The sequence below is a fragment of the Coregonus clupeaformis genome, chromosome 24 (genome assembly GCF_020615455.1).
Source record: "Coregonus clupeaformis isolate EN_2021a chromosome 24, ASM2061545v1, whole genome shotgun sequence".
In the NCBI taxonomy this organism is placed as follows: Eukaryota; Metazoa; Chordata; class Actinopteri; order Salmoniformes; family Salmonidae; genus Coregonus; species Coregonus clupeaformis.
The window spans coordinates 44,220,777-44,509,134 of record NC_059215.1 but is presented as its reverse complement, the minus strand read 5'-3'; the positions used below and the strand labels follow the sequence as shown (position 1 = coordinate 44,509,134).

Genomic DNA, 288,358 nt, shown 5'->3' with positions numbered 1-288,358 from the left:
TAATAACTTTGACACCTATCTTTTTTTTTAGTTTTTGGGGTATTACTTGTTACAGGTTTTTTTTATCGCTTTGGTACTATTTTCACAAGTATGTGGTAAAATAAAATGTGTGTTTGTAAAGTATAAACATCTAAATTACATGTATGATACATGATAACCATACATAATGACTACTCCTTATTGCTAATAAATTTCACAATTCATATAAAGGGTGTGTGTGAACATGTACAATTTATTTCAACATGGAGCAGGATAGACAGCAAGTGAGAGGAGGAAATCAAAGAGCTCGTGGGACAAGCGGTCCGTCAGCGAGGTGGGCATGGGCCCCATCAAAGAGGTCAAAGAGGTGGGCATGGGCCACATCAAAGAGGTGTACATCAGAGAGAGGGAGACAGACGGCAGGGAACTGTTGTGTCTAATGAAGTCCGGGCCATCGTCATTGACCATGTGGTAAACAGAAACCTTTCCATAGCAGAGGCTGACAGATTAGTTCACCCCAATCTGAAAAGCTCAACTGTCAATTCGTTCATGAGAACATTTTGCCAAGAAAACCGGTAAGTCTGCAGGATACAGTATGCACTATGCTTTACCATTACATTTACAGTAAATTACATATTGTAATCAGTGGTACTTGAGTAAAAGTAAAGATACCTTAATAGAAAATGACAAGTAAAAGTGAAAGTCACCCAGTAAAATACTACTTGAGTAAAAGTCTAAAAGTATTTGGTTTTAAATATACTTAAGTATCAAAAGAAAATGGAATTGCTCAAATATACTTAAGTATCAAAAGTAAAAGTAAAAGTATTAATAATTTCAAATTCCTTATATTAAGCAAACCAGATTTGTAAAAAAAAAAAAGTACAGATAGCAAGGGGCACACTCCATCACTGACATTAATTTACAAACAAAGCATTTGTGTTTAGTGAGTATGCCAGATCAGAGGCAGTAGGGATGGCCAGGGATGTTTTCTTGATAAGTGCGTGAATTGGACCATTTTCCTATCAAAATGTAACGAGTACTTTTAGGTGTCAGGAAAAAAGTATGGAGTAAAAAGTACATTATTTTCTTTAGGAATGTAGAGGAGTAAAAGTTGTCAAAAATATAAATAGTAAAGTACAGATACCCCAAAAAAACTACTTGAGTAGTACTTTAAAGTATTTTTTACTTAAGTACTTTACACCACTGATTGTAATGCATGTAAATTCATAAAACATGTTACAGTATTCTTACAGTATGATTTATTGACAGTATACTCTGTTCTACCCTCAGAATTGACAGAAGACCCCATGGTGGTGGCTGTGGCCGTGTGCAGACCGACCAGCAGGACTGGGCAGTGATGGAAATGGTAAGGGCCAGGAATGACATACGGCTGTCCGAAATAAAGCTGGCCATTGACACCTTTGCCAATGTGGCATAAATCAGCCTACCAACAATCGCCCGTCTTTTGAAGAGGCACCAGATATCTATGAAACACATTTACATGGTGCCTTTTGAGAGAAACAATGACAGGATGAAACAACTGCAGGCCGAGTATGTTCAGGTACAGCACTATATACTGTATTACTGTTACTATTTGATGCACATTCTACCTCAGAATATCATATTGGAGCTATACTGTAAAAATAACTGACAAATATATATATATATAATATATTTTTAGAGGGTGATGGTGCTTGATGCTGCTGTGAACCATCACAAGTATATTTTTGTTGCATATTACTTTCAGCACTTCTAAAGGTGATTTGAAACACGTATCTTAGATTGTTTGCTATTGGATTAACTGGTAGTTTAAACAAATACATTGAAAATATATCATTATGTTGTGTTTTGGTAATTAAACAAATGTTCTCATTACATTTCACAATAAACGTATATATTTGAATCAATGGTTGTGTGGTGAGAGATGTTTATAATCCAAATGAATGCAAAATCATAGGTTTTGAATGAAAGACTGGCTGCGTTACAAGTGTGACCAGTTTGTAGTTTTGTACTTAGTTGTGAAAATGTACCACATACTTGTGAAATTAGTACCAAAGCGATACAAAAACACAATTAACACTGCTAGCTTATTTTGGGTTAACTTTTTTGATCTCCAAGCACAGATAAGACACATGGAAATGAATTTCCTCAGGTAATAATCATGCAAACATATTTCCTTTTTATTGTGACACGGCATCAGTGAGATTCAGTCTGTTCTCTATTCATGGACTTAGTCCACTGCGCCACCAGGATGGAGGTTTTTTTACGCATACAATGTGTTAATTTTAGTCTATTGAAACAGACCCCGTTTCAAAGGAAACAAGCACTCATTAAGATCAGGTGTGGCCAGTTTTGTTGATGCTGAAAACAGAATGTATATGTTTTTAAATAACATTCTTAGAACGTTCTCTGAACATTACTAAAGGTTTCTTGTGGTTTTTATGGAACGTTTTCTTTACGTTCTCAGAATAAATGACATTAAATAGAACCACGATGCAACATGTAGGAAATGTTATGCTGAAGTACTGAGTACATTCCCAATGTCAAACCAGTTGGAGAACGTTCCTAGAACATTACTAAAATTGAAATGAAATGTGACCATGTTGGAACTTTTAGGAAACGTTCTGTTAAAGTAACGAAATACCAAGACATTTTTTTTTTGTCAACTTCCTTAAATGTGCTGAGAATGTTCCAAAGCCAAGCAACTATCCTGTACCATTCCCAGAAAGTTGTGGGAAGGTTGTATGCAAAATATCCATAGGACAACCACGCTCTCACCAAGCTCTAAGAAACCTATGGTCCTCAGAACATTATGTGCTAGCTGGGATCATTAACATGATCTTTCTTAATTAACATGATCTTTATCCTAGTGTTCTCCTATTATCTTAGCATCTGTTAGTGCTAACATGGGTTGCTCTGCGCTTCCCTGCCTGGCCGCCTGTCAATGGTCAACCTGTCACACTAAATGCTAATTCTGCCTCTGAGACTGCAATTAGCCTCATTAGCATTTGAGTCGCCTCAGCGATGCCGGAACACTGTTGGGAGGGATCCTGACCTTTTCAGAGGCTTAGTTGTACTTGGTGCGTTCAGAATACAGAGGCAGAGACCGGGGTGAAACCAAGGTGTGTGTGTGTGTAGGTGTAGGTGTGGGAGTTTGTTATTCAGTGTGTGTGACGTGGTTGCAAGGGAACAAAACAAATGACTACAAGTTTCATTAGGTAATTCTCAGGTAAGACAATTCCTCTTGAGTGAGGCAAGGTCAATTTCCTGAGAGCCACTTTTTTTAATGTATATGTATTATGTTTTTATAATCATTCCTGCACCAAAAAATAATATACAGTTGCACACTAATTCATAATACAGGAATTAGCTTTTCATTCACACCCACCCACCCACCTTTAACCCCACCCACCCAACTTCACTTCAACCCTCTCACCCATAACCCCACCCACCCTCCCCCATGGCTGGGAGAAGAGCAGACAAATCATAGCAAACGAGTCATAAACATAAATAAGAATACAAAAAGAAAACAGTAAAAAAAAAAAAGGCTAAATACAATTATTCAACCATTGGCATTAAATAGATTGATATAGTTCATTTAGTGGTATATCTTTAATGCCACTATTATTATTTTTTAAATAGTTATTTGATGGTTTGCGACAGTGCCTCCCAGCCCGGCCTCCATGACCCCCGGCCAATCCACATACCCGATCCACCCCAACACCAGCACACCAGACCCTGCAGGTCAAGGGCTCGCTAATTAAGTGGCTAGTTGAATCTGGTGTGGACGGACCGGGACGGACCGAGCACCCGGAGCTGTTAGGCCTACTGCTGCTAGGTAGCTCTCTCTCTGCTCTCTCCCTCCCCTCTGTCTGTCCTTGATTGCAGGAGTGAAGTCTGGTGTGCGGGAGTCAGGGTTCCAGCTGCAGCTCATTCACCATAATCACCTCAGCCTTTAAGACCCGGTCAAACTTACCACTCATCGTCAGATCATAGTCAAGACGACCATGTTAGTCTCGCTGCCGACTCAACCTGTTTATTTTTGCTCTTTGTGTTTTGGCCTGTTCTATTTACTTTTTCTCCTGTGCCACAGATATTTGGAACCTGACTCCTGCCTCCGCTTCACTCCTGCCACCACCATCCTGCTCTCCACTACCGGACCTCTCTTTTGGACTCACCACGGACACTAGGACATTACGGTACCACACCTGCCCTGACCTGGATCTGTTACCCTCCCTGTAACCTGGACTTGCTCTTCCCCTATTATTGGAAACCTGGACTATTGAACATTTTAAATAAACCTGTTAAACCTTCTCTGGCTTGGTGTACTTGTCTGCATTTGGGTTCTAATACTGGTAAATCATAACAGTATGATCTGACCACTGTTATGATTTACCAGTATTAGAACCCAAATGCAGACAAGTACACCAAGCCAGAGAAGGTTTAACAGGTTTATTTAAAATGTTCAATAGTCCAGGTTTCCAATAATAGGGGAAGAGCAAGTCCAGGTTACAGGGAGGGAACAGATCCAGGTCAGGCAGGTGTGTCCGTAGTCCTAGTGTCGTGGCGAGTCCAAAAGAGAGGTCCGGTAGTGGAGAGCAGGATGGTGGTGGCAGGAGGACGGAGGCAGGAGTCAGGTTCCAAATATCTGTGGCACAGAGAAAAAGTAAATAGAACAGGCCAAACACAAAGAGCAAAAATAAACAGGTTGAGTCGGCAGCGAGACTAACATGGTCGTCTTGACTATGATCTGACGATGAGTGGTAAGTTTGACCGGTCTTAAAGGCTGAGGTGATTATGGTGAATGAGCTGCAGCTGGAACCCTGACTCCGCACACCAGACTTCACTCCTGCAATCAAGGACAGACAGAGGGAGAGAGCAGAGAGAGAGCTACCAGCAGCAGTAGGCCAACAGTACCCCCCTCTACGGACGCCACCTGGCGGCCGACGGGGTTTATCGGGATGTAACCTATGAAACTCTCGGACCAGAGCAGGATCCACAATGAAGCTCCTGGGCACCCAGGAACGTTCCTCAGGACCATAACCCTCCCAATCCACCAGGTACTGGAAACCACGACCCCGGCGGCGAACATCCAGAAGTCGCCGGACAGTGTAGACCGGACCCCCACCCACGATCCTGGGCGGAGGAGGGGACGAGAGGGCGGGCACAGAGGGCTAACCGACACAGGCTTAATCTGGGAAACATGAAAGGTGGAATGAACCCGTAGGGAGGCAGGAAGCTGTAGCTTAACCGCGCAGGGGTTAACAATAGACAGTATCTTGAACGGTCCTATAAAACGAGGCGCCATCTTCTTAGACTCCACCTTCAATGGAAGGTCCCGTGACTTCAGCCATACCTCTTGACCAGGAGAGTAACCGGGAGCCTGGGACCGGCGACGGTTGGCTTGCCTCTGCATGTACGCCGAAGCTCGGGACAGAGCTACCCTGGCCTTCCTCCAGACCTTGAAGCAGCGGCGCATGTGGGACTGCACCGAGGGTACCGCCAGTTCCCTCTCTTGAGAAGGGAACAGGGGAGGTTGATAACCCTGGGTCATGGAGCTCCATGCTCCCCTGGGTGGAATATGCTCATAACACCTTGACTAACGCTTCCTCTGGTTTGTCTCCTTTTTGTGTGCTCTGGGTTATCAACCTCCCCTGTTCCCTTCTCAAGAGAGGGAACTGGCGGTACCCTCGGTGCAGTCCCACATGCGCCGCTGCTTCAAGGTCTGGAGGAAGGCCAGGGTAGCTCTGTCCCGAGCTTCGGCGTACATGCAGAGGCAAGCCAACCGTCACCGGTACCAGGCTCCCGGTTACTCTCCTGGTCAAGAGGTATGGCTGAAGTCACGGGACCTTCCATTGAAGGTGGAGTCTAAGAAGATGGCGCCTCGTTTTATAGGACCGTTCAAGATACTGTCTATTGTTAACCCCTGCGCGGTTAAGCTACAGCTTCCTGCCTCCCTACGGGTTCATTCCACCTTTCATGTTTCCCAGATTAAGCCTGTGTCGGTTAGCCCTCTGTGCCCGCCCTCTCGTCCCCCTCCTCCGCCCAGGATCGTGGGTGGGGGTCCGGTCTACACTGTCCGGCGACTTCTGGATGTTCGCCGCCGGGTCGTGGTTTCCAGTACCTGGTGGATTGGGAGGGTTATGGTCCTGAGGAACGTTCCTGGGTGCCCAGGAGTTTTATTGTGGATCCTGCTCTGGTCCGAGAGTTTCATAGGTTACATCCCGATCAACCCGTCGGCCGCCAGGTGGCGTCCGTGAGAGGGGGGTACTGTTAGGCCTACTGCTGCTAGGTAGCTCTCTCTCTGCTCTCTCCCTCCCCTCTGTCTGTCCTTGATTGCAGGAGTGAAGTCTGGTGTGCGGGAGTCAGGGTTCCAGCTGCAGCTCATTCACCATAATCACCTCAGCCTTTAAGACCCGGTCAAACTTACCACTCATCGTCAGATCATAGTCAAGACGACCATGTTAGTCTCGCTGCCGACTCAACCTGTTTATTTTTGCTCTTTGTGTTTTGGCCTGTTCTATTTACTTTTTCTCCTGTGCCACAGATATTTGGAACCTGACTCCTGCCTCCGCTTCACTCCTGCCACCACCATCCTGCTCTCCACTACCGGACCTCTCTTTTGGACTCACCACGGACACTAGGACATTACGGTACCACACCTGCCCTGACCTGGATCTGTTACCCTCCCTGTAACCTGGACTTGCTCTTCCCCTATTATTGGAAACCTGGACTATTGAACATTTTAAATAAACCTGTTAAACCTTCTCTGGCTTGGTGTACTTGTCTGCATTTGGGTTCTAATACTGGTAAATCATAACAGGAGCAGCCGGGGACCGCGAGTGCTGGACCTGGAAGCACCCGTCTAAGTAGGTTGTTGGTCGGTAAATATGTAGTTATGCATTGAACCCTTTCTGTTTAACATATTCCAGGTATTGTCACGTCTCCTCCCGTTTCTCCACTCCGGCGCTCTGATTCGCCGGTCTACTGAGTCACCGGTCTGAGTGCACCATCTCAGCAACACCGGAATGGAAACCCAACGCACCCTAATCACCTCCAGCGCACCTGCACCTCTGTAGCTCAGCTGGTAGAGCACGGCGCTTGTAACGCTAAGGTAGTGGGTTCGATCCCCGGGACCACCCATACACAAAAATGTATGCACGCATGACTGTAAGTCGCTTTGGATAAAAGCGTCTGCTAAATGGCATTTTATTATATTATTATCTCATCACCACCACTATATAGCCCTGGACTGTTCAGTGTTGTGTGTGATTGTTAGTGTCTTGTCGTGTACTCGCTCTTTGTTGTTCTCTTGCTCAGTGTTAAGTAAACCTTTACATTGTTGATTCCTGCGTCTGCGTCCTACCTCTTCATATCCTCAGTACTCGTCACAGGTATTCTGCCCATATACATTCAAATAACTTGTAATAATATTACCTGTAATATTATAATGCACATGATCTAAGGGAACATTGCTCAATAACTCTACAAACCAATGGGCAACTGTTGGAGGATTAGGTGATTTTCAATGCAGAGTAAAAAAGTTTTAAAAAATGCTGCTATAAGGGCTAAATTACAGAAGTTCTGTTGATAGAGGTCGCCCAAGTTTGTATTGCCCAAAATACATGTGTAAGGGGACCTTGGTAAGTGGAGTCTCAATACTTAGATGCAAAATAGTCTACTTTTGTTTCTTACATCTCCAGGACATTTCACATAGGGGTAAAATATACTAAATGGAGAATCTTAAATTGTAACATTTTATGCCTCAGATTGTAAGAGCATGAGTGTGTGGTATCCCAAATATTTTCCCATTACTCATTTATAATACTTTCCCCTAAGTCTGCTTCCAATTTATCAAGAAGATTAATATCTTAAGTAGAGATGTATTCTTCCAGATAGAGCTATAACGGCATAAGGGCATACATTTCATGAATTTATAGGCCACATCCCATATCTCTAAGGAGTTCAAGATTATAGCAATAACTTTCCCTTTTTTGGCCCCAAAGTGAACAATATGATTTAACTCAGTGGGCTTCCATCTTTACCCAGGACTCCGATGATTCCACCACCAATTGTCTAATTGTTTAACTGAGCGGCCCAGTAGTACAATTTCGGATGGGGTAGACCCAAACATCCTGCTTTGTATGGTAGGTATAGAAGGCTAATTCGAACCCTTGGGGTACAGTTTTTCCAAATAAAATGTATAAATAGGCTTTAGATCTTGGAAAATAAGTTATCTTTCAAATACTTGTTTCTATGTATCACGTAGGGGTTTGATCACACCAATCACACAACGTCTGTCGGAGACAGACAGGTCGAGTGGTGAATGAGGTGCGCCACTCGCCCGTCCTCTGGTCATTCTCGCCTCTCTTCCTTGTAGAAGTATCATTAAGGCTCCTGAAGCTCTCCTCAGCAAGACTGGAATCCTGTCTTCCTGCTTAACAGTTCTCACGTGACCTGCGAGGTTAACGCTGTCGAACGTAGGACCTCAGCTCCTGTCTATAGTGTTGAGTACTGAAAGAAAGCAAAGTTTTGCTTCAAGTAATATTGGTTTTCTAATTTTCAGTGTTCGGTGACAGCTAGCGTCACACGGCTAGCTATTGATACTTGGTTAAGGCTTAAGCTAACTTGGTTAGCTCACTGGAAAGCAAGCTAACCACACTCCTACCTGCACATACGGTAGTATTGCTAGCTCCCTTCTCTTGTTTAGTTTAACCTCCGTACACTCATTTGTGTTAACTTGATCGACTGGTTTAGCCTCACGGCTCCACTGTTGTGGGAAAACACCTACCCGAAGTAGAATTCTGCCACCACGTGCGTCCCTTCAGTTAGCACTGTGCTAGCTACAGCACACCTTAGCCACAAGGTAGCTGCTAACCAGCCAACCCACCCGAGCATCCCTACCTGCACATACAGTAACATTGCTAGCTCCTTTTTCTCGGGCGGCCAGCTCTAGGAAGAGTCTTGGTGGTTCCAAACTTCTTCCAATCAAGAATGATGGAGGCCACTGTGTTCTTCGGGAACTTCAATGCTGCAGAAATGTTTTGTTACCCTCCTCCAGATCTCTGCCTTGGCACAATCTTGTAAAGGAGCTCTACGGACAATTCCTTCGACCGCTGTCAACTGTGGGACCTCATATAGACAGGTGTGTCCCTTTCCAAATCATGTCCAATCAATTGAATTGAATACAGGTGGACTCCAATCAAGTTGTAGAAACATCTCAAGGATGATCAATGGAAACAGGATGCACCTGAGCTCAATTTCGAGTCTCTTAGCAAAGGGTCTGAATACTTATGTAAAAATATATATTTTTAATTGTCTAAAAACCTGTTTTCACTTTGTCATTATGGGGTATTGTGTGTAGATAAAAAATACAAAATGTTTTCCATTTTAGAATAAGGCTGTAATGTAACAAAATGTGGAAAAAGTCATTGGGTCTGAATACTTTCCGTATGCACTGTACATCAAAAGAAGTATTTGAAAGAGAACGTAAGGTTACTTGCGTAACCCCTGTTCTCTGTTAATATTAGTGACATGTATCACCACATTTCCCTGCTCGCAAGAGCACAAGGAATAGAGGCATGCTCAAGAATGACCAGAGGGAGGGAGGGCTCACCTCATTCACCACACGACATGTCTGTCTCCGACATGATTGGTCTCTTCGTAAGTGATCCGCTGAGTGAATCCCATATGTGATACATCTCACCCATATTATCAGAGAACCAGAGTTACGCAAGTAACCTTACATTTTTCAGTGCCGTAATAGGAATAGTCTGGAACAGATAGTTAATATCATCAGCATATAATGAGATCACCTGTGACTCAGCCCCAACTTGAATTCCAGTAATATCGGTTGAATGATGGATGGCCGATGCTAGCGGTTCGATAGCCAGGGCAAATAGATAGGAAGATAAAGGGCAAACATGTCTTGTTCCTCGCAATAAGATGAAATGACTAAAACTCCACCCATTAGTGTTAACAAGGGGTTTAGGAGTCTTGACCCATGAGCAGAACATAGACAAAATGAAATCTCTGTAGAACCAATAAAAGATCATCCCATTCTACTCTACCATAAGCCTTTTCGGCATCAAGAGATACTACAACTTTGGGAGTAATATGATCCTTAGAGTGGTAGATATTGTTAAATTACCTGCATAAATTATCTGAGCGACCCTGGATAAATACAGTTTGATCAATATGAATTACCTTATGAACTATTGGTTCCATACGACGTACTAATATCTTTAATTAGATTTTGTCTCATCATCTGACAATGTAGGCAAATTAGTGTTATTTAAAAATACCTCTGTCTCCTCGTTATAACCTTTATTTTCTGATTGGTATAACTTGTAATAAAATGCTTTGAAGACCGAAGGCGGTGTCAGAGGAAGGCCCAAAAATTCCAGCCACCCGAGTTGTAGACTGTTCTCTCTACTCCCGCACGGCAAGCGGTACTGGAGCACCAAGTCTAGGGCAGGAGTATTCAGTAGGGAGGAGAAGGTGGCAAAGAGCTTCCTAGGGATAGACGCAGATGCTTGGAATTTAGAGTGGTAGAAAGTGGCTTTAGCAGCAGAAACAGATGAAGAAAATGTAGAGAGGAGGGAGTGAAAAGATGCCAGGTCGGCAGGGAGTTTAGTTTTCTTCCATTTCCGCTCAGCTGCCCGGAGCTCTGTTCTGTGAGCTCGCAATGAGTCATCAAGCCACGGAGCTGGAGGGGAGGACCGAGCTGGCCGGGAGTATAGGGGACATAGAGAGTCAAAGGATGCAGAAAGGGAGGATAGGAGGGTTGAGGAGGCAGAATCAGGAGATTGGATGGAGAAGGATTTAGCAGAGGGAAGAGATGATAGGATGGAAGAGAAGAGAGTAGCGGGAGAGAGAGAGCGAAGGTTGCGATGGCGCATTACCATCTGAGTAGGGGCAGAGTGAGTAGTGTTGGAGGAGAGCGAGAGAGAAAATGATACAAAGTAGTGGTCGGAGACATGGAGGGGAGTTGCAGTGAGATTAGTAGAAGAACAGCATCTAGTAAAGATGAGGTCAAGCGTATTGCCTGCCTTGTGAGTAGGGGGGGACGGTGAGAGGGTGAGGTCAAAAGAGGAGAGGAGTGGAAAGAAGGAGGCAGAGATAAATTAGTCAAAGGTAGACGTAGGGAGGTTGAAGTCACCCAGAACTGTGAGGGGTGGGCCATCCTCAGGAATGGAACTTATCAAGGCATCAAGCTCATTGATGAACTCTCCAAGGGAACCTGGAGGGTGATAAATGACAAGGATGTTAAGCTTGAATGGGCTAGTGACTGTGACAGCATGGAATTCAAATGAGGAGATAGACAGATGGGTCAGGGGAAAAAGAGAGAATGTCCACTTGGGAGAGATGAGGATTCCTGTGCCACCACCCCGCTGACCAGATGCTCTCGGGGTATGCGAGAACACATGGTCAGACGAGGAGAGAGCAGTAGGAGTAGCAGTGTTTTCAGTGGTAATCCATGTTTCCGTCAGCGCCAAGAAGTCGAGGGACTGGAGGGTAGCATAGGCTGAGATGAACTCTGCCTTGTTGGCCGCAGAACGGCAGTTCCAGAGGCTGCCGGAGACCTGGAACTCCACGTGGGTCGTGCGTGCAGGGACCACCAGGTTAGAGAGGCAGCAGCCACGCGGTGTGAGGCGTTTGTATAGCCTGTGCGGAGAGGAGAGAACAGGGATAGACAGAGGCATAGTTGACAGGCTACAGAAAATGGCTACAATAATGCAAAGGAGAGAGCGGGGCCTCCCTCACTTACGTTTCACTGAAACACCCTAATGCAACTCTCCCAACTTCCACCTCAGAAACTATAATTGTTGTAAACTACAGCGGTCATTATATAAATAGGCCCGTTTAATTTTGTCTGTCTTGCCGTTCCAAATAAAATTGAATATGTTTTGCTCATATCATTTCAAAAACATGTCGCTAGGTGTAGGCAAGGCCATAAGCAAATATGAAAACAGGGATATGACTAAAGAGTTAGTCAGGGTGATTTTTCCACAAATAGTAAAAAAATATATATATATTTTCCTTTCCATGGTAGCAAGATCTTATATATTTTTGCTAACTTTCTATTAAATGTATTGTAGTGAGATCATTTCTTTCCTTCGGGATATGAATACCGAATATGTCCATTTCACCGTCAGACCATTTTATTGGTAAACTACACGGTAATGTAGAAGTTGTAATTTTTTGTGATCCAATATGTAATATAGTACATTTATAATTTGGTTGTAATCCAGAGAGGTTAGAACAAGTATCTAGATCCTCTATGAGGCTGTGGAGGGATCCAAATTGTGGATTTAAAAGAAAACATGTATCATCAGCGTAAAATGACACCTTTGTTGTTAAACCCTGGATTTCTAGCCCCTTGATATTATTGATGGATCTGATTTTAATAGCTAATATTTCGATGGCATTAATAAATAGATATGCGGATAGTGGACAACCTTGTTTTACTCCTCTTGATAGTTTAATACTTTCTGAGAAGTAGCCATTATTTACTATTTTACACCTAGGTTTACTATACATAACTTTAACCCATTGTATAAGAGATTCTGAAAAATAGAAATATTCCAGGCACTTATATATCAATTCCAGTCGTACTTTTATAGAAGTCTTTTCAAAGTCAGCTATGAATACCAGGCCTGGTTACGCAGATTTTTCATAGTGTTCTATTCTTTCCAGTGCTTGTCTTATATTAGCTCCAATGTATCGTCCAGGCTCTGTCGTAGCCGGCCGCGACCGGGAGACCCATGGGGCGGCGCACAATTGGCCCAGCGTCGTCCAGGGTAGGGGAGGGAATGGCCGGCAGGGATGTAGCTCAGTTGGTAGAGCATGGCGTTTGCAACGCCAGGGTTGTGGGTTTGTTTCCCACGAGGGGCCAGTATGAAAAATAAAAAATTATGTATGCACTCACTAACTGTAAGTCGCTCTAGATAAGAGCATCTGCTAAATGACGTAAAATGTAAAAATGTCCATGTAAAAAACCTGTCTGATTAGGGTAAATAATATCTGACAATACCTTTTTAATTCTATGTACTATGCATTTTGCTAGTATTTTTTGCATCACAACGCTGAAGTGTAAGGGGCCTACAATTTTTTTATATTTACCACTTGGATGCTGTTTCAGTATCAATGAAATCAGACCTTCTTGTTGAGTATGTGATAATCTACCATTTTTATAGGAGTGGTTAAAACATGCTAATAATCGTCCTCTGAGTACATAACAAAAGGTTTGGTATACCTCAACTGGTATGCCATCCAGCCCTGGAGTTTTCCCGGACTTAAAGGCATCAATACGTTCCTCCTCTTTAATTTGGCCTTCACATGAGTCTTTCAGTACACCTGTTAATTTTACATTATTCATAGAATAAATATCCATACAATTAATTTTGGTTAGTGGAGATGGAGGAGACTGAAAACATAGGCTTAAAGTACTTTGCTTCCTCTTTCAAAATATCTTTGGTGAATCATGGGTGACTCCGTCATTTGTAACAAGTTTCAGTGAATTCCTTTTGGTAGCATTTCTATGTTTTTCCCCATATTCCATCCAGTTTGCTTTATTTTTTATAATGTATTACACTTGATCTTTATTGAATAAGTTCCTCCATTTATTTTAGTTTTTCCTCTAACTTATTCTGTGCCTCTATGGTACAGTTTTTGTTGCTATCTATCTGTACTGTTAGTCCTTCAATTTTCTTTGTTAATATGGACTCTTTTGACCTGTTTGTCTTTTGACCTAAATTGCTTTTGTTTTAGAGATGAGTATTGAATTGCATGGCCTCTAAAGGCACATTTAAAAGTGTCCCATACATTAAGGGGATCAGCTGTACCTATGTTATGTTGGAAAAAGTTAAAAACAAGTTATCATCCAATAGGCTTTGATTACATTTTTTATATATTGTGGCCTCCCAAGTGGCGCAGCGGTCTAAGGCACTGGATCGCAGTGCTAGAGATGTCACTACAGACCCGGGTTCAATCCCGGGCTGTATCACAACCGGCCGTGATTGGGAGTCCCATAGGGCGGGGCACAATTGGCCCAGCATCGTTAGGGGAGGGTTTGGCCGGGGGGGCACTTTATTTGGCTTGTTGCGCTCTAGCGACTCCTTGTGGCAGGCTGACCTCTGTCGTCAGGTGAGTGGTGTTTCCGTCGACACATTGGTGCGGCTGGTTTCCGGGTTAAGCAGGCGGGTGTTAAGAAGCGCGATTTGGTGGGTCATATTTCGGAGGACGCATGACTTGACCCTCGCCTCCCGAGCCCATTGGGGAGCTGCAGTGATGAGACAAGATCAAGATTATTTGATGGTCCGACCGCATTCTGTCCCCTATCAACACTTTCTAAACTTTTGGTGCCAGCGACAATGATATAAGAAGGTAGTCAAGACGACTAGCTTGATTGAGCCTCCGTCGTGTATACTGTATCTCACTAGGTCAGGATGTTTAAGCTTCCATATATACACTAGTTCCAATATATCCATGATATTCGTGATTTCCTTAAGTGCATGACAACAGGACTTAATACAGTGGCTTTTATGGCCTCAGAGATACAGAGCAAGAACTGATGTCCACTAGAGGATATAAAATACAGTGTCAACGTTTATGATCACTATGTACAGTTACAAGATGACATGGCTTCTTACCCTGGGTTGTAATGAACAGAATGAGACTATGTTTGTCTATTGTGAAGAACGTTTGCAGCGGAACACCTGAATGCACTCATGACTCCTTTCTATGCGCACACAAATTACAATCTGTTTCTCTGAGTTGCCTTGTGAAAGCCTAACACTGTAAGATCGTATTTTATATCTTAGCTAGTCATGTTGGCATTAGAACAAGCTTTCAAATTATGCCCACCTAACCCAGATTGAGATTTATAATGGGCCGTTATTTTGGAATGCGTAAACAACAACAGTAATTGTGTGATGCCGGGGATGCAGGGTTCTGTTCCAAACAAAACAACGACAAGTGTGCTTGCTCTAGTTCCTAAATGACACAGCTAGGAGAGCTCAAAAAAAGCACTTAAAAGTTGAAGACTCTTCTTTGAGTCATAAAGGTGCATTGAAATTACTTAGGAACTATGCACACTTTGGAGAGGTGTGTGGCCACTTGGAGACACCACTTAGTCCTCTCAGTCAAACCCTTGTAATTGTGTTATCTTATGTTGCATCTACCCCACATTTTCCAGGAATATTCCTATCATGTTACTATGTTAGTATTTTCAGATTTAGTTCTCAACAAATGCGGTGAAAAGTACAGTAAATGTAAAATCCACATAAAATCAACAGTGTAATGTTTGGATTCAGTCTTGTGTCAGGTGAACTGTTGTGTCCTCAACTTTGGTCTAATCATTTTCCCATAATCTCCAAACGGTTCCCTTTCAACTGCTACCATGCTTATGCATACAGTGAGGGAAAAAAGTACTTGATCCCCTGCTGATTTTTTACGTTTGCCCACTGACAAAGAAATGATCAGTCTATAATTTTAATGGTAGGTTTATTTGAACAGTGAGAGACAGAATAACAACAAAGAAATCCAGAAAAACGCATGTCAAAAATGTTATAAATTGATTTGCATTTTAATGAGGGAAATACGTATTTGACCCCCTCTCAATCAGAAAGATTTCTGGCTCCCAGGTGTCTTTTATACAGGTAACGAGCTGAGATTAGGAGCACACTTCACAGAAGCACCTGTCCACAGAAGCAATCAATCAATCAGATTCCAAACTCTCCACCATGGCCAAGACCAAAGAGCTCTCCAAGGATGTCAGGGACAAGATTGTAGACCTACACGAGGCTGGAATGGGCTACAAGACCATCGCCAAGCAGCTTGGTGAGAAGGTGACAAGAGTTGGTGCGATTATTCGCAAATGGAAGAAACACAAAATAACTGTCAATCTCCCTCGGCCTGGGGCTCCATGCAAGATCTCACCTCGTGGAGTTGCAATGATCATGAGAACGGTGAGGAATCAGCCCAGAACTACACGGGGGGATCTTGTCAATGATCTCAAGGCAGCTGGGACCATGGTCACCAAGAAAATGGCAATGCAAATAGTCCGGGTAGCTATTTGGTTAGTCTTATGGCATGGGGGTAGAAGCTGTTAAGAAGCCTTTTGGACCTAGACTTGGCGCTCCGGTACTGCTTGCCGTGCGGTAGCAGAGACAACAGTCTATGACTAGAGTGGCTGGAGTCTTTGGACATTTTTAGGGCCTTCCTCTGACACCGCCTGGTATAGAGGTCCTGGATGGCAGGAAGCTTGGCCCCAGTGACGTACTGGGCCGTACGGACTACCCTCTGTAGTGCCTTGAGGTCGGATACTGAGCAGTTGCCATACCAGGCAGTGATGCAACCAGTCAGGATGCTCTCTATGGTGCAGCTGTATAACTTTTTGAGGATCTGAGTATCCATGCCAAATCTTTTCAGTCTCCTGAGGGGGAATAGGTGTTGTCGTGCCCTCTTAACGACTGTCTTGGTGTGTTTGGACCATGATAGTTCATTGGTGATGTGGACACCAAGGAACTTGAAGCTCTCAACCTGCTCCACTATAGCCCCGTTGATGAGAATGGGGGCGTGCTCAGCCCTCCTTTTCCTGTAGTCCACGATCATCTCCTTTGTCTTGATCACGTTGAGGGAGAGGTTGTTATCCTGGCACCACACTTCTCCCTATAGGCTGTATCATCGTTGTCGGTGATCAGGCTCACCACTGTTGTGTCATCGGCAAACTTAATGATGTTGGAATTGTGCTTGGCCATGCAGTCATGGGTGAACTGGGAGTACAGGAGGGGACTGAGCACAGACCCTTGAGGGGCCCCCGTGTTGAAGATCAGCGTGGCAGATGTGTTGTTACCTACCCTTACCACCTGGGGGCGGCCTGTCAGGAAGTCCAGGATCCAGTTGCAGAGGGAGGTGTTTAGTCCCAGGGTCCTGGGAGTATATATTACTGTGACAGGATGTGTTTTTTCTTAGTTTTTCCCTTGTTTCTTGAAAAACATTATGCCAGTAAATTTTGTTGGATGTTGTGGAGTAGCTGTGTAGGCCAGAGCAGTTATTAGGATTGAACTTGATAACCTTAGACACCCACTGACCTATTATTTTACTCACTCAGTAATGACCATGCTCACATACTTTCATTGACCGGTGATTTACATAATCAGAGAACACAGAGGGGGCATCACACACACGAGTACGTTTCCTTGGTTTCCACTACAAAATAGTATTTTATGGAAATGTTTGCCTCACGGCACAGGAATACAGTGAGCACAATTTGAATCCCTGCTGTGTACATACATGATTTGGACTATGATTGCAAAATGATGGCCAAATAGCAGCCAATTAAAAATCACCTTTCCCAGGTTGATTACTTCCAAATATTGGCATTAGAGCACTCTGTTGTGTTTGGACTTGTTACAGGGACAGGTCTGACAGACATTTTCACACTTGCAGCCTCCTCCGAGTCTGTACTTTGTGTTGGCAATGGCACCAACACACAACAGGAAGTTAAAATAATGAAGTTGAGAGGTCAAGAAGGGAGTACATTGACAAGAACGGTGTAACTTTCCCCAAAGGATCATCTGTGGGCTCTCCAGCTGTGCCCTCACGAGGCTGGGGGATCGATACCTGCCTGCCCCCCTCCCCCACCATGCTCCAGGCTCTTTATTAGGCCAGGCCTGCTGGAGGGGCTCCTGTAATTGGCAGGAGCCGTGGGGAGATGGCATTCATGTCTAGCGTGCTCGGGGAGAGAGGGTCGCTTGGCAGCAGCCGTTCACACTAATGTTTCCCATTATCCACCTCTCTCTGATGTTGTGAGAGGAAGAAAAACAGACCACTGAAGTGTGTGTGTGTGTGCGTGTGTGTGTTTGGGTTTTTCAGAATGACAGAAATACATAGAGGTTAAGGGTAGGGATGACGTCAAAGCATTCGATCCTTGTCAGCTAGGTGTTTTCAGGGCTGAGCAGTTGCTAGAAAGCCCTGCTTGTTTTTGTGTTATGTTGTTATTTGTCTGTTTGTCAGGTGTAGTGTTTGTCACTCAGCAGCTTGGCAAAGTACTTCCTGTTGTATCATGAACACTGGAAACCACTGGAGGAGAATGAAGCACTCATCAAGACCTTTTACTGCTGGTGTTTCATCTGCTAACTACTAGCCTAACGAGTGTCTGATACTTGCATGGCCAATGTCAAGGGTTATGGAACCATGCACTAAATGCACTCTATAAACTTTAGATATAATTTATTTTAGGCAGCTCTATAGGCGCAAACCACCTGCCGTTATGATGCTAAATGTTTTGAGCTACTGAGAACATAATATGTAGTCACTTTAGGTTCCAGGAGGGTCAATCATTGACTAAGAGACCCAGTCATTCATATTTCCTCATATCAAAATCAATTTCCTACCCCTTAAAATTTTAATTGATCATTTTCATTACAAAATGAAAGTTATTTAGAGGGTGGCAATTGCAATTTGCATACTCAATCACTATATTGACAGCGTCATGAGAAATGGATTTAGAACAACCTGTCTATTTTTGCTTTGCTACTACCCTCAAATTCAAACAGGTTAACATAGTCTGAAGCCCATTCTCACACAGACAAGGTAATTGCCATGTAAAAGGACCCATGAGCACCAACATGTGAAGTACATAGGAGGATGTCAAATCTGGTGTCAATTGAAAGCTAAGAGTCTATTTTTTTAAAAATTATTAAGGCATATATACGTTTTCAACCATGTTCTATTCTAAATGTTAGGAATAAGCAATGGCTTTGATTTCTGGTCAAACAGATGGAAAAGGGGTCTTAGAAAACATCTACCAGAAAAAGTCTTAAAAGGTAAAGTAAAGACCCCTGCCAACTAAAGTCGTTTTGGAAAAATTATTTGCCTTGTGTAAGTTGAAGAAACATTGCCCTGTGCCTTGAAATTCCGTTACCAAAAACCCACAGATATTTAAGATATTTTCTAATTTCTCTCCCTCGTGAGGAGGTAGGATAATGAATGTTCACAGAAGTAATCAGTAAAGGTAGACCTACCAATTACTTATAGTGTTTTAACTGATATGTATTTAGTTTATGAATTATTAAGTGATTAAAACTCTAAATTATGTTACGAAATCGGTAACGGAATTACTGCAATTGAATTGGCTACAATGGGAAATGATAGCAATCACAAACCACAGTTGGGTCACCTGCTACAGTCCTCCCTTCCACTGGCATTCTGTTACCTTCAACTCATAACTGTTTTCGATCTCTTTCTGTTGTCTGGTGGTCTAAGCAAGTGTGAATACAGTCTGGATAACCCCTCCATCTCTCTCTCTCTCTCTCTCTGCCTCTCTCTCTTCAGTTTATGTCACCCATCCCAGTTCTTACTGACACCTACCCATGAGCCCCCTCTCTTTCCACTGTAACCAGCATCCTTACCCACTGAGTACGACCGACACCGGACATCCATGGATTATGAAAAGTTGTTGAAATTTGGTCAATCCGCCCTGGCCTTCATTTCAACTTCCAAATACGTTATTTTTGGTTTTTGGTATGGTCAGGACCGGCCTTGATTTGGCCCAAACATAGACATCCATGATTGATTCAGTCCAGGCTGGACCAAATCTGAACCAATCATAAACGTCTATCTTTCACAAGTGTGGAGAGCACAGTACAGTACAGTAAAATAAAATAAAATCAAAAGAGCAGAGTATAGTTCAGTACAGTACAGTTCTTTACTGTACAGTACAGTATAGTAGAATAGATTAGAGTAGAGTTCGGTACAGTACACAGTAGTGCACACTAGAGTTAGGCACACTGTATTGTGTGGTCCTCTGTAGCTCAGCTGGTAGAGCACGGCGCTTGTAACGCCAAGGTAGTGGGTTCGATCCCCGGGACCACCCATACACAAAAATGTATGCACGCATGACTGTAAGTCGCTTTGGATAAAAGCGTCTGCTAAATGGCATATTATTATTATTATTATTATTATTATTGTACTGTACTGTACTGAACTATACTCTACTTTACTCTACCGCACTGAACTCTACTGTACTGTGCTGAACTATACTCTACTTTACTGTACTCTACTGTTCTGTGCTGTTCTGTACTCTACTGAGCTCTTCTGTGCTGAACTTTTATGTCCAAACTTGTGAAACATAGACATCTACGATTGGTTCAGATTTGGTCTAGTCCAGGCCAACTAAAGTTGGTCTTTTTGGAGGGCGGAGCTAATTAAAAGAATAGCCAGTGTGTATAATAATACCTGAATATGCAAAGGAGGATACGGCATATTTATACCTTTGTACCTATTTAGGATACATCACCATGAAGAGAATGACATTCATATCCATAATTATGTCGTACAGATGAGGGACCCCAGGTGTAAATCCACTTCACTTAATGTAGTTCAATAAACCAAAAAGATTTTCAATATGTCATGTCATAGCCGACACGTTTTTGGAAAACATAAAAAAAATGGAGGGAGATTTTACAGAAATTATTTTACCGGATCTTCCAGTAAATGTGTTTTTGTAAAATGTTCAGGGTAAATTGTTAAAAGTAGTCCTTATGCTTTGAAATCAATGTGCTTTGTTTGGCATACATTTTTAAGTAGAAAATCTGAGTATCAGACCAATTCCTTTATAATGGAATTGCCCAAAACGGCAAAGCGGAAACTAAGAGCCATGATTTTGGACTCCCTGTCCTACAGTTCAATGATGATGATGAAGATGCCCACTGTTCCTTTGATGTGTTTGCTACCGATAGTGTATTTTTGCCACTGCTCAGTCTGTCTTTGATATGATCGAATGTGTGTGTGCTTTATGAAAAGGTAGCCTAACATGTAAACAGATTATTTAGATTTTGAACAAATTTTCCATAAGCATCAGAATTGTGTATTTCTTTACTAGAATGGTAGGCCTAATACCGTAGCAACACACAAGTTAATATATATTTGACACTGTTGCCCTCTGCTGGGCATAGTTGATAATACATGTACATGTCTGTAAGTGAGCTTTGAGTCATATACAAACACATTTCACACCATCCTATTCAGTCTCTCATGTAATATGTGACAAAGGATGAAGGACAGAAACATAAGAAGGAAAACCCTGCGTTCATTGCTGTGTTGTTGATCTACAGCTACAGTGCCTTCAGAAAGTATTCACACCCCTTTACTTTTTTCACATTTTGTTGCGTTACAAAATGGGATTAAAATGGATTTAATTGTCATGTTTTTTGGCAACGATCTACACAAAATAATGTCAAATTGTAAGAATAATTCTTACATTTGTAAAAAATTCATGAAAAATAAAAAACGAATATATCTACTAAGATAGATGGGTTAGCTGACAACGTCACTAAAACGATGTGCGCGCTTAATGGGGCAGAAGTCAGTGTTTCGTAATTCTGGATGGCAAGATTGATGGCAAGTGCTCATTGTGCAAATAAATTTCTGTTTTCAATAAACATTGGAGATGAATTATAGCTTACATTTTGTCAAAGTTCTAAAGCCAACACTGTCTGTTTTGCCCCATAGTTGTGCACTCGTCAGTTTTGTTGCTATACAACCAACCCCTGTATAAGTATTCAACCCCCTGAGTCAATACATGTTACAGCTGTGAGCTTTCTGGGTAAGTCTCTTAAGACAATATTTGCACATTATTCTTTTACATTTGTTTAAAGATCTGTGAAGTTGGTTGTTGTCACTTTGTTTGTGAAGTTATCCAATTATTCAAATTGATTATTGTTTATCTTCATCCTTTTAACCACATGCATAATTGACTGTAATGTTGTCGATTTTAAGAATATATACTGTACAGTAGTCCAGATGTATATAGGCCAACTAGAGTTGTCACAGGAAAGCATTCTATTCTTGTCAATCAACATTTCTGCTTAGGTCTTCACATCTCAGTAAATTGCCCAAAAAATCTATATATATATGTGGATATGCCATCTGATATATAGTGATGTTAGCTGCATGTGCTCAACACACAGCATTTCGGTTTCAGCAAGAAGGTGTCAACTGCTGCGCCACAGCCAGCCAGTGAAGGAACGCCACAGCCACAGCCAGTGAAGGAATGCCACAGCCACAGCCAATGAAGGAACGCCACAGCCACAGCCAGTGAAGGAAATCCAGTAGGGAAGTCCAGGGCTGCTTGGGCAGTGGTGTATGCTCAAATAAGACAAAGACCTATATACAGGCATCATCCTTAACACAGATGAAATGCATGTCTAAGTAAAGTGGATCGCGTTAGATCAAACAGATTATTCTGGTCTGCTCGTGATGACATCCACTGGTACCTGTTTGAAGATGTCCTTGAAATCATTCCACCCCCACAGCCTGAGACATCCCGCCACGTAGAGATCTTGAAAGATGTGTGGGACAGACTTTTGGGATGAACACCATGAAGCCTGAGGCACAAGCACACACCAAAATGATCTACCTGGAAACTCGGAACTGGGAAATCTTAGACTTCAGTGAGTTCAAGACAACTGGGAACTCGGATGAACTAGCCCAGACTGGGAAAATCAATAAATTATGTAATATGCCAGGGAGATATGTATACTGTAGCTACAGTGCCTTGCAAAAGTATTCATACCCCTTTGGTGTTTTTCCTATTTTGTTGCATTACAACCTGTAATTGAAATGAATTTGGTGAAGTGAAATGAAAAAAATAACTCTAAAAAATAAATAACGGAAAAGTGGTGCGTGCATATGTATTCACCCCTTTTGCTATGAAGCCTCTAAATAAGATCTGGTGCAACCAATTACCTTCAGAAGTCACATAATTAGTTAAAGAAAGTCCAACTGTGTGCAATCTAAGTGTCACATGATCTGTCACATGATCTCAGTATATACAGTTGAAGTCGGAGGTTTACATAATCTTGGTTGGAGTCATTAAAACTTGTTTTTCAACCACTCCGCAAATTTCTTGTTAACAAACTATAGTTTTGGCAAGTCGGTTAGGACATCTACTTTGTGCATGACACAAGTAATTTTTCCAACAATTGCTTACAGACAGATTATTTCACTTATAATTCACTGTATCACAATTCCAGTGGGTCAGAAGTTTACAGACACTAAGTTGACTGTGCCTTTAAACAGCTTGGAAAATTCCAGAAAATGATGTCATGGCTTTAGAAGCTTCTGATAGGCTAATTGACATAATTGGAGTCAATTGGAGGTGTACCTGTGGATGTATTTCAAGGCCTACCTTCAAACTCAGTGCCTCTTTGCTTGACATCATGGGAAAATTAAAAGAAATCAGCCAAGAACAAAAAAAAAATTGTAGACCTCCACAAGTCTGGTTCATCCTTGGGAACAATTTCCAAACGCCTGAAGGTACCACGTTCATCTGTACAAACAATAGTACACAAGTATAAACACCATGGGACCACGCAGCCGTCATACTGCTCAGGAAGGAGACGCGTTCTGTCTCCTAGAGATGAACGTACTTTGGTAAGAAAAGTGCAAATCAATCCCAGAACAACAGCAAAGGGCCTTGTGAAGATGCTGGAGGAAACAGGTACAAAAGTATCTATATCCACAGTAAAACAAGTCCTATGTCGACATAACCTGAAAGGCAGCTCAGCAAGGAAGAAGCCACTGCTCCAAAACCGCCATAAAAAAGCCAGACTACGGTTTGCACATAGGGACAAAGATCATACTTTTTGGAGAAATGTCCTCTGGTCTGATGAAACAAAAATATAACTGTTTGACCATAATGACCATCGTTATGTTTGGAGGAAAAAGGGGGTGGCTTGCAAGCCGAAGAACACCATCCCAACCGTGAAGGACGGGGGAGGCAGCATCATGCTGTGGAGGTGCTTTGCTGCAGGAGGGACTGGTGCACTTCAGAAAATAGATGGCATCATGAGGAAGGGAAATTATGTAGTAACATCTCAAGACATCAGTCAGGAAGTTAAAGCTTGGTCGCAAAGGGTCTTCCAAATGGACAATGATCCCAAGCATACTTTCAAAGTTGTGGCAAAATGGCTTAAGGACAACAAAGTCAAGGTATTGGAGGGGCCATCACAAAGTCCTGACCTCAATCCTATAGAAAATGTGTGGGCAGAACTGAAAAAGCGTGTGCGAGCAAGGAGGCCTACAAACCTGACTCAGTTACACCAGCTCTGTCAGAAGGAATGGGCCAAAATTCACCCAACTTATTGTGGGAAGCTTGTGGAAGTCTACCCAAAACGTTTGACCCAAGTTAAACAATTTAAAGGCAATGCTACCAAATACTAATTGAGTGTATGTAAACTTCTCTCTACTATTATTCTGACAGTTCACATTCTTAAAATAAAGTGGTGATCCTAACTGACCTCAGACAGGGAATTTTTACTAGGATTAAATGTCAGGGTATTGTGAAAAACTGAGATTAAATGTATTTGGCTAAGGTGTATGTAAACTTCTGACTTCAACTGTATACACCTGTTCTGAAAGGCCCCAGTCTGCACCATCACTAAGCAAGGGGCACAACCAAGCAAGTGGCACCATGAAGACCAAGGAGCTCTCCAAACAGGTCAGGGACAAAGTTGTGGCGAAGTACTGATCAGGGTTGGGTTATAAAAAAATATCAGAAACTTTGAACATCCCACGGAGCACCATTAAATCCATTATAAAAAAATTGAAAGAATATGGCACAACAACAAACCTGCCAAGAAAGGGCCGCCCACCAAAATTCACGGACCAGGCAAGGAGGGCATTAATCAGAGAGGCAACAAAGAGACCAAAGATAACCCCGAAGGAGCTGCAAAGTATCTGTCCATAGGACCATTTTAAGCTGTACACTCCACAGAGCTGGGCTTTACGGAAGACTGGCCAGAAAAAAAGCCATTGCTTAAAGAAAAAAATAAGAAAACACGATTGGTGTTCACCAAATGTCACGCCCTGGCTCTAGGGACTCTTTTATGTTGAGCCAGGGTGTGTAGAGTCTATGTTTTGTGTTCATTGTTTCAGTTTCTAGTTCATGTGTTTCTATGTTGGCCGGGGTGGTTCTCAATCAGAGGCAACGTGAATCAGCTGTTGCTTGTTGTCTCTGATTGGGACGGGAAAGGGTCCTGGACTTGGGAGGAGATCCAGGCCGGTATGGATCGCCGTCCGTGGGAGGAGACGGTGGAGGCGCGCCGTAGAGAGGAGCAGCGGCGCCAACCGCCAATGACGGAGCTGCTGGAGGCAGCTACAGGGCGAGTTTGGGGATTAGGAGAGGAGGCCACCGGGTTTGGGGGGCCGGAAGGGAGGTTGGCGGAGCCTAGAGGTAGAGCAGAGCCAACTCCCCGTACTCAGGCTAGGCAGCGTGAGACTGGGCAGGTTCCGATATATGCGGAGCTGCGTACTGTGCCGCGAGTGGTCCGGCACAGTCCGGTACGTCCTGTGCGAGCACCACGCATGTGTCGTGCTAAGGTGGGCATGCAGCCAGGACGGAGTGTGCCGGCTCAACGCTCGTGGCCTCCAGTACCCCTCCTCGGTCCCGGATATCCTGCGCCAGTGTCACATGCTGTTGTGCCAGTACGTGTACACAGCCCTGTACGTCCTGTGCTGATGCCTCACACAGAGTGTGTTAAGATAGGCATTCAGCCAGGACGGGTTGTGTCAGCTCTTCGCTCCAGACCTCCAGTCCGTCTCCACAGCCCAGTCCAGCCTGTTCCTGCCCCTCGCACCAAGCCAATGGTGCGCGTCGCCAGCCCGACCCGGCCTGTTCCTGCTCCCCACACCAAGCAAATGGTGCGCGTTGCCAGCCCGGCCCGGCCTGTTCCTGCCCCTCGCACCAAGCCTATGGTGCGCGTCGTCAGCCCGGCCCGGCCCGTTCCTGCTCCCCGCACCAAGCCAGTTGTGCGCTTCGTCAGCCCAGTCCGGCCCGTTCCTGCTCCCCGCACCAAGCCAGTGGTGCGCGTCGTCAGCCCGGCCCGGCCCGTTCCTGCTCCCCGCACCAAGCCTGTGGTGCGCATTGTCAGCCCGGTCCGGCCCGTTCCTGCTCCCCGCACCAAGCCTATGGTGCGCGTCGTCAGCCCGGCCCGGCCCGTTCCTGCTCCCGCACCAAGCCAGTTGTGCGCCCGTCAGCCCGGTCCGGCCCGTTCCTGCTCCCCGCACCAAGCCAGTGGTGCGCTTCGTCAACCCAGCCCGGCCCGTTCCTGCTCCCCGCACCAAGCCTGTGGTGCGCATCGTCAGCCCGGTCCGGCCCGTTCCTGCTCCCCGCACCAAGCCAGGGGTGCGCGTCATCAGCCCGGTCCGGCCCATTCCTGCTCCCCGCACCAAGCCTGTGGTGCGCGTTGTCAGTCCGGCACAGCCCGTGCCCGTTTCACCGGTTCCTGGTCAGGTACCGGTCAGCTGCTCCACACCGGAGCCTAAGCAATCCGCTCCACCGATGTCCAGTCCAGCTCCAGCCAGCGGGGCCAGACCAGACCAGGGGCACTACGGGGGGGGTTATTAGAGGGTGGTGGTCACGCCCGGAGCCGGATCCGCCTCCGAGGAGGAATGCCCACCCGGCCCTCCCCTGTTCGGTTGATGTTGGCGCGGTCGCAGTCCGCGCCTTTGGGGGGTACTGTCACGCCCTGGCTCTAGGGACTCTTTTATGTTGAGCCAGGGTGTGTAGAGTCTATGTTTTGTGTTCATTGTTTCAGTTTCTAGTTCATGTGTTTCTATGTTGGCCAGGGTGGTTCTCAATCAGAGGCAACGTGAATCAGCTGTTGCTTGTTGTCTCTGATTGGGAACCATACTTAGGCAGCCGTTTGGCACTTGTGTTTTGTGGGATCTTGTTCCGTGTTGGTTTGTGTATGTACCCAAGGACTTCACATATTGTTTTGTTGTTTTTGTTCGTGTGGTGAATATAATAATAAAGTATGTTCGCATTCCACGCTGCGCATTGGTCCAATCCTTTCGACGATCGTGACACCAAAAGCCATGTGGGAGACTCCCCAAACATATGGAAGAAGGTACTTTGGTCAGATGAGTCTAAAATTGAGCTTTTTAGCCATCAAGGAAAATGCTATTTCTGGCGCAAACCCAACACCTTTCATCACCCCGAGAACACCATCGGCAGGGAATGGGAAACTGGTCAGAATTGAAGGAATGATGGATGGCGCTAAATACAGGGAAATTCTTGAGGGAAACCTGTTTCAGTCTTCCAGAGATTTGAGACTGGGATGGAGGTTAACCTTCCAGCAGGACAATGACCCTAAGCATACTGCTAAAGCAACACTTGAGTGGTTTAAGGGGAAACATTCAAATGTCTTGGAATGGCCTAGTCAAAGCCCAGACCTCAATCCAATTGATAATCTGTGGTATGACTTAAAGATTGCTGTACACCAGCGGAACCCATCCAACTTGAAGGAGCTGGAGAAGGTTTGCCTTGAAGAATGGGAAAAAATCCCAGTGGCTAGATGTGCCAAGCTTATAGAGACATACCCCAAGAGACTTGCAGCTGTACTTGCTGCAAAAGGTGGCTCTTCAAAGTATTGACTTTGGGGGGGGGAATAGTTATGCACGCTCAAGTTTTCTGTTTTTTTGGTCTTATTTCTTGTTTGTTTCACAATAAAAAACATGTTGCATCTTCAAAGTCGTAGGCATGTTGTGTAAATCAAATGATACAAACCCCCCCAAAATCCATTTTAATTCCAGGTTGTAAGGCAACAAAATAGGAAAAAAAACAAGGGGGTGAATACTTTCGCAAGCCACTGTAAGAAAGTAATACTTAATGTATGTTGTGTAGTAAGCTGTTAGTAGCCCATGTGCCTCACCCTAATAATTTGGTCCCTTTCCCCCTCATAATTTAGCCTACTGTTCTCACTTGGTGGTACACATGTAGCCTATACCCTGTTTTAGACAAATGTCGTCATTGAATATTGTAAGAGCTTTCATGATCTGCTTCTATGCCCCATTTATTTATCCTACAGTTCTGACTTGGTGTACAGGGAGAATACTCCAAGAACGGCCCATGTTCTGAATACTGTCGCTGTACATTTCAAAAGTGCTGAACAAATAGTTATATTGACTACGTCTGTCCTAGCTCGCTCATAAATGTCTTAATTGAAATGACGGATTGCCTCTTATCCGCTCGTCATTCCCTTATGCCATAGTTTGTATATCTCAATTGACAGTAGAAACCACATTTGTTTAAGCAATCTGCCATATCAACTATGTTTTTTAGAAGGCAGTAAATGAGGCTGAATGAACTCTTTCGCTGCCAGACAAAGCTCCGCTGATAGCCAGGTGTAGCAGTGGTAAGGATTCACTACATGGTGCTGAAAAGAAAGCTGTGCTGTTGGGACCGCTTTATGTGGGCCCTAACAGTTTGTGGGCACCGTTTGTCACCGTTATAGTCAAATTAAATCGAATTGTATTTGTCACATGCGCCGAATACAACATAGTAGTATAGTGCAATTAATGTATTGTTTAGTGTTGTGTTGTGTAGTGGCTTTGCTGGGATACATCTAAAAAAAATTGGGGGACTTTTCCCCACCAAGATTGACATGCTAAAATCGCCACTGGTCCTTGCCGATGACAAGCATACCTATAACATGATGCAGCCTCCACCATGCTTGAGAATATGGAAAGTGGTACTCAGTGATGTGTTGTGTTGGATTTGCCCGTTGTAATTCAGGACATAAAGTTAATTTCTTTGCCAATTTTTTTGCAGTTTTACATTAGTGCCTTATTGCAAACATGATGCTGTCACGATCGTCGGGTACAGAGGACCAAGGCGCAGCGTGAAAGGTGAACATATTTATTAAATAATGATAACACGAACAAAAACAACAAACGATAACGTGACGTCCTCGGTCTAACACAAACCACACTGGAACAAGATCCCACAAACACTGTGGGAAAACTGGCTGCTTAAGTATGGTTCCCAATCAGAGACAACAAGCAACAGCTGATACACGTTGCCTCTGATTGAGAACAACACTGGCCAACATAGAAATACAAAACTAGAACAAAAACAAATGAAAACTCACACCCTGGCTCAACATACTAGAGTCCCCAGAGCCAGGGCGTGACAGTACCCCCCCCCCCAAAGGCGCGGACTCCGGCCGCGCTAACCAAACACCACAGGGGAGGGACCGGGTGGGCACTCCGCCTTGGCGGCGGATCCGGCTCCGAACATGATTCCCACTCCAACCCCCCAAAGTACCCCTGGTCCGGTCTGACCCTGCTGGCCGGAGCTGGACTGAACACCGGTGGAGCGGATTGCTCTAGCTCCGACGTGGAGCAGCTGACCGGTGCCGGATCAGGCACCGGTGGAACAGGCACGGGCTGTGCCGGACTGACAACGCACACCACTGGCTTGGTGTGGGGAGCAGGAACAGGCCGAACCGGGCTGACGATACGCACCATAGGCTTGGTGCGTGGAGCAGGAACAGGCCGTGCCGGGCTGACGATGCGCACCATAGGCTTGGTGCGTGGAGCAGGAACAGGCCGGGCCGGGCTGACGACACGCACCACAGGCTCGATGCGAGGAGCAGGAACAGGCCGGGCCGGGCTGACGATGCGCACCATAGGCTTGGTGCGTGGAGCAGGAACAGGCCGGGCCGGGCTGACGACGCGCACCACAGGCTCGATGCGAGGAGCAGGAACAGGCCGTGCCGGGCTGACGATGCGCACCATAGGCTTGGTGCGTGGAGCAGGAACAGGCCGGGCCGGGCTGACGACGCGCACCACAGGCTCGATGCGAGGAACAGGAACAGGCCGGACCGTACTGGGGACACACACCACTGGCCCTACGCAGGGATCAAATGAAAACTCACACCCTGGCTCAACATACTAGAGTCCCCAGAGCCAGGGCGTGACAGATGCATGTTTTGGAATATTTGTATTCTGTACAGGCTTTCTTCTTTTTACTCTGTCAATTAGGTTAATATTGTGGAGTAACTACAATGTTATTGATCCATCCTCAGTTTTCTCTTATCACAGCCATTCAACACTGTAACTGTTTTAAAGTCACCATAGGCCTCATGGTGAAATCCCTGAGCGGTTTCCTTCCTCTCCGGCAACTGAGTTAGGAAGGACGCCTGTATCTTTGTAGTGACTGGGTGTATTGATACACCATTCAAAGTGTAATTAATGACTTCACCATACTCAAAAGGATATTCAATTTCTGCCAATAGATTACCTTCTTTGCGAGGCATTGGAAAACCTCCCTGGTCTTTCTGGTTGAATCTGTGGTTGAAATTCACTGTGGTTGAATAATTAATGACTCAAGACATTTCAGCTTTTCATTTGTTATTAATTTGTAAAAATGTATAAAAACATAATTCCACTGACATTATCGGGTATTGTGTGTAGGCCAGTGACACAAAATCTCAATTTAATCAATTTTAAATTCAGACTGCAAAAAAACTAAATGTGGAAAAAGCCAAAGGGTGTGAATACTTTCTGAAGGCACTGTATGTGGTTTTGAAGATGTCTGTTTCTAGCTTGACCTGCAACTCATGTTCATGCCCATACTGCACCCTGATGTTTAGATATAAATAATATTCACATTACAGTAACACACTGTCTTAAATAGATTTTCCAGTAATGATGAAAACATTTGAGAGTTTATTATCAAGTTATTACTTTCAATGATTATCTGTGTGCAGTGTTTCCCTTGGGGGTTTTTCAGCAGCGGTGGCAAAGGTAGCGGGGGTGGTGCTCTTGCAGGGGAAATCTTTTTTTGTCTAACGACTGTGAGAAGGTCACTTCTGGTGACTTTTTTAAAAGACATTCTACTCCAAAATGCATTAAAATGTAATTATGTTGACACCATCTGAAATATAACATGTGCGCAACCGCACTGTCATTCGCGCCACTGCTCGCTCTGTTTGTTACAAATACAGTGGATTCGGAAAGAATTCAGACGCCTTCCCTTTTTCCAAATGTTGCTACGTTACAGCCTTATTCTAAAATGGATTTAAAAATAATAATGATAATCACGCAATAACCCATAATGACCAAGCAAAAACAGGTTTTTAGACATTTTTGCAAATGTATTAAAAATAAAACACAGAAATACCTTATTTACATAAGTATTCAGACCCTTTGCTGTGAAACTCGAAATTGAGATCAGGTGCATCTTGTTTCCATTGATCATCCTTGAGATGTTTCTACAACTTGATTGGAGTCCACCTGTGGTAAATTCAATTGATTGGACATGATTTGGAAAGGCACACACCTGTTTATATAAGGTCCCACAGTTGACAGTGCATGTCAGAGCAAAAACCAAGCCATGAGGTCGAAGGAATTGTCCGTAGAGCTCCGAGACAGGATTGTGTTGAGGCACAGATCTGGGGAAGGGTACAAAAATATTTCTGCAGCATTGAAGGTCCCCAAGAACACAGTGGCCTCCATCATTCTTAAATGGGATTAGTTTGGAAACACCAATACTTTTCCTAGAGCTGGCCATCCGGCCAAACTGAGCAATCGGGGGAGAAGGGCCTTGGTCAGTTGACCAATAACCCGATGTTCACTCTGACAGAGCTCCAAAGTTCCTCTGTGGAGATAGGATAACCTTCCAGAAGGACAACCATCTCTGCAGCACTCCACCAATCAGGCCTTTATGGTAGAGTGGCCAGACGGAAGCCACTCCTCAGTAAAAGGCACATGACAGCCCGCTTGGAGTTTGTCAAAAGGCACCAAAAGGACTCTCAGACCATGAGAAACAGGATTATCTGGTCTGATGAAACCAAGATTGAACTCTTTGGCCTGAATACCAAGCGTCACATCTGGAGGAAACCTGGCACCATCCCTATGGTGAAGCATGGTGGTGGCAGCATCATGCTGTGGGGATGTTTTTCAGCGGCAGGGACTGGGAGACTAGTCAGGATCGAGGGAAAGATGAACGGAGCAAAGTACAAAGACATCCTTGATGAAAACCTGCTCCAGAGTGCTCAGGACCTCAGACTGGGGCGAAGGTTCACCTTCCAACAGGACAATGACGCTGAGCACACAGCGAAGACAATGCAGGAGTGGCTTCGGGACAAGTCTCTGAATGTCCTTGAGTGGGCCAGCCACAGCCCGGACTTGAACCGATCTAACATCTCTGGAGAGACCTGAAAATAGCTGTGCAGCGACGCTCCCCATCCAACCTGACAGAGCTTGAGAGGATCTGCAGAGAAGAATGGGAGAAACTCCCCAAATACAGGTGTGCCAAGCTTGTAGCGTCATACCCAAGAAGACTCGAGGCTGTAATCGCTGCCAAAGATGCTTCAACAAAATACTGAGTAAAGGGTCTGAATACTTACGTAAATGTCATATTTCAGTTATTTATTTTTTATAAATGTGCAAACATTTCTAAAAACCTGTTTTTGCTTTGTCATTATGGGATATTGTTTGTAGATTGATGAGGGAAAAAAAACTATTTAATCAATTTTAGAATAATGCTGCTAATCTTAAAGGGATAGTATGAGATATTGGCAATTCATACTTTTTCTACTTACCCAGAATCAGATGAACTCATGGAAACCATGTTTATGTTTCTGTGTGCCGTTTGAAGGAAGTTGAAGGTAGTGTTGCGAGTCATTGCTAACTAGTGTTAGAGCAATGACTGCATATTAGCTGTTTCCATAGACTTCATTGCACTAACGCTAGTTAGCAACTTCTTTCCAACTGCTTACAGAGACAACAATTGTACCCATGTTCATCTGACTCTCAGAAAGTAAAAATGGAAGAAATAAAATAAAAATCTGAAAATGAAACCTTTTTTTATCATATATTTTGGAGTGTCGCCAACGATTTAGCAGTGGTGGCCCGCCGCTGCTAAATGAATACAGGGGAAATACTGGTGTGTGTGTATGTGTACTTGTACGTGTGAAAATGCAAGGTGTGTGTAGGTGGGAAGGTAGCCTACATAGCTGTGTACTGTAATTATAACTGTTAACAATATTTCATTTGAAACAAATTATCTGTGGTCTATTGATCCACCTCCCCTGACCACTCACACTGCAGAATGCAGTAAAAACCAACTCCAGCCAGAAACTAATGAAGGGAGGAGGAACTCAAAAGGCTTTGAACACAGAGAAATTTAGAAGAGATCTTATGTTGCCGTAGTTACTAAAATGGATGGCCTTAACAGCAGCTACACACTTTAAGCAAATGCCGCGACAGAGCATCGTTTTGCTGCTAACAGTTTGGAACAGACGTTTTATGACACTCCACGGCTCTGTTTGCGTAGGGTGTGTATGGCCCATTAAGAGAGGGGTCTTGCACTTGATGATAGGCTCATCATGACAAATCATGACAGTCCCATACTGTGTGAGTGAAGAGTGTGAAGACCATAGAATTAGGAATTAGAATAATAATTTAATAGGATCTCTATAGTGAAGACTGGATAGGTGTGATGTCAATGGAGAGGGGATAGATGAAGCCAAACTCCTTATGTAATGTCTCTCCACAATTACTGTAATAACATGTTATGATCTGGTTGACTCTGCCTTTTTGGGGCACTGCTTATGTGCGGTTTCTCTCAGGTTTGCCTTGGGCCTATCAACTGTCTGTCCACTCCAGGTGACAATGACCAGGAAACAAACACAAGCCATAGATCAATAAAATAAATGTCCTCTGTAATAATGAAGTTGAATAAAACGTTCTATAATAGATGATGAATAAAATAATTTCAAAATCTGCACAATATTCTAAACAATGTATTTGTTTCAATGACCAATATAGCTGGATTAACCTTTGTTATTGAAGCATGCTGTATAACGAATTGAGCACTAACTCCCCTAATCGAAACAAATGATTTGGTCCGGCCATACCCGTGCCCTCCGCTGCAGTAGCCCATGTCTTGAGTGAAACGCGCAGTCCGACATCAGCATGGGGAGGGCAGCCTATTGTCGGCTGTAACAGTTTTCTCATCGCCCATGTAAGTGCCAATTTACCGCTAAAGATATAATATCGTAATATAATGTAAATTACAGTTATTGACTCTGTTGTATTGCGGTTTAAAGGCTATTTTAGACATAACTGTTGTTTCTTTCGCAAAACAATGTTTCATAAATCTGGGTTTATTATGACACAATCTAACATGACTTCAAGCGCTGTCAAACTGCGTCTGTTTCAGTGATACAGACTGTCCCTCCTATTGGGAGAAGATCCGCTATATGGACACGCCTGGTGCCCAAATTGATTACCTATGTCGCGCAGCGAGAGTCGAGTGGAGGCGAGCGGTTCAGTCAGTCGTCCTGGTGAGCCCTTCCCAGCTAACTAGATTATGCTTGTGGCTAGAAACTTCTGCCAGAATTTTAAACTTGTCTGCCGAAGTCGGGACTTGAGAGAGTGTAGAATAATTCAGTTTAAATCTGCAATAAACGTTCTTTAGTGTCACCCTGGCCTGATATTGGCTACACTATACTAGCTACTTCACTCTCCTTACAGCGGCAACCGGGAGCCAAGGACACTGTGCCCGGTGTTGCCTGCTTGCAGCGCAAACTCTCCCCTTTGAGCAGTAGACTGTATCATGGTGACATCCAGATGGTTTCGCTCAGTCTCAAATAAGAATTAGACGTTCATCCATGTTTCTCAAGCATCAAATTTCGAAGTTGTTCCAAACTTCACATTTTTAAGTGTTTAAGGTTAAGTTCAGGCATGAATTCCAAATTCTTAAGCTTAGGCATTAACTCCAAATGGTTAAGGTAAGGGTTAAGGTTTGGGATAGGTTTAAAACAAAAATATCAAAAACAACTTTCTATAGCTGGATTCGAGCAATTTGCAACTTTTGGAATCGGAGGCAGATGAGTTCTCTGTTGCCATTAGTGGCCGGTGTCCACATTATCTCCCGACGTCGTCAGACATGGATGGAAGTCGAATACTGACTTGTATCACGAGTGACCTTTTTGTATTACTACCAATATCCTAGCTGCTATCCTCGAAATAAAATCAAGTGGGATGGAACAAATTGGCCACTTTAGCTTCTGCCGGTGACATGTGATAGCCAAGAGCTGCCCGGTGTGAAACAACTGCTGCAAGGTTGGAACTGAAGCAACTCACATCGGCAAGCACCTTGATACAACACCGTTGCACTGGTCATTTGCACCGGCCTGTTGTTAAGTTAGCTAATTGGCACGTAACGGTGACATCCAGATGGTGACCAATACTCCCTCGCCCATCAAAATAAACATTACTTTCTTTTACACGTTTTAACAAGTACCATTGTTGCCAGCTACCCAGCATGACCTAGGTCCATGCATAGCCACGGGAAGTAGGGGTGCTGAGGGTGCTGCAGTATCCCCTGAAAAATCTGTATTAAAGAATATATATAATAAATAAATAAATAGTTAAAAAAATATATACACTACCGTTCAAAAGTTTGGGGTTACTTAGAAATGTCTTTGTTTTCCATGAAAACATACATGAAATGAGTTTGAATAGGAAATATAGCAAAATGCATAGGAAATGTAGTCATTGACAAGGTTGGAAATAATGATTTTTAATATAAATAATAATTGTGTCCTTCAAACTTTTTATTTTGTCAAAGAATCCTCCATTTGCAGCAATTACAGCCTTGCAGACCTTTGGCATTCTAGTTGTCCATTTGTTGAGGTAATCTGAAGAGATTTCACCCCATGCTTCCTGAAGCACCTCCCACAAGTTGGATTGGCTTGATGGGCACTTCTTACGGTCAAGCTGCTCGCACAACAGCTCAATAGGGTTGAGATCCGGTGACTGTGCTGGCCACTCCATTATAGACAGAATACCAGCTGACTGCTTCTTCCCTAAATAGTTCTTGCATAGTTTGGAGCTGTGCTTTGGGTCATTGTCCTGTTGTAGGAGGAAATTGGCTCCAATCAAGCGCCGTCCACAGGGTATGGCATGGCGTTGCAAAATGGAGTGATAGCCTTCCTTCTTCAAGATCCCTTTTACCCTGTACAAATCTCCCACTTTACCACCACCAAAGCACCCCCAGACCATCACATTGCCTCCACCATGCTTGACAGATGGCATCAAGCACTCCTCCAGCATCTTTTAATTTGGTCTGCGTCTCACAAATGTTCTTCTTTGTGACCCGAACACCTCAAATTTCGATTTGTCTGTCCATAACACTTTTTTCCAATCTTCCTGTGTCCAGTGTCTGTGTTCTTTTGCCCATCTTAATCTTTTATTTTTATTGGCCAGTCTGAGATATGGCTTTTTCTTTGCAACTCTGCCTAGAAGGTCAGCATCCCAGAGTCACCTCTTCACTTTTGACGTTGAGACTGGTGTTTTGCGGGTACTATTTAATAAAGCTGCCACTTGAGGACCTGTGAGGCGTCTGTTTCTCAAACTAGACACTCTAATGTATTTGTCCTCTTGCTCAGTTATGCACCGGGGCCTCCCACTCCTCTTTCTATTCTGGTTAGAGCCAGTTTGCGCTGTTCTGTGAAGGGAGTAGTACACAGCGTTGTACGAGATCTTCAGTTTCTTGGCAATTTCTCACATGGAATAGCCTTAATTTCTCAGAACAAGAATAGACGGATGAGTTTCAGAAGAAAGTAATTTGTTTCAGGCCATTTTGATTCTGTAATCGAACCCACACTTGCTGATGCTCCAGATACTCAACTAGTCTCAAGAAGGCCCGTTTTATTGCTTCTTTAATCAGCACACCAGTTTTCAGCTGTGCTAACATAATTGCAAAAGGGTTTTCTAATGATCAATTAGCCTTTTTAAATGATAAACTTGGATTAGCAAACACAACGTGCCATTGGAACACAGGACTGATGGTTGCTGATAATGGGCCTCTGTACGACTATGTAGATATTCCATAAAAAATCAGCAGTTTCCAGCTATAATAGCCATTTACAACATTAACAATGTCTACACTGTATTTCTGATCAATTTGATGTTATTTTAATGGACAAAAAATTTGATTTTTTTCTAAAACAAGGACATTTCTAAGTGACCCCAAACTTTTGAACAGTAGAGTATATAAACTCAGCAAAAAAAGAAACGTCCTCTCACTGTCAACTGAATTTATTTTCAGCAAACTTAACATGTATAAATATTTGTATGAACATAACAAGATTCAACAACTGAGACATAAACTGAACAAGTTCCACAGACATGTGACTAACATAAATTGAATAATGTGTCCCTGAACAAAGGGGGGGGTCAAAAGTAACAGTCAGTATCTGGTGTGGCCACCAGCTGCATTAAGTACTGCAGTGCATCTCCTCCTCATGGACTGCACCAGATTTGCCAGTTCTTGCTGTGAGATGTTACCCCACTCTTCCACCAAGGCACCTGCAAGTTCCCGGACATTTCTAGGGGGAATAGCCCTAGCCCACACCCTCCGATCCAACAGGTCCCAGACGTGCTCAATGGGGTTGAGATCTGGGCTCTTCGCTGGCCATGACAGAACACTGACATTCCTGTGTTGCAGGAAATCACGCACAAAACAAGCAGTATGGCTGGTGGCATTGTCATGCTGGAGGGTCATGTCAGGATGAGCCTGCAGGAAGGGTACCACATGAGGGAGGAGGATGTCTTCCCTGTAACGCACAGCATTGAGATTGCCTGCAATGACAACCAGCTCAGTCCGATGATGCGGTGACACACCGCCCCAGACCATGACGGACCCTCCACCTCCAAATCGATCCCGCTCCAGAGTACAGGCCTTGGTGTAATGCTCATTCCTTCGACGATAAATGCGAATCCGACCATCACCCCTGGTGAGACAAAACCGCAACTTGTCAGTGAAGAGCACTTTTTGCCAGTCCTGTCTGGTCCAGCGATGGTGGGTTTGTGCCCATAGGCGACCTTGTTGCCGGTGATGTCTGGTGAGGACCTGCCTTACAACAGTCCAGCCTCTCTCAGCCTATTGCGGACCGTCTGAGTACTGATGGAGGGATTGTGCGTTCCTGGTGTAACTCGGGCAGTTGTTGTTGCCATCCTGTACCTGTCCCGCAGGTGTGATGTTCGGATGTACCGATCCTGTGCAGGTGTTGTTACACGTGGTCTGCCACTGCAAGGACGATCAGCTGTCCGTCCTGTCTCCCTGTAGCGCTGTCTTAGGTGTCTCACAGTACGGACATTGCAATTTATTGCCCTGGCCACATCTGCAGTCCTCATGCCTCCTTGCAGCATTCCTAAGGCACGTTCACACAGATGAGCAGCGACCCTGGGCATCTTTCTTTTGGTGTTTTTCAGAGTCAGTAGAAAGGCCTCTTTAATGTCCTAAGTTTTCATAACTGTGACCTTAATTGCCTACCATCTGTAAGCTGTTAGTGTCTTAATGACTGTTCCACAGGTGCATGTTCATTAATTGTTTATGGTTCATTGAACAAGCATTGGAAACAGTGTTTAAACCCTATACAATGAAGATCTGTGAAGTTATTTAGATTTTTACGAATTATCTTTGAAAGACAGGGTCCTGAAAAAGGGACGTTTCTTTTTTTGCTGAGTTTATATACAGTGGGGAGAACAAGTATTTGATACACTGCCGATTCTGCAGGTTTTCCTACTTACAAAGCATGTAGAGGTCTGTAATTTTTATCATAGGTACACTTCAACTGTGAGAGACGGAATCTAAAACAAAAATCCAGAAAATCACATTGTATGATTTTTAAGTAATTCATTTGCATTTTATTGCATGACTTAAGTATTTGATACATCAGAAAAGCATAACTTAATATTTGGTACAGAAACCATTGTTTGCAATTACAGAGATCATACGTTTCCTGTAGGTCTTGACCAGGTTTGCACACACTGCAGCAGAGATTTTGGCCCACTTCTCCATACAGACCTTCTCCAGATCCTTCAGGTTTCGGGGCTGTCGCTGGGCAATACGGACTTTCAGCTCCCTCCAAAGATTTTCTATGGGGTTCAGGTCTGGAGACTGGCTAGGCCACTCCAGGACCTTGAGATGCTTCTTATGGAGCCACTCCTTAGTTGCCCTGGCTGTGTGTTTCGGGTCGTTGTCATGCTGGAAGACCCAGCCACGACACATCTTCAATGCTCTTACTGAGGGAAGGAGGTTGTTGGCCAAGATCTCGCGATACATGGCCCCATCCATCCTCCCCTCAATATGGTGCAGTCGTCCTGTCCCCTTTGCAGAAAAGCATCCCCAAAGAATGATGTTTCCACCTCCATGCTTCACGGTTGGGATGGTGTTCTTGGGGTTGTACTCATCCTTCTTCTTCCTCCAAACACGGCGAGTGGAGTTTAGACCAAAAAGCTCTATTTTTGTCTCATCAGACCACATGACTTTCTCCCATTCCTCCTCTGGATCATCCAGATGGTCATTGGCAAACTTCAGACGGGCCTGGACATGCGCTGGCTTGAGCAGGGGGACCTTGTGTGCGCTGCAGGATTTTAATCCATGACGGCGTAGTGTGTTACTAATGGTTTTCTTTAAGACTGTGGTCCCAGCTCTCTTCAGGTCATTGACCAGGTCCTGCCGTGTAGTTCTGGGCTGATCTCTCACCTTCCTCATGATCATTGATGCCCCACGAGGTGAGATCTTGCATGGAGCCCCAGACCGACGGTGATTGACCGTCATCTTGAACTTATTCCATTTTCTAATAATTGCGCCAACAGTTGTTGCCTTCTCACCAAGCTGCTTGCCTATCGTCCTGTAGCCCATCCCAGCCTTGTGCAGGTCTACAATTGTATCCCTGATGTCCTTACACAGCTCTCTGGTCTTGGCCATTGTGGAGAGGTTGGAGTCTGTTTGATTGAGTGTGTGGACAGGTGTCTTTTATACAGGTAACGAGTTCAAACAGGTGCAGTTAATACAGGTAATGTGTGGAGAACAGGAGGGCTTCTTAAAAAAAACTAACAGGTCTGTGAGAGCCGGAATTCGTACTGGTTTGTAGGTGATCAAATACTTATGTCATGCAATAAAATGCAAATGAATTACTTAAAAATCATACAATGTGATTTTCTGGATTTTTGTTTTAGATTCTGTCTCTCACAATTGAAGTGTACCTATGATAAAAATTACAGACCTCTACATGCTTTGTAAGTAGGAAAACCTGCAAAATCGGCAGTGTATCAAATACTTGTTCTCCCCACTGTAGATGTCTGTAGCACTGGAAAAACAACTTTTTCAGCATCTCTGCTTTGGCAAAAAAGGTAGTTGTATAACTAAGAACAGTATCTTGCAGGATTCAATATTTGGAATTGTAAGAGTTGTTGCCCTGTCCCTTTCTCTGTGATTGTCATTCTAATGGATCCCAGAAAGAACAAAACCCTGTCCTCAAACATTTACATCAAAGGTGCAAAGTTATGGTCAAAGACACAAAACGTCCACAACCACTTTTTGTGCAGTATTAATTTACCATCCTTACAAACCTCTTAATCAAATAAAATTAAATTGGTAAATAGTCCAGGTAGCCATTATTATCTGTTCAGGAGTCTTATGGCTTGAGGGTAGAAGCTGTTAAGAAGCCTTTTGGACCTAGACTTGGTGCTCCGGTACCTCTTGCCGTGTGGTAGCAGAGAGAACAGTCTATAATAGGGTGGCTGGAGTCTTTGACAATTTTTAGGGCCTGTAAATGTACAATACTGTATTGTACATAAGCTGGTCATCTAGGTTTGTACCTGTAGACTTTCCATCACCATGAAGAAAAACAATGCACAATACAGTAATTGAGTACATTGAGGCATCAAGTGGTTTGTGCTGATGTGATGTGATAATGTAGCTCAGTTGGTAGAGCGTTGCACTTGCAATGCTACAGCACTCACTACTGTAAGTTGCTCTGGATAAGAGTGTCTATTAAAATGGAATGAATAGACCATTTCAGTTTTCACATAGAAATAAGTTGCGTTTGCAAAGTATTTCAAGAAACTGGAAAACATATATCACATGTAAGTACTTTCATTATCCACAAGCATTATCAGATGAACTGTTTTGTACAGATAATTATCAGACTCAATTTGCAAATGCTGGTAAACACTCAAATTCATTTAGTTTCACAAAAGTAGTGCATTGGGCCTTTACTAGTCCTGTATTAGCGGTCCGGCAAAAAAATCGCAGCACCGCCAAACTACTTCCTGTGGCTATGGGTCCATTAGGTAGCTAGCTGGGAAGGGCTCATCTGGAAGACTGACTGAACCGAATCCATTCGTCTCCACACTCGACTCTCAGCTGCGCGACATACTGTATGTTATCAATTTGGGCACCAGGCGTGTCCTTATAGCCTCTCCCCTCCCTATTCTAGCTCGCTACATTATAAACTTCTATTGATGCAATCCATTCATAGGCTATGATTCCGTTGCCTTCTAGCCACATGTTGATGTTGTAAATTTGTTACACTTGTAGGTTAATACTGGAGTAACGTTTCACAGTCATGTCAACTATGCATGTTATTTTCCATAATCATGAATGAACCCTAGATTATTATCTCCATTTGCTACAGTCATTTTGACATCATTTGACTGGCCAGTAGTGTAACTTCTACGCTGTAACTTCTATGCTGTGATATCTGCTTTATGTGTTAGTAGCCTACCATATTAATAAAACACTGCATGCATGTTTTTAATTATCTGATAATTTACTGTTTTGTAAAGTTGTACTTTTATTACCTTCTATTATTTAGCCTACTTTTACTTTACCTCCGTTTTATGTCTTGTCTTTATGCTTATCATCAGTATATCTGTGGATATGTGAATGTGCATGCCATTCCACTGGGCACAGACGTCAATTCAACGTCTATTCCACATTGGTTCAACGTCATTTCATTGAAATGACTTGGAAACAACATTGATTCTACCAGTGTGTGCCCAGTGGGATGGATGTCCCAGATAGCTGCAACCCATGACAACTACCAATTGCTGTCCACTGTAGAGTGTGTTTTTGTTAAATGGCTAGTGTAATTAAAAATGTGGTTATGTGGGTGACATCGCTAGCCTGTGTCTCAGAGCAAGTGAGTGAGTAAGAGAGAAAGAGAGAGAGAGAGGGGAGAGAGAGAGATAGGAGAGAGACAGCCAGATGTGGAATTATTTTGAGGATTAGCAGTTGAATTTCTCTAATACAAAAATAGTTTTTGGGACACAAAAAGACTATAAAATCACCAGGAATTTTCCAGGTAAAAAAGAGATGTGATCATGTCTCTATTGAATCAAGGCATGAAATTATTATTATTTTCAAATACAATCTCTTTTGGGCTTACTTGTGGTCAATTTATAGTGTACAAATGGCCCCCCTGACCATTTGCTCAGACAAAAATCAGTTGTCTAGTACCCCTGCTGTAGATGCTGGCATGCTGACCACTGCCCCACAGGTTGAAGTCGTTCTCGCGGTCCACAGCATCAGGTCCATATCACAGTGTTATGCGGTGATCTTTCCACCCCTTTGGGCCACGACCTGTAGTCACCACTAGCCGGCCTCCGCCCAGTATCTGTCACTGTAAAATGACTTTCATAGGATGCCACCTTTCTACCAAGTCAGTTTGTCAAATTTCTGCCCTGTTAGAGCTGCCCCGGTCAGCTGTAAGTGCTGTTATTGTGAACTGGAAATGTCTAGGAGCAACAACGGCTCAACCGTGAAGTGGTAGGCCACACAAGCTCACAGAATGGGACCGCCGAGTGCTGAAGTGCGTAGCATGTAAAAATCATTTGTCCTTGGTTGCAAAACTCACTACTGAGTTCCAAGCTGCCTCTGGAAACAATGACAGTGTTATATCTAGCCTAGTTGTAAAAGAACGGACATCTGCACAGTTTCACATTGAACATCACTCTGTCGTTTAATGACATGTGCAACGCATTCTGACAACCCATTCATCCGTAACGCAGCACACTGTCGTAAACCATAACAACGTACAGTACGACGTACAGCACGTCGTACCATACATAACAGACAGCACAATAACTGTTCATTGGGAACTTCATGAAATGTGTTTCCATGGCCGAGCAGCCATGCGTCGGCTGGAGTGGTGTAAAGCTCGCCACAATTGGACTCTGGAGCAGTGGAAAAGCATTCTCTGGAGTAATGAATCTCGCTTCACCATCTGGCAGTCCGACGGACTAATCTGGGTTTGGCGGATGCCAGGAGAACGCTACCTGCCCCAATAGTGCTAACTGTAAAGTTTGGTGGAGGAGGAATAATGGTCTGGGGCTGCTTTTCATGGTTCGGGCTAGGCCCCTTAGTTCCAGTGAAGGGAAATCTTAACGCTACAGCATACAATGACATTCTAGATGATTCTGTGCTTCCAACTTTGTGGCAACAGTTTGGGGAAGGCCCTTTCCTGTTCCAGCAAGACAATGCCCCCGTGCAGAAAGCGAGGTTCATACTGAAATGGTTTGTCGCGATCGGTGTGGAAGAACTTGGCTGGCCTGCACAGAGCCCTGACCTCAACCCCATCGAACACCTTTGGGATGAATTGGAACGCCGACTGCGAGCCAGGGCTAATCGCCCAACATCAGTGCCCGACCTCACTAATGATCTTGTGGCTGAATGGAAGCAAGTCCCCGCAGCAATGTTCCAACATCTAGTGGAAAGCCTTCCCAGAAGATTGGAGGCTGTTATAGCAGCAAAGGGGAGACCAACTCCATATTAATGCCCATGATTCTGGAATGAGATGTTCAACGAGCAGATGTTCACATACTTTTGGTCATGTAGTGTATATATTTATACTCTGGACTCCGACATTGCTCGTCCTAATATTTCTATATTTCTTAATTCCATTCTTTTACTTTTAAGATTTGTGTTTATTGCTGTGTATTGTTAGATATTACTGCACTGTTGGAGCTAGGAACAGAAGCATTTCGCTACACCCGCTATAACATCTGCTAAACATGTGTATGCGACCAATACAATTTGATTTGATTTGATCTTAACTTGCTATATGAACACAACTAAGACTTAAGTGTAAATCAAGCATTGATGTCAATAGGATATTTAGGCGCCTTTACAGTACATCTCTAGTTAAGATTTGTCTCATTGAGTTGGGGGCTGGAACTGGTGGTGTAATGTGCTGATCCACACTCTCTGAGCAGGCTGTGCTGAGGTCCTGGCCCGGGGTGGTGTCTGGCTGCCTGGTCATGTCAGGTGTTCTGGGACTGGAATAACCAGCTGGCTGGTTTAGAGATTATTTAAAGGCTCAGTGCAGTCAAAATTCAGTTTTTACTTTGTTTTATATCATATTGTACAACAGCTGATGAAACTAACACTGTAAAAGTGAGAACATTTTATCAGTGTTATTTCCTGATAGTTGCTGATTGAAAATACAATCTACATAGGACCTTCTAATCAGCAGGTTTGCATGAGTGGGAGTTTTGGCTTACCATGGTGACATCACCATGCGGTAAATTGGTTAATAGGCCAATAACAAAGAAAGTTACAAACCTCTCTGCCAATAACAGCTCGTTTTCAGTTTTCCCCTCCCCACTCAGACCACTCCCATGAGTTGAGAGTTATACTCACCTGCTGGGGCTTCACATAGAGTAGATGCCCTGGCTGTTCTGTCTGGAAGCCCACTCTATGAGGACACAGTGTGCTTTAATCCCACAATCTCTCATTTCTATCAGTGTTTCTTTGACACAACGGCATGCTCCAAACAATGCTATCGGAACCATGTTCCACATTTGATGAATTGTGCTATCATACCACTCTAAAATATATGTTGCTGCCCTATACTGTCAAGGTTTCCTCCAGATCAAACATTAAACAGGGTCTATAACAGGGTGCAGTGTCCATTCTTTCACACCCTATTGAATAATGTATGTTCACTGCAGCATTTACCACTGACGCCTAGGTGTTCCTTAAACAACGCTCAACCAGGCTGATTTGCACCAGAGAGCGGTTTGTGTGTGTGTGTGTGTTTGTGCTTTGTGCTTAACATCAAAGCTGCTGACCAGCATTAAGTCCTGAGTGTCACCGTGTGTGTTTCTTGTCTCCTGTCCACATTCATCTAAGAGGATACACGTGTGTCAACATTCAAAGGATGTTGTTGAACTCATGTCATTGTTTACCTAACAGCTCTATGACATGTTTGGCATCCACTCTGCTAGAACAAAAACAAGCCAACCGTGACTGGGTGGGTAGCACCCCCCCTCCTCTACAGGTAATGAATAACTGTCTGTCTACCTGTACCTCAGTGTCTCTGTTCCTCGGGGAGATCACATAGCTGTGTATCAGCCCCCAGGTATAACTGAAGCTCTGCTGTTTCTCCACCCACTGCACCTGTTTTCTCATAAGTGTGTGTGTGTGTGTGTGCGTGTGCGTGTGCGTGTGCGTGTGCGGGTGTGTGTGTGCGGGTGCAGTGAGTGTCTATTCGTCTTGTTCCTAGAAAGCTGGAGACTTGGCAGTGAAGGCTCCCTGTAGGTTTCATATATTAGGAGAGGGCGTTGCGCCTGGTGTTATCAGGAGGATACCTGCCCATTCACCCCCCAACCCCCACTATTCCCCTTTCAGCTCTCAGTTTAACCCCCCCCTCTCTCAACGGCAGCGCTGCCAGAACTCTCTGGTCTAATACCTCTCTTGTTGATGTGTCAGTGATAGAGACAGAACACAAAGACCAGAGATAGGGCTGTGTGTGGCTCTGAGCAGAACAAAGAGCAGCCTGTTCAACGTCAACTCCCTGTCTCCTCTGGAACTGTATGGGCCTGTTTTAGCACACTGTGATATTTTGGGGAGTGAGCCTATAAGTTCAACAATGACCAACAATATGTGCGTCAATGCCACAACTGAGGGTCCAGATTGACCAACCAAAAGAAAGCTTTATTAGCCTAGAATGGACATAGTTTTGAAATTTGAATTCTGTTAATTGACGGAACTGGGGATGTCACAGTTACGGCATAGGCTCCCTGCTTAACAGCCTAACTGAGTAGCTGTTGCTGATAAGTCAAAAGTGCATTGATTTAATATATTTGAATCAGGCTCCAGGCTGTCAGTGAGATGGTGTATCTGCCTGTCTGCTAATCAAGGCTGAGCTGTCTCCATCTGTATGATTCAGCTGGCCATGCAGAGACAATGGTATCAACAACCGCAACAGGACAACTGGCCAATGAATGGCCCAGGTCATGTGTGAGTGTGCTTGTGCGCGTGTGTGCGCGTGTGTGTGAGTGCGTGTGCCAGGGGCTTCCAGAAGGGCCATTGTCCTTGTGGTCATTGCTGGTTCACCTTTGACTGGGACGCAGCCGCAGTGATTCTGAGCAATGTGCTGACTCATCATGGCTGCCCTGCTCACACAGGCTCTGACACCTGTTGTCTGTATAATCATCACTGTGTGCTTGTGTGTGCCTGTGTCTGTGTGAGTGTTTGTCTAAGTCCTGATAGGCCTGTATGAGGTGGTCTGTGCTGTAGTGGATGGTCATGTGTTGTCTGTAGCCTCAGTAGTGTACCAAGACCCTCTCTGTGATTCCAGCAGCCCCTGCTCTGAGGGTCAGGGTCAGAACAGGACAGAACAGCACAGCCATGTCACTCAACAGCCCATCTGGCGACTGACACGTACATTTCATTTGATTTTGTTATAGCTTCGTGACCTCACCAAGGTGGAAAGCCAAGCCTTGCCTAATGAAATTATGCATTAGGACTGCATACTGTACACACACACACACACACACACACACACACACACACACACACACACACACACACACACACAAAATGGGTCTTTGTCCTCTAAAGGCTCCTGAAAGAGGATTTAGCATGCATATAAAACAGTAGGCAATAACGAAAAGACCCAATCAGCTGGGCTGAGATCAGTCTGAGGATGAGATAGAGAGTTTAGAGAGAGAGGGCTAGCAGCCAGAGGTAGGTTTAGGACCAGATTTAAACAGTACAACAATTCCACCCTTAACTCCAAAAAATATACACAATAGCAATCGTTTAGGGTGCTTGTTAGGTGCTATTTGATTTCTGTATGTGTGTCTGTATTGTGAATGGGTGTACGCAGTGTTTCCCCTAGATCTTAATATGTTTATTTGAATATAGGGAAAACACTGTGTTTGCACACTTATGTGCGCATGCTTGTGTTGTGTTGTGTTATGTGGAGAACACATACCTTTCTGAGTATTCGGGTGGTGAAGGAGATAGGGTTCAAGGTGTGTCGGACAGAGCTGTTCTTTTCAGATTACAGGGGCATTTTGTCATGCATTGAATGTGTCACTCAGAGTGTTTGTAATAAAGAGAGTGCCAGGCTGGCAGCAGGTGACTGACTGAGTGACTGACTGGCGGTGAGCATGAACCTGTCCTGTCCCCCATCTGTTCTCTCTCTGTCATATTCAACCTTTCATCACTGCGTTCCATTCAAACACTACTACCAGGTGGCCAACTGTGGTCCTTGAGCGCCACAGACAGAGTGTGTAAAGTCTCATTCCAGCCCAGTGCTACATCACCTGATTTAATAATCCCTAATCGTGGTTAGCAACTAATCATGGTTTAGACCACAATTATTTTAATCAGGTTTGTCACTGCTGAAACAAAACCCTGCACTAGCTAAGAAACTCCACTTGGCCATGTCATTTCTGTAGAGTACTAAGGCTAATGGCTGGCAAACTATGGTGCTGGAGTGCCACATACAGAGAGTTTGTGTAGGTACAGCCCAGCACTCTCCTGATCTAAACAACGTAAGTTAGGCTTATCAAACCGCTGCACTCATTGAGACTCTCCAGCTGGCCATGTGTTTCTCTACAGTATTGTTCAGAAGGCCATGTTTGTTGACTGGTTCTTTGGCTGTCCCCATAGGAGAACCCTTTATGGTTCAATGTAGAACCCTTTTTGGTTCCAGGTATAACTATTTTGGGTTCCCTCTGTAGAAAGGGTTCTACATGGAACTTAAAAGGATTCTACCTAGAACCAAAAGGGTTCTACCTGGAACCAAAAGGGGTTCTTCAAAGGGAACAGCCAAAGAACCCTTTTTGGTTCTAGATAGCACCTTTTTTTCTAAGAGTGTATTGTATTGAAGGCTAGTGGCTGGTCAATGGTCATTATGCTGCTTTGTGAATGTGTCAGTGTTGCCGTGTGCTGCTCTCTCTCTCCTCTCTCTGGGCCCATTGTGAAACTGAACAGCTGATTGTGCTAACTAGCTGTGATGTGGGCCCAGCGTATCACAGCTGCATTTGTGTAGATTACATTGTGTGTGTGTGTGCTATGCGTGTTTGTGTGTTCGCGCCCTCGCACGTGTGTGTGTGTGTGTGTGTGTGTGTGATGCAGTAGACTCTTATGACTGTGCAGCTGAGGGAATATAGTTAGCATGTATAGCAGTCACCCCCAGAGCTCAGAATGTTCCTGACTTGGACTTGTTTTCCTCTCCTCAGTGCCAGTAGTCACCGTGTCTGTCTGACAGACTGCCTTCTGTTCACACTAGGAATATGTGTCTAAGGCCATTACTGTCACTCCTCAGGCTCAAAGGAAACCATGTTGCTTAGCATAGATTGGCTTAGGTTTTTATGGGTTGCTGCTGGGTAGGTGAGTTTGTATAGTGAGCCTGTGTTGCTGTGTGTTGTAGTTTTTGAGGAAGCCCCTCTCTCCAGACACCACTGTAGCGGTAAGCAGAAGGATTTAGTGACGTTTAGTGTTTAGTGACGTCATTTGAGCTCCCAGAGGATCCACCAGCAGACACAATACTTGGGTGTAATGTTTGACTGTTCATAGATTGCGTAAGTAGATTTTGATTAGTTGATTGAGACATTGATTGCTCTCTCCCTCTCTCTTTCTCTCTCTACAGGTGATCTTGGAAAATGAGTGAGGCAAGGCAGCGTTGGGCTGATGGTAGGTGGGTCTTTTCACTTATTTCTCTCTTTTGTTTGCTCCATCTCTGTGTGTCTGTGTCTTTCTCTTATCCCCTGTGGTGTTAGTAGAAGTTGCCCCCAACATCTGGCCCAGGGTCAAGTCACTGTGGCAGGTAGCTTAGTGGTTAAGAGCGTTGTGCCAGTAACCGAAAGGTCGCTGGTTCTAATCCCCGAGCCGACTAGGTGAAAAATCTGTCGATGTGCCCTTGAGCAAGGCACTTAACCCTAATTGCTCCTGTAAGTCGCTCTGGATAAGAGCGTCTGCTAAATTACTAAAATGTAAATGTAAGTCGAGGGGCAACTTCAAGCATTATCTGTTTTAGAGCATCTTCTTCCTGTGTGCTTCCTCTTGTCCGTCCCTTGTTTCCAACCCCTTAAATCCCATTTCCTCTCTTTCTGTGGTAGACTACTAGACAAGCATTATCTTTGAGCTGATTGGATGCATGCCCCGTTGTGGACTCCCATTGGTCGCCGCTGAACTTTGACCTCTCCTGTCTCACCCCAGAACCCAGAAACACACACCCTACTCTACTCTACTCCCCTATCCTACCCCCATTCCCCTGTCTATGAGAGTGCTGCACCCTCGTATGCAGCGAGGGGGTAGTGAGAGGCACCTAAGGGGGTCGGGGGGTAGAGGAGGGGCGCAGGACTCAGGCCTCAAGAGGCGTTCCTCTCACTCAGACCACCACGCCCCCTCCAAAATTACCCAGAATGCCCGGGAGAGCAAGGGCGTCCTGGGCCAGGGTCTGAAGCAGCTGTTCCAGCAGCAACGCAGACGCCTGTCCCTCGCTCGCTCTACCCTAGCCTCCTCCTCTTCCTCCTCTGCATCCTCCTCTTCCTCATCCTCGGCGATCTCAGTGGGTAGCCCCTCTCGCTACCCCCCCGAGGACTACCTCACCCCCCTCCTAGCCCCCTTCGCCTGTCCTGACTCTGACCCCCCCTCTGGTGGTCTCCTTGCACCCCCAGCTGGTCAGAGTGCCGGCCCTGTGGGCACAATGCGGCGTGGGACCATCCTGCAGAGCCGGCACCGTGGGGGGAACGGGACAGGGGCAGGGGCAGGGGGAGGAGACCGGGACCCACCTCTGAGAGGCAGCCCTCAGGCCTCCCACCGCCACTCTACCTATGATGCACAGAAGCATTCCGACCGCTTGCGCTCCTCCTCCACCACGGACAACACCATGCCAAGTAGCCCCTCCCCTGGCTATCACCCTGGATACGCAAAGTCAGGCGATGTGGTGCTGTTGTCAGGATACCAGTCCATGGAGGAGACAGATAAGGTGAGCAATGTCAGCTGTCAATCATATTAGGGTCTTTGGTTTGTGGTCATGCTTTGTCTGGTAATGGATGTAATACAATCCTGTCCTTCTCAGGTGTTCTACATCATCCAACAGGCCTGCTCTTAAATATTGAGGAGGCTTAAAGTCAGATGAACTCGTGGATACCATTTTTGTGTCTCTGTGTCCAGTATGAAGGAAGTTAAAGGTAGTTTCGCGAGCCAATGCTAACTAGTGTTAGCGCATTGACTGGAGGTTTATGGGGATCTGCAAGAGTATGACACGTGATGCCATGTGCGTGTAATAATGTTTCTGTCCTGTAATGCTAAAGGCTCCTGAGCAGAGGCAGTGCTAATCCAGGCTCAGGTCAGAGGTACACACACACACACACACACACACACACACATACACACACACACACGTCTACTCAGATCAGTCAGAAACTGGTATTCCGGAGCCCCGGCTGCCCAAAGAGTGTCCTAAATACGTCTGGAGCGACGCATCTGTCTGGTATGCATTATCCTGGCAAGAAAGCCAAACACCCCTCTCAGGATGTTTGAGAATGGTATGTTCCACTGTAATTGCTGACTGTCATGCAGTCAACAGACACTGTCTCTTAGATCGGACTACTCTGCTGCGCATGGCTTCTCATATTATCAGTAATTTTTTACATGATATGAGACGTGTGAAGATGAATTATCCACTGGAGGAAGAACTAGTGCTGAATGTTCTAAATGCGTGACATTTTGTCATATCATGAAGATAAATTAGATTTTAACAGTAAAGTAGAAACCCTGTCTATCAACATAATGTATCAAGAAGAGCTCCTTGTGTTGTAGGAGCACAGAGATTTTATGAGAATTTATGTCATTTTTTGGAAATTGGAAATGCTTGACATGCTACATCACGCAAGATGTGGAGGTTATTTTTCTGCATCCATGTGTGTTGTTCTGGGTTCAGAATGTACAGTATGTGTGTATGACCTCTCAGAGAGGAGATGTTTGTCCGTCTGGTAAGATAGGTCAGAGGACCTCTCAGGTTTTGCATTGAGAGGTCAATATGTTGGACAGCTGTACCAGACACTGCTATAACCTCACATACACGCATGCACAAACAAACAACACATTCACATGCACGCACACACACACACACACACACCCAGAGACACAGCCTGCTGGACAGTGTGTAACAATAAGCCACTTGTGTCTGAAAGGACAGAGCTCTTTAACAAAGGAAGGCTGACAAAGAGGAAGTGCATACAGTATTCTCCTGCTCATCTAGTGTGCTATGTTCTTTTTATACCCTCTGGTAAAGGAGCCTCTCACTACAGTAGGTGTGAACTGTGTTCATTTGTGTTCACTTGACTTTATCTAACATCTGTATTTAGTTTGGATGCCAGCCTATTTTGTCATTCAACAACACTACTACCTCTTGTTGCCAAGATAGACGTTGGCTGAAAGAGAAACAGACTGGCCCCGGTGAGAGAATATTGATTTTCAGCCTTGTTCTCCTCTGACTCAGAGTACAGTATAGCTTTACACAGGATAGCTATAGCCAAACCAGTATGTAAATGCCTGATGTTTGTCCTGACTGCCACAAGATGGCGGTGTCATATCAGATAATGGCTGTAGTCTGATGTGTGTGTGTGTGTGTGCGTGTGCGTGTGCGTGCATGTGTGTATACATAGCTATTTTAATTGAGAGAGAATAACGTTTGGACCTCCTCAAATACCATTATTTATTATTAAGTAACTGGTTCCACAGCCTTTCTTAGTTTACTCAACATTTCGATCAAAGTGTTACCTGAATTTAAACATTTTAGTTGGCCCAAACTTAGCTCCAACTTGAGAAAACTAAGGCAAGAATTCAGTCAACTTAAAATGATGTGTTTGCTCTACTTGTCTCATACAAATTGCAAGAACAGATCACTCTGGTGTCATATGTTAACAGAATGTGCAATTTAGCCTATTAAACACAAAAAGTGAGAATTAGGCACACAAAACGTGTTTCAATTGAGAATGAGGCAGGTCTGATGCCGAAAATGAAAGGAAATGATTGCCTACTTCGACCATATTACATTTTTGCAAAAACAATAGTGTGTAGTTCCAGTGGTTACAAAAGTTATTAATTACTGAAAACACTTCAGAGATTTGAATTTGGTTCAACTACCACTAAGGTAGTGCAAAATGTAATTAAAGTACTTGTTGAATTACATGTAGTTCACTACTCCCCAACACTGTAATTGACACAGACATGGTGGCATAGAATGAAGATCGGAACACCATGAACCAAAAGGTTGTGAGTTCAAATCCCAGATGAGTACATGTTGAATAATAATTACTGTATAAATGAACATGCACAATGTGTGTCAAATATGTAAGTTGAAAACATTGTATGTCAAAAGCACAATTTGTGTAACTAGTTCCACAGCCTTTTTTAGTGAAGCTGCCCAAATAATTTCTAGATGAATGAACATATCATTTTAAAATGATGGAATTTTTGCCTAAGTTTTCTCAAGTTGGAGCTAAATTTGGGCCAAAAATGTTTTAAGTTCAGGTAACACTTTCACCAAAAAGTTGAATAAACTAAAAAAGGCTGTGGAACTAGTTACTTAATAATAATTAGTTGAAACTAGATTTATTTTACAGTGTGTGTGTGTTAGTAATACTGTAATAGAGAGGCCAGTACTGATGAATAGGTCTATATTTCTAGCTAATATCCAACCAACATGTGTGTTACAGTACAGCAGGCTGAATAGACTCCCGTTGGCCTGGCTGTGCATTACTGTGTCATTACTGCTGGAATAGAGAGATCATTAGTCTCTTTCTCCTCACTGCATATTATGTATGTGTGATACACTCTGTTGGTAACTCGCACACATGCACAGATGCACGCACAGATGCACGCACACACAAACACACACACACACACACACACACACACACACACACACACAGAGCCGTGTCTCAGCCAATGCAGCAATGTCATTCAGGTCATCTGAGCGGTCTTCGTGACAACCCTCAGGCTCAAAGTGAGCTGGCTGAAGCGACGCCCTACTGTAGTTTCCATGGTAATGGCAAGGATGACCTTGGCAGAGTCTAACCCCCCCCCCACCCCCCGTGGTTGGAAAGGGTCAGAGGTCATGCTATTGAAGATATTTGAAGAGGCTTGAGCAGTGAAATGTGTGTGTGTGTTTGAGATTCCACGTTGCCATACCCTACCCAAATGCTACCGCTCTCGATCTCTCTATGACCCACTATCTTTCTTTTGCCTTCCTCCCCTCCTCTCTCATTTTCTGTCTCATATTCTACCCCTCCCTCTCTTGCTTCCTCATCCTCTGTCGTCTTCTTTCACCCTCTCTCTCTCTCGCTCAATTCAATTGAAAGGGCTTTATTGGCATGGGAAACATATGTTTACATTGCCAAAGCAAGTGAAATAGATAATAAACAAAAGTGAACATTACACTCACAAAGGTTTCAGAGGAATAGAGACATTTCAAATGTCATATTATGGCTAAGTACAGTGTTATAATGATGTGCAAATAGTTAAAGTACAAAGGGGAAAATAAATAAAAATAAATATGGGTTGTCTTCACTGGTTGCCCTTTTCTTGTGGCAACAGGTCACAAATATTGCTGCTGTGATGGCACACTGTGGTATTTCACACAACAGATATGGGTGTCACACCCTGATCTGTTTCACCTGTCTTTGTGCTTGTCTCCACCCCCCTCCAGGTGTCGCCCATCTTCCCAATTATCCCCTGTGTATTTATACCTCTGTTTGTCTGTTGCCAGCTCATCTTGTCTCGTCAAGCCTACCAGCGTTTTTCACGTACTCCTGTTTTACAGTTTTTCCCAGTTTTGACCATTCTGCCTGTCCTGACCCTGATCCTGCCTGCCGTTCTGTACCTTGTGACACTGTTCTGGATTACTGACCTCTGCCTGCCCCGACCCCGAGCCTTTCAGACTCTGCTCTGGATTACTGACCTCTGCCTGCCCTTGACCTGTGGTTTGCCTGCCCCCTGTTTTTGTAAATAAACCTTTGCTATTTCGAACTTTCTGCATCTGGGTCTTATCCAGAGTCGTGATAGAATGAACTGGCCATGACTGACCCAGCAGACTCGGACCAGCTCCGCAACGCTGTCTCCTCCCAGGGAGCCACCATTGGAAGACACAAGGAGTTACTTCAAGGTCTTATGGAAGGATTCCAGACCTTGGTGGAACGCCAGGACCGTTCCTTCAACACATTGCTGGAGCAATTCCGCAGATTGTCTGTGAGGCAGCCTGCCACTACAGTAACCCCCCAGACTGTCAATTACCCCGCTACCTGCGGCGTTTCTCCCCAATCTACCCCGGCTTCCCAAGAACCCTGCTTACCTCCTCCGGAGCGCTACACTTGAGATACCGGATCCTGCCGGGCGTTTCTCTCCCAGTGTTCTCTCATCTTTGAGCTGCAGCCCTCTTCATTTCCCTCAGATCGTTCGAGGATAGCGTACGTGATAATGCTGATGTCCGGGAGGGCTCTTGCCCAGCCAAGGCGGTATGGGAGCGACAATCTACCGTTTGTCTGAAATTGGAGGAGTTTGTGGCGGAGGTACGTAAAGTGTTTGATTCTCCGTTGTCCGGGAGAGAGGCGGCTCATAAGCTGCTCCAACTCAAATCAAATCAAATCAAATCAAATTGTATTGGTCACATGCGCCGAATACAACAGGTGCAGACATTGCAGTGAAATGCTTACTTACAGCCCTTAACCAACAGTGCATTTATTTTAAACAAAAAAAGTAAGAATAAAACAACAACAACAAAAAAGTGTTGAGAAAAAAAGAGCAGAAGTAAAATAAAGTGACAGTAGGGAGGCTATATATACAGTAAAATAAAGTGACAGTAGGGAGGCTATATATACAGGGGGGGTACCGTTGCAGAGTCAATGTGCGGGGGCACCGAGCTAGTTGAGGTAGTTGAGGTAATATGTACATGTGGGTAGAGTTAAAGTGACTATGCATAAATACTTAACAGAGTAGCAGCAGCGTAAAAAGGATGGGGTGGGGGGGCAGTGCAAATAGTCCGGGTAGCCATGATTAGCTGATCAGGAGTCTTATGGCTTGGGGGTAGAAGCTGTTGAGAAGTCTTTTGGACCTAGACTTGGCACTCCGGTACCGCTTGCCGTGCGGTAGCAGAGAGAACAGTCTATGACTAGGGTGGCTGGAGTCTTTGACAATTTTGAGGATTCCCGTAGTGTGGCAGACTACGCGGTGGATTTTTGCACGTTGGCGGCTGAGAGTGCCTGGAACCCAGAAGCCCTGTTCGACGCATTCCTTCACGGATTATCGGAGGTGATTAAAGACGAGCTTGCAAGCCGGGAGCTGCCCCTGGACCTCGACTCCCTCATAGCCTTGACCATCTGGATTGATGGGCGGCTACGGGAACGTAGGAGGGAGAGGGAGTCTGTTCCCTGTCGCCGACTCTCGTCCTCGATTTCCACCTTGCCTCTGAGCAATCCTGGGACATTTTTTATCTACCTGCCCATTAAAGAACCAGGCTCATCAAGTAGGTACTAGTACGCTGGTGAGCTGTACGGGGAGTTTCTGTCACACCCTGGCTAATGGACTCTAGTTATTGAGCCAGAGTGGGTTTGTTCTATGTGGTGTATATCTATGTTGGGGGTTCTAGTTTGTCTGTTTCTATGTTTGCCTGAGTGACTCCCAATCAGAGGCAACGAGTGTCAGCTGTTTGGCTGGTTGTCTCTGATTGGGAGCCATATTTAACTGTCTGTGTTTCACTTTGTGTTTGTGGGTTTTTGTTCCTTGTCGGTCTTTGTCACCGTGGACTTCACGAGTCGTTTATTGTTTTGGTTTTGTGCTTTAATATAATAAAGTATCATGTTCGCTCAACACGCTGCGCATTGGTCTACTTCGCGTCAAGACGATCGTGACAGAAAAACCCACCAACACAGGACCAAGCAGCGTGTCCAGGAACAGGCAGCCTGGACGTGGGAGCAGCGTCGGACGGTCGAGAGGCAACCCCAAAAAAAATTTAGGGGGGGGCACACGGCAGGGGCGACTGGGCAGCAGGAGGCTGCCACAGGGCGATTAGGTGAGGAGGCCACCAGGTTAAGGGGGCTACTGGCGCAGAGGGAGCAGGAGTTAGTGTTGCAGATTATGGAGCTATTGGAGGCGATTAGGGAAAGGGTGAGAAATGAGGCACGGCGAGAGGAACTCGGTAGACAGCTGAGGGAGCGGAGGGTTATGATGAAACCCAGTCCCGCTCCTCACACCAAGCAAATGGTGTGCGTCACCAGTCCGGTCCGGCCCGTTCCTGCTTCCTGCACTAAGTGTACGGTGCACGTCGCCAGCCCAGCCCAGCCTGTTCCTGCCCCTCGCACCAAGCCTACGGTGTGCGTCGCCAGACCAGTCCGGCCTGTCCCTGCTCCACGCACCAAGCCTACGGTGTGCGTCGCCAGCCCAGCCCGGCCTGTTCCTGCTCCACGCACCAAGCCTACGGTGTGCGTCGCCAGCCCAGCCCGGCCTGTCCCTGCTCCACGCACCAAGCCTACGGTGTGCGTCGCCAGCCCAGTCCGGCCTGTCCCTGCTCCACGCACCAAGCCTACGGTGTGCGTCGCCAGCCCGGCCTGTCCCTGCTCCACGCACCAAGCCTACGGTGTGCGTCGCCAGCCCTGTCCGGCCTGTCCCTGCTCCACGCACCAAGCCTACGGTGTGCGTCGCCAGCCCAGCCCGGCCTGTTCCTGCTCCACGCACCAAGCCTACGGTGTGCGTCGCCAGCCCTGTCCGGCCTGTCCATGCTCCACGCACCAAGCCTACGGTGTGCGTCGCCAGCCCGGCCCGGCCTGTTCCTGCTCCACGCACCAAGCCTACGGTGCGCGTCGCCAGTCCGGCCCGGCCTGTTCCTGCCACTCGCACCAAGCCAGGGGTGCGAGTCGTCAGCCTGGTCCAGCCCGTTCCTGCCACTCGCACCAAGCCAGGGGTGCGAGTCGTCAGCCTGGTCCAGCCCGTTCCTGCTACTCGCACCAAGCCAGGGGTGCGAGTCGTCAGCCTGGTCCAGCCCGTTCCTGCCACTCGCACCAAGCCAGGGGTGCGAGTCGTCAGTCCGGTGAGGCCCGTTCCGGCTCCACGCACCAAGCCAGGGGTGCACATCGTCAGCCCGGTCCGGCCCGTTGCTGCTCCACGCACCAAGCCAGGGGTGCGAGTCGTCAGTCCGGTGAGGCCCGTTCCGGCTCCACGCACCAAGCCAGGGGTGCGTATCGTCAGCCCGGTCCGGCCCGTTGCTGCTCCACGCACCAGGCCAGGGGTGCGCTTCGTCAGCCAGGTCCGGTCCTTTCCTGCCTCACGCACCAAGCCAGGGGTGCGCGTCGTCTGTCCGGCACAACCCGTGCCTGGGTCACCGGTGCCTAACCAGGTACCGGCCAACGGCTCCACAACGGAGCTGAAGCTAGCCGCTCCTGCTACGTCCAGGTCAGCTCCAGCCAGCGGGACCAGACCGGACCAGGGGCGCTATAGGGGGTTTATTGGAGGGTGGTGGACAAGCCCGGAGCCAGAACCGCCGCCGAGGAGGTATGCCCACCCAGCCCTCCCCTGTTTAGCGTTTTTTTTGAGGCGCGGTCGCAGTCCGCGCCTTTAGGGGGGGGTACTGTCACACCCTGGCTAATGGACTCTAGTTATTGAGCCAGAGTGGGTTTGTTCTATGTGGTGTATATCTATGTTGGGGGTTCTAGTTTGTCTGTTTCTATGTTTGCCTGAGTGACTCCCAATCAGAGGCAACGAGTGTCAGCTGTTTGGCTGGTTGTCTCTGATTGGGAGCCATATTTAACTGTCTGTGTTTCACTTTGTGTTTGTGGGTTTTTGTTCCTTGTCAGTCTTTGTCACCGTGGAATTCACGAGTCGTTTATTGTTTTGGTTTTGTGCTTTAATATAATAAAGTATCATGTTCGCTCAACACGCTGCGCATTGGTCTACTTCGCGTCAAGACGATCGTGACAGTTTCCCATCTTCCATTTCTCGTACCCCTCTCCATGCTACCATGTTGTGGGGTGACCGGTCCAAATCTCTCCGGGTGATCATTGACTCTGGGGCCGCCGTGAGCTTTATGGACGCCACCCTGGTGTCGGAGCTGGGAATCCCTACACAACCCCTCTCCATTCCCATGGACGGCAGAGCGTTGGATGGGTGCTCTATTGGCAGAGTCACCCACACTACGTTTCCCATTAACCTGAGAGTGTAGGGTAGTCTATGCAGTTCCTGCCCATTGAATCCCCTCACGCACTCATGGTTTTGGGGTTTTCCTGGCTCCAGAGGCACAATCCTCTGATCGACTGGGCTACTAGTTCTATCCTGGGTTGGAGCCCGTTTTTACATGTGCATTGCCTGAAGTCGGCGCTGCCTGCCCCGGGACATCGTCCTGCGGGCTTGGGAAAAGCCCCGGACCTCTCCGCTGTTCCCGCGGAGTACCAGGACCCCCAGGAGGTGTTCAGCAAGGCCCGTGGCCACCTCGCTTCCTCCGCATCGGCCCTAGGACTGCGCCATCAACATTCTCCCGGCCTTCGCTTCGGGGGCGGCTTTATTCCCCATCAGGTCCGGAGACCAAGGCGATGGAGACATATATTGAGGACTCCCTGGCTGCAGGGGTATCAGTCCTTCTGCCTTCCCCACCGGCGCAGGGTTCTTCTTTGTGGAGAAGAAGGACAAAACCCTGCGTCCGTGTATCGACTACCGGGGCCTGAATGACATCACGGTTAAAAACCGTTACCTGCTTCCATTCATTGCCTCAGCTTTCGAGCCTCTCCAGGGGGCTACCATCTTCTCCAAGTTGGACCTCTGGAACGCCTACCATCTGGTATGGATACGGGAAGGGGATGAGTGGAAGACCGCCTTTAACACGGCTAGCGGGCACTACGAATACCTGGTAATGCCGTTCGGACTGATCAACGCTCCTGCTGTGTTCCAGGCCCTGGTAAACGATGTTCTCCGGGACATGTTGAACTGGTTCTTATTCGTCTACCTTGGGGGGGCTAACTAGATGTTTGTCCCTTACACTGCCCATTCCATGATTCCTCTCGACTGGCCTGCCATCCTGGCTCCCGTCGAACCGTGGCCTTTGTATGACAACATTTATGGTGGCCCATCTTGGTTCCTGATGTCTCCGCGTTCATCGCCGCCTGCACCGTGTGTGCCCAGAATAAGACTCTTCTGCAAGCTCCGGCTGGCCTCCTTCAACCACTTCCTGTCCCTCACCGTCCCTGGTCACATACAGTGGGGAAAAAAAGTATTTAGTCAGCCACCAATTGTGCAAGTTCTCCCACTTAAAAAGATGAGAGAGGCCTGTAATTTTCATCATAGGTACACGTCAACTATGACAGACAAAATGAGAAAGAAAAATCCAGAAAATCACATTGTAGGATTTTTAATGAATTTATTTGCAAATCATGGTGGAAAATAAGTATTTGGTCAATAACAAAAGTTTCTCAATACTTTGTTATATACCCTTTGTTGGCAATGACACAGGTCAAACGTTTTCTGTAAGTCTTCACAAGGTTTTCACACACTGTTGCTGGTATTTTGACCCATTCCTCCATGCAGATCTCCTCTAGAGCAGTGATGTTTTGGGGCTGTCGCTGGGCAACACGGACTTTCAACTCCCTCCAAAGATTTTCTATGGGGTTGAGATCTGGAGACTGGCTAGGCCACTCCAGGACCTTGAAATGCTTCTACGAAGCCACTCCTTCGTTGCCCGGGCGGTGTGTTTGGGATCATTGTCATGCTGAAAGACCCAGCCACGTTTCATCTTCAATGCCCTTGCTGATGGAAGGAGGTTTTCACTCAAAATCTCACGATACATGGCCCCATTCATTCTTTCCTTTACACGGATCAGTCGTCCTGGTCCCTTTGCAGAAAAACAGCCCCAAAGCATGATGTTTCCACCCCCATGCTTCACAGTAGGTATGGTGTTCTTTGGATGCAACTCAGCATTCTTTGTCCTCCAAACACGACGAGTTGAGTTTTTACCAAAAAGTTCTATTTTGGTTTCATCTGACCATATGACATTCTCCCAATCCTCTTCTGGATCATCCAAATGCACTCTAGCAAACTTCAGACGGGCCTGGACATGTACTGGCTTAAGGAGGGGGACACGTCTAGCACTGCAGGATTTGAGTCCCTGGCGGCGTAGTGTGTTACTGATGGTAGGCTTTGTTACTTTGGTCCCAGCTCTCTGCAGGTCATTCACTAGGTCCTCCCGTGTGGTTCTGGGATTTTTGCACACCGTTCTTGTGATCATTTTGACCCCACAGGGTGAGATCTTGCATGGAGCCCCAGATCGAGGGAGATTATCAGTGGTCTTGTATGTCTTCCATTTCCTAATAATTGCTCCCACAGTTGATTTCTTCAAACCAAGCTGCTTACCTATTGCAGATTCAGTCTTCCCAGCCTGGGGCAGGTCTACAATTTTGTTTCTGGTGTCCTTTGACAGCTCTTTGGTCTTGGCCATAGTGGAGTTTGGAGTGTGACTGTTTGAGGTTGTGGACAGGTGTATTTTATACTGATAACACGTTCAAACAGGTGCCATTAATACAGGTAACGAGTGGAGGACCGAGGAGCCTCTTAAAGAAGAAGTTACAGGTCTGTGAGAGCCAGAAATATTGCTTGTTTGTAGGTGACCAAATACTTATTTTCCACCATAATTTGCTAATAAATTCATAAAAAATCCTACAATGTGATTTTCTGGAATTATTTTTCTCAATTTGTCTGTCATAGTTGACGTGTACCTATGATGAAAATTACAGGCCTCTCTCATCTTTTTAAGTGGGAGAACTTGCACAATTGGTGGCTGACTAAATACTTTTTTTCCCCACTGTATATCCCTGGACTTCGTCACTGGTCTCCCCCCGTCTGATGGCAACACTGTTATCCTTACCGTGGTGAACCGGTTTTCCAAAGCTGCCCATTTAATTCCTAGCTACCCTCAGCCAAGGAAACGGCCCAGCTCATGGTACAGCACGTCTTCCGGATCCATGGACTTCCGATGGACATGGTCTCCGACCGGGATCCTCAGTTCTCGTCCCAGTTCTGGAAGGCGTTCTGCACGCTCATTGGGTCGTTGGCCAGCCTGTTCTCCGGGTTCCACCCCCAGTCTAACAGCCATTCTGAGCGAGCCAATTAGGACCTGGAGACGGCTCTTCACTGCCTTGTCTCCGCCAACCTGGAGCCAGTAGCTCGTGTGGGTAGAGTACGCCCGCAACACCCTCCCTTGCTCAGCCACTGGTCTCTCTCCTTTTGAGTGCTCCCTAGGATATTAGCCCCCACTCTTCCCGGACAAAGAGGAAGAGGTCAGCATACCCTCGGCCCAGATGTTCGTCCGCCGCTGTAGCCGTACCTGGAAGAGAGCACGGTCGGCTCTTCTCAAGACCACCTCCAGGTATCAACGACAGGCGGACCGCCATCGGTCCCCGTTATCGTCTCGGGCAGAGGGTATGGCTGTCCACTCGGGATCTGCCCTTCCGGGTAGAGTCCCGCAAACTTTCCCCCCATTTTATCGGCCTTTTCCCCATCTCCAAGATTCTTAGCCCCTCTGCTGTTCATCTTCTGTTTCCCCGAACCCTCCGTATACATCCCACTTTTCATGTGTCTAGGATTAAACCTATGTCTCACAGCCCTTTGTCTCCTGTTTCCAGGAGTCAGTCATGGTGGTCATGTATTCTGCCTCTGTGTACTCTCTGTTTAGGGCCAAATAGCATTCCAGTTTGCTCAGTTTTTTGGTAAATTCTTTCCAATGTGTCAAGTAATTATCTTGTTGTTTTCTCATGATTTGGTTGGGTCTAATTGTGTTGCTGTTGCTGTCCTGGGGCATGTTTGTGTTTGTGAACAGAGCCCCAGGACCATCTTGCTTAGGGGACTCTTCTCTAGGTTAATCTCTCTGTAGGTGATGGCTTTGTTATGGAAGGTTTGGGAATCGCTTTCTTTTAGGTGGTTGTAGAATTTAACGGCTATTTTCTGGATTCGGATCATTAGCGGGTATCGGCCTAATTCTGCTCTGCATGCATTATTTGGTGTTTCACGTTGTACACAGAGGATGTTTTTGCAGAATTCTGCATGCTGAGTCTCAATTTGGAATTTGTATTTGTGGTCATGGCAACTGGACCTTTTTTGGAACACCATTATTTTTGTCTTACTAAGATTTACTGTCAGGGCCCAGGTCTGACAGAATCTGTGCAGAAGATCTAGGTGCTGCTGTAGGCCCTCCTTGGTTGGATACAGAAGCACCAGATCATCAGCAAACAGTAGACATTTGACTTCAGATTCTAGTAGTGTGAGGCCGGGTGCTGCAGACTGTTCTAGTGCCCTCGCCAATTCGTTGATATATAGGTTGAAGAGGGTGGGGCTCAAGCTGCATCTCTGTCTCACCCCACGGCCCTGTGGAAAGAAATGTGTGTGTTTCTTGCCAATTTTAACTTCACACTTGTTGTTTGTGTACCCTCTCTCTTATCCTCCCTCCCTCTCCCTACCTTTTTCTCTCTCTCACCCTCCCAGGAGAGGTGTTGCACAGACAGTCAGACAGTCCCTCACCCTCCCTTTGTCCTGTCCCCTCCACTGACTGACAGGAAGCATGACGCAACCTTTCTTTTTCCTACAGTAAATGTGACGGAGCTGTAGACAGAGAGTGTGTGTATGTGTGTGTGTCGGACCCTGTGTCGAGAGAGAGAGAGAGAGAGAGAGAGAGAGAGAGAGAGAGAGAGAGAGAGAGAGAGAGAGAGAGAGAGAGAGAGAGAGAGAGAGAGAGAGAGAGAGAGAGAGAGAGAGAGAGAGAGAGAGAGTCCTCTGTAGCTCAACTGGTAGAGCACGGCGCTTGTAACGCCAAGGTAGTGGGTTCGATCCCCGGGACCACCCATACACAAAAAAAAAATGTATGCACGCATGACTGTAAGTCGCTTTGGATAAAAGCGTCTGCTAAATGGCATATTATATTTATGAGAGAGAGAGAGAGAGAGAGAGAGAGAGAGAGAGAGAGAGAGAGAGAGAGAGAGAGAGAGAGAGAGAGAGAGCGCTGGAAACCATGCTGTGTGAGTAGAGGGTAGCATCTTTTATCTCTGTCAGTTCTCCCTCCCTCCCCTTTCCTCCCTTCTCACCTCCCTCTCGCTTTCTTTTCTCTCTTCACTTGTGTTTTCTCACTAGATGAACCAGCATGGTCTAGAGCAGTTTGGAACAGAGAGAAGTGTGTTTGCATGTGTGTGCTTTTCTGTGAGTATGCACCTGCATATTTCCTTTTGCGTGACGTAGATTGTAGCCTGTGTGTCTATGTGCTATGTGTGTGTGTGTACCTGCTCTGGATGTGTGTGTTCCTACTGAGGAGAGCTCTGTGTGTGGAGTGGAGTAGAGCACATCGTCAGTCGCTCCATCAGTCAGGATGGTTCAGAGGTTCAGTCTACGCAGACAGTACTCCAAGGTAAGTCTGCTAACAGCTGTAAAGTGACCCACTGAACTAAACGTAATACATTAAATTGACTTCATTGCGGGGACCCCCATATTAGTCTGGTCATTGGGGACATGTGACATTATACGTTTAGTACCTGCTATCTGTGAGGTCATGGAAAAGTTGTGTCTCTCACTCGTTCTGAGTCGATATGTTATTTAATCTGTCATGTAAAAGCAAGTGTTCTTCTCTATGATACTTCAAATTAAATCTAGTGGTTATTTCAAGAGTATACTTTCAAAATGCATGTACATCTGTAGTTGCTGAATGTCTCTCTCTTTTGCCCATCATTTTCAGTTAATCTGTCCAAAGAAAATCTGTCTCATCACTGTGTTGATTCTGTCCGTGTCGTCTGTCTGTCTGTCTGTGTCTCTCTCTCGCTCTCTCTCAAATTCATTATGGTTTAATGGCATGAATGACAAGGTCAATGTTGACAAAGCAAAGTGATACAAATAAAAATGATGAAAGCAACAATGACAGCAATAAGAATAGTAGCTATAATACTAAAGAAAAAGATATACACTGAGTGTACAACACATTACAATACAATTCTACGTGTTTATGTTTCCTCCCTTAGCTTGTGGCAAGCTGTGACATACTGTGCTGCCAACTCTATAACATCAGACCTTTTCCCCAAAAGTATACCAAGTTTCTCTTTGTTGGATTGTTCTGTGAATGTAGAACTTTTCATTTGGAATTTGGAAAATAAGGAATCTCTAATTAATATATATTTGGGGCAGGTGATTAGAAAGTGTTCTTCACTTTCTATCTCTCCTGACCAACAGTGATGACATAGTCTGTCCTTTCTGGCGAACCGTGTTTTTTGATGGTGTCCGGTTTATATTTCCAGGCTATTATAACTAATTCTGTAATTGGTTAAGGTTTTTATTTGTTTGTGGTCTTTTACACGGGTTAATTATTCAGCTAAAGTCAAGTCTCTTTCCAATGTTCGGTAGCATTCAATTTCTCTCTGACCTTCGACCTCACTGCGCCAATAGTTGATGTATGCGTTCGTATTATTCACCAGAACACACACACACACATTGTCTAAGAACACACACACACACACATTGTCTAGCAGGATGGCCTGTAGCTGATGATTCCACATTGATCGAGTGGAGGGTCTGGTCTCTCACTTGAGCTGTTGGGGAGTGAGGGATGGGTAGGGGTAGAGAGATGGAGGGAAGGGGAGGGTTGGGGCAGAGCATTATGGGGAGGTTTGTAAGGAAAAAGGGGTCGCTTTGGGAGGGGGTCTCTGTATTATTGGGTGGAGATGCAAAGGCAGTCATACCTTGAGGGGAGAACCTCCCTCTGACAGCAGTAAGTCCTTTGTGTGTGGTGGGGTAAAGCCTCCTCAGGGCCTTTCTGAAGATGTCTGTTCATCCCTCCCCTCAGAGAGCTACGGGATTATATTATCCTCCCCTCCTCCTTCCAGTCCCTCCTCCGGCTCCTCTTAGGCCACTTCTCCACCTACCCACCTGCTACTCTCTCCTCAACCACACATTTTATTCTACTCTGTTATTCCTCAATGTCTCCGTGAGAACATGCAGTACGATAGACATACATAAATATCTGCAGTTTTGGTATCATGCAATCATATCCAGGAGTAAAAAGCACTTAATATTCAGGAGTAATAAGGTCCAGCTATTTTCACCTACACACACACACACACACACACATTGACACCTGCCCTCTTTCTAAAAGCCTGTAGATGCTGGTTAAATAAACAAGGGCATGTACTCTCTCTGTTTACCTACAATATTATTAGAAAGACAGAACATGATTTCCATAACTACAGGTCTGGTGCTTTGTATTGTTTTGGATGGATGCATCGTCTTTGTCATGCTGGTAGAAAGTGTTGATTGGAACTGGTCATTGAGGGCCTCAGTGTGCACAGGGTTTTGTTCTTGCCTAGCTACAACACACCTGATTCAGCTAAGCAATGTACTATATCGCCACATGCTTGATTAGCTAGAGCTGGTGTGTTAGTGCAGGGCTGGAACAAAAGCCTGCACACGCCACACCCTGGTCTGCAGCTTTGGAGGACCAGTATTACTGCCATTGTTGACCTTTGTGTTTATGACAGGCAAACACACACTCATCAAACAGCAGAGTTTCGATTTGAGTTTCAGCAGACATACACAAGGATGAGGTGTGTGTTTTGCAGTCCATGTGACCTGTGACCAGGACATGATGTAATCCATTGTTGTGTCATTTCAATTAAACTGCAGTGTGTGTGTTATTGCTGTTTCTGCAGACCTCGATAAATTAAGGTCAGGTGAAGGTTGGATAGATAAAAACAAGTGTGCTTGCGCTGTGCATGTGTGTGATGTGGCCACTGTGGTTGAAAGCTGTTAGTTAGTTGATGTAACACCTACCTCTCCAACCCACAGTGTTTACAGTTAAAGGGATACGTTTAGGCAGAGTTCTGTAGTGGGCTGGCGAAACACTAAGCCACATGGTTTTGTGGTTTGTTGTTTTTGCTGAGCCTAGATTCTTCTCATCAGAGAAATAGTAAGATACACTTTATCCTTATCTGGGTTCATGCCTGCTCTCCTACCTCCCTCTTTACTCTCAGGCATTTTCTTTACTTGTCCTCTTTTCTCTCTCCCCTCTTCTGCCATTTTATCTCCTTCCCTGTTTCTCTCTTTCATTCTCAAACAAACAGACTTCTATCTCTCCCAGAGCGCTGTACAAATGTTCTGCTAAAAATGTAAATATTTCCTTGCCTGCTTTTTGCCGTGGGCTGCTGGTCCACTGAGTTGGCAGAGAGTGTGTGTGTGAGTGTGTGTGTGTTTTGCCTGAGCTTAGACTGACCATTGTGGGTGTGAGATTGTGTGTTTGATTTTGATAGCATTATATACTGTATCTATGTTAGTTTTATGATAGCTCTTTGTTCCGTTTGTGTGAGTGTATTGATTTAGGTGTTATTGAATAGAAAAGCAAACATTGGTATTGATGTTGGATTAAGAATGTTAACCCTTTACGCTCTTGGGAATTGGCCTACATGAATAGGGCTAAATTAAATATGTCTTACAGAAGAAATATGAAATGCATAAGCATGGTAGCAATTGAGAGGGAACAGTTTGGAGATTATGGGAAAATTATTAGACCAAAGTTGAGGACACAACAGTTCACCTGACACAAGACTGAATCCAAACATTACACTGTTGATTTGAAAATATTCTGGATACCTTCAGTAACATGATAAGAATATTCCTGGAAAATGTGGGGTAGGTGCAACATAAGACAAAAAAAAGGGTTTGACTGAGAGGACTAAGTGGTGTCTCCAAGTGGCCACACACCTCTCCAATGTGTGCACAGTTCCTAAGTAATTTCAATGCACTTTTATGACTCAAAGAAGAGTCTTCAACTATAAGGTGCTTTTAGGAGCTCTCCTAGCTGTGTCGTTCAGGAACTAGAGCAAGCACACTTGTAGTTGTTTTGTTTGGCACATAACCCTGTTGTTTTTTACACAATCCAAAAACAGCCCATTTTAAATTGCAATCTGGGTCAAGTGGGCATCATTTGAAAGCTTGTTCTATTGCCAACATGACTAGCTAAGTTATAAAATACGACCTTACAGTGTTAGGCTTTCAAGGCATTTCAGAGAAACAGATCATAATTTTTGGGCGCATAGAAAGGAGTTATTAGTGAATGCAGATGTGTGTTCCGCTGCGAATCTTCTTCACAATAGACACACATTGGCTGATTCTGTTCAGAACAACCCAGGGTATGACGCCACTACTAATGTTTGCCAGCTATATATCTTATAACTATTAGGTTATCTAAGATGTGCCAAATAAATCCTCTCTAGCTGGGTTTTGCTAACTTGCTAATGTTAGCTAAGTGGCTAACATTAGCTTGGTAACAGCTGGAGAGACAATCCCCTTGTGGATTAAGATCCCTGCTGTCTAATATTTGTTTTGTGCATTCTGCAAACTGCATTTTGAGATACTTGCAGAACTTTATGAGCTGGGTTGGCTGACATTTTGCTAGCATTCTGGTAACTGATGTTTTGGGAGCTTTTTGTTTAGCTTGAAAAAAGAATAGCGTCCCTTGTGTGCACTGCCAGTAATACTGGATATCCCGGGATGGCACAGGCTTAGTATGAAGGTATGGAAATCTGGATACCGCCCAACCCTAATGTGTGTGCATGTGTGTGTGTGTGTGTGTGTGTGTGTGTGTGTGTGTGTGTGTTCATCCGCTCTCTGATCTCTCAGTGTGAGAATGACACTCAGCTGTTTCCTCTTTCCTGTGGTGGAAGTGTAGATGTGCTGGTTCCACAGTCAGTGTTACAGTCCTATCATATCTCCACAGAGCACAACACTGAGCAGTGTATGAAGCAGCAGAGGAAACGTTGTAGTACAGGGTTTCCCAACCACCGGGCCCCGGACTGGTACCGGGCCGCGTAGAGTTTGCTACCGGGCCACTGTGCGCTTTTTCCCTAGCACACGAGATGGGTAATCAATTAACTTGGCGTAGCCCAGTCTGTGAGCCATTACCACATCTCTTACTTCCTGTAGCATCTTTGTGAAAAAACGCACTTCCATAACACATGCTGATTAGATGGACTGGACGCCCATCACGTCTCTGATATTTTGACAGTAGCCACCTACACTTTTCAATGTCAGTGCGAAAGCCAGCGCTAGGTGCTGTTCTCCACCCCCACCCCCCAAACGCACACTACACGGGGCGGCAGGTAGCCTGGCGGGTAGGAGCATTGAGCCAGTAACCGAAAGATTGCTGGATCGAATCCCAGAGCTGACAAGGGAAATATCTGTCGTTCTGCCCCTGAGCAAGGCAGTTAACCCACTGTTCCCTGGGCGCCGATGACGTGGATGTCAATTAAGGCAGCCCCCCACACCTCTCTGATTCAGAGGGTTGGGTTAAATGCGGAAGACACATTTCAGTTGAATGCATTCAGTTGTACAACTAACTAGGTTTCCCTACACACTGCATAGTTATTCATACAGACCTACATCCATTCATTCATTGTCCAATCAAGCCACAGTATTGAGTGTGTGGAATAGGAGATGGGGTGTGTATGATAGAGCCTGAGGGGTAGAGGGTTATCAATAAGGCTCATTATATACAGAAAACCACTGAGGAAGATAAATGAAAGCTACAGATGTAGAATCTAAATTTGATCACTCTTTAATTGCTGAGAATTTTCCTGCTAACCAGAAAGTGTATTTTAGTGTATTTGAGTTTTAAAAAGGCTTCTAAAGTTTGTATCAACCCCTACAAAAATGTCCATTAATTATAATCCACATAATTAACATTTCCTGTTGCTGCAGGATTACTTTCCTGCTGTAGCAAACTGGCTCAAATTAAGATCCTACATCTGTATATGATAACAGATAAATCAATGGAACTAGTCTTCAATGGTGCTTCCTCATTTCACTTCAAAGACCTGCATGATCAGTCCGTGTTTTTTGTCTTCTAATTAATGCCCTTTTGTAACACTATGTTGATGTATGAACTTCAAATGCCCTTGTGTGTATATGAACTCTATATTGTGTTTGTGTGCGTGCATGTGTATGCACGTGCGTGATTGTCTGTCTGTCTGGGTGTGTGTGTGTGCATGCATGTTCTTGTTTTGCTGACCTTCTGGGGACATTGATCCAGAATGTGGTGCCACAACAGGTGTCCCCAGTAGGTAGCATAAACATGTATGGAGACTCGAGAGCCTGTTTGACCCTTTATTCCCTGGTCTATAGGCTTTCTGGGTAGGATGGCTGTGGCTGCACTCTGCCTTTCTCACTGCTCATCTATATATATATATAGGACCAGCTTTCCAGCTCCTGGAGTAGTGTAGGTGAAGTACATCACTCAAGGACACTCCAGTGTTTGTCTGCTGTTGTTTGTGTGCGTGTGTCTTTGTGTGTATGTGGGTGTGTACGTGTGCATGCGCACGTACGTGCGCGTGTGTGGATTCTCAGGGAGTCACTGTGGGTCATCCTTTGTGTGTTTTTCTTTGGGGGGGGGGTCCACAGCTGTACTTCCTCTTTGGTCACTGAGCATTGCCACATTTCTACTCTCTGTGGAGGATGTGAGGATATGCTGGTCAACCTTCACCCACATGTCTGCTCACTGGCAAATAACACTGCTATATGACAACACTCAGCTGTTATTGGTCCACTCTGTCTCTGTGCCAAATACAATTGACTGTCATTGGTCCATCCGGTCTTTGTGTTAAAGAGAACTTGACTGTCATTGTTCCATTTTACTCTGTCTCTGTGTCAAGGTTGGCTAGACAATATAAAGTCCTCCCTTACTCCATGTTAAAGTTAATTTGACCATGGTTACTTAAATCATACTGTATGTTTGTGAGCATTTTACTGTGATTGGTCCTCCTTCCCTCATAGTCTACTGCAGACTATGAGAACATTCTTAGATGGAGAGAAATAGTGTTCTGTCTCTCTCTGCCTTTCCCTGTATATAATTGTGTGTGTGTTTAATGAATAATAGATGACAATATATATCGCTGAGCTCAGCTCTGCAACTTTGCTCCACTAACCCAGTTAATACACAGGAGAGCACTCACACACACACACACAAACACACACAGAAACACACTCTCACACACACCTCCAGTAACCATCGTCTGACCTGTCATGCCCATGCCTTGTTCGCAAGTGGATCCACCAATCTGAATGCAGCCCACCATGTTCTCACACTGTCTCCTCATATCAGAGAGCTTAATTTACTCTCTAAGGCCCCTAGCTCCTTATCCTAGCCCCCTTACCCTTCGGTGTGTGCAGATACTGTATGAACGGACGGAATAGGTGTAAGTAATAATAATGCATTTCTACCATATTGGTGATGGATGGCTGTGGCTGCACTCTGCCTTTCTCACTGCTCATCTATATATATATAGGACCATCTTTCCAGCTCCTGGAGTAGTGTAGGTGAAGTACATCACTCAAGGACACTTCAGTGTTTGTGTTTGTATTTCTTGCAAATACAGCATATGCACTTAGCCCCATCTAGCATGATAGCTATGGTTCAAATTGCCGTTGCGTTCAATCATCCATCCCCATCTTACCATTTGTGTATTTTGCTCTCTTCAGTCTTTCCTCTACCCTCTCCCAGTGAGAATCCACCTCACCAACTCACACGTGTTTTTATGTAATGTCCATACGCAGAGTCTCAATAACGTTGTGTAAAGGGCTTTAAAGTTGAGATATGTGTTACATCGGTCACAGGTGGAACAAGGAAGAGGAATGTTGACAAGAAAATAGCATAGGAAATGGCTACGGTCAGGGGCACCTATTCATTTCTATATCAACCGCCAGAGAATGTGACTGAGCAGTAATCCTGTGTGTTGTTGTTGTTGTTGTTGTTGTCGTTTTTTACTCTGGTCTTGTTGTTTGGGTTAGTCATTAGGAGCATGGCCGCCCCTTGTCCTTCAATCATAAAGCCTCTGTTAATAATCTGCCCAGTGGTTTATGCAACCCCTAATCAGCCCATTGATGGGAGATGAGGGGCTGGGGGGTGCAGGGCTGGGACAAAGGGGCTGAAATGAGCCTGTTCTCAATTGGGACAGTATTGTTTATGGGGCTTTTCTGATTGTTCTCCCTATCCTTCTCTTTCCTAATTGTCCTCTACCCACTCCCTCCCCCACTATCTATATTTATTTGTTTCTCTTCTTCAACCTTTCTTTCCCTCTCCTTTCTTTCCCCCTCTTCTCTCTTGTTCCCTCACCAGTCCTGTATCTGTTCTGTCTGTGGTTTGTTCCTGGGTTCCGCTAGAACTTTCTGGCGTTTTCCATCTTGGCAGCTGCTCAGGACCTGCTTCTGTCTTTGGAATCAGAATGAGTAAGATGATCATTCTAGTTCTAAGGTTGTGTCCCCTGGCTGAGGGCAATCCTCTGGAATTCACACGCCCCAGAGCCTTCTATTCTGGAATCCCAAACCTACTCTGCAATCCAGATCCTTCTATTTAGCCTCTGCTAAATAGTCATGACATTGTAGTGATCTTATGTAACAAAGAGGTTTGGCATCTTATTCCAAATGAATGAAATCCAAATGGATATCTGACCTAAATCAGTCAGATGATTTAATGTTTTGGTCTTTGGTCTATTAAAAGATTACTCTTGCTCAGCTTGTCTTAACCCATGCATTCTTATTCACTGTGTGTATGTTTGTGTGTTTGTGTGTGTGTCCAAATGGGTAAGTGTTGTGGTTGCTGTATAAGTCTCCCACAAGCCCATTAAATGAGACAGGGCTAAGGCTTATGGGAACCAGAGGAGGCTGGTGGGAGGAGCTATAGGATGATGGGCTCATTGTAAAGGCTGAAATTGAATAAATTGAACGGTATCGAACACATCAAACATATGGAAACCACGTTTGACTCCGTTCCATTGATTCCATTCCAGCCATTACAATGAGCCCGTCCTCCTACAGCTCATCCCACCAGCCTCCACTGATGGGAACAATGGCTAGCTATATAATTAGTTTTTGTTTCACCCTGACCTGATAAACACACACAGTAAAATCTGTCAACAAACAGTCCAGTAAACACAGCCATGTCTTTGGGCCAGCTGTGACATACCGTTCCCTATTTGTCAGCAGTATCTGAGTGATTCCTCACGAAACCAGGATAAAAATATTCCATGATTTGGGGGATTTTTACTAGATTTAATCCATAGCATGGTCCTTTGGAGGAAGGATTGTTGAAATATATTTGACATTTGTATCTAAAAGCATAATTGAAAAATAATTAATCAAAGTTGGCATATTTCTGACATTTTGGCCTTACCCAGGTGTCCTTTAAGACTCCATAATGTTTCATCTGTATGTTCTACAAAGCAGATATTGGTGTCATATGAAGCTTTACCGCTTGCTCTGTAGTATGAGTAGTAGTTTGATTTCAAGAACATTAGTTTATGAATATTGAAAAATATAAACATGACGACCGTTAGACGCGATGACGTGTTTCTGCGCATAAGCTAACAGTGCCTTCAGAAAGTATTCAAACCCATTGACTTATTCCACATTTTGTTGTGTTACAGCCTGAATTCAAAATGGAATAAATATATTTATTTTCTCACCAATCTACGCACAATACCCCATAATGACAAAGTAAAAACTTGTTTTTTGAAAATTTAGCAAATGTATTGAAAATGAAATACAGAAATATCTCATTTACATAAGTATTCACACCCCTGAGTCAATACTTTGTAAAAGCACCTTTGGCGGCAATTAAGAGCTTTGCACACATGGATTGTACAATATTTGCCCATTATTCTTCAAATAATTCTTCAAGCTCTGTCAAGTTCATTGTTTATCATTGCTAGACAGCCATTTTCAAGTAATGCCATAGATTTTCAAGCCGATTTAAGTCAAAACTGTAACTATGCAACGCAGGAACATTCAATGTCATCTTGGTAAGCAGCTCCAGTGTATTATTAGCCTTGTGTTTTAGGTTATTGTCCTGCTGAAAGGTGAATTTGTCTCCCAGTGTCTGTTGGAAAGCAGACTGAACCAGGTTTCCTCTCGGATTTTGCCTGCGCTGACAGCTGTATTCTGTTTCTTTTTATTTAAAAAAAACTCCCTAGTCCTTGCCGATGACAAGCATATCCATAACATGATGCAGCCACCACCATGCTTGAAAATATGAAGAGTGGTACTCAGTGATGTGTTGTTTTGGATTTGGCCAAATTATTAAATTAAGATTTTGTGTCACTGATCTACACACAATACCCCAAATAACATTTTAGAAATTCAAAAATAATTAAAAGCTGAAATGTCTTGAGTAAATAAGTATTCAACCCCTTGTTACGGCAAAATGTAAAATTGTTCTTAACAAATCGCAGAATAAGTTGCAAGGACTCATTCTATGTTCAATAATATATTTTTTAATGACTACCCCATCTCAATTGAGTAGTGAATTTCAAACACAGATTCAACCATAAAGACCAGAGAGGTTTTCCAATGCCTCGCAAAGAAGGGCACCTGCTGTATTGGTAGATGGGTAAAAAAACCTAAAATAGACTCTGAGTATCCCTTTGAGCATGGTGAAGTTATTAATTAGGCTTTGGATGGTGTATCGATACACCCAGTCACTACAAATATACAGGCATCGTTCCTAACTCAGTTACCAGAGAGGAAGGAGACCGCTCAGGGATTTCACCATGAGGCCAATCAAAAATGTTGTTTTTTCAATGTTCATAAGTTAATGTAAGAAAATTGTTATTGAAAGTAAAATACTACTCATATTACAGGGCAAGCGGTTAAGCTTCATATGACACCAATTTTTGCTTTGTAGCACCTACAGATGAAACTTTATGGAGTCTTAAATGAGGCCTGGGTAAGGCACAATGTCATAAATATGCCAACTTTGATTCATGATTTCTAAATTATGCTTTTAGATACAAATGTCAAATATACTGTAGGTCAACAATGCTTCCTCCAAAGGACCATTCTATGGATTAAATCTTGTGAAAATCCCCAAAATCATGGTATTTTTATGTCCTGGTTTAATGAGGAATCACTCATCTGTATTTCAGTGCCCCAGTCCGGCTCGGGGTAGAAGTTGCTGTAGTGGAAATGTACTGTGTCTCTTTCTGCTTACAGTGTCTCACACTTATCATACATATTTTACCTGTTGCATACTTAGAAATGCGCCTGTTGTAGACAGACAGGGTGTCTGAGGTTTGCTCTCACAAGGTCGGCTCAGTGGGATTGGAAATATTGGCGATACTTTCAACAAGAAAGGGCGATACTTTAAACAAAGTTTAATTTACAATTAGTCGGAAATGAGAAGTTGTAATCTGTATAAAGGCAAAAAGGCCATTTTTGAACCAGGGATGGGCATTTCTTAATAACCTACTGGAGAACCAGTTCGGGTTTAAGTATACCTTATGTATGAGTGAAGCTTTTAGTGAGAGATGTAATGCTTTAATATTTAAGACTTGTATCCCCCCAAACTCATATTCATAACATTTCAAATAAAGTGTTGTATTTTTTGCTCATATGATTTTAAAAACGAGTCGTCTGGAGTAGGCAGTGCCACTAGTAAGTAAGTAAACTGTGATAGGACCAAAGAGTTAATCAGTGTGATTTTTCCAGACAAGTACTTACCTCACCATGGTTGCAGAATCTTATCTATTTTTTAAAATGTCTATTGAAATTGGTTGTGGTAAGTTCATTTATAGTTTTGGAGATATGAATACCAAGTATGTCTACTTCACCATCCGCCAATTTTATTGGTAAACTACAAGGTAGTGTAAACACTGTGTCTTTTAACGATCCAATACGTAATATGGTACACTTGTCATAATTAGGTTTTAGTCCAGAGAGGCTAGAAAAGTGATCAAGATCTTCAATGAGACTGTGCAGGGATCCAGATTGTCGACTTAAGAAAAAACTTGAGTCATTGGCATACATTGACACTTTTGTTTTTAACCCCTGAATGTCTAACCACTTGATGTTCTTGTTGGAACTGATTTTAATAGCTAGCATTTCAATGGCCATAAAAAATAGATATGGAGACAACGGACAGCCTTGTTTTACTCCTCTTAAAAGCTCAATACTTTCTGAGAAGTAACCATTATTTACTATTTTACACCTGGGGTTGCTGTACATAACTTTAACCTATAAGAGATTCACCGAAATTAAAGTAGTCCAGGCATTTATATATAAATTGTAGTCGTACTTTATCAAACGCCTTTTCAAAATCTGCTATGAAGACCAGGCCTGGTATCTTTGATGTTTCATAATGTTCATGGGTGTTTCCCAGTTGCTTTGAATGTTCAAAATCATAGTGTAAGAACACTTCTAATGCATCAAAGGACAAAAAGATCCAACTTTCAAAACTAGTATTTTTGGGCTAGCCACAGCAGTCAACTAGCTAGCTAGGTAGCTATTTAGCTTTCTAGCACATTCACTAATTTGTTTGTAAACAATTAACAAGCTAGTTGGCTATCACGTGTTCTTGTCAAACTGTCAACAGAGTAGCTAGCAAGCAACAAGATATGCCAAATAGTTTAAAAACCACTTGAGGGCAAATAAATAAGATTTGGCCATAGCATGGCTAGGAATCAGAATTGTATCTGACTTTAAACCACCTACTAAGGTGCATATATAAGCATATATGAGTGCCTATTTCTTTGTTAACGCTCAACACAGAATTGTATTCTTCATACTATAAAATAATAGAACATTATTAAAATAATTATAAAATAATGCCAAGGAATTATAAGCTAATCTTGTCTGCTAAATGAACTAGTGTAGCCCACAGCAATTTGGCATAGCCACATCAGGACCTAAAATAATACAACTCAGAGTATGCTATTCTTTTCTTCTGAAATAGACTACATTTCCTTCATACCATGCTTCTTTAGACATGTCTAAAAGAAAACACTTTTTAAAATGGCTTGTAGGCAGTGTGTGGAAGCCAGGAGATGCTAAATGTGTTTATGTTAATTAACGGTCAATTACCGTGAGACCGACAGTTATTTGCTTGACAATCACCGGCTGACGAAATTTTGTGACCGCCACAGCCCTAATTGAGTCGAGTGGACACACACACACACACACACACACAGAAACCTCAGAATGACTGAGGCCTACTCTTACGTAAGCCATCTTTCCCTTAAACTCTAGCCTCTCTGGGTCTGGGTCCCTCATTCCCTCTATTCCTCCCTCCCACAGTCCTCATTAAAGCCTGTATTCATCCCCTCTCCTCTCTCCCTCCCTCAACTCAGTTCATTTATGTAAATAAATTATTTGGCAGCCCTCATCCTGCTTATCCTGCTTAGTTTCTCCCCCTAATTGGTTGTGAGCAGTTGGTATATACGAAAAAACACACACACATTGCATTGCAGTCTTGTTGGTCATATGACTGTATAATCTGAAAAGGGGTTGATGGTGGAGCTGTTTTTGTTTAGGACTGTGACATCATGTGTCCTACAGTATGTGGATTGTGGATGTGTGGTGAGTGACATCAGGCCCAGCGGCAGTAGCCAGTACAGTAGGGACAGAGATGAGATCATAGGATTCTGATGCAAGGCTATTTGGGATTTCAGGCAGGTGATTGGCTATGAGATGTATCAAAATGAAAGCAGGGCATTCTGGCTGTGTGAGCTGATTGGCTGAGAGTTGTGTTGAATCATAGCTCATTGGTCAGGGTATGTAGGCTATGTTCATTTCTGGTTGGCTTCAGTGTGCTGGCCATCAGTGCTGATTGGCTGTGACATTCAAGCTGTGAAAGATAATTGGCTCAGGCTTGACATTTTGAAATTTTTAGGTATTTTCTGCATCAACTAGCCAACTGTGGAGTTTCACTGGCCCAGAAACTGTGACGGATGAAAATACTTTCCCCCTTGCCCCCCTTCCCTGTGCACTCGATCCCCCTCTCACCTCCCCCTCTCTCACTCACACACACACTGACTGCTCCTGGTTGGCTGTTTTCTCCTCCCTGCTCCCTTGTTCCCATCACATTCATCCTCAGGGTATCTCTTTCTCTCTTTCTCCCTCAGTGGATTTTACACCCTATGGACTTAAAAACTCAACCCTGCGTTCAAACTGCAGTCAACTCTTCCTTCAGTTAAACCTGTATTCAATATTCGGTCAGCTCTTCTTTTAGTTAACCCTAAAGTTTGTCACCCTGCGTTCAAACTGCAGTTAACTTTAGTCAGTTAACTGTCACTTCTTGTCATCCCGAGGCTGCATCAGGACGGCCCAACGCTGCGAGGACTCCTTGTTCTTCCAGGAGCGCTGTGCCTGAAAGAGTTGTGCTCGCTGAAGCGTGTGTGTGTGCTTCATAGGCTTGACGTTGGCTGGACTCTCTCTCCAGTCTATAGAGTGTGTGTGATCAGTGAAGCCTGGACCCAGCAGAGCTGCTGCTCTATCAGTCTCTCAGGCTGCTAGCAGGAAAGGCTGGTAGCAAGGTCTCCTAGGGCTGTGGACTCAGTGGTGACTCAGTTGACTGGACTAAGTAGCGGTTTAAGTGGGTCTGCTCTTGGATTAATGTAGCAGGCGTATAACAAAAGCCTGAAACTAGATCTCCTTCCCACTGGTCTTGACGAGAAGAAAGAAAACTGTTGGGAGAGGTTTTGTTCTGCACTGTTCAACCAATCCAGTAAATGTGGAGGAGGAGTTAATATGGAGTGTCGCCTTGTTAACGTCCAAAAGCGGAAGTCGCGTCACAGACTCTCTTTCCATTTCCCCTGAAACAGGAACATCTGGTTGTTGGGGACTCGGCAGAGGCTAGCTGTTGGATGGACAGACTGGACAATGGACTCTGCTCTGAAGAAGGCCCTGTGCTGGACAGCGGACTATGCCTCAGTGGATCTTATGCTGTGTCCAGATACTCAGCCTTGATAGTATTCCATTGGCTCCTACAACGGTTATTCACAGTCTTTGTCTAATGGTAGTGGACCTTAGTGGACCCTCTTATTAGATTCCCTGTGTTAAGATGACTTTGTTCCAAGAGGACCAGACAGTAAGTGTGTCCAGTGTGATGAGTGGACCCTTGGCTCAGTCCTCCTCCTCCCTGCTGTGGCAATCTCCTATGGGACAGACGGACAGACTGACAGACACCACTCTCCTCTGAGAGGCTGTGTGAGGCTCCATGCACCCCCCCATCATGGAGGTCATCCTCAACCTGATAGCCGCTGACCCCTCTCCACCGCTCTCCCCCACCACCGTGAGTCTTCACCTGTATACAGCGTGTGCCTGTGTGTGTGTGTGTGTGTGTGTGTTCATCTATGTTGGACCTCACAACCATGTGCACGTATATCTCAAAATGTTGTTGTACATTGTATATATATGTGTACACACATCTGTGTCTGTATCCATCCATATACAGCATCAATGAATGTTAATCTGTCTGCAATGTTTCAAAATGTCCTTGCGTTACATGAACCAATACACACCCATGTTGAAACAATAACAGAGCATTTGAGAGGATGACTGTGAGTTGCAGTAAGAGACCAGAGGCCTGTGCTGAGAAGCTTTGAGATTATTTTTTTTTTTTTACGTCATGGGGACTGAAAGCCTGTGTTGTGATGGCTGGGCTAGGGAAAGCCACCGCATTTCAACAGTCTCCCAGTTTAGTTTAGTTTAGTCTGTGTGTTTTTTCCTGTTGGAAGTGGACACAACAGGCTTTTCTCCCAGACCCCTCTGAATTCCTCCACACAACAAAAGTTAGCTGCTGGCGAGCTTGAACTGTGTGTGTGTGTTTAGTAAATTGCTGCTTGCCCAGCGTCACACAGAGTTATGTAATTGTCCGTAGCTATTGAATGGACCTCATTGTTGTCCGATTGGAACCCCTTAAAGACACAAATAAAGCGGATTTCCATTAAAAACTATCAGAGCTGCTTAATTTGGCAAGGCTGGGTGGGAACTGAGACCTTCAGGAGAGGAGAGGAGAGGAGAGGAGAGGAGAGGAGAGGAGAGGAGAGGAGAGGAGAGGAGAGGAGAGGAGAGGAGAGGAGAGGAGAGGAGAGGAGAGGAGAGGAGAGGTTAAATGGGCAGAAAGAGCAGAAGAGGGTTAAAGAGAGGAGAAGAGAAGAGGGGAGTCATTAAGACTGGGGGAGAGGAGATCAGGAAAGGAGAAGCATTGGGAACTTGTGTTAATCAGTTTGACTTGCATTGCCCTAGAGAGTGGAATTCAAGGGCCTTAGCCAATACAGTGTCTCCCAGTCTGCCAACCTTATAGTGAGCTGTGCAGTAAGCTCTCCCTAGTCCTAGTATAGAAAAGTCCTGCACTGTAAGGTCTGCTGTGTACTTTCTACTGGTCAATTATTTACACTCACATGCTCTGATGTTCTATCTAGGCTTCATCCAGGTGGACACACACACACACAGGGGAATCACAGAGATATCCACAGTAGTTAGTCAGGTGGAGTTCTCTGGGGTGTGGCTATATAGTACAGTGGATGGCACTACAGTATGTAACTCACTACCATATACGTGAAGAGGTGCTACGTCAGTCAACTCCTGATAAGTGTGATGCATGCACTAAACTTGAGCCTGCAGATAGCCAGAGCCATTACACATACTGCACGTGAATTGGTGAACTGAGGTTCACCTAAATGGAGTTTGGACTTACCCACTTACTGGTATGTGCCCTTATCAGGAGTTGATTTATGGCTGACAAGAGTTACTTGGGTGAGGGGTGCAGGGTATAAATCCAATGTATGACACATACTGTACAGTCGTGGTCAAAAGTTTTGAGAATGACACAAATACTACTTTTCACAAAGTCTGCTACTCCAGAATGTCATGGAGAGTGATCAGATGAATTGCAATTAATTGCAAAGTCCCTCTTTGCCATGAAAATGTACTTAATCCCCCAAAAACATTTCCACTGCATTTCAGCCCTGCCACAAAAGGACCAGCTGCCATCATGTCAGTGATTATCTCGTTAACACAGGTGAGAGTGTTGACGAGGACAAGGCTGGAGATCACTCTGTCATGCTGATTGAGTTAGAATAACAGACTGGAAGCTTTAAAAGGAGGGTGGTGCTTGAAATCATTCTTCTTCCTCTGTTAACCATGGTTACCTGCAAGGAAACACGTGCCGTCATCATTGCTTTGCACAAAAAGGGCTTCACAGGCAAGGATATTGCTGCTAGTAAGATTGCACCTAAATCAACCATTTATCGGATCATCAAGAACTTCAAGGAGAGAGGTTCAATTGTTGTGAAGAAGGCGTCAGGGCACCCAAGAAAGTCCAGCAAGCGCCAGGACCATCTCCTAAAGTTGATTCAGCTGCGGGATTGGGGCACCACCAGTGCAGAGCTTGCTCAGGAATGGCAGCAGGCAGGTGTGAGTGCATCTGCACGCACAGTGAGGCAAAGACTTTTGGAGGATGACCTGGTGTCAAGAAGGGCAGCAAAGAAGCCACTTCTCTCCAGGAAAAACATCAGGGACAGACTGATATTCTGCAAAAGGTACAGGGATTGGACTGCTGAGGACTGGGCTAAAGTCATTTTCTCTGATGAATCACCTTTCCGATTGTTTGGGGCATCCGGAAAACACCTTGTCCGGAGAAGACAAGGTGAGCGCTACCATCAGTCCTGTGTCATGCCAACAGTAAAGCATCCTGAGACCACTCATGTGTGGGGTTGCTTCTCAGCCAAGGGAGTGGGCTCACTCACATTTTTGCCTAAGAACACAGCCATGAATAAAGAATGGTACCAACACATCCTCTGAGAGCAACTTCTCCCAACCATCCAAGATGGTGACGACCAATGCATTTTCCAGCATGATGGAGCACCTTACCATAAGGCAAAAGTGATAACTAAGTGGCTCGGGGAACAAAACATCGACATTTTGGGTCCATGGCCAGGAAACTCCCCAGACCTTAATCCCATTGAGAACTTGTGGTCGATCCTCAAGAGGCAGGTGGACAAACATAAACCCACAAATTCTGACAAACTCCAAGCATTGATAATGCAAGAATGGGCTGCCATCAGTCAGGATGTGGCCCAGAAGTTAATTGACAGCATGCCAGGGCGGATTGCAGAGATCTTGAAAAAGAAGGGTCAACACTGCAAATATTGACTCTTTGCATAAACTTAATGTAATTGTCAATAAAAGCCTTTGACACTTATGGAATGCTTGTAATTATACTTCAGTATACCATACTAACATCTGACAAAAATATCTCATAACACTGAAGCAGCGAACTTTGTGAAGACCAATACTTGTGTAATTCTCAAAACCTTTGACCACAAATGTATATCGTACCATATATGTATAATATTTTGAACCTATGATGCAGTCAGGGATAAACGTTGCACTGTAATGTGAAGTGTATGTGCTCTGTGAATGTCTACTGTATACAGACAGAGTTATGCTCCGTCTAGGCGTAAACAATAACGTGTGCTCGTCACAGGTGTATTGGGTTAGGGTATCTTTTCTCCGTGGCCAAGTATATCTCTCTTGGTCTCGCTCTCGCTCTCGCTCTCTTTTCCTTCCTTTCTTTGAGATCTGAATGTCACACTTCAGATTAGCTTCATAACCTTTGACCCCTAGCTTCTGTGGATCAGACGGAACACTGTGACCATGGTAATGTGTTCCGAGTGGGTGAGGATCTCTAGGGCATTGGAGGAGTCTGCTTTCATAAAGCCCTTAACAGGGTCTGTCCTCCCTTATAGCTCAGACATTCTTTATCAAGATGGAAGTTAGGTCATACTCTCAGATAAATGAGAAGGGCATTGGAACAATGAGGGATTACCATGCTCCTCTTTCTGGTGTGTGTGTGTGTGTGTGTGTGTGTGTGCGTGCGTGTGTGTTTGTTTGTGTGCATGCACGTGTGTGTGTGTGTGTGTTCTTGCATCTGTAGCTGGACGCACGCTCAAAGTCTTGCTTATTGTGTATGGGGATGGATGGATTACTCCTGTGCTAGTCTGTGAGTGTCTCTGAGCTCTTCGTTATCACGGGCAAGCTTGTATCTCTGCACTGCTTTGTGAGGCACTCAAGTTCACTGTGGTCAGCTGACTCAGCCATTCCTTGGCCTCCCTCCTTTATCACTCTCACCGTCAGCGGCCAGACAGCTATTTTAGTGGGCCGCTTCCGAGGCCACAGTTAATCCGTGTCATCATGTCTTTGATCTCACTTCTGCAGTTAAAGCTATGTAGCTTAGTCTTATCAATGATGACGCTTTTTCTTTTCATTTAATCCATTTTAGAATAAGGCTGTAACATAACAAAATGTGGAAAAAGGCAAGCGGTCTGAAGACTTTCTGAATGTAATTGGACATAATTATGGAGATAAGGCACATTCTCTGATTCATTTCCTTGTCAGTCGGCAGCGCATCTTGTTAATTGGGACTTTTCACTTTAGCTGTCATCATAATAATAGGATTGTTTTCTTATTGGACCAATAAAGAGATTCGCCTGTAATTTTGTATACTTTTTAGCCAGTAGTTCTGAAAGTAGCACTCACGAGCCAAAAGTGATCCCCGAAAATTGTGCAGATATGTGCACCACGTCGTTGCTCTCTCTGTCTCTCTCTTGCCGTGTTCAAAACAACTGGGAACACGAAACTGGGAACTCTGACATTTCTGACTTCCGACTTCAGTGCGTTCAAAACAACTGGGAACTGAAAAAAATAAGCTCCGACTGGGAAAAATCTCTTTGAACAGTCATCCAACTCGGAATTCCAACTCGGGAACTCTGGCCTCTTTCTAGAGCGCTGACTTTCCGACCTGAATATCACTGATGTCATGATTTGACCTTGTATTTTTCTGAGTTCCCAGTTGTTTTGAATGCGCTGCTGTGTCCACTGAGCCTTTGTGCCCGCCCTGCAACCTCATTGGATATCACTGGGCAGGCCTTTTGCTAGCTGTCACTCAAATGCAAGGGGCTGAAGCTCATTGGCTAGAACTCAAACTGCTAGGGTGCTGGCCTATGTGGGGGGAAATGTAGGGGAAATGTCTCAGCAGAGCTTCAAGAAAACAGTTGCTTTCCAACTAGTGATTTCGTGGCTAATTGAGGTAAAACAGTAATTCTGCTCATAGATTACTCATGTAGGCTATGAACTACACATTGAGACATCCAGTCCAAAGCAGGTTTAAAAAATACTTTATTAGTCACCAAAGTACCAGAGCATGTCTTTAAGTCATCATTGTATGATTAGGATTTCACAATTTTATAATTGGTTTATTATTTATAATTGGTCCCAGTTGGTGCTCGTTTGTGTGTGTGTGTGTGTGTGTGTGTGTGTGTGTGTGTGTGTGTGTGTGTGTGTGTGTGTGTGTGTGTGTGCGTGCGTGCGCGTGCGGGCGGGCGTGCGCATTTGTGCATGTGTGCAGCATTTCTGAAACTGTCAGACTGGTTGAGCTTGTCGCGCTGCCACCTTTCTTCAGCGGCTGTTTGGCACATAGAGAGGCATATATTTCATATGATCTCATTTACACACCCAGCCACCCTGCTTTCTCCACTCTATTAGTCCGTTTTTCCTCCTCCCTGAATGAATGTCTGTTTTATCTCAAGCACAGTTTTCAGAATGGAAAGATTAAACCCAGATTAAGGAGGGGGTTGATTATAAATAGTTATATCTCCAAGGGTTTCGTTTCTATAAATTCATGTCAAGGTCAAAAAGTTGTTTAAAGAATAGGTCAGATTTCTTCCTTTTGCCCTTTTTTGGAGAACATTGTGCAATTGTTGTTTTTGCGCCTTGAGAGTGAGCAAAACATTTTCCGAAAACTGATTTTGTGGATATGATTAATATTCATGTGTGACAGTGAAAACGAGAACCTTGAGGTGAAAATAAATAGTGAAACTATAGGGCTAGGCTACTGTGTTCAAATAAGGAGTACATTTCCCCCAGATTTCCCCGAAGTTGTTTGATATAAATAAACATGAGCAGTACAGATCGTGGGCAGTTTGAAATGTAATTGACAGCACTTCTTGCGCTTGGCTCTAGGAGCGATTGCAGGAGGATGATGTCACCACTTTCGCTCGGTGGGGAGGGGGAAAGGTGGACAGTCAGGTTCCAGGTACACTAAGTTTGTATACACAAGTTTGGGGAGTTGGCGTGAGCAATGGCCGAATCGTCGGAGCGGGATACATAAATTAAGTCGCTGGACAGATGAAAACTGACTGAGGGAATAAGAGAACATGCATTGGGAACAAGTACTCCGATTGGATAATGGCAAGGTGAGAGATTGTCTTCGCTGCCTTGCAGTTTCTCTGTCCCTTGTCTTTTTGAACCTATCAGGTGTCTGTATTTTGGAGCATAATGGTTTGAATAGACTGGATTTTAGTTTCGTATAACTGTCTCAGTTACCGGATGCTGTGGTTTTGTCTTTTAATCATGTAATTACAGTGTGGTGCCTGTCATCGGTTAGTCATATTGCGCAGACAGGTGAGCAACTGGCCAGTTTTGTATTTCCCAACTTCGGTGTACAAATACTTGTTGATTGAAAGATAACTAAATGAATCGCAGCCACGCTGTGATTTCACCAGGGGGCACAATTGACAGTGACAGAAAAATATTCTGGAGTCAACCAGCCTTTCTCTCCCCCTGGCTCTTCCCCATCCCTCTTGCCCCTGTATTTTCGGTGCACTGTAGCACGTGTCAGTCTCTGATGAGGAGAATAGCCCCAGGGCATGTGTTGACAGTTAGGTTAGACTACTTTTTCTGTCACTATGCCATATGATTGATCTAATAATGTGAGGAATGAAATGCAAGCTGAATTAGTCACCTACACACTGTCAGTCTAGTTCTTAATTCGATTAAGTAGTGAGCATGGCCCTTGACTTTATCCCTATTAGAGTTGTAGTGCTCAGGGGATTCATGGTTCCCTGTCTTTTCTAACTCCTCCTAACTATCTGATCATGGAGTGCTATTGGAATACCACGTTTCCCATTTAGATAGGATGTTAATTTTTTTTACACTGGTGTTTGTTGGCAGAAATCAGGTCAATGGCTGAAAAAGCAAAGGTTGTCTGTAGGTAGCCCTAATCTGTGAAACAATGTCAACACTGTAATCGCAAATCCGACATCCTGTCAAACATGATGTCCTACATTGTACTGTGCACACTAGTGATTAGGTTCAACGATATTATCCACCTCCACCCATGATTAACAATTTTCTACTGACAAGAAATGTTGGATTTCCTCTATGGTTCAGCCTACATGCCATGCTACACAGTCAGTAGTGTCTCTGGGCATATGGAAGGAAATTGGTTATTTTTCAGCTGCTTCCTTCTTTCTGTTTTCTTTGTGGAGCCCATGGTATAGAAATATTGTGATAATGAATTCCCCCTCTCCTCCACCAGATTGAGCAGTTGGAGGTGAGTGGCTGGGCTCAGACCCCCCAGGCAGTGTCGTGTGGGGAGGATGGGTCTTTCCCTGGGGGTGACGATTGCACCCTGGACCCCCAGCGCACCAAGCAGGCTATCACCCAGCTGCAGCAGAAGATCCTCAAGCTCACCGAGCAGATCAAGATTGAGCAGACGGCCAGAGACGACAACGTGGCCGAGTACCTCAAACTGGCCAACAACGCTGACAAGCAGCAGAGTGGCCGCATCAAACAGGTGAGCAGAGTTTTATGATCAGAGTTTTTATCGTTTTGATATGAAACACAAAACTGTTGAATGACAATACACCACTTTTACTGGATAACAGCACTACTAAATTATATAATATATGACTACAATATACAGTGCATTTGAAAAGTATTCAGACCCCCTTACTTTTTCCACATTTTGTTACGTTACAGCCTTATTCTAAAATGGATTAAAATATATATATCTCATCAGTCTACACACAATACCCCATAATGACAAAGCAAAAAAAGGTCAATATCACATTTACATAAGTATTCAGACCCTTTACTCAGTACTTTGTCAAAGCACCTTAGGCAGCGATTACAGCCTTGAGTCTTCTTGGGTATGACGCTACAAGATTGGCACACCTGTATTTGGGGAGTTTCTCCCATTCTTCTCTGCAGATCCTCTCAAGCTCTGTCAGGTTGGATGGGGAGCGTTGCTGCACAGCTATTTTAAGGTCTCTCCAGAGATGTTCGATCAAGTTCAAGTCTGGGCTCTGGCTGGGCCACTCAAGGACATTGAGACTTGTACCGAAGCCACTCCTGCGTTGTCTTGGCTGTGTGCTTAGGGTCGTTGTCCTGTTGGAAGGTGAACCTTCGCCCCAGTCTGAGGTCCTGAGCGCTCTGGAGCAGGTTTTCATCAATGATCTCTCTGTACTTTGCTCTCTGTATGTATGTGTATGTACTGTATATATGTATATATACACTGAACAAAAATATAAACGTAATATGCAACAATTTCAAAGATTTTAATGAGTTACAGTTCATATAAGGAAATCAGTCAATTGAAATAAATTCATTAGGCCCTAATCTATGGATTTCACATGACTGGGAATACAGATATGCATCTTTTGGACGCAGTTACCTAGAAAAAAAGTTAGTGGCCTGGATCAGAAAACCTGTCAGTATCTGGTGTGACCACCATTTGCCTCATGCAGTGCGGCACATCTCCTTCACATAGAGTTGGTCAGGCTGTTGATTGTGGCCTGTGGAATGTTGTCCCACTCCTCTTCAATGGATGTGCGAAGTTGCTGGATATTGGTGGGAACTGGAACATGCTGTCGTACACGTAGATTCAGAGCATTCCAAACATGCTCAATGGGTGACATGTCTGGTGAACTAGGACATTTTCAGCTTCCAGGAATTGTGTACAGATCCTTGCGACATATTTTGTACATATCTTTGCGACATGGGGCCGTGCATTATCATGCTGAAACATGAGGTGATGGCGTCGGATGAATAGCATGACAATGAGCCTCAGGATCTTGTCACGGTATCTCTGTGCATTCAAATTGCCATCGATGAAATGCAATTGTGTTCGTTGTCTGTAGCTTATGCCTGCCCATACCATAACCCCACCGCCACCATGGGGCACTCTGTTCACAATGTTGACATCAGCAAACCGCTCACCCACACAACACCATACACGCTTGAAGCCGGGATTCTTCCCCAGCATGCCAGTGGCCATCGAAGGTGAGCATTTGCCCACTGAAGTGGGTTACGACGCCGAACTGCAATCAGGTCAAGACCCTGATGAGGACAGCGAGCACGCAGATGAGCTTCCCTGAGACGGTTTCTGACAATTTATGCAAAATGTCTTAGGTTGTGCAAACCCACAGTTTCATCTGATGTCTGGGTGGCTGGTCTCAGATGATCCCGCAGGTGAAGAAGCCAGATGTGGATTGCACGTGGTGTGCGGTTTTGAGGCCTGTTGGACGTACTGCCAAATTATCTAAAACAACGTTGGAGGCGGCTTGTGGTAGAGAAATTAACATCAAATTCTCTGGCAACAGCTCTGGTGGACATTCCTGCAGTCAGCATGCCAATTGCACTCTCCCTCAAAACTTGAGACATCTGTGGTGTTGTGTGACAAAATCTGGAGATTTTAGAGTGGGCTTTTATTGTCCCCAGCACAAGGTGCACCTGTGTAGTGGTCATGCTTTTTAATCAGCTTCTTGATATGCCACACCTGTCATGTGGATGGATTATCTTGGCAAAAGAGAATTGTGAGAAATGCTCACTAACAGGAATGTAAACAAATTTGTGCACATAATTTGAGAGAAATAAGGTTTTTGTGTGGACAATTTCTGGTCTCTTATTTTAGCTCATGTTGCGTTTCATTTTATTCAGTGTAAATTACCACAGGCACAGATCAATGTGGGTGTGTCAGCCTGTCTCCTTCCTTATATTTCACAGAGCAAATGTTCTGATACAATAAAATGCGTATGTGCTATAAATATTAACCCACGAGTATACAAAACATTAAGAACATCTCTTTCCATGACATAGACTGACCAGTTGAATCCAGGTGAAAGCTATGATCTCTTATTGTTGTCACTTGTTAAATCTACTTCAATCAGTGTAGATCGGGGATGGGCAACTTTAATGGGGGTGGGACCCACAAAAAAACTGAACTCATCATGAGGGGCCGCAGTGGCTCGTGGGTCTGCGTACCCATATCCTTGGACAAGACAAAAATGTAAGTGCCTTTGAACTGGGTATGGTAGTAGGTGCCAGGCGCACCGGTTTGTGTCAAGAACTGCAATGCTGCGGGCAACTTAATATCAGGAAGGTGTTCCTATAGTTTGGTATACTCAGTGTAAATGTAATATAAAACACAGCAATCTAAATGTCCTATATAACTGCAGGTGTTTGAGAAGAAGAACCAGAAGTCAGCCCAGACCATCCAGCAGCTACAGAGGAAGCTGGAGCACTACCACCGCAAGCTGAGGGAGGTGGAGCACAACGGCATCCCTCGTCAGTCTAAGGATGTCCTCAGGGACATGCAGCAGGGCCTAAAGGACGTGGGGGCAAAGGTCACAGGCTTCAGCGAAGGCGTGGTTGACAGTGTCAAGGGAGGCCTCACCAGCTTCTCCCAGGCTACACACTCTGCTGCCGCCGGGGTCGTCTCCAAGCCCCGAGAGATCGCCTCGCTGTTCCGCAACAAGTTTGGCAGCGCCGACAACATCCCCGGGCTGAAGGACTCCTTGGATGACCCTTCAGGAGGCGAGGAGGGGTTGATGGGGGCCGGGGGGACGTCTCTGGGCAGCGCAGCACACCACCACCTGCAGTCCAGCCCCAAGTACGGCAGCGAGGAAGACTGCTCCAGCGCTACGTCAGGGTCGGCAGGGGCCAACAGCACCACGGGGGCCCCCGGAGGCCCCCCCAGCTCCAAGGGGAACACCCTGGAGAGGAGCCAGAGCTCCAGCCTGGACATGCTGCTACAGGAAGTGCAGGAGCTGAGGGAGGGCCAGGGGAGACTAGAGGAGAGTCTGGAGGGGCTGAAGAGCCACTATCAGAGGGACTACACTGTCATCATGCAGGCCCTGCAGGAGGAACGGTTCAGGTACGGAAACAAGAATCACTGTAGTCATCATGCTGGCCCTGCAGGACTAACAATTCAGGTACACAAAACAGACTTTCTTAGCGAGAGAGAGAGAGAGAGAGAGAGAGACCTGCATGAAAAACTCCATCCAAAGATGGATAAGGTTAACATTTGAGAGGTTATCTCTAAGTGTTATGGATGCATGTATGTTTATTGTAAAGCTAGTGACAGTAGCCTTAAAGATACACACAAATTACAGAAACGCCATTATGCATCATTCAGGCAGAGAGAACAGCTCTAGACTACTAAACTTTAGAGGTGTTTGCACAGACAATTTAGTAAAGACACTACAGGAACAGAGGTCGCCATTTAAGTATATTTATTTTGCACTGTCTCAAAGGGTTTGTCAAAACGCTGACTTAAAGCGGAAACCCTGAAACTCCCTTAAAGCCTGCCAAGTGTATGTAGGTGGCCAGAGGAAATCCCTGCTCTAAAGGAAACAGGAAGAAGCACTTGGAGTCCTGAGCACAGGGATCTGTCCTGCCCTATCAAATAGCTATCTTAGGGCATGTGTTGGTACTCATGCCATGTGTTGGTCAAGGGACAGCACCTTTAAACTTAGCATATACCGTAGAAATGGAGGGAACCATGACTGTACCCTGGTGAAAGGCAAACATTTATTGTATCTATTCAGTTCATTTTACTAGGTTTCAAAGAGACTGTGTTAGTCATGTATTACTAGATATTTAGCCTTTCTCAAAATAACTGAATCTATTACTCTATGTGATTAAATGGGTATTAAGATGTTAAGGGCCATTGACATTATGATTAATATGCACTTAACCCTCACAAGGCAATCAGATGGAGAAGGTTTAGATGGAGGATGTAGAAGGACAATACACTTCTTGATGCTAGAAAGTTTTGCATTTGAAGCTTAAACTCAGTGAATGAGGAAAAGGACAGGCAAATTAACAGACAGACACAAGAGAGAGAGAGAAATATATATACAGTGGGGGAAAAAAATATTTAGTCAGACACCAATTGTGCAAGTTCTCCCACTTCAAAAGATGAGAGAGGCCTGTAATTATCATCATAGGTACACGTCAACTATGACAGACGAATTGAGAAAATAAATCCAGAAAATCACATTGTAGGATTTTTTGTGAATTTATTTGCAAATTATGGTGGAAAATAAATATTTGGTCACCTACAAACAAGCAAGATTTCTGGCTCTCACAGACCTGTAACTTCTTCTTTAAGAGGCTCTTCTGTCCTCCACTCGTTACCTGTATTAATGGCACCTGTTTGAACTTGTTATCAGTATAAAAGACACCTGTCCACAACCTCAAACAGTCACACTCCAAACTCCACTATGGCCAAGACCAAAGAGCTGTCAAAGGACACCAGAAACAAAATTGTAGACCTGCACCAGGCTGGGAAGACTGAATCTGCAATAGGTAAGCAGCTTGGTTTGAAGAAATCAACTGTGGGAGCAATTATTAGGAAATGGAAGACATACAAGACCACTGATAATCTCCCTCGATCTGGGGCTCCAAGCAAGGTCTCACCCCGTGGGGTCAAAATGATCACAAGAAAAAAATCCCAGAACCACACGGGGGGACCTAGTGAATGACCTGCAGAGAGCTGGGACCAAAGTAACAAAGCCTACCATCAGTAACACACTACGCCGCCAGGGAATCAAATCCTGCAGTGCCAGACGTGTCCCCCTGCTTAAGCCAGTACATGTCCAGGCCCGTCTGAAGTTTGCTAGAGTGCATTTGGATGATCCAGAAGAGGATTGGGAGAATGTCATATGGTCAGATGAAACCAAAATATAACTTTTTGGTAAAAACTCAACTCGTCGTGTTTGGAGGACAAAGAATGCTGAGTTGCATCCAAAGCACACCATACCTACTGTGAAGCATGGGGGTGGAAACATCATGCTTTGGGGCTGTTTTTCTGCAAAGGGACCAGGACGACTGATCCGTGTAAAGGAAAGAATGAATGGGGCCATGTATCGTGAGATTTTGAGTGAAAACCTCCTTCCATCAGCAAGGGCATTGAAGATGAAACGTGGCTGGGTCTTTCAGCATGACAATGATCCCAAACACACCGCCCGGGCAACGAAGGAGTGGCTTCGTAAGAAGCATTTCAAGGTCCTGGAGTGGCCTAGCCAGTCTCCAGATCTCAACCCCATAGAAAATCTTTGGAGGGAGTTGAAAGTCTGTGTTGCCCAGCGACAGCCCCAAAACATCACTGCTCTAGAGGAGATCTGCATGGAGGAATGGGCCAAAATACCAGCAACAGTGTGTGAAAACCTTGTGAAGACTTACAGAAAACGTTTGACCTGTGTCATTGCCAACAAAGGGTATATAACAAAGTATTGAGAAACTTTTGTTGTTGACCAAATACTTATTTTCCACCATAATTTGCAAATAAATTCATTAAAAATCCTACAATGTGATTTTCTGTAGAAAAAAAATCTCATTTTGTCTGTCATAGTTGACGTGTAACTATGATGAAAATTACAGGCCTCTCTCATCTTTTTAAGTGGGAGAACTTGCACAATTGGTGGCTGACTAAATAATTTTTTCCCCCACTGTATATATTCTTCTAAAATGTGTTTACCAGAGTCTGTGTGTTTCAGACAAAAAATAAGGAGCATCAAAACTGAAGGACCCTAATGAGGTTTGAGCATGTCTGCTGGTGACTATGTTCTGGCAATTAAACACACAGATATGGTTAAACCACTGTGTTTGAACCTTTGCTAAGAGTCTGAAGCATAACTAATGAAGAAATGGATGAATGAATGAATGAATGAATGAATGAATGAGAATACAGCCTGGACTGAAGACTTTGTCTTGATCTTTTCATGACTTCCAATGAACTAAGTCCACTGGTTATTTCACACAGTTCCTGTGTTGAGACTGCTACCTGTATAATAACTCCTAGAGGAAACTTTATCGCAGGGACCATCAACTAGATTCAGCCGCGGACCGATTTTCTTTTCTTGAGCCGGATGGTCGGGGGGCCGGAACATAATTACAAATAATTTGTGGATTTCAAATTGACCGCAAGAAGCCCGAACAGATATAATATTTGACTGAAACATAATCATTTCAAACCTTGTTTACATTTGTATACGATCACGTATCTCTATTATGCGTTGTAATACTTTGGAACAGATTTCTTGAATTCAAATCACTTGGAGCTGATTTCCTGGTGTTTTTGTGTTTTCTTTATGTCCAACAAATAAAACGACCCGCGGGCCACCTGTTGGGGAACCCTGCTTTACAGGTTCTGTGCAGTCAGCAGTATTAGGATGGTACAGCATGTTCAACGGTTGCTCCTCCTCCCCCTCTCTCTGACTCACCTGTTGTGCTTGTATCTTTTTATTGTTGCATTAAACCACCAGAGCATGTGGGTATCTGTTGTGTGTGTGCGTGCCGGTGTGGTACCAGAGGCAAGAGTTGTAGATCTTATTGAAATGTGACTCTTAAACAGGTTAGGTGAGACATAATGAGATCAGACTGCTGGTGTGATTCACCTAATCACACACACACATGCATGCATAGACAAGCACATTGTGCATTTATTCACGTATTTCCTGAGACACATTTTGTACATATTCAAAAATACTCACGGACATATACAGCTCTCTTTTTTACCTGTTCAGTTTCTTTCCACTACTAATGACACCCATACCATCTTTCTGGTCTCCTCCCTCCTGCTGAGAGTATGTGATTGGTCAGTGTCATCCTGCTGATTATCTGCCATTGGTCAGTCTTATCGGCAGACGAGTAAGCATGTGCTAATCAGCTCACAGATAGCCATCAGTCCAGTCAGTTGTCATTTATTTAATTATTTTATTTTATTAGTCATTTAGCAGACGCTCTTATCCAGAGCGACTTACAGGAGCAATTTGGATTAAGTGCCTTGCTCAAGGGCACATCGACAGATGTTTCACCTAGTTGGCTCGGGGATTAGAACGCTCTTAACCACAACGCTCTTAACCACTAAGCTACCTGCCGCCCTCATTTGACCTGAAAGCTCTTTAGGTTATTTTTCCAGGAAAACCTGGGACCTGTGTTTCTCTAAAGGGGCACACACGAGTGCGTGTGTTTGTCTGTGTGTGTGTGTGTGACTGTCCGCCTATCTGTCTCTGTGTCTGTATTTCTGTCTGTGTCTATGTCTGTGTGAGCAATTAGACTAACATTGGTGTCTATATTTGGGTATGTCTAGGTGTGAGCGTCTGGAGGAGCAGCTGAATGATCTGACAGAGCTCCATCAGAATGAGATCCTAAACCTGAAGCAGGAGCTGGCCAGCATGGAGGAGAAGATAGCCTACCAGTCCTACGAGAGAGCCAGAGACACACAGGTCAGTCACACACACAACCACACACACACACTGTACACATACAAACTAAATAGCCAGACAATTGTATGATTGTGATTCATTTCACAAACACAATTTCATCTGAAGTAAAAAAAATAAAAAATAAAAATAAAAAGCCAATAATCTGTCTTCTGTGTGTGAGAGGACCAGTTTATTTTACAGTTCACAATTTACCTGGTATTTAAATTGGATGATAATAACACATGATAATGGCTCAATATTTATATTATGTTTCATTGGAATCCATAAGAACCAGCCTCATAATGTACCAGATAGTTAGATATTGTGTTGAGTTCGTTCAGATCAGTGCCAGAAAAGTAACCCTTGTTTCAATGTAATTTCTTATTAAATACCAGGGCATTACCAGCTAAAACAGGACTGTAAAATAACTGAAAACCATGTCTGTGTACCATAACCTCAGTGGGTTGTTTATCTGTAAACAGAGCATTTCCGTGTCTGTTACACACATCTCCTTTTGTCCTGCATGAGGGTGTGGGTGCATAACGTTGCCTTGTCTTTAACCTACACGTCCCTCTCTTGGATGTAGAGTTTTAATTGTAATGATCTTTGTTATTTGTCAGACGCTACTGTCTTTACTTTACTGCGTGTAGTAGTACTGTGTACTACTAGGTGTAACCCTTTTCTCTTGACCTATCCTATAGGAAGCCCTGGAGGCGTGCCAGACACGTATCTCTAAGATGGAGCTGCAACAGCAGCAGCAGCAGGTGGTCCAGCTAGAAGGCCTGGAGAACGCCACGGCCCGGACCCTGCTGGGGAAACTCATCAACGTCCTCCTGGCCCTCATGGCCGTGCTCCTGGTGTTCGTCTCCACCGTGGCCAACTGTGTGGTCCCCCTGATGAAGACCCGCTCCCGCTCCTTCTCCACCCTCCTCCTCATCCTCCTCTTCGCCTTCCTCTGGAGGAACTGGGACGCGCTGTCGGGCTGCACGCACCGCGCCCTGCAGCCACCCAGATGACCGCTTGGCCACGTGTGTTTCTATGACTACGCGTAGGGGTGGAACTCTGGCCACACGCACACACAGGAAGCAGGAAGAGCCTAACTGCCAATGGGATGTGGGGGTTGTCTTGACGGACGCTGAGGAATGAGCCTATCGGTTGAGCTCAGTGAGGCGGTATTTGGACTGAGGAGAAAGTCCGGGTAGGAGGAAAGATGAGAATACCACTCAGTTATGACTTTCGTTTAGGAAGAATTAGACTTTGTTTACATTTTTGGAGATCAGAAATAGTGTTTTCTTTCTTTCACAGGTTGCATCCTCATACTGTTTTTATTTCCTAGGAGTTAATCAAGTATATTATTGTCGTTATTATTATTTCTAATATTATTTTTAATACATATTTGTTTTATTCAGTACCGTGTAGCATTAAGCTCCTCCCACTCTGCACAAAGAGAAGCTTGTCAGGAAACTGATTGGACGTTTACCTCAGATGCTCAGGCCCTCTGCAGAGAAATGCTACTCTGATTGTCTGCCTTTCAGGAAGAAAGTGCTCTACCTGGCTGTTATTGGTAGAATATAAAAAGATGAATGAATGCCCTAGCACTTTTCCCACCACGATGGGTTGATTCTGAGATCAGAAGGAACCTTTTCCACTGATTATCATTGTTTCCCGGACAATACTTTGAGTGTCACATCTAGAGACTCCTCGGGCTTCCGTACTGTTTCTACTAGCGATAATTTACATCCTTATAAAGTTTTATTTTTTTTAAATAGAAAGAGAGAATACATATTTTTAATTAGGAGAGGTGATATAATGACTTCTAGAGTGTGGAATCAGCTTAGACAAGAGGGAGGGTTTAACAGTTAGGACCACTCACCACAGAGCCACCAGAGACCATAGGTACAAATAAGGCCACTTTGCAGGAAATGTGGAGTTGCCATGATACTGCTTTCACTGATGCCCACCCATTGTGTCAGCTGAAGTCCATGTTGAAAAGGAATGCTGCTTTTGCCAGACATAGACAACTGTATCCACTGCCATGCTACTGTTGTTCAATGCGCTGCCTGTATTACGAATGTGACTCACTCCATCACTTACTGTTCTCTCTCTCCCTTTCACTCTCATTTCATCCCCCTGTTTCCTCCAACATTCTGTCCTATGTGCCAAAACTCTCCTGTTGCACCTGGTGTAGAAATAGGGACGTTTTTATTTTCTTTCTTTCTTTGATATGTACAGAGAAAAGACCCAGAGCAGGTCATATAGCCTTGTGGGGATGAGAGGGCAGAGCAGATGGTCATAGGCAAAATGTCAATTACACCCTATTCCCTTTGTAGTGCACTACTTTTACTGTGTATAATAGAGAATAGTGTGCCAGCATATAGTTCTCTTCGATGATCAGCCAATTGTACATACGGCCTACTTGTATGTCTCAGCTTGGATTTGAGGTGTATGACAAATCATCATCACTTTGTGCTTTATTAGCCAACTCCTCTGACACATGGTCATGACATTGCAGATGGATTTACTGAACAAAGCACAAACTGATATGGGACCAGGCTAACAGAATATACCTTAACAAGGCCACTTCTGGGTAATTGCTCTGAGACACTCTGCTAATGATCTGATGTGTGTTTCCTAATCCGGGTCCTTGATTACTGCTGAATATGCCTTTTTATCCTCCCGTTCATCTTCTCAAGGACCTTCAGTCGAGCTAGCTGACATGAATGAGTCCATCTAAAGTCCATTCTGCAGCTCCATTAGGAGCTTGTTTTAAGATAATAACTGATAGTGGGAACTGGAGACAAGTGTTCTGGGACCAGGATTGTGAAACACTTTGTACACTTTGAGAATGACACAAATACTAATTTTCACAAAGTCTGCTGCCTCAGTTTTGATGATGGCAATTTGCATATACTCCAGAATGTCATGAAGAGTGATCAGATGAATTGCAATGAATTGCAAAGTCACTCTTTGCCATGAAAATGAACTTAATCCCCAAAAAACATTTCCACTGCATTTCATCCCTGCCACAAAAGGACCAGCTGCCATCATGTCAGGGATTCTCTCGTTAACACAGGTGAGAGTGTTGACGAGGACAAGGCTGGAGATCACTCTGTCATGCTGATTGAGTTACAATAACAGACTGGAAGCTTTAAAAGGAGGGTGGTGCTTGAAATCATTGTCCTTCCTCTGTTAACCATGGTTACCTGCAAGGAAACACGTGCCGTCATCATTGCTTTGCACAAAAAGGGCTTCACAGGCAAGGATATTGCTGCTAGTAAGATTGCACCTAAATCAACCATTTATCGGATCATCAAGAACTTCAAGGAGAGAGGTTCAATTGGCGTCAGGGCGCCCAAGAAAGGCCAGCAAGCGCCAGGACCGTCTCCTAAAGTTGATTCAGCTGCGGGATCGGGGCACCACCAGTGCAGAGCTTGCTCAGGAATGGCAGCAGGCAGGTGTGAGTGCATCTGCACGCACAGTGAGGCGAATACTTTTGGAGGATGGCCTGGTGTCAAGAAGGGCAGCAAAGAAGCCACTTCTCTCCAGGAAAAACATCAGGGACAGACTGATATTCTGTAAAAGGTACAGGGATTGGACTGCTGAGGACTGGGGTAAAGTCATTTTCTCTGAAGAATCCCCTTTCCGATTGGTTGGGGCATCCGGAAAACACCTTGTCCAGAGAAGACAAGGTGAGTGCTACCATCAGTCCTTTATCATGCCAACAGTAAAGCATCCTGAGACAATTTTGCCTAAGAACACAGCCATGAATAAAGAATGGTACCAACACATCCTTCGAGAGCAACTTCTCCCAACCATCCAAGAACAGTTTTGTGACGACCAATGCCTTTTCCAGCATGATGGAGCACCTTGCCATAAGGCAAAAGTGAAACTCGCCAGGGCGGATTGCAGAGGTCTTGAAAAAGAATGGTCAACACTGCAAATATTGACTCTTTGCATGAACTTAATGTAATTGTCAATAAAAGCCTTTGACACTTATGGAATGCTTGTAATTATACTTCAGTATACCATAGTAACATCTGACAAAAATATTATATTATATAAAACACTGAAGCAGCGAACTTTGTGAAGACCAATACTTGTGTAATTCTCAAAACCTTTGACCACAACTGTACATAGCCCCTCTGGCGGTTTAGGCTTAGATTCAGGATCATTGAAACAGATTTAAACCAAAAACTGCACTGAATTTGTGTCAATCTCATCTAGAAATAGGAATTAATGAAATTCAATGGACATTGTTGCACACCAATCAGTTTAAAGATACTGTTCATTGTTTTGATCTTGAACGTGCCCCAGGTGAATTGAATGGCTCCTGAGTTGACTTCTGATCTTGGTGTGACCTTGCCGTGACCTCTCTGATGTAGCGTATGATAGGGTTGTGGGCTAAACCACTCCAGTGCCTTCTGATGTCCTTTTCTAAGTGTGGGACAATAAAAGTGCATTCCTGACTAACTCCTGGCTCTCTGACTTTGTGTGTGCATGTGTGTGTGCGTTTCTGTGTGTGTGTTCTTGTACCTGTACCTAGACGTACACTCATAGTCTTGCTTGTGTGTGTATGTGTGTCTGTCTGTCTGTCTGTCTGTCTCTGGCTCTCTCGTAGGATTGGTAAGCAATCATCTCCTCCATGCTGGCCAACCCCTGTTTCAGGTTGAGGAAGGGCAATTATTTAAAGCAAAGTCATGTTGTTAAACAGATTAATGAATTAAGAGATTCTTAAACAGCCTGGGCCAAACTTTGTCTGGATGAGATACATTTGAAATGTTTAACTGAGGAACAAAGTAGGCCTAAGCACTGTTAGTGTTTTATAGTGTTTAATGTGAATTGATTATAGAATGAATCAGTCCTGTTGAAGTTCACATATTGAGCCACTAGATGGCGGTCCTCTCCTATTTATAGCTCCTTAGTTGCCTGACATGACCCACAGATGATCTGTATGCTCAAATTGAGCCTTGAAACACAGTCTTTACAGTGGGTTAGAAATGTGTGTGTGTGTCCTTGTCCTTTATGTAGTGTGTGTGTTAAACATTGATTTATTTTCCATTCATATTCCCTAGCTGTTAATGTCAGAATGTCAGTCCATATGGGGTGGAGAGGCAGTGGAGTGCTGACGCTGTCCCTGTGGAGGGGTTGTTTCTTATCTGGCAGGAAACAGGTTGGTGGGCAGCGCACAGTCCCAGTCCCTGGACCTCAGAGAAAATAGCAGTCTCTCCCGCCAGACACCCTTTCCCTACTGCCCAGAGAAGGCTCAGGCTGCCTGGTGAGTGGAGTGCATGTTCTCTCACTCTCTCACACACACACCAATATTGTTTAAATACCTTTTCATGATGCACCACATTGCACATATTATGTGACCCATGCATGACAATCGCCCTGTAGCACTCACTTCTGTCATCATGAAGTGCTTTGAGTGGCTGGTCAAGGAACACATCAGCTCCACCTTACCACCCTGGACCCACTACAATTTCCATACCACCCAAACAGATCTATGGACGACGCAATCACCATTGCATTGCACACTGCCCTATCCCACATGGACAAGAGGAATACCTATATGAGAATGATGTTCATTGACTACAGCTCATCTTTCAACAACATAGTCCCCTCCAAGCTCGTCATTAAGCTCAGGGCCCTGGGTCTGAACACCTCCCTCTGCAACTGGATCCTGGACTTCCTGACGGGCCGCCCCCAGGTGGTGAAGGAAGGCAACAACACCTCCGTCACGCTGACCCTCAACACGGGGGCCCCTCAGGTGTGTGTTCATCCCCCTCCTGTACTCCCTGTTCACCCACGACTGCGTGTCTACGCACGACTCCAGCACCATCAGTTTGCCGACGACACGACGGTGGTAGGCCTGATCACCGACGACGACAAGACAGCCTACAGGGAGGAGGTTAGAACCCTGGAAAAGTGGTGCCAGGACAACAACCTCTCCCTAAACGTCAGCAAAACCAAGAAGCTTATCGTGAACTACAGGAAAGGGGGGGCACACCCCCATCTGCATCGATCGGGCTACAGTGGAGAGGGTCAAAAGCTTCCAAGTTCCTCGGTGTGCACATCACGAGGACCTGACGTGGACCCTTCATATCGACACCGTGGTGAAGAAGGCGCAACAGCGCCTCTTCAACCTCAGGTAACTGAAGAAATTTGGCATGGCCCCTCAGATTTTCAAGAACTTCTATAGCTGTACCATTGAGAGCATCTAGTCAGGCTGCATCACCGCCTGGTATGGCAACTGCACCGCCCACTACATCACCTTGGGCGAGCTCCCTGCCCTACAGGACATTTACACCAGGTGGTGTCTGAGGAAGGCCCACAAGATTGTCAAGGAATCCAGTCACCCGAGCCACGGACTGTTCACTCCGTTACCATCTGGCAAACGGTATCGGAGTATCGGGTCTCGGACCAACAGGCTCCTGTCTACCTGCTCAGACCTGCAACTTAGAGACCCTCACACTTCCAACCTTTGCACAAGCACACACACACTCACTCACACAGAAACACACACACACACACACATACACAAGCACACACACACACACACAAGCACACATTACATTACCAAAAGTATGTGGACACCTGCTCGTCAAACATCTCATTCCAAAAACATGGGCATTCATATGGAGTTGGTCCTCCCTTTGTTGCTATAACAGCCTCCACTCTTCTTTCCACTAGATGTTGGAACATTGCTGCGGGGACTTGCTTCCATTCAGCCAGAAGAGCACTAGTGAGGTCGGGCACTGATGTTGGGCGATTAGGCCTGGCTCGCAGTCGGCGTTCCAATTCATCCCAAAAGTGTTCGATGGGGTTGAGGTCAGGGCTCTGTGCAGGCCAGTCAAGTTCTTCCACACCGATCTTGACTAACCATTTCTGTATGAACTTCACTTTGTGCATGGGGGCATTGTCATGCTGAAACAGGAAAGGGCCTTCCCCAAACTGTTGCCACAAAGTTGGAAGCACAGAATCGTCTAGAATGCCATTGTATGCTGTAGCGTTAAGATTTCCCTTCCCTGGAACTAAGGGGCCTAGCCCAAACCATGAAAAACAGCCCCAGACCATTATTCCTCCTCCACAGTTGGCACTATGCATTGGGGCAGGTAGCGTTCTCCTGGCATCCGCCAAACCCAGATATGTCCGTCGGACTGCCAGATGGTGAAGCATCACTCCAGAGAATGTGTTTCCACTGCTCCATAGTCCAATGGCGGGAGCTTTACACATTTTACATTTTAGTCATTTAGCAGACACTCTTATCCAGAGCAACTTACAGTTAGTGAGTGCATACATTTTTCACACTGGCCCCCCGTGGGAATCGAACCCACAATCCTGGCGTTGCAAGCGCCATGCTCTACCAACTGAGCTACAGGGGACCTACACCACTCCAGCGACGCTTGGCATTGCGCATGGTGATCTTAGGCTTGTGTGCTGCTGCTCGGCCATGGAAACCTATTTCATGAAGCTCCCGACGAACAGTTATTGTGCTGACGTTGCTTCCAGAAGAGTTTTAATGTTTTTTATGGTTTTTGCGACTGCACTTGAAGAAACGTTCAAAGTTCATGAAATGTTCCCTATTGACTGACCTTCATGTCTTAAAGTAATGATGGACTGTCGTTTCTCTTTGCTTATTTGAGCTGTTCTTGTCACGGTTCAGACAGACGACAAGAGGACCACAATTGCGTCACACCAGAAAGTTTATTTAAACTTAAAGGGAAAGGGATGTAGGGAGTGAGTGAAGGCTCCAGGGGTTATCCCGTCCGATGTGCTGGGTCTGTGCCTCCCCCCAGTGGCAGCGATGCGTCCGATGACGCCGGTGGTTGGTGGTCCAGAAGTCCTGGGGGGGGGGAGGAAACACAGACACAACGGGGCGGAATGAAACCAGGCAGCAGTACAGTTCAAGGGAAATCCAAAAAACGTAGTAGCAAGGCAGAAGGCTGGTCAGAGTTACCGGGATTGAAGAGTAGTCAGGAGTCGTAATGGCAGAAGCAGGTCTGGATCTCCTGAGGCAGAAGAGTCTCCAAAAAACAGGCAGGTCCGGGGTCACAAAACCAGGGTGAGCCAGAAACGCGAGCAAACAGGTTCCGGGTGTGAGCTTTGCAGACGATCTGACACCGGAGAGCTGAAAGACAGGGCCTAATATACTGGGAGAGGTTAGTGGGTAATGCAGCGCAGCTGGCAGAGTAATAGAGCCGAGCAGAGCAGGGACAGGTGGAGCTAGTTAGGCTGAGTAGAGAGAGAGTGGTGAGCAGAGTGGAAGAACTTAAGGTGGTAACCCAGTGGAGTGAGAGGGCTCATGACAGAACCCCCCCCCCAAGGGACGGCCCCAGAAGTCCCAAGAGCAACACCACGCCAGGCGGGAGGAGGGGAGCCGGAGGAGGGCTAGAACTCCTCCGAACGGTCCGAGCGAACGTCCTCATCCTCGGAGGAAGCCGGAGGGCCGTGGTCGGGAGATGGGACAGGTCCCGAGACAGGATCAGGCACAGGACAGGAAGCCGAGCGGGCAGGACGGTTAGGGATCCCTCTGGGGCGGCCCCTACGGATTGCAGGTTGATCAGGATGCCGTTGGTGGAAAGCGGTGATGAGAGTCCTATCCACAATCCGACTAGCTGGCACCCAGGTCCTTTCCTCAGGTCCATAGCCCTCCCAGTCAATGAGGTACTGGAGACCCCTACCCCTCCGTCTGGACCGAAGCAGGCGGCGGACGGTGTAAACCCGACCACCATCGACGAGCCGTGGAGGAGGAGGACAAGGCGCAGCAGGGACCAGCGGACTCCTGGGCACAGGCAGGGGCTGCAGCAATCCGGCTGGGGGCTGGCAGAACGACTTGTGTTGGTTGCAGATGGGGCAGGCTTGGACGAATTCCCGTACATCCTTCCTCAGAGAGGGCCACCAGAACCTCTGGGCGAGCAGGTTGTAAGTGCGGGTGGAGCCAGGGTGACAAGCTAGGCGGGAGTCATGTCCCCACTGAACGACCTGGGACCTCAGGTCTTCGGGGACAAAAAGGCGGTCAGCTGGGCAAGTGCTGGGACCTGGCTGGTTACGGAGAGCCTCCAGCACCTGTTTCTCAACAGCCCAGGTCAGAGCTGCAACGATGCAGGGACTTGGCAGAATCGACACAGGGTCCTTGGAGGGGTCAGGAGCGGAGTTAGTAGGTACTGGCCGAGGGGGTAGTGCGGCGGCAAGCAGGCAGGTTCGGTGGCAGTCCTCTCCCCACTCCCTGATCACCCCGGTCACCCAGTCGAGCTGAGGGTTGTGCCGGCGGAGCCATGGGTAACCCAGGATGAGGGGTTGGCCTGGAGAGGGGAGCAGGTGAAACTGGATAGTTTCTTGATGGTTTCCGGACAGACCCATCGAGACCGGGGCCGTGACATGAGTGACCGATCCGAGTAAGTGTCCGTCCAGTGCCCGGGCAGGAATAGGAGGTGTCAAACGGAGGTTCTCCAGTCCCAGTTGGCGTGCCAGCTTGATGTCCATTATGTTGGCTTCGGCGCCAGAATCCACCAGAGCAGCCAGGGTGTGAGTTGAGTCAGGGAGGCGGAGGTGAACTTGCAGCAGGGGTTTGCGGTCGGAGGACTGGATGGTCATTGAACTCAACCGGACTCCCCCTATGCCCGGTGAGCTTCGGCCCTTTAAAGGGCAGGTTACCACACGATGTCCATCACCTCCACAATAGAGGCAGAGGTTTGAGGTGAAGCGTCGCTGGCGCTCTGCAGGAGTGAGAGAGGCTCGCCCAATCTCCATAGGCTCAGACTGATCAAGCTGACCTGGGTGAGTGGCAGTAGATGACAGGAGCCCAGTCGGATCTCTCCGAATGCCGGTAGTAGGTGGACCTTGGCGCCCCCTCCCACGACGACGGGTCTGTATCCTACTGTCGATCCTGACAGTCAGTGCGATGGCTTCATCAAGAGTGGAAGGCAGTTCATGGGAGACCAACTCGTCCTTGATATAGTCAGCCAAACTATGGAAGAACGCGTCCACCAACGATGGTGTGTTCCAAGAACTTCGTCTAGCCAGGGTTCGGAAGTCGATGGAATGGTCTGCGACTGTACGTCTGCCTTGTCGAATACTGAACAGTTCACGAGACGCCTCTGCGGTTGGGGAATCCAGGTCAAACACCTTCAGCATCTCCTCAGCAAACAGGTCGAAGGTTGCACATGCGGGGGTTTGACGTTCGAACTCTGCTGTTCCCCAGAGTCGAGCTCGGCCCGTCAGGTGAGTGATGGCATACCCAACTTTAGCCCCCTCCGTGGCGAAGGTCCTTGGCTGCAAGGAGAACTGAAGTCGGCAGCTAGTCAGGAATGGCCGGACCTGGGTTGAATCGCCGTTGAACCGCTCGGGGTTTCCAATCTTGGGTTCCGGAGCAGCGGCTGCAATGACCGGGGCAGGTAACTCGGGGGCAGGGCTGGTGGGCAGACTGGCTGGGGTCAGGTTGGTGAGGAGTTGAATGATCATGGCGAGTTGTTGTTGCTGCTGCTGGGACTGCTGCTGGTGCTGCTGGAACTGCTGATGCTGTTGGTGGCCGACCTGAAGCAGAGAGGAGATGACGCCGCTCATGCGGCCTAGCTCTCTCTCAGTGTGTTCCAGGCGTAGCATGGCGGTGGGTTGCTCAGGCTCTTCGGTTTCCATGTCGGGGGAAGTGTGCGCTGAGTCCATGATGGTCAGATCGTACTGTCACGGTTCAGACAGACGACAAGAGGACCACAATTGCGTCACACCAGAAAGTTTATTTAAACTTAAAGGGAAAGGGATGTAGGGGAGTGAGTGAAGGCTCCAGGGGTTATCCCGTCCGATGTGCTGGGTCTGTGCCTCCCCCCAGTGGCAGCGATGCGTCCGATGACGCCGGTGGTTGGTGGTCCAGAAGTCCTGGGGGGGGGAGGAAACACAGACACAACGGGGCGGAATGAAACCAGGCAGCAGTACAGTTCAAGGGAAATCCAAAAACGTAGTAGCAAGGCAGAAGGCTGGTCAGAGTTACCGGGATTGAAGAGTAGTCAGGAGTCGTAATGGCAGAAGCAGGTCTGGATCTCCTGAGGCAGAAGAGTCTCCAAAAAACAGGCAGGTCCGGGGTCACAAAACCAGGGTGAGCCAGAACGCGAGCAAACAGGTTCCGGGTGTGAGCTTTGCAGACGATCTGACACCGGAGAGCTGAAAGACAGGGCCTAATATACTGGGAGAGGTTAGTGGGTAATGCAGCGCAGCTGGCAGAGTAATAGAGCCGAGCAGAGCAGGGACAGGTGGAGCTAGTTAGGCTGAGTAGAGAGAGAGTGGTGAGCAGAGTGGAAGAACTTAAGGTGGTAACCCAGTGGAGTGAGAGGGCTCATGACAGTTCTTGCCATAATATGGACTTGGTCTTTTACCAAATAGGGCTATCTTCTGTATACCCCCCCTACCTTGTCACAACACAACTGATTGGCTCAAACGCATTAAGAAGGAAAGAAATTCCACAAAATACACCTGTTATTTGAAATGCATTCCAGGTGACTACCTCAGGAAGCTTGTTGAGAGAATGCCAAGAATGTGCAAAGCTGTCATCAAGGCAAAGGGTGGCTATTTGAAGAATCTCAAATATAAAATATATTTTGATTTGTTTAACACTTGTTTGGTTACTGCATGATTCCATATGTGTTATTTCATTGTTCTGATGTCTTCACTATTATTCTACAATGTAGAAAATAGTAAAAATAAAGAAAAACCATTCAATGAGTAGGTGTGTCCAAACTTTTGACTGGTACTGTATATGAAAAAGTGTATAAATCTAACTTCATTAGAATATACATACAGTGCCTTCGGAAACTATTCAGACCCCTTGACTTTTTCCACATTTTGTTACGTTACGGCCTTATTTTAAAATGTATTTAAAAAAAATAATTCCCCTCAATAATCTACACACAATACCCCATAATGACAAAGCAAAAACAGGTTTTTAGAAAGTTCTGCAAATGTATAATAAAAAACAACTGGAAATATCACATTTACGTAAGTATTCAGATCCTTTACTCAGTACTTTGTTGAAGCACCTTTGGCTGCGATTACAGCCTCGAGTCTTCTTGGTTACAAGCTTGGCACACCTGTATTTGGGGTATTTCTTCCTTTCTTCTCTGCAGATCCTCTCAAGCTCTGTCAGGTTGGATGGGGAGCGTCACTGCACAGCTATTTTCAGGTCTCTCCAGAGATGTTCGATCGGGTTCAAGTCCGGGCTCTGGCTGGTTCACTCAAGGACATTCAGAGACTTGTCCTGAAGCCACTCCAGCATTGTCTTGACTCTGTGCTTAGGGTCGTTATCCTGTTGGAAGGTGAATGTTCGCTGCAGTCTGATTTCCTGAGTGCTCTGGAGCAGGATTTCATCAAGGATCTCTCTGTACTTTGCTCTGTTCATCTTTCCCTCGAATCTGACTAGTCTCCCGGTCCCTGCCTCTGAAAAACATCCCCACAGCATGTCGCTGCCACCACCATAGGGATGTTACCAGGTTTCCTCCAGATTAGATGCTTGGCATTCAGGCCAAAGAGTTCAATGTTGGTTTCATCAGACCAGAGAATCTTGTTTCTCATGGTCTGAGAGTCCTTTAGGTGCCTTTTGGCAAACTCCAAGCGGGCTGTCATGTGCCTTACTGAGGAGTGGTGGAGTGCTGCAGAGATGGTTGTCCTTCTGGAAGGTTCTCCCATCTCCACAGAGGAACTCTGGAGCTCTGTCAGAGTGACCATCGGGTTCTTGGTCACCTCCCTGACCAAGGCCCTTCTCCCCCGATTGCTCAGTTTGGCAGGGCGGCCAGCTCTAGGAAGAGTCTTGTTGGTTCCAAACTTATTCCATTTAAGAATTATGGAGACCACTGTGTTCTTGGGGACCTTCAATGCTGCAGACATTTTTTGGTACCCTTCCCCAGATCTGTGCCTTGGAACAATCCTGTATCGGAGCTCTAAGGACAATTCTAAAAACACATTTTCACTTTGTCATATTGGGTATTGTGTGTAGATGGGTGACAAAAAATATATATTTATTCCATTTTGAATTCAGGCTGTAACACAACAAAATGTGGAATAATTCAAGGGGTATGAATAGATTTTGAAAGCACTGTACACACACTCAGTCTACGCTGCTGTTCCATTTAGGCCTACTATTTAAATTGCTTGACCAATACACTATCCACTTCATATTGTAATTACTGTCATACTTGACCGCACATTCAAAATGTATACTGTATATCCTATTGAGTACATATCAGTTTTATGACTTTGTATAAGACTTTCTTCTACTTCTTCTTATTTGACTTTTGAATATTATTTATATTGATAGGCCTATTTGTACTGCATTGTTGAGGGAGCTTGCAAGTAAGCATTTCACTGCACCTTTTACAGTGGTGTAAAGTAGGCTACTTAAGTAAAAATACTTTGAAGTACTACTTAAGTAGTTTTTTCCAGCATCTGCACTTTACTATTTATATTTTTAACCACTTTTGCTTTTGCTCCACTACATTCCTAAAGAAAATATGTACTTTTTACTCCCATAGACTTTTCCTGACTCCCAAAAGTATCCGTTACGAATGCTCAGGCAGGACAGCAATATGGTCCATTCACCCACCTATCACTATAATGTGTTGTCATCCCTACTTCCTCTAATCTGTCGGACTCACTAAACGCAAATGCTGCCTTTGTAAATTATGCTGAGTGTTGGAGTGTGGCACAAGAAAATCGTGCCATCTGGTTTGCTTAATGTAAGGTATTTGATGTATAGCATTTACTTTTAGCCTACTTTTTACTTTTACTCAAGTATGAGTTTTAGTACTTTTTCCACCACCTTAGGCTACTGAAGTGCATTTAAAACCAGATACTTTTAGAAGTACTATTTTATTCGGTGACTTTCACCTTTACTTGAGTCACAGACAGACAGACAGACAGACAGACAGACAGACAGACAGACAGACAGACAGACCACACCACACCACACCACACCACACCACACTTCCGTGAAGTGTCACGAAAAATCGAGTCTAACCAGAGCGCAGCACTCCGTCACACCTCTTCAGTAATATCTGATCCTTGACAGCCGTGACCCGTGATACCCCTTCTCTCCTCAGTCCCTTCGCATCCCTCTCACTCTTAATAGAGACGAGAGGTTTTAGTGGGTGTGTTGGGGGGTGTGTGTAGTCTATATGTGTGTGTGGTGGAGTCTTGCTCCTGGCGATCAGTCAGCTGGTTCCTTATCATACCTCTTTCCTGCCCCTCCACACTGTCCGATTAGATGCGCGTGTTTGGGGGCCAAGGTAAACACGCATAGGCCCCGGCGGTGCTTATCAGCGCAAATAACAGCACCAAGTGGTGATGGGAGGCGCGCACGGAACTAAGTGGGACATAACAGGTCCCCTGTGACCGCCGGCCGCGAGAGATAGAACAGATCCAGCAGGGCTGTAGTGCACAAACTGGCATGACGCACGGGTTGGAATGCGTTGAAATAGAACGATGGCTATCAAATTGGCGTGTTTCTCACTCACTCCAGAGATTAATCTCTCTTCCACCTTTCTGAGCTGTTTTTGGGTAATTTTATTTATATTATGTTGGCCTATCTAAACTGCCCTTGAGAGAAAAAGTCCGTGGGTAATCCAAAAAGACGCACTCCCAGTTTGTTGTTGCCACTTTTTGTATAGATATCCAACTGAGATGTCCCATGTTTTCTCATTGCAGAGCTGTGAACAAGAAGCACTTCATTTCAACGGGAAGTTTAAGCGACATACATTTTTGGGAGGTGCACATGTGTTGCGTTTGAATATTTATGAGGCGCAGATCCAAAAGCTAAATAGATGTGAATGTCAAAAAACGGAAAGGTGGGCACACCCATCTGGTAGCACTTTCACGGTGCTTACCCCACCATATGTGCACAGAGCGCAGATGGAGCCTTCTGCGTATCTGCACGTCTAGTTTTGATTTACATTTGGTTGAGTTGTCAACTAACGTGAATTCAACATGAAATCAACAACAAATGTCACCATGTCAATGGATTTTGGTTAAAAGTTGGGTGGAAAAAATACATGAAATGCCCTTTTAAATCCAATCAGTTTTTCACACTGATTCAACGTCATCACATTTATTTTTGGGTTGAAATTACGTGGAAAAAAGTAGATTCAACATGTTTTTGCCCAGTGGGAAGGGGCCACTGGCCGCAGGAAGTGAGAGCAGCCACCGCCATCAACCCTAAGAGGAGCAGAGCACTGATCAACTGGGCCATTTAAATGTAGGAGCCTGTAATAGGTTTTTATTTTAGAAAATAGGCCTAGGCTATATTTTCTTCTCACATTATTATTCCCCCTCAAATTATAATTTTATTTTGATCATTTTGGGATTATTTTGTCATCGTTTTATAGATAGATAACTAATTAACAGTAATTACACCATTATTGTTCTGCCTTGGTGTGTGGATGTCCATTACGCAAATAGCCTACAATTAGCCTACCCTAACCACTCCAATCAACTTTGACTGGAAAAAAATCTCACATGATGAAATTCCAAGGCGTATAATATGGAGAAGAATGAATAGGGAGGATTGAGGAGAGCAGCCGCTGGGCACGGGGCTGCGGGGTGGAGTGGAGTGGAGTGGGCAGAGAGAGGGGCAGCAGCAGAAGACAGCTCTGCGCTCTCAGCCCTCCTCTGCTGTGCTCTGATGTGCGCTGCGCTGAGAAAAGGAAGCACGACTCTCTTATCACGTCACTCTGTGTTTAGGCGTTGAGCAGGAAACAGCCTTTCCTCTTGGATTGTCGCAGTAGGAACAAACACGATATTTTTTCCTTACTCAATGCACCCCTCAGCACAGAACACGCGGAAACCGGCCAGAAGGAAAAATGCCTCCTTCGGAGAAGATAGCTGTTCTGATTCTTGGCGTTCTGGTGCTGGAATCGTCCTGGAATGCCCAGCACAGCCCGTGGCTTGCCAGCGCGCTACAGATCCAACAGGCGTTCGCCTCACCAAACCAGACCAATAACTTTGTGGTGGATGAGGTGAGTAGAAAAGTCTACCTGGCTACGGTAAACATGGTCTACCAGCTTAACGGGACCCTGAGCGTGGAGGTGGAGAAGAGAACGGGGCCGGTGGAGGACAACCTGTTGTGCCATGCGCCGCAGCTGCCCCAAGCGCCCTGCGAGCACCCCAAATCCCTCACCGACAACTTCAACAAGCTGCTCGAGCTGGACCGGGAGCAGGGGGTGCTGGTGGTATGCGGCTCGGTGTACCAGGGCTTCTGTGAGCTCAGGAAGATGGAGAACATCTCTCAGATAGCGGTGGAGTTTCCCGCTCAGGGCGAGAAGACCGTGTTCCCCAGCATGCTGAATATCGCCGCGAACCACCCCAACGCTTCCACCGTGGGGCTCATCTTCAGGAGCCATGGGGGGAACACCCGACTCCTCGTCGGGGCCACTTACACCGGCGCTGGGACCCCGTTTTTCCCCAAGAACCACAGCAAGGAGGACCTGCGCTTCGAGAACACTCCCGAAATCGCTATTCGGTCCCTGAACATCAATGATTTATCTAGGCTGTTCACCTATGACATCAACCCGTCCGAGGATAACGTCTTCAAGATCAAACAGGAGGTGAAGCAGAAGAATAAACTAAACTTCGTCCATGCCTTCATTCAGAAGACCTACTCTTATATTGCTATCAACAATGACGCGAATATGGGACACAAGGAGAGCCAGCCGAACAGCATCCTGGCCAGGATATGCCTGGACACCGAGACCCCCCGAAAATCCACCTCAGAGAGCCGTAAACTCACTGAGTCCTTCATCCAGATGCCGCTCCAGTGTGGATATAACGGGAACATCTACAACCGGCTCGTCTCCGTTCACCCCGCGGAGATCCACTCGGGGACCGGAGAGGGGCTGGAGTCGTACCTGTTCGGAGTATTCACCAAATCAGACAGAAAGTCTGCACTGTGTGCGTTTCGGTTCTCAGACATTGAGGAGGAGATCCGTCAGGGCCGGAGGAACTGCTCCAATTCCCACAGCAGCGAGGTGCAGGTACTGGACAGCGTCATCCAGGGCTCGGGCGCAGCGTGCATACACAAAGGGATTCTGGTGGTAAGTCAAGGATGAAAACTATCATTGCATTTTGTTTTAAACTTCAGTGAGATTTGTAGGACTATTCATATTTGTGAGACTTGGTGGGAACTCATTTTATTTAATATTATTTGATTTAGATAAATTTAGGAGCCACACTTATGCATGGAACGCGCTGTAGAAAAAAATATCCGAAATATGTGGGTTTATTGGACTTGCTACTACAGGCCTGAATAAATACATCTTCAAAATATGTTGATTTTGGCAACAGACAGTTTTAATAATGAATCACCCCGTATCATTTCTGTGGGAAAAGTTCCCTTGTCAGGAGCGCGCCCAGGTCCGTGATTGTGTGAAGGATCTGGTTATGGGAACCGTGCGGGGTAGGCTACTTCTGTTAAACTCTCATCCACGCCAGTGCATTCAAGCTTTCGGCCTCTACTGGAGACATAGAATGGACTTTTGGTTTTTTAAAGTAAACATTCGTTTATCGTCAATACTCAACAACTTTTTTAATTAAATGTAGGGTAACATTATTATTTTTCCACTGGGCAAACTGATTCGTTCTCTACGAAATGGTAGTATCATAGGCCATAATCATAATCGAGGTTAATCAGTATACAATGTGTTTATTGTGTCAAATAACATAACACATGCTCTTAGATTAGGCCTATTTTATTTTTTAAGAAGGAAACATTTTTACGTACATAATTCAAGAAGAAAAGTGTCTACTTATTACCTTATAGGTCATATCTATAAAGGCTATGACTTTCACACTAAATCCCCTCTCATTATTTAAAGGACCCCTATTACTCAAACAAAGTGTCTCATAAAATGTCTTTATGCCTCTCGCCGCTTTTGAGGAATGCTGTGAAATTCCATCCTCTCATTGTGGTGAGGCAGGTCTCCGGTCTTTTCGAGACCATTGCGTTGTCAGTCAGGTCGTAAAGATGCTACACAGCACATTTGCGGGTGTTCAAATCTCGGTGTTGAGGTAAAAAATGTTGTGAGTGAAATTTACACCACCTGCAGTGAATAAATGAAGTGTTATTTGAATCAGTTGAATCACTGAATCACAGTTGAATCATCACCTTGTGGTGTTGTTGTTACTTGACTGTGTTGAGTTAATTTCCATGAACTCTCTGAGTTAAAAAGACATGGGAGGGGCTCATTACCATATTTCCCAGTATGCTTTGCTGCAGGTTGCTTTTTAGAATAGTTAGTTTTAATATCTATGTTTCTGCATGCACATTGATTGATTAATTGGTCTTATAGCCTACCACACAAAGATAAATAATATACATTATTCTAAACTAAGCCAATTTGTAAGTGGTTGTTCCAGTTTAGATGGTTTAGGTAGTCTCATTTATTAATCTTCCCACATTGGCAGTCATTCTAACTGCCGTTGTGTGTGATTAAAAGTTCCAACTGTTGGCTATCCTAACTGGCTGGATTCCTTGCAAGCCAGAATCATATGACATGCCTATGTGGCCTGCAAACCCGGAGTTTCAGACCACTGTGTTAGGGTAAAACTAGGCTGTCGGAGTATGGTATTGTCAAAAAAAGTAATATAATGTCATAAATAATGTAATTTTTATGATAAAATATGAACTTGGTGAAGGTTATATGACTGAAAGCCATCAAATGCAACAATAATGTCTCTGTCACTAGCAAACCCAGTCATGGGTGGTACTGGTACCTCTAAAATTCCCTCGAAAGGCACCCTGGAAAAAAATATGCAAATAAGGCTTTACACCTAACAGTTTTAAAACCAGTGGAGAACGACTGCCCCCTCTCATTGAAGCCACGAGAGTTCAAAGCCGACCGTGGTACTGCAGGCATTGTTATCAGAAAACAGGATTCCCCCATTATAGTGAATGGAAAAAGGGCAATCTTTGTGTATGTTTTTTTATTTTTTTTGAAGACAATCATGCTGCCAATAATTACTTGTAATACACCAGATGTATGTACTTGAACTGATTATTTTAAAATCGCACACAGAAGAAGATGTCAGCCTGCAGTGGTCGGCCTTCAACTTCAGTTACTCAATGAGAAGGGCAGCACTTATCCTAACCTGCAACGTCACTTCCTGGAGTAGCTCAAACTGCATATGTTATGTCTCTATGAGACGCCATCTTAACCGACTTCATTTGGCTTCAAAATCCATAAGAGTCTAATGACTCACCCGTTTGTCAATCTAATTAACATAATGCAAAAAAAACAACATCAAAATCTGTCAGTTTAAGCTTGAGATATATATGTTTTGGGTTGCATGGGCTGTGTCTCAATCCACCGCATCTGTGGTGGAAAGTGGCATAGCTACATCGCTGTTTGTCAGACCAGGAGACATCTCGAAAATCAGTCTTCTCACAAAACATTTGTAGCGTCCGAAAGGCCTACTAACTAATATGACCACTCTATGGAAAGATGAGACTCGCAGGAGCACGATGGTGTTCGCCGTTTTGCTCTATGATCCCCACAAGCCCCACGGGACTCGTCTGAAGGCGGTACCGCAGATGTGCCAACTTCTGTCTGTAGCGTCCAAACAGTTTGGGCTACAAACTAATATGACCCCACTGTACTAACCTCACTCTCTGCCTGCTTCCTCCCTCTCTCTGTCTCTTCTGCTTGCTCCTGCATGCATTGAAGCCTGCCTCAGCCTCAACACTGAGCGCCACATCACTGTCTTTCTCAGAAGCCTGTAAAGCAAAGTTATTTTGAGAACTTAGTAGCCTATTTTTTGCTCCTGCTGAGGCGTCTCCATTTAACGTTAGCTTCTTACTTCATCCTTCTAGCTGGCTAAGTAATAGGCCTACTAGCCAGAGCCCTTCAACATTACTGCAATAGAAGTTGCTGCCGGCAGCTAGCCACCTGACTGACTGACATATCTAAGCGACTATTTACCAGTTGTGCACTCATTTTCTGAGAGTCAGTGTATGATTGTTTGGGGGATGTCTGGGAAAAGGGAAAGAGGATACCTAGTCAGTTGCAAAACTGAATTCATTCAGCCGAAAAGTGTCTTCCGCATTTAACCCAACACTTCTGAATAAGAGAGGTGCGGGAGGCTGCATTAATGGACATCCACGTCATCGGCGCGTAGACCTGACAGGAGACACGGGACGGTTTTACAATTGACTTTTGTCCGGCATCTTGCTAACACACTGTCAACAGCGCCGCTAGTTCCCTACTTGAGCCGACTCCGAGCTGGGGCAGTTCGTTTCACGTCTCAGACCCTCGGGTTAGACGTTTGAGAGACTGGTGAATGTGCTGATAAAAAGGCAAATCCTGTTGCAAATCCAGGGGACACAGGCAAACATAACGAACAAACCACCGTTCATGGTTCCACTTGTTCGCAAAAGGCAGGCGCGATTAGAACCAATGATAAATATATACACATGTATACTCAAGAATATAAGAATTTTGAACAACGCTGGGAGCAATATTTAGATGTTGACCCGTAATTGATTTTCTTGTGTCCAAAATATATATTTTTATCATAATTGCCTGCCTGTCTCGCTTCCTGTTTAATGAGATATTTTAAACTGACTCAAAGTTTGATCATTGGCTATTTGTCTCTTTATTTCCATCTGTCAGCTGCAACCGGAGCAGCTGGACTGTGGAGCGGCCCACCTGCAGCACCCACTGGCCCTACGAAGGCCCTTGAGGGCCACACCTCTGTTTGAGTCCCTGGGCCTCAGCTCTGTTGTCGTGGACAATGTACATGACCACACCGTGGTGTTTCTGGGCACCAGCACTGGACGACTGCGCAAGGTCAGAGGAACTGCTTTATTGACATCCATTTTTCTTTCAGGAATATTCACATTTCCAAAGTAGAGAGAGCTGTTGTTTAGTTGTTATCCTTTTTTATTGTAAAGGAAGAAATATACAACTGCTAAGCCTACTACCTCACAGTCTAACTATGCTGCATAAATTTAAGAGCAAACTTAATGGGCCAGAGATATTCAGCCATTCTTTATTTCTGGAACTTAATTGAAATTATAAAAGAAGTAACAGAGAAGTGTCAGGTGTAAATTACGATAGATTGAACTGCAGGAAAAAGTGCATTTTGGAGGTAACAAATAAAGATGAGACATTGTTAACATGAGAAAATAACGTAGAAGTACTGTAGGTCTAAAAGGGTGCTGACATTCATTGTAAAGAATGGCAGATTTAAAATGCAAGGCACAGTAAAAATGAATGTTCTCATATGACAAAATGCTATGCAGGACAAGGCGAGAGCATCTGAGTAGAGTGAGGGAAAGTGTACAGAGTCAAGAGAATATTTGTTTTTATGTGGGTGACACACACACACACACACACACAGACAGACAGACAGACATATACACACATGCTGTGAGAACACACACACAGCACATAATCATGGGGTATGGGGTATGCACACTGGGTAAACACCAAACCACTTTCACTCAGTGGCATAACGACACAGGCAGACAACCCAAAACACATCCAAAACCTAAATATGCAATCAGGCCAGACAATTTGGACACACACAAACAAACCACCTTAACCACTACCATACATCCGGCATAAACAAAAAAAAGTCCATTCATCTCGGCAAGCCAACAGAAAGCTCTTTTACAAGGCCTAAAACAAGACACCCTCCAGCAACATATTTCTAATGTTGTAAAAGGTACCAGTCTAATGCAACAACAAAAAATACATATGAAAGCAGATGCTTTGGACAGATGCCTCATGTCCCCCCCTATGACCACATCTGGACACATAAAAAATTACTTAAAATAAAAACAGACTTTTTCATTCACTATGGCTGAGGTGGATTCATAGTTCATCACTTTATCTTTAACCTGAACCTTCACCTACCAGGGTTTCGGTTAGCCAGTAATAGCTGTTTTTCTGCCAATAAAAAATTTGAAAAGCTGATCAATAAAATTGGCCCCTGCCAATGGAAAAAATCCCATTGTGAAATAATGCTTTTTAGCTTATTCATTGATGGAAATACCAGTCGATGGAAATACATTTGACTGGTCATGCTTATCGGTCTATAGATTAATTTGTATAATTTAGTGGAATTAAATGAGCGGGTGTGTACAGTAGGCTAGGCTATATTCGTTATATAACTTATTTATCACGCCATACAGCATACAGATACAGAGCCTTTGAGCGGAAAATCTATCAGACAGCGCGCGAGCTGCTGCCACAGCATCTCAAACAGCAAATAGAAGGGAACGGAAGGCAGGCTTCATCAGCAGGGTTCATCAGCTCCTCAAACACCCCTTTGCAATGAGCTGGACGCAGTATGCATTTTGAAAACTTTTACTTAATTGTTTGAAACCTGAACATTTTACTACATATTATGAGGCATGTTCTAACTTGCTTCAAAGTAGCCTAGCCAATATCAGACCATATCCTTGTAGGCAATTATTTTAAATACATTTTCTTTCATTGTCTAGTAGCCAAAGGCACAATCCTAGTCATATTAGCAACCCATTCTAGTTGTTTCATATTAGATCTCCCCTCTTTCAGAATTTCTAACAGATATTTTCATCTCTGTCACATGAAACCGCTCCCAAGTGTGGTTTGCTTTTGACAGTGATGTTTCCCCTCTAATTGCATTATGGAAGGAACATTCGCACGTAGCCTACTGCCTTATGCGAATTGCTGCACTTATAATGTGAAGAAATAATAGTTTATCAACATTTTAAACTAAACGTTCTGATCTGTTGCATCAGACTCACTGCTTTTTAACTTTTTTAAATGTAGCCTTACTAGTTGTATGGATTTGGTATCTATCACCCACAACTGTCCCAGAGTCGGTTTGGAATAGGCTATTTCTTTCTCAACAAGCTGACCAATAGAATAGGTAAATTTTTCTACTATGTGGGATAGGCTAGTGATTTTGCTGTTTGTTACACGTCTTGTTGGCTAAGGAAAAGTAAATGTGGACATTTGTTCTAACATCTTTAAAGTGCACATCTTTGCATCCTTGACTTGCATGTTCTGTTAATGTGAATGACATAATCTAAATGTGATTTCTGTCATTCTGAGCACTGTGGGTGGACGCCCTAATCAGGTTCCACACCCAATGCATATGGGTCCGGTAAATTTCTCAAATGTCAGGTAAATTAAAATGCTGCCTGCGCCACACTTTCCTAAAGGAAACCCTGATGTGTGTGTGTGTGTGTCAATATGGAGCATGTTGTATGTGCCTGGGGCACACGTATCATGTCTGTGTGTTTTATGCTGTGTGTGGGTGCGTGCGTGTGCACATTTGTGTGTGTGTTTGTGTTTGCCCTGGGGGCCGCACTGTAACAGAGGGTAATGGTGCTGTTAGTGTGTGTAATGTGATTCTGTCTGTGAGCTTGGCTCAGGCTGAGTAGTACAGAGCACATGGGAACAGTGGTAGAGATTGAGTTAGGCCTCTGCTACTGGGGGTAGAAGACCCTCAATGAAGTAATTACAGACATTTTTAACGAAGTCTCTCAGCACTGTCTCTCTATTTTACTCTCAGTCTCTCTATGTCTCTATCTCTGTCTCTCTGTTTTCCTCTTTCTGTATCCGTCTCTGTCTCTCTCTTGCTCCCTCTCTCTTTCTCTGTCTCTCATTTATTTCCCTCTCACTCCACCTCCTCCCATCTCAGTTTGTCTTTCATTGTCCCTCTCCCTCTCTGTCTCTCAGTCCACTATCTCAACCATAAAAAGGGTCCTTTGATTATATTGTAAACAAACACACACACACACTATTCTCTCTCCCCCCCCACCACCACCACACACACACACACAGAGAGAGAGAGAGCTTGGAGCAGCTGAGTACTCCTGAGTTGAATAGAGTCTTTCATGTTGGGGTAGACAGACAGAGGAGAGGGAGAGAGAGGCAGTGAGTGACCTGCCAGTATACAGCAGGTGTTTTGTTGTTTGACCTAGCTGTGTCCAACCCATCTCCACCCCTCCATAGCTCCCTGCTATCTGCCCAGGTGTGTGCTATTGGGTGGCTCTATTGTGACCCTGTATGTTTGATCTTTATTGGCATGCCTGTGTGTGTGTGTGTGTGTGTGTGTGTGCGCGCACGTGCCTGTGTGCATATGTGTTTGTGTGTGTGTATTCTTGTGTTGTGTTGTGTTGTGTTGTGTTTAGTCACTAGAAAAGCAGCCGAGTCTGTAACTGTCACCAGAACAGTCTCTGGCTGGTTTCCTCAGGATGGCAGGATGTCCATAGAGCTGAGACAGAAACCGCAACGATTCACAACAACAAGCTCTCTCACTGTCTGTGTGACAGGAAGTCACATCCGTAGCATTGATTTGTCTGTGGTCTATGGATCACTGTGTGTATATGGGAGTATGTATGTGCAAGATTCCAAAGACTTTATCATTTTTGTAAAGAATTTTGTGTACTCTTGTGTACATCTTACAGTAATCTTTTAGACTGTGCCTTTCCTCAAGAAGCGCTTTGTTAAAGGCCTTAATATCATTTTAGTATTTTCAAAGTATGGAGGGTGAGTTGTGCAGGAGTGGACTGAAGTGCATGTTTGCTAAATCACAGCCCAGTGAAACTGTGAGATGGCCTAGTTAATGAATCTTCTTACGAATGAAATCCATCAAATAAAAAACTTAAATCACTGGTAATCATGACCTAAATTGTTACTTAACTTGTTACGTGTCTTTGTGTGTACTAAGCACTCTGCCTGTCTCCCACAGCTGACCCTCCTGAAGAACCTGACTGTGGCCAATCAGTGGGCTCTGAAGCTCCCAGCCGGCGAATCAGTGCACCACATTATGACCTTTGACCCCATAGACAGGAACTACCTCTACCTTATGACTTCTCACCATGTAAGGCTGTGGGATCAATACTCTCATCCATCAACTAGACTCAGTTAGACTGATTCATGTTCTCCATGACAATGGCATTGGTTTAGTTTGTTTGACATTCATCATGCCTTTCGTTAATGCATTTTTCTGGTTTTGCCTAGTGAGTGGTCATATTTTTTAAATGAAAAACAGATATTATTTAGCAGTTATTACAAGTTTCTGAATAAGTTATATTAGATCCATGCACTTCACATCAGATAAATAAATGCACATATTTTTTTAGATAGATAACAACTTTCAAGAGGAGATTTCAGCAGTCTGCTTTCTGTTTTTGATTTGACAAACCAAATAATGCTAGATGAGCAAATATGCATAGCCTTGTCGGATGTTTTAGGAGGATGTGGTGGCACCTTGTCTCAAGATGTTGTACGTTCAACAATGCACAAAGGCATGCCTATTCAACATCAGAATATGTTAGACAAAGAGTGAGAGACACTTGGCATGTGTCTGAAAGCCAAGCAACATGTTTCGCGTAATAAACGTGATAAGACCATGTGTGGTCAGTGTGTATGACAGTGTGCAAATGTACACAACATACTAAAAGAGAAAAGGAAGTGTGTATAATATACTATATATAATATACTATATATAATATACTGTATTATGTACAGTTTGTTGAGTGTCTGTATGTGTGGTTCTGTCCATAGCTCCTGAGGGTAAAGGTAGCAGCATGTGGACAGTACAGAACCTGCAGTGATTGTCTGGGGGCCAGCGACGCTCACTGTGGCTGGTGCACACTGGAGAGCAGGTAAGAACTACGGCCACCCATGTAAACCAAACAACCGACCAACCAACCAATCAATCAATCCTCACTTTAGTGAGCTGCAGTCGTGTAGTAGTATAACATGTTATACTAGTGAAATAAGGAGTTTTAGGAGACTGAGAGAAGAGGGACTGTGAGAGAGCTGATTATTGATGTTGGAGAAGTGAGGAGTTTAATGAGGAGTGACTGTGTACTTTACTGTAAGATTACTGTAAAAAGTGGTGTTGGAGTACAGTGCCTTGCAAAAGTATTCATCCCCCATGGCGTTTTTTCGTATTTTGTTGCATTACAACCTGTAATTTAAATTGATTTTTATTTGGATTTCATGTAATGGACACACACAAAATAGTTCAAATTGGTGAAGTGAAATGAAAAAAATAACTTCTAAGAAATCTAAAAAATAAATAACGGAAAAGTGGTGCGCGCATATGTATTCACCCCCTTTGCTATGAAGCCCCTAAATAAGATCTGGTGCAACCAATTACCTTCAGAAGTCACATAATTAGTTAAATAAAGTCCAGCTGTGTGCAATCGAAGTGTCACATGATCTGTCACATGATCTCAGTATATATACACCTGTTCTGAAAGGCTCCAGAGTCTGCAACATCACTAAGCAAGGGGCACTACCAAGCAAGCGGCACCATGAAGACCAAGGAGCTCTCCAAACAGGTCAGGGAAAAAGTTGTGGACAAGTACAGATCAGGATTGGGTTATAAAAAAAGATCTGAACATTTGAAAATTTGAACATCCCACCATCAAATCCATTATTAAAAAATTGAAAGAATATGGCACCACAACAATCCTGCCAAGAGAGGGCCGACCACCAAAATGCATGGACCAGGCAAGGAGGGCATTAATCAGAGGGGCAACAAAGAGACCAAAGATAACCCTGAAGGAGCTGCAAAGCTCCACAGTGGAGATTGGAGTATCTGTCCATAGGACCACTTTAAGCCGTACACTCCACAGAGCTGGGCTTTACGGAAGAGTGGCCAGAAAAAAGCCATTGCTTAAAGAAAAAAATAAGCAAACACGTTTGGTGTTCGCCAAAAGGCATGTGGGAGACTCCCCAAACATATGGAAGAAGGTACTCTGGTCAGATGAGACTAAAATTGAGTTTTTTGGCCATCAAGGAAAACGCTATGTCTGGCGCAAACCCAACACCTCTCATCACCCTGAGAACACCATCCCAACAGTGAAGCATGGTGGTGGCAACATCATGCTGTGGGGATGATTTTCATCAGCAGGGACTGGGAAACTGGTCAGAATTGAAGGAATGATGGATGGCACTAAATACAGGGAAATTCTTGATGGAAACCTGTTTCAGTCTTCCAGAGATTTGAGACTGGGACGGAGGTTCACCTTCCAGCAGGACAATGACCCTAAGCATACTGCTAAAGCAACACTCGAGCGGTTTAAGGGGAAACATTTAAATGTCTTGGAATGGCCTAGTCAAAGCCCAGACCTCAATCCAATTGAGAATCTGTGGTATGACTTAAAGATTGCTGTACACCAGCGGAACACATCCAACTTGAAGGAGCTGGAGCAGTTTTGCCTTGAAGAATGGGCAAAAATCCCAGTAGATAGTTATGCATGCTCAAGTTTTCAGTTTTTTTGTCTTATTTCTTGTTTGTTTCACAAGAAAAAATATTTTGCATCTTCAGAGTGGTAGGTATGTTTTATAAATCAAATGATACAAACCCCCCCAAAATCCATTTTAATTCCAGGTTGTAAGGCAACAAAATAGGAAAAATGCCAAGGGGGGTGAATACTTTCGCAAGCCATTATAGATTATGGTAATTGCTGTGAAAGGAGTGAGAATATAGTATTAAGAATGTGGGTCTGTCAGTGATGTGGGTCTCTCTCTCTCTCTCTGTCTGTGTCTCTCTCTATTATCTCTGTGTCTGAGGGCTGTGTTGGTTATGGCTGGGTGAAAAAAGCAGATCAACAGATGAGATGGGGGTTAGTGATGTGTTGGGCTGCGCTGGCTGACTGGGGCTCTGGCAGGGCTAACATGGCCAGGGGGCACCGAGGGGGAGAGAGAGGGAGGGAGACTGTTGTTTGAGGACTGAGGAGAGATTTATGTGACAGACTAACGCTGTCTGTCTATCTTTAATCTCTCTCTCACCTCTTTTTATTTTTTATATATATTTTTTAATTATATATATTTTAATTATATATATATTTTTTTATTAACCATCCTCTTCGGAGGATGTAGAGGTCTGTAATTTTTATCATAGGTACACTTCAACTGTGAGAGACGGAATCTAAAACAAAAATCCAGAAAATCACATTGTATGATTTTTAAGTAATTAATTAGCATTTTATTGCATGACATAAGTATTTGATCACCTACAAACCAGTAAGAATTCCGGCTCTCACAGACCTGTTAGTTTTTCTTTAAGAAGCCCTCCTGTTCTCCACTCATTACCTGTATTAACTGCACCTGTTTGAACTCGTTACCTGTATAAAAGACAACTGTCCACACACTCAATCAAACAGACTCCAACCTCTCCACAATGGCCAAAACCAGAGAGCTGTGTAAGGACATCAGGGATAAAATTGTAGACCTGCACAAGGCTGGGATGGGCTACAGGACAATAGGCAAGCAGCTTGGTGAGAAGGCAACAACTGTTGGCGCAATTATTAGAAAATGGAAGAAGTTCAAGATGACGGTCAATCACCCTCGGTCTGGGGCTCTATGCAAGATCTCATCTCGTGGGGCATCAATGATCATGAGGAAGGTGAGGGATCAGCCCAGAACTACACGGCAGGACCTGGTCAATGACCTGAAGAGAGCTGGGACCACAGTCTCAAAGAAAACCATTAGTAACACACTACGCCGTCATGGATTAAAATCCTGCAGCGCACGCAAGGTCCCCCTGCTCAAGCCAGCGCATGTCCAGGCCCGTCTGAAGTTTGCCAATGACCATCTGGATGATCCAGAGGAGGAATGAGAGAAGGTCATGTGGTCTGATGAGACCAAAATAGAGCTTTTTGGTCTAAACTCCACTCGCCGTAGGAGTAGGAAACATCATTCTTTGGGGATGCTTTTCTGCAAAGGGGACAGGATGACTGCACCGTATTGAGGGGAGGATGGATGGGGCCATGTATCGCAAGATCTTGGCCAACAACCTCCTTCCCTCAGTAAGAGCATTGAAGATGGGTCGTGGCTGGGTCTTCCAGCATGACAACGACCCGAAACACACAGCCAGGGCAACTAAGGAGTGAAGTAAGAAGCATCTCAAGGTCCTGGAGTGGCCTAGCCAGTCTCCAGACCTGAACCCAATAGAAAATCTTTGTAAGGAGCTGAAAGTCCGTATTGCCCAGCGACAGCCCCGAAACCTAAAGTATCTGGAGAAGGTCTGTATGGAGGAGTGGGCCAAAATCCCTGCTGCAGTGTGTGCAAACCTGGTCAAGACCTACAGGAAACGTATGATCTCTGTAATTGCAAACAAAGGTTTCTGTACCAAATATTAAGTTCTGCTTTTCTGATGTATCAAATACTTATGTCATGCAATAAAATGCAAATTAATTACTTAAAAATCATACAATGTGATTTTCTGGATTTTTGTTTTAGATTCCGTCTCTCACAGTTGAAGTGTACCTATGATAAAAATTACAGACCTCTACATGCTTTGTAAGTAGGAACACCTGCAAAATCGGCAGTGTATCAAATACTTGTTCTCCCCACTGTATATAGCATTCTTTTGGTGGCAAGAATTTTATATAATAATTTAAATTGAAAAACTCAAAGTATTGAATCAAGTGTTGTTTTTTGTACCAGTTCATAAACCATGTGCCATGGAATCGGTACATCGAAAATCTCTTCCCGTTTATTTTGCAACCTGTATGGTGCAGCTGTCAACATTTTTGTCCTCAAATGAAACTGGTATATTTTTCTATTTATGCCAATTCCTTTCAGCCAATTTGTATCTTTAATATATGGCAGACAAACGAGTCGTCTGGAGTAGGCAGTGCCACTAGTAAGTAAGTAAACTGTGATAGGACCAAAGAGTTAATCAGTGTGATTTTTCCATAAATAGACAATTATTTACCTCTCCATGGTTGCAGAATCTTATCTATTTTTTGCAAATTTTCTATTGAAATTGATTGTGGTAAATTAATTTGATTTTTGAGATATGAATACCAAGTATGTCTACTTCACCATCCGCCAATTTTATTGGTAAACTACAAGGTAGTGTAAACACTGTGTCTTTTAACGATCCAATACGTAATATGGTACACTTGTCATAATTGGGTTTTAGTCCAGAGAGGTTAGAAAAGTGATCAAGGTCTTCAATGAGACTGTGCAAGGATCCAGATTGTGGACTTAAGAAAAAACTTGAGTCATTGGCATACATTAACACTTTAGTTTTTATCCCCTGGATTTCTAACCCCTTGATGATCTTGTTGGATCTGATTTTAATAGCTAGCATTTCTATGGCCATAATAAATAGATATGGAGACAACGGACAGCCTTGTTATACTCCTCTTAAAAGCTCAATACTTTCTGAGAAGTAACCATTATTTACTATTTTACACCTAGGGTTGCTGTTCATAACTTTAACCCATTGTATATGAGATTAACCGAAATTAAAGTAATCCAGGCATTTTTTTATATATATATATATATATATATATATATATATATATATATATATATATATATATATATATTCTAGTCGTACTTTATCAAACGCCTTTTCAAAATCTGCCATGAAGACCAGGCCTGGTATCTTTGATGTTTCATAATGTTAAATTGTTTCAAGTAATTGTCGTATATGATTTCCCAGTGTATCATCCATGTAAAAAAAAACTGTCTGATTAGGATGAAGAATATTTGGTAAAAACTTTTTTATTCTATGTGCTATGCATTTCGTAAGGATTTTCGCATCACAACATTCCGATTTATCTCTCTCTCTCCCTGTCAGTCATTCCTTTTTTATTTAGTAACTGTTAGTTACGCTTTTCTTTTTGTCTCATTTACTCTCATCTCTCTCTGGCTCTAGTCATCCTTCTCTCTTTGGGTTCCCTTCTCCTCTCTTTGGGTTCTGTCTTCTTCCCTTGCTGTTCTCTCTCTCTCTCTCTCTCTCTCTCTCTCTCTCTCTCTCTCTCTCTCTCTCTCTCTCTCTCTCTCTCTCTACAAAAGCGCGTTGATTGTGATGATAATGGTGGTGGGAGGGAGAGTGCACACTGGCTCCTTTGACAAGAAAATGTCAAAGTGTGTATCTGTGCACATGTCAGTGTGACTTTGTGCCTGTGTTTGTGTGTGTATGCATATGTGCGTGCCTGTGTCTCTTTGAGTCTGAGTGTGTGTGTGTGTGTGTGCGCTTTTCTGTGTGTCTCTTTGTATGTGTGATTGTCTTTGTCTGTGTTCGTGTGTGTGTCTGTGTGAGTGAGTGAGTGAGTAAGTGAGTGAGTGAGTGAGTGAATGAGTGAGTGACTGTGTGTGTGTGTGCGTGCGTGCGTTTGTGTGAGAGTCCTAGGTTTGTGTGTAGTGGTGTGTTTGGGCGGTCACTCTGGACTGCTGCTGGTGGTATGGCCCAGGGCCCAGGGCTGGAGGGCAGATGTACCCAGGAAGGGGGGCTGTTCATAGGGCATCAGGGGTCGGTGTCTGGGGGTGGATGGTCCTCTCCGTCACCTCTCTGATACACACACACTCAAACATAATGGGTGCTGGAGAATTATCTCATCACTGTAGAATCTGCTCCTGTCTGTGTGTGTGTCAGCACTCTGTCTATATGCCTTTGTATCATGTGGCTTTCTCTCTGTAAGTGTCTGTGTTTTACAGTAGGCATGTGTGTTATTCTGCCTGTGATTATGCGTTCTTTGTCTACTGTATGTCTCTGTGAGTGTGTGTGTGTTCAAATGTTTGTGTGTATGCATGTGTCTTAGTGTCTGTATCTGTACCTGGGTGTTGGGTTTTTGCTGTCTGTGATTGTGTATTTGTCTGTCTGTGTGTCTGTGTGTCTGTCTGTGGGTCTGTTTCTGTCTGTCTGTGGGTCTGTGTCTGTCTGTCTGTCTGTCTGTCTGTCTGTCTGTGTGTGTGGGTCTCTCTGTATACTGTATCTGTCTATGTGTGAGAGAGATCTATGTTTTAAGATGTTTAACATTCTTCTTATCAGAACTTATCTTCCTTTTCACCTGCCAGACACACAGACACTTGGTGAGGAATGAGCTTCTCTACTCAGCTCATATTTTGGCTGCTTTTGTTAACTCAGTTTAGCTTACATTTTTATTCAATCACTTTGGTGCAATTTTCACAAGAACAGTGCATTCTGAAATTATTCATAACCCTTGACTTATTCCACATTTCATTGTGTTACAGCATTAATAAAAAATTGATTCAATTGATTTTTCTCTCTCACCCTTCTACACACAATACCCCATTATGACAGTGACAACATGTTTTAAGACATTTTTCGAATTTATTGAAAATGAAACACAGAAATATCTCATTTCCATACACTATACAGTGAGGGAAAAAAGTATTTGATCCCCTGCTGATTTTGTACGTTTGCCCACTGACAAAGACATGATCAGTCTATAATTTTAATGGTAGGCTTATTTGAACAGTGAGAGACAGAATAGCAACAAAAAAATTCAGAAAAACGCATGTCAAAAATGTTATAAATTTATTTGCATTTTAATGAGGGATATAAGTATTTGACCCCTCTGCAAAACATGACTTAGAACTTGGTGGCAAACACTTGTGGCAATCACAGAGGTCAGACGTTTCTTGTAGTTGGCCACCAGGTTTGCACACATCTCAGGAGGGATTTTGTTCCACTCCTCTTTGCAGATCTTCTCCAAGTCATTAAGGTTTCGAGCCTGACGTTTGGCAACTCGAACCTTCAGCTCCCTCCACAGATTTTCTATGGGATTAAGGTCTGGAGACTGGCTAGGCCACTCCAGGACCTTAATGTGCCTCTTCTTGAGTCACTCCTTTGTTGCCTTGGCTGTGTATTTTGGGCCATTGTCATGCTGGAATACCCATCCACAACGTATTTTCAATGCCCTGGCTGAGGGAAGGAGGTTCTCACCCAAGATTTGACGGTACATGGCGCCGTCCATCGTCCCTTTGATGCGGTGAAGTTGTCCTGTTCCCTTAGCAGAAAAACACCCCCAAAGCATAATGTTTCCACCTCCATGTTTGACGGTGGGGATGGTGTTCTTGGGGTCATGGGCAGCATTCCTCCTCCTCCAAACACGGCGAGTTGAGTTGATGCCAAAGAGCTCGATTTTGGTCTCATCTGACCACAACACTTTCACCCAGTTCTCCTCTGAATCATTCAGATGTTCATTGGCAAACTTCAGACGGGCCTGTATATGTGCTTTCTTGAGCAGGGGGAACTCCGGGCGCTGCAGGATTTCAGTCCTTCACGGCATAGTGTGTTACCAATTGTTTTCTTGGTGACTATGGTCCCAGCTGCCTTGAGATCATTGACAAGATCCTCCCGTGTAGTTCTGGGCTGATTCCTCACCGTTCTCATGATCATTGCAACTCCACGAGGTGAGATTTTGCATGGAGCCCCAGGCCGAGGGAGATTGACAGTTCTTTTGTGTTTCTTCCATTTGCGAATAATCGCACCAACTGTTGTCACCTTCTCACCAAACTGCTTGGCGATGGTCTTGTAGCCCATTCCAGCCTTGTGTAGGTCTACAATCTTGTCCCTGACATCCTTGGAGAGCTCTTTGATCTTGGCCATGGTGGAGAGTTTGGAATCTAATTGACTGATTGCTTCTGTGGACAGGTGTCTTTTATACAGGTAACAATATGAGATTAGGAGCACTCCCTTTAAGAGTGTGCTCCTAATCTCAGCTCGTTACCTGTATAAAAGACACCTGGGAGCCAGAAATCTTTCTGATTGAGAGGGGGTCAAATATTTATTTCCCAAATATTTATTTCCCATTTTTGACATGCGTTTTTCTGGATTTTTTTGTTGCTATTCTGTCTCTCACTGTTCAAATAAACCTATCATTAAAATTATAGACTGATCATTTCTTTGTCAGTGGGCAAATGTACAAAATCAGCAGGGGATCAAATACTTTTTTCCCTCACTGTATATACAAAAGTATGTGGACAACCTTCAAATTAGTGGAGCAAAAACGGCTTAGCCACGAAGTGGTAGGCCACACAAGCTCACAGAATGGGAACGATGAGTGCTGAAGTGCGGAAAAATCGTCTGTCCTCGGTTGCAACACTCACTACCAAGTTCCTGACTGCCTCTGGAAGCAACGTCAGCACAATAACTGTTCGTCGGGAGCTTCATGAAATGGGTTTATATGGCTGAGCAGCCGCACACAAGCCTAAGATCACCATGCGCAATGCCAAGCGTCGGCAGGAGTTATGTAAAACTCGCCGCCATTGGACTCTGGAGCAGTGGAAGCGCGTTCTGTGGAATTATGGATCACGCTTCACCATCTGGCAGTCCAATGGATGAATCTGGGTTTGGCGGATGCCAGGAGAACGCTACCTGCCCAAATGCATAGTGCCAACTGTAAAGTTTGGTGGAGGAGGAATAATGGTCTGGGGCTGTTTTTCATGGTTTGGGCTAGACCCCTTAGTTCAGCGTGAAGGGAAATCTTAACGCTACAGCATACAATGACATTCTAGACGATTCTGTGCTTCCAACTTTGTGGCAACAGTTTTGGGAAAGGACCTTTCCTGTTTCAGCATGACAATGCCCCCATGCACAAAGCGAGGTCCATACAGAAATGGTTTGTCGAGATCTGTATGGAAGAACTTGACTAGCCTGCACAGAACCCTGACCTCAATCCCATCAAACACCTTTGGGATGAATTGGAACGCCGACAGCGAGCCAGACCTCACTAAAGCTCTTGTGGCTGAACGGAAGGAAATACCCGCAACAATGTTCCAACATCTAGTGGACAACCTTTTCAGAAGAGTGGAGGCTGTTATAGCAGCAAAGGAGGGACCAACTCCATATTAATGCCCATGATTTTGGAATTAGATGTTCGTCGAGCAGGTGTTCACATACTTTTGGTCATGTAGTGTAAGTAGGCCTATTCACACCCCTGAGTCAATACATGTTAGAATCACCTTTGGCAGCGATTACAGCTGTGAGTCTTTCTGGGTAAGTCTTTAAGAGCTTTGCACACCTGGACTGTACAATATTTGCCCATTATTCTTTTAACAATTCTTCAAGATCTGTGAAATTGGTTGTTGATCATTGCTAGACAACCATTTTCAAGTCTTGCCATAGATTTTCAAGCAGATTTAAGTCAAAACTGTAACTCCGCCACTCAGGAACATTCACTGTCTTCTTGGTAAGCAACTCCAGTGTAGATTTGGCCTTGTGTTTTAGGTTATTATCCTGCTGAAAGGTGAATTCATCTCCCAGTGTCTGGTGGAAAGCAGACTGAACTAGGTTTTCCTCTAGGACTTTGCCTGTGCTTAGCTGTGCTTTTTTATCCTGAAAAACTTCTCAGTCCTTAACGATTACAATCATACCCATAACATGATGCAGCCACCACTATGCTTGAATATATGAGTGGTACTCAGTAATGTGTTGTATTGGATTTGCCCCAAACATAACACTTTGTATTCAGGACAAATAATGAATTGCTTTGCCACATTTTTGCAGCATTACCTTAGTGCCTTGTTGCAAACAGGATGCATGTTTTGTAATATTATTTATTGTACATGCTTCCTTCTTGTCACTCTGTCAATTAGGTTAGTAATTGTGGAGTAACTACAATGTTGTTGATCCATCCTCAGTTTTCTCCTATCACAGCCATTAAACTCTGTAACTGTGTTCAAGTCACCATTGGCTTCATGGTGAAATCCCTGAGCGGTTTCCTTCCTCTCCGGCATCTGAGATAGGAAGGACACCTGTATCTTTGTAGTGACTGGGTGTATTAATACACCATCCAAAGTGTAATTAATAACTTTACCATGCTCAAAGGGATATTAATGTCTGTTTTTTTATTTTGACCAATCTACCAATAGGTGCCCATTTTGTATTAATTTGTAAACATTAAAAAATATATAATTCCTCTTTGACCTTAATGGGTATTGTGTGTAGGCCAGTGAAAAGAAAATCTAAATGTAATCGATTTTAAATTCAGGCTGTAACACCAGAAAATGTGGAAAAAGGCTTTCTGAAGGCACTGTATTTGGTACATTTTCACAACTCTAAGCACAAAAATCTAAACAGATAATCAGAATGGCTCATGTTTCAAAACTCTAAGCACATTTTCAATTGACCGAGTACAACAAACAAATTCACAAAGTCACATGTTCACTATACCAAATCACTCTTTCAATTTGGATACATATTCAATCTAAGTATGTGCTTTTCAAAATGCACTATTCACTTTACATTTTACATGATTCTCTTGTCATTTGTTAACAATGCAATTAACTATCACTTAATCTTCTCAGAACGGATAACTACAAAACATTAGGAACACCTGCTCTTTCCATGACATATTGAATTGAATTGAATTTATTTTGGGTAACAGACATATACAACAAAATGTACAATGTGGACCCAGAGGATATCACTTGAAGGTATTAATTAAAACGCTTGTTTCCAAAGTGTTCCTCGATGGCAAAAACAATAACATATATAATGATTAAAAGTCAAGACAAAATTACAAACAACCATAAATACATTCATTTATATTGACATCCAAAAAATTGCACTATTCACTGCACTTTTCCCTAACCTTAAAAATCAACCATATTAATTTCACATAAAAACAATATATTCATTGCACATCATACCTATCATTCAAATAAATACAAAGCAGGTGCAACTCAATATTAGGAAGGTGTATTTCTAGATGAAACACTGATTAAGTTTGGTGAAAAAGTGACTGTATGATTTTGTGTGTTGTACTATTGAAAATATGCTTAGAGTTTTGAAAACAACTGCCTTTTTGATCTGTTTTGAGTTTTGTACTAAGAATTGTGAAATTTTACCACATACTTGTGAAATTGCACCAAAGCGATAAAAAACTGTAAGGAGCTGTGTGTTTCCATTTAAAACCTGCCTGCTTTAGCAAAGTAGTTGACAGGTGATGACAGGCTGCTGATGTGGGTGGGTGTGTGTGTTTGCGTGCATGCGTGTGTGCGTGTGTGTGTGTTTGAGAGAGGGAGTTGTTTATGTATTTACTTATGTACATCATGATCACTGTGAGTGTGGTAGAGATGACAGATAGGGTGTGAATGGATTTTTTGAAACAATTTCAAAACAGTGAGATATGCCAAACTTTTCCTGAGCAGCACCAGGCGTTAACGTTTAGGGCTCTATTTTCGGCTGGCATTAAGGCGGCGTTAGTGTCAAACGCATGTTCGTTTGCAATTTTGTCCTGTAAAACTGGCGCAGGTTTGGCAATTATGCCAGGTTTGGCAATTCACCTGTGTTATATCAGCTTACTTGCACTCAGATGGGCGGGGTGGAAATATTTGAGGTGTGGCCTTAAAAACATGATCCAAAGTGCTAATTTCAGGCAGTGCTGATAGGGATATTTAAGAACAACCAAAAGCTGGTTTTAGCGGTAATGTAGTTGGTTATGGCATGAATTTTGACAGCGAAAATGCAGTCTATCCAGCTGTGATGCCCACTGCCCATACTGTATGCGCATGGAACAAAAGTAGGCCAATGTGCTTCTGGTGCCTGTATACTTCGTATTTAGAAACATTTCGTTGTATGTTATTAAAAACCAAGCATAGCCTCCCATCCTCTCAATTAAGGCTTTTTTTTGTGTCTGCCCAATGACTGTCGATAAAGGGTTTGGCTCCTGAGACCGCTTGGAAATACATCTTAATCACCAAAGCTTTATTAAAATATCAAGTTTGAGAGGAGTAAAACAGTGAGCTGACATTCCCTTTTTATCTATGCATTGTATGAAGGCCCACATTATTTTAGCCATGAAGGTCCCGTTTTGGATGTGCGTAAAACCCACTCCATCATGTAGGCTACGTGTCCATGCCCATCATGAAATGAGAGATGAGTACCTCGGTGAATGCCGTTGAACCTCGTATTTAGAAGTCATCTGTACCCTGTAAAAAATTGCTTAATTTCCATTTCGTATGTTCAGAACCCAAGCCCTCCCTTAGGCCTACTATAACGAAGACTGGTTCAACAGCAATGTGTGTCTTTTTTATCCTGGCCATTTTATGATGTCATTACATTTTACATTTATTTATTGTTGTTTTAAAAAAACTGCTTGTTTTTCGTTACATTTTATCACAACCAAACGTATTAGAATGATTCACCTTCCTGGTTTTATGGTGACAACGTCCGTGGCGCGCTTGCAATGCAACTTCTGGAGATGTGTGAATGCCATCTGATCATTAAGATGGTTCCGATGACCTTCATAAAACATAGGCCTATTTGGTAGCAGTATAACGGTGATTGGCCATTCTCCCTTTCTATTTATATTGGATCTTTGTCCAGCTACTGTGAAAAGTTTAGATGTGTTTAAAACCCTCCATAGTCTGCATTATTATGCCCATGGGAAGAAATGATGGTGCCTGTAAGTGTGACTATTGAAAACAAGTTGCTGTTTTGTTTAGAATTTGTTTAGAATTATTCATTCTCTTTTTAGGCCTTATCCATCATTCATTTAATATTGCTTGTTGACAACGTTTGGCATGTCCTTGCTCAGCCGTAATGCAATTTACAGTAGGCCTAGCCCCTATGTCAGTGTGAATGCTATTGAAGCCATGCAATTACTTAGAACAAGGTGGACTGCAAACGGGTTCAAGTTAACGTATTTATCAAATATAGATCGACATTTAGTTATTTATTTTCTGTAAGCCATTTAACAAACTATAACGAACTAACATTGGAATTGGAGTTGATTCCAAGGCAGTACATAAAAGACAGTAAATACACAACTTGAATCAAGCACAGATTTCGCCATGGAGCACGTTCTGATTGGCCAGTGAGGGGCCAAGCGTTGACACACCCACAACTTGTTCCAGAGAGGCTATTAAGTTTGTCGAAACTGCTTGTGTTGTATGACTTTGAGGTTGTTCCGTGTGTGTTTGTGTGCGTGTAGGGTATTTCTGTGGGATTGCAGAGCCATTCTATTCTTAGAAGAGCAGCTGACCTCATGGTCCTTCCTGGTCCCTTACCGCCAGTAGGACAACAATCTGGACATTCACTCACACACACAGCGATACACACACACAGAGGCACATTTAAAAGCATACACACAGCCGCTCGCTCGCTCACTCACACACACACCTATTTTAGAACAGACTTGTTAAAGTGTCAAAGGAAAGTATGGGTGCCAAAGTCATTACATGGTGATTATAACTTCTAACTGCTGTTCTACTGCTTGTGGCTGCTCCAGTCTAGTTTATCTATAGTTTAAGGTCGTTGTGTCCTTGCTCTATAATGCACTGCAGGAGTACTAGCTGTGCTCTGTGCTTAGGGACTGGTGAAGTTTATTAATGAAACAGTAGTCAATATATGAGCTCACCCTGCTTGATAAGCTCCCACTTTCTCACAGTCTGTCCCTCATACATATGCACAGATGTACACAGAAGCACTCACACACAAACACACACACACACACACTGAATGACTTGGCCTGGTAGCTCCTTAATTGAATTAACTGGCCTCTGATCTCGATGCCGGGGGGTTTAGGTTGTGATGGGAACATGTTTGACACCAAGTCAAACAGTGTGTTGTGTGTGTTGACCTGACTGACTGACTGACTGACAGCCCAGACCTCTCATGTGACACAATGAGATGATGAGTCTGATACGCAACTCTGTGGGAAACCGACCAGCCCACTAAATGCTGCATTGAGATTTAATGAAGACAGAAATCATAATATGTCCGCTTTCTGCAATGAGAGGAGAGCAGATGTGTGGAAACACTGAGTAAACAGAGTTTGCAATGTGGAGCTCTGTTGCTACTAGGTCCATAGAGGAAGCTGGGAGCTCATTTAAGAAGCACTGCTAGACAGTAGTTTGGCTATGAAAAACTTTCATTATGAGTTATCCCACTAGGCACACACTGGTTAAATCAATGCTGTTTCCATATAATTTCAATGAAATTACGTTGAACCAACGTGGAATAGACGTTGAATTGAGATCTGTGCCCAGTGGGATCTCACTATGAGATATCTTCCCATAGAGTAAGATTATAAACATAAATTACTAGAAAAGTTGGCTCCAATTTAAACGTAGTTACCCATGTACTCAATGTATTTCTATGTGCCCATTGTGCAGGTGTTCCATCCAGAGGGAGTGTTCCTGGGGGCCTCTGGCGCGCTCCTGGATCGGGATGGGCGAAGGTCCCCAGCAGTGCCCCTCCATGACTCTCACCCCCCCAGAGATCAGCCTGTCCGCTGACATCAAGGTACCATACATTACATCAAACATATTGTTAAGTGTATGTACAGTCGGTACATTATGAGGATCAGACACAGCATTGTGTTGGGTATGTAGGTCAGGTTGGCTGAGATAGGTCCAGCAGCTGTCCAATCCCAAGTCATCACTCAGGACCACAGGAAGCTGGGCCCACTGCCGTCTCCCCAAACAGGAAGCAGCAAGCAGGAAAGAGGAAGTCAGCGCCACAGCCAGGAAGGATCAATTCCAAAGACAATAGAGTGGAGTTCAGTGTAGCATGTTACCATATATCACTGGCCTCTCCAACTACTGTCTCTACAGCTATGTCATCTTCCTCTCTGTCTGTCGCTCTGACTATTCATACCCCCCTCGTCTCCCACATATTGAAATGAGTTCAGTGAGATTGACAGACAATGAAGTGTGATGTTCCTCAGTGTTGTGATCCCAGTATAGATCTCTCATGTCTCTCGTCACGCAACAGTATGTTTAGATCCAAGTTTACTATGCCATCTGTCTTTTGGAGACATAAAGATTTCTCTCTCCCTCTCTTTCCTTGCCTCCAACCCCCTCACCCCTCCTTCTCTCCACCAGGATGTGGGGATTCTGATAAACGGCAGTGTCCCTGATCTGGTTGGTTCGCGGGTGGAATGTGACTATGGATTGGGCGTTGCCACGGCAGCCACGGTGCACCTGGACTACGGCCCAGCCCAGATTCAGACCTGCCCCCTACTGCCTCGGGAGAGGTACCCCAACATCCCCCCTGGCAGAGGTAAGGGTTACATATACTACTGGTAGAACAATAGTTGGATTTCATCCTGTGACATCACTGCTGATCTTGACATATGCTGAGACATTTCCATATTATATGTTGTTGTGCCAGATCACCTGACGGTTCCCGTGGCGATAAAGGTGAACGGCACGTCCGTGGTTTCCGGGAGCTTCGTCATCTATGATTGCGAGAGGACAGGAGTGATACACCCCAAGACTGCGTGAGTGTTTTCAAGTCTATGCGTCATCTAGGGTTTCTTTTACACTTGGTTAACCAACTTATACTGTAGTTTTAACCACTAACACTATTACAAGACCTTCCTAAGGTAAACCCAGTTACAAGACACAAACACGCTGACACACACACTTCCATACTTCCAATCAGCACTGTCTCTGTTTACCCCGGATCCACCAAAACAAATCAGCCTCAAATTAAGCCGAAATAGCAGGATCATAACTGTGAAATTTGAGGCACGCAATCAGCCCTGTCCCTGAGCAGAGTTCTCTGCCAAGTCCCTCGCATCACTCAAATGTCGGCCAAATGTCATCTATAGTCTCACTGGCATTCTCTCACAGCACATGGAGCACCAAGCAGAAAGGGCTGCAGACAGAGGTGTAATGCACCCCAAAAATGTGAGGGGGCACAAAGTCCGTGAGGATTGAACAATTTTGCATTTTTCAAACACCTGAAACAACTTTTCCTGCAATCTAGGGCCCTAATCATTATGATTCATTCTATGTCAAAAAAATAAATAAATCTGCATATCTAAGCATATCTCTTGAGCTGTCTGTATCCTCCTGACTGGTGGTTCTTTAAAAAAAAAACTAAATATGCTTCTCTGCATCTCTGCTAAAATCTGGGTAAAAGATTGAAAGGAATGTGAGTCTTTTTCAGTACATTTAGTTATGGGCTGCTTTTCTAAAGTCTACCAACCTTGCCAGCAGGCATGCCAGCTGAGATAGTTAGACAAGCTAGCTACTCTAACTTGATTAATAGCCTGAAATGGCTTCTTGGTAGCTAGTTATGAGGTTGGGAGATTGGGAACCTATCTGGGCTAGCTAATGCCAACTTCATAAAATACACTGCTCAAAAAAATAAAGGGAACACTTAAACAACACAATGTAACTCCAAGTCAATCACACTTCTATGAAATCAAACTGTCCACTTAGGAAGCAACACTGATTGACAATAAATGTCACATGCTGTTGTGCAAATGGAATAGACAACAGGTGGAAATTATAGGCAATTAGCAAGACACCCCTAATAAAGAAGTGGTTCTGCAGGTGGTGACCACAGACCACTTCTCAGTTCCTATGCTTCCTGGCTGATGTTTTGGTCACTTTTGAATGCTGGCGGTGCTTTCACTCTAGTGGTAGCATGAGACGGAGTCTACAACCCACACAAGTGGCTCAGGTAGTGCAGCTCATCCAGATTGGCACATCAATGCGAGCTGTGGCAAGAAGGTTTGCTGTGTCTGTCAGCGTAGTGTCCAGAGCATGGAGGCGCTACCAGGAGACAGGCCAGTACATCAGGAGACGTGGAGGAGGCCGTAGGAGGGCAACAACCCAGCAGCAGGACCGCTACCTCCGCCTTTGTGCAAGGAGGAGCAGGAGGAGCACTGCCAGAGCCCTGCAAAATGACCTCCAGCATGCCACAAATGTGCATGTGTCTGCTCAAACGGTCAGAAACAGACTCCATGAGGGTGGTATGAGGGCCCGACATCCACAGGTGGGGGTTGTGCTTACAGCCCAACACCGTGCAGGACGTTTGGCATTTGCCAGAGAACACCAAGATTGGCAAATTCGCCACTGGCGCCCTGTGCTCTTCACAGATGAAAGCAGGTTCACACTGAGAACATGTGACAGATGTGACAGAGTCTGGAGACGCCGTGGAGAACGTTCTGCTGCCTGCAACATCCTCCAGCACGACCGGTTTGGCGGTGGATCAGTCATGGTGTGGGGTGTCATTTCTTTGGGGGGCCGCACAGCCCTCCATGTGCTCGCCAGAGGTTGCCTGACTGCCATTAGGTACCGAGATGGGATCCTCAGACCCCTTGTGAGACCATATGCTGGTGCGGTTGGCCCTGGGTTCCTCCTAATGCAAGACAATGCTAGACCTCATGTGGCTGGAGTGTGTCAGCAGTTCCTGCAAGAGGAAGGCATTGATGCTATGGACTGGCCCGCCCGTTCCCCAGACCTGAATCCAATTGAGCACATCTGGGACATCATGTCTCACTCCATCCACCAACGCCACGTTGCAACACAGACTGTCCAGGAGTTGGTGGATGCTTTAGTCCAGGTCTGGGAGGAGATCCATCAGGAGACCATCCGCCACCTCATCAGGAGCATGCCCAGGCGTTGTAGGAAGGTCATACAGGCACGTGGAGGCCACACACACTACTGAGCCTCATTTTGACTTGTTTTAAGGACATTACATCAAAGTTGGATCAGCCTGTAGTGTGGTTTTCCACTTTAATTTTGAGGGTGACTCCAAATCCAGACCTCCATGGGTTGATACATTTGATTTCCATTGATAATTTTTGTGTGATTTTGTTGTCAGCACATTCAACTATGTAAAGAAAAAAGTATTTAATAAGATTATTTCATTCATTCAGATTTAGGATGTGTTGTTTAAGTGTTCCCTTTATTTTTTTGAGCAGTGTATATAGGTGGCTAGTAGTATTAAAGAGAAACAACAAACAAACAAACAAACAAACAAACAAACAAAAAAAGTATTATATATATATATATATACTGTATATTATTATAATAATTATTTATTTTTTTTAATTACAGGACAAATCTTAGGGGGCACGTGCCCCTGTGGCCCCTATGGCCATGATGCCATTCTATATCAGAGCTATAGAAATCAGTGTTGGTGTCACTGAGGGGTGCTCTATTGTTTATATTTGTCTTGTATGTACTGTATGTTGTTGGTTGGCTATATACAGTGTCTCTCATGTTGTTTTATGTGGTCTACACTACTATGTTTTGCCTAGCAACTGTTGTTTATTGGGCGTAAATATAGTTTATTGAATTGAATAGCTTTCCCTCTGTACTTAGCGAGGGGGATGATGTTTCAATATTATTCTATATCTATTTGCAAAGTTTAAATTCAGCCTGGTTGAAGTCTTGACACGGGATTAAATGTGAAATTAATATAGTGTGGAAGTAGAAGTAAGCTAATTGGCTAAGTAAGTAAGAGCTATGGCTGGTCCTGTTCATGCTTTTCCTGTGAAGAGCTGTGGCTAATGTACAGTGCTTTGCAAAAGTCTTCATCCCCCTTGGAGTTTTTCCTATTTTGTTGCATTACAACTTTTTTTTTTTTGGTGTTTTTTTTTTTTTTTGGGCGATTTCATGTAATGGACATACACAAAATAGTCAAAATTGGTGAAGTGAAATGAAAAAAATAACTTGTTTTCTAAAAAATAAATAACAGAAAAGTGGTGCGTGCATATGTATTCACCCCCTTTGCTATGAAGCCCCTAAATAAGATCTGGTACAACCAATTACCTTCAGAAGTCACATAATTAGTTAAATAAAGTCCACCTGTGTGCAATCTAAGTGTCACATGATCTGTCACATGATCTCAGTATATATACACCTGTTCTGAAAGGCACCAGAGTCTGCACCACTAAGCAAGGGGCACCACCAAGCAAGCGGCACCATGAAGAACAAGGAGCTCTCCAAACAGGTCAGGGACAAAGTTGTGGAGAAGTACAGATCAGGGTTGGGTTATAAAAAAAATATCAGAAACTTCCACCTGTGTGCAATCTAAGTGTCACATGATCTGTCACATGATCTCAGTATATATACACCTGTTCTGAAAGGCACCAGAGTCTGCACCACTAAGCAAGGGGCACCACCAAGCAAGCGGCACCATGAAGAACAAGGATCTCTCCAAACAGGTCAGGGACAAAGTTGTGGAGAAGTACAGATCAGGGTTGGGTTATAAAAAAAATATCAGAAACTTTGAACATCCCACAGAGCACCTTTAAATACATTATTAAAAAATGGAAAGAATATGGCACCACAACAAACCTGCCAAGAGAGGGGCGCCCACCAAAATTCACGGACCAGGCAAGTAGGGCATTAATCAGAGAGGCAACAAAGAGACCAAAGATAACCCTGAAGGAGCTGCAAAGCTCCACAGCGGAGATTGGAGTATCTGTCCATAGGACCACTTTAAGCCGTACACTCCACAGAGCTGAGCTTTACAAAAGAGTGCCCAGAAAAAAAGCCATTGCTTAAAGAAAAAAATAATCAAACACGTTTGGCATATGGGTGACTGCCCAAACATATGGAAGAAGGTACTCTTGTCAGATGAGACTAAAATTGCGCCTTTTGACCATCAAGGAAAACGCTATGTCTGGCGCAAACCCAACACCTCTCATCACCCCGAGAACACCATCCCCACAGTGAAGCATGGTGGTGGCAGCATCATGCTGTGGGGATGATTTTCATCGACAGGGACTGGGAAACTGGTCAGAATTGAAGGAATGATGGATGGCGCTAAATACAGGGAAATTCTTGATGGAAACCTGTTTCAGTCTTCCAGAGATTTGAGACTTGGACGGAGGTTCACCTTCCAGCAGGACAATGACCTTAAGCATACTGCTAAAGCAACACTCGAGTGGTTTAAGGGGAAACATTTAAATTTCTTGGAATGGCCTAGTCAAAGCCCAGACCTCAATCCAATTGAGAATATGTAGTATGACTTAAAGATTGCTGTACACTAGCGGATCCCATCCAATTTGAAGGAGCTGGAGCAGTTTTGCCTTGAAGAATGGGCAAAAATCCCAGTGGCTAGATGTGCCAAGCTTATAGAGACATACCCCAAGAGACTTGCAGCTGTAATTGCTGCAAAAGGTGGCTCTACAAAGTATTGACTTTGAGTGGGTGAATAGTTATGCACGCTCAAGTTTTCTGTTTTTTTTTGTTGTCTTATTTCTTGTTTGTTTCACAATTTGTTTTATTTTGCATCTTCAAAGTGGTAGGCATGTTGTGAAAATCAGATGATACAAACCCCCAAAAAATCCATTTTAATTCCAGGTTGTAAGGCAACAAAATAGGAAAAATGCCAAGGGGGGTGAATACTTTTGCAAGCCACTGTATGTTTAATGTGTATAGTGTGATGTGTATAATGTATGTGTATGTACCTATAAATTACAATGTGTATGTGTGTGCATACATAGCAGCAAACTGTTAGGGTGTGTTCATTCGGTCCACTTGTCAGATTGGTTTAGAGGTGTGAAAATTGACTTGTATGTGTGTGTATGCAGGTGTATAATAATAATAGATGTAATTGAAGTAGCACTTTTCTTTACACGTTAAATCTCGAAGAAGATATGTAAGATGTTGTATGTGTATGTTCTTGCAAGCCCCTGTGTCCTCAGTGAGGTTTGAAGGTGTGAAGTTAGATTGTGTAGTTGAAGGTGATAATGAGCTAACTGCCATTCTCACAGGAAGAGCACAAGACCTCAGATACTCTATCCACTTTGAATCACTTCGAGATGCTCTCTTAAAGGCCCAGTGCAGTCAAAAACGTGCGTTCCTGTGTTTTATATATATTTCCACTTTATGAGGTTGGAATAATACTGTGAAATTGTGAAAATTATGATAATGCCATTTTAGTGTAAGAGCTGATTGAAAATACCACATTACATTTCTGTTTTGGTGGGATGGAGTTTTGTTCTTCCATGGTGACATCACCATGCAGTAAATTCGTTAATAGACCAATACGAAAGAGTTCCAAACCTCTTTGCCAATAACAGCACATTTTCAGTTTTCCCCTCCCTACTCAGACCACTCCCAGACAGTCCTAGCTAAATTCTTGCTTGAGAAATAGCTCTTTACTAAGAAGCTATTTTTATTTCTTTTTGACAATTTTAATTGATTTCAATCACAGTAAGGTACCCAGAAATTATTGATTCTGATATAAAAATGGCTGCGTTGGACCTTTAATAACTGCAGAAAGACAAGTTAGACTGAGAGAGGCTGTCCGTGTACACTAGAGTGTCACCATCACACTGCAACTGGATACAGGCTTATTTTGTTCTGTGTTTAGAGCGAGGCCTGGTTTTTCGGTTCTGTGGGCATTGCGTCTGTGTTTGCATCCAGAAGGGTTTGCGTATGCGTGCGGGGGTGTATGTGCGTTGAGAGTGCTCTCTCACACTGGGCACAAATGTAAGTTCAACATCTATTTGTGATTTACATTTGGTTGAGTTGTCAACTAACGATAATTCAATGTGAAATCAACAAAAAAATTCACCATGACATTGGATTTAGATTAAAGGTTGGTTGAAAAAAATATGAAATTCCCTTACGTTGATGACTTATGTTGATGAGCTGTGGCGATGTGGTTTCTAGGTGAAGTGCGTTTCACACTTCCCCCTTCTTTTCTCTCTCTTTGTCTCCCTCTTTTTTCACTCTACTTCACTGTTGCTCTTGTTTCCTTCACTATCCCTCTGTGTCTCTCATTTCTCCCTCTGACCCTCCCTTTAAAAATGTATATTCTCCCCAGCGGCGCAACTTTGGTTTTAGAAGTGGGGGGGACATAACCTGGCAGGGGGTCCTCCCTCAGAATTTTTTGGTCATCTAAAGCGCATTTCCTGCATTTCTACTAGGGCTGTCCCCGACTAAAATTAATCTTGGTCCACCAAGAGTAGTCCTTTTCTTCGACCAATCGATTGGTCGAGATGTTTAAACGTGTCTTTTTCCATAGCCTATATAGACACACCCTATGTGTTTTAATAAAATCAACTATATGTAGGCCTACTGAACTAGTCTGATGCTTTAAACACACTGTTTGATTAAATAATGAAGACACACAAATGACTCAAGAGGGAGCCAGAGATCAAGATAGCCTAACCAGAATAATACAAAAACTGTTCCCGACCCTCCTTTTCCCGCTGCTGCTGGCCTTCGCAGATTCTGCCGTTATGCTCCTGAAGTTGCCGGTAATAGTCTACCCCTGCGGTTGGCAACCTTTTCCATTTGGAGTGCCAATTTATCTTACAATTTCTACCAATCTGCATGACAGTAATGATTTTCATATGCACATTTTCGTGAAACAGTTTCATTTCATTTATAATAGTTTTTATTTCTCAAAATCATTGGCTGTGGTTAATCTTCATTATAAATCTAAATGAAAATAATACTAATCTAAAAGTAACTTTTATTGCCATTGCCAGCTATGTAATAATAACCTACATAAAGCCAACACATAAAAGGTAGAAAATATCCTAATAAAAATAAATATCCTATAAATCACATTGGCTATGCAGGGCCTGTCTGCAACGATCTTGATTTTTTTTTATCAACTATCAACTGGGTCGCCCCAAAACTTGCACTAGCAAACTTTAAACATTGTCTAAAATATTCTGGGCCCTCAGAGTTTCCCGGCGCCAGTGAGCTCAGGACAGACACAGCTGTTGGCTATTTGTGCAAGGGATAAGAAGTAATCAGATATTTTATGACGTTTCCACTGGATTAGAGCATTACATTTTTCACTTTCATGCTGAGTGGTTATCGAAAGGGGGAGAGCTGGATTTTTTTTTCAAAACTTTGAGCAACTATTGTCATTCTCAATTGATTCTAAAAACAGACTTTGTTTACTTGCTGTTTGAGGTGAAGAAAAACTACTTTGAGAAGCTCCACAGCTAATTAGTGGTGGTGAGTTAAGACAATAAGAAATACCATCAGACATCCCCAAATGGGAAATTTATAGGCCTACATTTGCGTTCAGGCTAGGTAGCCTAGTCCTACTTCTATATGCGTAATCAGGTGCATGTCCTTACTCAACATTGACAGGAGTTTTTTTTAACAAAAGACGGTATATAAACTGACAAAACTCATAAATGGAATGAAATAAACAAAAACTTGTTTCTCACAAGTGTAGCATAGGTTGTGAGTTCTGCAAAAAACATGTCCACTCCGACAATGAGAATGGTAAATTACTGTAATAATAATATATTGAATGCATTAACAGAAATTACCATAACCAAACAAACATTGCAGATTAGAAATTATAGGACGGTAAATGTCGGCTGCTACTGGTGATGTATGTAATGGGGAATTGATAGACACAATAAACAATGAAGTTATGAAACAACGAATACCCACGAAAAGGCGGGAGAGAGCGCATTCTGGAGACTGAGCCACATTCCACATATTCTTGGACCGTGGCATCCCGCAGCCTTCTCAGTGGTGGAAAAAGTACCCAATTGTCATACTTGAGTAAAAGTAAAGATACCTTAATAGAAAATAACTCAAGTAAAAGTGAAAGTCACCCAGTAAAATCCTACTTGAGTAAAAGTCTAAAAGAATTTGGTTTTAAATACACTTAAGTATCAAAAGTAAATAGAATTGCTCAAATATACTTAAGTATCAAAAGTAAATGCATAAATCATTTCAAATTCCTTATATTAAGCAAACCAAATGGCACGATTTTTGTGTTTTATTAATTTACGGATAGCCAGCAGAGCACTCCAACACATAGACAATCTTTTACCAACAAAGCATTTGTGTTTAGTGAGTCTGCCAGATCAGAGGCCGCAGGGATGACCAGGGATGTTCTCTTGATAAGTGCGTGAATTGGACCATTTTCCTGTCTTGCTAAGCATTCAAAATGTAACGAGTACTATTGGGTGTCATGGAAAATGTATGGAGTAAAAATTATTTAGGAATGTGGTGGAGTAAAAGTAAAAGTTGTAAAAAATTAGAAATAGTAAAGTACCGATACCCCAAAAAATGACTTAAAGGGCTACTTTCAAGTATTTTTACTAAAGTACTTTACACCAATGGGCCTCCTCAATGGATTAGTCCACTGAGACAAACGCAAATCACACAGGTGTCTCGTGTGCCATGAAAATAAAAAATATATTTGTGACTGCTCGACTAAAAACAATCTCATGTTTTCAATACAGACTCCATTTGTCAAACATTTAACCATATAAGGCACCAGACCAGTATACCCTTAATCTTGTAATAAATCAAATCTAATGATACACAACTTGATATTTCTGCCATCCATTGTGACATTGTGGGAGGATAACCAACCTTCCAACTAATGGCAATGCATTTCTTAGCCGCTATAAATGCTAGGTTACACAGTTTCTTCAGATAAGTCTCCAGTATCAACATTTCCAAGCCAACAAAAACAGGGAGAAGGGAGAATCAGTAGACATGCTGAGCTAAAAGAACATACTCTTTGCCACAATTTAGCCAGCCTTCACAAGACCATAACATATGCAAATATGTCCCCTTTTCTCTTTTACACTTCCAGCAGAGGAATTACATTTCTGAGTGCATGATATTCAGTTTTACCGGCATATAGGATGTTCTATGGATGGTCTTAAACTGCAATAATTTATGTCTGAGATTATATGAACATGACTGGGTATTCAAACATATCTGTATCCATTCATCATCATCAATATTGTGTTGTGTACTGACTGTGCACCATGACAATGTAGCCTGTAGAGCTGTTTATATCGTGTAGAGTGAGAGTAATTTAGCTAAAACAAAAAAGCTGCCTGAGAAGAGTCCCTGGAGTGGGTCGTCTACTTCTAATCACCCACACCCAGCACCCACACCCAGCGCACACACCCAGCACACACACCCATCCACGTTCCTGCAAACCCCTTCATCTCCCCAATCTTAAATGGCAAGCTGGCACACCTTCCCCCATGGTTGTTACGAGACAGACAGGGTATCACTGGAGGCGCTATCACTCCTGGTGTGGGGACATCTGTCTTCCACCCACAGGCAATAGAGTGACACACAATGGAGGTGTTCTTATTTGGGCTGCTATCTGGGAAAACACACACACACATGCACACAGCTCTGTCAGGGATTCCTGCCTTTACAGAGCTCCTCGTGAAAAGTGGAACTCGATGTTCAGTATCTTCTATCGTGGCCAGTGTGACCCTGTTTGACCGTGCATGTTGCTTTGTCCACTGAATTTTCCACTGGGTTTGTTTGAGTGTTTACCACAGGTTCCATGTCTCACGTGTGTGTGTGTTTGGCCAGCTGATTCAAATAATCAAAGCTTGATGATTAGTTGATTATTTGAATCAGCTGTGTAGTGCTAGGGCAAAAACCAAAAGGTGCACCCCTTGGGGTCCCGAGGACTGAGTTTGAGAAACGCTGGTCTAACCCTTATCAATGTGTGTTCTCCTGTGTGTCAGGTGTATCAGCTGTCTGAGCACCAGGTGGAGGTGTTACTGGGACCAGGACAACCACTCTTGCCTCTCCATTAAAGATGACTCCAAGCATAGACTGCTAGAGGTGAGTTATCCATCTGTTAAACCACTCCAATCAGACACACTGGCTAGTTTTAGTAGCTCTATTAGTTATAGATCGAGGATCCATTCCCCACTAGTCCTAACCTTAAACATTAGAGGGGAAAATGTCAAACTAAACCCTAGATCAGTGGCAACCAATCAGAAGCTCCTATGATGATCTCAGTCCATTCTGATTTGGTCTCATGTAACATTCTGGCCAGTCATACTAGGTTAAAGCTATCTTACTGATGTCAGCCATTTTTGAAACAGCCCATAAAACACAGGGAGACATGGTTAACAGACTCCTAACGAGATAATGGGCCATGTTAAAGCCTCTATGACCTTCTCAGAGCTCTCTCTCCCAGTTCTTCATAGTGGCGGCTTTTGATAGGCCCACTGGAACCAGTGTGAAGGATAGACTCATTGTTTCACAGTTTTTCCTGTCTACTGTGCTGTATAATGGTGCCCTGGTGTCTAGTTAGCATGTATAGTGCCAGAGAGGGAGGTGCTTTCATCTGAAAATGTTTGTTAGTAATGATGTTTTTAAAATGGTCCAAATCTGGCATGGAGGACTGATCTCAATATTAAACCTCTTTTGAGATATACAAATCTCAGACAAACTTTAATTGTTGTGAGAACAACTATCCCTTTAAGTATTGTTATGTTACGGCAGGACAAGCTCTATAAGTTCATTGAAGCTATCACAACCCCCTAGACACACTACTCACCTCCTCTGAGCATACCTAGGGTCTGACAGCATCACCACTGTGGCGCAGTCAGCCACCCCTCTCTCATACTGCATTTGGTATTAGAGCCAACAGTAAACTGTTAATGCACAGCAAAGTCGCCCTGCCACTGTTTTGATCCCCACTCACATTCTAATTGAGTCCATAGAAACTGGTGTACTCTGGAGGAGTGTGGTTAGGTGCGTCAGAGTGAGCTTGCCTCTGTTAGTCTGTTAGTCAGCTGGACATACCATGAAATACCATATTTTGATGAATCTTAGATGAAGTTCTGTAAATATGGTCAGAAATAGAGTCTTAAGTCTAGTTTTCTGCGTTAAGCCCCATCCTGCCATCATTACGCCATCGTTGTCTGTTTTTCTAATCCCTCACCACCCCTCCATTTTAGGCTGTTGTTGTTTCCCCTCTGAGCAGAGCAGAGCTTCACCCTCTCATTTCCTCCTCCTCTCAGCCACATAAACAGGACAGGTATTTTTGGAAGCGGATGTCTGTGGGGGAACCATTGTTTTCTTTAACCCCTGAGTGTGTGTGTCACTTCCTGTCCCCCAGAATGCTGCTTCCTGTCCAAGCCTTATGGCAGAGAATGTTGCACCTTCGCCCTCGGGGATGACCCAGGACTTCACCCTGTTGCTAAGCAATGTGGAGCAGGTACAATATACACTAGCCCCTGTTAAATACTATCCTAAATGTGGTACAGTCGGATAGGAGTGAAGTAATTCAGGCTCTTAGAGGGAGATTCGTGGGAATGATAGTGAACCCCTCAATGATTGCTCTATGGGAATGAGCTGAGACATCTGCTGTAACTGTGTGGGATAGGTTAGAATCAGAATGATGAATGGCTTTAACTCTGCACTTATTTGAAACACCTTTTAGCTGTCTGTTCACACCAGGTTCTCTGATATCTTATCTCTCAATAGATATACAGGCATTCACAGACATATGGAGACATTCAAAGAACACATAGCAATCTTTAGTACTATTTGCCCTATCTTTTCACTTTTAGACACGTTCTACCTTCAGACACTGATTTCAGATCAGTCTGTATAACCCAAATCCTAACCTCAACATATTGGAGGAAAAAAAAGCTGATCTTGTATCAGTGATGAGGGTCTGACTCTGTTAGCTTGTGACATTCCATCTCTGACTAGTTGCCAGGTCTGGTCAGTCATAACCGTAACCCTGTGCCCTTTCACACACTCTCTGACTGGGTTTCTATGGCGACAGACAGTTTGTCACACATACACACATACGCACACAAACACATTTTAATTGGCGTAGATATAATCAACCTTTCATAGCTGTTATTATTTCATGTCAGTTGTTTGAACAACGTCATCAGCTTTGCTGTGAGTCAGATGCATATGTGTTGTAAAGTATAGAAAAGTAGGTCTCATACTACAGTGGGATGACCAAACTGGCTTGACCTGGCATTCCTTGCTGTTATTTCGCTTGTTTAAACATGGCTCTATGTCTCATCTTGGCATATAGTCTATATGAGGCAAAGAACGCAATGACTATTCAGAGAAGATCTTTATGAATCAGGGAAATCAAGTAGAAAGCAGAAGGAAAACAAAAAATGTAACGTGAAGTTTGTTTTAAAGTTCAAAGCACCACAGTCATATATAGTTGAAGTTGGAAGTTTACATACACTTAGGTTGGAGTCATTCAAATTAGTTTTTCAACCACTCCACAAATTTATTGTTAACAAACTACTTTTGGCAAGTCGGTTAGGACATCTACTTTGTGCATGACACAAGTAATTTTTCCAACAATTGTTTACAGACAGATTATTTCACTTATAATTAACTGTATCACAATTCCAGTGGGTCAGAAGTTTACATACACTAAGTTGACTGTGCCTTTAAACAGCTTGGAAAATTCCAGAAAATAATGTCATGGCTTTAGAAGCTTCTGATAGGCTAATTGACATCATTTGAGTCAATTGGAGGTGTACCTGTGGATGTATTTCAAGGCCTACCTTCAAACTCAGTGCCTCTTTGCTTGACATCATGGGGAAATCAAAAGAAATCAGCCAAGACCTCAGAAAGAAAATTGTAGACCTCCACAAGTCTGGTTCATCCTTGGGAGCAATTTCCAAATGCCTGAAGGTACCACGTTCATCTGTACAAACAATAGTACGCAAGTATAAACACCATGGGACCACACAGCCGTCATACCGCTCAGGAAGGAGACGCGTTCTGTCTCCTAGAGATGAATGTACTTTGGTGCGAAAAGTGCAAATCAATCCCAGAACAACAGCAACGGACCTTGTGAAGATGTTGGATGAAACAGGTACAAAAGTATCTATATCCACAGTAAAATGAGTCCTAATTCGACATAACCTGAACGGCCGCTCAGCAAGGAAGAAGCCACTGCTCCAAAACCGCCATAAAAAAGCCAGACTACAGTTTGTAACTGCACATGGGGACAAAGATCGTACTTTTTGGAGAAATGTCCTCTGGTCTGATGAAACAAAAATAAAACTGTTTGGCCATAATGACCATCGTTATGTTTGGAGGAAAAAGGGGGACACTTGCAAGCCGAAGAACACCATCCAAACCGTGAAGCACGGGGGTGGCAGCATCATGCTGTGTGGGTGTTTTGCTGCAGGAGGGACTGGTGCACTTCACAAAATAGATGGCATCATGAGGAAGGAAAATTATGTGGATATATTGAAGCAACATCTCAAGACATCAGTCAGGAAGTTAAAGCATCGTCGCAAATGGGTCTTCCAAATGGACAATGACTCCAAGCATACTTCCAAAGTTGTGGCAAAATGGCTTAAGGACAACAAAGTCAAGGTATTGGAGTGGCCATCACAAAGCCCTGACCTCAATCCTATAGAAAATGTGTGGGCAGAACTGAAAAAGCGTGTGCGAGCAAGGAGGCGTACAAACCTGACTCAGTTACACCAGCTCTGTCAGGAGGAATGGGGAAAAATTCACCAAACTTATTGTGGGAAGCTTGTGGAAGGCTACCCGAAACGTTTGACCCAAGTTAAACAATTTAAAGGCAATACTACCAAATACTAATTGATTGTATGTAAACTTCTGACCCACTGGGAATGTGATGAAATAAATAAAAGCTGAAATAAATCATTCTCTCTACTATTATTCTGACATTTCACATTCTTAAAATAAAGTGGTGATCCTCACTGACCCAAGACAGGGAATTTTTAATAGGATTAAATGTCAGGATTGTGAAAAACTGAGTTTAAATGTATTTGGCTAAGGTGTATGTAAACCTCCGACTTCAACTGTACTTCTATGACTTATCCTGTTCTATTGTAACCTGTTAAATCAATCCATATGTAACTGTTCATACATACGTTATGACTGACTACAAGCACTTTGAGTAGATTGACTGTCCTTCTCTTCCTGACGTGTACACTATTACACACAGTATGTGTGGTCGTATCTCCTGATGTTTTGGCTCAGATGTGAATTTATAATAAACCCCTCTACCTCCCAGATGAGTTGCTGAGGTAGGGACTTTACCGTCCAGATGTTGATGAATATGATGAATTATAAATGGATTCAGAATTTCTGCCTGGCAGGGACAATTATCCTGGGCTATTTAGATGTTTTGCATTCCTCCCCTCCCAGGGTTGTCAATGGTTACCAACTATTCAGGAGGACAGAGTTCTCTCCCAGCCAGGTCCCTGTTATTGTTTCTCATATGACATTCTATTCCCTACATAGTGCATGTACATTCATGAACCTATTAACATTAGCCCTGATCAACTGATAGGTATGTTAGCTCAACTAAACGAAACAGCCACTGTGCTGATAATGGAACTAGAAGAAGTGCACACTCTGAATAAAGAGAGCTCCAAAACAAACTATTGTGAAAACATGGAGTATTCTGGGTGCCAGGCTGTTGCTTTAGCTAACTTGTCACTTTCTTGCCAATGTTCTCTTGCCAATGTTTGGCATGACATTTCCAAAGCAGTTGGCTGAAGCAGAAACAGAACGGCATCTAAGCTACAGGACTAGCTAAAACGAGGAAAGTAAAAACCTAACAAGATGTGTAAAGGCACTATACAGTATCTATCCCAAAATGTGTCCCCATTTCCCTGGGTGATGTCAGACTGTGCCACCCCTCAGATTGGTTTAGAAATGAAATGTCATTGTCATGGCGACATGTCTGAATTGTTTGGTTCCGTAGGGGGAGGAGCTAGAGTGTGACTTTGGGAACGAGCAGCGGTATGATTCCCGATGGCTGGAGGAGCGCTCAGTGGTCAAGTGCAGTGGAGTGACGGTGAGTACAACCAATCATGTTCCAAGAACACCTGTCACTCAACACAATCTGAGTAAAGGGCCAATCAGAAATAAGCTGTTTAGTGTATGGCCAATTAAGCCATGCTTACTGGTCGTGTATGGTGAAATGGCCAATCAGTGGGCTTGTCTCTCTTACCATATAGCTAACCACAGTGGAGAGGAGTCAGGTGTTTCAGCTCATTCTACGTAGAAAGGGACACCTGGAAAAATACATCGACAGCCCTAAACCCATGACAGGTATGAGCGCACGCACACACACACACATTTGTTTTACTAACCTTGTGAGGACCGAAACATTTCTTCCCATTCAAAATCTTATTTTCCCTAAGCTTTAACCCTAACCCCAAACCCCTAACCCTAAACCTAACCCTATCTCCTAAACCTAACCCCTAACCCCTAACCATCCTTGTTTTACTATCTTTGTGAGGACTTCTGTTACCCACAAGGATAGTAAAACCAAATAAGCACACACACACACACACACAAGCCCACTCCCAGATGCCAGAATATTCTCAATGTTAACAGGCCATGTGTTTCCCATGTGAGCCCCTAGAGCAGAAGAACAGCCTTGGCCCACAGCCAGAAAAAACGGCATACTTTATTCCAGGACTGATGCTTCATACCGGCATACTTTATTACAAGACTGATGCTTCATACTGGCCTACTTTATTAAAAGGCTGATGCTTCATACCGGCATACTTTATTACAAGGCTGATGCTTCATACCGTGTTCAGTCATCAAAACACACACACAAGCACACATGATTTCTCTATGGGAGGTGCTGGAACATGGAGGTGCTCATCTGTTTCTCTCTCTTTCTGTTCTTATGTCTTTCCTCTCTGTTTCTCTGTGTTTATTTATATTATGTTGAAAATATTTTTAATCCAAAGCAACGGACATAGGTTCAGTATGATATATTCAGCCTATACGGTTACATGATGTAGCCCGTATGTTGCTAGCATGCTGTATTGTGATAATAAAGCTCTCTCCATTCTCCCTCCTCCTCGTTCTCTCTCAGTGGAGGTATATAACTGTGAGGTGGGCAGTGGGGACTGTTCCCAGTGTTGGGGACGTGAGGACCAGGGACATCTGTGTGGCTGGTGTGACAACAGCTGTAGACCCAGGGACGACTGCCAGTATATGAGTAGCCAGTGTCCTGACCCCGAGATCACCAGGGTAGGAATAAACGCACACACACACATCATGTCCCATCCACGAGATCCATAAGACTGAACCAGTCTGATAGATACTGAAACTATCCTGTAGTGTGCACACACTCATCCCTGCAGTTCTCCATCCCCTCATTATTGACCTAGGCCCTCATTTGGAACAGGAAGTGGTTGTGTGTCACATGACCTGTCACATTATGTGGGGCGGGTGGGCACTGTGATGAGGGTTTCTTTTGGAAGGGGAAGTGTTTTTACAGAGGCTCATTAAACCAAGTCAATCTGAAATAACACACTGTACTACTACTCCCTGACTGGCTGACTCCACAGCACAGTCACACCACTTAGACACTGGCTCTTATGGAGGAACAACACCATTTATTTGGAGGGATGACGGAGGGCATGGGAACACTTACCCACTGCCTAACCCTGTCTATCTGTTTTGGCCAGTGTGTGTGTGTGTAGAGTTGAGAGAGAGAGTGTGTGTGTGTGTGTGTGTGCGTGCGTGTGCGTGTGCGTGCATGTGGTGTTGAGGTGTGTGTGTGTATTCTGTGCATAATGTTTGTACTGAGCTCTCTACGCGGTCACCCACAGAAATAGAATAGAGCAATACAAAACTACATTACAGATGTGACCACATTACGACCACATGGGTCAAGGGAATTAACATTTATATTTGGTTGCAGATCTCACTGTGGTCACCTCTTTGTGGTCATGAAACCCAGTCAGCTGACTATTGGGAACACATGGTTTCAACAGTTCATTTGGATTCATCTGGGTGACCTTGCTCCTTTGTACCGATACTTTTGAACCTCTGTGATTATGCCACTGTGTTTGAACTGCCAGGCATTGAAGAGTTGTTTAGAGTTGCGTTAAAACCACTTTGAACGGTACTGAATGCTGCCTTTATCTGTGCTGCAGTTGCAGACGGGAAGTACGGCTCGCATGAGGCCCAGTCGGCCTAAACACTTCCTGTAGATTAAACCTGCCTGGTCTGGCCCAGCAGGGAAACAAAGGAATCTGACACACACCACACACACACACACACACACACACACACACACACAATCTATAGTATCTTACACACATGGGTACACCTTTACTCAAAGGCCAGCAAGGATTTAGAGGCACAACACACAGACTAGTAGCAGTTACCACTGTCAGCACACTCAGCGTCCCTGCATGACTCTCTGTATCAGCCATTGTGTCAGTGTCATGACTCATGGACTGTTGAATGTCCATCTGTGTGTGTATCCCACTGAGATGACTGGGGTTAGATGTGTTGAAATCCTCAATGCGTGGGCAGCTCAAAGACACACACACACACACGCGCGATCATACAATCACACTCACACACGTACGCACACACACTCACACACACACACACACACACTCAAACAGCTGCCTCAGGAGAGAGGTGATTGTAAGGCAGGAAACTGGGGCTGTGGTTGTGGGAGTGTGATGCAATGCCTTGGCAGCCATGTTTTCCCAGACAGAGAATCATCAGGAGTTAGTTAGAGTAACAGTCAGTCAGAGTTCTCAGCTTTACGGGGGAGTATCTAGCACATACACTGCAAGAGCATTAGTGAGGTCAGGCACTGATGTTGGGCGATTAGGCCTGTCTCGCAGTCGGCGGTCCAATTCATCCCAAAGGTGTTTGATGGGGTTGAGGTCAGGGCTCTGTGCAGGCCAGTCAAGTTCTTCCACACCAATCTCGACAAACCATTTCTGTATGGACCTCGCTTTGTGCACGGGGCATTGTCACGCTAAAACAGGAAAGGGCCTTCCACAAACTGTTGCCACAAAGTTGGAAGCACAGAAACGTCTAGAATGTCATTGTATACTGTAGCGTTAAGATTTCCCTTCACTGGAACTAAGGGGCCTAGCCCGAACCATGAAAAACAGCCCCAGACCATTATTCCTCCTCCACCAAACTTTACAGTTGGCACTATGCATTCGGGCAGGTAGCGTTCACCTGGTATCCGGCAATACCAGATTCGTCCGTCGGACTGCCAAAGCGTGATTCATCACTCCAGAGAACGTGTTTCCACTGCTCCTGAGTCCAATGGTGGCGAGCTTTCCACCACTCCAGCCAACGCTTGGCATTGAGCATGGTGATCTCAGGGTTATGTGCGGCTGCTCGGCCATGGAAACCCATTTCCTGAATCTCCCGACAAACAGTTTTTGTGCTGACGTTGCTTCCAGAGGCAGTTTAGAACTCGGTAGTGAGTGTTACAACTGAGGACAGACGATTTTTTCGCACTTCAGCACTCGGTGGTCCCTTTCTGTGAGCTTGTGTGGCTTACCACTTCGCGGCTGAGCCATTGTTGCTCCTAGACGTTTACACTTTACAATAACAGCACTTACAGATGACCGGGGCAGCTCTAGCAGGGCAGAAATTTGACGAACTGACTGACTATGATGGTGCCACGTTGAAAGTCACTGAGCTCTTCAGTAAGCCCATTCTACTGCCAATGTTTGTCTATGGATATGGCATGGCTGTGTGCTCGATTTTATACACCTGTCAGCAACGGGTGTGGCTGAAATAGCCGACTCCACTAATTTGAAGGGGTGTCCACATACTTTGTATATGTTCTGAGAAGCACATGTTCCTTAGGTAGGAATTTCACTACTTCAGCATAGCGTTTCCGACAGGTTTCCTCATGGTTCTATAAAGGTCGATGTCCGCGCTCTCACTTAAATCGAATTAGCATAATACAAAAATCCCCATAAAAATATGTCAGTTTAATCTAGAGATATCTGTTTCTTTGCATTGGATGAGTCTCAATCCACCACATCCGCCTATGTTGCACTTCCGCATCTGCGGTGAAAGGTAACAGAGCTAGAGCGGTGTTTGTCAGACCATGAGACACCCCGAAAATCGGTCTTCTCACAAAATCGTCTGTAGCGTCCGAACAATTATGACTTAAAATTCAAAATCAATTTGCTAAATTATCCTCGGCATGACCTTCTTAAAACAATTCCCTGTAGTTTGTCTTTGCTTGGAGTTCAAAACAGTTAACACAAACTAAGCTAGCAGTGTTATTAAAAGTCTTATGGAAATATGCTCTCAGAACGTTATTTAATTACATTCAAATAACCTATAATTTCCATTCTCAGAACGTTAACACTTCCCAGGAAAACTTTCAGGAAATCATAGTAAAATGTTCTCAGAACCTCCCTGCAACTTAAACATTTACGTTCCCAGAAAAGGAAATATTTTCACTTCCGTTTTCAGAACATTTAAAAAACATTCAGTTTTACCAGTCAGGAAATGTATGGATTCATTCCCAGAACCAAAAAACGTAAGTTCCCACAATTTCCAAAAAACCAAATGAACTAGCTGGGATGTTACTTATGTGGATGGCAAGCTGGTAAAATACCGTAATGAGTCGTTACATGTCATTTCAGCAAGCCATGTCGCCCACCATCTCAGATTGTTCGGAAATTGTTTCTGTAGTTTGGCATTCTGAAACATTATTTTGTTGAAATTAAGCTAATTGATTGCATCAAAATGCGCAATATTAATTGATTCAGATAATAGTCAGTATTTCTTCTCCATACTATGCAATGTATTCCCTGTAAATCTGGTGTTTTTTCCCCTCCTGTTTAGATAAATTATTTACCGTAAAGTATTGTGAAAGTACCAGGTTTTGACCACTAGCTGCCGCTGTTCTTGCTATACCGCCACACTCTTTTAGCCAGTTTGCTGGTTTCTTGTGTTTCTCAATTAAATCACAATATTTCCTTTGCAGCTTTGGGTTTTAAACCAATAGATTTGTCTCATTATGAAAACAAATTGTGTGGTCATCCTCAATTTAAGCCAGTCCTCCATGAAAGCAATTCAGTTTGTCCTTCTTTTACACTTAACCTGTGTCCAGTAAACTGACCGTTTGTGTGAGGTTTTTTCCCTTCAAAAAGATCTGGATTAGTTACTGTTAGACCATTCCTGGTGAACAAGCAAACCATTAGGCTACAGCAGTTCTAATGGTTTCAATGTTATGGTCTTCAATAGTAAAAGTCCCAAACACACACTGTTTATTTATTGAATATTATCTGAATCCTATCAATTGAAATTGCCAATTTGGGTGCAATCAATTAGCATAATTTCTCAGAGATCAAATTATATTTCAACAAAAGGATGTTTTGGGAATGCTAATCTTAACTATAGAAACGATTTCAGAACAATCGGAGATGGTGGGTGTCGAAATCCTCTTTCTTGTGCTTTTTGAGGTGGAACAACCCTAATGTGTTCTATGTGTCCGTAATATTGCAGGTAACAAAAGCAGTTGTCGTCATTCCAGAGCCTGCATTCTCGTTCCGTGGCATGCCAAGCCCCATTGTTTAAAACTTGTTTGATTGGAGTTTATTGAGTGTCCAAAACAGGAACTGACAAGCATAGTTTATTCGTGACATGAAGAGAGAGATACAGTGGGAGAGAGAGGGAGGGGGAGTACAGAAGTAAGGTTTCTTTCCTTTTCCTGTGTTTGTCTTCACATCCTCCTTCATCAGTGAGGAGGAGTTAAGATGGACTGCAACAGTGTATACGGTCTCATACAGTGGGTCTAAACTAATAATGTCAGATGATGTCTGCAGTATGGTCTGAACACCTGACCCTGATAGAAATCTGGAGGCACGATCCTTCGATCCTTCGAGGATCTTTATCCAAATGATTTGGTATGTTCAGAAGATCCCATTAAATTCATAATTTCCTGTCAGGATTACTAATTAGAGCATTATAGAGATTTTTAGAGATCCTTTATTGTTGAAGGTGTTTTTGGATCAGGACATTTCCTGATGTTATTGTACTGTACTTTCCTCCGCTCAGCTTGAGACTCGTTCACAGAGGAGTGAGAGGTGCAAATGAGCAACATGGCAGCTAACATTATCACTAACCCCAGACATGCTAATACCAGAGAGACTGAGGTGCTTAGAGATACATAGTGATAATTACTGTACTTACCAAGTGGAGCTTGGAGGTGTGTGTGTGTGTGTGTGTGTGTGTGTGTGTGTGTGTGTGGTGGACGTGTTTAACTTTACTTGTGAGGATTAGAAGTCCACACAAGAATAGTAAACAAACAACAATTTGACCAACTGGTGACATTTTGTTAGTCCCCAGAAGGTCAAATGCTATTTCTTAGGGGTGTATGGTTAAGGTTAGATTTAGGGTTAGGGTTAGGAGCTAGGGTTAGTTTTAGGGTTAGGGTTAAGGTTTTCTGGTTAAGATTAAGGTAAGGGTTAGGTTTAGGGTTAGGGGTTAAGGAAAATAGTATTTTGAATGGGACTGAATTGTGTGTCTCCACAAGGTTAGTTGTACAAGACTGTGTGTGTGTGTGTGTGTGTGTCACTATTTAATCTAAAGGCTTAAAAATGTGACTCATTTTGGGATAAGCTTCTTGAAGGCCAAAAGCTTTGTATAACCAAACACTTACTGTACATCACCTTGGTCTTATACAGATTTAGGTTCTCTGTGGATTTATAATTGTTTGTTTTTACATGGAAATATACTGTAAGTGTGTGTAATTTACACACTCTGTCCTCATTTTTCACTTTAGCTCGGAAGCACAGTGTTTGTGTATCTCGGCTGTCAATCACATAGCTTATGAATTCCTTTCTTAATGTAGACCCTCCTTCTCCCCTCTCAACCAGACCAAACGGAAGCACTGTTTTCATTCATATTTTCATTCATACACAAACAAAATCTAACTCACTCATTTTGCTAGCTAGAAAGAATTAGTCACAAATTCATTCAGAAACGGAGGAAGATTATAGCTAGCTATAGCAAGCTAACGTTAGCAGCTGCCTCTTCAACAAGAAGCAACTGTGACAACATTGGTCCTTAGATAAAAAATAAAAAAAAGTTATTTCCTATTGAGCAAGTTCCACAATCCACAATAATAAAAATAAAAAAATAAAGTTCTACAATCCACCCCTAAAAAAAAAGCATGTCTCTGGGGCTTCACCGAAATTCCACCAGGTCCGCGATCGTATCCATGCGCGAAGCTTCACATTTCAGTTTAGCCTGCACTCGGCAGGCTGTATAGAAAACTCCCCCTGAGCCACAGTTTGAGATGCTTTAAAAGCCACAATGATGGACAGCATCCACTTTGAGGAGCAACTTCTTGCTGAAGCACTCCTTCCATTGTTAATAGCCATGGAAGCTCAGGGATGAAATGTGACCCGCAGATTGACGAGTAGACGGCCAATTCGCATGCCTCATTCTCACAAAATGTATCCCACTTTTTGCAAAGTTTTTCATTCATCATAACACGGGGCGTTGTGGGATTTTTTTCTAAGGTTAGAGCTGATTTGGAGCAAACCTCAAACCCAACTTTTAGAACAACATAATATTATAATAATTGATTTAAGAGTTTTTAATTTGGGAATTTTTTATTGGTGCTTTAAGTTACTATTATATGTGTTTCTGGCATTGAGAAGTAAGTGCTACATTCCCTTTAAAAGTCTTATTGAACATTTTAAAGGGATACTTCGGGATTTTGCCAATGAGGCCCTTTATCTACTTCCCCAGAGTCAAATAAACTTGTGGATACCATTTTTATCTTCTCTGTGTCCAGTATGACGGAAGTTAGAGGTAGTTTTGCCAGCCAATGCTAACTAGCTTTAGTGCAATGACTGGAATCTATGGGTATCTGCTAGCAAAAATGTTCAGTTTTACCGGTCAGGAAACGTATGGGTTCGTTTCCACAACCAATGTAAAACCAAAAACATACGTTCCCACAGCTTCCAAGGAACCAAATAAGCTATCTGGGATATAAGTGGGCACTTACCCCAATCTTCTCCCCCTCTCTCCCCCCTAGATCTCCCCCCGGAGTGGGCCGTTGAAGGGAGGTACCCTGCTCACGGTGCAGGGTAGGAACATGGGGCGCAGGGCTGAGGTGGTGGAGGTCTCCATCGGGATGTTCCCATGTACAATCCTTCCTGACCAATACACTGTCTCTGTGGAGTAAGTAAATGTCTCATGATTCATTGATTAATTGGTTGATGCATTCATTAGTTCAGTGTCTTCTTGCACAGGTGTCAGGATGTTTGTAATGATGCTGTTGGGGTAATTTATTAAAGCATAATATAGAACGGTACTTCTCATTTTAAACTGTTCCGTTCACATAAAGGAGGTACTTCGAGGCCCACAACACTATCACCAAGGAGACAGCAGAACCCTGGGTTGACACCTGCACATAGTATTCCATGGAAACACTGTAACTATAGGACCACATCAAAACTTCCATACCGATTTCCATAATGTTCCACGGATGGAAATATTTATCTGGTCACACTCCACTGGAGCCAATCAGGCTGTAGTAGAATGCAGACCGTGCTGGGGTGACCCGCAGGTCTAACCTGTCACTACACACTCTCCCAAACACACACACACACTCCAGGTCACTCCAGACCCGGCGAATCAGATTTCACATCGGGGATGACCTCACCCTGCTTGCTCGTCCCTCATTGGTTCCCTGAGCTAGTTGTTATGACAGTGAAATCTTTCCTCCTCGGAGGTAGTGTTGCTGACAAATCAAAACATGCCAGTGTGTCTGACAGCAGGCTCACACACTGAATAGATGCACACACACACCTGCATGCGTGACCTCACCACAACCATGGCTGTTGAGACAGGTGTCTGTTCGAGAGAGAGAGAGAGAGAGAGAGAGAGAGAGAGAGAGAGAGAGAGAGAGAGAGAGAGAGAGAGAGAGAGAGACAAGGTAATTAATAATGTAGGCTAAGTAGGGGTAACCAATTCAGTACCCACTCTGGACACGTCTGTTGGGGAAAGTGTAGAAGTTCAAGCTGCCAACTCTTTCATGTCCCTTGAGTGTCCTGGTTGGCTTCCTTCTCTCCCTCCACACATACACACACGCACTGAATGCACACACACACATACCACTTCCATTGCTGATTATCCTGGTCCTCCTCTCTGGGTAAATATCCAGAGACATCACTCATAGTAGCCAAAACATCACCCGCTAGATCGCAATATATTTCCTCTCTGGGCGGTGGAGGAATGTAGTGCGAGGTTCTGTAGTAAAAAAAAGTATATACTATAGTATTTACTGTAGTGTTTTTTCAGAGTATAGTACAGTATACTGTAGTATTTACTTACTGTTTTTGGGGACATTACTGTAGTTCAGAAAGAAAACACCACGTGGAAACATGTTTAACCATTTATTTAACAATGGTTAAATAAATGGCAGAAACACAGAACCTAACAGGTGGAGGCTGGGATGGTGGTAGGAGCAAAAAGCCAGTGCAGAGTAGCAGTTGCAGCAAGTGGCAGCAGAATGATTGAGCAGACCTGGTCAGCTTAACTAGACTGACAAATAAGATAGGCGTGATTGATACTAGCCTCTAATTAGGTAGGTTTCTCACTTATGGGTGGCACAAACTGGGATATTGGGGAGGGGAATGGGCAGGGTTCAGTGTTTTTTTGTGTGTAGATAATACTGTAAGGTTTACTATAGTATTCTACAGTATACTAAAGAATTATATACTAAGCACTACACACGATCGAGGGATACTACATTGTGTAGTATAGTATTCTACGATATACTACAGTTTACTACAGAATTCTGTAGTAAGTACTGTAGTATTCTATACTAAACTGTATTTTTTTTTATGTGGGCCCTTTCAATCAGTTGGCCATTTATAGTTAAAATCTGCAAATGACTCCATTTGTCTGCTTTGAAGTTAGACAAAGCCATGTACTCAGTCGTTCTGGCATTCAGCCAGAACGAAATTCAAGTTTCTGTTGTCATCAAAAGCCACTGAAAAGCCTTCCCCATTTAGAGGCACAGGAGTAAACACTTGTGTCGTCAGCATACAAGTGGAGTGTTGTGGAGTTTACATTTACATCATGAATCATCCCGGCCAGATGCTGTGACTCATATCCACAGCTATCTATCTACTGTAATAATATAGACTTGGATGGAATTCACTAGAGCTGGGTTTTTTTTCTCTGGTTCATCTGTGACCTACGCTGAGCTAGGTTTCACATTAATTTACCAAAATGTATCATTTGCCCTAGAGGTGATCCCATTGCATTGAGAGTTAAACTCTCAGATGTGGAAATCTGTCCGAAAGTTGTGAATTTGGCTTCAATCAGTTACTTGTTGCAAAACCACAAACAACTACAGGGACTTGATCCAGCTCTATGAGCTCCTTGATCCCCTTCAGACCCAGCCATACCCAGCCTTCAGCCCAGCCCTGTTTCTTGTCTTGCCCTGTCTCGGGGGTACCTGTCTCACATGTGACCCTCAGAGGATCAAGCTTCCTGTCAGTCAGCGACTAGACCCCTGATTGGGTTGCCAGGTATTTCTGGTCGTTATAGAACCAACCACCTGACTAAATAAACCGTCCGCACGTGCTGAACAAGAGGAGGGTGAAGGGGTGGGCTTCGAGCCATGCAGGTTTGGGGTGGGGGGTCGTGGTTCCCATTTGTTTATTTCTGTGGGGAGTCATCGGATCATAGCCTGGTCCATGATCTGTACCGTATGTGCTTTAGCCAGCTCCGCTGACAGACACACAGCAGGGCCAAAGCACATACAGATCTGGGATCTGGCCTTGCAGAATGTTCTCTGTTGCTCCATCACTGTATGGATAATCCTACTGTGTCCCTCTGGTCCCAGTACTGTGTGACAACATGAGGCTTAATTAGAGCCATGAGGTTATAAAACAAACATCCAGTCAGCTCGTTAAGCCCCTCTGGGTTTCGCAGCATCTAGCCGGGGGGGCTTTGAAGTCCCCCTCCTCTGGGTTTAGCCAACACTGTCCAGTACTTACATTATTACGAAACTTCTAAGGATCTCTATTGTATTGTCTGTGTTTAGCTTTTTTCTAAAAGTTGTGAAACTCATGAAAAATACAAATAATATGTAATCCTCAGTTGACACAGACACATCCAAAAAGGCAATTGCCAACATGCTATGCTGTCCAGCAGAACTTTCTCAGTAGCGATGATTGTGGTCAGTGTTGGTTAAGATTAAATGTGTCTGCTCACCTTACAGTGTTGCGTTCTATCTACAGGCTGGTGTGTGTTACTGGGGAGGCCTTTGATCCCACAAATGATTTCGTCAAAATTACTGTGAACCAGAAAGCAATGGGGGTGTCCAGAGAGGCCTTCTCATACTTGGTGAGTGTGTTCCATCCTCTCTCTCTCTCTCTCTCTCTCTCTCTCTCTCTCTCTCTCTCTCTCTCTCTCTCTCTCTCCCTTCCCCTCTCTCTCTTTCTCTCCTTCCTCTCTCTCTGTCTCTCTCTCCTGCTCTCCTTCCCCTCTCTCTCTCTCTCTCCTTTCTCTCTCTCTCTCTCTCGACTGCTCTCCTTCCTCTCTCTCTCTCACTCTCCCTCTCTCTCTCTCCAATTGTCTCTCTCTCTCATTGTCTCTCTCTCGTTGTCTCTCTCTGTTCCTTCCCCTCTCTGTCTTCCTTCCTCCTTTTTTTCTCTCCTTCTCCCTGACCTGCCTTTCGATTTTCTTCTTCCTATTTATTTACAGTATTTCTCTGTCTCTTGCGGGTTAAATCCACAATCTCTCCATTCTTTCTCCTCCCTCCTCTCTCTCTCTCCATCCCCCTCTCCCCACTCCCCAGTCCTTGTTCATACTGGGAAAGTGTTCCCAATTTTTCAGTTGAATGTTAACAGATGCGTCTTAATATTCAGGAATGCAAGGGTGTGGGAATCTTCAAACGTTCATTAGAACTGCAACTAAGCACTTGTCACCCAGAACTCTGTGCCAGCAAAAACAAATATGGCGCTTGTTGAAATGTCCCCCTCTTTGAATTCATGACCAGCCGAGGCTGGCTGCTTCTTCTGCTAATTGACCCTGACCCACACAGTCTCCCATTGGATTAAGACTACACAGCCTGTGGAAATACCCATCTAAGCCCTCTGTTTCTTTCTGTTGGTCCCATGTTTCATGAGCTGCAAAAAAAAATCCCCTAAATGTTCCATACACACAAAAAGCTTATTTCTTTCAAATGTTGTGCACATCCCTGTTAGTGAGCATTTCTCATTTTCCATGATAATCCATCCACCTGACAGGTGTAGCATATCAAAAAGCTGATTAAACAGCATGATCATTACATAGGTGCACCTTGTGCTGGGGACAATACAATTGCTGAGGAGTATTTCTGTAATATAGCCCCTTTGTGGGGGAAAACTCATTCTTATTGGCTGGGCCTGGCTCCCCAGTGGGTGGGCATGGCTGCCAAGTGGGTGGGCCTATGCCCTCCAAGGCCCACCCATGGCTGCACCCTGCCCAGTCATGTGAAATCGATAGATTAGGGCCTAATTAATTTATTTCAATTGACTGATTTCGTTATATGAACTGTAACTCAGTAAAATCTTTGAAATTGTTGCATGTACATTTATATTTTTGTTAATTATATTTACCAACATGGAGTTTATTTTTAATTTCAGACACTTTTAAAAAGGGTTTCTGCCTATGAGTCATGATCCCAGTAAGAAATAAAAGTATTGGAGATGTGAGAGTATTGAAATGCAAAACAACAAACACTTTTAGGGGTTGTGAGAAGCCCTCTCTGTCCCTTGCAAATTCCTGGGATGCTTCCCCAGGGTGTGCGGGAAAGAAAGGGAGAGAGTAGAGAGGGGAGAAGGGGATTCTGAGGAAAAGGGAAAACGGTTCAGATCCAAACGGAGACAGGATGTGCGCCTCCTCTGCACCTCCTTCCTCAAACCTCGGGCCGGAAACATCTGCCTCTACCTTACACACACAAGCACGTGCACACAATAGACACCCCTGCCCCGTTCACACACACACACACAGGAAGTGAATCATGTCAGTGAGAATGAGAGGTCCTCCCTGGAGGCAAGGTTCACAGAGGGGAGAGAAGCTTCGAAAGTCTCCGGAATGCTGATGCTGTAGAACTGTGGATCTGTATAGGGATATTCGTCTTAGCCCCAGGGACCTGTCCTGTGTGTGTATGTGTTTTATGTGTGTGTGTGTGTGTGTGTGTTGCTGTACTGCTACATAGCTGGATAGCAAAATATATCCTAGCCCCAGGGATCTGTCATTTGTGGCTGAGATGAACGCAAGGCCATAAGGCCTCAGTGCAGAACATTACTGAACTGCAGGAGTGGGCTACTCAACTTTAGTTTCCCAGGGCTGCAGTGTCCACAAGTTTTCAAACTTCAAATATGTTACACTCAGCAACTTACTTAGCTGAGGAAACCAAGCGTATGGTCTATATACTGTAGACATCTACGGTATAGAATATTATTTGAATTATCCAATTACAGTGTCACAATGACGCAGAACCAGCAGATTGTTGCATTGGAGATGTGGACAGTACATTACAGCAAAACAACAACGTAGCCTTATGGCACATGAATAACAACACATACTGTATGTCCTATCTCCCACCCCAGGTCCCCAAGCTGCTGTCCATGGAGCCTAGAAAGGGCTCTCGTTCTGGGGGAACCAGGGTGACCATCAGGGGGGAGCACCTGGACACTGGCTCTCAGGTCAGAGTCAAGGTCAATGGCACCCAGGAATGCACCATCCTCACGTGAGTCTTGCTGTGGGATTCAGTCCATTGTCATCACTGTTGGACTTGCATATGTTGTTGTGCTGAATCTGTAGGCTTTGTGATGCTGAGTGTTATTCTAAAGGAGACAGTCCAGTGGAGTTGTTTCGTTATATCATGTGTGAGTTATTGTTATTTTTTCAGCTGATGCATTTGTTGTCTTTTCAGAGGCTGTGTTTTTGTTCTTGGATGTATTTGTTATGGGAGCTCTTAGTGTGTGGTTTTATTATGCTGATTGTGTGGTATTTTTCTGTCCTTGTGCGTCGCTTGTGTGTCTGTGTCCTCGTGTGTGTGTGTGTGTGTGTGTGTGTGTGTGTGTGTGTGTGTGTGTGTGTGTGTGTGCACATAAATGTGTGTGTGTGTGTGTTTGCTTGTGTGTGCATGGGTTTGTGTTCCAGGCTAACTGAAGACACCATCGAGTGCACCATGCCTGCGGCCCTGCACACACACACTGAGGCGGTGTCGGTGTGTGTGGACTTTGAAGACAAACCCTGTCAGAGCTCTGAGCTCATCACCCAGTACATCTACGAGAAGAACCCCAGCATCAGCTACATCAAACCCAGAAAGAGCTACCTCAGGTACAAACACACACACAGTGTCATTGATTATGCAGTATCTCATACATACAATAGAAAACAGAACAGTCAGTGTCCTGCATTGCTCCATTGATAAATCTAACATTCCATAGATTCTATTTATCCAGTGTTCTGTTGACAACTGAGAGTATGACAGCATATAGAAAATATGATTTCACTCATTATAATGATCTTGTAGTTCCATTCTACCACAGAAACTCTCTTGGAGGGTTTGATTGGTATTCCACCCAGCCACAGAGATGACATACTGAGTTAATGTCTTCCTGATGTATGCTCTGTGGCTTCTCCACAGTGTTTGCGTGTGTGTGCATGCGTGTGTGTGTGTGTGTGTTTGAAATGACACCCCATGTGTGAGACAGACTCCTGAGGGAGGGCACGGTGCGTCTGATTGGCATGTGTGTTGACTCTTGACTGTGTGTAGCGTGTAGCGCGTAGCGTGCAGTGTGTAGCAGCGTGTTACGTGTAGCGTGCAGCGTGCAGCGCGTAGTGTGTAGCAGTGTGTAGCGTGTGCGTGTGAGTTTTGAACTGTCTCTGATCATGTGGTTATGTGCGTGTGAGTTTGTGCTCTCCGTCTCTGACCAGAGTGATTGTGTCTCTGTGTTCTATGTTTCTGACCATGTGTGGTTGTGTTCCAGTGGCGGTCGAACCATCACAGTGACGGGGCAGGGTTTTGACCTGGTGCAGAGCGTCACTATGGAGGTGCTAGACATCGGACAGGCGGTGAGTAACAACAGGGTACATCTCAAGTGTGAAGAGATCAACTCCTGAAGTAGCAAACATCTTAGAAGCAAAAGCTGAAGAATGGACACCTGCACAGTGTGTACACTTCTAGGTGATGATGGTTTTTTTCTCGTCCTCCTGGTCGCTCTCTAGGCCTGTAAGGTGCGGCCTCCATCCATGATCACATGCTCCTCCCCCGCCTCCAGACAATCTCAGCAGGCCACGGTAGAGTTCTTCCTGAACGGAGTCCTCTACACGGGAGATAGCCCTGTCTTTTACGGCCCAGGCCAGGAGGAAGAAGAGGAGCCTCACGGAGGTCACTTCCTGTTGGAGTACGTGGAGGACCCTCAGTTCTTCACTGCCAACAAGGAGAAGCTGATCAAACACCACCCTGGGGAGCCACTCACACTCATTATCAACGTATGTGAACTGCCCAGCGCATCAATGGGAGAGGGTGGGGGTGGGGAGTCTTGTGAGTGACAGCCTAGTCCACCAAATGGGAGAGGGTGGAGCAGGATGAGAACTGAAAGGCCCATTGACCAGGGAGATTAGTGCACTTGTTCTAGGAACTGTCCAGTCCTGTCAATCTCACGTCATTCTGAAAATAAGAATCATGGCTCAATGTCTTTGTATTAATACTTTAAAAAGATAAAAGACTGTCCCTCTGAAACCTGGGGTGTGTTGAGTTGAGGCCGGGCTGTTCAGAAAGAAAGGTACAAGACATGACCACCACCTCTAAGCAGAAAACTCAGTCAGACATCTTTGTGTGAGGTCCTGTCTATATTCTAGCAGACTAAGCTACTGCCTCATAAATGACTGCCTCATATATGAGAGAGGATTGAGGGTCTTAATGCTAACAGTCATAAAAAGACTGCTGGATGTCCACTGGTGCTGCTGCGGTACAGACCCTGGGTGCAGTCAGGGAGAGACACAGACAGGGAAAGTTACAGAAATTGGGCTTTGAACATGGTCGGTCTGAGTTCTCTCTCTCTGCCCCTCTCGCTCTCTTTCTCTCCTCTGTGCTTGTGCTTGTGTGTGTGTGTGTATGTGTGTGTATGTGTGTGTGTGTGTGTGTGTAAGGATGGGGCCCTTACAGGAAATGCTGCCTTAGCCCTGTCTCCTTGGATGAAGGAGGGGGAGGGGCAATGGGCTATTCAGTGTTGCTTCTTGTTTTCTTTACGAAGGTGGATTGCACTTTGGGTGGACCAGGTTGGATGTTTGTGGGCTGGACCAGGTTGAGAGAATGTTGGTTGGAGTGGAACGTGTTTGTTTGATGGGGATTGTTGTTTGGTTAGATCCTATATTAAGGACATCTGTTGGAATGTGGGTGGGTTTTGTTTGCTTTCATCCTGTTTTGGAATTCATTGTTTCGTGCATGTGTTTGTCTGAGTGTGCGTACGTGTTTGAAGGCATGTTTGTGTGCCTGCCTGTGCATTATGCAGGTGTGTGTGTGTGTGTGTGTGTGTGTGTGTGTGTGTGTGTGTGTGTGTGTGTGTGTGTGTGTGTGTGTGTGTGTGTGTGTGAGGAAGTGTTTGTTGACAGAGACCCAGGGGGTGGCATCCTGCAGAGGGGACAGGACAGTACAGGGTCCTGAGGGTGTAATCACAGAGAGGAAACACACTGGGGATAAACATACAACCTCTCCTCTCCTCTTCTCCTCACACAGCATTCTCCACTGGTGGATGGGTGGGTGGGTGGGTGCACACGAGGAGGGGACCAGTGCTCCTACAGTGCATTGACGAAGGGGAGGCTGGTGTTTCGATGGACAGTGTCAGTCATGACAGTCATGACAGTCAGTGGGTTAGTCAGTTTGGAGAAAGTGTTCTCTCCATGTCTACTGTTTGATTCTTTAAGCTGAACTCCTGCCCAGTGTGTGAGGAATGTTGTGAAACTAAATGAGTTTGGTACTGGACTACTCAGTGTGACAGTTGAATGACAAGCCTGTGAGCTCTCCCTGCAAAGCATGCGTGTGTGTGTGTGAGTGTGTGTGTGTGTGTGCGCTCACGTGTGTGTGTGCGCCCGTGCTTGTGCGTCAGCTGTGCCTATCCAAGCCAGACCATGGTGTCCCTAGCGCTCTGACTGACAGACGGCTGTTTTTGTTTGGGTCTGGCACAGAAAGGACCGAGCAATCTGGAACTGGCGCCGGAGGAATACTCAGTAACGATTGGCTCCTATCCATGTGACATCAGCTTCCATAACGACCAGCTCTTCCACTGCAGCATCAACGGCTCGCTGGGCTCCAGTGAAGGAGAACTGCCTGTCACCGTAAGTACAACGTCATTACATTCTAAGGCTACTACTTTGGACCACTTTATTATCAATGTTTTGAAACAATGTCCAGTTTGGTTTAGCTACCAATTGAACTATGTCTCGATGATGAGAGTACAGGGACGAGCAACGTGACAGGCCACTCTTGGTCAGGGGACAGGGTGTAACAGTAAACGAATCAAAGAGTAAACCAATCTGCTATCTTTTGTCTATCTGTCCATCCGAATCACACGTGCAGGCACGCAAGCATGTGGGGAAGCCTGCATACAAGCATGCACACACACACACACCCTGGACTTCTGTCTACATGGTTTTTGTTTTGTCTCAAACTCTCTCTCTCTTTTTCTCTCTCTCCCCCTGCTCTCTTGTCCGTTGCTCATTTCAGCCTGTTTTGAGAGGGCTTATTAGGGAAAATCAGGCAGTTGAGAGCAGTGGATGAGAATGGCCATGTTTGTCAGTCAGTCTGTCTGTCTGTCAGTCTATGGCCCTCACAGACAGTCAGTGAGACGTGAGTCACAGAAAGAGAGAGAGGCAGGGATGGAGTGTAGGAGGGAAAAAACTCTCTCAGGATGTCCATAAATAAACACGCAATTAGCAGACAAACACAGAGGGCAGGGGTCAAACGAGATGTCAAAACACTAACGGTTGGGCTGCCCTCATCTCTCCTGAGAGAGTGTGTGTGTGTGTGTGTGTGTGTGTGTGTGTGTGTGTGTGTGTGTGTGTGTGTGTGTGTGTGTGTGTGTGTGTGTGTGTGTGTGTGTGTGTGTGTGCGCGTGTGCGTGTGCGTGTGCGTGTGTGCGTGTGCGTACATGCGTGCATTTATATATTTGTGTGTGTACCGGTAAATGTGTATATTTGTGTTCTTTGTGCGCTAGCTCCCCCCAGTTTAAAAGGTATGCAAATGCTTAGCTTCTGGGCATTAAAGCAACCTTTTTGATTTCTTCAGTGACTTTTCAGTGGCATACTAGAACCTATTTTTACCTCCCTTTTTTTCCCTTGGCTCAGAAGTGAAGCTGAGCCTCTGTATGGGGGAGCTGTGAGTGAGGGTTTATCTGGGCTGCTGTTCCCCAACCCAAACATGAACACAGAACAATGGCATTTCTTTCCACCACTCTTTCTTGCTTTATTTTCATGGTTTGGAGAAATAAACAGTCATACCAGAGAGAGACCCTGCAGAGAGAGAGACCACTTGTACCCCTCCTCAGTCTAGGAACAGAGGCATATGGGGTTTTAGGACCTGGAGGCAGACATACTGAATTTAGCAACAAGGTTGCGATAGGGAATTTGATTGGACTGGGTATGAATATTGTAGTCCAAGATTCCATATCGGCCAACCAGAAAGCAGAAGTGAAAGTCATCCCTCCAGTCACATCTGTTTACCCTGAACTGGTTGACTCATACCATCACACACATTCCAGTGTTTGTATGTGTGTGCGTGTTAGCCTGAATGTGTATTTGTAGTCCCCAATAGCTCAGTTGGTAGAGCATGGCGCTTGCAACGCCAGGGTTGTGGGTTCGTATCCCACGGGGGCCAGTATGAAAATGTATGCACTGGCTAACTGTAAGTGGCTCTGGATAAGAGCATCTGCTAAATGACTAAAATGTGAAAAATGTCTGATTGTGTGTCTGCATTTCTATTCCTCAGAGCATATGTTTGCATGTTGAAAGGGGCCTGCTAAACACCGTTCTCTCCCTCTCCTCTATATCCTCTTTCCTCCTTTTCCTCCCATCTCGCCCTTTCTTTCACTCTCTCTCCTTTCTTTACTCTGTCTCTCCCCCCTCCCCTCTCCCCCTCTCTAGGTGCAGGTGGGTAACTTCCAGAGGATCATAGCCAAGGTGCAGCTGGGTGGTAGTGAGCTGGCCATCGTGGTGTCCATCGTGGTGTGCTGCATCCTGCTGCTGCTGTGCACTGTGGGTAAGTGTCTGGGCTAGTGACGTTGCCGGGGATGATGGATGTCTGGGCAGCCTGGCGACGGATGCTCCAGATGTGAGGGAGATAAAAGGATCTCCGGGGTTAGGGTCTCTCTCCCCCAGTCTACACAGCACAAAGACACCACTGTTACCACTGCTCCCAGTGTGTGTGTGTGTGTGTGTGTGACGTCGGTGTGTGTGTCTGTGGGTGCGAATGTTTGTTCTCATGTAGTTGTATGTCTGTGTGTGTCTTTTTTTATATGTTTGTGTGTGTGTGTCTTCGACAAGTGTGTGTTTTCATTTCTCTCCAGAAGCTGTTTATGTATGGATATTTTACAAATGGAGTATGTCCTGATTTATTACAACATGTCAACCTGTGATAACAGGATATGGCTTCAAAGACATCTATTTAATGACTCGTACGTCTCTTTCTGTGTGTTTCTCTCCCTCATTCCTCTTTTGTCCCTCTTCTTTCTCTCTCTCTCTCTCTCTCTCTCTCTCTCTCTCTCTCTCTCTCTCTCTCTCTCTCTCTCTCTCTCTCTCTCTCTCTCTCTCTCTCTCAGCTCTGGTGGTGTACTGTACTAAGAGCCGGAGGGCGGAGCGCTACTGGCAGAAGACTCTGCTGCAGATGGAGGAGATGGAGTCCCAGATCAGAGAGGAGATCCGCAAAGGTGCAGAACCACACAGACACTTGCACTCTCTTGTACTAGCAGAAAGGCAGGAGTTTCTGTGTGATCCCTAATGCTACCAGCAGGTCTCCCTACACTCAGATGTTATTAGCGCTCCATTGAAGTCTCGCTCATGTTCTCTGATGTTCCTGGGCCAAGGCTACATGAGGGAAAACAGAAACATGGACCTTCACTTACGTATTTGTTTGTGTCTGTGCGTACATGTGGTGGCAGCAGTTGAAAGATGTGTGCATAGTTAGCGTGACTCAAGACTGAGTAGTGATCACTCACTCACACTCACACACACACACACACACACAAACATGGTGGTCACACATTGCTTCAGTTGTGTCTACCCTGTAGGGGCGAAGCGGTAGGGGTGTGAGAGGAGAGGGGAGGGGAGAGGAGGGGAGGGGTCACTGTGGGCCAGTCTGAGCGACCAGATTTATAGGACAGATAGATAAAGATGGATAAATAGAGAAAGAGAAATGGAGAGGGTGAGAGGAAGGGAGGCAGAAATAGGGGCAGGAGTCAGGGACATGTTTCTGTGGGGAGAGGTGTGGGAAGAGGAGGAGGAGAAAGGGAGGAGGAGGAGGGAAAGAAGAGGAGGAGAGGTTTGTTAGAGGACATATACAGATGTGTGGGTGAGATCAGGGTGTGTGTGTCAGGGGTGGGGGAAAGGTTTGGGAAGGGAGGAGCAGGTGGGAGGAGAGAAGGGAAGAGGGGAGAAGGGAGGAGCAGGTGGGAGGAGAGAAGGGAAGAGGGGAGAAGGGAGGAGCAGGAGGGAGGAGAGAAGGGAAGAGGGGAGACGGGAGGAGATGGAGGAAAGTAGCAGTAAAGAGATTGGCATATTGCAGGGACCATCCATCAAGATCACACGTGTCAAACTCATTCCACGGAGGGCCGAGTGTTTTCCGTGTACTTGATTAATGAATTAAGGTCACTAATTAGTAAGGAACTCCCCACACCTGGTTGTCTAGGGCTTAATTAAAAGGAAAAAACAAAAACCTGCAGACACTAGGCCTTCCATGGAATGAGTTTGACACCCCTGATCTAGACGAATGAGAATAGTTTGGTATGTGTGGGAGTCATAAGATGTGTGACTGAAGAGCATTGGAATTTGGCTGTGGAGTCAGTCATTGATGGTCAGGCCTGACCAAAGGACTATTTGTCATGGGATGTATTATCCCGAAGGGAAATGCTAAGAGGGTGTTTTGGCCTGAGACACACACACACACACACACACACACACACACACACACACACACAGTCACACAGAATGTCTCCATGGTGATTAGTGTATAAAACATAAACAAACTTCTCATCCTGAGGAAGGAAGAGCTTGTCCATAAAGAGATCTCCCATGTCCAATAACGAGACAACAGAACATAATCCACTCATACCAGAACCTATGAAACCCATGTGTTTAGATATGCTGATACTGTTATTGTGGGTTTTACTGCTAGCACACATGGTTCTGATAGGAGGCTCTCAGATTGGATCTGGCAGCTCTGATTGTGTTTTGTAAATATTTCCTTGCATGCCGTGCTGGACTGCATATGCTGGCACAGTCATGTGATACCAGAACATGCTAGAATGTAATGTAGTTAAACCTGGATTCTGGGATATTCTAGAATGTGAAAGAATGTTCTAGAATGTTCTAGAACTAGGTAGAGACATATGCATGGTTCTGGGCCTGTGTTCTGGAATAAAAGACATAGTTGTCTGAGGTTTTCTAGACTAAATGTCCTGTGAATGGTGGTGAGATGTTGTCCTCTAACCCTGTGGTATCCCTCAAGGCTTTGCAGAGCTGCAGACAGATATGACAGACTTGACTAAGGAGCTGAACAGCAGCCAGGGAATCCCCTTCCTGGAGTACAAACAGTTTGTCACACGCACTTTCTTCCCAAAGGTGAGTCAGTCAGTCTCACACAAACACACCTACCTTCTTCCCCCAAGGTGGGTATCACCTTACTACAACCATTAGAGAGAGAGATTTTCGATCAGGAACAATTTACATTGAATAGTTCTTCACATATCCAAGATATTTTTAGTCGCTAGCGGAGAACATATATTTGTTACAGGTAAGTGTTTTCTCCTCTCTGATGTGCTATCCATCCTTGAAGTATCGTTTTTTTGTCTGCACCTCTGTTTTTCCACAGACAGAGATACAGACAGAACAGTGTGTTTCATGTTTTAACATGAAGTTTCAAGGAGACAGAACAATGCTGGGCACTCACACAAGAAAACTTTCCCTTACTTTCCCCACACACTGCTACAGACAGCACACATTGTACTCACCCATACACACTTTTACACTTGTGTATGCACACACACTCTTTAGTACAGGGTTCTTCAATCCCGGTCCTGGAGGGCCGAAACACCTCTGTTTTTCATCCTCTCCTTCTAATCAGGGGCTAATTCAGACCTGGGACACCAGGTGAGTGCAATTAACTACCAGGTAGAAATAAAAAACAGAAGTGTTTCGGCCCTCCAGGAACGGAATTGAAGAACCCTGCTTTAGTACAACCTAACCATGGCAGGGAGCTTAGCAGTTAGAGCACGTGTCAAACTCATTCCATGGAGGGCCGAGTGTGCAGGTTTTTGCTCCTCCCTTGTACTTGATTGATGAATTAAGGTCACTAATTAGTAAGGAACTGCCCACACCTGGTTGTCTGGGGCTTAATTTAAAGGAAAATCCCCAAAACACACTCTGATTCTGTCTCTCTGTGTGTTTATCTCAGATGTATTCAGACTATGAGAGGAGTCTGGTCCAGCCCGTCTATGAGAACAACGCCCTCGGTCCACGAGCCCTCCCTGAGACACACCCCCTTCTGCAGGACTGGCAGGTAAAGAGTTATCCCCCTGAAGTGTTCCACTATCCATTCTCCTCTCTACCTCCAGCGCCTTGATTCTATTCCTCTACTTCCTCGCTCCTCTGCTTCACAACTGGGTCACACTGATTATTAAGTCTCCACGGTGAGGCTGTTGATTAGGAGTAACTATAGAAGGAAACCACAACTGTGTGTGTGTGTGTGTGTGTGTGTGTGTGTGTGTGTGTGTGTGTGTGTGTGCATGTTTTGTATATACATTGCATTTTAATTCCTATTCACCAGCTGCCAGTCCTTTTGATTCAGGCAGTTTTCATGTTGTCAAACACTACCGCAGCCCACCCAGACACTGGCAGATTGTTGACACACTTCCCAACATCTCAATGATAATGGCACCACACACATTCTATCGCAACCATAAGGACAGCCATCTCTGTTGGTTGTGTGTGTGTGTGTGTGTGTGTGTGTGTGTGTGTGTGTGTGTGTGTGTGTGTGTGTGTGTGTGTGTGTGTGTGAGAAAGAGAGAGATCTACTATTGCATCACTGCATGGTTTTGGGTAACAGCCTGGGGAGCCTGTCTAAGAGTGATAAAGTGTTTCAGATCCTCACTGTCTTCCCGTGTTTTCCAGGCCACAGCGTCCAAATCTCACTGGCCGCCATTTATCACCGCTCTCCTTCTGTCACTGTGAAAACAGGAGCATATTGCTGCAGTCCAGGGGGAAGACTTTATAAGAGCACTGCTTAGATGCACCGTTAGATAGGATATGATCTCATTAACTAGGCTGAGAGTGTTTCGAAGACAATATTAGAAAGCACCAGCGGACTGTGATGATATTAAGAGAGAGCAGGTGAAAAGCTCAGAGGTGGAAACTGCATAATGAGTTTTAGTGGTCATACCCTGATCATATGGAGTTATGAGGTGGATTTGGGTTAGGGAGGAGGCTGATTGAACAGGTTGGTTAAATACACATACTGTAACTCCCCCTTTTCTCTAATTCTCTTTCTCTCTCCAGCCCTCTAACACAGCCAAGCCTAACATGGAAGAGGGCATAACTCTCTTCTCCACCCTTCTCAACAACAAGCACTTCCTGGTTACCTTCGTCCACGCGCTGGAGCAACAGAAGGACTTTGCCGTACGCGACAGGTAACCGTGAAAATCATGACAACCATACACACTTCAAACCCAAAGCACTGTGACTGTCTACTGCAGCACAAGGGCCCGATTCCGACCCAAGTTAAGCGCCCGTAAATGGAACGTTATTCCCTTTTTGTGAATGTTTCTCTCTATGTTAATTCTGACCTTGAATTAAGCATGAGAATAGCATGCTATTCACCCGCTATTCATTAGGGGTGGAGATCTAAGAAATGAAGGTGTGGAGGAGGTGTGTCTACAAATAAATTGTATTCTGCCCTTGACTTAATTCCCTCATAATTCCATCCCCTTTGCACGCGAGGAAACCATGAATAAGGTAGAGCAAACCTACCGGTTCCAAGTGGGAAAAGCATCTACTTTCTTTTTTCAGATAGAAATAACAGCATTTTCCATGCACTGTGGAAAAATGGATGAGCTATTGATAAGTGCTAGGTAAATTAGTAATCCGTTTGGAGAAGGGGATTGTAAATGCATATAGCAATTGTTTTAGATTATTTTTCCTTTCCCTGGAGACGAATGTGAAACCAGCCATATGGAAGCAAACTGAAAATCAAATCAACATGACATATATTTTCCACAGTGAAGCAGGTTATAAACAAGTATAAAAAATGTATGCACTCACTAACTGTAAGTCGCTCTGGATAAGAGCGTCTGCTAAAATGACGTAAATGTAAAAAATAAATAGCTGTGCTGTTATTCCGAATTTTAATTGTATGCGCTTTAGAATGTTTTAATTATAGCCTATACCCAGGCTTTTTTCTGTTTTATTTTACAATTTGTATCATGTTAAATATTAGCCACTATCGGGAGCCACCGTCAGTAAAACTCACATACATTTATAACTGTCACTTTAGCTTACACTTTGCATCATTTTATTCCATTTAGTTTACCTTTCTTTCCTCTGTCACGTCCGTGTAAGTTGTTCCTGAGGGTCGCTAGCATTAGTGGATCATATTAGGCTAACGTTGTGCAACAATTTGGGACATGTAGCCTATTTGAATCATTATGGAACTCAGACCACACGTAGCAGGTTAAACCCGGAGCCTGGTGCACGCTTTACAACGACTGGACTGTTGTCATACAGTTAGTTGATTAGTGAGAATTAGGGTAGATGTATAGGACTATTGGTCAACCCCTGTTGTACACTTTTTTCCACCTTCCAATGTTTCATGGATTGAATTTGAATATGACAACTTTCAGGATGAATCAAACGAATGTCTTTTTTATTCATCAATATATTTTGTGAGTAAAGGCTCTCCAAACCAGTTTTTCTTAATGATTCATACATACTAACCCTAAAATTCATACTAACCCTAAAATTTGCCTACATAATCTACAAGATCAGAGTATTTTGACATCTACCAGTTCAATCAATCAAATGTATTTATAAAGCCCTTTTATACAGAAACCCAGCCTAAAACCCCAAACAGCAAGCAATGCAAATGTAGAAGCACGGTGGCTAGGAAAAACTCCCTAGAAAGGCAGGAACCTACATTTTACATTTTAGTAATTTAGCAGACGCTCTTATCCAGAGCGACTTACAGTTAGTAACCTAGGAAGAAACCTAGAGAGGAACCAGGCTCTGAGGGGTGGCCAGTCCTCTTCTGGCTGTGCTGGGTGGAGATTATAAGAGTACATGGCCATTTAAGGCCAGATTGTTCTTCAAGATGTTCAAACGTTCATAGATGACCAGCAGGGTCAAATAATAATGACAGTGGTTGTAGAGGGTGCAACAGGTCAGTACCTCAGGAGTAAATGTCAGGAGACTATTATGCATAGATTTAGATGGCTTTCTTTTATTGATCCCTATTTTCTGAACCATTTCTCTCAATGTATTCTAGTCTGTTGCCAAAATTCTAAATAAAGGTACACAGTATTTAAAGGGATAGCTTAAAATTAAGATAAATGTACTGACAACCCTATTGAATGAAAGCTCCACAAGAAAATCTATTGGCCAGCAAGTGGGAGGGTTTTCAGCGGTTGAATTACATTTATTTAGCGCGTGCAAGGGAACCACGCCTGCAAAGCCCGTTACACACCTGCACAAGGTAAGTCTGAATATCAACTACTGAGAAATGTGTAAGAAAGGCGTAATTTCCTAAGTCGGAATCGTGCCCTAACTGATTATCCTATGTATCCACCTCTTCCCAGTTCAAAGTGTTTATGTGTAGAATATGACAGCTCCATACAACACCTCAGCATATCAGTGTAAAAACAGAATGTTGTTCTGGAGGCTCCTCAAAAACCTGGGAGATTCCCGAGGCCCACCCTAGCAGAGTTGCCAACAACCGGATGCATCCAGTTTTCAGGGATACAGCTATCTTCAACCTAGCTTCCTTTTCCGCTGAAAAATGTATTTAGGAACTCAGGCGTTTGTTTTATGCCTGCTACATTAGGTTACCCGAGGCCAGACCACTTCCCTCCCTCTCCAGGCTAAGCACCACAGCAGTGGTTTGGCTATAATGTTTCCCCTGCCTGGTCTCCTGGATGAAAGGCTCTTTGTTATGGAAATCACCCCGTCCACACCCTCTGTCCATTTAGACCACTCATAAATAAAGCGGTGCCAGTTAAGAAGGGAAACCTGAGTGTGGTGGCATCAGCTGATGCCATCAGCAGATATTGCATCAAATGGATTCACACTCTACTTACATGCGGTCTATTTAAGTTGACCAGTTGTACACATGCTTCCTCAATGCCAGATGTCACATGCACACATGTGCTGGTGTCTCTTGCTAATGCCAAGACTATGCATTGTTATCTTTTCAAATAAATGGTTAGACGTACAAGTGGCGTTTCCTTTCTGAACAACATAACAGTGCGTTCTCCGTTGTGGGGAGTAAATCATCTTGCATGAATTGGATATGTCTCTGTACTCACACACATTTTTGTGTTTTTCTTTTGTCTCTCTCTTCTCAGGTGTAGCCTGGCGTCCCTGCTCACTATCGCCCTCCATGGTAAACTGGAGTACTACACCAGCATTATGAAGGATCTGCTGGTGGACCTGATCGATGCCTCGGCCGCCAAGAACCCCAAGCTGATGCTGCGACGCACAGAGTCTGTGGTGGAGAAGATGCTCACCAACTGGATGTCCATCTGCATGTACAGCTACCTCAAGGTGAGGGAGGGAGTGAGTGAGGGAGTGAGGGAGGTAGGGGTAATAAAAAAGAGACTCACCTTGACCTTTTTATCAAATCATGTGGATCCACTGTCAATGTTGTTGTAGCCCCTTACTGAGAAACGGTCATCATTCCTTGGTTCTCAACCCTTTCTGTTACGTTGTTAACATGCTACTGTGATGTTTTCTTCAGGAGACAGTGGGCGTGCCCTTCTTCCTACTACTGTCTGCCATCAAGCAGCAGATCAACAAGGGTTCTATAGACGCCATCACAGGGAAGGCCCGGTACACCCTCAACGAGGAGTGGCTTCTCAGAGAGAACATTGAGGCCAAGCCACAGGTCAGTCACCACACGGCAATGCTGATGTCATATACTGACCACTGATTGGTTAATGAAAAAGGAAAAAGTCTTGCTGTATGCATGTATCATGCGTCAATCATTCACCTCTATATAATCCTGTTTTATATTGTCCTAATTAAATAATTGTGACCTACCCTGCCTCCTCTAATGTCCTCCCTCTCTTTGTGTGTGTCCAGAACATCAACGTGTCGTTCCAGGGCTGCGGGATGGACTCTCTGGTTGTGAGGGTGATGAACACAGACACCATCTGCCAGGTGAAGGATAAGATTCTAGATGCCTTCTATAAGAACCTGCCCTTCTCCCAGTGGCCCCAGGCAGAGGACGTAGACCTGGGTGAGAAAACTGTATTTTATTCTCCTTCCTTTATTTAGAGTCCTCATTGAGGAAGAAATGTTTTGAAAGGGAGCGCTGATCAACTCTTGCTTTGTAGCTCAACTAACATGAAGCTCGTGCAATAGATGGCCAAATGCATTTGAACATTTATGACATTCTTTCCTTTTCCTCGTCCCTCTCTCTCTTTTCTTCCCCTCTCTGCTGTCCTGTAGAATGGTTTGCGTCTGGTAGCAACAGCAGGATCCTCCAGGACCTGGATAACACTTCAGTGATGGAGGATGGCAGGAAGAAACTCAACACAGTCACGCATTACCAGGCAAGGCTCTGCTCCCACCACACACACATCATCTCACCTGTGCGTGTGTGTGCGTGCGCAAGTGAATGTGTGCGTGGTGTGTGTGTGTGAGGTGTTTCCCTGACATTGTCACACTCACAGCAAGGTTAACAGAGAGGTGAGGGTGAGAAGTCACTGTAAATGTTGATTGCCCGAGTTGTGCCACATTCTGTTTATCTGTGTTTTCATACAAATGGGTGTCAATACAGTATGTGTGTGGTTTCCTCTGTGACTGTGTGTGTTTGTGTGTCATCTTACACATGCAGTATGTTAGTGTGTGATTTCTGTTTTTGTTTGTATCTATCATTGTCTGTGGGTATTTGTTTGTCTTGGCGTTTAAATTTTTTTTGGGGGGGTCTTTGCATTTTCTAGTGTCTTGTTATGTTTGTAATGTGTCCGAGTAATTATGTGTGTCTGAGTGTATTTGTATATCTGAGTGACCTCTAACTTTTGCCCTGTTACCAGTGCTGTTTCGTGCTCTGTTTAGTTAGTGCTGAGCTATAGAGAGCTGTGAAGGCAGTGAGGCACAGTGTGTACCAACAGTCTCGGTTCACTGGCAAGGCTGTTCAATCCATTTCACTGTGTTGACTTTAATGAGCCCAGCGAGCCCCCCTCCAACCCCCCCACAGCCCCCCTGCCACTTCAGACACACCCACACACCCAAACACACACACACACCCTGAGGCAGCGGTTAATGATCCAGTTCTCGTGCCCCCCCTCTCACCCCTGTCCCTGTGACCTCTGAACCCTCCCACAGATCCCAGAGGGGGCGTCGTTCGCCATGAGCATGAAAGACAAGAGAGACAACACCCTGGGGAGAGGTAGGTCACACACACACACTCTGTCACCTTGTCACACACTCCTACATGCTTAGAAAAACATTAACTTTATTATGGTCAAACTGCACACACTCACTTCATCCTGATCATATTACACACATAAAGTGAGGGAAAAAAGTATTTGATCTCCTGCTGATTTTGTACGTTTGCCCACTGACAAAGACATGATCAGTCTATAATTTTAATGGTAGGTTTATTTGAACAGTGAGAGACAGAATAACAACAAAATCATCCTGAAAAATGCATGACAAAAATTTTATAAATTGATTTGCATTTTAATGAGGGAAATAAGTATTTGACCCCCTCTCAATCAGAAAGATTTCTGGCTCCCAGGTGTCTTTTATACAGGTAACGAGCTGAGATTAGGCTCCCGAGTGGCGCAGCGGTCTAAGGCACTGCATCTCAGTGCTTGAGGCGTCACTACAGACCCCCTGGTTCGATTCCAGGCTGTATCACAACCGGCCGTGATTGGGAGTCCCATAGGGCGGCGCACAATTGGCCCAGCGTCCTCCAGGTTTGGCCGGTGTAGGCTGTCATTGTAAATAATAATTTGTTCTTAACTGACTTGCCTAGTTAAATAAAGGTAAAATACAAAAAAAAAAAAAAAATACACTCTTAAAGGGAGTGCTCCTAATCTCAGCTTGTTACCTGTATAAAAGACACCTGTCCTAAGAAGCAATCAATCAGATTCCAAACTCTCCACCATGGCCAAGACCAAAGAGCTCTCCAAGGATGTCAGGTACAAGATTGTAGACCTACACAAGGCTGGAATGGGCTACAAGACCATCGCCAAGCAGCTTGGTGAGAAGGTGACAACAGTTGGTGTGATTATTCGCAAATGGAAGAAACACAAAAGAACTGTCAATCTCCCTCGGCCTGGGGCTCCATGCAAGATCTCACCTCGTCGAGTTGCAATGATCATGAGAACGGTGAGGAATCAGCCCAGAACTACACGGGAGGATCTTGTCAATGATCTCAAGGCAGCTGGGACCATAGTCACCAAGAAAACAATTGGTAACACACTATGCCGTGAAGGACTGAAATCCTGCAGCGCCCGCAAAGTCCCCCTGCTCAAGAAAGCACATATACAGGCCCGTCTGAAGTTTGCCAATGAACATCTGAATGATTCAGAGGAGAACTGCGTGAAAGTGTTGTGGTCAGATGAGACCAAAATCGAGCTCTTTGGCATCAACTCAACTCGCTGTGTTTGGAGGAGGAGGAATGCTGCCTATGACCCCAAGAACACCATTCCCATCGTCAAACATGGAGGTGGAAACATTATGCTTTGGGGGTGTTTTTCTGCTAAGGGGACAGGACAACTTCACCACATCAAAGGGACGATGGACGGCGCCATGTACCGTCAAATCTTGGGTGAGAACCTCCTTCCCTCAGCCAGGGCATTGGAAATGGGTCGTGGATGGGTATTTCAGCATGACAATGACCCAAAACACACAGCCAAGGCAACAAAGGAGTGGCTCAAGAAGAAGCCCATTAAGGTCCTGGAGTGGGACAAAATCCCTCCTGAGATGTGTGCAAACCTGGTGGCCAACTACAAGAAACGTCTGACCTCTGTGATTGCCAACAAGGATTTTGCCACCAAGTACTAAGTCATGTTTTGCAGAGGGGTCAAATACTTATTTCCCTCATTAAAATGCAAATCAATTGATAACATTTTTGACGTGTTTTTCTGGATTTTTTTGTTGTTATTCTGTCTCTCATTGTTCAAATAAACCTACCATTAAAATTATAGACTGATCATGTCTTTGTCAGTGGGCAAACGTACAAAATCAGCAGGGGATCAAATACTTTTTTCCCTCACTGTACACACACATCAAACCACAGACATACATACATTTCCCGCCAATAAAACACGCTGTAACACACTCTCGCTTAATCAATTACACACGGATGCATGCACACGCACACATCTGTACATTTAGACCTTTCAACAGCATGGTTGATGTCCAGTATCCATAAGCCTGAACAGATATCTAGCCCCAGATGAAACAGGAGGGGGTGGTGTTCCCTGTACCAGATGATGCCTCTACTGGGACGTTAACGTTCCGGTCCAGTCTGCTAACCTCATCCAGAACAGATCTTAGTTCTGACAGACCACTCTGTCCACCCTAATGATTAGGGCCTCTCCTCTCAGTCATGCTGGGCCAGAAACAGGCTAAATGGGTGTGAAGGAAACCCTGGCTAATGTAAAACACATTTACCCCTCTCTGTGATCACCTCAGAGGGTCTGGACTGGGACCGAGGCCTAAACCTGTCTGCCTGCCAAGACTAGGCCTCGAGTAATGAGAGCACATTCACCATGGGGCTGTGTGTGTGTGTTTGTTTGTGTGTGTGTGCATGCAAACCAAGAAGAGACGGAACCTCTGCCCTAACGATGCCTGGGCTTTGTAAACTCATTAGACTGGCTCCAGGACCAATCACAAACTCCATGTCTGCCTGTCTCTGTTTCTCTTCAGCTTTTCTCCCTCTCATTCTTTTCACTCATAATCTTTCTTTTTTTCACTCCACTCCCAATTCACCTTAATCGTTCACGCTCACATACACTCTCTCTTTTTCCATAAACCCCTCTCTCTTCCTTTTTGCTGTCCATCACTCGTCTACCACACTCCTCCAATCTTCTTTCTTTCAAACTTCTCTCTCTCTCTCTCTCCCTCTCCCTCTCCCTCTCCCTCTCCCTCTCCCTCTCCCTCTCCTCTCTCTCTCTCTCTCTCTCTCTCAGGTCTCCTCCTCTGATTTCTCATTGTTTTATTTCTGTTTTTTCTCTCCCTCTGCAGCCAAAGACTTGGACACAGAGAAATATGTCCATTTGGTAAGTACACACACACACACACACACACACACACACACACACACACGGACAGAGAGTGTTCTCATTCACCTCTATTGACCCCGTTCCCGCTGCCATCAGCCCATTGGTCTCAGAGAGAGCTCAATTTAACACAGACACAGTGAAAGCCTGAGCAATACATCTGACTACACACTTTCATAAGAGTTTGAGTGTGCATGTGCATATAGGAAAGCTGGAGCAAGAACATGAAAGCACTAATATCACATAAGCCATTGAAAAAACTCATATGACTTTGGGTTTGACATAATGAGTTCTCTGGCATACATTTCACTGAGGGATAGCTTTAGTCAATTTTAGTGAGCCGTTTTTTGATGTGGGACTTCATATTATGGTGTGCTGGACTGGAGCTTATTGACAGGCTCAGTAGAGGGAAAACGCCACTCTCTTTCTACTCCACCTCCATACCACTGTCCTAGCTAAGACCTGTAGCAGCATGTTACACATGATACTGGTACTGCGTAAGAGAAAATTCCAGAATTTCCCAACTTGCAGTATTTCATAAAGTGACATCATGTTAGTCATACCTCGTAAATCCCCACTGTGATTCCTGGGTCGTATTCAGAGGCAAGAATAAGAGAAAGCCTTCTGAAATGGATGACGCATTAAGTGAACTTTTCCAAAAATAACACTTTCTTTTCATTTCATCTCCCTGTCAAATGTAAGTCACACCTCCGTAGTAGATTCCCATTTAGATTGAGGTCATTTCCCACCATGCTGATTGGATGTTATTGTACCCTGACCTCTAACCTCTAATCTCTGCCCCTGCCCATCTAGGTCTTGCCTCATGATGAGCTGTTTGAGAATAAGAAGTCCCACAGACAGAGTCACCGTAAGAAGGTCCTCCCTGAGATCTACCTGACACGCCTCCTCTCCACCAAGGTAAGAAAAAAAAACGATGTGTCAGCCATCTTAAACGATTTGCAGTCTACAATACTGTGACAGAAAGCAGTGCCAGCCTAGTTTGAGTGCCCGTCTGTTACTGCTTCAGCTAGCCAACTCCTTGGCATGTCCAATTGTGAGCCTAAACAGTTTGGCATGACAATCACAGAGTAGTTGGCTAAAGCAAAGGCATCATTCCATTACCATTATGAATCAATCCATCATCAGTTCTATTTACAGTGACATCATCCTGGAATTCAAAACAATCCATCTTGATCCCAGTTCTGGTTCCGTGTCTGATCCCATCTGTGTTGTGATTCCGTAGGGAACGTTGCAGAAGTTCCTGGATGACCTTTTCCAGGCCATCCTCAGTATTCCTGCAGAGCGTCCCCCACTGGCCATCAAATACTTCTTTGACTTCCTGGAGGAGCAGGCGGACAAGAGAGGCATCACCGACCCTGACACCCTGCACATCTGGAAGACCAACAGGTAGGGGAATTCAATGAGATACATCTAATCATCTACTCATCAATGTAGCATGATGCACTAGAGTACCCATAATGCAAAATGTTTTCTGAAGCTCACATAATGTTTTCCCATCTCCTTAGTTTACCCCTGCGTTTCTGGGTGAACATCCTGAAGAACCCTCAGTTTGTGTTTGACATTGATAAGACAGATCACATGGATGCCTGTCTGTCTGTCATCGCCCAGGCCTTCATAGACGCCTGCTCCATTTCAGACCTGCAGCTGGGCAAGGTGAGACATTCAAACACTTTACACATGCATTACACATGCCTACACATAAACATGCATGCATACATATACATAATCACTGCTAGGTGAATACATTTATATTTTAGTCATTTAGCAGACGCTCTTCTCCAGAGTGACTTACAGTTAGTGAGTGCATACGTTTTCATACTGGCCCCCCGTGGGAATCGAACCCACAACCCTGGCGTTGCAAGCACCATGCTCTACCAACTGAGCTACACGGGACCTACACACTCATAGACAGGTTGGTAGGTAGGTAGGTTAAACATCCAGGCATAAGCGATATAAGCGGTCGGGGTGTCAACTTACTGTTGAGAGTTAGAATAGTAGAATAAACAAGGTGTAAGTTCGAAATTTGGTTGTGCATCAGCAGTTTTTCAATTTTTTTGTCAGTCATTGACTTTCACTCAATTAGCCATGTCAGCTAACAATTTTTTGATTGTAAGTTAGTCTAGCCTGTTATCTAAACTTGTAGTAATCATGGCCGAATACCGACCGGCCACACATGGCATAAGCCATGACAAAATATGTAGAATTGTAGGAAATTAGCTTTAAAACTGCAAAGATTTCTCTCCACCCCATGGCAGAATGGGTAGAATTACAGGAAATTTGCTTTAAAATGGCAAAAATCCATCTCTGCATCATAATAATAATAATAATAAATAATAATAATAATCATGACAAAATAAGTAGAATTGCATGACATTTCTTATAAAATTGCAATATTTTCTCTACGCCGCCTTGGCAAAATGTGTAGTATTGCTGGATATTAACTTTAAAAAGTAAAATTTTTTATCCACTGTCAAGAGGCGGACCACAAAAATTGCCCGCTTGGTGAATGAAACGACATTACAGATATCACCTTTTACTTGAGGGTATTTTAATACATACAGTGGGGAAAAAAAATATTTAGTCAGCCACCAATTGTGCAAGTTCTCCCACTTAAAAAGATGAGAGAGGCCTGTAATTTTCATCATAGGTACACGTCAACTATGACAGACAAATTTTTAAAAAATCCAGAAAATCACATTGTAGGATTTTTAATGAATTTATTTGCAAATTATGGTGGAAAATAAGTATTTGGTCACCTACAAACAAGCAAGATTTCTGGCTCTCACAGACCTGTAACTTCTTCTTTAAGAGGCTCCTCTGTCCTCCACTTGTTACCTGTATTAATGGCACCTGTTTGAACTTGTTATCAGTATAAAAGACACCTGTCCACAACCTCAAACAGTCACACTCCAAACTCCACTATGGCCAAGACCAAAGAGCTGTCAAAGGACACAAGAAACAAAATTGTAGACCTGCACCAGGCTGGGAAGACTGAATCTGCAATAGGTAAGCAGCTTGGTTTGAAGAAATCAACTGTGGGAGCAATTATTAGGAAATGGAAGACATACAAGACCACTGATAATCTCCCTCGATCTGGGGCTCCACACAAGATCTCACCCCGTGGGGTCAAAATGATCACAAGAACGGTGAGCAAAAATCCCAGAACCACACGGGGGGGACCTAGTAAATGACCTGCAGAGAGCTGGGACCAAAGTAACAAAGCCTACCATCAGTAACACACTACGCCGCCAGGGACTCAAATCCTGCAGTGCCAGACGTGTCCCCCTGCTTAAGCCAGTACATGTCCAGGCCCGTCTGAAGTTTGCTAGAGTGCATTTGGATGATCCAGAAGAGGATTGGGAGAATGTCATATGGTCAGATGAAACCAAAATATAACTTTTTGGTAAAAACTCAACTCGTCGTGTTTGGAGGACAAAGAATGCTGAGTTGCATCCAAAGAACACCATACCTACTGTGAAGCATGGGGGGTGGAAACATCATGCTTTGGGGCTGTTTTTCTGCAAAGGGACCAGGACGACTGATCCGTGTAAAGGAAAGAATGAATGGGGCCATGTATCGTGAGATTTTGAGTGAAAACCTCCTTCCATCAGCAAGGGCATTGAAGATGAAACGTGGCTGGGTCTTTCAGCATGACAATGATCCCAAACACACCGCCCGGCCAACGAAGGAGTGGCTTCGTAAGAAGCATTTCAAGGTCCTGGAGTGGCCTAGCCAGTCTCCAGATCTCAACCCCATAGAAAATCTTTGGAGGGGTTGAAAGTCCGTGTTGCCCAGCGACAGCCCCAAAACATCACTGCTCTAGAGGAGATATGCATGGAGGAATGGGCCAAAATACCAGCAACAGTGTGTGAAAACCTTGTGAAGACTTACAGAAAACATTTGACCTGTGTCATTGCCAACAAAGGGTATATAACAAAGTATTGAGAAACTTTTGTTATTGACCAAATACTTATTTTCCACCATAATTTGCAAATAAATTCATAAAAAATCCTACAATGTGATTTTCTGGATTTTCTTTTCTCATTTTGTCTGTCATAGTTGACGTGTACCTATGATGAAAATTACAGGCCTCTCATCTTTTTAAGTGGGAGAACTTGCACAATTGGTGGCTGACTAAATACTTTTTTTTGCCACTGTATTCTCTTACACTCAGAAAAAAAAATCCATTGACATTTTAGTCATTTAGCAGACGCTCTTATCCAGAGCAACTTACAATTATTGAATTAATCTTAAAATAACTAGGTGAGACAACCACATATCATTGTTTTGATAAGTACGGTTTCCCTCAGCAAAGTAGTTATCAGCAAAGTCAGTGCTAGTAGGAAAAGAAAAGTGCAGTTTATACGCACACTTTCCAACTGGGGAGATATCCCCAGATTCCTCCCCAGTCCTTGCCAACCTTCCTCCCTCTTCTCTCCAGTCAGTCCATCAGCTCTGTCTACCTCTCCTCATGTTATTTCAGCCCAGTCTACTCAACCAAGGTCATGAGCACCAGGAATCCCCTCTGTGTGTGTGTGTGTCTGTGTATGTGTGTCTTTCAGTGCCCTCACTCCCCACAAATCAGTCTCATCCCTCAGAAGTTATGACCCCTAGCATACACACTGCTTCCTGTCACTCTGACTGACTTCCTCCCTGGAGATATTTGTCAAACAATGCTGATCTATTCCACTTTTTCATTGCCAAAGAGCCAATGCAAGTACCTCAAGCATGTAAAACACACACACAAACAAACAAGCACACCATGGCATCGTAAAACATCCAGATGCTCATCTTTTCTCTGCCTGTTATTGGGAAGGGCTTCAGCTGTGCTGCCTGTAAATAATGTGTATGTTGCCTGTTGTTGAGAGTAGTAGGACACTTGATGTATTAGACTGAGTGGAGACAGGTTTTAAGGTGTTGCTTAACCTCTCTATTTTCTGTCATCTCTGCTTGAGTGGTCAGCATAGGGAGAGCAGTGCAGGAAAAGTCTGGAACCATTGCTGTGTGTTTGGTTTTTTGTTTTACTATACTTATGAGGACCAGAAGTCCTCACAAGAATAGTAAACCAAGGAGAATTCAGACATTTGGCCGGTCCTAAAAAGAAAAATGGCTAAGAGGTTTAGAACTAGGGTTAGGGCAGCGTTTCCCAAACTCGGACCTCGGGACCCAAGGTGTGCACGTTTAGTTTTTTTTCCCTAACACTACACAGCTGATTCAAATTACCAAAGCTTGATGATTAGTTGATTATTTGAATCAGCTGTGTAGTACTAGGGCAAAAACCAAAACGTGCCCCCATCGGGGTCCAGAGGACCGAGTTTGGGAAACCCTGGGTTAGGGTAAGATTTAGGTTTAGGGTTAGGGGTTAGGATAAATAGGACTGAATGGGAATCAATTGTTTGTCCCCAAAAAGTCCTCACAAGTATAATACACGTGTGTACGTGTGTGCATGCGTGCGCACGTGTGTACCGGTCAGAGGACAGGACAGGTCATTAAGAGGTCTGGATTAGACGTCGCTCTGCAGGGGTGAGAGAGGGCTTGGAAACGAAGCTGTTTCCACGGAAACCTTATCTGGTGGCCTGCAGACAGACAGTAGGGATGGAGGGGGTGTGGGCAGTTATTAGGGGTCAAGGGGGGTCGTCAGGCAGATGGAGGAACCACAGGAAATGAAATGACCTTGTGGACAGGAAGAGAGGGATTCCTATCAGGAGGAGGGGCAGTGGCTGGAGTCTTCCTAGCTCCGATACCACACACACACACACACACACACACACACACACACACCGCAAATGCATAGCCTACATATCTGTATGCTCAGCTCAACCCAATACCTTGTATGTGAACCTTTCTTAGTGATTGAATAATGCTTTCAGTGCCATTGTAAATGCTGTCAGTAACTTGGAGAAGTAGCAGATGTAAGTAGAAGGAAGGGTTGTTATGTCTGGCCTGGTTCTCTGTGGCTGTGGATATGGTTTGTTTAACTTTCCTATTGTGAGGAGAGGAAACCCTGGCACCTCCCTTCATTGTCTTAGGGAGGTGCTGACCTACTCACACACTGATAACACCAACCAACCACTCCCTATGACCATAGACCAACCATATATCAACCATAGACCAACCACACTATGACCACAGACCATGCTGCCCACAGTCTCATTAACAACTCACTGACCATAGACCACACTCACCGTACACTGATGCTAGACTGGACTGAGCCCTGTCATACTGAAAACAATCTGACAACCATACACAGGCAGTGGTTATTTACATACAGGTCGTGGTCAGGAGAGTGGTTAAGGACAGAACTAGTTTGGTTGAGTGTTAAAAGATCAAGTTCCAGGGAGGTTACTTTGACTAAATAGGACTTTGTCTCTTGTTTCAGGACTCTCCCACTAACAAGCTGCTGTATGCCAAGGAGATCCCAGAGTACAAGAAGAGGGTGCAGTGCTACTACAAGCAGATCCAGGAGATGGCGCCACTGAGTGAGCAGGAGATGAACGCCCACTTGGCCGAGGAGTCACGGGTGAGAGAGCGAGGGGTGACAAATCAATACATTGATTGATTGTAATTTGTCAGCCTTGGTGGTGGACTGTTACTGCATTCAACTGTGCTACACTGTTCATCCATGTATTACTTTTTTGAGTTTTCTTTGTCTGATGGATTTATATCATAACAATACGCTCACTCTGTTTTCGGTTCCACAGAAATACAGAAATGAGTTCAATACCAACCTGGCCTTGACGGAGATCTACAAATACGCCAAGAAATACAGAAACCAGGTAAGATCCCCTATCTCTCTCACTACCTCTGCCCTGGATAAGCTGTTTGACACGTTTAAACTGGCCCTATCTCCAGCCTTATCACTAGTCTATATTCCACATGGAGTTTAGAGTTTCAGAGAGAGAGATGAGTATCAGGGCATGAAGCATCAGTACAGGAGATCACACACTTCTTTAAAGATCTAACGGCCTCTTCACAACCCCACACACCCTCTTTCATCCAGAGACCCAAAATATCCCTCTACACCCAGATCATATAGAGACCCAAACTATGTTCCTGACGTTCTCCCAATAATAGCCACATTCTCTTCTGAACCCTCCTCAACCAAATACATACCCAACAGCACAGCGCTTGTGACCCCACGTGCTCCACATCCTGTCCTTAACTTTCCGCCAGCACAACCTTTACCACACAAGACCTCGTCATCAACCACCCCTATCGGTTTAATGACAGCCCCCCCCCCCCCAAAACGCACACCCACACGCACACACACACACACACACACCTACTGTTCCGTGGAATGATTCAGACATTGATAATGTCTGACGGCCCTCATCATAATGTCTGAGGGCCCTCATCATAATGTCTGACGGCCCTCATCATAATGTCTGACGGCCCTCATCATAATGTCTGACGGCTCTCATCATAATGTCTGACGGCTCTCATCATAATGTCTGACGGCTCTCATCATAATGTCTGACGGCTCTCATCATAATGTCTGACGGCTCTCATCATAATGTCTGCTGGCTCTCATAATAATGTCTGACGGCCCTCATCATAATGTCTGATGGCCCTCATCATAATGTCTGACGGCTCTCATCATAATGTCTGACAGCTCTCATCATAATGTCTGACGGCTCTCATCATAATGTCTGACGGCTCTCATCATAATGTCTGACGGCTCTCATCATAATGTCTGACGGCCCTCATCATAATGTCTGACGGCTCTCATCATAATGTCTGACGGCCCTCATCATACGTGTTTAGCTGCTGTTCACTGCCATTCTCCTGTACCAGCAGACACCAGGGCCCTGGATGCATAAAACAGCTTAAGTTAATTTCCCCCTTATCTTTTCCCTTAAAGTTTCCTACACTTTAAGTCAGCTGCATAAAACATTTTAAGGCGCATTCCCCCCTTAAAAACACTTTCTTGCAGTGGAATGACCAAAGTGCCCTCTAACACTTAAGATGTTTTATGCAACCAAGCCCTGGCACTGAGAGGTTTCTCTGGGACTCTCTATGAATCACTTCTGATTACACATTCTCTCTCTCAGCCCTCTCACTGGGCACACGCTGACAGTAACACCCACTGAACGCATGACAACTATCAGGCATGAAAGGCAGCACATACGTGGGTTTTGTAAATAGTATGTGAACAGGAAAGGCTTTTGTGGGGAGAGAGGCATGCGTGAAGGCTGAAGAACGGCTGAAGTACTCTCTTTCTCTGTCCGGGCAGGTGGTTGAGTTTCTGTCCTGTGCTGTAGAATGCATGAATGCTTGACGGCTACTGAAATGAGTCTCTCTCTTTCTATTTCTCTATCTCGCTCTCATTCTCTAACTGTGGGTAGATAAGTTTTGTAAGGTTGCTGGCTTGGCGATTGTCTGAACTCTTTCTCTCTCTCTTTCTCCTTCTCCCTCTCTCTCATCCCCCTCACTGTCAGGTGGTGAGTGCTCTGGAGTCCAACCCCACAGCAAAGCGTACTCAGCTCCACCACAAGTTTGAGCAGGTCATTGCTCTGGTGGAGGACAACATCTATGAGTGCAGCAGTGAGGCCTGAGTCTCCCTCCACCCAGTTTCCACCCCAGCCCATTCCCCCTGGCTGCCTCCACCCTACCCGGGGTCCAAGGACCTAGGAAACCCCCTGTCTGTCTACCCTCCACATATCCCTTCTGTTTATAGAGCCCAAAGACAGAAAGGAACTTTTTGCTTTAAGAAAGATTTTGCTTTAAGACTGGAAGAGATGGGAGCTTGAGCTTTACTGTACCACCCCTAACCCAAGACTGCCTCAGAAACCTGGTTGGGAGCACTGTACCATGGATTAAGAAATGTCCTAAGAAACGTACCTTGTACTGAGCAATTACTTCAGATACTGAGGAATTGATACCCACGTCCCTTGTATCAAATATAGAATCTCTGGATCCTCTCTTTGACTGTGTTGACCCTTCTATTCACACATGGATATAACCCAATCTGGTTTCCTGCCTGTTCACACCTGGCTTAAATCTCACTCTGGTTTCACTCTGATTTGACCTGAAGCATATTGGAGTTAGAGGAGGCAGTTGGAGATGGGCCTTATTCTGGATGACGTCACCGCCTCTGGTACCTGGAGCCCCGGCAACCATCTTACGCACTGACCCCCTTTCTCTTGGGGGACGAGCCAATGATGCACTGTACTGTATGATAAATGTCCATAGCAATATTTATAGCTGAGTTCTAATGCTTTCTGAGTGGCCTGTTCAATGATATGTGAATGAGAAACTCCTCCTATCTTCTTACAGCCTGCACTGTTCTCAGGTTTGATTGGTGGAAATGGCAAAGAACTCCACCGGTGCTTTGAACTAAAGGTCCCAATGTGCTTTGCAAATAGGTGATGGGTTATGGAGGAGTAGAGAGTAGAGAGTAGAATTAAGAAGATGTATTTAGGTGATGTTTCATGTGCCAGACCTGCTTGCAAAGAGACTGGACTCTATTTGAGCAGATGGAATGTAGTTCACTGGGAAGAATTACATTGGATGTGTTCATGTGAAGGCAGGTTGATCTGTTTTGTAAGTGACTGAGAACGGAGAAGGATTATGACCAAGAGGGAAATTTAGAGTAAAACTATGACCTTCAGTTAATCAAAGAGGAAGAACTGTCTGACATGACTGTACTTGTGATGCCAAAATGACTTAGGTCTATTGTCAGAGTTTGTGAAAATAAATGCTATTACAAAGCTATAATATAGTATAAAAATGTTATGACATTTCAGTTTCATAACAATATTTAAATTCCTGTTTTCATCAATAACTAGGGCTCGATTCAATCAAATCCGCTTTAGCCAACATCCGCATAGCGGTTGTTTTGGTGGTGTCGGAGGTGGAACTGAGTTAGAGCAGTCAAATCCACAAGTGGCTCCCGGCATTATACCTAAAGCGGACATTGCCATTGGCTGCACGGAGTCGCATTAACAAAAGTCCCATGCAGCCTTATTTACAAGTTTGAACACTGGAATGTGAGATGTAATCTACACCTTGATTAGGATAATAGAAATCCTCATTATTTTGTTTCATGATTAAAACATTTGAGCGTCATTATTTCTATATAGCCTACACTTTCTCATTCTGAACTTCTAACGCTGTGGCTTCGTGACAACGATCGCAACAGCAGCGCAGTTCCACCTCGACATTGCCAAAACATTTGCTATGCGGGTGTCTGCTATCGCTGGTTAAGGCTTGATCTGACTGAATCTAGGCCCTAGACCTATGCAAACTGAGAAAATGTCAGCAAAGCAACATTTGTAAACCACAGGGTAGCAATGTAGTGTTTGTTTTAGTGCTATCTTGATTGGTTGTGCATACTACCTAACAACCCAATGGGCATCTGGACTTTTTCAGAAAGGCTAGGACTGTAAATGCTCCCATATGAAAGGAACAGCTATGAAAAAGAAAGGTCTCACAATTTTTTATCGTCATTTTTATTCCCGGACATTTAACAACTTTATTTCCACATCACGTACAACATCCTAATCTTTACATTATTAACACTTGTCCTGTCTCCAGAGCTTTTAAACATATACGCATGCACACACTCATGCACACACGCACACTAACACACACTCTCAGGAGGTGGCTTCTCTCTGCAGAGGTTCTAAGCAGGTCCATTTGTTTACATTCAGGACCTGGTCCGAGCCAATAGTTAAGAGCTAACCACCTCAGCCTCATCATGGGAAAGACACAGAAACCAGGGGAGAGCTCTCCTCAACACTTTATGGGTAGGCACACTCTAAACAAATGTAAAACGCATTTGACCCTAAGTATTCATTTAACAAATAGATACTTTAAAGCATATTTAAGGGGGATAAGCTGAACAATTACGTAACCAAAAGTTGACATGTTTCTTATATTGAGGATTTAGAAGGTTTCACTTCAACACTAAGTTATTGAACGTGTTTCAATGGGAGGGGATCCCATGGAACGTGTTTAGTTGGACAGCCACCAAAATGACACCCAGTTGTGCTGCTAAAAGTGCTTGAGGTAGAAGTCGAGATGCCCTAACCACAGACCTAGCATCAGACAATGCAACCCCTATTCCTAACCTTAACCTTTAAGGGGGAGTAAAAATAATCTGACCCTTTATCAGTGGTTTGAGGCAACTTCTACCAACTCCAGTAACCGATTGATGAAGCCAACTAAGCACTGTTCCTTGGTTTGTTATGCTTAGGTCACAATGAGGGATACAGATACAACAGGCACACCCCTGCAGTGTAGACAGAGGTAAATCGAGAGAACATTGGCCTATCGGAGGCTGCTGCTTGGCGTGGGTCCCCAGATGGGCTGGGCTAGGTAAGGAGTCAGGGTTTCCAGGTCGTAGGTCAGGCAGGGGCGACCTGGCTGGCAGAGATGGAGGAGGCCTGTGTTTTGGAGGAGGCGGTGGAGGTCTCCTCCTCACCGAATGGGTTCTTCCCGCAACACACCATGGTCAACATGCAGTTCCTGAACTAGAGAAGGGAGGAGAGGTCAAGGGGATGTTTTTCACACACATTTATCTATGTCCGTTTTATGTAGACACACATACACACTCTGCTTGGGTTACCTGTCTGTTGAGTAGAATATAGATGACTGGGTTGTAGAGGGCAGCACTTTTGGCAAAGAAGGCTGGAATGGTCATCATGACAGGGCCGAAGTTGGTGCCCTGGTTGGCAAAGATGTACCAGGCCACGGTGGCATAGGGCACCCAGCATACCAGATACGAGATGACCATGACGATCACCATACGGGTCACTTCCTTCTCTGCCCTCTGTGTGGTCTCCGACTCCTGCTGTAGGGCTGCCGCCTGAATGGACGGACACACACACAGAGTACTTTGATATGAGCCCTAACTGGAGATATAGTAGTCCCGTATGTTTACCGGTACGCAGTGATTGTGTGTGGTCGTACCGCGCGAACGGTGCAGAGCAAACGGCCGTAGCAGAAGCCGATGATGACCAGAGGGATGGAGAAGTGGAGGGTGAACATGTAGATGACAAAGGAGGTGTTGCCCAGTTCAGGCTTCGGGGTGTAGTAGTCAATCCCACAGGAACACTGCATGCCCTCTGGGATGTACCTACATACATACACCTCATGTTTTTGATTTAAAATGTAATATACAGAAGTATTGCCCCTGAGGTCTACCAGCCATCAGCCCAATCCCCTTTCTTAAGGTGACATTTAAGGTAAGACTAGTAGGAGATGCTATTTGGAGGGTATTTAGAGGGTGACCTACCTGGACCAGCCACACAATGGAGGTACAGCACAGGTGAGAGACATGATCCAGGTGAAGGCCACGCCCACAATGGCGTGCCTGTCATTGAAGCGGAAGTTGGTCATCGGTTTGCACACCACGATATAACGCTCGATGGCCAATACAACGAGAGACCAAAGGGCGATCTCCCCTGAGAGACACACAGCAAGTCAGAGACACATACACAGTATTAATGCTCATGTGCAGAAATTATTCAGACAGTTAAGGAATATTGGACACAGGCAGAAAACTTAACAATGAACACAGCCTACTGTATCTAAAAGTACACAGGGAAGTTTGGACACACCTACTCATTCAAGGGTTTTTATTTATTTTTTAATATTTTTTACATTGTAGAATAATAGTGAAGACATCAAAACTATGAAATAACACTTGTGGAATGTAGTAACCAAAAAAGTGTTAAACAAATCAAAATATATTTTATATTTGAGATTCTTCAAATAGCCACCCTTTGCCTTGATGACTTTGCACACTCTTGGCATTCTCTCAACCAGCTTCACCTGGAATGCTTTTCCAACAGTCTTGAAGGAGTTCCCACATATGCTGAGCACTTGTTGGCTGCTTTTCCTTCACTCTGCCGTCCGACTCATCCCTAACCATCTCAATTGGGTTGAGGTCGGGAGATTGTGGAGGCCAGGTCATCTGATGCAGCACTCCATCACTTTCCTTCTTGGTCAAATAGCCCTTACACAGCCTGGAGGTGTGTTGGGTCATTGTCCTGTTGAAAAACAAATGATAGTCCCACTAAGCCCAAACCAGATGGGATGGCGTATCGCTGCAGAATACTGTGGTAGGCATGCTGGTTAAGTGTGCCTTGAATTCTAAATAAATCACAGTGTCACCAGCAAAGCACCCCCACATCACAACACGTCCTCCTCCATGCTTTACAGTGGGAACTACACATGCGGAGATCGTCCGTTCACCCACACCGCGTCTCACAAAGACACGGCGGTTGGAACCAAAAATCTCAAATTTGGACTCCAGAACAAAGGACACATTTCCACCGGTCTAATGTTCATTGCTCGTGTATCTTGGCCCAAGCAGGTCTCTTCTTCTTATTGGTGTCCTTTAGTAGCGGTTTCTTTGCAATAATTCGACCATGAAGGCCTGATTCACACAATCCCCTCTGAACAGTTAATGTTGAGATGTGTCTGTTACTTGAACTCTGTGAAACATTTATTTGGGCTGCAATTTTTGAGGCTGGTATCGCTAATGAACTAATCCTCTGCAGCAGAGGTAACTATGGGTCTTCCATTCCTTTGGCGGTCTTCATGAGAACCAGTTTTATCATAGCGCTTGATGGTTTTTCCGACTGCACTTGAAGAAACGTTCAAAATTCTTGACATTTTCCAGAGATTGACTGACCTTCATGTCTTAAAGTAATGATGGACTGTCGTTTCTCTTTGCTTATTTGAGCTGTTCTTGCCATAATATGGATTTGATCTTTTACCAAATAGGGCTATCTTCTGTATAACCCCCTACCTTGTCACAACACAACTGATTGGCTCAAACACATTAAGAAGGAAAGAAATTCCACAAATTAACTTTTAAGAAGACACACCTGTTAATTGAAAGGCATTCCAGGTGACTACCTCATGAAGCTGGTTGAGACAATGCCAAGCGTGTGCAAAGCTGTCATCAAGGCAAAGGGTGGCTATTTGAAGAATTTGTTTAACACTTTTTTGGTTACTATATGATTCCATATGTGTTATTTCATAGTTTTGATGTCTTCACTATTATTCTACAATGTAAAACATTTTACAAATAAAGAAAAACCCTTGAATGAGTAGGTGTGTCCAAACTTTTGACTAGTAGTATATATATACAGTGAGGGAAAAAAGTATTTGATCCCCTGCTGATTTTGCACGTTTGCCCACTGACAAAGAAATGATCAGTCTATCATTTTAATGGTAGGTTTATTTGAACAGTGAGAGACAGAATAACAACAAAAAAATCCAGAAAAACGCATGTCAAAAATGTTATAAATTGATTTGCATTTTAATGAGGGAAATAATTATTTGACCCCCTCTCAATCAGAAAGATTTCTGGCTCCCAGGTGTCTTTTATACAGGTAACAAGCTGAGATTAGGAGCACACTCTTAAAGGGAGTGCTCCTAATCTCAGCTTGTTACCTGTATAAAAGACACCTGTCCACAGAAGCAATCAATCAATCAGATTCCAAACTCTCCACCATGGCCAAGACCAAAGAGCTCTCCGAGGATGTCAGGGACAAGATTGTAGACCTACACAAGGCTGGAATGGGCTACAAGACCATCGCCAAGCAGCTTGGTGAGAAGGTGACAACAGTTGGTGCGATTATTCGCAAATGGAAGAAACACAAAAGAACTGTCAATCTCCCTCGGCCTGGGGCTCCATGCAAGATCTCACCTCGTGGAGTTGCAATGATCATGAGAACGGAGAGGAATCAGCCCAGAACTACATGGGAGGATCTGGTAAATTATCTCAAGGCAGCTGGGACCATAGTCACCAAGAAAACAATTGGTAACACACTACGCCGTGAAGGACTGAAATCCTGCAGCGCCCACAAGGTCCCCCTGCTCAAGAAAGCACATATACAGGCCCGTCTGAAGTTTGCCAATGAACATCTGAATGATTCAGAGGAGAACTGGGTGAAAGTGTTGTGGTCAGATGAGACCAAAAGGGAGCTCTTTGGCATCAACTCAACTCGCCGTGTTTGGAGGAGGAGGAATGCTGCCTATGACCCCAAGAACACCATCCCCACCATCAAACATGGATGTGGAAACATTATACTTTGGGGGGGGGGGGTTTCTGCTAAGGGGACAGGACAACTTCACCGCATCAAAGGGACGATGGACGGGGCCATGTACCTTCAAATCTTGGGTGAGAACCTCCTTCCCTCAGCCAGGGCATTGAAAATGGGTCGTGGATGGGTATTCCAGCATGTCAATGACCCAAAACACACGGCCAAGGCAACAAAGGAGTGGCTCAAGAAGAAGCACATTAAGGTCCTGGAGTGGCCTAGCCAGTCTCCAGACCTTAATCTCATAGAAAATCTGTGGAGGGAGCTGAAGGTTCGAGTTGCCAAACGTCAGCCTCGAAACCTTAATGACTTGGAGAAGATCTGCAAAGAGGAGTGGGACAAAATCCCTCCTGAGATGTGTGAAAACCTGGTGGCCAACTACAAGAAACGTCTGACATCATTACTTGGTGGCAAAACCCTTGTTGGCAATCACAAAGTCATGTTTTGCATTAAAATGCAAATCAATTCATAACATTTTTGACATGATTTTTTTGTAGTTGTCTTTCACTGTTCAAATAAACCTACCATTAAAATTATAGACTGATCATTTCTTTGTCAGTGGGCAAACGTACAAAATCAGCAGGGGATCAAATACTTTTTTCCCTCACTGTATATATATATAAAGTTGAAGTCGGAAGTTTACATACACTTAGGTTGGAGTCATTAAAACTTGTTTTAACAAACTATAGTTTTGGCAAGTCGGTTAGGACATCTACTTTGTGCATGACACAAGTAATTATTCCAACAATTGTTTACAGACAGATTATTTAACTTATAATTCACTGTATCACAATTCCAGTGGGTCAGAAGTTTTACATACATTAAGTTGACTGTGCCTTTAAACAGCTTGGAAAATTCCAGAAAATGTAATGGCTTTAGAAGCTTCTGATAGGCTAATTGACATCATTTGAGTCAATTGGAGGTGTACCTGTGGATGTATTTCAAGGCCTACCTTCAAACTCAGTACCTCTTAGCTTGACATCAGCAATTACAGCTGCAAGTCTCTTGGGGTATGTCTCTATAAGTTTGGCACATCTAACCACTGGGATTTTTGCCCATTCTTCAAGGCAAAACTGCTCCAGCTCCTTCAAGTTGGATGGGTTGCGCTGGTGTACAGCAATCTTTAAGTCACACCACAGATTCTCAGTTGAATTGAGGTCTGGGCTTTGACTAGGCCATTCCAAAACATTTAAATGTTTCCCCTTAAACCACTCAAGTGTTGCTTTTGTAGTATGCTTAGGGTCATTGTCCTGCTGGAAGGTGAACCTCCGTCCCCAGTCTCAAATCTCTGGAAGACGGAAACAGGTTTCCCGCAAGAATTTCCCTGTATTTAGCACCATCCATCATTCCTTCAATACTGACCAGTTTCCCAGTCCCTGCCGATGAAAAAATCCCCACAGAATGTACTGCCACCACCATGCTTCACTGTGGGGATGGTGTACTCGTGGTGATTAGAGGTGTTGGGTTTGCGCCAGACATAGCGTTTTCCTTGATGGCCAAAAAGCTCAATTTTAGTCTAATCTGACCAGAGTACCTTCTTCCATATGTTTGGGGAGTCTCCCACATGCCTTTTGGCGAACACCAAACGTGTTTGCTTATTTTTTCTCTAAGCAATGGCTTTTTTCTGGCCACTCTTCCGTAAAGCCCAGCTCTGTGGAGTGTACGGCTTAAAGTGGTCGTATGGACAGATAATCCAATCTCTGCTGTGGAACTTTGCAGCTCCTTCAGGGTTATGTTTGGTCTCTTTGTTGCCTCTGATTAATGCCCTCCTTGCCTGGTCTGTGAGTTTTGGTGGGCGGCCCTCTCTTGGCAGGTTTGTTATGGTGTCATATTCTTTCCATTTTTTAATAATGGATTTAATGGTGCTCCGTGGGATGTTCAAAGTTTCGGATATTTGTTTATAACCCAACTCTGATCTGTACTTCTCCATAACTTTGTCCCTGACCTGTTTGGAGAGCTCCTTGGTCTTCATGGTGCCACTTGCTTGGTGGTGCCCCTTGCTTAGTGGTGTTGCAGACTCTGGGGCCTTTCAGAACAGGTGTATATATACTGAGATCATGTGACACTTAGATTGCACACAGGTGAACTTTATTTAACTAATTATGTGACTTCTGAAGGTATTTGGTTGCACCAGATTTTATTTCGGGGCTTCATAGCAAAGGGGGTGAATACATATGCACGCAGCACTTTTCCGTTATTTATTTTTTTGAATTTTTTGAAACAAGTACTTTTTTTCATTTCACTTCAACAATTTGGACTATTTTGTGTATGTCCATTACATGAAATCCAAATAAAAATCAATTTAAATTCCAGGTTGTAATGCAACAAAATAGGAAAAACGCCAAGGAGGATGAATACTTTTGCAAGGCACTGTACCTTCAAACTCAGTGCCTCTTTGCTTGACATCATGGGAAAATCAAAAGAAATCAGCCAAGACTTGTAGACCTCCACAAGTCTGGTTCATCCTTGGGAACAATTTCCAAATACCTGAAGGTACCACGTTCATCTGTACAAACAATAGTACGCAGGTATAAACACCATGGGACCACGCAGCCGTCATACCGCTCAGGAAGGAGACGCGTTCTGTCTCCTAGAGATAAACGTACTTTGGTGCAAATCAATCCCAGAACAACAGCAAAGGACCTTGTGAAGATGCTGGAGGAAACAGGTACAAAATCTATATCAACAGTAAAACGAGTCCTATATCGACATAACCTGAAAGGCCGCTCAGCAAGGAAGAAACCACTGCTCCAAAACCGCCATAAAAAAGCCAGACTACGGTTTGCAACTGCACATGTGGACAAAGATCGTACTATTTGGAGAAATGTCCTCTGGTCTGATTAAACAAAAATAGAACTGTTTGGCCATAATGACCCTCGTTATGTTTGGAGGAAAAAGGGGATGCCTTGCAAGCCGAAGAACACCATCCCAACCGTGAAGCATGGGGGTGGCAGCATCATGCTGTGGGGGTGTTTGCTGCAGGAGGGACTGGTGCACTTCAACAAAATAGATGACATCATGAGGAAGGAAAATTATGTGGATATATTGAAGCAACATTTCAAGACATCAGTCAGGAAGTTAAAGCTTGGTCACAAATGGGTCTTCCAAATGGACAATAACCCCAAGCATACTTCCAAAGTTGTGGAAAAATTGCTTAAGGACAACAAAGTCAAGGTATTGGAGTGGCCATCACAAAGCCCTGACCTCAATCCTATAGAACATTTGTGGGCAGAACTGAAAATGTGTGTGCGAGCAAGGAGGCCTACAAACCTGACTCAGTTACACCAGCTCTGTCAGGAGGAATGGGCCAAAATGCACCCAACTTATTGTGGGAAGCTTGTGGAAGGCTACCTGAAATGTTTGACCCAAGTTAAACAATTTAAAAGCAATGCTACCAAATACTAATTGAGTGAATGTAAACTTCTGACCCACTGGGAATGTGATGAAACAAATAATAGCTGAAATAAATCATTCTCTCTACTATTATTCTGACATTTCACATTCTTAAAATAAAGTGGTGATCCTAACTGACCTAAAACAGGGAATCTGTACTAGGATTAAATGTCAGGAAATGTGAAAAACTGAGTTTAAATGTATTTGGCTAAGGTGTATGTAAACTTCCGTCTTCAACTGTATATATATAAAAAAGGTCTATACATCTGCAGTTCTTAAATACCTCTCCCCACCCCCCCCAGTCACAAAACACAGGTGTGTCAAAGATGTGCACATGTACATATCATAGGGTGGCAGGTAGCCTAGTGGTTAAGAGCATTGGGCCAGTAACTGAAAGGTTGCTGGTTTGAATCCCCAAGCTGACTAGGTAAAACACACAGATACACACTTTCGATGTGCCTTGAGAAAAGCACTTAACCTTAGTCGCTCTGGATAAGAGTGTCTGCTAAATGACTCAAATGTTACATCTCATAAGGTGCTGGGCTTTATTCAAGTCTTCTTTACAATGGAGGGTGCTATTCAATTATTCTAAAAACATGTTCTTGATATAGGAAAAAATGTGTCTCACCTTACTATAACGTCATTGAGATTAAGGTTACACCTGGAGAAAGTCGGGCACTCCTTTAGGTAAAAGTTTCTCTTACCCACAGATCTAATATCAAATTCCCCATAGCCTAACCATAACCATTATGTGAACAGAAATATCTTACCCTGTAGCTTGCGTCCACTTTGTCTTACATCCCAACTTCTACCTACACCCTAGGGCTCCACCATCACCATGACTTACCTCCCATAGTGGCGAAGAATCCTTCAACATTGCAGCCGGTGATCCCCAGGAAGAAGTATCCCTGTAGGGCTGTGGCGAGGGTCACAGTGAAGCCCCCCACCACCATGAAGAGGTCAGCCACAGCCAGATTCAACAGGATGTAGTTCAGGGGGGTCCGTAGCTTCTTGTGCTGCACCGTGACGTAGAGCGTAAGAAAATTGACGGGGAAGGCTGTGATGATGAGAAAGATCATGTAGGCAGCGAGGAGCGAATACTTCCAGGGTGCAGCTAGGTAGTACTGAGGGTACTCAAAGGGGCTCCGCACCACCCCTGTCTTGTTAGACATGGGCACGTAGAAGTTTGGGCCCTCTGTGCCGTTCATGGCGGTGGCTGTTGGGGTGTGTGTGTGTTTCTGTGTGTCTATGTATCTCTACAGGAGTTTGTGTCTTTCTCTATCCTCTCTGGTATTTTGAGAGAGGAAAGAGAAAGCACTATCCCTTCTACGAGAGGAGCTATTTCTAGCTGGAGGGCTGGAAGGATAGATAGATAGATGGAGGAAATAGATCCTGGCGATGAGATGTGGTGTGCTCTGCCCCCCGAGGCGGGCGCAGCCCCTTTTAAGAGCTTCTCTATTAGGATTAGGGATGTGCATGGAACTCAGCATGGTGTCATCATAGACAGATTTAGGACACACACACAGTAATTCATGAGAAAAACGTCTAGGACATATGCTGTATACTCAAGGGTTATCCTCTGATGATTTCATCATCACAAGTTTGCTAAGTAGAGAGTGTTACAGGAGGCTGACAAAGACCAATGCAACTTATAGACTTCTTCTCAAATAGCACATATGACTCTGGCTAAAAGTAGTGCACTAGGAAATAGGGTGTCATCAGAGATTTCCATTATCCTAGATGTCAAGAGGCTACTGTACCAGTCTGCTTATGCAGCCCGACGTGTCTAACTTTGTTTTGTATATGTTGTTCCAGACAGAAGAGTTATTTAATGGACTGTCTACATTCCCTGTTGGTGTAAGTCTGTGTGATAGGCTCTGTGTAATCTGATCCTGTTAATCCTATTGGGTTGATCGGCTGAAGACGCACTTTTGTTGCGGACTATAATGATCATCATGACCTCGTCACTCAAATAACGTACATGAGGGGTGTGAGCATATGGGCGGATAATTGCTCAGAAGATCAAGATGAAACTGACTCCAACTCCTTTTTCACGCACTCTACAAGCCATGTGACTGATTCCAGATCAGCATATAATCTAACATCAATATTTAGTGGCTGGATTATGACCAAGTAGAAATGTTGATAAAATATATTAATAAACTGGGAGATGGATTAAGTGATTCTAAACCAGTTTGGGGAGCTCAGTTGGGTTCATCGATGGGCCGTCGGCAGTAGAGACAGCAGTTGTGCTGAAGCACCAGCAGCTCATAGTCCTCACTGTGGAACATCTAGAGGGAACACACCAGAGAAGACAGGAAGCATGGGTCAGAGAACACAGCACTGGGCAGAGCAGGTATTCCCATAGATAGTCTCTCTAAGGAAGGGCGAGGAGGCCAGCAACACAACATCTAGCACTGCCACTATAGCAACATTTTCTCTGAAGCCATTTTGTTTATAATTGGGTGGTAACTTCTGGTAAAAGAAACACAAAACACAAAAAAAGTTAAACATAAAAGCTAGAATAGAGTTAATTCTGAGATTCTGCCAGAGGGCTATGGAGTGCCAAGGTATGTGTGAGAGGGTACTGTGTAATGTTTTAATGATTAGAAAAAAATGCACCTCCCTAGTACTGCACCTGGGGGCGAGAGTGTGTGTGTGAGAGGGGTGAGGGGGGCATGAAGCGCAATTCTGTGTGTGTGTGTGTTCCATCTATTCGGTATCTGGAAGCAGGAGGGGCACATAGTGATGCTGACAGCAGGCAGTAAGGAGCGGTAGAACTCTCACTGAAGGGGTTTAGGGCCAGGTCTTGATCAGGACATCCCTGCTGCTCATAGACCTCAGCATAGAGCGACTCACCACCACCGGGACAAAGTCAGACCCCCCCCCCAGCTGTAAAGGGAAAACACACAGATATACACATACTGAACCTTTTCATTCATACTCTCCTGTTAGTTTCCTCTCCTCCCTCCCTCTCCTCCACCTTTCTAACCACCCTCTAACTCCTTACCCCTTCGCTCTGTCCCTCCCTCCTACACTCTCCTTACATCCCATATCCTTCCCTCTTTCTGCCCCTCCCTCTCTCCCTCCCTCCTCACCTCAAAGCTGAGTTTGGCCATGAAGGTGTCCTCCTTTGTGTCTTCCGTGCCATCATCCAGCTTCAGGGACTGGGATTCTGACGCTGTTAAGGATTCCCTCAAAATACTTCTGCTCCCCGCTTTCTTGCACACATTCAAGCCATATGCCATTAACAGACCCATGCCACCACTTTGAGCATTTAATGCCAGAGGAAAAAACAAGACACACTAAAATGCACAACATTTAGCCCTCAGATCTCAGCCGGTAAGAGTGATGGAGAGAACAGGCTACTAAAGGTCAGTCAGTGAGTTAGTCAGCATGTGGCTTCTAGGTAAAGCTGTGACCTCTGTGCCCTTGGGGCAGGCAGGTTAATCCCAGACAGAGAGGTCTCTGAGGTGTTAGTGTCATTAAACTGAGAGAGAAGAGCCTCTCTAACCCTATTAACTCTCACTGCTAAGATGACTTAGGCCTGGCAGCTTATGCTGCTTGGCAGAAACCGAATCAGTGCCAAGAAATAGGATTACTACCTTCTCAGAACACACACCTCAGCACTGACACGGACCCATACTGTATGTAATGTGCGTCTGTATGGAAACGTGTACGAGCACACAACCTTAACATACAGATTATTCCCATTAGCTAAAACTGGTCGTGAGAAATGTGTTGATTTTAGTGGTGTACACTGCATAAGGTAAAGGATACCCCCACTGCGGCCTTCCTGTCAATGCGAGGGACCTCCAGGTCAATGACAGACACAGCCTCCTCATCACCAATACCCTCGTCCAGGTAGAACTGCACCAGAGCTAGGACCTTTACAGTCCAGCACAGTGACACATTAATAACACACCTTGGAACCAAACATCCATTTACAAAGAGACAGGTGTCAACCTACCGTATGAAGATGCTGTGTAGATGAAGGGCTGTTTGCAGTTGATACACACACTGCCCTGGCTGTTCAGCGGGGGGTTGTTGGTTGAGCAGCGGTAATACATGGGGATCAGGTCCTGGGTTATACACATACACACCTTAGTGAATATACACAAACGTATAAGATACCCACTCCACTAGAACTTCTACTCCACTAGAAAGTATTCACACCCCTTTACTTTTTCCACATTTTGTCGTGTTACAGCCTGAATCTAAAATGGATTAAATTGAGATTTTCTTCTCACTGGCTTACCCCATAATGTCAAATTGGAATTCAGTTTTTCAAAATTAATAAAACATTTAAAGCTGAAATGTTTTGAGTAAATAAGTATTTAACCCCTTTGTTATGGAAAGCCTAAGTACAGGAGTAAAAATGTGCTTAACAAGTTAAATAATAAGTTGCATGGATTCACTCTGTGTGCAATAATAGTGTTTAACATGATTGTTGAATGACTACCTGATCTCTGTACCCCACACAGACAATTACCTGTAAGGTTAATTTGCATAATTTAGTGGAATTAAATTGGCCTGTGTGTATTTCATTTATGTATTTTATTTAGCCAACAAAACTATCACATGCACACAGCATACATAGTTTATTTTGAGTGTGATTTCTCCTGTAGCGCCTCAGTTGGTTGCTGCTGGAGTAAAACATGTGCTTTTATAAGTCCATTCATTGCGCAACAATTATAAATGTAATTGCGTGTTAAAAATGGTTTTGTTGCACGATTAAAAATACCTACTATTTTTATTTCTCAACTGGTAATTGAAGCGCGTCTCCCATTCACTATTCAAGCACAGGCAACAGGATATCAGCGCTCCACCCACCACTTTACAATGTGAGCTGAAGGCAGTATGCATTTTAAAATCATACTTAATTGTTTGAAACTTGAACTTTTATTTCATATTATGAGACATGTCTTACCTTGCTTCAAAGTAGCCTATAGGCAAAATCTGACCATGGAAATGTGGAGGCAATTATTTTATAAAGAATTCATAGTTTCAAGCTTGGGGAAGTTTACAATTTATCCTACCATTTCTACAGTTCTGCGTGCAAGTTATGATTTTCATATGCGCATTTTCTTGGAACAGTTTCATTTCAATTATAACGTTTTAGTTTCTCAAAATCATTGTCACGTGGTTAATCATAAAAAGTTCAAAGTCAACTAAAGCGTGATCACCAGCCTCTGCCATATTGGCACACTGATACACCGTGACCCATTGGCAGCTAAAGAAATGAGCGCATGGAACTCATAGCCTATAGGCCAATGCAGCAGTAAGTCTATAACTTCCATCTTTCACACCGAGGATTGGTGATTATCGAGGGGGAGATTGTTGGAAAGATTTTTCAAATAGCTTACTGTGAGGAACTATAGTTTTAATATATTATCATTCGGAATGGATGTAAAAAAAACAACAACACTTTCCTACATTTCCGCACAGCAGGCCAGGTACTTCTATACGTGCTCAGGTTCGCACAACCCCTCAACATTATCAGGACAGAGAAACCAGACATGCCCATTGCTCATAGGGCGGCAGGTAGCCTAGCGGGTAAGATCGTTGAGCCAGTAACTGAAAGGTTGTTGGTTCGAATCCCTGAGCAGACTAGGTGAAAAATCTGTCGATGTGCTCTTGAGCAAGGCACTGAATGTCTAATTACTCTTGTAAGTCGCTCTGGATAAAAGCGTCTGCAAAATGACTAAAATGCTCACATGGAGCACTCCAAACAAAAGACAATGAAAACATTTACAAATAAATGGTTATGAAATAAACCAAAACTTGTTTCTCAAAAGTGCAGCAGGTTGTGAACTCTGCAAACAACGCTTTCACTCTGAGAATGAGAATGGTTAATGACTGCAACTAATACATGCATTAACAGAAATGTATGTAACCAAATGACGGGGATTAACAGTACATTTACTACTGGTGACATATGTAATGGGGATTTTTTGTTTTTACATCAAAGGGCAAACAATTCGCACAATGAATGCGGGAGACAGCTGAGCCATTCTGGAGAGAGACTCGCATATATATCTCCACACACCCCTCCCCTTCTTGTCTCAACATTTTAAATTATACTTAAGAAACATCATCATCATATTTTCTATGCTTTTCACTGACAGCCACAATTCAATAACCAGCTAGGCCTATTGCCACACACGCTGCCCAAATTGCAGACTTCCCAAATAGGTATACGAGCTTGTGATTTGAAACAATCCACAGCTAGTTTTTTAAAGAAGCTAATGATCTTCGATTCCTCTGTGGCTAAGTCATGCTTTCTGGTGAAGTATTTCTGTATAGACAGGAGTAATTATATAATTTTGGCAAATGTACATTTACACTGAAAAAATATATAAACGCAACATGTAAAGTGTTGGTCCCATGTTTCATGAGCTGAAATAAAAGATCCCCAAAATGTTCCATACGCACAAAAAGCTTATTTTTCTCAAATTGTGTGCGCAAATTTGTTTACATCCCTATTAGTGAGCATTTCTCCTTTGCCAAGATAATCCATCCACCTGACAGGTGTGGCATATCAAGACGCTGATTAAACAGCATGATAATTACACAGGCACACCTTGTGCTGGGGACAATAAAAGGGCCACTCTAAAATGTGCAGTTTTGTCACACAACACAATGCCACAGATGTCTCAAGTTTTGAGGGAGCGTGCAATTGGCATGCTGAATGCAGGAATGTCCACCAGAGCTGTTGCCAGAGAATTGAATGTTAATTTCTCTACCATAAGCCACCTCCAACGTTGTTTATGAGAATTTGTCAGTACCTCCAACCGGCCTCACAACCGCAGACCACGTGTATGGCGTCGTGTGGGTGAGCGGTTTGCTGATGTCAACCTTGTGAACAGAGTGGCCCATGGTGGTGGTGGGGTTATGGTAGGGGCAGGCATAAGCTAAGGACAATAAACACAACTGCATTTCATCGATGGCAATTTGAATGCACAGAGATACCGTGGCGAGATCCTGAGGCCCATTGTCGTGCCATTCATCCGCCGCCATCCCCTCGTGTTTCAGCGTGATAATGCACAGCCCCATGTCGCAAGGATCTGTACACAATTCCTGGAAGCTGAAAATGTAACTCAGTAAAATCTTGGAAATTGTTGCATGTTGCATTTATATTTTTGTTCAGTATACTTCCCTTTTGGACCCACCGCTTTGCCATTTCTCTCCTGTTCTATTGGTTTTCATATCAACTTTATCTAATTGTCCAGAAGCGAAAGGCACAATCCTAGTCATACAGTATCTGCAACCCATCCTAGTTGTTGCATCTTTAGATCCCCCCTCTCTCTAAGTTTCTAACAGAGATTTTAATCTCTGTCACATTTGGAACCGCTATATTTGCACAGAATGGTGTTTTCCCGCAAATTGCATTTTGGCAAAATAAATTACAATAATGTTTTATTGGCTGCTTCATTACATGAGTTGCATGTTCTGTTAAGATGCATTACCATAACCTAAATGTGATTTCTATCAATCTGAGCACCGTGGGTGGATGCCCTAATGAGTTATGCACCCCAATGCATATGGGTCCGGTAAATTTCTCAAATGGCCGGTAAATTAAAATCTTCCTGGTCACGTTGTCCGGCGCCACATTTTCCTAACAGAAACCCTGGTACGCACGCATGCAAAAACACACACACCTGGTTTTCGTGGTATGGTTTGGAGAAGACGGTAAGGCTGCCCAGATTCATGGTCTCCTAGAAGCGAGAGGGCACTTGGAGGTCCTGGAGCTTCTCATAGGCATGTCTGACCAGCTCAAATGCTCCCAGGGTTGTGCTTAGCCAACGCATACAGAGTGTCACTGAGACCCACCATCAAGGACAACAAGGTGCTACAGGTAGAAATTGCCCTTAGCCACAGATCTGGGGTCAGCTTACCCTCTTCAAATTATATCCTAACTATTAGTCTAGGAAATGCCAAACCGAACTTAGATCAGTGCCTACTGGAAACTTCTTCCAACTCCAGAACAGGAACTGTACATCGGAGACAGAAATGGGCACACGATTGATAGTACATACACTCATCAGAGCTGTGTATGTATGCTAAACATAGCCATTGTTGCCAGCAACTACAAGTCCCAGTCAATACTACGTTTGGCTCTGTGATGGATGCACTGATCCTCTCTAAAATAACTACCTTGGCCTTTTGTTTAAAAGTGGTGTAAGTAGAGGAATGTATACTTGTGTGTAAGCGTTTGTGTATTCATCCTTGTGTGTGTGTGTGTTTGAGCAGAGGAAATTGCTGCCTGTTTGTATTTGTATGGATGAAGATTGTTGTGCGCTGAGGGGCCTCTGAGAAAGGCAACACTAGGTCATTGACTTGCAGCTGCAGAAGCCCTATAACTGACATTAATTTAGCTCCAACAGCTCTCATCTCCTCTCCTCTGTCCCAGCCTCAATATTGGTATTGTTAATAAACGTATCTCCTCCTGTTGTGTGTTGTTTAGCAGTGCTTTCCATGACATTGTGCTGTGTTATTCCGTCCAGAACCCGCTAAGCTCATAAATCCCAGTTCAAAGTTTTCCAAGCGGCACCATGTTGCCAGAGAGGAGGAGATGATTCCAGCTGCAGAGACCCATTTCCTGGATTTCCTTCCCTGTGCTTCTACCCCTTTCTAACAGTAAGTGTGTGTGTGTGTGTGTGTGTGTGTGTGTGTGTGTGTGTGTGTGTGTGTGTGTGGTAATCACTGGGTTTGTTTTGGTTAGTGAGGATGTGCCTCTTCCTGGCGTCTTCTCTTCCTACCCATCTCCCTTCTATTTCACTTGGCTGCACTGGGCTGTTTCCTCTACTCTGTTTGCTCACTGGCACCAACACTAGCTCTCTTTTTTCGACTATTTTCTACTTTACCTTCTCCCTCTCTCAGCCTATAAAGTGTATCAACTAAAATAAAACATTTAAAGGTGACATTGGACACATGGATTTGGCTGCTTTAGACCGTTGCAACATAATAGAAGTAGTCGCCACATTGGAAGGATACACTTTGGAGATGCCCAGTGGTACGTCCTTGGTGAGGTACCTGGAGATGTTAAAGAGCGTCTCAGGCATATGGGAGCTGAAGGGCTCATCCTGGAGAGACCGAAAGAGAGAGAGGAGGGAAATAGAGGGAGGGAAAGGTAGCAGGAACCTCGACAAAACGGAGCTACTCTTCCTCCCGGGGAAGGCCAGCCTGCTCAAAGACCTCTCCATCATGATTGACAACTACAGTGTCTCCCTCTCAGAGTGCAAAGAACCTTGTAGAGCATGACCTGCAGGTCATGCTCTACAACATCCTTAGAGTACGACCCTAACTCACACAGGAAGCGGCACAGGTCCTAATCCAGCCACTTGTCATCTCCCATCTGGACTACTGCAACTCGCCCCATCAAGCCCCTTCAACTTATCCAGAACACTGCAGCCCCCCTGGTTTTCAACCTTCCCAAGTTCTCCCATGTCACCCCGCTCCTCCGAACACTCCACTGGCTTCCAGTCGAAGCTCGCATCCACTACAAGACCATGATGCTTGCCTACAAAGCAGCAAGAGGAACTACCTTCAGGCTATGCTCAAACCCTACACCCCAACCCGAGCACTCCGTTCTGCCACCTCTGGTCTCTTGGCCCTCCCACCCATACAGGAGGGCAGATCCCGCTCAGCCTTGTCCAAACTCTTCTCTGTCCTGGCACCCCAATGGTGGAACCAGCTTCCCCTTGAAGCTAGGACAGCAGAGTCCCTGGCCATCTTCCGAAAGCACCTGAAACCCTACCTCTTCAAAGAGTATCTAAAAAAAAAAATCCCCTCCCTTTCTAGCTCTGACTTTGCTGATAGCTACTTTATTGAGGAAAAGTGCACTTACTATGCCTTTGATATGTGGTTATCCCACCTAACTTTCTTAAGATGAATGCACTAACTGTAAGTTGCTATGGATAAAATGACTAAAATGTAAGGATGGGCGGCGGGGAAAGAGGACAGAGAGAGACAGAGAGAGAGAAACAGAAGGCACACAACATCCATCAGATACACACATCTTTGGGCACCTCTGTAAGGACACAGAGGCACAATGACTCTGTCTCTGTCCCTCCCCCTCTCTTCCTCCCTCTTCCTCTCTCTTAAACACTAGTCTGAAGATAAAGAATAGCCTGAGCTGCGCCACATCCTCCCTTCACAGCACAGAGCACTTCGCTCACATGGGCTAGGTTAAGAGGCAGGGAGTGTTCGTTAGCGTATAGCGCCAGCTAGCTCCCACAGTGATTGATGGCTCAGCATAGCCCTGTGCCTGGGAGAGTTAAATTGAGATATATAAGGTTCCTGCTCTGGACTCAATCACAGGGGTTCCTCACTTCAGGGGTGTGACCAGGGTAGAGTACTATAAAAACAAACTGAGAGAGAGCACACTGACACAGGCCAGTGGTAGTGCAGCCACTGCATACCAGCCTATGAAAATGTATGCACTCACTAACTGTAAGTCGCTCTTTATAAGAGCGTCTGCTAAATGACTAAAATGTAAAGAGACAGGGTGCTTATAACCAGACATACACTACATTACCAAAAGTATGTGGACACCTGCACGTCGAACATCTCCAAAATCATGGGCATTAATATGGAGTTGGTCCCTCCTTTGCTGCTACAACAGCCTCCACTCTTCTGGGAAGGCTTTCCTTTAGATGTTGGAACATTGCTGCGGCGACTTGCTTCCATTCAGCCACGAGCATTAGTGAAGTTGGGCACTGATATTGGGCGATTAGGCCTGGCTTGCAGTCGGTTTCCAATTAATCCCAAAGATGTTCGAATGGGGTTGAGGTCAGGGCTCTGTGCAGGCCAGTCAAGTTCTTCCACAACAATCTCGACAAACCATTTATGTGTGGACCTCGCTTTGTGCATGGGGGCATTGTCATGCTGAAACAGGAAAGGGCCTTCCCCAAACTGTTGCCACAAAGTTGGAAGCACAGAATCGGCTAAAATGTCATTGTATGCTGTAGTGTTGAGATTTCCCTTCACTGGAACTAAGTGGCCTAGCCCGAACCATGAAAAACAGCCCCAGACCATTATTCCTTCTCCACCAAACTCCACTATCATTTGCACATTTGGCACTATGCATTCGGGCAGGTAGCGTTCTCCTGGCATCCGCCAAACCCAGATTCATCCGTCAGACTGTCAGATGGTGAAGCGTGATTCATCATTCCAGAGAACGCGTTTCCACTGCTCCAGAGTCCAATGGCGGCGAGCTTTACACCACTCTAGCCGACGCTTGGCATTGCGCATGGTGATCTTAGGCTTGTGTGCGGCTGCTTGGCCATGGAAACCCATTTCATGAAGCTCCCGATGAACAGTTCTTGTGCTGGCGTTGCTTCCAGAGGCAGTTTGGAACTCCGTAGTGAGTGTTGCAGTTGCGGACAGGCGATTTTTACGCGCTTCAGCACTCGGCTGTCCCGTTCTGTGAGCTTCTGTGGCTTACCACTTCGCGGCTGAGCCATTGTTGCTCCTAGACGTTTCCACTTCACAATAACAGAACTTAAAGTTGACCGGGGCAGCTCTAGCAGGGCAAAAATTTGACGATCTGACTTGTTGGAAAGGTGGCATCCTATGACGGTGCCACGTTGAAAGTCACTGAGCTCTTCAGTAAGGCCATTCTACTGCCAATGTTTGTCTATGGAGATTGCATGGCTGTGTGCTTAATTTTATACACCTGTCAGCCGAAACCACTAATTTGAAGGGGTGTCCCACGTACTTTTGTATATATAGTGTACCTTGTTTATAACCAGGCACTGCCGAGGGCCTCTAGGGGGGCTGCTGGTGGGAGGGGTTATCATGAGTAATTATAATTTAATGAACTGTTTACTATAGAAGGTGCGAGGGGTTATCATGATTAATGATCAATTAATTAACTGGTTACTATAGAAACAGAGGTCATAGTGGGTTCAGAGAGTTGACACCGTGGTTGACATGAGTTCGGGTTGTAGCTATGGTCATTGGGGCTGTTGTCGACAGAATCTCCAGGAATGTTCTCTCATTGATAGCTTTGCTCTGTATATCTAACCTATTTATGCTTTGTAGCAGTATCTTGCTGAATTGGAACGGATTCCAAAAGCATTTCAACTAAGGGACTGAAGGGAATTTAGTCTCCACAGTTTCTGTCTGGCCTTACTGTAGGCTACCATTCTCAACCCTGCCTATTCTTAACTTTTCTTAACTCAACCTTAACGTACTCTTAACTATGCTTCCTGGGCTCTACTCTGTCCCTATCTTCAGGCATGGTGAGCATCTTATTGTGTAACGCTGTATAGAGTGGTAAACATGGTAGAGCTTAGCCAGGTGCTGGAAACGCTTGAACTTCTTCAGCATCTACTCCTTCCTCTCCTAACCCTCCCCCCCCCTCCCTTTTTAAATGTCATTTTAAGAAATGTGAAGACTGCAAGGGTTGTGTAGACTCATTAAACCTGCTCTCCACCACGGCATTGTGGGTAAGCTGCTCCAACACAGCTGCTTCACAGCATCGCTCTGTCGGCCCGCCTTGTGGAACCCTGTGGGGGGAAGAGAGAAGGAAGTGAAGAGACTTAATTGTAGCGATGGAGGAGGAAGAGCGAGCTTGAGTGGCGCTTAAAGGTAGACTTATGACGCAATATGACGTAAATGCAGAAAGTAAACAGCATAGTGGGTCAATTTCCGCAAACAACTAAGAGCGTTGAAGCGCAGGGCTCAACTTCTCCGCTGTTTTGGTCCCCTGGCTACTACACTGTCCACAGCGTGAAGCGAACCTGTGCACATGCACAGATACTGTGTGACTGTGAGAGTAAAGTGTTGCATCTCGCTCATATCAATATCTCCAGTGCTGCTCGTGGCGACGTCATTTCGCTGAGTCTACCTTTAAAGGGCTTTCAGGACACGAAGCGGCGGCAGTTGCCCATTTACGATGGAGCTAGTCAGGGGGCGGAATTCTATCCAGGCGGAGTGATTAGTGGTGCTCGTGCACGTGAAAGCAGAGGTGGAGAAAATATGAATCTGGTCTATTTTGACGAACTCCGCTCCGCCCCAATTCTTCCTGTCTGGACAGCCCTTAACACTGCTTCTATTGCATCAACAGAGATATGCTTTGACATGTTGTTAACGTCTGGGTGAAGTGGTGAAACGAAATCAGGCGCAGGACACAGAACTGAGAAATGAATGGATTTACTAAACAAAAGGAAACCATAACAAACCCTCCACGCAGGGAAGAGCAGAACAACAGCTCACCAAACGACGTAAAACAACGGACAATCACGCACAAACCCAGGAGGGAAAACAGAGGTAAATATAGGGAAACAAATAAGCATAATGAGTAACAGGTGTGAATAATAAAGACAAGACTAGTGTAACACAGAAACATCGATCGGTGGCAGCTAGTACTCCGGTGACGACGAACGCCGAAGCCTGCCCGAGCAAGGAGGAGGGGCAGCCTTGGCTGTATTCGTGACACATGTCTAAGAAATCTACTTGAGATTCAACCTTATAGGAGCCAACCCCTTTCCCATTACTCTGTCTCATTCTCAGGCTGCCAGAGTTTAACAGCATCACACACACACACCTCTCTCTCGCTACACGCCAGGGGCAATTTGTACTTAACGTATACGAGACAATATTTTCACTAACTACAAACAGACGTCTTCTTAAACGAACCCACTCCCAAATGTCAAACAGCATGGCACTTAGCAAGCAGAGTGCCAGTAAACATATGTCAAATTCTTCATGTTGCTATCTGTGGCTAATTAAAGACAGCTTCAGGGAGACATTCCCTCGGGTGACCCTGTCTGTCCTGCTAGATGTACAGGAGGTCAGGACTTATTAGTGGCTAATATTTATCAGTGCAGCCAGGCGGATAAAACCACAGTCAGCTGCTGCTGCTTAGTGTAAGGACAGGAACACTATACAGACACACACACACACACACACACACACACACACACACACACACACACACACACACACACACACACACACACACACACACACACACACAAACCACATACACTCCCCCAAACACACTACGCTAACAATGATTAACATGGGCTGTGGTCTGGGCCCACATAACTCTGTGATGTAGCTCAAGCCCAGTTACGGTTACACCACACGTTTGAGTTTGTGAGGAGTTACAGTCGCCAGTCAGCCTTGCAAGGTGAGGAACTACCAGGCTTCGAGACTACAGGGGCCTAAAGTCTATTACAATCACTGTGGTGGTAACGCAATACACCATTACTAAAACACAATACAGGCAGCACAACACCAGATTACTGCCAGACGGAAACACAACCAGGCCTGTTCAACTATATACTCCACAGCAAGACACAGAGAAGGATATTGTGCAAGATCGATTGGATACAGTACAGTACATAAATATGCATGCAGGGATCCTAATTAGAAATTGATGTGGTGATTATAGTTCTACAGCTCATCATTAGGAATTCTTGTTGTAGTGCTGATTGGAATCATGCATGGCATGTAATACTGTTAGCAGTCAGGACTTGCTCTGTCTAGCAGTGGATCATGTTTTACAGTGAACAGAGAGAGCAGTGCAGAGGAAGTAGTAAAAACAACTTGGTTATATCAACACAGGCCAAACTTTATATGGTTTCCACATGTACCCCATGTTGGGAACTGACATTGCCTTCTAGCCATCTGTGGTATTCTGTGATACGTTGATATAGTTCTGATTCCAGAATGATTCCAGATATGTCTGCTCAATGTTAGGTGCACAAAATGAGATTTTTCAAAAAAACTAGTGCAAAGAAGTTTCAACAGACATGGTCTTGGCAAAGTTGCTATAACATTTGGGAACATCAAACATTGAGCTCCTGTAACATATAACTTTCTGTTCCGTCTTCAAAAAGGTTGTTCTCAGCCAGCCACTGAGCGTAGGGCACATAGACGTCATCTTTAAACTGGGCATGTTTCTTCAACAGAGAGAAAGCCTAGGAGAGAGGGGAAGAAGGGTTCGATCACAGATAATCTTCAAAAAGTACATAGATCCACCCCCCCGCCCCCTCTCCTTGTGACCAGAGAAAAACCCTCCCCATACCACCCCTTCCATGTGGGCCTGAAAGCAAATAAAGTAAATAATATGAAAATAGGTATATATATATATATATATATTTTCAACCCCCTTGGCATTTTTCCTATTTTGTTGCCTTACAACCTGGAATTAAAGTGGATTTTTGGGGGGTTTGTATCATTTGATTTACACAATATGCCTACCACTTTGAAGATGCAAAATATTTTTTGGGGTGAAACAAGCAAGAAATAAGACAAAAAAACTAAACTTGAGCGTGCGTAGCTATTCTCCCCCCAAAGTCAATACTTTGTAGAGCCACATTTTGCAGCAATTACAGCTGCAAGTCTCTTGGGGTATGTCTCTATAAGCTTGGCACATCTAGCCACTGGGATTTTTGGCCATTCTTCAAGGCAAAACTGCTCCAGCTCCTTCAAGTTGGATGGGTTCCGCTGGTGTACAGCGATCTTTAAGTCATACCACAGATTCTCAATTGGATCGAGGTCTGGGCTTTTGACTAGGCCATTCCAAGACATTTCAATGTTTCCTCTTAAACCACTCGAGTGTTGCTTTAGCAGCATGCTTAGGGTCACTGTCCTGCTGGAAGGTGAACCTCTGTGTGCAAAGCTGTCGTCAAGGCTAAGGGTGGCTATTTGAAGAATCTCAAATATAAAATATATTTTGATGTGTTTAACACTTTTTTGGTTACTACATGATTCCATATGTGTTATTTCATAGTTTTGATGTCTTCACTATTATTCTACAATGTAGAAAATAGTAAAAATAAAGAAAAACCCTTGAATGAGTAGGTGTTCTAAAACTTTTGACCTGTAGTGTATGTATGTGTTGGGCTTTATACACTAAACAAAAATATAAACGCAACATGTAAAGGTTTTTTCGCTCAAATTTTGGCAACAAATTTGTTTACGTCCCTGTTAGTGAGCATTTATCCTTGCCAAGATAATCCATCCACCTGACAAGTCTATCATATCAAGAAGCTGATTAAACAGCATGATCATTACACAGGTGCACCTTGTGATGGGGCCAATAAAAGGCCACTCTAAAATGTGCAGTTTTGTCAGACAACACAATGCCACAGATGTCTCAAGTTGAGGGAGTGTGCAATTGGCATGCTGATTATAGGAATGTCCACCAGAGCTGTTGCCAGAGAATGTAATGGTAATTGCTATACCCTAAGCCGCCTCCAATGTTGTTTTAGAGAATTTGGCAGTACGTCAAACCGGCCTCACAACCGCAGACCACGTGTATAGCGTCGTATGGGCGAGCGGTTTGCTGATGTCAACGTTATGAACAGAGTGCCCCATGGTGGCGGTAGGGTTATGGTATGGGCAGGCATAAGCTACGGACAACGAACACCATTGCATTTGATCAATGGCAATTTGAATGCACAGAGATTCCGTGACGAGATCCTGAGGCCCATTGTCGTGCCAATCATCTGCCGCCATCAGCTCAAGTTTCAGCATGATAATGCACGGCCCCATGTCGCAAGGTTCTGTACACAATTACTGGAAGCTGAAAATGTCCCAGTTCTTCCATGGCCTGCATACTCGCCAGAATGATCACCCATTGAGCATGTTTGGGATGTTCTGGATCGAAGTGTACGACAGTGTGCTCCATTTCACGCCAATATCCAGCAACTTCGCACATCCATTGAAGAGGAGTGGGACAACATTCCACAGGCCAACAATCAGCAGCCTGATCAACTCTATGCGAAGGAGATAGAGTTTAGCGCTACATGAGGCAAATTGTGGTCACACCAGATACTGACTGGTTTTCTGATCCACGCCTTTACCTTCTTTTTTTAAAGTTCAGTATCTGTGATCAACAGATGCATATCTGTATTCCCAGTCATGTGAAATCCATAGATTAGGGCCGCATTTATTTGTATTGACTGATTTCCTTATATGAACTGTAACTTAGCAAAATCTTTGAAATTGTTGCATGTTGCGTTCATATTTTTTGTTCAGTATAGATTGTTTATTTGTATGTGTTGGGCTTTAGCTGAGATTATTCTCGCTGTCGATAATTCCAATGTTATAACTTCTAATAGTAACTGTATCCACTGGTGAATTGGGAGAGAGTGGGATGACTGCCATCTAAGACCCAACAGCAGTAATCGTCTCTGATTGATTGAGAGATTCAAGGAGCTATTATCGTTAAGTAACATAGCAGATACAACACATTTATTATTTACATTCATACACTTCGATCACATATCTGACATACAGTGGGGAAAAAAAGTATTTAGTCAGCCACCAATTGTGCAAGTTCTCCCACTTAAAAAGATGAGAGAGGCCTGTAATTTTCATCATAGGTACACGTCAACTATGACAGACAAATTGAGAGAAAAAATCCAGAAAATCACATTGTAGGATTTTTAATGAATTTATTTGCAAATTATGGTGGAAAATATGTATTTGGTCACCTACAAACAAGCAAGATTTCTGGCTCTCACAGACCTGTAACTTCTTCTTTAAGAGGCTCCTCTGTCCTCCACTCATTACCTGTATTAATGGCACCTGTTTGAACTTGTTATCAGTATAAAAGACACCTGTCCACAACCTCAAACAGTCACACTCCAAACTCCACTATGGCCAAGACCAAAGAGCTGTCAAAGGACACCAGAAACAAAATTGTAGACCTGCACCAGGCTGGGAAGACTGAATCTGCAATAGGTAAGCAGCTTGGGAGCAATTATTAGGAAATGGAAGACATACAAGACCACTGATAATCTCCCTCGATCTGGGGCTCCACGCAAGATCTCACCCCGTGGGGTCAAAATGATCACAAGAACGGTGAGCAAAAATCCCAGAACCACACGGGGGGACCTAGTGAATGACCTGCAGAGAGCTGGGACCAAAGTAACAAAGCCTACCATCAGTAACACACTACACCGCCAGGGACTCAAATCCTGCAGTGCCAGACGTGTCCCCTGCTTAAGCCAGTACATGTCCAGGCCCGTCTGAAGTTTGCTAGAGTGCATTTGGATGATCCAGAAGAGGATTGGGAGAATGTCATATGGTCAGATGAAACCAAAATAGAACTTTTTGGTAAAAACTCAACTCGTCGTGTTTGGAGGACAAGAATGCTGAGTTGCATCCAAAGAACACCATACCTACTGTGAAGCATGGGGGTGGAAACATCATGCTTTGGGGCTGTTTTTCTGCAAGGGACCAGGACGACTGATCCGTGTAAAGGAAAGAATGAATGGGGCCATGTATCGTGAGATTTTGAGTGAAAACCTCCTTCCATCAGCAAGGGCATTGAAGATGAAACGTGGCTGGGTCTTTCAGCATGACAATGATCCCAAACACACCGCCCGGGCAACGAAGGAGTGGCTTCGTAAGAAGCATTTCAAGGGCCTGGACTGGCCTAGCCAGTCTCCAGATCTCAACCCCATAGAAAATCTTTGGAGGGAGTTGAAAGTCTGTGTTGCCCAGCGACAGCCCCAAAACATCACTGCTCTAGAGGAGATCTGCATGGAGGAATGGGCCAAAATACCAGCAACAGTGTGTGAAAACCTTGTGAAGACTCACAGAAAACGTTTGACCTGTGTCATTGCCAACAAAGGGTATATAACAAAGTATTGAGAAACTTTTGTTATTGACCAAATACTTATTTTCCACCATAATTTGCAAATAAATTCATTAAAAATCCTACAATGTGATTTTCTGGATGTTTTTTTCTCATTTTGTCTGTCATAGTTGCCGTGTACCTATGATGAAAATTACAGGCCTCTCTCATCTTTTTAAGTGGGAGAACTTGCACAATTGGTGGCTGACTAAATACTTTTTTCCCCCACTGTAGAACCAGATTAAAATACTTGTAATATCGTGTGTATTTATGATGCAATATTCCTGGGGAAATTGGCCTACAATTGTAAATAATTAGTAAAACAGGCTTTAAAACACAGACACACTACTTAATCTTTCCAAAACATGAATACATCTCATTACTAATGTGATATATTAGGGTAAGCATATTAGACTGATTATTAGTCATGGTCAATTGGTGTGCACCGGGTGTTGTCTGTAGTAGAATAGTGTGATAGTAGCCTATCAAGGCATACCTGCCTGTCATGTTGACTGATTAACCTAAATGTCCCATAGCAAGAATTTCATTAAGTACACTCCTCTTAAAATGTGTAACTGTGTGTCACAGTAATGTAAAAACCCTCTTCTGCCCAGTCCAATCAGCCTCTGAGTCTAAGCAGGCTAAACCCAGGCTAGCCCCAGGATAAGAGTGAGTGCAGTGAATAGCATCCATATGGCCCATTCATACTGTACTGTAGGCTGTGTTCTGTCCTCTCTCATTGTCCACCTCCCCCAGAAAAGTATATAAAACATAACTGCTAACGCCATGCGAAATTCATACAATATGAATGTGATATAAGGTTCTAGTTTTTTGGCATTCTCTCTGTTTCACTGTGGAAATCGCCAGTTTGCTCTCAGTACCACCTGTAATCGATTAAACATTAGAGATGGATTTAGGAAATGTAGTATTTTCTTCATGTCTCTGTAGTATGAGCCGCTCTGATGGGGATAGTTTAGCTAAGGCTCTTTATTGCTTTGGACTGTTGGGTGCTTCTCACATTGTAGTCATAATGTAGGCAGGGATTCAGAGGAAATCTCTGGCTTGGCTGGAAACGTTGCTCTGGTTTAAATAGAACATCGTTTAAGTTTCTCGTTCCAGTAAATATGCAGTGTCATTTTCTGTGTTCTGGGTGGGACCTATGAGGTATACTTTCTGATGAGCCAAGTAAGATAGAATACTGTAGCTATGTCCAACAGGTGGAAGGACCATAATGTGAATGTGAATGGTTCTGACTGACCTGGTCCAGTGTCGTGCCTCCACTTGCAGCTGCACCAGGGCCTGCAGGTCTCCCATCTTGGAGTAGGTCTCAGAGGAGTAGCCATGGCGCTCCATCTTATCCAGTTTACGGGCTATGTCAATCAGCCTGGGTGAGATCAGACGGGGTGTGTGGGGTTTGGGGGTTGAGTGTGTGTGTGTGTGTGTCAGGACTCGCAGAGGACCCCTTACAAATCACATATCTCCTATAAGCGCATCACACCACACTTAGGAATGAGGCCTAACTCACTCACACCCGAATGTCAGCTGTCATGCCTGATAAAGCTTGACGGGGCCAACCAGTCTTTCCCTGTGTTTGTTATACTGAGGCTGCCTTAGCCTAGGTGGTCTGGGCCAGAGTGTGGGTGTGATTGACAAGCAGCAGACACAGAGAGGGGCGCCCATGGGGAGCTCTGATAGAACCACAGGACCGAGCCTTAGCCATCTGCCTGCCTCCCAACCACACACGCCCACCACGCTTTCCCATGACTCACAGGAGGGAAGAAGGGAGGAGAACCAAGAACTGTGTGTGTGTGTGTGTGTGTACGTGTGTGTGTGTGTACGTGTGTGTACGTGTGTGTGACCCACAACTCAGCCGTGTTCTCCTATGATGTCGATGGCTTTGCAGGTGTTCTCCTGCAGACAGGTACATCTGAGCAGCGGCCTGCGGCTCCTTGCTGTTCTTAGCCCAGTCTGCCTGCTTGGACATCAGCATGTGAGTGTTCTTAGGGTCTCTCACACCCACAAACTCCTACAGAGGGACAGAAAGAGAGGGAGAGAGAGAGACAGAGGCCCATCTGGGTCACGGTCTGGAGAGGCGGGACATGGAGTCACACAAACAGGACCAGGATTCCCCCTCCGGTGTCCACCAGCGCTAAAACAAACGGCCTCGAGGACCAGATGCTCACACAGCCACATAAATATACAGCAGCCACAAAACACACACACACACACACCCAGGGGAGGGGAAAGGAGTCAGGCCTGTGTCATCTGCTTCAGTACTGTGAACATACACACACAGTTGGTGATCAAAGACCACTCCACACATAAACACACTTAACAGGAGATCGCCTCAACTTCAACTGACCCCCTCATAAAATTATTAAGATCCAACAACTGACACTGACGCCCCACCACCAATTATTACTGTGTATGTGTGTCACATGGAAACATGTTTAAAGCCACAGCCCCTGTGTGTGTGTGTGTGTGTGTGTGTATCTACAGTATCTTGGCTGACTCAAACAGGCACAGGTCTCACATACTGTATGTAAAGCCTGTGTGCAATGTGCATGAGTGTGTGGGTGTATAGGCATATTATAACATTTATGGAAAGTCTATGTATGTGAATGTCTAATGTCTTGAACATGTACAGATCTAGGGTATGAGTACAGATCTAGGGTATGAGTACAGATCTAGGGTATGAGTACAGATCTAGGGTATGAGTACAGATCTAGGGTATGAGTACAGATCTAGGGTATGAGAGTGTGTGTGAGTCAATCAGTCCTCATACTCACGTTAGCGTACTCAAACATGTGCAGGTCAGTGAACATGCTGAAGACTCTGGAGTCCAAGCCAGTCCTCTTGCAGAGCCTGGCAGCCTGGTGGAATTTCCCCTGGTAGGCATAGACATCCGCTAGGAACAGCTCACTGTCGCTCTCGCCAAAGAAAGAGAGAGATGAGCTAATATCAGCCGCTCAGTAAGTTTCACCCTAGTCTGACCCTGGACTATCCGCCCATAGTCTCACGTATTCCATACAGTATGCACACACACAGACACAAAGCCTATTTTGTGGAATTCAATGATCCATTGTTTCCACATCTACCCTCAACATGCAAAAAAATAACATTACTATCAAAGACTGACTTTTCCCTTTTCAAACTGCAGCCCCCGAGGCAGGTCTAATCTTACCACAAAGAATGTCCATGAAAACACATGAATGTATTTATATTCCTAAATATACCCAGGAGATCAGTTCAGTTCACATAAAATAACGCATTCTTCCCTTTACTAGCCCTTTGTGTGTGACTGCGTGCCTGAGTCCACGTGTGTGTATGTGTATGTGTATGTGTATGTGTATGTGTATGTGTATGTGTATGTGTATGTGTATGTGTATGTGTATGTGTATGTGGGAGGACAGTCATATGCTGGGCCAGTAATGAAATGGTTAATGAGGGCAACCCATGCGATCTCAAGTTTCCCCTCCTCTGTCTCGCTTTGATGATGTGGAGTTTTCTGGTCAGCCAGTAAATCCACCCTGATTAAAGCTATGTGGTCTGTTCTGTTTTCTACAGTGACAAACTCTTTGATCTTGGAATTATACCATTTGGACTAATCCATTATTCATTTTAAGCGGTGTCATATTGTACCTCAATGCTGTTGATGAGCTCCAGGTAGCACAGGTCTCGTACTCGGATGAAAGCCTGAGAGAGAGAAACACAAGGGAACTCCTCGCGTATCCCCAACAGCACACATTTTTGTTGTAGCCCCAGACAAAAACACCTGATTCAACTTGTCAAGGGCTTGATGATTACAAACAAAAATATGTACTGTTGGGGGTACTCAAGTACCAGAGTTGGGAAACACTGTCTTACAGTATCCAGAGAATCCACTCACACCACATCCTTCAGCTATTCTCACACTGGTCAACCAAGCATGAGAGAGGTTCTTCATATATACAGCATCAGGCTGCACCATCTAGTGATGAACACTAGCATTACAGAGAAAAAGTGTGTTTCCGTGCGAGTACATTCTCGTCTGACCTTCTTAGCAGTGAAAGTCAAGCCCTTCCAGGGCATCAGTGGCCAGATGCTGTCAGTCACACCCAGACAGGAGATCTGATAGACCTCCTTGAACATCCTCCTCTCCAGATACTGGTAAATATGAGCCAACTGGGGAGAAGAGATGGAAAGGGAAGGGGAAACCAATTCAACAAACAATAAGAAACGTAGAAAGAGAGAACAATGTAGCAGTGGTACCATTAACACTTCAATGAAAATACAGCGCGACAGTGATCCTGTTGTTTGAGCCCCGTCTAAGACAATGTGGAGATGTCAGCAAGGTAGCACTTAATGTGCTCTCGTGTGAGTCGCTAGTATTAATATAATATAAAATATATAAAAGAAACCTACATTGATATTACTTTCATGTACTCTATGGGTGATCACAGATACTTTTTCCACAAGTAAAAAATAACTGATCTATGAATTTATCCCAACGAGATATGTCGCATCAATTGGCCCAGCGTCATCCGGGTTTGGCCGGTGTAGGCCGTCATTGTAAATAAGAATTTGTTCTTAACTGACTTGCCTAGTTAAATAAAGGTAAAATTAAAAAAAATAAAAATCAACAATTGATCTGACAGCATGACATCTATAGCGTTTACATCAGTCGCATCTTATCACATTTATAAACACAGGGTCGCTACAATTATTGTTATTTGTGGTTGTAAAAATTATTTAGAGTTAATTCAATGAGGGGCAAGGGTCATGTGAAAATATTTTTTATCGCACCTCGAGTGCTCCCCCCCCTCCCTTAACTGTCCCTTAATATAGCTTTCTAATCTTACTATCCAGATGTTTCATTCTCATTCAATACTCTGTGAAGATAAAAGTCTGATTGTATTTGACACAGCCCAGTCAGAGGTTAGACAGTCATACCAGAGAAACCATCAGCCTCAGTGGTGAAGCTGTAACAGGGCTTTTAGAGACAGATCTAAAGCACCTCTGTCACAGTTAGCTCTAGACCCAGAGACACAAACCAGGGAGGAAACCACCAGAGACATCCAGCCAGGTTCCACAATGCTGTGGTGGTAACCTCTCACTCTTCCCTGTCTCACTTAGGCTGTCTAATGGCTGAGGAGGCGGGGGAGAGACTCTGAGACAGAGCCCCTAAAGGAACACAGATACAGCTGGAGCCTTTAAGACGGATAGGCAGGAACATCTGGAGGACCACTGGGTCTAACCGTCCCTCTCTGGCCTCTCTCTGGGGTGTTTTAGAGCAGCGATGCAGCGCTAAACGCTAATTCACTGGGTTTCCATCATCTTAATAGCATGCTAATGTCTTTTGGCGGGGTCTTTCACAATCTGTCACCAATGCATTAGTGTAATTTACATGAGCCGAAAGTCGCTGCAGGTTAGTGTTATTGACTCAGGCCAAATAGTTTGTGTTGCACAGGAGGTTGGTGGCACCTTAATTGAGGAGGATGGGCTCATAGTAATGGCTGGAACAGATTAAATTAAATGGTATCGAACTCATCAAACACATGGTTTCCATGTGTTTGATACCATTCCATTCACTCCGTTCCAGACGTTATTATGAGCCATCCTCCCCTCAGCAGCCTCCTGTGTTGTGTTGGTATAGCGCTTTAGGGAGTTGTTTGTCACCAAGTGTTTGAGAAAAGCCTGAAGCCAAAAGCAAATCCCTAGAAAATAGTTATTAATCAAAGTATTTAGTCTAAAAACAGCTATATTTAACTGTACAAATACTATGACCATCTACTACCATAGTGTAAATGTGTGTCTGGGGGTAGTAGGGGATAGAGTATGATTTTGTACTGGGTATAAGTCTCACCTGACACAGGATGATGTGCTCTGAGCAGACCATGAGCAGGTTGCACTCAAACTTCCTGCAGATCTTCTCCTTGATGCGGTAGTACATGTCGGAGGATTCGTCAGAAATTGTAGATGAGGATCTTCTCAGGCAGCTGGATGGCCAGGCGGTTCCTGTTGATAGCTATCTTCTTAACCAGCTCTCTGCACTTAATCCTCACTGGGCATGGAGAGCAGGTATAGTAAGCACAGGAAGTCCAGTCAAAAAATAACCCCTAGCCCTAGCTTCACTTAACTCCTACACCTTTAGTGTTTACAGATCTGAAGGGACTGGATAGATCTGACATATGGGCAGGACTCTACATAGCCTTCCAATGTACTTCTTCAGGGACCTTCTGCCATATTGCTTACACCCATCCATTTCCATCAGATCTGCTAACACAGAAGATGTAAAGGAGCTAAGGGAAGTACAATGTACAGGCATTGAGAAGTACACTGCACTGTTTAAGTCAATCCACCTTTCTGTTCAGTGATGAGGTGCTGGACGATGACGTTGTCATGCTGTCTCTGTAGGCGTAGCGGTCTTTGTACAGGCCGTGCACCGTGCTGAAGATGAGTTGGAAGAAGGCTATGGTCCGTCCTGGAAGCCTAACACCTACACAGAAGACAAAGAGAGAACAATGTAGCAGTGGTTCCCATTAACACTTCCATGAAAATACAGCGCAACATAGTGTTCCTGTTGTTTGAGCCCGGTCTAAGACAATGTGGAGATGTCAGCAAGGCCTCGCCTGGTTCACCAACTAGAGTTCAATGTGTCAAATAGGAGGGCCTGTTGTCTGGACCTCTGGCAGTCTCTATGGGGGTGCAACAGGGTTCAATTTTCGGGCCGACTCTATTCTCTGTGTATATCAATGATGTCGCTCTTGCTGCTGGTGACTCTCAGATCCACCTCTATGCAGATGTCACCATTTTGTATACATCTGGCCCTTCATTGGACACTGTGTTAACAAACCTCCAAACGAGCTTCAATGCCATACAACACTCCTTCCGTGGTCTCCAACTGCTCTTAAACGCTAGTAAAACTAAATGCATGCTCTTCAATCGAACGCTGCTTGCACCCGCCTGCCCGACTAGAATCACTACTCTCGGCGGCTCTGACTTAGAATATGTGGACAACTACAAATACCTAGGTGTCTGGTTAGACTGTAAACTCTCCTTCCAGACTCACATTAAGCATCTCCAATCCAAAGTTAAATCTAGAATCGGCTTCCTATTTCGCAACAAAGCCTCCTTCACTCATGCTGCTAAACATGCCCTCATAAAACTGACTATCCTACCGATCCTTGACTTCGGCGATGTAATTTACAAAATAGCTTCCAACACTCTACTCAGCAAATTGGATGTAGTCTATCACAGTGCCATCCGTTTTGTCACCAAAGCCCCATATACTACCCACCATTGTGACCTGTACACTCTCGTTGGCTGGCCCTCACTACATATTTGTCGCCAAACCCACTGGCTCCAGGTCATCTATAAATCCCTTCTAGGCAAATCCCCGCCTTATCTTAGCTCATTGGTCACCATAGCAACACCCACCCCTAGTATGCGTTCCAGCAGGTATATCTCACTGGTCATCCCCAAAGCCAACACCTCCTTTGGTCGCCCTTCCTTCCAGTTCTCTGCTGCAAATGACTGGAACGAACTGCAAATATCTCTGAAGCTGGAGACACTTATCTCCCTCACTAACTTTAAGCATCAGTTGTCAGAGCAGCTTACCGATCACTGCACCTGTACACAGCCCATCTGTAATTAGCCCACCCAACTACCTCATCCCCATATTGTTATTTACATTGTTATTTATTTTGCTAATTTGCACCCCAGTATGTCTATTTGCACATCATCTTCTGCACATCTATCACTCCAGTGTTAATACTAAATTATAATTGTAATTATTTTGCACTATGGCCTATTTATTGCCTTACCTCCATAACATACTACATTTGCACACACTGTATATAGATTTTCTATTGTGTTATTGACTGTACTTTTTGTTTACCCCATATGTAACTCTGTGTTGTTGTTTTTTTCTGCACTGCTTTGCTTTATCTTGGCCAGGTCGCAGTTGTAAATGAGAACTTGTTCTCAACTGGCTTACCTGGTGAAATAAAGGTGGAATTATTATTTGTTTAAATAAAAGGTAGCACCTAATGCTCTGTCGTGTGAGTTGCTAGTATTAATATAATGTAAATATATCAAATAAACCTACATTGATATTAGTTTCATATGGGTGATCACAGACACTTTTTCCACAAGTTAAAAATAACTGATCTGTGAATTTATCCCAACGTGATATGTCGCATCAACACTTGATCTGACAGCATGACATCTACAGCGTTTACGTAAGTCGCATCTTATAATTTCCGTTCCGCGTTCTTCACAGCATGTCTCAGCACCATGTCAGCTCTGTTTTAAATTACAGCGTTCCAATACAGTTCCCTTCAGACACACGCACGTACACTCTCTCTCATACACTCTCACACATTTATTCTAATGTACACACACACACACACAGTCACTGAAAGAGACCCACCACATAGACTCCACAGGTCCACACCCAGGAGCTCTGTTCCCCGATGGTGCAGAGCCCCACCCAGTCTTTGGTGTAGAGGGAGGCCTGCTTGTCCGAGCCGCCCATCACAATGTACTCCCCCTTGGAGTCATAGGTCAGCAAGAGTCATAGATCAGAGTTCTGTCCTTCCCAATCTGAGAAAGACAGAGGAACAGACATTGAAATAACAAGGAAGTCTACTTCATATTACAGTTTTTCCCAATTGCTAAAACACAATTTTGCAAACTAGGCTGGTTCTATCAAAATACTTAACACAATTCACAAAACCACACACCCAAACTGCAAAATACCTCATATATCCTGCAAAATGAAGCACTGCAACCAAAACTACATATAGCATTATCAAAATCAAACGTTTGCACGAAATGGCACACACTTCATTCATATTACCAGATGTTTGTCTAACCAACTACACACTGTTGGTATAATGAAAAGCACTCTCATCTTTAGTGTGCTTTGCCATAATACTAAAATAGTTCAAATTGTAGAATATTCTTCAGATTGTTCACATGCACAAATATTTGCAGATACACACACATGCTGTTGAAACATTTATTTATTTATTTTTCACCAAACAAGTCAGTGCAACATATGCACAGCAGATATATTTACATTGGACTGAACAAAAATATGCTCACAAAAAACAGTAAACTGAAAAAGAAAATTGCTGAGAAAATGTGCAGAAAAAATATATAGAAAACAAAAGAGGCAAGAAAAATAATTAGGCAGCATCTTGCCACACAGCTGGGTCTGGCCACAACGCCTCGTCTACATCACAGGCAATATCTTCGCTTGCCAGACATCGAGGGAAGAAGCGCCTTGAGTGCCTTATCCATCCCTGAATCGCACCCACATCAATCTCATCACATGCCTCTTCCATAGCCTGCACAAGAGGCATGCGCACAAAGGGCTGCCGGTCGTATACCTTCCACCGCCATGCCGAAAATAACTCTTCTATGGGGTTCAGAAATGGTGAGTATGGTGGGAGGTATTGCACGAGAAATGGTGGGTGGTCAGCAAACCAGTTTTGGACTGGGGCTGCACGATGAAAGCTCACGTTGTCCCATACTACAACGTACCGGGTTCTTTGATGGTCTGCATCATTCATACGCTTTGGTGGTATGAGAATGTTGTGGAGTCTGTCCAGAAATGTGAGAATATGGGCTGTGTTGTATGGTCCAAGGTTGGCATGACAGTGGAGGACACCATGCGTATTGGAAATGGCAGCGCACATTGTGATGTTCCCACCACGTTGGCCAGGAACATCTATAATGGCTCTGTGGCCAATGATGTTTCTCCCCCTTCTTCTGGTCTTTGCTAGGTTGAACCCAGCCTCATCTATAAAGATGAACTCATGTGTGATTGCATGAGCATCCATTTCCAGTACTCCCTGAAAACAAAGAACAAAAGCAGTCAATATGGCGTTATCCAGTACACTGGGAAACAATGTTGCGTGTAGTGTACTGCAGTCAATATTGTACTTACATCCACATATGCTCGTCTGACCTCTTTGTTTCTTTGAGAGTTTCTCTCAAACGGCACCTTATAAAGTTGTTTCATTCTGATTTGGTTTCGCTTGAGAATGCGAGCCAATGTGGACAGACTGACTCGTTGAATATGGTGTTGTCTTGGATGATGTGGCTTTGAATTTCTCGTAATCTGATTTCATTATTTTCCAAAACCAAGTTTACAATGGCAGCTTCCTGTACCCCGGTGAACATTTGGCCCCTTCCTCCACCATGGTTGCGTCTCTCAGTCCTTTAGAAAAACAAAAAAAATAAAAAATAGGTCTTGGACAATGCAGCCTAAAGATATTTCCCCCACAGTATAGTAAATTGTACAGGAAACTTGTGCAGTTAGTGTATGACATCAGCCATTCATGAAGTAAACAGGTGTCACCCAACTGATACACAATGACATGGGGTGTACTACATAGTGTGAAAGACATTTTGGTTACATACCTGTACTCCAGTCTAAATGTCCGGATGACACAGGCGACAGTAAAATGTCTCAAGTTGGGCTGCACTCTCTGTCCAGCCTCTCGCATTGTCAGCCCATGGTTGATGACATGATCAACTAAGGTTGCTCTGATTTCATTTGCAAGTTGTTGTCTTCTTTGGCCATGAACTCTTCTACCAGCTCTACCCCTACCTCTCACTCTTCCTCCCCGTCTCATTCTCCCCCTCCCTCTTCCTCTTCCTCTCTATGCAACGTCTTCCATTGTTGACCTGTGGTCTTTTCATAGTGCTTACTTCCTGATTGAAGTGGTAACAATTAACCATTGAGGTGTTTGGCCAGGTGGCACATGTATTGGCCAATTAGCTCATGTAGTGTCATTTTGAATGGCAGTGTTTTGAAATGGCAAACATGTGACTTTATGTCAGATTGTTGTGTCTTGTGCAGAGAACCATGTGCAGTGCATTTAAAAAGTGCCATTTTGAATTGCAAAATGTGTGTAAAGCAGCAAATGTGTTTAGACTTTTGGAGACTTGAGAAGAGGTTTTGCTCTCTGTGTGTCAGTTTAAATAATTGTGCTGTGCATGTCATTTTAGTGTGTTAGCAATTGGGAAAAAAACTGTAATTGACCTTTAACTGGGCTGTGCTTGTCTAGGCCAATACTTTCCCCTGACTGGGGGCAAGTCTCAGATGAATGTCCTAAAAATCATCTGTCCTCGGTTGCAACATTCACTACTCACTGCCTCTGGAAGCAACGTCAGCATAAGAACTGTTCGGGAGCTTATTGAAATGGGTTTCCATGGCCGAGCAGCCGCACACAAGCCTAAGATCACCATGCGCAATGCCAGGCGTCGGCTGAAGTGGTGTAAAGCTCGCCGCCATTGGACTCGGGAGTGATGAATCACACTTCACCATCTGGCAGTCCGACGGACGAATATGAGTTTGGCAGATGCCAGGAGAACGCTACCTGCCCCAATGCGTAGTGCCAACTGTAAAGTTTGGTGGAGGAGGAATAATGGTCTGGGGCTGTTTTTCATGGTTCGGGCTAGGCCCCTTAGTTTCAGTGAAGGGAAATCTTAACGCTATAGCATACAATGACATTCTAGATGATTCTGTGCTTCCAACTTTGTGGCAACAGTTTGGGGAAGGCCCTTTCCTGTTTCAGCATGACAATGCCCCCGTGCACAAGGCGAGGTCCATACAGAAATGGTTTGTCGAGATCGGTATGGAAGAACTTGACTGGCCTGCACAGAGCCCTGACCTCAACCCCATCGAAGACCTTTGGGATGAATTGGAACGCCGACTGCGAGCCAGGCCTAATTGCCCAACATCAGTGCCCGACCTCACTAATGCTCTTGTGGCTAAATGGAAGCAAGTCCCTTCAGCAATGTTCAACATCTAATGGAAAACCCTTCCCAGAAGAGTGCAGGCTGTTATAGCAGCAAAGTGGGGACCAACTCCATCTTAATGCCCATGATTTTGGAATGAGATGTTCGGCGAGCAGGTGTCCACATACTTTTGGTCATGTAGTGTATTTAAAAAACAACTTGAGTAACACTAACAATTTGATATCAATGAGATGGGCACATGTAGTAGTTACAGAAAATCTAATATATACAGTGCATTCGGAAAGTATTCAGACCCCTTCCCTTTTTCCACATTTCGTTACATTACAGCCTTATTCTAAAACGGATGAAATTATTATTATTACTCCAAGGAGTCTTAACATGTTCTCATAGAGCTGATGTTTTGACGAGCCTCCATGAAATGCGCAGCCACCGGGTTTCTCTGGCCATGAGTCCTGATATTAATCCTGTGTTCTGCTATCCTTGTTTTCAGAGCTAATTTCATTTTTTCCTACATAGCATACATTTCCTACATTTCCTACAGTGCTCAAGACGTGCCAGTATTTTTTAATGATATGGTTGAACTGTTTGCCAAGTGGCGAGTATTGAAAGTTGCATTGAACTCGCTGGTCAGGGGGGTGGGGTGGTTTGGGCGTGAGGCTGTCATCCTGTGTCGTATCTTTGTATCAGGAATATGGCATCATTTGAAATGTGGTCTCACCCATTAAAACAACAGGGAAGTTTCTCTCATATTTATGGACCACAGAGTGGGCCAAAGCTTTCTCCAGACCATGACCTAGTGGACACATCAAAGTCTACAGTCCTTAGCAATCCCGTTAAGCGCCTGACCAAATAGATGGAAAAACACATACACACTCTCTTGTTTCTAAATGGGCTCTATTGTTCTGGCACTTGAAGTCCATTGACGCAACGTCATGTCAGTTCCCGACTGTGCATCTGTTTCTCCTCTGAAAAATAACCGCCTGACAGTCCATTTTCTGCCCTGAAATAAAACCATTTTGGACAACCTCCCTTTTTTTATTACAGATTATTCCTAGCATGGTAATCAAACCAGCATGTTCACTGAAACCGATGAACAGCCCAGTGACAACACATGAGACTAAGGTTTCATGGCAGGGTAATGAAACAGTGCATTTTTTCTATAATTACAGTATTACCCACGGGGATATGGGGGAGGAGTAGTGAGGGGATCATTATTAAACGCTAAACAGGATCACCTCCAGTCCAGTGTTATGGTTTTGATAGTGCCTGACAGGCTGATTGCATACAGGCCTTAAAGGCCTAGTGAAGTGTTATCAATACATTATGGTGGCCTGTGGTTTATGTGTTATCTCTCGTCGCCACAGCAACGGGGAAGCGTGATAACACCCAGGCCATTGACCAATCACCGGTGCCCACTTGGGAGCAGAGCCTCAACCTGTTGTCGTAACATAGGCCTCTTGATCTGTACATAACGACCATGGAGTTTATTGCTGTGCTACACACTGATATACTTTGGATTGTCAATCGTCAGAGTATTTTCCATGATACTTTCTATGAAGCAAATTTGCATTTTTTTCACCATTGCATTTTTTACTAGATATGCTATGTTAGACAAGTATCCTATATATTAATTTGCTGTGGAAACAAACCCTAAATGTTATCTAATATGTAACCAATATCCAGATGGGCCAGTAGAAGGCAAAAACATTTACTACATTTTAGACCAGGGGTGGGCAAACTTTTTGGCTTGAGGGCCACACAGATTTTTTTGGGGTCGATTTCTTTTTCAAAATCAATTTGCGAGCCAGATAAAGCGCAGTTATTTGAAAATATATAGGTCCGTTATCATTTTTACATACTTTCTATCAAGTTTTAGATGTTCAAGGGTGGCCTGGGGTGGGTCATTGGGCTCATCACACCAACATGAGTCTTTCCCTGAGTTTTGATGTTACCTCCCTTCCTTCATGCAGTGGTCTTGGTCGGAGAACACTCCCTGCAGCAGGGGCTCCCTTCCTCCTCTCCCTGCATGCCTCTCTTTCTCCAGCTGCCTGCCCAGCCCCAGGCGCTCCACCCTGCTGCTGCAGCTCTGGTCTGGCTGTAGGGGGCGTCAGTGAGCAGGCACAGGGGCTCTGGCATTCTGCTGTCAACATCCACTGCCTCACAGAACTGCATCCACTTCCACCAGTCCCTGTCAGAGCTCGCCTGGTCAAACATTGACACCTGCTGGCTGTCTATAGCAAATACATTGGACTTCTGCTCTTCTATACTTTCACTACCTTGCTTTTGTTTCACAATGATTGTGAACTGGCAGCTTATTAAAAGGCTCCATACAAAGATGACATATCGTTTAGAAAAATGTATAATTGTTGCTTTGATGCAGCTGAACCTTTACTCTTGAAGACAAAGCACACTCTTTTAAAATGAGGTTAATCACACAGCAAACAATAAACACTCATATTCTTGAAAAGAAAACCGTCAAAACTGATCACCACTGTTTGGAATCACATTCCCATAGAGTAGGAGGAGAGTGACTTGGAGGGCTTGCATACGATGGACCAGATAGGAGAGGAGGAGCCTCCTGGTCGCTCTATCTTCACCTTCTAAATCTCTGTTCTTGTTCCTGATGCTCACCACCCCGTTCATCATGCCCAGGGCCAGGTACTGACTGTCGTTAGTCCACCTGGGGTCAAAAGGATTATGGCAATCCTGACCATAAAATAATATAAGAATAGATGAAAATAACAACAAATACTCAGTACTCACCCACAACATGTTATCTTGCTGCTGACTTTGTGCTTGGATTAATCCAATGGCCACCCGGACTATTTGCATTGACATTTTTGACATGCGTTTTTCTGGATTTTTTTGTTGTTATTCTGTCTCTCACTGTTCAAATAAACCTACCATTAAAATGATAGACTGATAATTTCTTTGTCAGTGGGCAAACGTGCAAAATCAGCAGGGGATCAAATACTTTTTTCCCTCACTGTATATATATACTACTAGTCAAAAGTTTGGACACACCTACTCATTCAAGGGTTTTTCTTTATTTGTAAAATGTTTTACATTGTAGAATAATAGTGAAGACATCAAAACTATGAAATAACACATATGGAATCATGTAGCAGCCCAAATGTGTTAAACAAATCAAAATATATTTTATATTTGAGATTCTTCAAATAGCCACCCTTTGCCTTGATGACAGCTTTGCACACTCTTGGCATTCTCTCAACCAGCTTTATGAGGTAGTCACCTGGAATGCATTTCAATTAACAGGTGTGCCTTCTTAAAAGTTAATTTGTGGAATTTATTTCCTTCTTAATGCGTTTGAGACAATCAGTTGTGTTGTGACATGACAAGGTGGGGGGGTATACGGAAGATAGCCCTATTTGGTAAAAAAACAAGTCCATATTATGGCAAGAACAGCTCAAATAAGCAAAGAGAAATGACAGTCCATCATTACTTTAAGACATGAAGGTCAGTCAATACGGTGCAGTTCAAGTGCAGTTGCAAAAACCATCAAGCGCTTTGATGAAACTGGCTCTCATGAGGACCGCCACAGGAATGGAAGACCCTGAGTTACCTCTGCTGCAGAGGATATGTTAATTAGAGTTACCAGCCTCAGAAATTGCAGCCCAAATAAATGCTTCACAAAGTTCAAGTCACAGACACATCTCTCAGGTCACAAATCTAGCTGCTGTGATTGCACACTGTGGTATTTCACCCAATAGATATGGGAGTTTATCAAAATTGGATTTGTTTTCTAATTCTTTGTGTGTCTGTGTAATCTAAGGGAAATATGTGTCTCTAATATGGTCATACATTTGGCAGGAGGTTAGGAAGTGCAGCTACGTTTCCACCTCATTTTGTGGGCAGTGTGCACATAGCCTGTCTTCTCTTGAGAGTCAGGTCTGCCTACAGCGACCTTTCTCAATAGCAAGGCTATGCTCACTGAGTCTGTATATAGTCAAAGCTTTCCTTAATTTTGGGTCAGTCACAGTGGTCAGGTATTCTGCCACTGTGTACTCTCTGTATAGGGCCAAATAGCATTCTAGTTTGCTCTGTTTTTTTGTTAATTCTTTCCAATGTGTCAAGTAATTATCTTTTTGTTTTCTCATGATTTGGTTGGGTCTAATTGTGTTGCTGTCCTGGAGCTCTGTGGGGTCTGTTTGTGTTTGTGAACAGAGCCCCAGGACCAGCTTGCTTAGGGGACTCTTCTCCAGGTTCATCTCTCTGTAGGTGATGGCTTTGTTATGGAAGGTTTGGGAATCGCTTCCTTTTAGGTGGTTGTTGAATTTAACGGCTCTTTTCTGGATTTTGATCATTAGCGGGTATCGGCTTAATTCTGCTCTGCATGCATTATTTAGTGCCCGGCCTGTTCCTGTCCCTCGCACCAAGTCTGTGGTGCGCGTTGCCAGCCCGGTCCAGCCTGTTCCTGCTCCCCGCACCAAGCCAGTGGTGCGCGTCGCCAGCCCGGTCCGGCCTGTTCCTGCTCCCCGCACCAAGCCAGTGGTGCGCGTCACCAGCCCGGTCCGGCCTGTTCCTCCTCCCCGCACCAAGCCAGTGGTGCGCGTCGTCAGCCCGGTCCGGCCCGTTCCTGCTCCCCGCACCAAGCAAGTGGTGCGCGTCGCCAGCCCGGTCCGGCCCGTTCCTGCTCCCCGCACCAAGCCAGTGGTGCGCGTCGTCAGCCCGGTCCGGCCCATTCCTGCTCCCCGCACCAAGCCTGTGGTGCAAGTCGTCAGTCCGGCACAGCCCGTGCCTGTTTCACCGGTGCCTGGTCAGCTGCTCCACACCGGAGCCTAAGCAATCCGCTCCACTGATGTCCAGTCCAGCTCCAGCCAGCGGGACCAGACCAGGGGCGCTACGGGGGGTTAGTTAGAGGGTGGTGGTCACGCCCGGAGCCGGATCCGCCTCCGAGGCGGCATGCCCACCCGGCCCCTCCCCTGTTGGGTTTAGTTGCCGCGGTCGCAGTCCGCGCCTTTGGGGGGGGGGGGGGTACTGTCACGCCCTGGCTCTGGGGACTTTTATATGTTGAGCCAGGGTGTTAGTTTATATGTGTTAGTTTCTGGGTGTTAGGTTCTATGTTTCGTTTTCTATGTTCTTGTTCTAGTTTATGTGTTTCTATGTTGGCCGGGGTGGTTCCCAATTAGAGACAGCTGTGGCTCGTTGTCTCTGATTGGGAACCATACTTAGGCAGCCTGTTGTGCACTTGTCTTTTGTGGGATCTTGTTCCGTGTAGGTTTGTGTTTATGACCGAGGACTTCACGTTTAGTTTTGTTGTTTTGTTATTGATAATAGTACTCAATAAAAGATGTACGCATTTCACGCTGCGCCTTGGTCCACTCATTACGACGATTGTGACAACTGCCAAGTTTACACCTTCACTATTACAGTGAAAGGTTTTGTCCAGGAAGTTGTCTAAAAGGGATTGAATTTGTTGTTGCCTAATTGTTTTTTGGTAGGTTTCTACACTCATTTCCTTCCATCTATAGCATTTCTTTAATATTGTGCAGTTCCTTTGGCTTTGATGCCTCATGATTGAGTATTGCTCTGTTCAGGTAGACTGGGATTTTGCTGTGATCTGATAGAGGTGTTAGTGGGATGACTGTGAACGCTCTGAGAGAGTCTGGGTTGAGGTCAGTGATAAAGTAATCTACAGTACTTACTGCCAAGGGATGAGCTGTAGGTGTACCTACCATAGGAGACTCCTCGAAGCCTACCATTGACTATGTACAGACCCAGCGTGCGACAGAGCTGCAGGAGTTGTGACCCATTTTTGTTGGTTGTTTTGTCATAGATGTGTCTAGGGGGGCATATTTGGGAGGGAATACTGTCACTTCCGGGTAGGTGTTTGTCCCCGTGTGCTGAGAATGTCGGGTTCTTGTCCAGTTCTGGCATTTAGATCGCCACAGACTAGTACATGTCCCTGGGCCTGGAAATTGTTGATCTCCCCCTCTAGGATGGAGAAGCTGCCATTGTTAAAGTATGGGGATTCTATTGGGGGATATAGGTAGCACACATGAGGACATTTTTCTCTGTTAAGATACTTTCCTTATTAATTTCTAGCCAGGTGTAAAATGTTCCTGTTTTGACTAATTTCATAGAGTGGGACTACCAGCTCTCTGTAACCTAGAGTGCAACCAATGGGTCCATCTCCTCTATACTATGTTTCTTGTAGGATAACAATGTCTGTGTTTGATGAAGTCTGGGTTCCTGCTCTTTAGGAACCCACTCACTCACTCAGCAACAGCCTGTCTCACTGCCTGACAGTCAGGAGCAGGTCACAGTGAAATATATTTTTAAGAGACATGCCTTGGCAGCCGCGTTGCAACTTAGAAATAGCCCAAAAATCTGCAAACTGCGACCAATAAATTTGACGGGAAAACCTCAAACATGGCAACACTGTGTATGCTGCTGCATAAATGATGTAATATGACATGGAGATATGTACAGTCGTGGTCAAAAGTTTGAGAATGACACAAATACAAATTTTCACAAAGTCTGCTGCCTCAGTTTTGATGATGGAAATTTGCGTATACTCCAGAATGTCATGAAGAGTGATCAGATGAATTGCAATTCATTGCAAAGTCCCTCTTGGTTACCTGCAAGGAAACACGTGCCGTCATCATTGCTTTGCACAAAAAGGGCTTCACAGGCAAGGATATGGCTGCTAGTAAGATTGCACCCAAATCAACCATTTATCGGATCATCAACAACTTCAAGGAGAGAGGTTCAATAGTTGTGAAGAAGGCGTCAGGGCGCACAAGAAAGTCCAGCAAGCGCCAGGACCGTCTCCTAAAGTTGATTCAGCTGCGGGATCGGGGCACCACCAGTGCAGAGCTTGCTCAGGAATGGCAGCAGGCAGGTGTGAGTGCATCTGCACGCACAGTGAGGCAAAGATTTTGGAGGATGGCCTGGTGTCAAGAAGGGCAGCAAAGAAGCCACTTCTCTCCAGGAAAAACATCAGGGACAGACTGATATTCTGCAAAAGGTACAGGGATTGGACTGCTGAGGACTGGGGTAAAGTCATTTTCTCTGATGAATCCCCTTTCCGATTGTTTGGGGCATCCGGAAAACACCTTGTCCGGAGAAGACAAGGTGAGCGCTACCATCAGTCCTGTGTCATGCCAACAGTAAAGCATCCTGAGACCATTCATGTGTGGGGTTGCTTCTCAGCCAAGGGAGTGGGCTCACTCACAATTTTGCCTAAGAACACAGCCATGAATAAAGAATGGTACCAACACATCCTCCGAGAGCAACTTCTCCCAACCATCCAAGAACAGTTTGGTGACGACCAATGCCTTTTCCAGCATGATGGAGCACCTTGCCATAAGGCAAAAGTGATAACTAAGTGGCTCGGGGAACAAAACATCGACATTTTGGGTCCATGGCCAGGAAACTCCCCAGACCTTAATCCCATTGAGAACTTGTGGTCGATCCTCAAGAGGCGGGTGGACAAACAAAAACTCACAAATTCTAACAAACTCCAAGCATTGATTATGCAAGAATGGGCTGCTGTCAGTCAGGATGTGGCCCAGAAGTTAATTGACAGCATGCCAGGGCGGATTGCAGAGGTCTTGAAAAAGAAGGGTCAACACTGCAAATATTGACTCTTTGCATAAACTTAATGTAATTGTCAATAAAAGCCTTTGACACTTATGGAATGCTTGTAATACTTCAGTATACCATAGTAACATCTGACAAAAATATCTCATAACAATGAAGCAGCGAACTTTGTGAAGACCAATACTTGTGTCATTCTCAAAACTTTTGACCATGACTGTATACTGTAGCTAAGAAAGTAATACTAAGTGTATGTTGTGTAGTAAGCTGTTAGTAGCTCATGTGCATCACCCTAATAATTTGGTCCCTTTCCCCCTCATAATTTAGCCTACTGTTCTGACTTGGTGGTGAAAATGTAGCCTATATCCTGTTTTAGATAAATGTAATCATCAAATATTGTAAGAGCTTTCATTGTCTGCTTATATGCCCCCTTTATTTATCCTACGGTTCTGACTTGGTGTACAGGGAGAATACTCCAAGAACGGCCCATGTTCTGAATACTGTCGCTGTACATTTCAAAAGTGCTGAACAAATAGTTATATTGACTACGTCTGTCCTAGCTCGCTCATAAATGTCTTAATCGAAATGACGGATTGCCTCTTATCCGCTCGTCCTTCCCTTATGCCTTAGTTTGTATATCTCAATTGACAGTAGAAACCACATTTGTTTAAGCAAGTCAGCCATATCAGCTATGTTTTTTAAAAAGGCAGCAAATGAGGCTGAATGAACTGTTTCGCTGCCAGACAAGGCTCCGCTGATAGCCAGGTATAGTGGTGGTAAGGATTCACTCCATGGTGCTGAAAAGAACGCTCTGCTGTTGGGACAGCTTTATCAATCAATCAATTTTATTTTATATAGCCCTTCTTACATCAGCTAATATCTCGAAGTGCTGTACAGAAACCCAGCCTAAAACCCCAAACAGCTAGTAATGCAGGTGTAGAAGCACGGTGGCTAGGAAAAACTCCCTAGAAAGGCAAAACCTAGGAAGAAACCTAGAGAGGAACCAGGCTATGAGGGGTGGCCAGTCCTCTTCTGGCTGTGCCGGGTGGAGATTATAACAGAACCATGCCAAGATGTTCAAAAATGTTCATAAGTGACAAGCATGGTCAAATAATAATCAGGAATAAATCTCAGTTGGCTTTTCATAGCCGATCATTAGAGTTTAAAACAGCAGGTCTGGGACAGGTAGGGGTTCCATAACCGCAGGCAGAACAGTTTAAACTGGAATAGCAGCAAGGCCAGGCGGACTGGGGACAGCAAGGAGTCACCACGGCCGGTAGTCCCGACGTATGGTCCTAGGGCTCAGGTCTCTCAGTTGGCTTTTCATAGCCGATCATTTAGAGTTGAAAACAGCAGGTCTGGGACAGGTAGGGGTTTCGTAGCCGCAGGCAGAACAGTTGAAACTGGAATAGCAGCAAGGCCAGGCGGACTGGGGACAGCAAGGTGTCATCATGCCCGGTAGTCCTGACGTATGGTCCTAGGGCTCAGGTTCTCAGAGAGAAAGAGAGAACGAGAGAATTAGAGAGAGCATACTTAAATTCACACAGGACACTGGATAAGACAGGAGAAGTACTCCAGGTATATTTATGTAGGCCCTAACAGTTTATGGGCACCGTTTGTCACCGTTATAGTGCAATTAATGTATTGTTTAGTTTTGTGCTGTGTTGTGTAGTGGCTTTGCTGGCATGCATCTAAACTTTTTAAAATTTTTTGCCCCACCAAGATTTACATGCTAAAATCGTCACTGGGTACAATGGTAGTACCATCATACTTCAAAGCTAAAACCATGGTACATTTCCATGACTCAGACTATACCATGGTATAAGTGAAAGTATCATAGTAGTACCATGGTATGAATGAAAGTACCACAAGTAGTACCATGGTACATTGTAAGGGTCATGTTCTTCTTCTTCTTTAAAGTTGTATGGCAGACTACACCTGTTGGTGTATCGCCGCCACCTACCGTACCGGGTATTGAAACAAAACATATTCTATTTCGGGAAGGGGGCACGACATAATACAAAAATAAATTAAACAACCGTCCCACTCATTCAGTCACAGTTTAAATCACATCCCGACACAGGCTCAGGTGCCGACAAGATTCCTTGTAATGCCTCTGCAGAAAAACCTCTTAGCCCCCCAAAAACGCTCATCAGCAGTCACAATGTACAGGATCTGCTCGCTTGTGCGCAGACTCCTTTCTCTGTTTCCTGTCCTGTCTCATGTGCTGCGTTCTGCGCATGGCATGTGTGAGTAAAGCAGAATCGCTCACAAACTAGGTCACACACTTCACAGCACAGCGGCAAATACAATTTATCCAAAGATGTTGATGTCATGTCTCCGAAAAGCCTGGCATCCGACAACTTTATTCTACTCGATCTTCAAGTTATATGCCAACAGAGATTAACCATTCAACCATAAAAGCACGTGATTATGAGACATGTAAACAAGCACAGCTAAATCGACTATCAAGAAGGTAAGCCAATCTGCAAATTGTTTAGCTACTTAGCTCGCTAAATAGCAGATAGCTAGCTAGCTAATAGTCACCTATTTGCCCAAACCATACTTTTTTAAAAATATGATAGACAGGGTGAGTTGACTATTCTGATCCATCATTTTGTTTGTGGCAGGAAGGTATAGAGCCCCAGATGTCCTGAGAAGAACATCATCATGACTGAAGATAAGAGGAGCAGAGCAGGATCTCAGCCTCATGAAACCCAGCGTGGGACAGTCTGAGACAGAGTTACAGCCTCTATGCTTCTGCATGTGGACAATATGCTATCACTGGGTTATCATATGTGTCAGGCTAAGACTGAGCCTACTGTTGACACAACCTGTGCTTCCCCTACTGACAACAACACAGTCACAACCAGGCTCAAAAACACTGACCTCAACACAGAGAACTCCATCACTGACACACACTCCAATCCTAATTCTGACACAGACAATATGGCTGTTCCTGGTTCAGATATGATAGTTACCAAAGAGACTGATCCCAGTGCAGTCAAGAGTCAGCTGACCAGACAGGAGGGTGAGGAGTCATGCCAGCCTTCTAGTATGCCACTGGGCTGGGTGAGAGTGGTGAGGCAGAGGAAAAGTGGGAAGACTGCAGGAAAAATTGACATCTATATAACAAGGTGATTCAGATTTTTTCTTCACCAAATACTCTCATTGCATGTAAACATCACTGAAGTGTGTCTGTATCTTACTGTCAGGGCTAGGGGCTAAGTGCATTGCAGATAGAGTGAGATCCTAGGATCATTGATTCCACATGAAGTAAATGATCTGCCTCTGTAGTCCCCAGGGACGGAGGTTCCGGTCCAGGACGTCTCTTCAAGCCTTCCTTCTCAAAGATGCAGGAGGGGGTCTACAGATAGATGACTTTGACTTCACCATTGCCAAGAGTGGCAGTGTAGCTGTGACCCCACTGCCCAGCCAGGAGAGACAGAGGAAAGGTCTTCAGGAACACACACGTCACACCTCAGAGGCCAATATCAAAGAAGACAGGCAGGACACAGAGGAGAATATGGAAAAGGAGGGTAGAATATTAGGCCTGCCTTCAAATAACACAAAAAGAGCCTCTTCCGCAAAATCCTGCAAGCTGAGAACCAGACCCAGAGACAAGGGAACGATATCAACTCAGCAGAGGCCTGACAGGCCTCCCTTGGCAAGGGGGAATCACAGACAGGCAGCTGGGAGAGGCACAGAAAGGGGCCACCCATCAGACACAGATGAAGACATCAAAGAGCCAAACATACAAGCCTCTGTGAGAAGGGGTGATGATGAGACTGAGAGGCATTTGAAGGTCGTGGCAGTAGTTGATGATGTCATATTGGAGAAGAGCCCCCAGAGGAGGCCGGGGCTGCTGAGAGAGAAGCTGCTCAGGCTGGCCCCGCCCACTGAGCTACAAGACGCTCTCGTTGGTCGAGGAGAGCAGCTTCCTGTGTCACTGTTACTTGTCCCAGTCCTTAGGGTGCAGTCTGCTTCTGAGAGCGAGGGGAAGGCTGAGTCTGAAGGTGTGGGAGTGGGGGAGACTGAGGGAGTGGAGGATATAGAGGCAGAGGTGCATGAAGAAGAGCTGCCATCATCTCCCCAGACCACTGGAGGGCGATGTACACCATTAAAAGATTCCCAGAGCAGTATGTATCAATTTCCTCTGCTGTGCATTGTGCTATCAGAGTTGTGATGCATAATGTGCATTGACTGTGATGCCTAGATGGAGAAAAACGTAATTATCTTCTTGACTCAAGAGAATAACATGTTTAATGTGTGTAGTGATGCCTAAGGTGCTTGTTGTTCCTGTTCTGTCCAGAACTGTTAGGAGAGAAACGGAAGACCAGTCCTTATTTCAGTCGAAAGTCATTGAGAGATGGTAATAATTTCATAAATGATAGAATTTAACAGAACTCACCATTCTTGGAGAAAAACGTAAGTTAAATAAAAAATAGTTTCTTTATGATCAAAACCCCTTATGTCCACACACACAGGTCTGAGCCCCCCCAGGAGGAATGCCTTCAGGAAGTGGACCCCTCCTCGCTCCCCCTTCCACCTGGTGCAGGAGACTCTTTTCCACGACCCCTGGAAACTCCTGGTAGCCACCGTGTTCCTCAACAAGACCAGCGGTGAGACACACACACAAACACACACATGCAAGGCTCAAACACACACACAGGCACTCAAGCACTTTTCCAATCATTTTCTAACATCTACAATAAAAACATTGGAATTATCTCACACAGTCTCTGTCCTGTCTTCCTTTTCAGGTAAGATGGCCATCCCGGTGTTGTGGCAGTTCTTTGAGCTTTACCCATCAGCGGACGAGACCAGGAGGGCAGAGTGGAAGCCCCTGTCTGTGCTGCTGAGGCCTCTGGGCCTGTATGAACTCCGAGCCAAAATCATCATCAGGTTCTCTGGTGAGTCACTGTTCCCATCTCCACCTGTGGATCCAAGAGATGATAAATGAAATGTAGAATAACTGCTCACTGATTTCCCTCCTAGGAAGTGAAGTTTTAGTTTTAGTTGAATCGAGGATGGCGACTGGGCTATCCTATCCTCCATGTGTTAGAGGTGTGTTTGTTTTTGCCAGCACCTGAGAAATAATGGGTATGTGCATATCTCTTATGCAGATGAATACCTGAACAAGCAGTGGCGCTACCCTATAGAGCTGCATGGGATTGGGAAGTACGGCAATGACTCCTACAGGATCTTCTGTGTAGAGGAGTGGAGACAGGTGAGTGAGTCACAGACCCCATAGTAGGTTGTTGCATACAGTTTATAGTGTATTATCCCTTTAGCAAAAATGGCAACTATTCTTAAACCAACATTTAAATAATAGCGCCAGATATTGTCAACTACAGATATTGCCCTTTTGTGTGTATGTTTACATAGGTTGAACCCCATGACCACATGCTGAACAAGTACCATGCTTGGCTGTGGGAGAACCATGAGAGGTTGGGAATCTGAATGATGAGGAACTGCAATGTCACATTTTAACACAACATATTTTATCAGTGGAAGAATGTTCTAGTTCTTAAATCATAAGGCTTATAACCTGATATCTCAGTATCTCTCTTGGAAATGATCCAAAGACTATGTACTGATCCCTGCTCCTCTCAAGACTAAGTAGTAACATTCCATTGTCTGAACAGTCAAAAAACAATTGTTACTCAACATGATTGTATTAAATAAATGGTTTTATCATGTTTTAAAAGCCTAATGACTCATTTACATTCAATTGGACTTTGATGTTGTGCCTCTGGAAATGCAACTGATAAACTGTGTCCCCTTTGTCTAGTGGAGATTGGTGTTCCTTTCTTGCGTGTACTGAATAGAGTCTCCATCTGTCTAGCTCTGAAGCCATGCTCTGACAATAGCTCGCCCGGCCCTATTTCACATGCTAATAAACTTTCTTTAGGAGAGCACTGGTGCATTTAGCTACGCTCAGCTCCAGCTTTATTCTCTGTCAGCACACGAGTAACCCGATTCCCAAGGCAACAGTTGCCACCGCAAAACACCCAAGTGAGTGCATTTGTTTGTACTATTTCAATTTAAATCCAAGTCTTAATAGTCATTAAAGTAAATATTTGAAAAGGAAGTAGTTTGCAAGTAATAAATTCAACTTTACTGTTATGAAGAATTACTTGACTGTTATGACATTGCCAGTTGTAAGAAGAGAGCTTAGTAGTGTGAAAGTTAAGACAGACCCTTTAGACGTTTTTCAATGCACAAGGACCGGACTCCACTGCTGGCACAGCCCTGTCTACGGAATGAAACTTCGTAAGAAAACAGCTTTGTCGTTTTGAATGAATGGTTTACTCTCAGTTTGAACTGTGCATGTTTGATTATTTGACCCGTTCAGTGTTTATACTGTGCATGATTCTTCTATTCATTACCACAGCTGCTGTTCGCCTGAATTCAACACCTCTGTCTATTCCTCGATCCACACCTGTCCGTCAAAGTCGCTACCTTATGGTCACTCCCCTGACATTGCCCATCATCTCACCTGCCTCTGCAGCACAGCCAGCCAGCCAGGTGTGCATTAACGCTAAGAAAAAGACAATTCAAGTGTTATAAATATTTTTTGCCTGTTGTGAAAACGTCCTATCTGGTCGGCAGTCTGTCCCCAGACTGGACCCCCTCCATCCTCCTCTGGTCCATAGACGAACGGTCAGCCTGGAGACCCCTGCTGTGCATCACCACAACCACCAGAGGGCATTGGTAATGAAGAGAAAGGAGCATTACACGTGAGTCCAGTAGTAAAACAGCAGTAGAAAACGACATGATACCGATAATATGAAAATGTCACATTTCTGCCAATTAATATTTTTTTCTCTGGGGATTTGTTAGGTATCACCAGGTGTGGCGGAAGCCATTCTACGGATCCTGCACTGAGAGAGAGGAGTACAGGTAAAAGAATCCTCGTCTGAATTATTGCTTTCCTTCCCATACCTAGGTGGGCTTCTGGCTTCTGTCATGTTGTTTATAAATCTCTGTCTCTCGATTTTCCAGATCGGCAGTACGTCAGCAGCTGAAGAGCCAGATAGAGGAGAAGAGGGCGGGGCTGATGCTGCAGTTGACCAGTAAGGCAGAGGAGGCAGAGTTTTTACAGGAAGTGGATCGCTTGGCTCTCTCCAGTGAGAGACAGCAGAGGATCCAGCACAGCAGAGAGATGAGCCAGTACAGAGATGAGAACAAGAAGGTAATACAACAGGGATCATCAACTAGATTCAGCCGCGGGTCGGAACAGGCAGCGTCGGCAGGTAGCCTAGCGGTTAAGAGTGTTGGGCCAGTAATTGAAAGGTCACTGGTTTGAATCCCTGAGCCGACTAGGTGAAAAATCTGTAAATGTGCCCTTGAGCAAGGCACTTAACCCTAATTGCTCATGTAAGTCGCTCTGGATAAGAGCGTCAACTAAAATGTTAAATATAAACATAATTACAAATAATTTTTAGACTGCAAGACGCCCAAACAGATATGTTTGACTAAAACATAATAATTTCAAACCTTGCTTACATGTGTATATGATCACGTATCTCTATTATGCATGGGAATACTTGGGAACAGATTTCTTAAATTAAAATCACTTGGAGCTGATTTCCTGGTGTTTTTATAGTCTTATGTCCAACAATAAAAAGTTTATCTTTTTTTTTTTTTCAGAAAACCACCCGCGGGCCAAATTCACGGGCCGCCAGTTGGGAAACCCTGCAATACACACACACAATGTACTAATGGCTGGAGCGGGTGGTTTCCATGTGTTTGATGCCATTCCATTTGCTCTGTTCCGGACATTATTATGAGCCGTCGTCCCCTCAGCAGCCTCCACTGACTTAGTCCTAATGTGAGATTCTTTACTCACATACTCTTCTCTTTTGTGTGTGTGTATAGCTGATGGAGCAGAGCTGGAGGGACAGGGCACTGACTCGCTCTCTGGATGCCCTGAGGGAGCGAGAACTGCTACGCCACAACCCCATTAACTGGAGCGGCACACTGAAATAGAAACGCACACCTCTGCTCACAAATGTTCACACATATTCTCTTTTTCCATAGCTAGCTTTGTAGGGGACTTCTTCACTATCTGTTTCCTTGAATGACTTTAATCTACATGCAACGGCAGTGTCTTCAGCAATGAGCAGCATTAGCTCAAATTAAATTGCTTTTAGTTCATTTCAACAACATGTCAAATACAAATGGTGAAAGAGGTTATTGTAAAGAAAATAGAACTCTGGGGAATCAGAATTCCTTATTAAATAAATGGCCATAATGCAGATAAGTGCTGGGAAGCTTAGACCTAACAAACAAAACAAACATACTGGTTCTGGAACCTAAGGACATGATTAACAATTCAAATGGAGATTATTGAAAACATCATCTGGAATGTTGAAAATGAAGAAAGACGGATCATTTGAATAAATCTTTTATTCTAAGCGTACTAGCTCTAGTAGCTACTCGGGATGAGGGTGGGACAACGTGGAGGGATTATTAAACAGATCACTTTGTGGATTCAACTGCAAATGTTGACAGTTCTGATAAAATACATTTGTGCATTTCATTGTACAGTACCCCATTTTACCTGGTGCTGATCAAACTCGATGTATCACACACATCAAACAGATACAGAATAAAAATCAGAAAAATGTATTTGCAAAAAAAGATGTTCAGAAATTAGTTATTGCAAAACAATAAAAATGGGTGTTCACTAGGACTACTGCCTTTTACTCTCTTGCTTTCTCATGCACACTGCTCAGGCTGTACGGTTTGGGGTGGTGACACATTATTATTATTATTATTATAATTATTATAGTGATGATCCTTTTATCCTGGTTGAACAGTTTAAGGGGGAAACAAGCAGCTCTAAATGCCAATCAGGACAATAAATCCATACAGTATGGCCTTTCTCAGATCCTTTTCTCATGCATTCATACAGTAAGAATCAGTTTGTGCAAAATCACAAAGTCATAATAGGGACGGGATTATAAATCGTGTTATAACGTTGGACATCATTTCACTGGTGCAACAGGACGCATCTGTCCTTTCCTAAACATTTCCCATGTCCACCATAGCAGCAGTCTTTAGTGCTTCAATGACCATCCCATATCACCTTCTATCTCCCATTACCAGGGAAACACCTCTGTTCCTCAGTAAAAGGTGAAATGATGAACAGTAGAATGCTGATGAGGTAAGACGGGTAGCTAAGAAGTTTGGGTTGCGATGCGTGGAAATGGACAGACATCATTTTGGAGCAATATTTTGCCCAGTAGAAGATACAAATGCATAATAACTTGGTAACAATCAGTAGTGGTCTTATTAGACCTGACACTCCCTCCCTTTTCTCCCCCCATGAGTCGAGGCAAGAGGCTTGGGTTTTGTCTCCCATATCAGTGCAGACAGAGAGTCCAGTGTCCTTAGTGTCTTTTCAGTGTTCTTGGATCGAGTAGTACTCAGTGTTCTATCTTCACTCCTCCATTGAGCTCTCTGATTTGACTAAGCTCCAAGGTATCTTATTCATCTCCCTCTATCATCTTAAAGGTTCACAATCCAGAAGACCCACATCCTTTAGAACCCCCCGCCGCCCCCCAAAGTAGTACAGTACATCCCTGATTGGCTAGCATTCCTGTAGCCGTCCCACCCCCTCTGAGTTTTTGTCGCCCTCATTGGCTTGCATTCAAGAGTTCCTTCCTCTTTCCTCTATCCCTGGCTCCTGATAGGCTAGCGTCCCTTTAGGAAGCCGTCCAGCATGCGGTCGCCCTTCTCTGACAGCCAGTATCCGGCCATGGCGGCCACGCCTCCGATGAAGATGGCGGTGAAGACCATGTCGCCCTTGGCGGCGAGCGTTGCTAGGGCACAGATGACCACGCCAAAGAACATCTGCTGCAGGACCAGGACCTCGTCATCAGTCATGTCATCAAACAGACCCTTCTCTGGACCACCTGATGGGGAGATGGCGGAGGAAGAGAGAGAGATTAGGTTTGTGATGCTGTGGTGTGTAGGTCATGCAGAAAGAACTATCACGTTTGTGTGTGTGTGTCACTTACTCAGCGGCTGGTTCTCCACACAGATGCTGTCTCTACGGATGAAGCCGTCAGCACATTCACAGCGGAAGGACCCCTCGTCATTGAAACACGCCTCATTCAGCCCTGGACATGCTATCGCCCGCTCACTACACTCATCCACATCTGGGAGGGAGAGAAAGAAAAGATGGATAGAGTGAACCCCATGACAAGAGTGTATACTAAAAGTAAGTGAGAAAGTCAGACTGCTTTAATAAAAGGTTCATCGGATTGGCTGAATCAGGGGCGCAACTTTGGTTTTAGAAGTGGGGGGGGGGGGACATAATTATTTTTATCCAGTCGGATAAACATTCCAAACAGCCTACCCGACCGCTGGGAGGCGTCCGCATGGTCCTAAAGAACTCTGTTTGCCTTGTTTTATATCACATTCCAATGATAAAACCGGCGGGGGACAAAAATACAATTTCAGAATGTGGGGGGGACATGTCCCCCGTCCGTCCGTCCGTCCCCAGTGAACGTTGCGCCCTTGGGCCGAATCATATAGTAAAAAAGAGTTCCCTCACCGAGACATTTGGCTCCTCTGAGCTTGTATCCCCGAGCACATTTCTTACAGCGGGCTGGACCACTGCCCATACAGCCCACACATGCCTGGTCACAGCCTGGCACAGAGGAGAGAGGACAGAGGTCTGGTTCAGCACACAGGTCTACCAACAACAAACAGGATCAGTCATTACTCTGTTACTAGCAGATAGTAGAGGGAGAGCCTACAGTACCTCTGCACTCGTACGATCCATCTGTGTTGTGGCAATAGGTGTTGGAGGGACATCGAGCCAGCTCTGTGCCACACTCATCAGTGTCTGGAAACAACATGCAAAGCAGGAGTTAAACGCAGACACAGTCCGAAAACTAACGGACGACACACAAATACACACACAAAAGCCAAATACTCACCAACACACTTGTTGTCATGGAAGAGCCACCCAGGTTTGCATTCCAGACATTTGTAGTTCTCTGGCCCTGAGCACTTTTTACAGGAGTGGTAGCATGCTACAGACATCACACAGAGGATAAATTATTGGTTTGTGAGCATTCTACATGAGATTGCTTGATAATATATAAGCCAGGCTGTCTGGTTGATGTTCAGACAGGCAAACTGTTTCTGAATGGGTACCTGCGCAGGCTGGTGTGCTGTGATTGGAGCTCTTCTCTCTGTAGTAGCCGTCTGCACAGCTCTGACACAGCTGACCGAAGTACCCCGGGTCACACACGCACTCTCCATCTCCCAGACGCGTGCCCTCTCCCTCACAGCGACCCAGACCACCACACACACCTCCAGGACCGGACAGACACTCTGCAGCACAACAACACACAGGGTTAATACCGTGACTGTGTGTGTGTGTGTGTGTGTGTGTGTGTGTGTGTGTGTGTGTGTCTGTGTGTGTGTCTGTGTGTTCTCAGTACCTTTGCAGTCTGGTCCAAAACGTCCCGGGGGACAGCAGAGTGGGAGCTCTTCTATACACAACCACTCAAATAGGTCTGGAGCCTCTTGTTGTCTATGCACACAGAGAGAGACAGTGACAAGGTCAGTGGTGAGAAGGGAAGAACACACATACACACACAAATAGCATACTGCTTAGGTGTGTCTGTACATTGACACAGATCAGTTACAGTGCCGTGAAAAAGTATTTGCCCCCTTTCTGATTTTCTCTATTTTTGCATATTTTTGATACTTAATGTTATCAGATCTTCAACCAAAATCGAATAGATAAAGGGAACCGGAGTTTACAAATAACAAAAAAAAAAGATAGTTAATTAAATAAATAAAATGCATGCAAAAGTAGAAAGGGGGCAAATACTTTTTCACAGCACTGTATACACTCCCCTCCATAAAGAATTTGGACAATGAAGCCACCATTTTAAATTTGACTACACTCCAGCATTTTGGATTTGAGATCAAATGTTTAAAATGAAACGACATTACAGATATCACCTTTTACTTGAGGGTATTTTAATACATATCTGTTTTACCGTTTAGAAATGATAGCACTTTATATATCTAGTCATAAGTATTTGGACAAATTCACTTATATTGTATTAAAGTAGTCAAAAGTTTAGTATTTGGTCCCATATTCCTAGCACGCAATGACTACATCAAGTTTGTGACTACAAACTCATTGGATGTATTTGCAGTTTGTTTTGGTTGTGTTATGGGTTATGTTTTGCCCAATAGGAACTGAATGGTAAATGATAACTGGATGAATTGTCTTTCTAAGTGAGTAAATAAGATGTTTCTGAACACTTCTAAACTAATCCTGGTAATGCCAAGATTAAGAAAAATCATGAATGAATCATTAATAATGATGAGTGAGAAACATGCTAACCTCTCACCATTACCAATAACGGGGAAGGTTAGCATTTTGGTGGGGGTATGATCTTTGTGCCTTTCTCACTCAAAATTTCCACAATTCATTAATGATTATCCATAATCATGGTAGCATCCACATGAATGTAGAATATTCTTATTTACAATAAAAGTGACTCCAAAATGACACAATAGATGTGTTATTCACCAAAATATAATCAGAAACAACCAAAACAAACTGCAAATCCATCCAACGAGTTTGTAGACTCACAAGCTTGATATAGTCATCGAGTGCAAGGAATATGGGACCAAATACTACACTTTTATCTACTTTAATACGCTGTAAGTGAATTTGTTTATACTTATGACTTCATCAAATGGGGGGACTAGATCAAATCAAATCAAATCAAATCAAATTTTATTGGTCACATGCGCCGAATACAACAAGTGCAGACATTACAGTGAAATGCTTACTTACAGCCCTTAACCAACAGTGCGTTTATTTTAAACAAAAAAAGTAAGAATAAAACAACAACAAAAAAAAAAAGTGTTGAGAAAAACAAAGTGATACATAAAGTGCTTCGATTTCTAAACGGTAAAACAGATATGTATGATAATACCCTCAAATAAAAGGTGAAATTACTTGCTGTTGCCTCATATGACACATTTGATCTCAAATCCAAAATGCTGGAGTATAGAGCCAAATAAAATGTTGCTTCACTGTCCAAATGCATATGGAGGGGAGTGTACACATTTAACACATTTACAGTCAGATACAAACAGACACGATGTGGCATACATACCGGTGGAACCACCATGTCTCCACTTGGTCCTCTATCTGCTCCAGCAGTTTGTTACAGTCAAAGTCTGATTTCTCACACGCTGCCTCCACTATCTCCAGCAACCTGGTTTCACTGAGAACGAGGATGGGAGGGGAAGAGTGAGTAATGTAGAACACTTCACTAGCGAACATAGCACAGAGAAAACAAATAACAGACCCTTGTATCCTCCATTATGCACTCTAGAAGTATCACACACACACACAGTTTTGAAAGGCTGTCATACTGTGTAAGAACATAGGGGGTACTAAGCTCGTCTTGTCAGCCTTGGCTTAATCAGAAGGACAACAGATTCAGGTCAGCGGCATCAGATTCAAGCCTTTTATAGCAATAATGGTGCATTGGCCACTCAACAACATGCTATGGCTTGTCAGAGATTAGCAGGCCTTGTGGACTTGCCTCTGCGTAAACACAGATGTTAGACTGTAGGTCCTAAAGACTGCTTATTCGTAGAGATTCTAGAGACATGGGCATAGTGGGGCCATTAGTACCTGCGAGCATATTTAGCCAGCTTTTCCTCCTCCCAAGCAGTGTTGCCACCCCCAAAATTCTTATTGGATGTTTTCTCCAGTCCCTGGGAAAAACAAAAAATCTAATACCATCAGGTGAAGACAGAAACAGAACAACAAAGAGAGTAAAATGGCAGCTACTGACAGAGACATAAGCAATAAGCAAAATAGAGATACCAACAGATACAAACACGCACAATATGACCGACAAACTAACAAACAGAGGGAGTGAGAGAGACGGGAAGAGAGACAGACATACAGACAGACGACTTCTACCTTGATGAAGCTGTCAGTGAGCTTGCGGCAGGTCTGGCATGGTGCAGTCTGTACTCGGACCACAGACAACACAGAAAAGAGCACCAGGGCAGGGAGCAGGGGCCACAACCACGACATGGCTTGGACTACCTACCACTCAGCCACGGAGGACAGAGACAGGAGATTCAGTACATCGTAGTTGACCCTAACTACTGATACACAGTCTGATATTTCTTCATCACAGTGGTTATGTCACGATTTGTTACTGTGTCTTTCAATCAACCTAGTCATTCATCATACTTTGAGAACTGCTGTGTACCATGATGGGCAGCAGGATTTAAAAAAGTGTGTGAGAAAAAAAAAGGAGGATGAGTTATATACGTTTTTCAGTAAACAATGCAGTGCCACTGACTTCCTGTATCTTTATCTCTCTAATCATAGCTATGTTTTGCCAAATCCAAATCTAGTTGGATCCTGTTAAGGATAAGCCTAATGATGATTATGTTACATCGCATATGCTGCCTGGCAAAAACATAGCTAACTTAGCTAGTTTTATTATTAGCTAGGTATGGAGCTCACTAACGTTGTCCTGACTGAGCCATCTAGGCTGTGGACCAGAAGATCATCATCATTCTAGCTAGTTAACGTTAGCCAAGGTCCCGTTCGCAGTCACATCTGATAACCCTCCATCCCATCAGGTCAGTGCAAGTAATATGAGATGATTCAAAACCACCGCTGCTGCCTACTGTACATTGCAAGACAGAAAATGTACTATGCTAACTAGCTAGCTGCCAACTAATGCACTTTTTAAGGCAATTTAGCTAGCTGCATAGCTAATGTTAGCCACATTGCTTCAACAAAGATCTGCTTCCAAAGAATGATGCTGTGCTGAATCCTACCTTCAGCTTGCTGCAAACTCTCAGAGTTTGCAGGCAATAGACTGGGAGCGTCCTCAGCACAGTAATGCAATTACACGGTCGTTCACCGGTTTAGTTCTTCAACCATGCCATTCATTGACCAGCCACCTTATTATCTAAGGTAGTTTCCTGACCGGTGCTGATGCAAGGGTTCTAGTAGCTTTTTACTGTCTCTTTTTGGTTGAGACGCAGCTGGCAGGATACCGCCCAATCCCACTGGGACCTCAGTCTTCAACCAATCATTACTCGCCGAGTACCAAAATGGGCGCGCCTTGTTCCTAAACGACATGAAAGGATCGTTTGCCCTGAGACTATTTGGCAGACAGGAAATCATTCAAGATTATTTAGAATCACTGCAATTTCAACACTTCTTTTTATTTTTGTACAAATACACATGAACATGAATCAAACCACTGTAGACGGTTTTGACTAGGTGGTATACAGCAATGACCGGAAGTGAGTTTTTCGTAGCGGGTTAGGAGAATTTATGCAGCAGGTTAGGATAATTAATGTAGCAGGTTATGATAATTAGGTTAAGGTTAGGAAAAGTGTTAGGGTTAGTTAAAATGCTCTCCTAACCTGCTACGAAAAGTAACTTCTGTCCGTAGTTGTGCTCCATCTAGTCACAACCACTGTAGACCTATGACTGATTATTGATCACCCAGTCACAGTAATGCACCAGAACATAATGCACAAATGTATAAAATGAAATGTAACAGTGTTGGGGAAGCTACTCTGAAATCATAGTTTACCAAACTACCAATTACTTCACACTGGAAGAAGTTAAGCTACATTAAAGCTACCCTTAATTTTAAAAAAAATACTTTACTTCAGTAAAGCTATTTTGGAGTAGTTCACTACATCCAAGCTACTTAGGTTAATTTTTCACTATCTAAATCTGAAATGTCATAGGCTACAAATTGCAAGACAGATCGCTCTGGAGTCAGATGTTAACAGAATGTGTAATTTAGCCTATTAAACACGTTTAAAGTGAGAATTAGGAATGTCTGATACCAAAAAAGAAAGGACATTCTTGCCTACTTCACCCATATTTTATTTGAGCAAGTAGTTAGCAAAAAAAAAAGTAAAACTACTGAAAACACTAATAAGATTTTTATTTAGTTAAACTACCACCAAGCTACTGCAAAATGTCGTTTAATTAGTAGTTGAACTACATGTAGTTCACTACTTCCTAACCCTGGCGTTTAACAACTTAACAAACCACTTAGTAAAATAAAAAACTTTACAAATTAACCATATAACATTTTGAAATGAAGATAATGGTTGAGTACAACAATGTCACACATTTACAGTTCAGGGATGAGCACCAAGATGGAGTTGACAGTAGTGTTTCAAGAGCGCAAAAGTGAATAACTTCCAATATTTACAAGTCATGCTCTACTTTGGACAGTAGCTCTACACCTGCATGATGAGATACAGTGTCAACAAGTCACCATCTCCTGAAGTCCTTATGTCCAGTATCTGATTATAGTATACTGTATAAGTGCCACAGTTACCGTCCTTTAGAAAAAGCCCCTGGTTCCTTCCTAGCCTCTCATGTCCTCTCAGACCCAGTCCATCCCGCTGGTCTTGGTGCAGGTGTCAGGACTGGATGGTGGGGTGGTGAGACACGGCTCCAGAGGCACAGACTCCCAGGGGTCCTCCACCCCTGCACCAACACAGTCCTGTGGCAGCCCTGCAAGCTGTAACACTGCTGAACCCCCCGCAGACCCTCTCAGCCCACCAGCCAGAGCCCGTGAGGCTGCCCTGAGCCCCCCTGCCAGTGCCCATGAGGCTGCCCCCCTACCTCGCCCCAAAGCCAGTTCAGTCAGGAAGCCCAGGCTCTGGGAGGGGAGGCTGAAGAGCTGCATCCCCCTGAAGAGCTCAGGCAGGGGGCGGCCACCACCAGGAGGCTGGGTGGGCAGAGACTCAAACTGCACCAGGGTGAAGCGTTCGCCGGCGCGGCCCTGCAGATTGTCCGCCAGAATGCAGGTGAGTGAAGCGCTGAAGACATCCAAATATGGAGAACGACACCCCTCCACTGCCTCCCCATCCTCGTCACACCCACTCCCCCGGAGAGTGTCCCTCTCCCATCCCCTGCTGCCCCACTCCTCTGCCCTCTCCCAGGCTGCCTGGGTCAGCACCAGCACCACTTTGCCCCCCTGTCTCTGCAGGCAGTCCAGCCGGGAGTGGAGCCATGGAACAGGTCCCAGGACACTGAGCTCAGCCCGGCTCCACAGGTCAACAGACACACTGAAGCCCAGAGAGGACAGGGACGTGCCCAAACGGCACACCAGCCCCGGCAGAGCCTGATCACTGTCAGGAGGGTACAGCAACACGATATGGCTGCCTCCTACTGCACCTGAGAGAGGGAGAGAGGGGGAGGGGCGTGTAGAGAAAAGGGATGGAGAGGGAGAAGAAGGACAGAGGTAAGGGAGGTAGAGGGAAGGAAATCAAGAGAGAGAGCGCTTATTCTTCTAAAACGTGAAGAACGTATATAATTGGACTCAGACTAGAGACTGTGAATAGAAAGGGCAAATTATTACCTCCTATGTCATCGTCTTTCAACCATCTCCACACGTATCCTGTCAGCAGACACACATCGTAATTATGGCAAAGTCATTACAGTGAGATGTGTGTGTGCTGTCCTAGCCTCAGTACCAAGCTGAGAAATGTGCCTCACACTCTAGAAATAAACATCTCAGGCTTGAAACCAGGCAAGTAGTATTATATTAATTTTATTAGATGTGATTACATAGCTTCAGAGATAGCTAATAATATTATGAATATATAGTTGCATCACTAACCTTTGAGAGCACCATGGATGACGCAGGCCCCAAGTACCGCCAGACAGATTAGTCCAATCAGGAGAGTCAGACTCCATCGGTTCCGTGGCGCTATAGGGGAAGTCTGTCTGATTATATAGAGCTGGGGATCAATGCCTCATAATCCATGACTGTATCCATTATTTCTGCCAAATATCCTTTTAGCTAATAGAGCACTAATCTCTATGCTGCGTGTTAGAGAGACAGAGATTAACCAATGAGCTAACCTGGTCTATACTATCGACACTGATATACAATTAACAATATGGTTAACTTCATCAGTTCAGTTAATACAGTCACCTCCAAAATTATTGGAACCTTTGATAAAGATGAGCAAGAAAAGACTGTATAAATTAAGTAATACAAATTCTGAGCTGTTTGCAAAAAAAGTTGGGAAAATATATGATTTTATAATAATACAATTGCATGTTGTATAACAAGTAATACCCCCCCAATTAAAACAAAAAAATTACTAAACAACAACAACAACAACGGATAGGTGTCAAAATTATTGCCACCCCTAAAGATTCAAACAAAAAATGTAAATCTGCATGAACATTCTACTTTGTTACGGTCATCTCAGCTTAAGGAACTGTAATGTGGCCTTCCATGGCTTCCTGTTTCACTGGGGCATAAAAATTAAGTAACATAAAATCCATTTGTCATCCATCACCATGGGGTAAGGTAAAGAACTCACAAACAAAAAGAGACAAATGGTTGCTGACCTTCATAAATCAGGCAATGATACAAAAAAATTACTAAAACAATAATTATAAACTGGGTGGTTCGAGCCCTGAATGCTGATTGGCTAGACCGTATACCACGGGTTTGACAAAACATGTATTTTTACTACTCTAATTACATTGGTGACCAGTTTATAATAGCAATAAGGCGTCTGCCTCACTGTGCGTGGGGACAGGATACACTTACCAGCAGTTTACCACTGTTCAAGTGGTTTTACACTTTTTAATTATTGCCCTAATAGTGATATGTGGTATAATTAAGCAATAAGGCTCTCGGAGGTTTGTGATATGTTGCCAATATACCACGGCTAAGGGCTGTATTCAGGCACTCTGCGTTGCGTCGTGCATGAGAACAGCTCTTAGCTGTGGTATGTTGGCCATATACCACACCCCCAGGCTTATTGCTTAATTATACCACTTACCACTATTAGGGCAAGTATTAAAAAGTGTAAAACCACTTGAACAGTGGTAAGTGTATCTTATCCCCACGCACAGTGAGGAAGATGGTTCGGGAGGCAACGGAAAATCGAAGGGCATCAGTTGGAGAATTACAGAATTTGGTCACATCTTGGGGGTCACCTAAGTTTGCTAAACGGCATTGGCACTAGGATTGGAACCGGGTGCTATGGTCAGATGAAAATAGAGGTCTTTAACCACGCAAACCAGCGGTGGGTTTTTGTCAACGAAGGATGCATATGCCGAAAATAACCTCATACCTATAGTAAAATATAGTGTTGGATCTTTGATGTTATGGGGCTGTTTTGCTTCCACTGGTCATGGGGCCTTTGTTAAGGTCAACGGCATCATGAACTCTACCAAGTACCAGAACATTTTAGCCCAAAAACCTGGTTGCGTCTACCAGGGAGAACTTGTGGTTTCAGCAAGACAATGACCTCAAGCACACATAAAATAAAATAAAAAGTGAACATACAATATAGCTCGATAAAATCATCTTTATCAAGGGCGCCAGTAGTTTTGGAGGTGGCCAGATAATCAATCATTATAGATCAATTGTATGAAAATGCATGACATATTGACGCTCAGGGATGAAATTCATACTTGCAAATGGACATATTAAGGGATCCAGCTTTGTATCCATCCCCTGCACTTTCATCTAGACAACAAGAAGCAGTACAGTGTCAGACACAAACACTTCTCAGTAAATACTGGCTCACATTTTCATTTATACAGTGCATGTTGCCCAATAGTCATTGGACAAGTGTGAAAGGAAAGAAAAGGTCTTACCTGAACACACAGAGCAGGATGGGGGTTCACATTGATGAACTCTCCTCTTTTCTGACAAAAGACACATCCAAACACATACACACTGTTAGTCATCAGGAAACACCAGATAGTCCTCTGTGGTTTAGCAATGCCAAAGTCGTGGGTTTGATTCCTGCTGGGGCCACCCATACGAAAATGTATGCATGCACTACTGTGAGTCGCTTTGGATAAAAACGTCTGCTAAATGGCATATATTATTATACACATTATTAAAGGTAATGGGTAAGTAGACTTTTCACAAAGTTGGCATTACCCAGTGTCCGTGGAGAGCGGCCGTCCACCCGGCATGTGTGTGATTGTGCATCCTCTGCCTGGTTCCCATCACTTCCTCACACTGCCCCCCCACTGAGTCCCTCCTGCACAGCCACAGTTCCCCCTCTAGCTGGCAGGGGGCAGTGATGTTCCAGCTCAGTGCTGTGCCGTTCTCTGCACTAGTCTGAGCCTCCACTGACACAGATACGTTGTTGTGCCACATACTTCTGAAAAGCTCTGAGTTAGGAATGGAGGCATTTCGCTGTTAGAATATCAAACCCTTCAAGTCCAGAAGCAAGGTTTCTGCGGTAGGGAAGCAATCTTATTGGTCCCCTTACCTTTGTTGTTCATGAAGGGGCAGATCTCTCTGCGTAGATTCTTTCCCTTCCACCAAACCTGATGGAAAGCCACAGACAAGGAATGTGCATGTGACTCCTGCATGATAATGATTACAAAATGTTTCATTTTCTGTCAAATTATATCAATCTTCAATTCAGCATTGGAAACAGGTTGTTCCTCAGCTTTTTTATGCCGAGCTGCAGCCAAATCAAGCAATGTTTACCTTAAAGCACAGACAGGGCGCTATAGACCTCAGCGGGATTATCATCTCTCTCTGGCCCTCTTGCTGAAAGAAGAAGAAAGGAATTTAGGAAGAGAAGGTGACAGTGAGCAAAGAGGTTACAGCTTGACCTTATAAAAATGTGTGCTTTACAAGCTAAGGATGATGCTAAATTATTTAGACAAGTAGACAGACTTTCAACGGTAACAGACAGACTGACCCACTCCTGGATTCTGCAGAATCCAAGCTCTTCAGTCCCGGACATCTGACACATGCTCATCCCACTGGTCGGTGTTTCGTTAGAACTCTTTAATTTGAGCACAGCCACATCTCTCTTCTCATCAATCACAGCTTGGAGCCTGGGCACTGAGACATGAATCAGCCAATCAGATGTCAGTCAATCAGGGGTTTAAATGGTGGCATAAAACTAAATCAGGCTCAGTGCAATACATGAGGATGCAGAGAACAGTGTACTGATGAAAATGATTGCAACTTAAAATAATAATGACTCACCATCACATTCTTTCACAATACCATCTAGGTTTGGGGAACAAACTTCAAGACAGAAAGAGGGGGAGAGAGTGGTCGTCAAAATACATGATCTGATTAATAAAATGCATAGCCTACAGTACAGTTGTGGTATAAATGTATGATATACACTGCTCAAAAAAATAAAGGGAACACTTAAACAACACAATGTAACTCCAAGTCAATCACACTTCTGTGAAATCAAACTGTCCACTTAGGAAGCAACACTGATTGACAATAAATTCCACATGCTGTTGTGCAAATGGAATAGACAACAGGTGGAAATTATAGGCAATTAGCAAGACACCCCCAATAAAGGACTGGTTTTGCAGTTGGTGACCACAGACCACTTCTCAGTTCCTATGCTTCCTGGCTGATGTTTTGGTCACTTTTGAATGCTGGCGGTGCTTTCACTCTAGTGGTAGCATGAGACGGAGTCTACAACACACACAAGTGGCTCAGATAGTGCAGCTCATCCAGGATGGCACATCAATGCGAGCTGTGGCAAGAAGGTTTGCTGTGTCTGTCAGCGTAGTGTCCAGAGCATGGAGGCGCTACCAGGAGACAGGCCAGTACATCAGGAGACGTGGAGGAGGCCGTAGGAGGGCAACAACCCAGCAGCAGGACTGCTACCTCCGCCTTTGTGCAAGGAGGAGCAGGAGGAGCAATGCCAGAGCCCTGCAAAATGACCTCCAGCAGGCCACAAATGTGCATGTGTCTGCTCAAACGGTCAGAAACAGACTCCATGAGGGTGGTATGAGGGCCCGACGTCCACAGGTGGGGGTTGTGCTTACAGCCCAACACCGTGCAGGACGTTTGGCATTTGCCAGAGAACACCAAGATTGGCAAATTCACCACTGGCGCCTTGTGCTCTTCACAGATGAAAGCAGGTTCCCACTGAGCATGTGACAGACGTGACAGAGTCTGGAGACGCCCGTGGAGAACGTTCTGCTGCCTGCAACATCCTCCAGCATGACCGGTTTGGCAGTGGGTCAGTCATGGTGTGGGGTGGCATTTCTTTGGGGGCCGCACAGCCCTCCATGTGCTCGCCAGAGGTAGCCTGACTGCCATTAGGTACCGAGATGAGATCCTCAGACCCCTTGTGAGACCATATGCTGGTGCTGTTGGCCCTGGGTTCCTCCTAATGCAAGACAATGCTAGACCTCATGTGGCTGGAGTGTGTCAGCAGTTCCTGCAAGAGGAAGGCATTGATGCTATGGACTGGCCCGCCCGTTCCCCAGACCTGATTCCAATTGAGCACATCTGGGACATCATGTCTCGCTCCATCCACCAACGCCACATTGCACCACAGACTGTCCAGGAGTTGGCGGATGCTTTAGTCCAGGTCTGGGAGGAGATCCCTCAGGAGACCATCCGCCACCTCATCAGGAGCATGCCCAGGCGTTGTAGGGAGGTCATACAGGCACGTGGAGGCCACACACACTACTGAGCCTCATTTTGACTTGTTTTAAGGACATTACATCGAAGTTGGATCAGCCTGTAGTGTGGTTTTCCACTTTAATTTTGAGGGTGACTCCAAATCCAGACCTCCATGGGTTGATAAATTTGATTTCCATTGATCATTTTTGTGTGATTTTGTTGTCAGCACATTCAACTATGTAAAGAAAAAAGTATTTAATAAGATTATTTCTTTCATTCAGATCTAGGATGTGTTATTTTAGTGTTCCCTTTATTTTTTTGAGCAGTGTATATTATTCTTACCATTTTGTAAAGAGGGGATAATGGTGGTTCCTGAGGTAGATAATGCATAGACCTTGACTGGACTTCCATATGGTACTGGCACCAGCAATAAAGATAGCCACATCTGCAGAAATCAAACATGTCCTGTCAACTAAACAACCCTAGCAGTGCCCAAAGTTCCCCAAAATAACCATAACATTTTTAATAGACAACAGTTCAATGACAGGTGATGGAGGGAATTTACCTCAGGAGAGTGCTGGTCCCCCAGCGCTGAATGGCTCAATGTAAATGTCACTTTCTTGCAGCGATCAATGACGTGTGGGTAGCTGTAACACAATGTTACAGAAGCTTCTGGAACATATACAGTAGGAGAGACAGCAGAGCAAGTATTGTAGTTTCAAAAGGTTGAAAGATATTCAGTTAATATGAAGTTAGCAAACACAGTGAGACCATCATTTATTTGACTTGACCATATACAGTTCCCCCAATGAGTGTGTGTGTGTGTGTGTGTGTGTGTGTTATCTCTTTTGGCACAATATTTGTTCTTACCTGTTTGGCTGGGTGGCATCCCTAGGGCACTCCTTTCTCCCTCTTCCTTCAGCTTAGGGTTGTAATCTTTGTTACCGTGGTCAGCAGACACTTCCTGGTCCTCATGCTGATCTGAGACGGCAGAAACAGCAACACCATATCATGTGCTGAGAACAGCAAAGCTGCAAAAGCCCCAAAACTACAACCTATCAATAGTATCCTGCAGTACACACAAAAGTCCCAGGCACAGTGACATCCTGTTGGAGTTAAGGTTAGTCCTGTTAGGGGTAGTGGTAGTGTTATGGTTAAGGACTGCGGAATAATGCATTGAGACATTAGAGTGCATCACAGTGTCTCCCTAGGCAGGCCACAATGTATCAAGGGTAGGATTTACTAGACTAATCACAGTGTCTAGGACGAGAGAGATTTTGCTGCAGCTGAATGCTTGAAGCTGTACGGGTTACCTTTGATTGTGAAGAAGACCTGGACTCGCAGGCAGGGTTTGCAGTCATGTCTGCTGGTGCAACACAGAATCACTCTAAGCTCCAACCACCTAACATTCACAGGACCTTTCATGACAGGAAGGGCAACATCTAAGATGCAGAGAGAGAGAGAGAGAGAGAGAGAGAGAGAGAGAGAGAGAGAGAGAGAGAGAGAGGGTTAACTTATCACGATGTCAAGATGATAATTTCAAAGATTCTACTGAGTTACAGTTCATATAAGGAAATCAGTCCATTGAAATAAATACATCTATAGATTTCACATGTCTGGGCAGGGGTGCAGCCATGGGTGGGCCTTGGCGGGCATAGGCCCACCCACTTGGCAGCCAGGCCTACCAATTGGGGAGCCAGGCCCAGCCAATCAGAATTAGTTTTTCCCCACAAAAGGGCTTTATTACAGACAGAAATACTCCTCAACACCCCCACCCCGCTGGTGGACATTCCTGCAGTCAGCATGCCAATTGCATGCTCCCTCAAAACTTGAGACATCTGTGGGATTGTGTTGTGTGACAAAACTGCACCTTTTAAAGTGGCCTTTTATAGTCCCCAGCACAAGGTGCACCTGTGTAATGATCATGCTGTTTAATCAGCTTCTTGATATGCCACACCTGTCAGGTGGATGGATTATCTTGGCAAAGGAGAAATGCTCAATAACATGGATGTAAACAAATTTGTGCACACTTTAGAGAAATAAGCTTTTGGTGCGTATGGAACATTTCTGGGATTTTGTATTTCAGCTCATGAAACATGGGACCAACACTTTACATGTTGCATTTATATTTTTGTTCAGTGTAATTTGGCTTATAATGCATTATATATATTATACTTTCTTTGTATGGTCTCACCTTTTACACTGCAGTCAGTCAGGCCCTAAGGAGAGAACACAGAGAGAGTGATTTCCTACAACATACAGACCAGGCAGGACGGAGTTTGGGAAACTCTGTTCTACAGTACAGACTGTGCAACAGCATGTCAATAAAAACGTTCATCTGTTCACTCAAACTGATCAAGCGTCTAACCAGTGTTGACTTAATGCACATACACCAGACTAGATCAGGAATTTGGTTACTGCAGAGAGAGCAGGTTAAGGTTCATTGTGATGTTTTCTTTCTGACAGCCTCTGACTAGATATGACAAATTACTTTTCAAATGAAATGAATGAATAAATTAATAAATTATCATGGTGCCTGCAAGTGAACTAAAGCTTGTCTTGAGTGGCGCAGTGGTCTAAGGCACTGCATCGCAGTGCTAACTGTGCCACTAGAGATCCTGGTTTGAATCCAGGCTTTGTCGCAGCCGGCCGCGACCGGGAGACTCATGGGCGGCGCACAATTGGCCCAGCGTCGTCCAGGGTAGGGGAGGGAATGGCCGGCAGGGATGTAGCTCAGTTGATAGAGCATGGCGTTTGCAATGCCAGGGTTGTGGGTTCGATTCCCATGGGGGTCAGTATAAAAAAATATGTATTCACTAACTGTAAGTCGCTCTGGATAAGAGCGTCTGCTAAATGACTAAAATGTAAATGTAAATGTTGTCTGTTTGGTTGGGTTTTTGTATGTGCCCTCCCCTCCCCTCCCCCCACCCCTCCCACAGACACAGCCAACATGAATTTGCATGTGGTAAAGAAAGTCACACAAGCATGCACACACACAAACACACACACAAATAACAATATATCTATCTGCACAATCATACTTGTGTGCAATAGCTATATCTTACCAGTATTTATAGCCTAAATACAGTACTTGCAATATTACCTTTAGAATAGAAATGATTTGAAACACACTTGAAAAACAATTTAAGAAAACCTAAGAGGCCAAATGTCTTTTACCTGGCCACAGGTAAGTCGATGTGCACCGTATATCATCTCCAGCGCGGATGGGGACCTTATTTGCAGCAGTAACAGTAGGACAAAGTGAACGCAATGGAACAGGCGAGCCATTGGCACTACAGCACCCTGGACAGCGCTTCTGCGTCCACCAGGTTGGCGCTTCCTTTTCCTGCGCCCTGTCCGAAGAGTCCGTCTCGAAAAGTGGAGGCGGTTGCGCTGATCACACGGATTCCCACATCATTATCTAGAGGCAAGAATCATATACTCGTCACTTCCCGACGTTTACTGGCAGTCCTCCGAAGGCACAGTGTTTCTCAGTGATTTCTTCATTATCATCAATTAAAGGTAAGTTAATAAATTGTAAACTGAAGTAGGCTACCAAAAAATTTTACAGGGTAAATGTTTGTACTTAATAAGATACATTTCTCATGCACAGGACTAACGAATAACTGTGTGTAATTCATATAGGCCTAATGATGCACAGCACATTCATATTACAATTTCACTACAATTTTACTTACAGTTGTGTCAACATGCACCTGTTGTTTCAGGTAGATCAAACGTTATCTAGCTAGTCCTGTGGATGCTCTGTGACACTTCAATCCAATCTCCTGGAAACAGTGTGAATGGAGTGTGTGACAGTCAGGAGGAAGACAGAGGGAGGTATGTTTACTTGAAAAGGTGGCTCAATTGTGCTGCATGGAGTTGCCAGTTAGATTTCAATGATCAATGTCATTTTGCTTTTTTAGTACAGTGGTTCTGAATTACAGAGGCGTCATGCCCATAGGGGGTACAAGGGCACGTGCCCTATCAGATTTGTCCTGTTACCAATACAGTATATACATATACTGTATATATACATAAACAAGAATGTCTGTAGAAAGCAAAAATGCAGAAGTTATTTTTATGGGGCCAACAGTCGATATCAACATCAAGGAAATTTACAAAAGAACACACATTTTTACAAATGTACAAAAAAGCATTTCAAAGTGTATGCAACATGCACTCATAAGCCCACACAATGGTAGATAGGGTAAAGGCATTAAACACAGAATACAGTTAATTTAAACCTTCAATGACAACTGATCTGCCTCTTTTTACTGCATATAATTGCAAACATGACTTACTTCTCAGGGTAGAACAATTTTGTCTTATGGTAGGGTGGCTTGGGGTTAAATGACCCCCAGGATTAAGCACCCCCCTCCTGTAATTCTCACATAACCCACTTTACTGTATGTCCCCATTTTTTAAAACACTTTCCCTGGTGCCACTATTCTTGCTCAACTAAAATGTGTATCTGTCTCATCTCTAATTTTTAAGTCACTCCAACAACATTGATGTAATAATTTGTAATTTAGTCTAATGAAGTTAGATCTATAAACGTTTTATATATATATACCATTAGGGGAGCCTAAAGATAAATAATCCACTTGGTTTGAGTAAAAAAATATATACGTTTCTAATAAAGTAGTACAATGTTAAGATTAGACAATCCATTTGTTTAGATACTTTAGGATGATTTGGATAGAAAGCGCAAAAATAAAAAGGGTCCGTACATCAAGACCTCGTCATAGTGAGGATATTAATAGTGAGATGTGCAATGTAATTTTGTTTTGATATTTGATTTATTTAATTAAAACAAGATACCTAGACTTCAGCTTTTAAGGGTTAGTTACAAAAAAATGACAAAATAAAATGTATAAAATGGATTTTAGCTAATGGCCCCCATTCTAAACTTTCTATTTTTATTGAATAACAACAAACAAACAAAATCCTTCAAAATGTGTTTGCCTAAGGATAGCCCGTATGCACATATCTACTGAATATCTTACCTAACCTTGATTTTTTCTTTCAGAAAATAGACATTTCCCTTAAGGGGGTAATTTCCCCCTTAAGGATCCAGATGCTTTGCATACGGTCTACCGTTGACTCCAGTGGGCGTACTCACTACGCTCCAGTTGGCATACTGAGTATGGAATGTGAGTCGTTGGTGATATTTGAATAATTACTGGTTCACTGTCAGTCTGAAGGGGTTCACAAACCAGTTGTTTAATAATAAAACAATAACATGCTTTAAAACTATAGCAGGATCCAAGTCTGATACTCTGTGTGTCTATGTAGTAAATCAACACTTAAATCATCATTTTAATTGAATAAAAGCTATCTGAATTAATAAGGAAGTGTTATAACCCACTGGACACACACTTGTTGAATTAACATTGTTTCCACCCCATTTCAATGAAATTACGTTAGACCAACGTGGAATAGGTATTGAATTGACGTCTGTGGGGAGAAAACACATTATTGATACAGAAGTTTCTCGCTTTGTTGAATGCCATGTTGATAATAACTACATACTGCAAAGTGAAATATTCTGAAAACAAAGTCTTGAATGATGTACATTTTAAACTAAGACCATAATGTCCTTGGACCAGAGAATGAGTCACTAAGGTGTCTTTTCTTATATACCTTAAGTTACAGTACACAGTCCATACGAGCTCATTGGAGATGACCTATCCCAGTCCAGTTCATTACAGTGTAGTAGTGGTCTTTATACTCAGACATAGTATATAATCTGTAATTCACTATGGCACTGTGCATATCCAAGCAGTTCTACTGCAAACCAGTTAGAGAGATGGACAGGTGCTGGTTCAAGATGAAGGCATGTTGATGCTGTGCACTTCAGTAGAAATACATAGTTTGGAATGTTCCAGAAAGGATCTGACAGTCATGTGGAAAGTGGAGCCTTGGGTAAAACAACACTTAGGATGTACAGTTAGTGCCCACAGAGCAAATATATCACATCATTTCATCAACTACTGCTGTTGCCATTGAGAATGATGAAGTGAGTTTCTATAACAGATATCCCTTCAGTTGAGCACCTGTGGTGAGGGTACACAACGAGGACATTCAGTTTCATACAATAATAGTTCCGTTTATTTGGATGGGACAAACACATTGACACAATGAACAAACAATTGTCAGATGCATTACACTCGTGTCTCTAGCGCACGCTAATTTTCAACACCCATCCCTAAATGGACTTTAATGAAAACAAAAAGGAAAGATCATCTAACTCAGGTAATACTTACATCACACATTGTCCATGATGGTTCTATACCCTTATACTTCCTGGGTGGACTCCTTGTGTTCTTCACTTGTGATCTGGGGACTTTGGTCCTGTTCATCATCATTTTCTTTGTCTTCTTTTTCGCTGGTGAACCGGTTCCAGACTTAACTTTGTGAGTCCTTTTCCCTAGGTCTCTCACTTGCTGTAGAGTACCGAGGGACTGAAAATAAGAGAATTAAGGATGGATTCCGTTCTTTTACCCTCCCAAGTGAGTTGCACCGCCTTCTGTTCATCTTACTATCTTCGGTCTTGCCTTCTTTCTTTAGTTTTACTTTCACTTCCACTTTTTTGCTTTTCACATTATTTTGTTTGTTTCTTCTTCTTCTTTCTCTGCTTGTTAGACTGTGTAGTTGGGTCTGGCACACTGTTCTCCAGGCTCATCTCCCTTGTTCTTCGGTGTAGAAGGGGCCTGATCTTCAGTTTCACTCTGCATTTCTTCAGATTATGCTGGTGTTTCTGATAGCTCTGTTCCACTTTCAGGCAGGGTGTTGTCATCCAGCACAGACTGGCTGTACTGTACATCTCCTCTATGTACTTAAAGTTATCTTCAGTGGCTGGACTGCATTTTGGGCTCGGTGCAGGCTTTTGTTCCGGCTCGTCTTGACGCTGTCCATTGCCCGATCCATAGAAGAAGATTTTGACCCAGTGTGGACCCATCTTCGCAGAGCGGGGTCTGAGTTTAGGGGGGCACTGCTTCAATGTAAACAAAGCGGTCTCCATTGGAACAGTTAAGTGAGTTGGTTCTTGCATCGAGTCATGCGTTTCATAACTTTCCCCACAGTCTTGCAACCTGCTTTGGTCACAACACTGTCATCTGCTGATTTAGGCAGCTCTTTTGATTGTAACTTGGACTGAGTTCTGATTGGCCATGCGTGACTTCAGACTGAAAGGGTTCTTTTCCTTGAACATTAAAATGCTTTCCCACGGACAGATATTCCTCTAATAAGGAGTTTTGCCCTTGCCTCCTTTTTATTTAGATAGATCTGCCAGAGTGCTCTCTCTGTACCAACCTGAGGTGGCTTGGCTGGATTACCTGTATGGTAGAGCTATTCTTCCTTCAGGGGGTTAGCTATGGCCTCCTCCCTTGTAAGGATTTCTCTCTCCAAGATGAAGATAGGGAGAACAGTGTGTTGGTGTGTTGCGCCTGGCAACCGTACTTCAAGCCTTTTCTTTAGCATTTTCCTTAATGCTGCTTGATGTGGCAGCCTCCATGCACTCTGCCATGTTGACAACAAATGCTTCTATAATCACAACACTTAGCCAAGATTGTTCAGAGTAATGTAGTGAATATAAGTCCTGTTGTATAAACAGCGGATGGTTAATTTTGTAGGAGATATTCACTAGATTCGGGTGTCTCCTTTGTTCAGGCAAACACACAAAAGATAAGGCTGATATGTGTGGCTTCATGGTCAGGTTCAAACAGTGCACTCAGCATACAAAGAATAAACTGTGGCCATACAGGGATGTACCCAGAGGACAATATTGACCTACTCTGCAAATCAAGTGGTAAGTTATTTACATTTACATTTACATTTTAGTCATTTAGCAGATAGTGGTGAAGTGTTATGAATACCCCCTATTGACTTTAGGCATAACTTTTCATTGTCTCTGCTCCACTGTTTGGGTCACTACACCACCCATGTCCTCTGCCTCATGTTACAGTCATGACAAAAAACTAGCCCCTGTATAAAAGGTAAAACCTGAGATGCCCTGCCTCATCACCACGGTGACCCGCTGAGTGACTCCTTCTCCTGCAAAGTGCTTGGCTCTGTCCTCTCTTCATTGGTTGACAGTAGCGACACATGCCGGCTTAGTGTCCTCTCTGACATCACTTTCTGTGACGATTTCAGTTTTGGACCCTCCTCTTCCTGTGGGCGCGTCCGTGGCAACTCATCTTGTGAGTTAGTCGTCGTGCCAACCATAGTGACAATGTTTTGGAGAGGAGTCTGGGCCAGCAGTGCCAGCTGCCAATCACATTGTTCCGTCCTCTAGCCGTCCCGCCCAGCTCTCGTATCAGGCCCCCAAAATCCCGAGGCAGGCAGTAGCGCGGGACACCTCTGAGGTCTTTGGGGATGTCTCGGCTGTGACAGAGGTCCTGGAAGTAGACAAGCGCGAAGCCTTGGCTCTTGCCCGTCCCCTGTAGTGCCCCCTGCAGACAGGACAGGGCAGCCCTGAACACCGGCCCCGTCACTGAGGAGGGCTCCAACTCCTCCTCTCCGCTCCTACCTTCCTCTTTCCATCCCACTCCTTTCTTCATCCCTGCTTGCTCCAGTTTCTCTCTTGTTTTCTCAAGTCCTTCCATCTCTTCTCCTCCCATCTTCCCTTGTCGCATCTCCTCTCCTTTACTCCCTCCTGTCTTTTTCCCATCTCTCTCTTCCCTCCAGCTCCTGTAGGACTCCTTGGCCTCTGGGCTCCATATGATCAGCACCCGGCCTCCTGCCTCTCTGACTGCCTCCCACTGTCCATACAGCCAGGGCACAGGGCCCAGCTCAGCCACACCAGCCCCAGACCTCTCCACAGCCCCAGGACCAACCCCATTGGAGATCTGGGCCCACAGAGCCATGCGCACTTCAGCACACAACTCCCCCTGTAGAATGGAGGCCAAAGCGCACACGGGAGACACATGGGCTGACTGCTCTGAGGAACACACCAACAACACAGGCCTCTGGATGAACAGCCAGCCTGCAGGGAGAGAGAGGGGGGCGAGGCAAAGACACACACAACGAAGAAGGAGAAAGAGAGAGAGAGAGAGAGAGAGAGAGAGAGAGAGAGAGAGAGAGAGAGAGAGAGAGAGAGAGAGAGAGAGAGAGAGAGAGAGAGAGAGAGAGAGAGAGAGAGAGAGAGAGAGAGAGAGAGAGAGAAGAGAGAGAGAGAGAGAGAGAGAGAGAGAGAGAGAGAGAGAGAGAGAGAGAGAGAGAGAGAGAGAGAGAGAGAGAGAGAGAGAGAGAGAGAGGAAATTATTGTCATTTATTGCTTGATTTCTCAATTATTTAACTGATGATGGCCATTAAGCCTTTGGGATCAAATCAAATTAAATGTGGATTAAATTAAGGGTGTTAGGTTTGAAGGATAAGGTGAGACAGAAAGACACACAGACAGAGCAGACAGGTAGGTCAAAGACAGTACGTAATATGACAACCAATGTTAATGAAATATAGTCTGACTGAGGACACAAGAAGGGGCTACAAAGGTCTACGTACAGTACAAGAACAACTGACCTGTGACTCCATTCTTGGTCACATAGTGGATGAGGCGTCCCAGCATTGCCACAGTAACCAGAAGTGTCAAGGCTGCAACAGCATAGAGACCCCATCTCCTGTGGGAATCTGAGGAGGCATATGAGGAGCCTACGTATAAGTGCTGGAAGGTGTGTGTGTGTGTGTGTGTGTGTGTGTGTGTGTGTCTGAGGGTGAACTCACAGTCAGGACACAGTAGTCTCCTCCCATACTGTGGAGGATCTGACCGCCACACCTTCAGAGAGATAAAGAGAGCGTGAAATGAAAAAAAAAGTGAAAGTAAGGTAAGATAAGATATCCTTTCATTCATAGTTAGGTCATACCTGCACACATAGTCCCTCAGTCAGGAATGATAAGGGCAGGTTCAGCTGTGTCTCTCTGGTGCCCTCACCCTGTACAACAGAAAACTGCACTCTTAACAGCATGGACCAACAGTGTCTATAGCTCTATAATATGGTAATAATGTCTTCTTATCTTACCATGTTTACTAAGTAGATCGCTCCTCTGGACACACATCCCTTCTCCTTCCATACACAGAGTTGAGCAGCAAAGGATGCTGGGATATTGGAGGTGAGATAGACACGGAGACTCTGTGAACCAGGACCAACATATGCCTCCCACTTAGACATACCTGAGGGAAGGAGGGAGGGATAGAGAGAGAGATGTTCAAATCACATTTTGTCACATGCGCCAAATATAATGATGCAGACTTTACCGTGAAATACTTGATTACGAGACCTTCCCAACGATGCAGAGTTTTTAAAAAATGATAATATAAAATACAAATAGTAACACAAGAGGAATAAAATACACAAGAATGAAGCTATTTACAGTACCAGGTATTTGAGATAGATACACTACATACGCAAAAGTATGTGGACACCCCTTCAAATTAGTGGATTTGGCTATTTCAGCCACATCCGTTGCTGACAGGTGTATAAAATCGAGCACACAGCCATGCAATCTCCATAGTCAAACATTGGCAGTAGAATGGCCTTACTGAAGAGCTCAGTGACTTTCAACATGGCACCTTTCTGCCCTGCTAGAGCTGCCCCGGTCAACTGTAAGTGCTGTTATTGTGAAGTGGAAACGTTTAGGAGCAACAACGGCTCAGCCACAAAGTGGTAGGCCACACAAGCTCACAGAACAGTACTGCTGAGTGCTGAAGCGCGTAGCGCGTAAAGATCGCCTGTCCTCGGTTGTAACACTCACTACCGAGTTCCAAACTGCCTCTGGAAGAAACGTCAGCACAAGAACTGTTCGTCGGGAGCTTCATGAAATGGGTTTCCATGGCCGAGCAGCAGCACACAAGCTTAATATCACCATGCGCAATGCCAAGCGTCGGCTGGAGCGGTGTAAAGCTCGCCGCCATTGGACTCTGGAGCAGTGGAAACGCGTTCTTTGGAGTGATCAATCATCTAGCAGTCCGACGAATGAATCTGGGTTTGACGGATGCCAGGACAATGCTACCTGCCCCAATGCATAATGCCAACTGTAAAGTTTGGTGGAGGAGGAATAATGGTCTGGGGCTGTTTTTCATGGTTCAGGCCCCTTAGTTCCAGTGAAGGGAAATCTTAACGCTACAGCATACAATGACATTCTAGACTATTCTGTGCTTCCAACTTTGTGGCAACAGTTTGGGGAAGGCCCTTTCCTGTTTCAGCATGACAATGCCCCCGTACACAAAGCGAGGTCCATACATAAATGGTTTGTCAAGATCGGTGTGGAAGAACTTGACTGGCCTGCACAGAGCCCTGACCTCAACCCCATCGAACACCTTTGGGATTAATTGGAACGCCGACTGCAAGCCAGGCCTAATCGCCCAACATCAGTGCCCAACCTCACGAATGCTTGTGGCTGAATGGAAGAAAGATTTTGGAATGAGATGTTCGACGAGCAGGTGTCCACATACTTTTGGTCATGTAGTGTACGTACATTAAGGCAGGGTTACGTGACTAGGCATCAGGATAGATAATAATATGAGAAGAATAAAAAACTGAGTAGCAGCAGCATATGAGTGTGAAAGTGTTTGTATGTGTGTATGTTGTGTGTGTATGTGTGTGGGTTTTGTGTGAGATTGTGTATATATAGTCTTGTGAGTGTGCAGAGTCAGTGCAAGAAAGGGTCAATGTCGATAGTCTGTGTAACCATTTAATTAACCATTTAGCAGTCTTATGGCTATTTAGCAGTCTTATGGATTGGGGATAGAAGCTGTCCCTCGGAGCCTGTTCATCCGAGAGCCATTGCTCCGGTGTAGTGAAGAAGCCTCCTGTTGAATCACTCATGGCTCAGAAGATAAAATACACTGTATGTCCGTGATGGACTACTCGACAGCAGGAAATACAATGACATTATCTGCAATACCGTAGTAGAGAGAACAGTCTATGGCTTGGGTGGCTGGAAGCCTTTGGCAATATTTCGGTCCTTCCTCTGACACCGCCTGATATAGAGGTCCTGGATTGCGGGGAGCTTGGCCCCAGTGATGTACTGGGCCGTCCGCACCCCCCGCTGTAGCGCTTTGTGGTCGAGGGCGGTGCATTTGCCATACCAAGCGGTGATGCAGCCAGTCAAGATGCTCTCGATGGTGCAGCTGTCATGCAGCTGTCGTGCCCTCGTCACGACTGTGCGGGTGTGTGGATCATGTTAATTCCTTAGTGATGTGGACGCCAAGGAATTTGAAGATCTCGACCCACTCCACTACATCCCTGTTAATGTGGATGGGGGCGTGCTCCCCCCTCTTTCTCCTGTAGTCCACAATCAGCTCCTTGGTCTTACTGACGTTGATGGAGAGGTTGTTGTCCTGGCACCACACGGCCAGGTCTCTGATCATCGCCGTCGGTGATCAGGCCTACCACCGTTGTGTCATCAGCAAACTTGATGATGTTGTTGGAGTCGTGTACAGGAGGGGACTAAGCTCGCACCCCTGAGGGGCCCCAGTGTTGAGGGTCAGTGTGGCGGAGTTGTTGTTGCCTAGCTCGTTTGGGAGTTCCGCCTCACTGGGCATCTCATGGCTGGGTTTCCTGTTGTAATCTGTTATAGTCTGCAAGCCCTGCCACATTCAACGAGCATCAGAGCCGGTGTAATTGGATTCCACCTTCCTCCTAGATTGTCCTTTTGCATGTTTGATGTCTCGTCTGAGGTTGTAGCAGGTTTTCTTGTATACACCCATATCCGTGTCCCATTCTTTGTAAGCAGTAGTTCTAGCCTTTAGCCCAGCAAGGATATTGCCTGTAATCCATGGTTTTTGGTTTACACGCTTGTATAGGCACTGTGGGGATGACGTCGTCAATGCACTTATTGATGAAGCCCGTGACTGATGTGGTAAACTCCTCAATGCTATCGAATGATCCCCGCAACATATTCCAGTCTGTATTAGCAAAATAGCATTGTAGCCTCGCAACTGCTTCATCGGACCACTTGCGTATTGAGCGCGTCACTGGTCCTTCCTGTTTGAGCTTTTGTTTGTAAACAGGAAGGGTAAATAGAGTCATGGTCTGATTTGCCGAAGGGAGGGCCTTGTATGCATTTGGGTAGACTAAAAGTGGTATGGTGTTTTACCGCTCCTAGTGGCACAGGAGATGTGTTTATGATAACAATATCATGTGCAGTATTACATTTAAATTTTAGTCATTTAGCAGACACTCTTATCCAGAGCGACTTACAGGAGCAATTAGGGTTAAGTGCCTTGCTCAAGGGCACATCGGCAGATTTTTCACCTAGTCGGCTCGGGGATTAGAACCAGCGACCTTTCGGTTACCTCTATCACTGTGGTCTTGTGGTCTCTCACCTGGCAGGAATGGACAGTGGACATCAAAGCTGCTTCTAAAGGAGAACTACAGAGAGGAGAGACATGAGAACATCAGCGACTGAAACCCACATGTATCATGTATCATACAGTTAACTGTTGATATTAGACATTGATTGGCTCACAGTCTTACCTGCACACACATCTGAGGGTGTTTATCCACAGCAGAAACATTATATTTCTGTCAAGGGGAGAGGGAAAGGTATGGAATCATCATCATCATCATTATTATCCTCCTCTTCATCATCACCACCAACCCTTACCAGATCTTTCTTCTCCACTATGTTCTCCAGTGTGGAGTTGAGGATGGGAGTGCAGTGGGATGTGTTTCTCTGGTGTTGCCAGCAGAGGGAGGCAGAGGGCTTCAGGTAAGCAGCTGGACACAGGGAGCTCCAGGCCAGGCTCGAACCCAACTCACCATACAGAGTCACAGAACTGGAGCGCCACACGTCTCTGCCCTCTTCAGATCACACACAGACAGTGCATTGTTACTGATAGTAGTGGGAGGAGTGAGTGCTCCAAGATGACTTTGGTCTCTGAGGACTGCATGCTCTGCTGTTTTATCTGTGACTCATAATAACAATTGATCCAGCAGAACGCCCCTGGTTTCCCAGATCAGATTCCCAGGAAAATGTACAGGTAACAACGCACACACAGAGACTGAAGCTAATCATCATCTACTGCCTCTCACACAAGTCTAAGAGACATAAAAAAAAACAGTGAATACTCACCAGCTAATGAGCTGTTCACAAACGGGCAAACTGTGGTTCGCCTTGCGTCCAGGTGTGTGTAATATACCTGTAGCAGGCAGACGTACAAACAGACAGACACAAAGACATGTAAGGACACTTACATGAGACATAGTTTGAGCCATGCCGCAATGTCACTGTCCATTGCACATTATCTGATAGTTACAGTATCTCTACTCATTGGGATATGTAGTTGAGTGAGACCTTACCTGTGCACAGACACAGCGAAGCAGGTAGGGGAACTTGAGAGTCACTGACGATGCCTGATTGGTGCCAATCTTGAGAAAACAACATATGTTTTCCATAAACAAATTATAAACATCTTTGTACACAACTTTCACCTTTTGAAACACATTTATACACATCTACACACACACATGCACACACACACACACACACAAGCTTACAGTAATAAGACGAGAAAGGTTGGAGCATTCTGAGTCGGTCTGTCTGTAGCACAGCCTGGTGTGTACGTCAGGTGAGCGAGCCGGCTGGTGTATGTGGTCCCCAGTTGCTATAGTTACAGTGAGGGATCGAGCCAGCTCATCAACAGACAGGTCAAACTCTGGCACTGGATCTGAATCTGGATCACCACAGACAGAGGGTCATAGTATGTCAAATTGCTATAGAAATGTAATCAATTATTATGATGTAATTCTGATCACATGTGAGGGAAGGGGATAAGTGATGGATGTGAAAGGTTAGCTTGTGAGATTCATTACCTGGACAGATGTCTTGCACGATGTACCTGTCTTCTCTGTGTGGTTTGGAGGACAAAGACACATGCACTTGTCGCCCTGCATCGGCTGGGAAACAGTCATACACCAACTCCCACTGGAGGGCAGCAGACACACACACAGCACCATAATCAGAAACACATGTTCACCTTTTTAGTGTGTGTGTGTGTGTGTGTGTGTGTGTGTGTGTGTGTGTGCGCGCGCCCATGAAAATATCAGATCTTACCAAAATTTGATGGCCAATATTATGGAGATGCAAACGTTTGATTTTGGTCCTTCCTCTCATGGATGGAATCTGGCTTCTCCACTTAAAATAAAAACAAGGCAACAATAAACATGTCATCCCCCACGAATGAGGCAGCGCCCCCCTTGGGCCAATCACTGTAATTTTGTAAATGACAGACCTCTATGGCAAGACGCATCATCCACCCAAGTCGGGCCAGTGCTGTCTGAGATATCGTGTGTGACTAACGTACGAACGTACTAACAGATGGAGATAGATCCACAGTCCCCCTCCCCGATTTCATCGTGGGGGACAATTAACAGATAGAGGGTAAGAACTTCATTTTATCCATCTATCTTATCCATCTGATCACTTTGGTAGCTAAGGAATATTCACGGTCAGTGGAATGAAGAGAAGTTCAATTTCAAGAAATGTTACCTGTAAAGTGTGATTTTTGACATTTTTAATGGAGATGATTCTGCGAGTACTAGTTGACAGCTCCAGGTAGGTAAGGGTCAGTGTCCCAGTAAAGGCTAGAGAGGAAAAACAGAGGACAGATGAAGGAATTATGGCAGTAAAGGTAGAACGAGAGTAGGAGAGGAAGTCAGGTTAAGGAAGATAGATACAGTGAGGGAAAAAAGTATTTGATCCCCTGCTGATTTTGTACATTTGCCCACTGACAAAGAAATTATCAGTCCATAATTTTAATGGTAGGTTTATTTGAACAGTGAGAGACAGAATAACAACAACAAAATCCAGAAAAACGCATGTCAAAAATGTTATAAATTGATTTGCATTTTAATGAGGGAAATAAGTATTTGACCCCCTCTCAATCAGAAAGATTTCTGGCTCCCAGGTGTCTTTTATACAGGTAATGAGCTGAGATTAGGAGCACATTCTTAAAGGGAGTGCTCCTAATCACAGCTTGTTACCTGTATTAAAGAGACCTGTCCACAGAAGCAATCAATCAATCAGATTCCAAACTCTCCACCATGGCCAAGACCAAAGAGCTCTCCAAGGATGTCAGGGACAAGATTGTAGACCTACACAAGGCTGGTATGGGCTACAAGACCATCGCCAAGCAGCTTGGTGAGAAGGTGACAACAGTTGGTGCGACTATTCGCAAATGGAAGAAACACAAAATAACTGTCAATCTCCCTCGGCCTGGGGCTCCATGCAAGATCTCACCTCATGGAGTTGCAATGATCATGAGAACGGTGAGGAATCAGCCCAGAACTACACGGGACGATCTTGTCAATGATCTCAAGGCAGCTGGGACCATAGTCACCAAGAAAACAATTGGTAACACACTACGCCGTGAAGGACTGAAATCCTGCAGCGCCCGCAAGGTCCCCCTGCTCAAGAAAGCACATATACAGGGCCGTCTGAAGTTTGCCAATGAACATCTGAATGATTCAGAGAACTGGGTGAAAGTGTTGTGGTCAGATGAGACCAAAATCGAGCTCTTTGGCATCAACTCAACTCGCCGTGTTTGGAGGAGGACGAATGCTGCCTATGACCCCAAGAACACCATCCCCACCGTCAAACATGGAGGTGGAAACATTATGCTTTGGGGGTGTTTTTCTGCTAAGGGGACAGGACAACTTCACCGCATCAAAGGGACGATGGACGGGGCCATGTACCGTCAAATCTTGGGTGAGAACCTCCTTCCCTCAGCCAGGGCATTGAAAATGGGTCGTGGATGGGTATTCCAGAATGACAATGACCCAAAACAAACGGCAAAGGCAACAAAGGAGTGGCTCAAGAAGAAGCACATTAAGGTCCTGTAGTGGCCTAGCCAGTCTCCAGACATTAATCCCATAGAAAATCTGTGGAGGGAGCTGAAGGTTCGAGTTGCCAAACATCAGCCTCAAAACCTTAATGACTTGGAGAAGATCTGCAAAGAGGAGTGGAACAAAATCCCTCCTGAGATGTGTGCAAACCTGGTGGCCAACTACAAGAAACGTCTGACCTCTGATTGCCAGCAAGGGTTTTGCCACCAAGTACTAAGTCATGTTTTGCAGAGGGATCAAATGCTTATTTCCCTCGTTAAAATGCAAATCAATTTATAACATTTTTGACATGCGTTTTTCTGGATTTTTTCATTGTTATTCTGTCTCTCACTGTTCAAATAAAACTACCATTGAAATTATAGACTGATCATGTCTTTGTCAGTGGGCAAACATACAAAATCAGCAGGGGATCAAATACTTTTTTCCCTCACTGTATAGACTGAAACAAGGCAAAAGTAAACATGTCCCCCCCCCACGGATGATGCAGCGCCGCCCTTGACAAAAGTTAGCATTTTCAATCTCTTGCTTTTCCGCCACCATCTGGCCAATCAGTGTACTTTTGTAAATACCGGATCTCTATAACAAGATGCATCATTCACCTCCTCAAACATCGGGCCAGTGGTGTCTGAGATATCGCGTGTGACTAATGTACTAACAGACGGAGACAGATCCACAGTCCCCTCCCCGATTTCATCATGGGGACAATAAACACAAGGTCAGAGAAAGGGAGACTGAGATGAAGACTTTGGATAAAAGGAAGATGGAGGAAGGTTCTGAAGGGGAAGAGGGTGGTGAGGATGATGTGGAGAGACAGAGACTGGTTGTGGATGGGAAACAGAGTGTAAGGCCTTACCTGCAGCTTTCATTCTGAAAAGGACACGGACACAAGCAGAACAGGAGCCTTGTGATGGAGAGAACCGGAAGGTGGACAGACTCAGCTGGGGAAGACTCTCAGGGTTCCAGGTGGAACCTATAGAAGAAAAGAAAAATGCCAGAGAACATAAGAACATTCAAAACTGTGCAATGTATGGAGTAAAATAAATATACATGTGAAATTCTGGAAATGCCAAATAAACTGTTCCCCTTCATATTGTCTATAAGATCAACTCTCCAATGGGACCATGAACTAAAGTAACACTTACCATTCTGGTGTTGAATCTATGGATAACGTAAAGGAGAAATAGAGAAAGGAAAAGAGAGAGAAAAAACATTATATTGAGTTTGTTATTGACATGTGAAGTGAATATTGATGCAGGTTCACATAGCCTAATGAATTTCTAATACACCATTTCCATTATCTATAGGCTACAGTCTGTGTGTAATGTCTCTTTTGCTTATTAGTTACATTATTTCCATGAAGATTAACCTCAAAGATGGTATGATTCATTCCTTTACCTCGGTGACAGTTAGTTTAGCGCGTGTTATCTCCTCCGCGGCGTGTAGTAGCAGCAGCAGACACAGCATGAGCACAGCACGTGCTGGTCCATTCCCGCAACTCATCATGAACATTAACCAGTAACTAAACCAGAGACACTTGGAAAAGTCACATTGTATCCGAAGTTGCTAGAACAACGCTCAGGCAGCCAACAAACGCAAAATCCAGCGGACCAAAAAGTCCGTATACATGTTTAGACTATAGAGTGCATTTCAAATCCAAATAAAGGTAATTCAAGAAAACTGAAAAGTAGGTGTAAAGTAGGCCTACATATTATCTTCGAGTGCCATGTTGTTCTTGTCTCTTCCTAAAAACTTGTTCGAATAGTTACATTCGGGTTAAATTGAGTCTTGGGAGAGTGACTAATCGCTGACTAGTTTACTACATAAAGCTCCACCTCTCCAGCCGCCTACAGACGGGTTACCTTAGTAGTTGCCTCACACAATGTACCAGTGGGCGAATACATTTTGCATGGCCCGGTGCCCCGGATAGACGGAGTGTGTATATTTTAGACCATTCCATTGGTCCTTAAGTGAAATCTCCACTCACCCGGGGCATCGGGACATTCAAAACGAACCAGCCCAATGTTCCAGCTAGTGCTGTTGCTGCCCTAGGTCTGGGATTGACGAAACTGTGCGAACTTTTCTTGTAAATGATTAACAATAAGGAAATAATAGTCAGGCTAAACGGAGAAATACCATTTTATTTTAACTGCGGCAAGGACGGAAATGTTTCCTGCCAAAAATTGCAGTCCCCTGCACAGTTACTGTTGAGGCCTACTATTTTGGGTATTTCAATTACTTTCAGACATTTGGAAGTAGGCATTTGAATATTATATTAGTTGAATATTGGAATGTATTTGAAAATACACTTTGAAAGTATTGGCATGTATTTGAACTTACTCAAATACACAGAAACTTCTATTTTCAAAGACAAATATTTTACTACTCCAGGTCTGCTTGGTATTTGAAATAATGTATTTAGAAATAAGTATTTGAAAATAGTTTAAAATAGTAGCCTATGCTAGGCCTATTTATAAAAAAAATTTAAAAAGTTCAAATACTTCCAATAGAAGTAGTTGATTCAGGCCATATTATTTGAAAATACTCAAATAATATACTCAGAATATGCATGTATTTGAACCCAGGACTAATCTGAACATCATCTCAGTGGTGTAAAAATGTGCGTTAACAGCGGTAGATTAGTCAGTTATCTGATTCAGTAATGTTTAAAGGCTATTATCAGGTCCTATCTTAGCCTTTTATCACCACAAAACTATTATTGTATTGCTACTGTTGTTGGATTCTATTCAAAACTGTCTCTATTCACATCCTACAAAGCTAGGGAAGGACCTCTGAAATTTGGCCCTTGTTCAATTCATTTATGGACTTTGAACAGCCCTGGTTATTTGGAAAGGGTAATATTCACCCCATGCCTGTAGCAGTTTCTGGTTAGGCTCACGTGTGGTTTTCCAATGTTATTACACAGTAGGTCTGTCTGTATATGCTGTGTATACAGTGTATGCATGTGTCAGACGTGGTGGAAAGTTTCTGTCAGTTGTGATATATCTCTCTCAAACACACACACACACACACACACACACAAACACCACACACGCTATAATACTCAGAAATTGCTGACTGTAGTTGACGGTAAGCAGGGTCTCTAACTGGGTCAAAGTTTCATTATGAGTCCAAGGTGCTGATTCTCACAATATGTGTCTTTGTGTGTGTGTTTTACACTTGCAATGCCAGGGTTGTGGGTTTGATTCCCATGAGGGACCAGTATGAAAAAAATATGAAAATGAATGTACTCACTACTGTAAGTCACTCTGGAAAAGAGTGTCTGCTAAATGACAAAAATGTAGGTGCCAGGCGCACCGGTTTGTGGCAAGAACTGCAATGCTGCTGGGGTTTTAATGCTCAACAGTTTCCTGTGTGTATCAAGAATGGTCCACCACCCAAAGGACATCCAGACAACTTGACACAACTGTAGGAAGCATTAGAGTGTTTAATTATTATATACTTTTTTTTTAAATAATTTTGACATGTAGCAAGCAAAGTGTTTGTATTGTCCAATCTACATGGGTAGTATGTGAGTCAGACAGACAATATACACCCATCTAGTACTGGGTCGGACCCCACTTTGCCTCCGGAACAGCCTGAATTCTTTGGGGCATGGACATGTTGCTCAATTGGTATCAAGGGACCTAACGTGTGCCAGGAAAACATTCTCCACACCATTACACCCCCGCCACCAGCCTGTACCGTTGACCCAAAAACTGTCTCTGCCATCAGCATGACACAACAGGAACCGGGATTCGTCGGACCAGGCAATGTTTTTCACTCCTCAATTGTCCACTGTTGGTGATCGCGTGCCCACTGGAGCCGCTTCTTCTTGTTTTTAGCTAGATAGGACAGGAACCCGGTGTGGTCGTCTGCTGCAATAGCCCATCTGTGACACGGACCGACCAGTTGTGCATTCCGAGATGCCGTTCTGCACACCACTGTTGTACTGCACCGTTATTTGCCTGTTTATGGTACGTCTGTTAGCTTGCACGATTCTTTTGCCGTTCTACTTCAACCTTTCATCAACGAGCTGTTTAAACCCACAGGACCGCCGATTACTGGATGTTTTATGTTTGTCACACCAATTCTCTGTAAATCATAGACTCTGTCGTGCGTGAAAAGCCCAGGAGGCCAGACGTTTCTGAGATACTGGAACCGGCGTGCCTGGCACCGACGATCATACCACGCACAAAGTCGCTTAGGTCACTCATTCTGCCCTTTATAACATTCAATTGAACAGTAACTGAATGCCTTGATGCCTGTCTGCCTGCTTTACATAGCAAGCCACGACCACGTAGGAGCGAACCATTTTCGTGAATAGGGTGGTGTACCTAATGAACTGGCCACTGAGTGTAGTTTTGGTTAACTAATCAGTTAACCAAACTCTATTGGTTAACTGATTTGTATGGTGTTGGGTAGAAAATTCATTTTACAATCTGCACGATTGCAGTGCATGCACACACAGTCTTGCGCAGCTAACCTTGTGGTGACATACAATTCAGTCCCATTCAAAATCCAATTTTCCCAAACCCCTAACCCTAAACCTAACCCTAACCCGTACCCTTACCCTAACCTTAACCATAACCATAACCCTAACCTTAACCCAAAACCCTAACCTTAACCCAACCCTAGCTCCTAACCCTATCTCCTATCCGTAACCCTAAACCTAATTCTAACCCTAACACTAATTCTAACCTTAACCCTAAACCCCCTAGAAATAGCATTTGACCGTGTGTGGACCAACAAAACGTCCTCAGTTGGTCAAATTTTTCTTGGTTTACTATTCTTGTGGGTCCCCACAAGTATAGTTAAACACGTCCACACACACACACACACACACACACACACAGACACACACAGACACACACAGAGACTTCTGGTCCCCACAAGTATAGTTAAACACGTCCACGTACACACGCACACACAGTCTGCCTGTAAGAAGAAACAGGATGTCGTGTACCCTCTACCATCTACATCTCCTTATCTCTCTGACGGATCAACAGAAAGTGCTTTCAGAAAGTATTCACACCCCTTGACTTTTTCAACATTTTGTTATGTTACAACCTGAATTAAACCTTTATTAAATTGTCACTGGCCTACACACAATACCCCACAATGTGAAAGTGGAATTATGTTTTTTGAATTTTTTTACAAATTAATTACAAATGACAAGGTGACATTTCTTGAGTCTATAAGTACATACACCTTAGCCAAATACATTTCAACTCAGTTTTTCACAATTCCTGACATTTAATCCTAGTACAAATGCCCTGTCTTATGTCAGTTAGGATCACCACTTTATTTTAAGAATGTGAAATGTCAGAATAATAGAAGAGAGAATGATTTATTTCAGCTTTTATTTATTTCATCACATTCCCAGTGGGTCAGAAGTTTACATACACTCAATTAGTATTTGGTAGCATTGCCTTTAAATTGTTTAACTTGGGTCAAACGTGTCGGGTAGCCTTCCACAAGCTTCCCACAACAAGTCGGGTGAATGTTGGCCCATTCCTCCTGACAGAGCTGGTGTAACTGAGTCAGGTTTGTAGGCCTCCTTGCTCGCACACGCTTTTTCAGTTCTGCCCACACATTTTCTTTAGGATTGAGGTCAGGGCTTTGTGATGGCCACTCCAATACCTTGACTTTGTTGTCCTTAAGCCATTTTGCCACAACTTTGGTAGTATGCTTGGGGTCATTGTCCATTTGGAAGACCCATTTGCGACCAAGCTTTAACTTCCTGACTGATGTCTTGAGATGTTGCTTCAATATATCCACATAATTTTCCTTCCTCATGATGCCATCTATTTTGTGAAGTGCACCAGTCCCTCCTGCAGCAAAGCACCCCCACAGCATGATGCTGCCACCCCCGTGCTTCACGGTTGGGATTGTGTTCTTCGGCTCGCAAGCGCCCCCCTTTTTCTTCCAAACATAATGATTGTCATTATGGCCAAACAGTTCTATTTTTGTTTCATCAGACCAGAGGACATTTCTCCAAAAAGTACGATCTTTGTCCCCATGTGCAGTTGCAAACCGTAGTCTGTCTTTTTTATGGCGGTTTTGGAGCAGTGGCTTCTTCCTTGCTGAGCGGCCTTTCAGGTTATGTCGATATAGGACTCGTTTTACTGTGGATATAGATACTTTTGTACCTGTTTCCTCCAGCATCTTCACAAGGTCCTTTGCTGTTGTTCTGGGATTGATTTGTACTTTTCGCACCAAAGTACGTTCATCTCTAGGAGACAGAACGCGTCTCCTTCCTGAGCGGTATGACGGCTGCGTGGTCCCATGGTGTTTATACTTGCGTACTATTGTTTGTACAGATGAACGTTGTACCTTCAGGCGTTTGGAAATTGCTCCCAAGGATGATCCAGACTTGTGGAGGTCTACAATTCTTTTTCTGAGGTCTTGGCTGATTTCTTTTGATTTTCCCATGATGTCAAGCAAAGAGGCACTGCATTTGAAGGTAGGCCTTGAAATACATCCACAGGTACACCTCCAATTGACTCAAATGATGTCAATTAGCCTATCAGAAGCTTCTAAAGCCATGACATAATTTTCTGGAATTTTCCAAGCTGTTTAAAGGCACAGTCAACTTAGTGTATGTAAACTTCTGACCCACTGGAATTGTGATACAGTGAATTATAAGCGAAAGAATCTGTCTGTAAACAATTATTGGAAAAATTACTTGTGTCATGCACAAAGTAGATGTCCTAACCGACTTGCCAAAATGATAGTTTGTTAACATGAAATTTGTGGAGTGGTTGAAAAACAAGTTTTAATGACTCCAACCTAAGTGTATGTAAACTTTCGACTTCAACTGTAAGTTGCATGGACTCACTCTGTGTTCAATAATAGTGTTTAACATTACATTTACATTTTAGTAATTTAGCAGACGCTCTTATCCAGAGCGACTTACAGGAGCTTTCAGACGCTCCCAGAGCGACTCACAAATTGGTGCATTCACCCCTATAGCCAGTGGGATAACCACTTTACAATTTTTTTTTGTTGGGGGGGTAGAAGGATTACTTTATCCTATCTCAGGTATTCCTTAAAGAGGTGGGGTTTCAAATGTCTCCGGAAGGTGGTGAGTGACTCCGCTGTCCTGGCGTCGTGAGGGAGCTTGTTCCACCATTGGGGTGCCAGAGCAGCGAACAGTTTTGACTGGGCTGAGCGGGAACTATGCTTCCGCAGAGGAAGGGGAGCCAGCAGGCCAGAGGTGGATGAACGCAATGCCCTCGTTTGGGTGTAGGGACTGATCAGAGCCCGAAGGTACAGAGGTGCCGTTCCCCTCACTGCTCCATAGGCAAGCACCATGGTCTTGTAACGGATGCGAGCTTCAACTGGAAGCCAGTGGAGTGTGCGGAGGAGGGGGGTGACGTGAGAGAACTTGGGAAGGTTGAACACCAGACGGGCTGCGGCGTTCTGGATGAGTTGTAGGGGTTAATGGCACAGGCAGGAGGCCAGCCAACAGCGAGTTGCAGTAATCCAGACGGGAGATGACAAGTGCCTGGATTAGGACCTGTGCCGCTTCCTGTGTAAGGCAGGGTCGTACTCTCCGAATGTTGTAGAGCATGAACCTGCAGGAGCGGGTCACCGCCTTGATGTTAGCGGAGAACGACAGGGTGTTGTCCAGGGTCACGCCAAGGCTCTTCGCACTCTGGGAGGAGGACACAACGGAGTTGTCAACCGTGATGGCGAGATCATGGAACGGGCAGTCCTTCCCCGGGAGGAAGAGCAGCTCCGTCTTGCCAGGGTTCAGCTTGAGGTGGTGATCCGTCATCCATACTGATATGTCTGCCAGACATGCAGAGATGCGATTCGCCACCTGGTTATCAGAAGGGGGAAAGGAGAAGATTAGTTGTGTATCGTCAGCGTAGCAATGATAGGAGAGGCCATGTGAGGATATGACAGAGCCAAGTGACTTGGTGTATAGGGAGAAAAGGAGAAAAGGAGAGGGCCTAGAACTGAGCCCTGGGGGACACCAGTGGTGAGAGCACGTGGTGCGGAGACAGCTTCTCGCCACGCCACTTGGTAGGAGCGACCGGTCAGGTAGGACGCAATCCAGGAGTGAGCCGCGCCGGAGATGCCCAGCTCGGAGAGGGTGGAGAGGAGGATCTGATGGTTCACAGTATCAAAGGCAGCAGACAGGTCTAGAAGGACAAGAGCAGAGGAGAGAGAGTTAGCTTTAGCAGTGCGGAGAGCCTCCGTGACACAGAGAAGAGCAGTCTCAGTTGAATGACCAGTCCTGAAACCTGACTGGTTTGGATCAAGAAGGTCATTCTGAGAGAGATAGCAAGAGAGTTGGCTAAAGACGGCACGCTCAATAGTTTTGGAAAGAAAAGAAAGAAGGGATACTGGTCTGTAGTTGTTGACATCAGTGGGATCGAGTGTTGGTTTTTTGAGAAGGGGAGCAACTCTCGCTCTCTTGAAGATGGAAGGGACATGGCCAGCGGTCAAGGATGAGTTGATCAGCGAGGTGAGGTAGGGGAGAAGGTCACCGGAGATGGTCTGGAGAAGAGAGGAGGGGATGGGGTCAAGCGGGCAGGTTGTTGGGCGGCCTGCAGTCACAAGTCGCAGGATTTTATCTGGAGAGAGAGGGGAGAAAGAAGTCAAAGCATAGGGTAGGGCAGTGTGAGTAGGACCAGCAGTGTCATTAGACTTAACAAACGAGGATCGGATGTCGTCAACCTTCTTTTCAAAGTGGTTGACGAAGTCATCCACAGAGAGAGAGGAGGGGGGGGGCAAAGCGCTTCCTAGGGTTAGAGGCAGATGCTTGGAATTTAGAGTGGTAGAAAGTGGCCTTAGCAGCAGAAACAGATGAAGAAAATGTAGAGAGGAGGGAGTGAAAAGATGCCAGGTCGGCAGGGAGTTTAGTTTTCTTCCATTTCCGCTCCGCTGCCCGGAGCTCTGTTCTGTGAGCTCGCAATGAGTCATCAAGCCACGGAGCTGGAGGGGAGGACCGAGCCGGCCGGGAGGATAGGGGACACAGAGAGTCAAAGGATGCAGAAAGGGAGGAGAGGAGGGGTTGAGGAGGCAGAATCAGGAGATTGGAGGGAGAAGGATTGAGCAGAGGGAAGAGATGATAGGATGGAAGAGGAGAGAGTAGTGGGAGAGAGAGAGCGAAGGTTGCGGCGGCGCATTACCATCTGTGTAGGGGCAGAGTGAGTAGTGTTGGAGGAGAGCGAGAGAGAAAAGGAAACAAAGTAGTGGTCGGAGACATGGAGGGGAGTTGCAGTGAGATTAGTAGAAGAGCAGCATCTAGTAAAGATGAGGTCAAGCGTATTGCCTGCCTTGTGAGTAGGGGGGCGGTGAGAGGGTGAGGTCAAAAGAGGAGAGGAGTGGAAAGAAGGAGGCAGAGAGAAATGAGTCAAATGTGGACATAGGGAGGTTGAAATCCCCCCAAAACTGTGAGGGGTGAGCCATCCTCAGGAAAGGAACTTATCAAGGCGTCAAGCTCATTGATGAACTCTCCAAGGGAACCTGGAGGGCGATAGATGACAAGGATATTAAGCTTAAATGGGCTAGTGACTGTGACAGCATGGAATTCAAATGAGGGGATAGACAGGTGGGTTAGGGGAAAAATTTAGAATGTCCACTTGGGAGAGATGAGGATTTCCTGTGCCACCACCCCTCTGACCAGATGCTCTCGGGGTATGCGAGAACACATGGTCAGACGAGGAGAGAGCAGTAGGAGTAGCAGTGTTTTCAGTGGTAATCCATGTTTCCGTCAGCGCCAGGAAGCCGAGGGACTGGAGGTTAGCATAGGCTGGGATGAAGTCAGCTTTGTTGGCAGCAGAACGGCAGTTCCAGAGGCTGCCTGAGACCTGGAACTCCAGGTGTGGGGTGCGTGCAGGGACCACCAGGTTAGAGAGGCAGCAGCCACGCGGTGTGAGGCGTTTGTGTAGCCTGTGCAGAGAGGAGAGAACAGGGATAGGCAGAGGCATAGTTGACAGGCTGTAGCAAATGGCTACAATAATGCAGAGGAGATCGGAATGAAATGAACTAAACATCTGGAAGAAGAGAGAGCAGGGCCTCCCTCACCAAAACTTCCACCTCAGAAACTATAATTGTTTCACTGAACCACCCGAACAAAAACTCTCCCAACTTCCACCTTTAGAAATCAGAATTGTTGTGAACCACAGCGGTTCAATGTTTAAAGGAGTAGACTCAGCCCACTTTATTCAGCTAGCTAACTATGACACCATAGCTAACTAGCATGCTATCATCCAATAACATACAGTTTAGCACCAACACTTGGTCACAACAAACCACCAATAGTGTGTTAACACACTAAGCAGATAATTCGTGTCCGTGTCTAGTTCCTTTCATAACGCAGCAATAATTAAACGTTGGCTAGCTTAGCACAAATATATTGTATTTAGCTGCCACAGTACAGCACACAATGGCTACTGTGTTGACTCTGTTCGAAAAACGGCTAGCTAGCTAGCTTCGTGCTACACCGAAGACAATGCCAACCTACAGTAACTACCCACAACAGCCCACGATGCCTAACTATGACGCCATAGCTAACTAGCATGCTAGCATCCAATAACACACAGTTTAGCACCAATACTTGGTTACAACAAACTACCAATAGTGTGTTAACACACTAAACAGATAATTCGTGTCCGTGTCTAGTTCCTTTCATAACGCAGCAAAAATTTAACGTTGGCTAGCTAGCACATTAACATTGGAAACAACTCTCCACCGTTGTTAAACGTTACCAGTAGCTACCCGCTAGCTAGCTAGCCTCGTGCTTTCTCCGGGCTCCGCCGTAAACAATACTTACCTACAATAATTACCTACGGAAACCTACAATAACTACCTAAATAAACTACCTACAATACCTAACTACAACTACCTACCTACGATCAAATGCATGGTTTAAGCTTTACTCAACACCATATAAGAAGCCAAGCTTACCTCAAGCTTACCTCCTGCTAGAGAAAACACAACCTCTCCCTGGCGGGAGTGATTTTTGAATGACTACCCCACCTCTGTACCCCACACATACAATTATCTGTAAGGTCCCTCTGTCGAGCAGTGAATTTCAAACACTGATTCCATCACAAAGATCAGGGAGTTTTTCCAATGCCTCGCAAAGAAGGGCACCTATTGGTAAATGGGCAAAAAATTTAAAAGTAGACATTGAATATCCCTTTGAGTATGGTGTAGTTATTAATTACATTTTCGATGGTGTCTCAATACACCCAGTCACTACAAAGATACAGGCATCCTTCCTAACTCAGTCACCAGAGAGGAAGGAAACCGCTCAGGGATTTCACCATGAGGCCGATTGTGACTTTAAAAGAGTTACAGTTTAATGGCTGTGATAGGAGAAAAATTAGGATGGATCAACAACATTGTAGTTACTCCACAATACCAACCTAAATGACAGGGTGAAAAGAAGGAAGCCTGTACAGAATACAAATATTCCAAAACATGCGTCCTGTTTGCAATAAGGGACTAAAGTAAAACTGCAGAAAATGTGGCAAAGAAATGAACTTCATGTCCTGAATACAAAGTTATGTTTGGGACAAATCCAACACATCACTGAGTACCATATTTGTTTAAAATATATATATATCTTTTTACCCCCTTTTTCTTTCTTGTCTCATCGCTGCAACTCCCCAACGGGCTCAGGAGGCGAAGGTCAAGTCATGCATCCTCCGAAACATGACCCGCCAAACTGCGGTTCTTAACACCCGCCCGCTTAACCCGGAAGCCATCCGCACAAATGTGTCGGAGGAAACACTGTTCACCTGACGACCGAGGTCAGCCTGCAGGAGCCCGGCCCGCCACAAGGAGTCGCTAGAGCGGCGATGAGCCAAGTAAAGCCCCCAACAGACACTGGGAGACAAATTCTC

At 44.4% G+C, this 288,358-nt stretch overlaps 8 protein-coding genes and 1 pseudogene across 12 annotated transcripts; 4 read left to right on the top strand and 5 right to left on the bottom strand.

Annotated features, from left to right (window-relative positions):
• Positions 1–83,786: 83,786 nt before the first annotated feature.
• LOC121538585 (transmembrane and coiled-coil domains protein 1-like) lies at positions 83,787–95,946 on the top strand. The gene is made up of 5 exons (XM_041846728.1): positions 83,787–83,958; positions 85,083–85,340; positions 88,003–88,700; positions 92,922–93,057; positions 93,738–95,946. The coding sequence occupies exons 1-5, from the start codon at positions 83,920–83,922 to the stop codon at positions 94,050–94,052; spliced, it is 1,446 nt and encodes a 481-aa protein (XP_041702662.1). The 5' UTR covers positions 83,787–83,919; the 3' UTR covers positions 94,053–95,946.
• A 12,764-nt stretch (positions 95,947–108,710) lies between these two features.
• On the top strand, positions 108,711–190,516 carry LOC121538584 (plexin-D1). The gene is made up of 36 exons (XM_041846727.1): positions 108,711–110,102; positions 113,676–113,852; positions 117,754–117,885; positions 118,572–118,672; positions 132,909–133,038; positions 133,620–133,797; positions 133,909–134,017; positions 143,987–144,086; positions 145,375–145,473; positions 148,993–149,085; positions 149,249–149,342; positions 150,124–150,281; positions 157,090–157,235; positions 160,310–160,415; positions 162,668–162,807; positions 163,224–163,403; positions 164,057–164,141; positions 164,295–164,561; positions 166,257–166,406; positions 168,210–168,324; positions 168,884–168,991; positions 170,788–170,900; positions 171,733–171,837; positions 172,833–172,963; positions 175,889–176,087; positions 176,281–176,427; positions 176,625–176,781; positions 176,994–177,097; positions 177,873–177,936; positions 180,747–180,781; positions 181,595–181,699; positions 182,025–182,188; positions 182,308–182,455; positions 187,182–187,322; positions 187,504–187,578; positions 189,241–190,516. The coding sequence occupies exons 1-36, from the start codon at positions 108,873–108,875 to the stop codon at positions 189,355–189,357; spliced, it is 5,703 nt and encodes a 1,900-aa protein (XP_041702661.1). The 5' UTR covers positions 108,711–108,872; the 3' UTR covers positions 189,358–190,516.
• Positions 190,517–190,841: 325 nt separating this feature from the next.
• Positions 190,842–200,657, bottom strand: LOC121538583 (rhodopsin-like). The gene is made up of 5 exons (XM_041846726.2): positions 200,102–200,657; positions 193,041–193,209; positions 192,716–192,881; positions 192,372–192,611; positions 190,842–192,276 (listed from the first exon to the last, which is right to left on the bottom strand). Exons 1-5 carry the CDS (start codon positions 200,460–200,462, stop codon positions 192,151–192,153), a joined length of 1,062 nt encoding a protein of 353 aa, XP_041702660.2. The 5' UTR covers positions 200,463–200,657; the 3' UTR covers positions 190,842–192,150.
• An 801-nt stretch (positions 200,658–201,458) lies between these two features.
• Positions 201,459–227,211, bottom strand: LOC121537294 (annotated as a pseudogene).
• Positions 227,212–238,862: 11,651 nt separating this feature from the next.
• On the top strand, positions 238,863–242,866 carry mbd4 (methyl-CpG binding domain protein 4). 3 transcript variants are annotated; one of them, XM_041846721.2, is made up of 8 exons: positions 238,863–239,657; positions 239,816–240,318; positions 240,479–241,320; positions 241,494–241,553; positions 241,669–241,803; positions 241,945–242,094; positions 242,308–242,411; positions 242,570–242,862. In XM_041846721.2, the coding sequence occupies exons 2-8, from the start codon at positions 239,936–239,938 to the stop codon at positions 242,642–242,644; spliced, it is 1,749 nt and encodes a 582-aa protein (XP_041702655.2). In that variant the 5' UTR covers positions 238,863–239,657; positions 239,816–239,935; the 3' UTR covers positions 242,645–242,862. The 3 variants fall into 3 exon arrangements, with proteins under 3 accessions (XP_041702655.2, XP_041702654.2, XP_041702656.2); XM_041846720.2 differs by having other exon boundaries at positions 239,812–240,318; XM_041846722.2 differs by lacking the exon at positions 241,494–241,553 and having other exon boundaries at positions 239,812–240,318; positions 242,570–242,866.
• A 178-nt stretch (positions 242,867–243,044) lies between these two features.
• LOC121538582 lies at positions 243,045–245,882 on the top strand. Of its 2 annotated transcripts, none has more exons than XM_041846725.2 (6): positions 243,045–243,199; positions 243,579–243,712; positions 243,797–243,924; positions 244,028–244,087; positions 244,190–244,379; positions 245,066–245,882. In XM_041846725.2, the coding sequence occupies exons 2-6, from the start codon at positions 243,650–243,652 to the stop codon at positions 245,174–245,176; spliced, it is 552 nt and encodes a 183-aa protein (XP_041702659.1). In that variant the 5' UTR covers positions 243,045–243,199; positions 243,579–243,649; the 3' UTR covers positions 245,177–245,882. The 2 variants fall into 2 exon arrangements, with proteins under 2 accessions (XP_041702659.1, XP_041702658.1); XM_041846724.2 differs by having other exon boundaries at positions 243,045–243,457.
• Positions 245,883–246,755: 873 nt separating this feature from the next.
• LOC121538578 (protein disulfide isomerase Creld1-like) lies at positions 246,756–252,272 on the bottom strand. Of its 2 annotated transcripts, none has more exons than XM_041846719.1 (11): positions 252,053–252,272; positions 251,175–251,309; positions 250,881–250,963; positions 250,354–250,464; positions 248,650–248,741; positions 248,360–248,539; positions 248,140–248,235; positions 247,962–248,045; positions 247,752–247,847; positions 247,213–247,353; positions 246,756–247,107 (listed from the first exon to the last, which is right to left on the bottom strand). In XM_041846719.1, exons 2-11 carry the CDS (start codon positions 251,289–251,291, stop codon positions 246,887–246,889), a joined length of 1,221 nt encoding a protein of 406 aa, XP_041702653.1. In that variant the 5' UTR covers positions 251,292–251,309; positions 252,053–252,272; the 3' UTR covers positions 246,756–246,886. The 2 variants fall into 2 exon arrangements, with proteins under 2 accessions (XP_041702653.1, XP_041702652.1); XM_041846718.1 differs by having other exon boundaries at positions 251,175–251,303.
• A 935-nt stretch (positions 252,273–253,207) lies between these two features.
• LOC121538577 (interleukin-17 receptor C) lies at positions 253,208–263,701 on the bottom strand. Its single transcript, XM_041846717.2, has 17 exons — positions 263,340–263,701; positions 262,819–263,062; positions 261,836–261,860; positions 260,955–261,083; positions 260,512–260,622; positions 260,207–260,313; positions 259,984–260,086; positions 258,247–258,288; positions 257,954–258,099; positions 257,737–257,799; positions 257,513–257,570; positions 257,176–257,411; positions 256,884–256,934; positions 256,698–256,752; positions 254,878–254,967; positions 254,617–254,655; positions 253,208–254,432 (listed from the first exon to the last, which is right to left on the bottom strand). The coding sequence occupies exons 2-17, from the start codon at positions 262,927–262,929 to the stop codon at positions 253,636–253,638; spliced, it is 2,163 nt and encodes a 720-aa protein (XP_041702651.2). The 5' UTR covers positions 262,930–263,062; positions 263,340–263,701; the 3' UTR covers positions 253,208–253,635.
• Positions 263,702–265,737: 2,036 nt separating this feature from the next.
• Positions 265,738–278,312, bottom strand: LOC121538576 (interleukin-17 receptor E). The gene is given in 18 exon segments (XM_041846716.2): positions 265,738–267,839; positions 267,842–268,630; positions 269,167–269,274; positions 269,368–269,419; positions 269,508–269,576; positions 269,664–269,815; positions 272,972–273,017; positions 273,123–273,170; positions 273,253–273,449; positions 273,721–273,787; positions 273,948–274,016; positions 274,146–274,321; positions 274,461–274,572; positions 274,702–274,782; positions 275,137–275,231; positions 277,345–277,461; positions 277,634–277,649; positions 277,887–278,312. Coding segments are annotated over 18 exon segments (2,481 nt in total). The 5' UTR covers positions 278,001–278,312; the 3' UTR covers positions 265,738–267,666.
• Between the last annotated feature and the right edge of the window lie 10,046 nt (positions 278,313–288,358).

What these genes read in the sequence shown, in the direction of transcription:
- LOC121538585 (XM_041846728.1), top strand. Translation starts at nt 83,920, where the DNA reads ATGCATTGGGAACAAGTACTCCGATTGGATAATGGCAAG. An exon ending in CTGCAGGAGGAACGGTTCAG is followed by an intron (nt 88,701 to 92,921) that starts GTACGGAAACAA and finishes GGGTATGTCTAG; the next exon opens with GTGTGAGCGTCTGGAGGAGC. An exon ending in AGAGAGCCAGAGACACACAG is followed by an intron (nt 93,058 to 93,737) that starts GTCAGTCACACA and finishes CCTATCCTATAG; the next exon opens with GAAGCCCTGGAGGCGTGCCA.
- LOC121538584 (XM_041846727.1), top strand. Translation starts at nt 108,873, where the DNA reads ATGCCTCCTTCGGAGAAGATAGCTGTTCTGATTCTTGGCGTTCTGGTG. An exon ending in ACACAGTCACGCATTACCAG is followed by an intron (nt 177,098 to 177,872) that starts GCAAGGCTCTGC and finishes ACCCTCCCACAG; the next exon opens with ATCCCAGAGGGGGCGTCGTT. An exon ending in CACATCTGGAAGACCAACAG is followed by an intron (nt 182,189 to 182,307) that starts GTAGGGGAATTC and finishes CCATCTCCTTAG; the next exon opens with TTTACCCCTGCGTTTCTGGG.
- LOC121538583 (XM_041846726.2), bottom strand. Translation starts at nt 200,462, where the DNA reads ATGAACGGCACAGAGGGCCCAAACTTCTACGTGCCCATGTCTAACAAG. An exon ending in ATTCTTCGCCACTATGGGAG is followed by an intron (nt 193,210 to 200,101) that starts GTAAGTCATGGT and finishes TGTGTCTCTCAG; the next exon opens with GGGAGATCGCCCTTTGGTCT. An exon ending in TGCTCTGCACCGTTCGCGCG is followed by an intron (nt 192,612 to 192,715) that starts GTACGACCACAC and finishes CCGTCCATTCAG; the next exon opens with GCGGCAGCCCTACAGCAGGA.
- mbd4 (XM_041846721.2), top strand. Translation starts at nt 239,936, where the DNA reads ATGCTTCTGCATGTGGACAATATGCTATCACTGGGTTATCATATGTGT. An exon ending in TCGAAAGTCATTGAGAGATG is followed by an intron (nt 241,554 to 241,668) that starts GTAATAATTTCA and finishes CCACACACACAG; the next exon opens with GTCTGAGCCCCCCCAGGAGG. An exon ending in GTGTAGAGGAGTGGAGACAG is followed by an intron (nt 242,412 to 242,569) that starts GTGAGTGAGTCA and finishes ATGTTTACATAG; the next exon opens with GTTGAACCCCATGACCACAT.
- LOC121538582 (XM_041846724.2), top strand. Translation starts at nt 243,310, where the DNA reads ATGAAGAATTACTTGACTGTTATGACATTGCCAGTTGTAAGAAGAGAG. An exon ending in TGTCTACGGAATGAAACTTC is followed by an intron (nt 243,458 to 243,578) that starts GTAAGAAAACAG and finishes TCATTACCACAG; the next exon opens with CTGCTGTTCGCCTGAATTCA. An exon ending in ACTGAGAGAGAGGAGTACAG is followed by an intron (nt 244,088 to 244,189) that starts GTAAAAGAATCC and finishes TCGATTTTCCAG; the next exon opens with ATCGGCAGTACGTCAGCAGC.
- LOC121538578 (XM_041846719.1), bottom strand. Translation starts at nt 251,291, where the DNA reads ATGTCGTGGTTGTGGCCCCTGCTCCCTGCCCTGGTGCTCTTTTCTGTG. An exon ending in TGGATCGTACGAGTGCAGAG is followed by an intron (nt 247,848 to 247,961) that starts GTACTGTAGGCT and finishes CCTCTGTGCCAG; the next exon opens with GCTGTGACCAGGCATGTGTG. An exon ending in TGTGGAGAACCAGCCGCTGA is followed by an intron (nt 247,108 to 247,212) that starts GTAAGTGACACA and finishes TCTCCCCATCAG; the next exon opens with GTGGTCCAGAGAAGGGTCTG.
- LOC121538577 (XM_041846717.2), bottom strand. Translation starts at nt 262,929, where the DNA reads ATGGCTCGCCTGTTCCATTGCGTTCACTTTGTCCTACTGTTACTGCTG. An exon ending in ATCGACTTACCTGTGGCCAG is followed by an intron (nt 261,861 to 262,818) that starts GTAAAAGACATT and finishes TTCTCTCCTTAG; the next exon opens with GGCCTGACTGACTGCAGTGT. An exon ending in TATTGTGAAAGAATGTGATG is followed by an intron (nt 258,100 to 258,246) that starts GTGAGTCATTAT and finishes TTCATGTCTCAG; the next exon opens with TGCCCAGGCTCCAAGCTGTG.